General features: G+C 31.5%; 34 protein-coding genes and 2 pseudogenes across 52 annotated transcripts; 19 read left to right on the forward strand and 17 right to left on the reverse strand.

The window, feature by feature from the left end:
* Positions 1-8515: 8515 nt before the first annotated feature.
* On the reverse strand, positions 8516-14098 carry LOC124849170 (DNA-binding bromodomain-containing protein). The gene is made up of 9 exons (XM_047327060.2): positions 13452-14098; positions 12986-13031; positions 12722-12806; positions 12551-12596; positions 12366-12464; positions 11306-11374; positions 10886-11219; positions 10620-10765; positions 8516-10532 (listed from the first exon to the last, which is right to left on the reverse strand). Exons 1-9 carry the CDS (start codon positions 13860-13862, stop codon positions 9123-9125), a joined length of 2646 nt encoding a protein of 881 aa, XP_047183016.1. The 5' UTR covers positions 13863-14098; the 3' UTR covers positions 8516-9122.
* A 9054-nt stretch (positions 14099-23152) lies between these two features.
* Positions 23153-26909, forward strand: LOC148204688 (GDSL esterase/lipase At5g55050-like). Its single transcript, XM_088095723.1, has 5 exons — positions 23153-23541; positions 24112-24251; positions 24994-25227; positions 25523-25769; positions 26120-26909. Exons 1-5 carry the CDS (start codon positions 23289-23291, stop codon positions 26338-26340), a joined length of 1095 nt encoding a protein of 364 aa, XP_087951849.1. The 5' UTR covers positions 23153-23288; the 3' UTR covers positions 26341-26909.
* Positions 26910-27620: 711 nt separating this feature from the next.
* On the reverse strand, positions 27621-45079 carry MSH5 (MUTS-homolog 5). Its single transcript, XM_088095729.1, is given in 35 exon segments — positions 27621-27641; positions 27643-27720; positions 27812-27927; positions 28044-28067; positions 28283-28314; positions 28750-28835; positions 28923-28976; positions 32987-33048; positions 33153-33214; positions 33662-33748; positions 33848-33924; positions 34751-34809; positions 34920-34984; positions 35062-35151; positions 35225-35321; positions 35607-35706; positions 35785-35858; positions 38080-38161; positions 38264-38314; positions 38413-38490; positions 38704-38748; positions 38833-38934; positions 40271-40327; positions 40738-40824; positions 41011-41068; positions 41166-41197; positions 41270-41297; positions 41370-41471; positions 41590-41744; positions 41965-42028; positions 42565-42637; positions 42709-42789; positions 43355-43449; positions 43746-43777; positions 44864-45079. Coding segments are annotated over 35 exon segments (2442 nt in total). The 5' UTR covers positions 44900-45079.
* Positions 45080-52031: 6952 nt separating this feature from the next.
* LOC124831831 (uncharacterized) lies at positions 52032-54170 on the forward strand. The gene is made up of 5 exons (XM_047305923.2): positions 52032-52166; positions 52275-52395; positions 52503-52606; positions 53479-53610; positions 53889-54170. Exons 1-5 carry the CDS (start codon positions 52164-52166, stop codon positions 53913-53915), a joined length of 387 nt encoding a protein of 128 aa, XP_047161879.1. The 5' UTR covers positions 52032-52163; the 3' UTR covers positions 53916-54170.
* Positions 54171-55810: 1640 nt separating this feature from the next.
* On the forward strand, positions 55811-64425 carry LOC124831830 (Rab3 GTPase-activating protein catalytic subunit). 2 transcript variants are annotated; one of them, XM_088095740.1, is made up of 14 exons: positions 55811-56143; positions 56399-56469; positions 57024-57224; positions 57626-57723; positions 57988-58181; positions 58313-58491; positions 59204-59548; positions 59633-59697; positions 60128-60176; positions 60292-60448; positions 61123-61207; positions 61288-61357; positions 63210-63350; positions 63800-64425. In XM_088095740.1, the coding sequence occupies exons 1-14, from the start codon at positions 56047-56049 to the stop codon at positions 64118-64120; spliced, it is 2073 nt and encodes a 690-aa protein (XP_087951866.1). In that variant the 5' UTR covers positions 55811-56046; the 3' UTR covers positions 64121-64425. The 2 variants fall into 2 exon arrangements, with proteins under 2 accessions (XP_087951866.1, XP_087951868.1); XM_088095742.1 differs by having other exon boundaries at positions 56402-56469.
* Positions 64426-64677: 252 nt separating this feature from the next.
* Positions 64678-65547, reverse strand: LOC148204689 (uncharacterized). Its single transcript, XM_088095745.1, has 2 exons — positions 65210-65547; positions 64678-65107 (listed from the first exon to the last, which is right to left on the reverse strand). Exons 1-2 carry the CDS (start codon positions 65437-65439, stop codon positions 64939-64941), a joined length of 399 nt encoding a protein of 132 aa, XP_087951871.1. The 5' UTR covers positions 65440-65547; the 3' UTR covers positions 64678-64938.
* Positions 65548-67055: 1508 nt separating this feature from the next.
* LOC124833991 (Dihydrolipoamide succinyltransferase) lies at positions 67056-73606 on the forward strand. Its single transcript, XM_088095749.1, has 15 exons — positions 67056-67212; positions 67428-67523; positions 67646-67723; positions 68661-68718; positions 68827-68854; positions 69699-69763; positions 70550-70624; positions 70728-70783; positions 70896-70940; positions 71048-71305; positions 71389-71483; positions 72038-72128; positions 72212-72322; positions 72575-72769; positions 73150-73606. The coding sequence occupies exons 2-15, from the start codon at positions 67473-67475 to the stop codon at positions 73339-73341; spliced, it is 1398 nt and encodes a 465-aa protein (XP_087951875.1). The 5' UTR covers positions 67056-67212; positions 67428-67472; the 3' UTR covers positions 73342-73606.
* Positions 73607-74249: 643 nt separating this feature from the next.
* On the forward strand, positions 74250-75788 carry LOC124833992 (B-cell receptor-associated protein 31-like protein). 2 transcript variants are annotated; one of them, XM_088103132.1, is made up of 3 exons: positions 74250-74343; positions 75013-75202; positions 75421-75788. In XM_088103132.1, exons 1-3 carry the CDS (start codon positions 74290-74292, stop codon positions 75567-75569), a joined length of 393 nt encoding a protein of 130 aa, XP_087959258.1. In that variant the 5' UTR covers positions 74250-74289; the 3' UTR covers positions 75570-75788. The 2 variants fall into 2 exon arrangements, with proteins under 2 accessions (XP_087959258.1, XP_047164527.1); XM_047308571.2 differs by lacking the exon at positions 74250-74343 and having other exon boundaries at positions 74392-75202.
* Positions 75789-76194: 406 nt separating this feature from the next.
* Positions 76195-77320, reverse strand: LOC124833990 (uncharacterized). The gene has a single exon (XM_047308569.2). It carries the CDS (start codon positions 77169-77171, stop codon positions 76356-76358), a length of 816 nt encoding a protein of 271 aa, XP_047164525.2. The 5' UTR covers positions 77172-77320; the 3' UTR covers positions 76195-76355.
* Positions 77321-79582: 2262 nt separating this feature from the next.
* On the reverse strand, positions 79583-82880 carry LOC124833993 (GDP-L-galactose phosphorylase 1-like). The gene is made up of 7 exons (XM_047308572.2): positions 82135-82880; positions 81531-81640; positions 81380-81439; positions 81035-81277; positions 80762-80947; positions 80400-80648; positions 79583-80311 (listed from the first exon to the last, which is right to left on the reverse strand). The coding sequence occupies exons 1-7, from the start codon at positions 82256-82258 to the stop codon at positions 79979-79981; spliced, it is 1305 nt and encodes a 434-aa protein (XP_047164528.2). The 5' UTR covers positions 82259-82880; the 3' UTR covers positions 79583-79978.
* An 11076-nt stretch (positions 82881-93956) lies between these two features.
* On the forward strand, positions 93957-94569 carry LOC124833995 (uncharacterized). Its single transcript, XM_047308573.2, has one exon. It carries the CDS (start codon positions 93976-93978, stop codon positions 94516-94518), a length of 543 nt encoding a protein of 180 aa, XP_047164529.2. The 5' UTR covers positions 93957-93975; the 3' UTR covers positions 94519-94569.
* Positions 94570-101850: 7281 nt separating this feature from the next.
* RTL2 (RNAse THREE-like protein 2) lies at positions 101851-103715 on the forward strand. 2 transcript variants are annotated; one of them, XM_088103159.1, is made up of 3 exons: positions 101851-102406; positions 102815-103215; positions 103303-103715. In XM_088103159.1, the coding sequence occupies exons 1-3, from the start codon at positions 101939-101941 to the stop codon at positions 103472-103474; spliced, it is 1041 nt and encodes a 346-aa protein (XP_087959285.1). In that variant the 5' UTR covers positions 101851-101938; the 3' UTR covers positions 103475-103715. The 2 variants fall into 2 exon arrangements, with proteins under 2 accessions (XP_087959285.1, XP_087959280.1); XM_088103154.1 differs by having other exon boundaries at positions 101854-102406; positions 103358-103490.
* Positions 103716-104242: 527 nt separating this feature from the next.
* On the reverse strand, positions 104243-111237 carry LOC124832825 (uncharacterized). Its single transcript, XM_088103181.1, has 9 exons — positions 111010-111237; positions 110627-110698; positions 109833-109922; positions 109574-109616; positions 106203-106309; positions 105593-105688; positions 104964-105154; positions 104795-104864; positions 104243-104583 (listed from the first exon to the last, which is right to left on the reverse strand). Exons 1-9 carry the CDS (start codon positions 111166-111168, stop codon positions 104473-104475), a joined length of 939 nt encoding a protein of 312 aa, XP_087959307.1. The 5' UTR covers positions 111169-111237; the 3' UTR covers positions 104243-104472.
* A 1330-nt stretch (positions 111238-112567) lies between these two features.
* On the reverse strand, positions 112568-114187 carry LOC148204690 (cytochrome b561 and DOMON domain-containing protein At3g25290-like). Its single transcript, XM_088103187.1, has 3 exons — positions 113513-114187; positions 113165-113422; positions 112568-113072 (listed from the first exon to the last, which is right to left on the reverse strand). The coding sequence occupies exons 1-3, from the start codon at positions 114185-114187 to the stop codon at positions 112755-112757; spliced, it is 1251 nt and encodes a 416-aa protein (XP_087959313.1). The 3' UTR covers positions 112568-112754.
* Positions 114188-117884: 3697 nt separating this feature from the next.
* On the reverse strand, positions 117885-124331 carry LOC124832822 (uncharacterized). Of its 3 annotated transcripts, XM_088095765.1 has the most exons (11): positions 124113-124331; positions 123591-123651; positions 122652-123028; positions 122322-122566; positions 121245-121329; positions 120961-121146; positions 120714-120881; positions 120397-120615; positions 118798-118969; positions 118544-118715; positions 117885-118446 (listed from the first exon to the last, which is right to left on the reverse strand). In XM_088095765.1, the coding sequence occupies exons 3-11, from the start codon at positions 123018-123020 to the stop codon at positions 118353-118355; spliced, it is 1710 nt and encodes a 569-aa protein (XP_087951891.1). In that variant the 5' UTR covers positions 123021-123028; positions 123591-123651; positions 124113-124331; the 3' UTR covers positions 117885-118352. The 3 variants fall into 3 exon arrangements, with proteins under 3 accessions (XP_087951891.1, XP_047163087.1, XP_047163088.1); XM_047307131.2 differs by lacking the exon at positions 123591-123651; XM_047307132.2 differs by lacking the exon at positions 123591-123651 and having other exon boundaries at positions 124108-124331.
* Positions 124332-124995: 664 nt separating this feature from the next.
* Positions 124996-140426, forward strand: LOC124832823 (uncharacterized). Its single transcript, XM_088095772.1, is given in 24 exon segments — positions 124996-125190; positions 125817-126011; positions 126821-126851; positions 126936-127120; positions 127998-128157; positions 130069-130165; positions 131170-131339; positions 132637-132803; positions 133176-133361; positions 133461-133550; positions 135246-135326; positions 136403-136546; positions 136671-136753; positions 136944-137082; positions 137191-137274; positions 137354-137512; positions 137600-137687; positions 138372-138449; positions 138632-138698; positions 138837-138933; positions 139606-139722; positions 139801-139857; positions 140133-140241; positions 140244-140426. Coding segments are annotated over 24 exon segments (2739 nt in total). The 5' UTR covers positions 124996-125076; the 3' UTR covers positions 140285-140426.
* Positions 140427-142311: 1885 nt separating this feature from the next.
* LOC124847858 (uncharacterized) lies at positions 142312-148670 on the forward strand. 8 transcript variants are annotated; one of them, XM_088095781.1, is made up of 4 exons: positions 142312-142682; positions 145323-145474; positions 145974-146783; positions 147136-148670. In XM_088095781.1, exons 1-4 carry the CDS (start codon positions 142436-142438, stop codon positions 148525-148527), a joined length of 2601 nt encoding a protein of 866 aa, XP_087951907.1. In that variant the 5' UTR covers positions 142312-142435; the 3' UTR covers positions 148528-148670. The 8 variants fall into 8 exon arrangements, with proteins under 8 accessions (XP_087951907.1, XP_047181395.2, XP_087951912.1 ...); XM_047325439.2 differs by having other exon boundaries at positions 142539-145185; XM_088095786.1 differs by having other exon boundaries at positions 142541-142682; positions 142886-145474.
* A 2845-nt stretch (positions 148671-151515) lies between these two features.
* LOC148204691 (transcription factor IIIA-like) lies at positions 151516-152691 on the forward strand. Of its 3 annotated transcripts, XR_015781401.1 has the most exons (4): positions 151516-151764; positions 151899-152033; positions 152320-152457; positions 152554-152691. XR_015781401.1 is itself a non-coding variant. In XM_088095811.1 (3 exons), exons 1-3 carry the CDS (start codon positions 151636-151638, stop codon positions 152275-152277), a joined length of 294 nt encoding a protein of 97 aa, XP_087951937.1. In that variant the 5' UTR covers positions 151516-151635; the 3' UTR covers positions 152278-152457. The 3 variants fall into 3 exon arrangements, 2 of the variants coding, with proteins under 2 accessions (XP_087951937.1, XP_087951943.1); XM_088095811.1 differs by lacking the exon at positions 152554-152691 and having other exon boundaries at positions 152248-152457; XM_088095817.1 differs by lacking the exon at positions 152554-152691 and having other exon boundaries at positions 152270-152457.
* A 264-nt stretch (positions 152692-152955) lies between these two features.
* On the forward strand, positions 152956-153878 carry LOC148204692 (transcription factor IIIA-like). Of its 2 annotated transcripts, none has more exons than XM_088095823.1 (3): positions 152956-153168; positions 153260-153403; positions 153522-153878. In XM_088095823.1, exons 1-3 carry the CDS (start codon positions 152971-152973, stop codon positions 153669-153671), a joined length of 492 nt encoding a protein of 163 aa, XP_087951949.1. In that variant the 5' UTR covers positions 152956-152970; the 3' UTR covers positions 153672-153878. The 2 variants fall into 2 exon arrangements, with proteins under 2 accessions (XP_087951949.1, XP_087951952.1); XM_088095826.1 differs by having other exon boundaries at positions 152956-153163; positions 153258-153403.
* Positions 153879-155993: 2115 nt separating this feature from the next.
* Positions 155994-158437, forward strand: LOC148204693 (putative WRKY transcription factor 31). Its single transcript, XM_088103229.1, has 6 exons — positions 155994-156133; positions 156248-156334; positions 156439-156579; positions 156685-157011; positions 157427-157540; positions 157675-158437. Exons 1-6 carry the CDS (start codon positions 156011-156013, stop codon positions 158272-158274), a joined length of 1392 nt encoding a protein of 463 aa, XP_087959355.1. The 5' UTR covers positions 155994-156010; the 3' UTR covers positions 158275-158437.
* Positions 158438-159547: 1110 nt separating this feature from the next.
* Positions 159548-162679, forward strand: LOC148204694 (aspartate carbamoyltransferase 1, chloroplastic-like). 3 transcript variants are annotated; one of them, XM_088095839.1, is made up of 6 exons: positions 159548-159709; positions 160085-160616; positions 160716-160855; positions 161725-161898; positions 161978-162214; positions 162320-162679. In XM_088095839.1, the coding sequence occupies exons 2-6, from the start codon at positions 160103-160105 to the stop codon at positions 162425-162427; spliced, it is 1173 nt and encodes a 390-aa protein (XP_087951965.1). In that variant the 5' UTR covers positions 159548-159709; positions 160085-160102; the 3' UTR covers positions 162428-162679. The 3 variants fall into 3 exon arrangements, with proteins under 3 accessions (XP_087951965.1, XP_087951958.1, XP_087951959.1); XM_088095832.1 differs by having other exon boundaries at positions 160085-160855; XM_088095833.1 differs by lacking the exon at positions 159548-159709 and having other exon boundaries at positions 159743-160855.
* A 655-nt stretch (positions 162680-163334) lies between these two features.
* On the reverse strand, positions 163335-167334 carry LOC148204695 (adenylyltransferase and sulfurtransferase MOCS3-like). Its single transcript, XM_088095842.1, has 11 exons — positions 167006-167334; positions 166626-166718; positions 166490-166545; positions 166265-166329; positions 166064-166138; positions 165859-165937; positions 165470-165508; positions 165230-165338; positions 164448-164566; positions 164095-164211; positions 163335-163936 (listed from the first exon to the last, which is right to left on the reverse strand). Exons 1-11 carry the CDS (start codon positions 167235-167237, stop codon positions 163550-163552), a joined length of 1371 nt encoding a protein of 456 aa, XP_087951968.1. The 5' UTR covers positions 167238-167334; the 3' UTR covers positions 163335-163549.
* Positions 167335-168701: 1367 nt separating this feature from the next.
* On the forward strand, positions 168702-169720 carry LOC148204696 (uncharacterized). The gene is made up of 2 exons (XM_088103270.1): positions 168702-168885; positions 169363-169720. Exons 1-2 carry the CDS (start codon positions 168787-168789, stop codon positions 169555-169557), a joined length of 294 nt encoding a protein of 97 aa, XP_087959396.1. The 5' UTR covers positions 168702-168786; the 3' UTR covers positions 169558-169720.
* Positions 169721-178941: 9221 nt separating this feature from the next.
* On the reverse strand, positions 178942-181611 carry LOC124848281 (endoglucanase 11). The gene is made up of 5 exons (XM_047325924.2): positions 181390-181611; positions 181055-181267; positions 180385-180585; positions 180060-180314; positions 178942-179813 (listed from the first exon to the last, which is right to left on the reverse strand). The coding sequence occupies exons 1-5, from the start codon at positions 181609-181611 to the stop codon at positions 179157-179159; spliced, it is 1548 nt and encodes a 515-aa protein (XP_047181880.2). The 3' UTR covers positions 178942-179156.
* A 7881-nt stretch (positions 181612-189492) lies between these two features.
* On the forward strand, positions 189493-191616 carry LOC124848282 (glucan endo-1,3-beta-glucosidase 12). The gene is made up of 3 exons (XM_047325925.2): positions 189493-189652; positions 189928-191235; positions 191364-191616. The coding sequence occupies exons 1-3, from the start codon at positions 189592-189594 to the stop codon at positions 191396-191398; spliced, it is 1404 nt and encodes a 467-aa protein (XP_047181881.1). The 5' UTR covers positions 189493-189591; the 3' UTR covers positions 191399-191616.
* Positions 191617-204016: 12400 nt separating this feature from the next.
* On the forward strand, positions 204017-205201 carry LOC124848286 (ethylene-responsive transcription factor 3-like). Its single transcript, XM_047325930.2, has one exon. It carries the CDS (start codon positions 204302-204304, stop codon positions 204956-204958), a length of 657 nt encoding a protein of 218 aa, XP_047181886.2. The 5' UTR covers positions 204017-204301; the 3' UTR covers positions 204959-205201.
* Positions 205202-209627: 4426 nt separating this feature from the next.
* Positions 209628-210458, reverse strand: LOC124848284 (uncharacterized). The gene has a single exon (XM_047325928.2). It carries the CDS (start codon positions 210360-210362, stop codon positions 209784-209786), a length of 579 nt encoding a protein of 192 aa, XP_047181884.1. The 5' UTR covers positions 210363-210458; the 3' UTR covers positions 209628-209783.
* A 7965-nt stretch (positions 210459-218423) lies between these two features.
* LOC124833960 (EH domain-containing protein 1-like) lies at positions 218424-225738 on the forward strand. The gene is made up of 16 exons (XM_088095863.1): positions 218424-218795; positions 218887-218966; positions 220047-220115; positions 220189-220246; positions 220400-220455; positions 220548-220584; positions 220688-220749; positions 221482-221595; positions 221683-221785; positions 222405-222454; positions 223450-223578; positions 223661-223912; positions 224015-224094; positions 224394-224520; positions 225101-225244; positions 225311-225738. Exons 1-16 carry the CDS (start codon positions 218711-218713, stop codon positions 225494-225496), a joined length of 1632 nt encoding a protein of 543 aa, XP_087951989.1. The 5' UTR covers positions 218424-218710; the 3' UTR covers positions 225497-225738.
* Positions 225739-227463: 1725 nt separating this feature from the next.
* On the forward strand, positions 227464-231609 carry LOC124831218 (EH domain-containing protein 1-like). The gene is made up of 10 exons (XM_088095865.1): positions 227464-227856; positions 228681-228833; positions 228932-229034; positions 229313-229362; positions 229630-229758; positions 229841-230092; positions 230191-230270; positions 230571-230697; positions 230881-231024; positions 231091-231609. Exons 1-10 carry the CDS (start codon positions 227674-227676, stop codon positions 231274-231276), a joined length of 1407 nt encoding a protein of 468 aa, XP_087951991.1. The 5' UTR covers positions 227464-227673; the 3' UTR covers positions 231277-231609.
* A 279-nt stretch (positions 231610-231888) lies between these two features.
* Positions 231889-238413, forward strand: LOC124831219 (grpE protein homolog 2, mitochondrial-like). Its single transcript, XM_088095869.1, has 6 exons — positions 231889-232222; positions 233259-233765; positions 233840-234007; positions 235768-235896; positions 236689-237619; positions 237938-238413. Exons 1-5 carry the CDS (start codon positions 232094-232096, stop codon positions 236758-236760), a joined length of 1005 nt encoding a protein of 334 aa, XP_087951995.1. The 5' UTR covers positions 231889-232093; the 3' UTR covers positions 236761-237619; positions 237938-238413.
* An 800-nt stretch (positions 238414-239213) lies between these two features.
* On the reverse strand, positions 239214-241387 carry LOC124831220 (putative pectinesterase 52; annotated as a pseudogene).
* A 2635-nt stretch (positions 241388-244022) lies between these two features.
* On the reverse strand, positions 244023-246402 carry LOC148204697 (putative pectinesterase 10). Its single transcript, XM_088103331.1, has 5 exons — positions 246173-246402; positions 245434-245593; positions 245120-245347; positions 244805-245046; positions 244023-244263 (listed from the first exon to the last, which is right to left on the reverse strand). Exons 1-5 carry the CDS (start codon positions 246394-246396, stop codon positions 244098-244100), a joined length of 1020 nt encoding a protein of 339 aa, XP_087959457.1. The 5' UTR covers positions 246397-246402; the 3' UTR covers positions 244023-244097.
* Positions 246403-248635: 2233 nt separating this feature from the next.
* On the reverse strand, positions 248636-250292 carry LOC148204698 (putative pectinesterase 29; annotated as a pseudogene).
* Positions 250293-252512: 2220 nt separating this feature from the next.
* LOC148204699 (putative pectinesterase 10) lies at positions 252513-254289 on the reverse strand. The gene is made up of 5 exons (XM_088103347.1): positions 254063-254289; positions 253455-253614; positions 253141-253368; positions 252816-253057; positions 252513-252681 (listed from the first exon to the last, which is right to left on the reverse strand). The coding sequence occupies exons 1-5, from the start codon at positions 254287-254289 to the stop codon at positions 252513-252515; spliced, it is 1026 nt and encodes a 341-aa protein (XP_087959473.1).
* A 5703-nt stretch (positions 254290-259992) lies between these two features.
* LOC148204700 (putative pectinesterase 66) lies at positions 259993-261478 on the reverse strand. The gene is made up of 5 exons (XM_088109576.1): positions 261255-261478; positions 260973-261129; positions 260675-260887; positions 260360-260601; positions 259993-260236 (listed from the first exon to the last, which is right to left on the reverse strand). Exons 1-5 carry the CDS (start codon positions 261476-261478, stop codon positions 260071-260073), a joined length of 1002 nt encoding a protein of 333 aa, XP_087965702.1. The 3' UTR covers positions 259993-260070.
* A 1184-nt stretch (positions 261479-262662) lies between these two features.
* On the reverse strand, positions 262663-272306 carry ATJ1 (DNAJ heat shock family protein). Of its 2 annotated transcripts, XM_088095874.1 has the most exons (20): positions 272039-272304; positions 271840-271948; positions 271670-271756; positions 271469-271560; positions 270411-270494; positions 270230-270268; positions 269937-270047; positions 269602-269643; positions 269429-269516; positions 269180-269244; positions 269039-269101; positions 268866-268938; positions 268592-268683; positions 267181-267252; positions 266846-266902; positions 265709-265757; positions 265537-265606; positions 264135-264224; positions 263550-263752; positions 262663-263112 (listed from the first exon to the last, which is right to left on the reverse strand). In XM_088095874.1, the coding sequence occupies exons 1-19, from the start codon at positions 272063-272065 to the stop codon at positions 263653-263655; spliced, it is 1410 nt and encodes a 469-aa protein (XP_087952000.1). In that variant the 5' UTR covers positions 272066-272304; the 3' UTR covers positions 262663-263112; positions 263550-263652. The 2 variants fall into 2 exon arrangements, with proteins under 2 accessions (XP_087952000.1, XP_047161699.2); XM_047305743.2 differs by lacking the exon at positions 262663-263112 and having other exon boundaries at positions 263586-263788; positions 272039-272306.
* Between the last annotated feature and the right edge of the window lie 5583 nt (positions 272307-277889).

A 277889-nucleotide genomic window follows, 5' to 3' on the forward strand; every position in this document is an offset into this window, starting at 1 on the left:
CCGCGGCATTCCGGCCCAAATCAGTGGCCCAAAAATACTTGATGGGCTTGGGCCTCATGAGAGCCGTGTAATATAATATCGTTAACTATTAGATGTGTTGAATTATGACGATGTGGACGCACCATACATAGGAGTTAGTTGAGTTGTTTTTGTTGTTTGCAGTCCACGTGCTTTTTGACATCGTTCGAGATGACTAGTTCCTACAACAACGTCGTTTTTTATTACAAACATTAACTATTCTGTACCACATTTGACCATTATTAACCAAAATATTTTATTTAACCCACCTACATTTTTTGTACTAATTTCTTGTTAAAACATATCTCACACATTCTATCTTCTTTCCATATAAATTAACCAACACTTTTAACGATTTTAGTATCTTTTTAGGTGATGGAGACTTCTAAAATTTAAATTCTTAACTAACATAACAAAAATAAATCTGAAAAAATTACGAAATAAAATAAGGACTAAGGATATTACAGTAAAGTGAAGATTCATTGCAAAACTAATCTATGAGAAAAAAATAAAATTTTAATCCAAAAGAATAAAAATAATCTTTTTTCTCAAATAATGTAAATTTGTATAATATAAATTTTTTGTTATGATTTATTTTTGAATTAAATATGTTTAGGAAACATTGAAATTAGTCTCTTTAAAAAATATAAACAACTCAAATACTGTATTGAAATATTAAATAAATTTAATTAGATTTTTGACAAAAAAAAAATATATTTAATTTTTTATTTTTTATGTATCTCTTAAAAATTTAAATTAAAAAAAAATTAGTACTTTTTGTTTGACGGAATCGTATCAGTGGTCGATTACCACATCTTAAATTCTATTAATCAATAAAATAACCATCTTAAACTGTTGTTACGCTTCAATAGTATAGAACACATTTTTTAGTTTTTTTTTTCTTTTATTCGTCGTCGACAATGTTAACGTTAATTTCTTTCAGTTTGAGCAGTATTTGTTGACATAGGAGGACGTCGTATTCCTGTAATCTAGGGAGAAGGTGGTGGAAAAATAAGCAACTAAAATCCAACACGCTTTGGTACAAACAAACAGAAGCATTTGACCAATGCGAAGTTTTGTGTGTGAAGGCAACGCGTAGCTGAAATTCATAAAGAAATAAGGAACACACATTTTCTAAGGCTATTTCTTAGCTAGCCAAAATTGACCACACATGACAGAACCAGTGGCTGTAAATATGAGCATACGACAGCGTGGTTTGGCATTCGATCGAGAGTTTCAAACTCGAATTGCACATTGCATGCATTGTCTTGAGAAGATCAGCTCAATTGCTGTTCTCAATGGCTCTGTATCTCTCAAACCTCTTTGGATGCTTCTCCGAGTGCTCAACAGAGTCTAAAAGATACATATGCGATGGCAATGTTTGTGTTCTCAAAAACCCAAAGGAAAACCTCGCTAATCGACAAAAGCTCGCCGACAGCAACACGCGAAAGCAAAACCTTCGAAGTCCGTTTGGCCGTAGATTCAAAAGATCTTCCTAGTTCACGGTTCTACACAACAGGTTACGTTTTTGTTTGTGATTCCATGTTTTCTTGTCTTTAGAGTTATTCTTGAAGGGTACAAAAAGACAACGGTGTGATATATATAGCTTATTCCATTTATCCATATTCTGATGTATAAATCCTACCCTATATATATACTCATCAATCTTAGATTCTTTAATAAACACATTACAACTTTGTCTCCAATACGTTATGGTATCGAACACTGGAACCAACTACGTAATTTTTTTATGTTCAGTTATATTATGATCTTAAATATGCTACGTTCTTGTGATCCATGGGAAGTATCTGCTGAAGATGTATATTATGGACATTTTTACAGTTTGTAGCTTAAAGTTCTTGCTCCTGTCTATAGAATCAAAATGAGAGTTTTTGATAGAGTTTTTGATAGAGTTTTTGTCAACCATTTGCAATATAATATATAAATTCAAAGGATAGTAGCTGATTAATCGAAGAGTTTCACAACCTAATAATCGAGAGAACATGCACCTATATTGATGAATAAGGGATTTTAATAAAGGAACAATGTTTTGAAATTATTAATTAATTATATGCTGGCAAAAAATGTAAAAGAGGATAGTTTAATGAGTGTAATTATCTAAAAGAGAAAGTTAAATATTATTTATTAATTCAACTCTAAACCATTCATATGTAGGAAAAAGTTTCATGTATTGAGATAGATAAATTTTTATTATTATTTAAACTCACACTACATTGTGCATCAATATGGATATTTTCAGTCGAATTAGATTACATTTTTTACATATTTTTTTAGTAAACTTCAGCTAACCCAATATATATTTAGATTGGTTTGCGTAAATTAAATCATGTTTGTAATACAGAAAACTCTATAAATGGAAGTTTAAATAGAGTTTTAAATCTTTTTTTGTAAAGCAAAGTTTAATTCTTTTGCAGGAATTAGACATTTAAGTTTATAAAACAACTTTTAGAAAAAAACTTTCAAAAACAAAAATAATAAGACACAATGGTTTTTATACTAATTCGCTTCAAACTGAGTTATATCTAATTATTTCTTAAAAGTTTAAGCGATTCACTAATTATAAAAGATTGTAACAAGTTTAACCACTTTTGACTTATAATTAAGTCAACTGATTAGAACAATTATAACCACTCTTGGTAAACTAGTTTAACTAACTAGACGGTCTAACTCTACGAAGTTAATCTTGCAACTATTTTACTTTACTTCATAAGAAAACAACAAAGTATTTTGCAAAATTACAATAATAAAATTTATAACTCTCTAAGAGAGGATTTGAAATCAATACAATAAAATTTTGAAAACTTGTAAAGAACTTTTCTTTTCAATGAACAAGTCTAAAAGACAAAGCTTAAAGAGAGAGACAGTGCGAGCATATTCGATAATAATTATTGTCCTCTTCTCTTAATGTAGTTTTCTTTATGTAAACTTCTTAAAAAAATTCGTTATTCGGAGTTTTGATTTTCTTCTAGAGGTGTAGCCTTAATACTAGTGAGTCAGAAGCTATATTGCATATTGACAGAGCAATTGTGCTGTGTGTAGAGAATGGTAGGCAAAAAATATGAAGGAAACATTCTTTGAGTATCTTCTTACCTCTTAAAGTTATTCTACAGGCTTTTAAATAAAGGTAGTGATCTGTACAAAAAAGAAAGCATATAATTAACACAACAGACAAAGAAATACTAGAACATACATGCTTTAAAATGTTAGATGCTAAGCATTTAGACATAATACATACACTATTGACACTATCTGTTTTAAGTAACTTACATAATTTATAATTTTAATATATAACTCTTAACACTATTTTCATCCTAAATGATTTAACCTTTTATTAGACGCTCTCCTTGTAGCATTAAAATATTTAAGTTAAAACTTTTAGCACTTTTTATCCAAGAGAATTCAAGAATTTAAACTCTACTTGATTTAAACCTTTTGATATATATATACAGTTAAAAAAAGTTTGCTTAAATATTGCCTTATCAATGTTTTCTAATATAAGATCAATTAATTAAACCACGAAAACAGCAAAAATAGCAATGATTTGAATATGGTGGGTGCATGTATGACATAATGTGAGAGAACCATCAATTATCCCTTTTGTCTGGATTGAATATTGTGAAGATATGACATGATGTGATTGAATTAACCATCGACCCCAACATGCATGTATGCATGAGTTAATTATCATCAACTCCCATTGAATAAGTTTCAGCAATTGGACATGTATGGTGTTTAATTAAATTCCTTTATCTAAATTAATACAGAGTGTATAAATATACCTTGGTAAAATAAAGCTTTTACTACTTAATCTACATCATGCTAATCACTAAAATTTGTTAAAAATTCAGTCACATAATTGATATAGAAGATAACCAATGATAATAGAAATTATTTTGTTATTTTCTTAACTTAAGTTCAAAATATAGAAACTGTTATGGATATAAACGTAACACATTGAAATTGTGTTAGACTCTTTGTTGTATATAAAACTTTATAATGATGATGATGTTTTTTTCTTTTTTAATTTTGTTTTTCTGTATTGTATTATTATTTTTAAGAATCCAACAAAGTTTAAGTTAGTTATATAGTTAATTATCTTTTTTAATTATAAAATATGGTTACACGAACTCGCATAACAAAAATATATTTTATATTTATATAGTAATGGAAATTATATATAAATATATTCATAAAGATAATTTTTTACTTTAATATTAGTTTTGATTTAATAAAAACAAACAAAAAGTAATATTGCTTAATTAACCATCACAAGAATGAAGTACGTGACCACAAAAGAAGTTCAATAAAGTGAAGAAAAGCTATAAATTTTGTGGTTATTTTACAATGAATACTTCATCACATCTTAATTTTTAGTCATATCCTACCTCGTGAATTCATGTTCTTTATATACAGGCTGTGATTTTGAGATTTGTCAATTATCTTAAAATTTTAAGCATATTTTTTTATTTAAATAAATCTTGAATTATAAATACGACTCTATAGAATTTCAAACGACTAGTTTCAATAGAGATTCAAAATTTAAGAAACATTAAAAAGCAAATAAACGAATTGAAATTGAAAATTAAAAATCAAGAATGGTGTTGTCAATTTTAAGAAAGAGCAAACTTATTTGACACAATTAGTGTTGCTTGACTAAAAAAAATTTATTCAAGAAATTTAGGCAGGATAGAAAAGTTTAAGGATAACTAAAAAAAAATTCCTCTTATTTTGTTTATAGTTTTGGCTTATTTTTGAAAAATATTCATTTTGGTAGAATTCAATATGTTCCTTTTTAAAATAAAGGCTTAAATGTTTATTTCGTCCCCCTCGAGGTAAATTTTTGTTTAGTACTCGATTTTAAAAATGAAGACATTGGGTTCCTATGTTATGAAAAATATATGAACAAGGTTCACAAAAAAAGAACAAGTTCAACAAATCATCAAAGAAAAAGTTAAACAAGAAATAAAAAAGCTGGACAGCAGAAGAGAGAAGAGAAAAAGTACGGCCACATCAGTATAATATCAAGCATTTAAGCCTAAAATAAATATCATGTTTAGTGTAAGATTTTTAACTATTTGTTTACCTATTCAAGATATGAAATTTGTGATATTAAATCAATTCGATATGAAATCTAATAAATGTGCAAAAAGAAAATACCATAAATGAAAATTTAAAATGATATATTTTTTAAGTTATTTGAGGGACACACCCATTTGAATTTTTATCATAAATGACCATTTTTTATTTTAACATTTGTTGGATTTTATAGTTTTCATGTAGGCAACTTTACATTATTAGATTTCTTTTTATATTTTATAATTTTTCTATAAAATTTCACAAAAAAATAAGGTTTTGCATGTTTATTAAAATTTCAAAATAAAAAATGACTAGAAAGGAAAAAAAAACAGAAAAAACTAATCCAATTTTATAGATATTGTTAATATACTTTTAATAAGAATTGGAATTTCATTTTGATAATTCACTAAATAAAAGTCTGTATTATTAAAATAAAATACTCATATTAATAAAAAAAAACACACACATATATTATTGTTTTAGTAATATTTAATTAATAATTAAAATATAAATATATTTTCAATACCTAAATTTGAATACGAAATTATAATTTATTCGTCTCAAACTTTAATATTATTAGGTTCCAATCCCTTAAAAGGGATACAAATGTTTAATCTTTTTGTGTTAAAATGTTCTTCCCACGTCATCTTCAATATTAAAAGATGGTTAATCTTCAAATAAAAAATTATTTTATATCCATTTTCCTTCTTATTCTACTATGATAAAATACATAAGTAGTATAAATGAGAATAAATATTTTTAAATTGAAAACTATATGAAAATATTGCTTCTGATATTTCGACCCACTGTCATACATTAATATTGATATGAAATAAAATAGTTGGTAGATATTTAACAGTGGACTTGTAATTTAAAAAGAAAACCTAAAAGATGAAAATTATAGTTAAAATTTTATAGAAATTAAAATTAAATATTCACAAAACTACGGAATTAAAAGTGAATTTAAACCAAAATAAAATTAAAAGAATTTTTTCTAAGTGGGGGTTTAGATTAGGATGAAATAAAATACACTTTTTGTTGTGTGATGTCTTTTTATGAAGTAGACATTTCTAAAGTGAAAAGAACTTAATTTTTCTTTTCTTATTTCTTCAATTACTTTATTTCTTTTTTTCAAAATGAAGTGCGTGAAAGGCAAATATGGGAAGATCAAAATGGCAATTCAAAAGATAACTTTCTCTAACACTTCACACATCTCGTGATATCAAAACCTCTAAAATCAAATAAATCCAAACACAATATTTCACGTTATTAATTAATTCACAATTTAAAGTTAACAAATTTAGAAGTACGTAAAGTTTCATAGTTGGTTATTAGTTTATTCATTTTGGACAAACCACTCACATAAATTCTCATAAATAGTATCTAATCAACTAAGTTAAAGGGATAGGAAATAGTTCATTTTAAAATATAAACAATTGAGAGGTAAAAGGAAAGAATAAATTTTGCTATATATATTTTTAATGTAAGTAATTTAATATTTGATTTAAGTAGTTTCTCATAAATTTCGAAATCCCGTTTTTTTTCTTAATTCAAGCAAATTAAGCCGATAGTAAAAGGCTTTCCAAGTTTGAAGAACCATAAATTGTTTCACTTTTCTATTTAACGTATCAATGCTTCCAATAGACATATATCATATGTTACTATTTATCATACTTTACGTATTTTTTTTACAAGAAAGAATTTTGCTAAATGAGTTTATATTTAATTCAATCTTATAAAATTAATTGGAAAAACAACGAGATTTACTTTAATTATATGCTATAATTAATCTTACTTTTATTTAATATGAGATTTTTTTTTACTACACTTACTAAAAAAACATTTTGGGTTCATGTTAAAAACATTAAACTAAAAATTGAGGAAACTATAATCAGTTTTTGTTTTGAAGAATGATAATGGAAAAGAATTAATATCAATTAATTTTATTAAGAAGTGAACTTCAAGTCTAACTTAATTCAACAAAACTGGCTTGTAAGGCGAGATTTACATTCACTTATATATTATAAATTGGTCTTATCTCTAATCGATGTGAAACTTCCAACATCCCCTCATATTGAGATCTCTAACCGATATAGGACTTCCAATAAACACCTTCACACTGAAATATATACATTTCAAGCATGAGACTAGACATTAATGGGTAGTCCGATAACGGGTGGAACAATATGTTTACACAAATCTCGTTAAGATAGACTTTAACCTGATTATGATATCATGTTAAGAAGTGAACTTTAAGCTCAACATACAAAACAAACTTATAAGGTGAGGTTTGCACTCACTTATATATTTTAAATTGGTCTTATCTTTAATTTATATGGAACTTCTAACAAATTTAACTCACATATAAGAAATTGATACTACTTTCAGTAAAAAAAAAATTAAGATAATGAATTTATGAGTTCATGTAACTATAAACTTTCACGTTGTTTGGCATACTCTAATAACATCTTATGTTAGCTGATTCTCTGAGTTTTCGGAATCCAAACAGCTTATAGCTGTCTTGTGATGGTGATGCATGCTCTCAAATTGCTATGCTTAGGTGGCATTATGATAGATGAGGCACGAAGGCTTGAAAAATTGGAAATTGGAAGCACCATGCTTTTGAATTTTGATTTGGTTATTTAGTGTAAGTTGAGTTGGTTGAGTGGAGTGTTCCCATATGGCAAACTAATTTTGTAATCCAATTATGGGCTTCACCTACCATCATCGCTCAAAATAGCGCCATTTTCGCAAAAAGCTATTATTCATGTACTTCCAAAACACGAAAGTTCCACTTTAGGGGTGAGACAAGGATGGGAATGAGTAATGTGCAGGTCACCCATAGCTTCTGACCTAATTCTTCAATAATTTTCATTCAAAATCTTTATTTACCAATCTCTCTTTTCAACCACTTTTTCACCCACTTTATTACTTTATAACATTGCTTCATGTTATTATTTAAGTCTCACATTAATGTTCAATTCATGCTACTACATCCATAATCATGAAATTTTATGTACTACAATAAATATGTGTCCCAATAACATTCAATATTGGTATAAAATGTTTTAAGAGTTTATTTGCAATAACTACAGCCAACAATTTTAGAAAGTTAAAACAGAATAAATTCGTACTCATGAGAATTAAGAAACATAATTTATCCATCTGTATACGTTTAGATAATTTCATATAAATGAATTAATCTTAACAGCTTTTTTTAATCAAACAAGCCAATTCAACCTCCATATTTCCATGTCAGTGCTTGGTTTTGATACTTCTAAATCAAACCACTCCAGTCTTCATACTGTTTCTCAACCTAGAAATAAATTTTCACTAGATATCCAAACCCTTCCGAAGGGATGGATGGTACTGCTTAAAATGTTGAAGCTGGAGAATCGGCTAAAACAAGGGATAACATGTTGAGGTTTTGCATTCAAGACATGTACAGAATAATAGCAGCATTAAGAACTAAGAAGTGATGCCTTTCCATCAATTCAGATAAACAAGTAATCATAATCTAATGGTATCAACCGAATCTTAACCATCTGTAAAGAATGTACAAGGCATCATCAACAGGATTTTTCGCCCGCTAATTCTGAAAAATCTAAGCAACGCTTGATCATGAACGACTCCTAATGTTTTATATGGTTTCAACTCCTGGATAGAACATAGATAAGCTACATTCACTAGGTAATCCTCATCTGGAAAAGATGAAAAGTCGTGAATTTGTCTTCTGGCAAATCCACTCAAATTTCTGAAACTAGCAAACTCATTGGATTTACCTAGTGCCAAATCCTTTTCAATAAAACCATAAGATCCCCAACATAAGCATCCAAGGGAAAACAATCTTCCCAATTGGTTTCATCTCTTCCTAAAGTAGTAAAATGGTAGCCTTTTCCTCATTCAACAAGGCCTTTGGGATCAAAATTGACGTCTAACGACAGGAGCCGAAATTCCACAATCAGTCAATCTTGTGGATACATCCACAACAGAAATACAATAACATGTCACAGTTGCAAAGCAAGGTCTGGTTGCTGAGAGTCAACCAGCACACCAGATGATTGTTTTGCAGGTGAACCAGGAGGTTGGAAACCAATGTTCAGGTCAGGAGGAAGTGTTTCCTGTTTCTGTCTTGGTTGACTGTGAGGTCGGATACCCCGCCAAGGTGGTATCTGAAATCTTGACAAGTCAGAAGCTGCTACTTGAGGGAAGACCATAGGTCTGTTTGGAAACTGTGAAGCACCAACTGGTTGAAGAGCTTGAGATTGGGGTACAAGTGCCTGAAATGGAAAATTGTTCTTCTCAGACTGGAAAGGCGTTCCACCAGAAGAAAACTCTCCCCTAATTCGTGAAAAGGGCTGATGGAACTCTCTCGCTGGGTTGTACAATGATTCTGCGGAAATCTGACTTTTGGGTGAACTAGAAATTTCAGGTCCTTGTTTAAAACCTGCTGCACCAACAGACATCCATGCACGGGCAGCTGCTGCTGAAGCATTGCTCAAATCCTCTCTCCGTCCCGATGGAACTGATGGGGTCACTGGTGGGGTGTCAGCAGGGGAATGATTGGAAGAACTAGAAGTCTGTTGTTTTTGTGTCTTTTCAGCTAACATCCTCATCAACTGAACTGGGTCACTAAGAGTCTGCTCCTGTCCATGGGTAACAAAGGGAGCTGATCTACCTGTTTGATTTGACGTACTTTCAGATGATGCACCAGGTATCCGTCTGTTTAAACTAGTATTCCTTACTTTTCCATTGGGCAACTCTCCACCAACAACTCCGTTGGTATCTGGCTGCTTGAAAGGCATAGACGGTAAAATAGTCAAGTTACTAGGTATCATTTCTCTGGGCTTAGACACTGCTGCAGGAGTATTACTTGTAAGCTTTGCAACTAGACTGCCATTATTCTGATCACTGGAGGGTAAAGAGTTCAATTCCACTTGTTTCAAACCCTTGTTCTCAGACTTGTTGAGGTTCCTAGTTTGGACATTGGGCTGTGGATAAAAGAGATTGTCATGAGAATTGGGTCTTGATCCAGCAGAACCAAACAAAGATGATTTGCCATCCGATGTAAGCCCACTACTAGAACACACAGAAGGCTGTTTTCCCTCATGGATTGGTCCATTAACAGGATGTTCCGAGGTGGATTCCACATTCTTAATATTTTTGTCAGCCTTTATTAACTCAGCAGTAGACTGCATCTTAGTCCCCAAAATAGGTTGCTGCTGGGCAAGATTATCAAGCTTTAATACTGGTGTGGGAAGTGGTTCATACTCTCCAACCCAACCACGACCAAATTTACAGCCAGGTGGTAGTGCCTGCTGAATCCTCTGGGAAGCGATTCTCCAAGCTGTAGGTCCTAGAGTTGCAGCAAAACGAGCCAAACTCCTGGCATAGGAGTGCTCAGCTTGAAGTCCAACCTGGTGCCAAAAATATACAACATTGATGCTGTAAACAAAATAAGAAAGTTTTATTCAAGGATTAGAATCACTTATTTAGATACATACAGTAACCAGCTGCTTCACTTCACCCTCAAATGTTGTAAATACAGAATCCGATCTAATAGCTGGTGGATTAGGCATATTATAAGTTGCACGACGTTCCATATCTTGCGTAGATGGTTTCCTTCCCAACTTGGAAAGCAGACCCCTCCCTGAAACAATAAAGCAACAGTCTCAGAAGAGAATAGCTATATGATGACAGTAATATCCAACTGAAATTAAGAAAAATTAAACAATGAAGGCACGAAAGGGCTTAATCTTTTCTGTGATACCTGATATGTAGTCTTCTGCTTTCTCTTGATTTGCATCAATAATGAAAGCATTCCCCTCCACAAGACCATCAATATTTCCAGGCCTTTCACAAACGACACCTTGCATTGGATGGGATGTTGGCAATACATCTCCTATAGTAGCAAGAGTTGCACCTGAGGAAAAATCAGAGCCAATTGGTTCCTGTGAAGTATGACCCAGTGGCTTCTTTGCTGACTTCTTAACCAGGGAATTAGATCTAGTTTTTTGTTCAGACTTCAGCTCACTCTGAGAGCGATCAAAGTCAAACCGTAACTTTTCAAACTTTTTCCTGGCCAGTTCTTGTATCGATCTTGCCTGAAACAAATATAGGGATCATACAGCATGCACAACAAAATAGCTACATGGAAACTTTTTTCAAGGGAGAACAGTAAATTCTATACCTGTTTGTGGTATATAGTCTCCGCTGCATTGTATTGCATTGCATTCGAGCAAATCAAAAATACATCACTCTGCATTCAACATGCATCAAAATTTAATGTAATACAGTAAAAGTTATTTACCTTTCAAAATATCACTCAACTGGGAAGACAACATACAACCTACAGTTTAAAAGTGGTTAAGATGATAATAAAGTGTTGTCTAGTGCACAAGGTGCGCCTAGCAGAATCTTCGGATGATTGATGCACACAACCTGACCCCACACAAACAGATTGTTTTCCAAAAATTTGAGCCTCTAGGTCAAAAGGCAACAATCCTAGTGTTGGTGTTATCCTCCTCAGTTCAGATGATGGATCAAACAAGTTCGTTTCTTGCATTTCTTAAACATCATTATGATAACAGGTTGTCTATAAAGAAAATCCACACTAATAAAAAAAGTCATTTTCTTCTCCCACACCTTTTTATAATCTAAAATAGGGTTGAACCAAGAGCCATAAACAAGAGACAAGCTAACCAGGATATATTACCCCCCACTGCCTATTAGCATCAGCATATATTTTAATCTCCCATAGCGACACTCATGTGTGACATTAGACATTTTTTGGGCTCTAGGCACTGAGGTGCTGAACTGCAAAATTTCCACTAAATTAAGAAACTATCATTTATTCATGCCAAAATAGACAAGCTACACTATGTCAATGCCTTACCATAACCCAATCTATCATTACATTGAAAATATACTCCTTTCCAGGAAATAAAAACTGTAGTAATAAATTGTGCTAAATTTCATACGATCCCATCATTAGTTTACTCCTGCAAAAGTTTCCCACTATCAATCACAAACACACAGATCGCTACTGACAAACATAAGTGAGAAAAATCCAGACAGACTCTATTATACTGACAAACAAGCCGCTTAAATGTTTCCCCTCACACCAATTACAAGCACCCTCGGGCTATCAACCCACTTATAATCAAATAGAAAAAACAATCATAATCTCAGAGAAGAAAAGAAACCTCTCCCAACTTTAACCATCATGAACAGTTGACATATGTACACACCTCAAATTGTTCCAAGGTAGGATAGGATCCATTTGCCAATTTCTTCCTCACTGTGGCAAAGTCCATTGGATTCTCAATCACATCATGATAATCAGGAAGCTGCATTGAAACATAATTTGAACTTTCAACTTAGATTGCCTTCCAAAAGCAAGATTAAAATTTCAAAGGAAGAAAAGCCCGCACACCTCTTCTGGATCAACTGGTTCAGCATACACACCATATGTGTCCTTCCTGACAATTCACCAGAAGACATCACATCAGCATGCATCAATATAAGTTGAAGATGCTAGAGTAATCATTCACCACAACCAAAAAGAGTGCAAGAGGAAAGAAAATGTTCATCGAAATCCCCTTACTTCTGAAGCTTGTCAAGGATCAACTCCAGGGTCCTCTTGTCAGGCAACGGAATCCCAGGTGGAAGCTTCGACGGAGTTCCTAACACTAGAAACAGAACAGAAAAACCAAACTTAGTTTAGAAACTCACAGTGGACGATAGGGTAACAAAAACATCGGCAAACCCGTTTCAGTATCGAACGTGGTACACAAGGAAAAAGCTGTGAAATATGAAATAAGAATTACATTACAACAGAAACCATAAATCGCTATACACACACACACACCTGAAACTGAGTGGAGCCCTTTAGAATCCACTTTTCTTCCCTTTGCCTGTCACAAGAAACCACACAATTAATAACGCAACCCAAAACCACAGAAAAGGCAAATACTGCGTTTATATAAGAAAATGATGCGATGGAGACAGAGACAGAGACAGACAACAATGCGTCCTAGGTTATCTTATCTCTAGTCATAGACAGGGAGAGAGAAAGAGCGTTAATAAAATGAAAGAAAACACAATCAGAGAGAGTCTGCATGTGTGTGATAGTTTTGACAGTTGACGCGTTAGTTATCTCCCCCAAAATCCCGACACAGAGAGAGAAAGAGAAAGCCCTAGAGAGAGAAACACAAAACCACAGAGAGAGAAATATAATTCAATTATGGACCAATTGGTATCAAAAAATTTCCGAGGTGGACACTGAACACACTCTTCTCCCTAATCACAAAATTTTCAGCACTTGTGTCTGTTACCTCACGCTCTTCTTCCAGCTCCTCCGCCTCCTCATTCCCTTCCTCCTCCTCTTCCTCTTCCTCCTCTCCCTCATCCTCCTCCTCCTCCCCCTTTTCCTCCTGCGCGTGCACTCCACGCGCCCCCACATGACTCGGCGCGTCCTCCTCCTCGTCATCGTCTTCCTCCTCGTTGTTGTTGAGCTTCACCACCAGCTTGAGCTTCTTCTTCTCGCGCCTCCTCTCGTCCTCCTCTTCGTCCTCGTCCTCCTCGTCAAGGTAGTCGTCGTAGTCGATGTTGTAGCGCACATTCCGGCGGCGGCGGCTCCGTCGTAGGTCTGGCTGGGAGGATGCCGGAGATTGACCGGAGCGGCGTGCTAGATCTGTCTTTGATGGACGTCCCTTCTTCTTCCTCCGCACGATCTGACCCATCATCTAATCTATGGCTGGTGTTGTTGGTGCTGCGTCTCTCTCTAAAACCCTGTTTCACTCTCTCTCTTCTCTTGCTTTGGAACACTCCATTATTTTCGAGGGTACCTCCCTTGGCTTTTTTCGAGAGGCTCAGTCAGGTCCGAGCCTGGCTGTCACCATCCGAACCTCAGCTTCGGTTCTTGGTGGGTGGGGTGCCTCCCTTTCACTACTCTCTATTTCTCACTTCTACTGCTTCTTTTTTTCTTTATCCTTTCTCATTTCATTGCTATGCTATATATAATATAAAACCATAATTAATTAATTAATTATTTAATTAATTTCTCCTCTTCTTAGTCAAATATCTCTATCTCAATAATACATTAAGTGCACATGTTTTCTAATATATTTTTAATATTTTAATATATTTTATTTTTAAAATTTTAAAATAACGTAATTGTCATTTTTATATCTTTAATTAAGAAAAATTATAAGGAAAACAAATATATAATAACATATAAGTATATATTAAAATATAGAAAACTGTAAAAAGATATAATATGTAACTGATTAGAATTATTTTTAAAAGTAAACATTAAATAATTTCTTTAATTCCAGTTAAAAGTTTTAGGCATTTACTATAAAAAAATATTAAATATTATTTTACTTAAAAGATGGTCAGGTCCACAACTTTACAAAAATTCATTTTTTTCCTAAACTATATTGAAGAGTGAGTTTTCTCAAAATTCGATGTCTCATATTAACAAATTTTCATAAAATTCCGCGTATAACAACGTTACAGTAAACAGTTTATTTTCTTAATTTTTTTAAACTTTTAGAATAACTTATTTTCATTATTTGATTTTAAAAATTATTATTTTCATTATTAATAAACAGATATATTTATAATATTTAGTATAAGCAAAGAAAAAAATTGAATGATTAACGAAAAATATAAAAATAATTTTTTTAAGCAATATTTATCAAGAGAGTAAAAACTATTTTTTATTTTTGAGAGTGATGCCTGTGAAACGCGTTTGAAGTGCTTTTCATCACTGTCCTTATTTTTTTCTTCACATTAGCTTAAATGTTACAACCCGAATTTAATGGATACGCGTAAATCCACCTCAGCTTAAACACTAAATGAATTAATATTTGTCTGGTTCAGTTAAATTTGAATGGGTCCAAATTAATTAATAAATTAATTAATATATATGATAAATAAAATTAATGAGTACTAATGAATTTCACTCAGTTAAAAAAACGTTACACATTGGAGTGAGTAATAATTAATATGACAAAGTGATTTAATGAGAACACCTTCCACCTCAGACTAAACGTTCATTTTGGTGTGTGATAAGTGTGATATCATATTAATGGTTAATTTAAAAAATTTATAGCTTAATTAGTAGTTTGGTATGTATAAATAATTCATGACTTTTTTAAAATTAAGTTTAATTTTTAAAAAAATGATGTAATTAGGTTATTTTTATTAATATTATATCGATTACGAAATGTCACGTATATTTTTTTTCGTTTTCTTTTCATTATTAATTAATTTTAATATTTTACTTCAATTTTTTGATGAAATATCATGTCACTTTACAATGGATGGGACATAACAATAACAATGTTATTTGTTGACTCTATTATTTTCGTTTTATTAATTCAATTCAATTTTAATTTATTTTTTAATAATTTAAGATTTAATTGAATAAAAAATAGAAAAAATAAATTTAAAAAAATGATAATATAATATCATATATTCCAATACTAAACTGATATGTGGATAATTTTTTTTAGAAAAAACTGAAGTAAAAATTTAAAAATATTAAAAAATAACAAAACAGCTACAACACGACACACGACATATCTTTAGTATAATACTACTTATTTAATTACATAAATTTTTCAAAGTTTGAAACTAGAAAAAAAATAGAATATCTACTTGACTTATTTTTACATAAACTTGAGAGCAAGCACCTAATTAAACAAAAATTTAATCATAGTGTGTTACAGTTTGGATTAATCAAATCCACAACAAGTCATTAATTATTTTGATTAATGAGCATTATTTCAATTTAATGAACTTAAATGTGAATAAATGTAATTAATTTTATTTTATTTTATGATATTATAATGCAAATAACATTCGCTTAATAATAATTTTAATTTTAATTATTTTTTATTTAGGATATCAAACTTTGGCAATATATATATATATATATATATATATATATATATATATATATATATTATTTTAATTTATTAGAACAGAATAGAGATTAAAGATTAAAAAAACATTACAAAAGTGATTTGTAGATAAGTTGATATTTATATAGAGTTAAAAAAATTACATAATATAAGTATATTAATTAGCATAATAAGTTATGTATTAATATATTTAACTAGTTTATAATTTAGTTTGATAATTATAAAAATGCTCGATAAGTTTTTTAATTTACTCATTTTTTAAAAACTTAACATGTAAATTATATATTATTTTAGTTCATTTGTAGTCTTGAATGTATTTAATTTTCTTTCTTATATTTTAGTCTTGGTATTCTTAATTATTTTTATTGTTATAAATTAATTTTAATTAAATATTAAATATTAAATTACTATTATCACTATTATCATTATTATTTTATGTTAGGTTTTATTATTATTTAGTTTTACTTATAACATTCCCGTTTAGTAAACTTTACTTACTAATTTAAAACATTACAAAATTTATAAAAAAATCATAACCTAACTTATTAATATGTAAACTTTATTTACAAATTTCGAGAAGAACTAAATCAAACTTTTTAAAGATGAATAATAGATAATCAACTAAATAATCTATACAGTATAAAAATTATATATTTATCTAACATTACTCTCTCTCTCTAAAAAAAGTCATTAATAGTTTTATTGTTTCATTATTTTCCTATTGTCATTAACTTTTTATCAAGTATAACATACTATAAATGGAAAAATAAATGTAAATACAAAAACACATCTAAAGTAAAGTAGAATACAATAACAATTCATAAAATAAACACATGACTCCCATGGCATACTCATATGTCAATAATCACAAGCACAACTTTCGAAGGACTAATGTATTGACTAATGTATGGAGATCTTACACTTATCATTGCTTATTCAATTTTTCCTTTCAAGAACTATAATTATAACATGTTTGGGCCTTTTCTCAATCTATAGAGCATGAAACGGTAAATTATATATATCACGAGCTCGACTTTAGTTGACTCACTTTAAATATATGAATCTTCATTAACTCTCACAAAGTTGTTATTTTCATATATATAAATCCAATTACTAACACAATAAGAATGATCTCATTTCAGTCTCTATCGATAATACACCCCATACAAAACCAACTAATTGTAATATTCTCACCCTATGAATAGTTACCTCGTCATTCTTTTCATATTCATCTTAATTCAAATTAAACATTACCAAATTGGTAAACACAGTCACAAATAAATAGTCAAAGAACAAAATATCACAAATAGTTCATTCATCACATTCTCATATAATCTTAAATCATCAAACCATGTCACACCTATGTATTTTACCTCAATTCAAACTCATATCGTAGCATTAATCACCTATTATTTATTTATATTTACATGTTGAGAGTTTATCTATGATTTTTTTATTGTATTAGCATAATATTCAATTACAATATTTTTGTTACTAATATCAAAACAACAATTAATAATTTTCAACCCAAAGACCTCTAATCAAATATCCCAATGATCAAAGTGAATATTCATATGTATAGAACCAATTGTCAAAATTTTAGCTTGATCTAATGATTATTAAAGAGGAAATCTCAATTTTATCAAGATGTCTCGAAACAAAAAACATGTACTCACCCAGTGAGAAAATGGCTCACCTAGCTAGAGAAGTCACCCTACTTCTCTTTCAAACTTGAAATTTGACAATTGCTCAGTAAGATATTGGCTCACCTAGTGAGAAAGCCTCCTCGCCTCTCTATCATATTCAATTTTGGCACTCATTTAGTGAGCGGTTAGCTTGTCAAGTAGATCTGCATAAACCATACACAAAATTTTGTAGAACGGACCATACCTCCATTCCCAATATAGTGTTTTTCTCTTCCATACGAGTCAAAATATATAGGACTAATTTGCTTAAAATGACTCATTGAAACTAAGAGTATCACTTCACTATGTCAATCTAAAAACAACACAAGTAAGAGACCAGATTTAAAGTTTTAAACCCTAATTTAACCTTTTCACATAGTTTTCCCCAATTCAACCAAATCAATAGATGAAATTACACGAATTCAACAATCAATCCACAAAGTACCAACTATCAATCAAGACAGTAGAAATCAACATGCAAAAGTTATGAGTTAGCTCCTTCTTTTCTTAATTAAACTTCCTTTTTATTCGGTTGCTCCTTAGAGTTTTATTTCTTATATATCACTTAACTAGACAAAAAAGAACTCTAATTAGAAATTTAAACATATCACCATGATCACGAAACAACAAAAATTCATTTTGAACACATTTGAGCCACTGTGTGTAGAGCACACATACAAATTCAAAGAACAAAATTATCTCAAAAAGAGAAAAAAGGGATATTACTTTCTTGAATCTGATCAAATAGATATGTAAAGATCTTCACTAGAAATATGGTTTTGATTTTCAAAAAGATAAAGATTGAGATAAGAAACTGTAGAGAGGGTGGAAAGAAATTTAGAAAAAAAGCGTGATTTTAATAAAATAATCTTCAATTAATAAATTCTATTTATATTTTAAACATTTTATTATTATAATATCACAGTGTTCTCTTTTAAAATCATCGTTACTCTTATACTATATTTTAGGTTTTCACATTACTTTTTAGTGTTGTTATTACCATTACTATTTTTATGGTAATTATATTATAATTGTTTATTTTTTTATTGTATAATATAATATAATTAATTACACATTATTATAATTCATGGTGATACATATGGTAACATAATAATGGTAACTAGTATTTTGTGACATTATTTTCAAGACAACTCAATCGTGTTTTTTATAACAATTACAAGTAATGAAATAAGTTCAAAATAGATATTGTACTTTAAATAATGATGATAAATATGATTCAAAATAAGACACATTAACTTCACAATGTTCACCTTCAATGCATCAGTACATTCACAATACCTGACAACACATGATATTAATCATTATTTGTCCAATGTACAGATTCAATATTTTTAACATCCAAACATATATCTTTAACGTTCAAAGCTTGAGTAACATTTAGAGGTAGATAGGTATAATTTATATTAGATATACTAAATCTGTTTTATTTATTATTATCTAAATATGAGTATCATTAAATAATACGAGGTAGATAAGAATAATTTATATTAGACATCTCGTTTTTTTATCTTCATTCTGTTAATACTTTTAGTTTTTTTAAGGATATTTTGATAAAATACATAAATATATTTTTGACACTTAGTGCTAAAGCATTACAATATGCAACACAATAATATGCTAAATTTACACACACCAACATAAATGCAAAGAATTAAAAAAGTGAACCATTTTAGCCTCTAATGATAATTAATGTTAGGTTATTTTTGTATAGCATAGCTTTAATTTATTATTTTTAGAAATATTGATTGAAAAGATAAATGCTAGGAACTATTTGTTTGGTGTGTGCATGTAACAACTTTAGACCTTATTAAAAGAAAAATATGTAAAAGTTGAAAGTGACTCTGTGGGGTTGGAAAGTTGAAATATGAGAAGAGTGAAGCGGAGGCACCGTGGGCGGTGGCCGGCCGGTCATGGCCTTCGGTGGTTGGTTGCATGTGGAATTTTGTGATGGGTTGCTCACCAATTCAATGTTTTCTTTCTGTTTTTTACAAAAAGAATAAAATAAAATAAATTCATGATTTTTTTTTACTGAAATAAAGGTTGCTATTGCGACAAAAGAAAATGTTTAAAAGAAGTGTCTGTGTGAATGTGCCCTTTTGGGCTGGTTCTTTTGAGTGCAATAAATATTAAATATTTATTGTCAATTCCTTCCTAAGCTCTTAAAAACGATAAAATCAATGTAATATTTTATTTATTTAATATGCCTTTTTTTTCTAATTTAAAATTGATATGTTGTTAGTATCTGTAAATTGAAAAAAGGTTTATTTACACAGTGTTATGAATAATGTTAAAAATTTTGTTTATAGATTATCAAATTATTACTCGTTACCTTATAATTTATTTTGATTTTATATTTTTATCACAAATATGAGATATGAATGAATGATTATTCATTTATTATACTTTATTATATATTATTATTATTTTATATTAATTTTATAGTTTCATACATGAAAATTTGTTATTATTACTATTTTATGTACTTCTAAACATATAAAACCTTGCAAAATTTGAATTTGTAGTCATTGATAGTATGAGAAAAATTGATATTAAATATTGAAATACATTTAGATGCAATAGATTTTGGTGATGTCATTAAAGAAAAAAATAAAGCATATGATAAACTAATTTGCTCACAACAACAATATCATGAATAAAGATTTCACAAATATTTTGAATTTATTTCATGCTTTCTTGTGGTTGAACAAAATAATGAACTTTTGATGAAAAAAATAATGAGACTTGTCCAACTCGATTTCTCTATTCTCACATGCAACAATATCTTTTATATATTTTTATGGTCATAGTTGCGGCCTTGATTATGGTTGTGCTAGTGATCATGGTAATGGACATGGTCATAAAGAAATTTTCAAAGAAATATTATATCATCAGAAGTGGAACAATAATGTGAAAAAGGAAAAAGGAAAAATGTGAGAATAATGACAAATAAGATGGAAATATAAGTTATCATTAGGGTAGTAAAAACCATTTGGTTGTATTTATCGACTCCAAAGTATCTTAAAAATAAGGATAAGAACATAAAAATGCATTTTGCTTGTGAAAATGGTGATTTTGATTATAATCATATGAATGTCACTCATCTTGATATTGTTTCTTTTTTGTTAAACCAGATAGAAGTATTGGTCACCTTATTTGGTAATAAGAGTTTTAAGAAATAGATTATATATATATAATTGCAGAAGAAGTTTCTATGTAGATACAAAACAGATCCACTTACTAAAGGAAAAACTTCTAGACTTGTAGCTCGTACACTTGAGGGTGTAAAACCCATTGGATACAAATGAATTTTTGTGTAGAAACAAAATAAAAATGGTGAAATTTAGATACAAAGTATGATTAGTTGCTCAAAGCTTTTCACAAATACCTGATATTGATTTTTGAAGAGACATATTCAATATTATTGGATGCAATAATATTTTGATATTTGATTAGCCTAGTTACACAAGAGAAGATCTGCAATTACATCTAATGGATGATGTTAGATCCTATTCCTAAAATTGAACAAGTCCTTTTATGGATTAAGACAAACAATAAAGACGTATGTAGTATAATTATCTTAGTGAGAATGAAATTTGTCATTATATTTAAATGCAAAGATTAGAAAATAAATTTTTCATGAATTCTCTTATCAATAGACATCCCAGAGAGATTGTTAATTATGAATTAATGCTTGTCCATTAATTTACTACAATTGTTTATATAATTGATTAATTTACTATAAAATTGATTACTTTTTATGAGATTTAAATATTTGTATTGATTATTTATCCTTTTTTATTGTATTTTATATCTATAATTTCTAAGTAACAATACACACAAAAGTTAGACTTCATTTCCTTTTATGCTCTCTTTTTTTTTTAATTATCATCTTTATTTTATAACATGATTTAAAGAATAGTTTATATATTTTTAACAATATATAAAAGGACACAAAATTCACAATTTTAAAATTTTGAGTTAAAAAGAATTATCATAATCTCCCTAGACTTATTTACTTTATATATTAATATCGAATATTTCTGGTATCTCTCTTCAAAATATAAAAATATTCTTAAATGTGTTGATTACAATCGTGGAAGTTGTGACTTATTTTTAGAAGATTTGAGTCGAGATTAGTGTATATGGTGTCTTTTTCATGAAATTGCACAGTGTAAGAAAGAAACCTTAGTTAGAATTTGTAGAATAGGAACAAAATCATGAGGAACATATAGAAGTGGGAAGAATATGGTGCAATGAATGCAAATCAGAATTCAAAAATAATTAGTGGACTCAACCATATAAATTGCAAGCTGACTTTCTTAGCTTTCGTATGAAAATTTTAAAATCTTCTTTATATAATATATTATTTCTGCATAGTTTTCAAAGCCAAAAGCTTTGGGACCACTCTCACTGTGGACCTTCAACACTTTATCAACATCAGGGTTTTCAAATTTCTTTATAAGGTTAAGACAATTATTTATGCACAGAATATCAAACAACTCTACAAACCTTTTACTTTTCTGCTGAATGATGCTTTCACTCGTTGGATATTGCATATTTTCATGTGGCTACCTCTGCTTTACAACCTATTAAATTAATATATATATATATATATATATATATATATATATATATATATATATATATATATGAAACTTCTAACGGTAATCTTAATTCAACCATATTATACCATATAATCGTTCGATCAACGTCTTTACACATTTGAACGGTCAATTCTCATGCAGGAATAACATTTCAAACTCTTTCGTTTGTGTAACTGGTGGTCGGTTTCCAAGACTAAGACCAACTCATTGATAAAGCCAATACGAAACCATTTTCATAAATCCAACATGATTAATAAAATAAATCATATTTATGAATTATTGGGTCGTAATTAGACTAATTCTAATTAAAGATCTTCTTCAAAACTTATAAATACATAAATAAGATAATGAGATAATTGATTGTATTTATTATAAAAATAGTATTATAATCTAATAATTTATCAGTAACTTAAGCGTGGAAATACTTTCGGTTTGAAGAATAAATCAAAAATACTGAATAATGATATCTAGAATTGAAGACAACCTAAGAAAATCAACAAAGTAGAGAAGAATATTTCTTAGACTCCGTTTTGATATTAATTTTGTTTTCATGTTAGAAAGATACTTTGAAGGTAATGTATGAAGTTGATATATGAATTACAACGTATGCAGCAGTGTAAACAGTTAAAACCAAGGAAGAAGAGAGAGAATTTTTGCTTTTGACGTTGACAATGTTTGTTCCATTAAGACATGACACATCATTTGACAATAAAATAAACATGAATTTCAGTGGATGGAGTATCTGGAGAATACTGTTGCTCCACTGTCTCTCACTACCATTCAATCAGATTTCTGTTTTCACACGTAAACCAGAAGCTTTCAGCCAGCTTTAGGGCATCTTTATATATTAATCAAACAGTTGTCTACCTCCACACAACCCCAAAGCCCTAAACCAGCAACAATTTGAAGCAGACACAAACCAAACCAAGATGGGTAAAAAAGGTTATGTGGGTTGTTTCTTCTTTATGATCTATGGCTTTTTCATCTTAAAGTTTGGTTCTTCAGAGGCTAAAATGGTTCCAGCTCTGTACGTGTTTGGAGACTCACTCGTGGACGTCGGCAACAACAATTACTTGACTCTTTCCATTGCAAAGGCAAATCATCGTCACTATGGCATTGATTTTCCCACCCACAAACCCACTGGCAGATTTAGCAACGGCAAGAATGCTGCAGATTTTCTTGGTAATTCATTCCAAACAAACCTTAACTATTATACCATTTCAAATGTTCCTCACTTATTATTTTCTCAAAATCACTGTAAATTTATGGAATTTCAACAATCATATCTATCTATATTATAGATATCACTTCAACTATAGAGACAATTTTTTAGTGCGAGATTTTTCAGTTACTGAATTCTGTCTTCTCAGGTTGTGTATATATCTTGAACTCGTTTAGTTATATTTGTTTTATAATATGTTTGAATTGATTCGATCTCGATATTTAATTGAGAAATATTTTTGGAAAGTAGATTTGTTTTCTGTAATTTTCTTCACCAGTAAGATATTCATAAGGTTGATAAACTGAGACCAAGAAAACATGGTGCCGACATGTGGAGTGACAACTGAAAAGCATAAAAAGACAACATAGATAGATAGTTTGGTGCACAAACTTCATAAAACTTTTAATGTTTCTTATTGTGCAAATTAATAAAAAGTAAAGTATAAGGTTATGGCAAAAAAACAAGAATTGGATATGTAGATAAATCTTTTAGTTAATGTAATGATTGTGTTGTGTGGGTTGAAATTGCAGCTGAGAAATTGGGTTTGGCAACTTCGCCACCTTACCTCTCTCTAACATCAATGGCCAACAAAAACAATGCATCTTTCATGGATGGTGTTAGCTTTGCCTCCGCAGGTGCTGGAATATTTGATGGTTCTGACTTACGATATGTAAGTCACTGAAAGTAGTTTTTTTTTTTTACTTTATAGTTTTTTTTTTGTTTACTTTTATTCATTTATCGTGTATGTGCAAGGTATACTACCCAAATAATATGGCTCTGGGAATCTGACCCAAGATGGACCTGAAGTGGGCCTCCATTGAAAGGAGTTGGTGTTTTGGGTCCATCTTTTTGAAAGAAATGGACCATTTAAATCTAGATAGTGACGTAGTTCCTTTTCTTTAGAATTAAGGAGAATACAACAATCATATATTCTAAATTTTTAAAATAAAATTTAAATAAAAATATAAAATATAGTATAAATTAAATTTTAATTAAATTAAACTTAATAAAATATAAATTAACTTTTACTTTTATTTTATTTTTGGTTGGATGACAAAACACCCCTGTTGTAGGTAATAGATATTTACAAATATTAATTATGTGTTATAAATTTTATCTGCATATACTCAAATGTTTTTATTATCCTAATGTCAACTTTATTTGAGAAGTCTGAATTTAATATATATTATTTTGAATATGATAGAACTCCGAATCTAGATATGACCAAGTCATATTAAATTGGTTGTTGCATATTATTTATTTATGACACTATCCTTCTCTCTCTTCTTTCCACTCCAATCCATCCAATTAGGTGATGCATTTATCATTATTTAAAGAAAAATAACTTGAGAAAAATAAAGAGGAAATTCCATGTTGTGGTGTAATAATATTGTAGTTTATTGTGAATTCAGAGACAATCAATACCGCTGACAAAACAAGTGGACTACTACTCTATTGGGCGCGAGGAAATGACACGAGAAATAGGAGCAGCGGCTATTCAGAAACATCTCTCAAAATCAATTTTTGTTGTGGTGATTGGCAGCAACGACATGTTTGGATACTTTGAATCATCAGATCTACGTAAGAAAAGCACCCCACACCAGTACGTTGATTTCATGCTTCTCTCACTAAAATTACAACTACAGGTACCACACATCCATATTATTGTGAATATAAGTGGGAGTGTAATAAAAAAGTTTATCCATAGAAAGAAAATTTATAAATTTATTATTATCTGTTAAAATTTTAACTGTGAATCTATATCTTACATTAAATAAAATAAGAAAGTAAAATATTATATAAAAATAAAAATTCATAAATTCAAGATTTTAACTAGAGAACGATGAATTTATTATGTATTGAGAATTGATGCTATATCTCTCTAATAAACTTCTTTTTCTTGTAAATCCAACGGTGTTTTTATTTTAAAATTTGTTGTAGAGATTATACGATGATGGTGCACGTAAATTTGAGATAGCGGGAGTTGGGACACTGGGATGCTGCCCTGAATTCAGGCTGAAGAACAAAACGGAATGCGTTGTAGAAGTGAATTACTGGTCTGTAAAATATAATGAAGGCCTTCAATCCATGTTGATGGAATGGCAATCAGAGAATAGAGGGATAATCTACTCCTACTTTGACACTTACGCTGCCATCAACGACCTCATTCAGACTCCAGCTTCTTATGGTATTCTCAATTACTACCACACTTTAAATAAACATTTTTTCTGTTATTGTTTATTTAAAGTGACTTAAAAACATGAAATAAGATCAACAGTTGATTATGAATCGTAAATTATTCATTTACTTAAAAATATGCATGTTATGATTTACTAATCAATAATGTTGAATAATATTTTTTAAAACTATACTCCATAAAAGTTAATTATACTGTATTATTTTATATAAGAACGTATAAAAGTATTATTTTCTTTTAATTCAAACATCTTAGAAAATGTTTCACTTTTTTTTATCTCTTTTAATTATTTATTTTATCAGATTGGATTGTAATTAAAAAAAATTGAAATCCCTTTTCAGGATTTAGTGAGGTAAAAGGTGCTTGTTGTGGACTGGGTGAGCTGAATGCCAGGGCTCCCTGCCTGCCATTGTCAAACCTTTGTCCTAATAGACAAGATCACATCTTCTTTGACCAATTCCATCCTACGGAGGCAGCTTCTCGAATATTTGTTAATAGACTTTTCGACGGTCCTTCAGGTTACGCATCTCCCATTAATATGAGACAACTAGTAGCAGCCTGAACTTTACCGTTCATTAACTCTTCAATGACATTTCTTTTCTTTATAATTCGATATTAAACGTCGAATGTGATGTTGGGGAGGGAAAAAAATCCCGAAGGCTTCATGGAAAATTATTTCTGGTTAGCAGAATATGCATCGTGTTACTTGGAGTGGATGGCATATCTAAATTGGTACATGGGATGAAGGTGCATCCGACAAAATGCATTCTTATGAGAATGATGGTTTTATACTACTTTTAATAGACGTTAATGAAGTATGACAGACCATATAATGTTTTCATATCAAGCAAGTAGTTGTAGCTTACGTTGACAGGGTGGGCAAGATCCAACTGCTTCAAGTTCAAGCGTTGATGTTAACCTAGCTGTGGACAAAATCAACCGTAAGAGGAAAGGAAGGAGAAACATTTGTAAACATATTAACAGTCCGAACTTATTAGAATTTTCTAAATATTGGTATGGACCACAACCAACTTAGGATTTTAGCTTTGGGAATAATAGGTTAATATTGCAATCAATTTAGAGATGTTTGATATTCTCTAGTAATAAATTCGTGGGTGAAATAGTTTGTTAGATTTATCTTATGACGTTACTTCAAAGTATTTAAAAGGAACCAAAAATAACTTATTATATATACTTATAAATTATTTTCTACAATAATTTGTAAAAATAATCTAACTTACTTTTATCTCTATTATTAAAAAAATTACGCAATTACTTACAAGATAAATATCTATTCCATAAATTCTTAATTATGCTATTTACCAAAGTGGGTTCTAAGTTTTTAAATTGTAATAGACTTCAAACACCTAATTATTAGGGTTTAAGAATATCTTTCATCCTAATGAACACGATAATATTTTAATTTAGTTTTTATAATTTAAAAAATTTATTTAATAAAAATAATTCATTTTTAATCTTCTATAAAAGATCGCAATATATGGTTTTGTAATTTTTGAGAATTAATTTTTTGAAGGGCAGAATAATTTAACCCTACTTATTATATTGTAATCTAATAAAATTAGCGTAAGTCTTAATCTCAGACTTCTGATGATGAAAATCCTATTTATTGATTAAAGCTATTCACTCTCTAAACTTTCCACTTGCTGCTAACTTTTTAGCTTGTCGTTGATAACCAATGAAAAAGACTCTGCTATAGGAAGATATAATTCTCCAAAAATGGATGCTCGATAAAAATGTATGCAACTCATCTTGATATAAATGTCATACCATCACACCTGGCATCTCAATAATTCCTACGAAAACGACCAGCAGATAAGACTTTCAGTCACGATGCATTAAGAACTGGAGAAAATATATCCTCAAAGAAAAGTTTTAAGTCGCCTTTTTCAATATCGAATTCCAACAATTTCTCCATGGCATCCTGCATTCCATTCAGAAATATAAATAAACGTACCTGAGAGAGTAAACAATATCCAAAGCTCTAATTTGACTCATTCAAATTGAAATTTCACCTTGCATTGACGATCTTGGGCAGAGATGTTCTCATTGCATAACCGCTCGACATGATTATTATTTGAAACGGCATCCAACACAGCAGCAGCTCTTTTTACAATTTCCTCTGGTACACCTGCGTGAACGGAGCAGCATGTTTCCATGAAAGAAACAAGAACAGAAAATTAAATATGCTTTGCGTATTTTCTTTATCAGGAAATATCATGTTTAAGCAGCAGTTTTGTTAATTACCAGCAAGTAGCGCACAATGCAGCCCTGCAGGATTCCAGAAACCGCACACATCATTTTCATTGGTATTTCAATTGATATTGCAAAATATGTTAGTAACACACTTTTAATAAAGACCCTTTCCTGTGCTGGTATTCACCAAATGATGTATTAAAGAATGTGTTTGACATTTTTCTTGGTTGTGTTAGAAAGTATATCTCTAATATTCTAGACATGAAATACTGAATAAAGCAAAAGCATACCGTAGCTATGATGCGCTTGTCCAGGGATAAGCCTGCGAGAATAATGATAATAACAAAGATGAAATCTCCTCGGACAGCAGACACACTACAACTCTATACTATCTCAATAGTCTAGACAAAGTACAAGGGCAAAGTACAATGAAAGCTCCTCTGCCTGGAGCATTACATAAACCAAACACTCATTCATGTGCAGATTTTAATGTTCAGGATGACCTCATCGAAATAGATGCATGCTTAAACATATAATTTTTGGCAATCAGTTTTCCATCTCTAGTCTTAGACTAAAAAAATTGCATCTATTAAAGTAACTTTTTTTTTAAATACACACACATGTTTGTTATATTGTCTGATCAAGTGAAGTACAACAACCTCCACAATTTCTATCAAATCCTTCTTTTGACATCAAATAACCTTCGATGGTGAATATAGTTCTTAACATACTGCATGGCAGAATCAACAAAATATACCTGTATAAAAATACAATGTCGTCAATATATGTGGAATTGTCGTCAGGCCTCAGTATGCTCATTGTGTAAAACTTAATCTGCTCAGACTGAAATAGTCCAAATGAAATGTTTATGATCACTCAACCGAGGAGTTCAAACACTTCAAACTTCTTGCACAAGTATAAGATCGTAACCTTGGTCAAGGAATGTCCATGCAATAAATCCATGAGATGAGTGCACACGAAAACCTACAAATTTTGCAGAACAAATGACAGTTACAATCTCTATGAGAAACTGCATATAATCATTTCGTCAATTGTGATTATATTTCTGGATTACAGTTTGAATCTAGGTTCTGAGTTAACACTTCATCTTAATAAAATTTCCTGGGAAATTGTCTTTCAATAACAATGTCCTAAAAAAACTAATGCTTGACTGTGTAAAAACTGTTATTACTTTTTATTTTCATCATAAAACTACTCTCATGAATCATGATCACTGGAACATGATTAGCTCATGAATATACAATCATGTGGAACGATCATTGCCAGATACTAAAAAAACAACAGAACTAATTGTCCATTTTTAACATTTAACTATAATTGTTTTTTACCATTTACCACCCAGGCTTTTCTATCTGTAACATTTGTCAAGGACACCTACAAAATTGTATGGATCTGATCTGTTTTATAAAAGAGCTATAATTTTAACCTAATCTTGTTCTGTGCGGAGTCAGTGGATCATTTTGACTTACCTTAAAAAAAATTAAAAAATATAAAATAAATTTAAATAAAAACACATAAGTTTAATTTTAAAATTTAAATATGATAATTTAATATATAAATAAATAGATATAAATTATAATTAAATGTGTTTGAAAAAGTGATATCACTCCATAAACTTCTTTAGATCGCAGCCAAATAAGTTGAATTAAAAATGACTCAACTACATTTAAACCACAATTTTTTCAACTAATCCGTTTTGTAAGTTTTTCTATGTTTTACCATTTTGTCAACTAAATGTTTTACCATTATATTCTTTAATTTTCATGCATTTTGCCATTTTGTTAAATGTATGACAGTATGCTGAAGAATAACGAAAGAAAATGAAGTGACATCAAAACTGTAGACAACAAACTTCTCTTGTCAAACAACTTTATTCACTTTTTGTCGTTGTTTTCATACAATGAACAATATAATTTATAGACTCATATTTTCTGACCTTTGTACCCAAAATAGATGTATGACAGTATGCTGAAGAATAACGAAAGAAAATGAAGTGACATCAAAACTGTAGACAACAAACTTCTCTTGTCAAACAACTTTATTCACTTTTTGTCGTTGTTTTCATACAATGAACAATATAATTTATAGACTCATATTTTCTGACCTTTGTACCCAAAATAGATAAAAACAATTATAAACGACTAATCCATTAATCACCCATAAATCTCCAACAACTAATATATTAATTATCCATAAGACTCCAACTACTGATTCATTAACTATTGCCTATTTAACTTTAGTTCATTTAAATTTATTCTAACAAAACTCCTTTGTAAACTTAAATGTTTCTTTTATTCTTCATTTTGATTCTTCTATTCTTCGTCTCAGCTTCCCACGTGTAGTAACTACTTTTACACCGTGCTTGCTCCTATCATGATTAATCGGGTTCTTCACTTTTACTGTGGCCTACTTGTTCTCAGAACTCTCAACAGCCAACTTGTTCTTAATTGAGTTCTGGTCACTAGGCTAAGATCCTTTCGACAGATTGGACCATGCCCACGTAATAGCATTTATCTCTTCATCCATTTCAAGTTGTCACTTCTCATCTTGCACTTCCAGTGTGACTCTCATATCCTTTTCGGTTTGAAACTGTTCTTGCAATCTTGAAACATCTTGCTCAAGTTCCAGGCATCTCTTATGCAAAGCCTATTTTCTTCTCTTTAAGCTTTTGCCTGTAAAATTACATATCTCTAACCTCCTTTTGAACTCTTTATTGTAAATCATTTTTTGTAATCTCTAACCTTCCAACCCCCTTTTCAACTCTTTGTTGCAATCTCTAACCTTCAAATAACAAACTTGTCTTCACACATCTTCATGCTATTCGAGTTGTACGAATGCACCACTAAGCTTTCCACATGCATCACCAAGCTATTCGAGCTCTCCACTTATTCAACTGACTTGTTCAAGCTATTTACATGCTCCACTGAGCTACCTAGGCTCCCTACTAAGCTTTTCGAGATGTTCCCTTGCTTCATCGAGCTTTTCATATGCTTCTTTGAGCTCTCCATGCCCCTCACCAAGCTTTTTTCACTCTCTATGCATTTTATCGGGCTATCCAAATGCACCATTGATCTATCAAGATGTCTTGCCATCCTGTCGACACTACTCAGTTGTATTGCTAAGTTTTTCATGCTTTTCGGCTTTCTTCCTGAATTCTTCATGCTACTCGGCCTTCTTGTCAAGTGCTCCACTCGCTTGTGCTTGGCCCTCAAGCTACGCGCCATCATCAACAATGTCACTTCTTTAACTTCTTCTGTGAGATTGATAGTCTCTTCTTTCTTATTTTCAGATAGACAATCTTTTACAAAATGCTCGACCTTACCGCAACTAAAACACTTGTTTGAGTAACGCTCATTTGCATAATGGTCATACTTGCCACACTTAAAGAACTCCACATTTGAGTTGGCTGGACTGCTCTTTCCCCTCTTCTTGTCCTTGGCTTTTACCACCATGATTGCTTCCTCTACCTCCTTGGTATAGTCCTATGTCTGGAGTGTTTTGAGTCTCTCCCTTCATTTGTAGTAGTTAATTAAGTGGATCCCACATCTTCTTTCATTGCTCATGTGCTTCAAGAGATCTAGCAAGCTATTCAATCGTGAATATTGATAAATCCTTTGACTCTTCAATCGTGAACACCGCATTCTCCAAGTCATTGGTCAATGGACTCAAAATCTTTTCTACTAAGTTGATTAGCCAGGTTTCAACCTGAGTTACCTACACGACTACTCCTTCAGCCTCTTTCATCTTCAATCTTCATGCTCTCTAACTCTCCTTGAGTGTTTGAAGTCGGACATGCTTGACTCAGTCATTCCCTTTATATGTCTTCTCCAATATATCCCATACTTCTTTTGAAGATCTTACACTTGCAATCTTTTCAAAGCTGGAGTCGTCCACAACTTGGTACAATATGTACAAAATTTCCATGTCCTTCACACACACTTCTTTGAACGCTTTTCAACTGGACATTTGACCAATTCGTGGTGTTGGAAACCATCTTCGACCACCTCTCAATTTTCTTGGGAGCTAAGACTCTTTATTTTAAGACTCCATTTGCCATAGTTGACTACCTTTGTCAACTTGGACATGGGCATATTATTTGTAAGACTGGTTATCTCACTCTTTTTTTTTCAAACGTTCAAAGCCTCAAGCTCTCTCTTGTTGTCTTTTTTCTCACTCAGACACTACAGACTCTTGATACCACTTTGTAGACAACAAACTTCCTTTGTAAAAAAACTTTATTCACTTGTTGTTGTTGTTGTTTTCATACAATAAACAATACAAATGACTGATGTACCCAAAACAGACAAAAATGGCTATAAACAACTATTATAAACGACTAACCCATTAACTATCCATAAGTCTACAATGACAAATACATTAACTACCTTATAAGACTTCAATTACTTCAATTACTAATTCATTAATTACTAAAGTTTAGTTCATTTAAGTTTATCTTCACAAAAACGACTTCATTTTGCCAAAACAAAAAACTTTGACTTCCGCTTTTTGGCAACCATTTTTAATAAAAATATTAAATTAAATTAGTCAATTAAAATTTATTATAAAAGATTGTAAGATGGTAGAATAGGTTCATAAGGATTGCTACTTTTAGCGGGAAAAAATGCAACAAAGCAATGACTCTTTTTTCATTTTTTAACATTTTTTTTTTGTGACAAATCAGCATGTAAGTATATAATGATGGGCAAAATATGCAAAAATTAAAAAAATATAATTAAATGTACTAAAAAAAAACTTACGTAATATAATTATAAAAAAAACTACAGATAAGGTACAAATATATAATTGAGCCAAATAACAGAAACAGACTTGTAAAGAAACATTTAAAAGATTATAGATAAAGATGTTCATCACAAGAAAATGCTGTGCAGCATGCTGCTCAGAAAATGATATTATAATTCCTGAAAAGTTGAATTAATACACACATTATATAATTTCAAGAAAAGAAGTTAAACCTTTGGAGGTTCATGACACGTGACAAAGTGATTTATGGTTCCAGCAAGTAGACCAATGCCATCTGAAAGGAAGATTAAAAATTTAAGCCAAAAAGTAGCCTCAGCAACACGCACACACATTCCATAAATTTATGATTTGTAGACAGTAAACATTGGAGAAACGGACCTTCTTTCAGAGTACCTTTACCAAATTCATCCACCAAACACAAAGATTGCGAAGTAGCATGCCTGTAGATTTTCTAGGCATTAAAAAAAATATACATATACACAAACATTTCCCTTTTATTAAAATGCAAATTATCATGCAACCCTCCGCTTATTTAATTGTTGATATAAAATGTTCGATCATTGTACCCAAAAATTCTACGTTTTAGTCCCTCAGTTTTTCAATATTTTAGTCCCTGTTGGTTAGGTTTTTGGCAGTGTGTAAACCACCACATGATAAAGATATAAGAACTAAAATATAAAAAATTTGTTAGTATAGATGTTAAAATATTTTAGGTGGGGGTTAAAATGAAAAGTTAACTCTTCTATAGAAACCAAATGATTAACTAAGACAAACGAGTGATGGAAGATAGTAGCATCCTGCACCATAGTCCATCCAAATACAAGGGGGTTAACCGTTCTATATTAAATGTGATGGAGATGACCTTATTAGCCCTTTTCTTGGAATACCTGAGCATCATCCCTACTTGATGTAGATCAATCATAAATGTCGATTGTTCAGCTGTCATAAGCCTGCTTCCCGTTGCACAAAATATTCTAAAACACCTCCCCCAAAAAAATAGTAAATAAAAACGATAAGCATTCAACAATGTAACTCTTGTTTCATAAGGGACGTGATTCGTGAGAAAATTATACCTATCTGTTAGACCCACAGTTGCTGCATCGGCGGGCACAAAACTACCAATGTGGGAGAGAAAAACAATTATAGCAATCTGCAAAATACTTCTCATTAGTTTATAAATAGCAGAGCAACTACGAGCAAGTTCAGTAACATCATGTAGTATAGCCAGACGTTAGACCGTATGTTAAGTAATCAACTACTTGAAGAGCAGTAAATTCGAAGCCAATATTTTTTTGGTCTTCAACACAGTCCCTCAATTAAAATCCTTGAATCCGGAACGGTGGATAAGCACAAGCTCATCACATGAAACAATAAAACTGTTAAGATTTTGTTTTTATTTATGGTCACTCATTTTACTTTGAGATAATCCTACAAAAAATAAGATATTAAAAAATGTTATTTTTTTAGTAATAATATAATATGGCGCAAATTAATTTTATTAAATTGTGTTGTCATGTATATGTCATTGTATTCATCAAATTATATAATAATGTTATTAAATAATAATAATGCTATTAAGTAATTGTTATCCCGAAAATACATTTTAACTAAATTATTTCTTCAATTGAATTACAAAAAAAAATTGAGTGAATGCCACGAAAATTAAAATATGCAAAACCCAAATCAAAAAAGATCAGATGAATATCAACAATTGTAGTGTTTAGATTTTCAGACGAGATGAATATTAACAACCAGAAGTTGATAACTCGATATACACTCGATATACACGTACTACTAAAATAACTCCCGCAACACTTTTTTTCATACAGAGACTAGAAGTTACGAAAATTCTTTCATTTGGAGATTAGAAGTTAAGGTTATAGAATGACCTTTTCGACATAGTTGCTATTTTAGAACAGTAAAATCAATATGCTGCGGAATACATGTCCCAGAAAGATAAAGAACTAATAGCTGACCTGCTTTATATAGATACTTTTTCCAGAAAAATTAGGACCAGTGATGATATTTATTCTTCCTAACGTAAAGAGCAATGGAAGAGGGATTAATAACAAAATAATTTGATCAAAATGTACTTCAATAATATAAGTTAGCTAATATTAGTTATGTATGTCTACAGCTATTTACCATCATGAAGAATCTTAGTGTCATTAGGAATAAATGTGTCTACCGTCATTTCCTGCAAAACATGCCTACAAACAAAGCCAGATTTTATCATTAACCATATAAATGATTTTCCATTAGGTTCTTATAACCAGATGATCTGAACCTTCCATTTTTTATATCAAGCAAATTTTCTTCAGTCAATGAAGGCCTGACGTAGTTGTTCTGCCGTGCAACCAATGCCATTGACAGAAAGCTGAAACAAAATTATTAATGATAAAAAAAATGTCCGAGCAAGCACCAGTTATTATAATGACAATTTATCTTACCAATCCAGTTCAGCTGCAAAAGTTGCCACCTTTATCAAAAGGGTTTGGAACAGCAATATACGCGAAAACAAATCTCTGGTGATTGCCCTCTCCATATCTTGAATAAAAGAACTCAAATATGTAAGATTGCACCAGAGACCAAGCGTTTAACTTTGAAGGTAAACTTAATATTATCTATTACGTCTCAGATCTTACGGTAAGAGTCTCACCACATAAGATGTGTCAAGGAATTCCATAATTTTATTAAAATTTAATTTCTCACATTGAGAGTTTTTTCATTTCAAGATTAGAGCATGTTAGCAGTCTGGGCAAAGGCTCGGCAAATTACTTCAAAAACAAATAAATAAAAATCAGGGAACTATCAAATATATGCTTAAAATACCTAGAATTTTATGATGGATATCACCAAGCAGACTATCCAATTCTCGTGTCTTTGGCGTACGATAAAAGTATCTTTTTGTCTCTCCATCTGTGTCACAAAACTGTACTTGAAATGACTACCATGAAATATAAGATGATAATTATGTAAATCATTTGACTGAGTGTAATCACCAACATACTGCGTATTCCCAATCTACAAGTGTCTCCAGAGAGGTTTCTTCAGGTTTTTCTTCAAAGATACACATTAAATAACCTACAGTAGACAAAAAACAAGATATGGATTGTTCAATAATAAGATATCCAGTGTTGTTTAGTAGCCGAAAAAATTATGCAATGAAAAAAATTTGAACTAATGTTGTCAAACAGCCAAAATGGCAGGACAGTGCCACCCTGGCACGTTGTGGCAGAAATCCAGCAAATTACTAGGAGTTGAGGATGCCTCGTGGTGACAAATGGTTGATGCAAGTATTAGAATCAAATATAATTAGACATTGATGATGCATCAATATCTATATATTATAATGAGCCCGTAGTACATACGAAATATCAATGTCTAGTCCTGCTGGACTTGAAGCATTTGTTCAGAGATCATCAAGAGTGTTTAAGAAACCCTTTTATTTGCCTAACTATGTGTGTTCTAGCACCTTACACACTCATCCCATTCAAAACTTTTATTCTTTAGACAAACTGAGTCCAAATTACAAAACCTTTTCCTCTACTTATGAACTTCAGTTCTATCATCAAGTAGTACCCTACCAAGAATGGAGCAATAATATGGCTCAAGGAATTAAAGCTTTTGAAGATAATGACATTTGGTCTTTAGTCCCTTTACTTGAAGGGCAATATTGCATAGGATGCAAATGGCTTTTCAAATTATGGTTCAATCGATAAATACAAATCTCAACTGAAAGTCAAAGCCAACACAGAGCAAACTGGAATTGATTTCTCATACACTCTTGGTGCTGCAAAAATGGAGCCTACAGTAGCTAGATGCTAACAATGCCTTCTTAAAGGGTGAGTTATTTGAGGAAGTACTCATAGATATTCCCTAAGGTTATAAAACAACAACAAAAGGATTAGTTTGCAAGTTAAATAAGTCTATACAGAGACTTATGCAAGCCTCTAGACAATGGTTCTATAAGTTCTCCTCAACATTACTGTGACATGGTTTTACAGTCCAAAAATGACTACTCTTTATTCACTTATAGTTTTGGTTCTGCAATGGTCATTTTATTGGTTTATGTGGATGGCAAGTGGGACCTAATTCTTCTTGTGTTAACAATATTCAGTTGGTAACAAGTTCCCTGTTCAAACTAAAGATCCTTAGTTCTCTCAAATAATTCTTTAAGATTGGAAATTGCCAAATCCAACAAGGGTATTTCCTTGAATTAGATTTAAAGTTCATTTTTTAAGAGTGAGCTTGTTTAAAAGCAACTATGCACTCTCATTCATGTCAAAACCAAGCATCAAATAGCTTATATATATTCACAAAGGTCTGTCCTACTACTATCTTCAATCAGTTCATCAACAAGCTTAGAATCATAAACATCTATTCTCCAACCTGAGAGGATATTAGAATTGAATATAATTAGATTTATAGATATTATATACCTTTTCTATTCAATTTGTCAGCACATTACTATTATATTTAGCCCGTTCTTATTTGTAAACATACATCTTGATTTAGTGAATTTTTTTATTTATTTCTCCCTTGATAGCAAGCATCAAGAAAACATCCACATGGTAGTCCAAGGCAGATCAGTTTAAAAAGAGCATTTTTCGTTAACAGATCAGTTTGCTGGCCACAGGACCTTCATCTTAGGCGCTGCATGTTTGTTTGTTCCTAATTCTTTCTGTCATTCATTCTCTGATTTTGCTACTTCTACGTTCCGTGTCTCCCATTGCTTTCTCTTCTATTTTTCTTTTCATCTTGCTTAAGAAAAGGTTATTGTACATAACTTAATCTTTACATATGTAAAGAAATTGTTTCATATTTGAATCCATGACAATCCCAGTCACCATGATAAATAAAATAAAAAATAAAAATGGAAGGATTGAAAAGAAACATAATCATATTTACATGAACGAACAATGTTTACAGCCTTTAATTAAATGTACGTTACACACACTCAGATATTTTGCTAAAATTGAGTCTATTATTCATTGATAACTAAAGAACTTTAAATAGATGTGACACTTACAATATTATGAGAATAAAAATAAAAACTGAAAATAAAATATCAACTATCTTAAAAATAAAATCTACTTAATTTATCATAAAATAATATTGTACCTAAGACAATCATAATTACCTATCCCTATTTTATCTCTATCAAAATCAAACTAAATATTACTAAACTCAAAACTAATAAAATAAGATTTAAACAAAATTATTAATAAAATCCTAAAATTTAAGTTTATCAACACCATTACCACATTTTATGGATACAAGTGTAAATCAGAGTCAGAACTACCTATTTGCTGTATATAAACAATGCAAGGAACACCCTTGTCCTTGCATAGACCGGGATGTTGAGCCAATTCCAAGGATGAAACCTGCAAAAAATATGTATCATGACGAGAAGAAAAAAAAATAAAATTATATGTGTGTGTGTGTGTAATTTTTCTGATCAATTAAAAATTTACACAAAAAGCGACCTCTTCCAGAAATTCCGGCAGTTCCTCATATATTTGCCTCAGCTCATCTAACTACAAAGTACCGAAGACAGTTTATTGGCACATACATACTATCAAAATTCATTACATTCACACAGCCGAAGAAAAGGAACAAGAACATTGGGTTTAACCTCGTCACAGAAACCTTCCTTCACAACCGTCGCATAACCTTTCTCTTTAGTTCTATTTAAATCAATAACGCCAATTACCTGCACCAGCCATAATCCAAAACAAAGGGAAAACTGTTATCGCTGTTATTCAAACCAATTAAATAAATCTCACGATTGAATTGATCTTGAGATGGTTCCCCTCACTCTACCAGTTCCGAAAATCAGATGCTTTAAAACATCAAAGCACATTATAAGCCATTTCTCTTTCTAGTCTTTCTCATAATTAATAGGAGAGAAACAAATAAAACTTACCAGTTCATAAACATAACCAAGTTCTGACGTTATGCATGAGCTAGCCTGCAGTAATGTTACTTATCAAAAGTAAAACCATTTAAGCTATAGTGTAAACGAGTGCACTCGAATAGAGCATATATGCAATACCTTCTCGACAATGTCCAAGTTTAAATACTTCAATTCTTCACGAAGGTCTTCGGAAACTCCAACTTCAAAAATCTTGTTTACATGCAACAGCGCACAAATACTCTAAAAATTATATGAACATAAAATCAGTGCTGAAGTCCCAAAACTGAACTTCGATTGTAAAGGAAAGTATATTAAATTGTATCCTTTCCATTTTCCACAACTCGTATAAATGGATTTCTTAAATAAACAGAGCCCAATATGGAAAGAAAAACCCTGATATTCGTTTGTTTTTCCTTAGCTATATTTTTATGCACATGAACTGCAACATCTTAAAATACAGTTATATCGTAACGAAAATAATGGACAATCCATAAAACTACAAAAAAAGTTCCCATCCAAATTATTTTAAATATACAATTAACTATATATATTTTTTCAAAACGCATAATAATCTAGGATGAAGCATCCTGGAGATGTGGAAATAGAAGTTAGGCTATGTTTGGATTAGTAGCGTTGAAAAACCAAGTTAGTTATAGTCATCCTTGACCCATCATAACTACATCTTTGAGCTGCCTTAATTGAAGCAGCATTAAAGGGGACACGTTTAGCTTAACATCACCAAGAGACGTGACTTATAAAACTTGGGCAATCTTCACTTTGTAAACTGACGTAATACGATTGTGCTAGGCCTTAAGTCCAAATTGTAAGAGATATGAAAAACAATAGATTGGAGCAAAACGAAATGGAATACCTGGCTCCATTGATTAGATTGTTTAAAATGCGATGGAATAAAACAGAACATGATGAAATACATTCCAATTTACATCATTTCCATTCAATACTTCTATTAACCTCCACTCCAATTTTGAGATGTATGAGACAGAACTATTTTTTTTATTCCAGACCATTATAAAACTATAAAGAACATATTGTTAACTTTATTCCATTCCATTTGGTTTCGTCCTTGTCTATTTGAATTACTACTATTCAAACATGATGAAAGCTATTGCCAATTTTATGCATTGACCAACCATTTACCAGACTTCTTATCATTTAACTAGTTCAACATTTTGCCCACCTCTTCAACAACAAAAACTAACACGGGCACAACATTACCTCCCCTTACTCACAAAAGTATTTTGATCTTGTCATTTATCAATTTTCATGCAGCAAGACTTCTTCGCCTTTAATCCGTGACAAGAAAAGACAAATAGAATATAGCAACAAATCGAGAAGGGAAGAGGAGAATTTTTGTTGCCTTTGATTTTTGCTAACTTGTAATATACAAAGAAAACTTAACAATTTTTTAAAGGCCACTAGGGTCAGGTAAAACTAAATTCAAAGAACAGAACAATATAAATTTCTTTTAATAGGTAGAAGCAGACGTGAATTCTAACCAATTACAGCACAAGAAAATATGACTATTAGAAACTAGAAAAGAATAAAAGAATTTTACCTTGAGAAGAGCTGCCCAATCAGAGCTTGTGCACGTAGAGCTTGGAGAGTCAAATTTCTTTAATGATTGATTAAATCTTCAAAAGGCGTCAGTATGCAAATAGTACAGGCTTTTGCTTCGAAAAGAAACATCACATTCATAATTGCACTAAAACAGACTGACGTATCTTCAAAAATAATAGTATTGTATGCTCACAAGATAAAAAATGATTTTCAAATATGTGATAGTTAAAAATATCAAGTTTCAACAATGAATAATGTTCAATATTTTTGATCGAGAGTTAAAATCATGTAAAATTTTAATGAGCACACATCATGCTCTTTTTAATTGTTTATTTGGCCCGAACAAACATAATCTATAAAAGGGAATTTCAAGAATAGACAATGAGCATTCAGTCAGATGAGCAGAAGAACAAGAAAAACAAATTTATTACAAACAGGGATGAGGGAGGAAGAGACACCTCATACCTTCAGCAAGTGGGGTATATCCTTCACGGATTTCAAGGTTTCCCGTAATGAAGCAACAATTTCTTCTGAGCATAGAAAAAAAGATATCTACTTACCATCAAAGAAAAACATCAGTTTTCATAATTATATGACTAGTTTGTTGAAGATATGTATTATTCCACCTCAAAAGGGACTATAATTAAATAAAGTAAAATTTTCTATCCACCTGAAATTTGAATTATACAGGTTAGTAAAGCCTAATTAGACCATATATACTCGACTATAGAAGGATACAGAATTTAAACGGTAGTTCAGCACTTCAAGATCAAGAACAGGCCTTAAGAACCAATTTCTGAAATGGGGAAAATATGTGAGAAAAATGTCGCCACAAGTTCTGAAGCTTAAGAGATAGGTACGTTCACATTCTCACTATTTTTTATTCGTGTTACCTCAAAAGACGTCTACCCATCGGAGTCACACACTGCATACAGGACAAACAATTAATCCTATGTGACACGAAATTGGCACACACTATTCAAACAACTCAACAAACCTTATTCATCATTCCAAATACTGAAAACCTGAAATTAAGACAGTGCCTTAGATATTTACATATTTTTAAGTAGAATATTTAAGATTAAGTAAATAATTACCCTTCTTTTGCTCTACCAATTCCCATATGGCTTGGGTGCTTGTCTATTTGGAATATTTGTAATGCTTCATGAGCTGCTGCATCAAGTTTGAGAAAGTTATTTCTGTATGACCATGATAAAGGACAACCTTTGAACTCACGTTTTCTCCTTTCAAGTTTCAAGCAACACAAGAAAGAACGTTTTTGCTTATAAACACTGAGCAAAATAAGTTCAAGGATACAATGAAATTTCTGCAACAGAATCAATTGAAATTGATGTATTTCCAGATTCTTTCTGTTCAAGAGTATCTACAATCCTTTCACTCTCTAGTATTGCAAGAAGACCACCACTAGCACGAACCTGTACTTCACTTCCCATGTCCATCATGGAACTCAGCTGCAGATGTAACAGGGGGGAGAAAGAGGGGAATGCAGATAAAATTATTAGAGTATTACAACAACAATAATGACTGAAAGGACAAAAGATTTTTCCAAACAAACTTGTTATAATATACACAACAATTAATCTATAACAAATAAGTATTCTATTACTAATTTAAGGATGTGCATTTATAATCCTAAGATACTAGGACAATGGTGGGTGGTTTCAAACTCACATAGTAAATCCTCTCCTTCACATTTAATCCATCATCCATCCCCGCCACTCGCAGGTAAATTAATCTGTAAAATCAGGATTCTTGAAGTAGAAGAAGTGACAGAATACTAAAATTGCAGCACACTTTTATTTTATTTTATATAAAGCAGTTTACAAATCACCAAATAAAAGTTGTCATACAATAGCCTTCTCCACAAAAAAAAAAAAAAATTGGGCATGCTAAATTGAACAATTAAAAGGTAAAGTAAAGTACCAACACGTTTGCTCAATCCTTTCACCGAAGCACAACAGTCAAAAAAATATAAACTTTTCAAGATTAAAGAGAGAGGCAATGATGGAAATTGGGTGGTGAGAAAAAATGACCCTAATACCCCAAGTTCAAAGCGAAGGTAAGTTCTTAATCAACATCTACTTTTGTGTGTGGATGTGTTAATAGATAGGATAAGTTTTAAGCATTCAATGAAAACAATTCAAATAGAGAATCTGAAAGTCCACACAAAACAATCTCTCCATCAACAATTCAAATATTCAATATATCATCATGTACACTGCAAAATTATTCAACTTAAAATTCTCTTTAAGATCTTAGCAGATGTAATACCTGTGCCATGCTTGCTCGTAGCTGAATATTGAACTTTTAACAAGCTTTACTGCAGGATACTCAGCTACTCCATCTGCGTAACTTCAATGGGTAAAGGGTCCAAATACTAGTCTTTCTAGCTTAATCACATTAAGGGCATCCTACCCTTTTGTTGCAGAGCAGACAAGAAGGATTCTTCACTTTTAGTGCTTGTGTAAATAACCAAAGGGTTGGCTTGATATTTCACTGCGCCAGATATTCATATCTAAAGACATTCATTTACTAGAACTCATAACAAGTAAAACAAGTATTCACCTTAGAGTCAATAGGGGTATATGAAGCACAATATTGAAACTTCTACAGAAGAGAACATATCTGTGCTGAGTGTCAAGTTTCAGCTTTGATTCAACATTGGCACCAACAAGGAACATCAAAACCAAGGATTGCATTTGACCTAACTTTCTTAGATTATCAAAGCTAATATAGTTAGAGTTTAAGAAAAATTCTTAAAATTGAATTTAAAGTTGCTTAGAAATTTTAAAATTTTAAGGTTTAAAACATTTTGGAGGTGTTCTCGGGCTTAAAATTTGAACTGGTTAAAGAGAAAACAGAACTCCTATAATTAACGTAACTAAGATTTTTGTTCTAAGCTGTTTTTATTAAAAGGGGGAGAAAACTCCTTTCATTTATAGAATTATGTTTGGCACAACACAACTTCTCCTTTTAAGGAGAATAGAAACCACAAATAAGCTGTGCAAATTACTACCTAAAATTGAACTCAAATTCAACAATGATAAGAAAGAAATCATACCCAGATCAATAACTGGAAAACCTTTGTCACCATCATCCCAAACTTCAAGTACATAAAGTTGGCGAAGGGTGGAATCATAATAAGAAATTCCTATTCTGTATTTGACAAGGAAAAATAAGACGGAATACATGTAGCAGGAGCAAGCACATTAAGCTGCACAAACCTTTCATAATTATGTAAGCATTTTTGCCAGTCAAAATTGCAACATTACACATTATATTTAATTTCCAATGTTTCTGAAACAATTTTCCACTTAATTTCAAATATCTTTCCTGCAACACCACTCTTCACACGATTTCATTCTCAGTGTTAGGAAACTATCACTGTGGTTTTGCTCCAAACAATTTTATGCAAGATTGCCAACAGATACGTGAGCTATTAAAAAGCTTACCTATGACCATTTAGTATGCAAGCCATGTAAACCTGTAAAAAGTAAAAAATTCCAATCAAGGACTGAGGTTGCAGTGAAGCAAATCTATCATTTAAGTAAAAAGGTTACAGGAACCAACAGTTGAAACTGAGCAGTCTTGAATTTATAATCCTAAGAAATTGTATATGACCATACAGTTAAGATATTGCTCTTGTATTAAATATTTAACATATAAAAAAATTAAAGCCTTTTCCCACTAGGTTAATAAATATTAAAAATATCAATCTAATTCTACTATGTAGCAAAAAATTTACTCTGAATTTAATTGAAGTTATTGGTGAGATACATCATCCTATGACAGTGTTCAATTTAAATTACAATATTACAAAACTTGTTTATCAGATAACCATTAAATTTAATGTTTTCACCTGTTTCTTATAATATGAAACATGTAAAACTTCCTACATAAAACTCATTGAAATTTCGTAAATTTATTCAACACAAATTTGAGTATATATGTAAGCTTATCCCCTGCTGTTTTATCTTTATTTTTTCAAGATATTAATCTACTCTACTCTTGTTATGCTAACAACCTCCGTATCACCTTGCAATGCATTATAAAACCCAAAAGACTTGCTACAGCGCAACATAAACACAAGTTCTAGTTTAATAGAAATCACGTCGTGAAATTGAAACTCATTTTTCCTAAACTTGACATTTCTAGTAACTGGTAAGACAGAAGCACTATAAACCGGCACAGACAAGGCCATGCCCCCTGCCGTTGATCCCTCGCTACCGTGCACTAAGCTTGAATTCTATTGACATAACAAATCTAGCCAAAACAATGTGAACAGTTGAAAGTCATTGGAGAATCAAATATCGAAGTGTTACTTGTTTGAAGCTACTATATGTGTAAAGGTTAGTCATCCGAATGTTTTAACACAATCCATTCAACCTTCAACTTCACTGAAGCACTTTAATCAGATAAAATTTCTAACCTACAAATTTTAGTAATCTCACTAACCATAGAGAACGAGCAATTTAGGTTTTGAACTAACTGACCTAAAACATTGCTTCTTCCGTAAGCAAACAGTAATAGGAAATCAAAGTTTTCGGGAAAATTTGTATGAAAAGTGGACCTGAGGAACCGCGTCAATCTCGTCCATATCCTCCATTTTCAGCTATCTAGATTCTGCACCACCCAGTATACCAGCAAATGAGCAGAAACCCAAAGCCAACCAGAATTTGAGCGCGCAAAATTCAAAATACACTGTCTCCCTTTATATAGAGATACAGAAAATATTCATCCCATTTTTTTAATCAGGCAATTATTTATACGACGTCGTTTTGATTGTTGAGAAGCACTGCTAAAAAAAATTGAGGATGAGTTCTTCTGTGTTTTAAGACGGAGGAAGAAAAGATAACAATACTTCTACATCTTCTCGCACATTTTTATTATTTTCTGAACTTATGTATTATTTATTTTAATCTTTTCTGTATCAAACACTTTCTTAAAATATCCTTAATTAATAAGTGGTTTAAAAATTTAATTTTTTTATTATTTAAAATTTTTGTGCCACCATTTACTCCACCTCCATTTTTCCACCAATTACCAAACATGTACTCCTTCCCTATACAGCCCTGCACCCCTACATCTCCTGCATCTCATTTCATTTTTATAAAGAAACTCTACGTTACTGCATTTTTGAATTACCGCTCTTTGATCATACTTTATCTCTTGAGTTTTTTACTCTGCATATCTGATATTAGTTGTTATATTTGTGAGTGAGTATTGTCTAAAGATATTTGAGAATGATTGTTTGAGTGCAGTTTGGAGTGGTGCATTCACGCAACTTGACTCTTTGTGTTGGTACAATTTCGGATGCTATTGTTAGCTCATTCTTTTTTGTGTTTTTGCTTAAGAGAGAGGTTAGTATTTATTTTTAATTTGTGCACATAATAGACTTCATGGTTGCAGTGATATTGATGGAGAGGTATTTTATTTTGGTTAATATGTTTGCATGCATCAAATGATCGAAAGTGAAGCTATTGAATGTGAGAAATGAAAAATCGAAATGAACTTATCAATTCTGGAGAGTCGATGCCATAGGGATCAGATGTGGACAACCGATACATGGAGATCGGACGTGGACATCCGATTTATGAAAATTCGGATTTGGATATCCGATACACAATTTACAATGTTTTGTATGTTTAACTTATGTACTTCTTATATTAGTTTTTTTATTTTTAATACTTTCTTTATTAGTTTAAATTATTTTTTTATTTTACATATGAGTGAGTTTATAATGTATTATATAATTTCTTTTTAATACAAAATAATTTGTATGAATTTATTAAAATTAATAAAAATGATTTTGAAACAAAATAAACTTAATACTCTTATATGAACAGTCGAAGCATAGAAATCGAACGTGGAGATCCGATGGTGACAAATCGGATATCAATATTCGATCCATGTTTAATGTTATATATAAAATTTTAATTATATTATTGTTTTAATTGTTTTAATTATTTTATTAATTTATAATTAATTTAAATATTATGTATGATTTTGTATTAGTCTATAATGAAATTAGATATTTTTTAATTGATATAATTATTTTTTCTAAATTTATTAAAATGAATAGAACTAATTTAGATTAAAAAATATTATTTGTTAGTATTGCAAATGGAAATCCGATTATATATATATAAATCGGATTTCCATATGCGAGATTGTTTGCTCTACGAACATTCTTTGTGGCAGTGAATATACATTTTAACAACATTTATTTTCAGAAAGTGCTTGGCTCACCGTACATAAAAGCTTTTTCTCTGTTAAAACTAAGTACCATATTTGAAGACTCAATTATTAGAAGCAATAAGGATTAGCATTTATTTTAAAAATTAAAGATGGAACAATAGATGCATCATGTATATATTAGATGTCCATATCTGAGATATTTGAGCAGGGAAACGAAAATTGGAGAAATAAGAATGCATATGCGCGACTCGAAACACAACAAAAAGAAGGAAAAACTAAAATGGGAAAATGAGGAAATGAGAATCTGGTGTGCGCGCAAGACAACAAACAAAGGAAAAAATAAATCCGAGAACAATAGTCTTGTGTTTCTGTACCTTGGCTGCGAAAAAGAAGAAGCTTGCGGCGTGGTGGTTGTGGTGCGAAAACAAAGACTTAAGTGTGTGTTTGTACTATGCTATGCTCCGTGAGAAAGGAGAGTAAGGGTGTGTTCATTTTGGTGTATTTTGGGAGATGATTTGGAAGAGATGATTTGAATGGATTTGAGTGGATTTGAGGGTAATTTATTACTTGTTTTTTTGAGTGAATTTGTGGTTAATTGAGAGTGGATTTGAAAGTAAAGTTTGTGAGAATTAACGTAGGATTTGATTTATGTGATAGATTTTAAAAATGAGTTTAATTGGTAGAAAATAAAGATGACCAAAATGCCCCTAGTTATAAAAGTATTATAAAATGATATTTTGTAATGTTATATTTAATTGTAGAGATGTTTATAAAGAGAAAAAAATTATGAATAATTTATAAAATTAATATTTAAAAATTATAAAAGTTATAATGTAGTAAAATGAATGTATTTTAAAATGTAGTATTAAATTGTAATATAATTTAGGTTTAATCCTTTTTGACGTCCCTATTTGTGTAGGAATGTCTCAGATAGGTCATCGTTTTCTAAAGTGTATCAAAATGGTCCTTAATTTTGAAAATTTATATCAATTGAGTCCTTTCCGTTAAGTTGGTTGGACGACGTTAAAAAAATTGATGAGTGGGATGCTGAGATGACGAACGAACGCTCGTCCACCACCGAACAAACGCTCGTCCACCAGCGAACGAACGCTCGGCGACCACCGAATGAACGGTCGTCCAGTGTGGAACGAACGGTCGTCCAGCGGTAAGAGGTCGAAGAGCGTTCGTTCTTTTGTGGACGAGCGTTCGTTCACTGGTGGACGAGCGTTCGTTCGTCATCTCAGCATCTCACTCATCAATTTTTTTAACGTCGTCCAGCCAACTTAACGGAAATGACTCAATTGATATAAATTTTCAAAATTAAGGACCATTTTGATACACTTTAGAAAACGAGGACCTATCTGAGACATTCCTACACAAATAGAGACGTCAAAAAGGATTAAACCTATAATTTAACGTGAACCTGTAACCGGTTACGTGAACCTGTAACCGAATACGCCATTAAGGCAAATTCTTCATGAAGTTGTAACCGGTTACGCCTCCGTGTAACCGAATACGTGCAGGGCATATCAGTCTTTCTATGTCATTTCATCGCAAATCTGCGCACCTAAGGCCAGATGACTTGAACCGTGTATTCTCGCAAATCAGTGTTTTACATCCGATCAAATTCTCGTAAATCGATCCAAAAGAATAACGTTATTCTTCTAAATCAATCCTCGTTAATGTATGTGAAGAGAGAAATCACTACAAATGAACACGGCCTAAGTGATGCGTGTGATAGGAGAAGAAGGGTGATGTGAGGAAAGGAGAGGAAGGGTGCCGTGGGAAAGCAGAGAAGGGTAAAGGTGTTGTGAGAGAAATGACAGTAAGGTGAAATGCTGTGCACATAAAACCAAACCTCTGAAATTCAAACTGACTTCTGGGAATCTTTGACCACGTTTAAAAAAATTAAAACACTTTTTAAAAGTTAAAACACTTTTTAATTAGGGTTAAAATTGGAATTTTATTATAGTTTGGAGGTGCACATGAAAAGTTTGGAGGTGAAGATGAAACACTCTTGAATTTTGAGTTTGCTTGAATAATTACAGTGGAATTTGATAAAACTACTATTTTACTACCGAACATAATAGTTTTTTTTTTTCAATTTATATTTTAAAAAAATACTAAAACATCAAAACAAATCATTTTTTACATGTCATTGCACAATAGATAGAAAATAAACAAGTAGTTAAACCAAACACCTAATATGAGTATTTATGAGTGAAGTTAAGGATACAAATGTTGAATATCAATATACAGTTTTGAACTTAAATAACACGTAAATTAAAAAATTACATATATAATATATTCTGATAAATATTTATAAAGACAGCACAGTTATTTTCAGATTAAAATTTGGTTATTAAGCGCCAAATTTTAAATTATAATTGAAATGAAGCTGGTTGAAAAATCAGTATTGGGGGAAACAAATTTTGAGTTGATTTCTTTTTTCTTTTTTATTAAAAAACCAAGAAAATTTTGGGAAAAAATATTTTTATAAAAATAACACGGTTTAGACTTTGGCTCCCTGAATGAATTTTGACTTAAAAGAAATTGAGTTATATGTGCAAATGCTTGAAAATAAAACAATATATTATATGAGTAATTTTTGGGTTTATGAATTTTACTTGGTTAAAGAAATGTCAACCTACATCCTGAAAATTATTGTGAGAAAAATCCAATAAAATTAATAATAAGATGGTCAAATGATAGGTTGCCTTTTGCCAATTGATCATATGTTTCATGAAATGAATATTTAATAACTAAACACAGATGAATTACGGAAATTGTATTATTTCATAAATGTTCAACCATTTGATTGTAAATTCAGGGTTTATGCAATTTATTAGACTATATAATATCGTAATAGTTTATAGAATTTGTTTTTTAATTTTACTTTTTATTATGATTTTCATGCTTTAAAAAAAATTTCAATGTTCATTTATACTTTTTTATTCACTTTGATTGTACTTTTTGAATTTGTTGGTTTATGTTTTCATACAACATTGTTGATTAAACTTGGTATACACATGTTTAATCGATATAAATAACAACAAATAAATTATAAAATAAATAAGATATATAACACTTATAATAGTAGTTATTCTAGTACATAGGTATACCACGTTTTGACTAAAATACTCCGTCAAATTGACAATATAAATATGGTCTATATGGCAATTTTTATGTAAAGTCGTACCTGCAATTTGATACATATTATCATAAAAAAGTTGTTTCAATTTTGAATCAGATGCATTTATATTCATTATTAAATACCTATTTTTCAGTTAAGTATACATAATTTTACAGTTATTTAATATTATTATTCATCAGTTTTATTTAATTTTTTTAAAAGAAATTTTTATGACTATTTGACAAACTATAATAATTTTATTCAATTGTTAAAAAATCTCATCATTTTTAAAACAATTAAAAATATCACATTATAATAAATGCATTTTCAAATATCTTATTTCAAACTTTTTAACCACAAGCACACCTAAACCTTATCAAAGGTTTTATTATAGTGGTCTAATGCTATCATGAAAAAATAACACACAGATTTGTTTACATCAAACTATGTCAGAACAACATAGCAAACAATATACAAATAGCAAACAGTAAATTCAACGCTTTAAAAGCGTTTGATCAATTAGAAAATCAACAAATAGTGCCACGACATTCAATCTCCACTTTAAATAATTTGTCAAAAGGTCAAACATCATCTATTTAAGTAAACACATAATTCAACATTAAATATATAGATATTATAATTAAATTATAATATATAATTGGTAGAAATTTATAACTTTTGTCAGAAGACAAAAATTTTCATAAAAAGGCTTAAAATTTAAGCAAAACATAACTTTTTGTTAGATACACCCATTAAGTTATTGATGAATCAAATCATATGTTTTCATTTGTACTTAATCTATTTTTGACATTTAAATTACAAAAATATATCATATTATTGCATATCATAAAGTGTAAAATAGTTCACATATTTAAAATTTAGGGTTTTGAAGTCAATTCTACCTAGTTTATTTTAAAACTTTTATTCAAATTATATGTGAAAATGAAAATTGTTGCTAAAATTTGGCTGTATAAAAGTCCCAAAAGATCAACTTAAAACAAGTATAAAGGAAGATTGAAGTATAAATAAAGTAGAAAACTCAAATTTTAACTCAAACATGTTGCTTGTATATTTTATTGAAGTGAAGTGAGAAGTGGAGAAGAAGAAAAACACATTAGGTGATTAAAAGGAAGAAAAGAAGAAGACTAAAGTGATTGTGAGTTAATTATATACCAAAATTAGAGTAAAATAATGGTGTAATGAAAGTAATCCAAAAGTAAAACAAGATAAAAAAACTATGTCAGATGTAAAATATATTGTAATTCAAATGATTTAATTATATTAAAAAATTGATAATAATAAAATATTTAAAATTTCAGTTAAAACACTCTCTCATAAAAAATGTCAATTTTATTATATTTAAATCATTTCGTAAAATGATTAAATTAAAAAATTTATAAAAAGTATAACTATATATAACTCAAGTAAATTAATTAGATTCACACCCAAAACAAACAACAATTTACATACTTTACAAACATAGTAATTATATTTTGTCCGTTAAAGAAAACACTAGTAATTATCTTTTAGAAATATTAGTGAAAACATATCATGCATTTAATTTTGGCTTAATAACCTATTTTGTCTCCCGAAAATGTCAAATTAGGTTCATCCTTTAAAAAATGCGTCAATTAGGTCCTCACTTAATAAAATTTGCAAAATCTTTTCCATTAAATCCGTGAGAAAAATAATTAACGCCGTTTGTACGGATTTAACGGAAGGGATTTCATTGATGCAAATTTTATTAAGTGAGGACGTAATTAACGCATTTTTTAAAGGATGGACTAATTTGACATTTTCGAACGAAACTGGGACAAAATAGGATATTCAGCCTTTAATTTTTTATTATAATAAAAATATTTATTAATAAAAAATATTATTACACTTAGAATATAATATATTCAAAAAACTGTTATAAAATAATTTTGTTATAATTTATTTTAAATAATATTTCATTTTAATTAGTCAAATAACTTTAAAAAATAATTAAAAAATCTAAATGGTAAATAAAAACATGATTATATTTAAAAAAATGTTCATAGGAAATAATTAAAATAAATAATTTTTATAAATTTGCCTTAAATAACTTTTAGTTTAAATAATTAATTAAATTTTAAAAATAAAATTTAAATAATGAAATAATAAAAAATATATTAATAACAGTAAAATAAATAATAAATCATGTACACAACTATTTATGATTATAGTTATAAAAAATAATTTTCTTTATTAACAGGTCCGTAAGCCATGTAATACGATACTTCCTTTTAAACTACTTATTTATTTTTATTATTATTATTTGAAAAAATATGATTATTAATTATTAATATTTTGGTAAAATATTATTATTTATTACAGAGAATAGATTGAAAAAGAAAGAGAGTGGATGTAGACCGTAGGATGAATTAAACGGTGAAGATTATATGTTTGTGTGAGTGTCCCATTACTTAAACCCTATTGATCCAAAGTTGTTTTCTTCAGTCTCCCCTCAAAACCCTAGCCAGCCTCTTCTCTCCCTGCAATCACAGAACATCCAAAAATGGTTGGTTCTGCCTCACTCGCTCAATCTCTCACTTTGTTTTCTGAGCGTTCATGTTTAGGGTTTTCTTGTTTGTTTGTGTTTTCTCTGTTTAATTTGTCTGTTTTGCAGACAGGAGAGGTCGTGAACCCAAAAGCTTACCCTCTTGCAGATGCTCAACTCACAATAACAATACTTGATCTTGTTCAACAAGCTGCCAACTACAAGCAACTCAAAAAGGGTGCTAATGAAGGTTTTTCTCTTCTTTCTTTTGTCTTTTTCATTCTTTCTGAAATTAAAAAAAGTACAGGAAAAAAAAATCGGTGTGGTCTGATTGGTTTTAACTTTCATTTGTTTCAGCCACCAAGACTCTGAATAGAGGCATTTCTGAGTTCGTTGTCATGGCTGCAGACACCGAGCCTCTTGAAATTCTTCTCCATCTTCCTCTGCTTGCCGAGGACAAGGTAGTCCTTCTCCCTACAAATGTTTCTTATGCAATCTAATTGATTACCATTTATTGCAAACAACAGCGGAATCAGCATAAACAAGAAAACTAGAATGATAAACAAAAAGAGCTTAAAATGCAGGTCTAAGTATACAAATACATTTATTATCAGACTGAACCTCAAATATATTATGGAGTAAATATGCTTACGGGTGTCTGACTGCCTTGCCGAATTCCTAATATTTTGGTCCTAAGATAATTGGTGTAAAATTATAAGCGTGATAAAACATAACGGGCTTAAAATTCAAAAGGGAGAATGCTTATTTATCATTTTTCTGTATCCTTTAAATTATTTTGGTTGACATAAATCATTAACTGCAATCTTTCTTATAACATCATAATTCTGTAATGATTTTTTACTAATTGAGGATTAATTTTGAAGTCCTTGAGTCTATTAGTGTAGGTTCCAAAGATTCAAATTTCAAAATATTAATGGTTCCTGTATGTGAGGTTTGAAATGGATCTGGAAAAACTCCCAATAAATATAATCAGTTGTGTTGTAATAGAGTAATTTCCAGTTTCTTAAGTATAAAACTTTTATATTTGACAATCTAATATTTTTATTTGTAATTTATTATCTTAGATTTCTACTATTTTACTGGTTTTGTACTTTACTGTTGGTCCTTATTGCCCAATGAGCACACTTTATCATATTATGCTCTTATCATATTGGAACACTTTTCTTCTGTTAGACCGATATAGCTGTAGATGTTGTTGAATTTCTTTTCTTTGGCCTTAGATTATCCTAGTAGATGTAATTTTAATTTCATTATGTTTCTTGAATTTTATCTACATAGGAGAAAACTAACCTTTACCATTTGAGTTTTGTAGAATGTTCCCTATGTATTTGTCCCATCAAAACAAGCACTTGGGCGAGCATGTGGTGTCACACGGCCAGTGATTGCATGTTCCGTAACAACTAATGAAGGAAGTCAACTGAAATCCCAAATTCAGCAACTAAAGGTATTCATGTGACTTAACTTCAATATTGTTCATATACTTGCTAACTGTATTATTCATTACTGATGTTAAAATTTGGATCAGTCATTCCATTAATGTGTTCAGTAACAATTCATTAGTTTGATTGTAATTGTGTGGTTTTAAAATTGGTCATTATAAAATACATATAATATCAATAAGTAATAAACTAACCAAAATTCACCTGGTCTTGTAATAAACAAGACTTTTTGCAAATGGTTCAGTTATAGTGAATAGATACTGAGTATTTTGTGGGTGTGCAGGATGCTATTGAGAAGCTTTTGATCTGAAAATTTGATATTCGGTATGACGGGCTTCTTGAGTTGTGCTGATTGCTTCTTCAGAGGCTTTGACTGGACGAATTGTCGTGTTCAACAGGCAAAGGTGTTTTATGTGTAAACCTACATTTATATCGATCTATGTTGCGAAAGATTGTTTGAAAGTAATTCTGTACTGATGTTTTACACTGCTACTGTAAAATGTTTGATGCTATGTATGTGGGGGTGCTCTTATGAAATTTTGACTTGATGAGTTTCTTCTTTTTATGCAAGTTACTTTTTGTTTTTGTATTCTAGTAGTAGTTTGTGAAAAGCTTGCTATCCCAAAAAAAAAGGTCTTTAATTGTTAAAAGTTCCTTCTAGTGACTTAAAATTTTGTTATTTCTCCAACAAATGTTTTTTTTTTTAAATCATAACAAAATAAATGTCTTTTTTCTAAAAATTATTTAGGATGAATAGTCTAATTATTGAATTTACGAATGAATAAATCTCGTATTTTAAAATGACTAGTAGACGCGATTCAGTGTATTCAATTTAGTTTCTCCTTTCTAGTTTTGCTGATTGCTTGAAAATTCAAATTCAGAATGTGATGTATCGTAGAGTAGTAAACCATAAACAAACAAGAAAAGTGTAGAATATAGTTTGTCTGGTAACAACCAACAAAATCAGTACCTCCTTATTGGTTGTACCAAATTATGATGTCAAACGTGCAAAGGTTGTAACAAATCATAATGGTGTTCAAATGTTTAGTGTGCATCACGATTACCTAAGTTCGGCTATGTCTTCTACTCTTTTTTGGTGTAGATCATTTTGTGTTTGTCTCGGTTCAACGTCACACTTATCAAAGCACAAGTCATCTTTTGGAAAATATTTTTTAAACGGGTTAAATTTAATTTACATTAATAGAAGTTTTAACTATTTTTTATGTATAAACTGTAGTCGATTCAATTTTTCTTATACAAATATTTGTCAACAAGTTAAACAATAGATGTTATTCACTTGAAAATAAATTCCAATATCGTTTTTTAGATTTTCAAACACTTAATTATATGAAATGGTTTTTAGCATGTTTAGATAGATGAATTGAATAGTGTTTTTTTTTTTTAAATTATAGGGGCTAAAAATTTATTGTTTTTTCAGTTTCGTGATTCAGAAACCAATTTGTTTTAACTTTAGAGAATTAATAATATATTTAAGTCATATAGTTAGGGGTTATTTTTTTTTAACGTGAAAGCGAATTGACATTAAACCTTCATGTAAATGGATATAAATCTTTACCTTACATTTAACTTTAATAATTCATGATTGTATGATTTAGATTTATTCTTCTCGTTCTTTTTTATAAATTCTAGATTTAAATATAAAAGATTAATTTTCTTGTTAATTAAAGAAGTTTGTTAGCATAATTTTATTTTATTAAATTCATTTAATCTCCCCCCTTTTCAATTTCATCATTTGGTTTCAACATAAAAACAAATAATTATAAATTAATTCTCAATTAAAGGGAGCATGTATCAAGTGGAGAAAATTAATGGAAGATGAACTCTTGCCAAAATTCCTCTTTTCAACTACTCACATTTTTGCTCTGGACAATCATTGTTACGGAATGCACTAAAATAACTACGTTACAAACTTACATTTTTTGAAAATGTTTTAAAAAAAGAAATATTAAAAGAATGTTTTTGAGATATACTATATGAAAGATTAGGGATAAAATACAATCATAATATAATCTATAAAGTTAAAATAATCTTAAATTTCTACTAGTGTTATGAATTTGATCAAACTCCTCCATTCCCCTTAACATTTTAAAATTTCAATAGAAGTTTGTGAAAAATATTCAAAATTAATAGCAAACAAATTAAAATATAAAAAGATGTCAAATTAACATGTCATCTTATTATTCATGTTGTCTCTTCCAGTTTTGGTCTGGAAATATTTTAGTACAGAGAAGACCACTGAATTTGTGATCTTCCACTATTGTGAGTACTTTCTTAGTCCATGGGAAGAATCATATGAACATCAAGTTGGTACTACGCATCGCTGACTACAAATACTGAAAGCAATGACTCAGGACTAACTCGCAACGGTTCAATTTGGTAGAACGTGTGTGGATAAACGTGCGCCTTGACGCGCGCAGGAGATGGAGGAGCACACTTTCGTGTCCAAAGCGAGGTTCGCCTTTCATTCTGCGGCGGCGAAAGCGGAGCGCGTGCTTATGGATTTCAAATCCGATCGAGGTGAGTGAGGTTCTCAGCGTGCCACATCGAAACAACCCCGAAAAAGAAAAAAAGAAAAACTCTCTCGCGACCTATATTTCGTTTTTATTTTTTATTTTTTTTATTTAGCTTTATATTTAGCTTTAAGCGGATTTGCCTATTTTTTCTTTCTTTCTCTTTTCCCTTCGTTCTTTTAGGGAGATTTAAACAATTAATAATTAAAACTATAATTATCGTTTTCGGAATTAGCATTGACTCAATTTGTTGACCGTGAAGAAGATCACGATAGGCACTCGTCGCAGGAAGCGGATTCTCCCAACAACAACATCGAAAACGAGTCCAAGGAGGTAATGGCCGTGTATCAGAGCAATTATTATTAATTTTAATTAGTATTTGTTAGTCTGAACTTGTTGTTGGTCATAGAATTTGGGTAAATAGTGTTTCGAAGCGGAAACATTTTGAATCCTACCGAGGTTATATTGTTTTTTGTCTTTTTTCCTGCACTTTGGTGAGCTACATTTGATTATCAGACGACACTATAATGGTTTGTTTCCTTAGGTTTTAATTTCAGGTTCGTGAGGGAAGGGAAATTTAGATTAGGGTGATGACGTGGGATGTATTGAAATTCATTGTCTGGTGAATCTACTTATTAATGAAATCTGTTTTGTATTTATTTCGTTTACTCAACTCGATGTCCTTCCTCAAAATTAATTATTGTCAGAATATTTTCGGGAGCCTTGATGAGTGGAAAGTTGTGATACGAAATTTGTTGACTTAAAAGATGATTGGAATATGTTTACCTATTTGTCTGCGTTTATGGCTAGGTAATTATTAGGCAACATTTATCGTGTAGTGAGTGGTTAATTACTTGCACATTGGTCTTTGTGATGGGATGGTGCAGGTTCGCAGTGAATTGAAGCATAAAAAGTGGAGGCCTCCACATATAGGAATAAAGCAGGATTGGCAAGATAGGATAAAGAACATCGGGAGAGGGAGAAAAGAAGTTGAAGATACTGATAAAGTCGGGGATGCGAACATGGCAGTTCCATTTTATGATGATAATTTGTACACCCTGAATGTGAAGAATGATCAAGATGCTAAGGTAAGAAAATATGAAACATTTTAACGGGAGGATTCATCTTCCAATTTCCAATTGTGTGCGGATGATTGAAGTCTCTAACCCACGAAGATAAATCAGGAATATATCTGATAATGTATGTTGACCATGAGCATTTTATGTACAAAATAGTCTGTGTTTGACCTTTTCGTCAACTTGAACAAAAAAGTTATTGTGTAAGTTAGGAATGCACGGTATTCTTGTAATAAATTGGTAATGTGTGAGAATCTCATGGTGTCCCTCTTTCCAGTAAATTAATTGAAGATACAATTGGGATTTTATTATTATTTTGTATTTTCAATCATACAAATGTGTATCTCTTTGATTTGCCAATTCATTATACATATAGTTGCTTTAGTGATGTATGAATAAAATCTTTGATTCAGGCATCAGAATTATTTCCTTCAGTTGAAAGCCTAACTGCTGCAACTAAAGATCCCCTTCCTCCGTCATCTGTACTTAAGCAATTGGCTGTAGCTGTTGAGTAAGTTGTAATTGTTTTTTCAAAATATTTTGCCTTATATTTCCCCTTTTTCCCGCAGCTTTCTGTGAACTGCTTCAAGGTTCTATTCAATGTTGTTTACTTTTATCTCTCTGGTTGTAAAATTCCTCTTCTCTATTTGGCACATATTTATTGAATGGCGTTATTGAATAATTCAACAGCATAAGAAGCTTGTTCTGTCATTCAAAAAGATTCTACTCAATGATTTATCTAACCTCTTAAATTTTTATTCTACCTCTTGACTAGGGCTGGAAGTAAAGTGAAGTCAATGAAAGAATTTATAGCTTCATCAGGAGGTTCTTCACCTGCTAAAGAGAGGGCAGGGTTGAGTCTCTCTGCTGTTAAGGCGTTAGTGCTACGTGAAAAGGAGGATGGTCAGATTTCGGACTTTACTAGCAATGAGAAAGTTGTGCAGTTAATCAGTTCTTTGTTTGATCCAGGTATGTGAATTGTAGGTGGCTTGCTGATGATGTAATTACACTGAAGAGCCTTTTTATGCTCCTCGTTTTCTTTATCCTACTATCTGCAATGATCTTTCACTTTCATTGTAATATTTGCAAGATATTCGCAGAGGGAGATTTCCTTACAAGAAAGATCAACTCTAATACAGAGGAAACTGCTATGACATCTTTGCCTAGAGATATTCATGGTGCTCCTCCTGAAAGTCTTGTTGTTAAGCTAGCTGAAATCCTTGGAAACTACAGGACTGTCCGTAAAATGGCTCTTTTCTGGTGCTGTGTTGTTGCTGAAGTACGTTTATCTTCAAAAGAATTTCTAGTTCTGATATCATATACCTTATTAGTTACCAAGAGCTCTAGACTTTATTTGCACTATTGATCTTATATTTTCCATTGTGTATGAACTGTTATCTGAAGTAACCAGTTTACGGGATTATGATCTTTTTAACAGAGTGAAGCATCATTACTAGATTAGTATCTTCATCTTGATCACACAATTTGGACAGCAAATAATTATGCAGGATCACTTAATGCCTTATTAAGAAATGTCGTATTTTGTTTCCTACTTGTTTTAATTTTAATTGTTATTTTATAAGTTTGGGAACTTCATTTAGTTTGAGGAGCTGGGTAGTGAATTTTTTCCCTTGTTTTTATGTTTTCTTTGTACTGGTCTAATAAAGTTTGCATCTAGTTATCCTTCCCTTCCCTTTGCAAAGGTATAAAATTTGTGGAGAAGGCAGTCAGATTATTCATATGCTGTTATTGTAACTCCGGAAGCTTTCAAACCAAAACAGTTCAATCCGATGCATACTATAAAGCTGTTTGCCTTTTTTTTCTCCTCAGATCAGCATCTCAATAAAAGAAAATATAAATCATATGCAAACATCTTCTTGTTTAGGATATGTTACTTGAACTTAATTTGCACTAGTAATTCTAATTTTCCGTAATTACCAACTGAAGAAGAACATTATAAACTTATTTATTTATTTATTTTACTGATACAGGTAAGAAAACTTTGGTCTGAGGAGAAACACTTACCAGGAGTTCCCAAGAACGAGATTCCTGATTTGAATTCATGTCTTCTATATCAACATTTTCAATTAATTAATTGCTGCATTTCTCGGAAAAGGTTCCGTGTTGTTGCCACTGAATCTCTAGACTCTATGATGATGCAAGCTAGCTCAGATACAAAAGAATCATCTGATTATAATGCTGGAGCTCCTGCAAGCCCTGTTCTATATGCTAGATTAAACAGTGGGGAGCTTGTTCTACGACTTGGTGCAAATCATCTTGCTGGAGATATGACATTGTTGGAAACTGGCGAGCCTGTGTACTCTCCGGTCACCCAGGTTTTATAAATATTTATTTTTTCTATATAATTACTACTTAACCACATCCTTATAATTGTGATCTTTGGACTATTTTATGTATAGGAAGGACCTTTGCTTACTGAAGATCTAATCAGGGAAACAGAGGAGTTTGTGCTGCGGACTGGGAGGTATGTACGCTATCTGCTATTCAATTTTTTACCACCCATAATCTCAAATTTAAATGCGTTTTCTGTTTCCTTGTATATGGGTATACTGTATTGATCCCGATTCACTGTTTTGTATCATGAACTTTTTTATTAAATAAGCAATTTCTTGTTTCTTCTTGGGCTCTTTATTGCTTGTTAGATATGTTTCCGTATACCTTTGTGAATTGTTTCACACAATCTAAATCTATGAATATGAGCTATTGACTCACATCTAGATTGTGTCCAGGACCAGTGTCTGTCAGGCTAGAGTCTGAACCTATGACCTTAATTTATAGAATTTGCATTGATGGACTAGTTGATCAACATAGCATTCACAGAATGCTATTTTATAATACATTGATGATCATATAACTGTTTCTCATTTGATTACTAAGTTACTTTTTATGGTCAGTGTTGGAGCTGGGTGCTCTCAGTTGCTCTCAGATATGCAAGCTTTCAAGGTAAGGGAGCCCTTGAAGGGAATTTTTCTCACTGGTATTCTGAATGTTTCTTACTATATTATTGAATGTACCCAATGTTTTGTTTGAGTTAGTTCTGTTTGTTATAATATTTTAGGCTGCAAATCCTGGATGTATTTTAGAGGATTTTGTAAGATGGCACTCTCCTCCTGATTGGACAGACAATGAGGCAAGTGTAGAGGATAGTGATGTTTTTGATAGTGGTGAATCATTGTCTGCCAAAGGTCAGCTAAGTCGGCGAATGCAAAAAGAAGGTACACTTTCAGTCTTTTCCATCATGGATTGATACTTAAATTCTGCTGCAACTATTTGGTGGTCTATTTCTGTGTCAGTGGAGCATCAACATCTGATAAAATTCTGGATTTACTTAGCTTGAAACAAAATATTTTATACACTGTATCTTATCACTAACTCTGAGTAAACTTTTACCATATTATTTGAGGAGTTCCAAGGAAGACATGCATAGAATCTCACTATACATAATGCAAATTTTTCATTGCAGGTTGTTGTAAAAACTTATGTGGCTAACTGGTCGGTTTTGGTTCTAGAATGTCTAACTGTATAGTTTGAATAACTTTGAATGTTGAATTAATGATTTCATTGTCCGTCAATTGAATTGATATCAGCATAGATAATCAGGTTTCATATTCCTTACTGCCTTGGTCAAACCACGGAATTGAAAGTGTTGACACCCTATACCTAAATCTCGATAGCATTTCAGTAAGATATATATATAAAATAAACCGGATACTGTATCATATCTATCGTAAAGCATTGTGCAGACAAGTGAATCTTGAGTATATTCTCTTCCTTGTATTGCAAGTTATAACCCAGAACATCTGCAAGAAACATGGGAACTGTTGAGCACTTATTTTCTTCTGACTCATACTGTTAGACTTCTCTGAACTTCATTACATGTCATTGATAGGTAATTTGTGGCGTGAATTGTGGGAAACATCAAAACCAGTACCAGCTGTTAAGCAGGCACCTCTGTTTGATGAGGATTTGGCAGTGTAAGTTGATGATGATTTTTTTTTGTATATATTTCAACCCTAAAGCCATATCTTGAATCCCATGTTTCATTCATGTATAGGGAGGGCATCCTCAATGCTTTTGAGGACATCCATCCTTCTGATCTTTTTGTACAGCTGTTTGTTTCTTTGGTAAGTTCTATATTTCATCTTTTTTCACATCGGTTAGTTTTGCTGTGTATTGATATTTTCTTTTATCATTACATAATGGATCTCTCAAGTATTAATATTATTATTCGTATGTTGTGTACATTTTTTTTTATTTGAAAACTGTTTTTTGATTTCCTGGATTCTGGTAACTGAATCTAAAGCGGATTGTAGACTATATAGTGATAGAATGTATAGACATCTAGACATTTTTTTGCAAGCTTTTAGGGTCATTAGATTGGCATGCCTTGGGCATGTCCTCGTGTCCCTTCACAAAACCTGATGCCGGTCAGGAGAGATTGTATTGTTCTCCAAGCATTTTATGTGATCATATAATAATGAGATTGGCATGTCAATTGTTTATCTCCGCATGTCCATTCACAAAACCACCCTAGAGCTCTAATATTCAAGGCTGCAACATCACCTATGCTGCATTTGAAGGAACTTTAGTCAGCACAGGATTGTCCTGTAACACATGCACGCTTGCAGTTTTGCAATCCAGACATTCCTGTTAGTCCACAATCAGTAGGCAATAACCTTATGTGTGTGTATGGTAGAGTCTACTTCTTAAAGTGATTTCTGAGATACTCTCTACTATGCTACCACATAGGTGCAATTTTCACCGTCCTCCTCTGATTGATGAATAATCATAAGTTGCCGGAGATGTAAAACTGTCTTGTAGTACTCTAAAGAAAAAAGGAATTTATTGCCCATCTGTGAGATATCTTAGAAGTTTACCTTGTGGAAAAGTGACTTCGTGACTTTAATCTTTCTTATGTAATCTTAGAAATATTTGCAAAATCAGGGAAGATATTTTGGATAAATTATGCATGCACTTAATGCTATTTGAAAATTTTCATAAGAAGCATATTATGCGGTTTTAAATTCTTTCTGATTTACTCTCAATGATCATTTTATTTGATAAAAATGCCCTTCATTATCCATAATCTGCATGAATTTTAATCATTTTAACAAACAAAAATTAACACCACTAAAGCATTTGTTAGCATAAAAAATACTTCATTTCTGTGTTTTTACTTAGCTCCAACCACTTCTAAAGCATTGGGTGGTATAAATTCTTCAATTTTTTGCTTTAACTTAGAATCAGAGTATCAATTCTCCATCTTGGTATCTGGTTATGAGGGTCCTAGATGAAAAATTTTGGTTTTGAGAAGAAAGGGAAACGGAAAAGAGGGAAACTATACAAATATACTTATCATATACCCATATAAATTTAAAGAAGATGAAATATGGTATTACTTTTAATATTTTGTTGTGTCAGGAGGGTGGGTAAGGCTTCCGTTGTTATAAGGAGGGGGATGTTCTTCCTGTTACGTAGTATAGGACCAATAGTACTAGTGTTTATCATTCAAAGAAAAGTGATAGCCTTCACTGGACTCAATGTACGCTCAATTAAATACAACAATAAACTTCGTTGTCTTTTTTTCCTAATAAAAGAAAATCTAAGACAAACACTTCAGTAGGCATCGTGTCTGATTAAACTTAGAACTCCTTGCCATACACACTTCGGTAGCATTGGCTATTAAAGTTGTATGAGGACTAAAAATTTGCTTTATGTCACCAATTGTTGTAAAGAAATATAATTGTTCTGAGCTTTTAATTATTTCAGAAATTTTAAATCACAAAGTATTATGTTCCAAAATGTTGCTCGATTGATGAATTTCCTAATAATCCTGTAGTTTTTAAAGTTTCTTGATAGAAATTCACCGTGTTCTTTCTTCTCTTAACAAGTTGTCTCAATTTGATTGATATGTATTGATGCTTATATACAATTTCTATACCCTTCTAATCATAACCTTTGGTTTTGATTATATAGCTTGGTTTAGGATTTGCAATTGCTGAACCTATGCTGTCTAGTAATAGTGACTTCTCGAAGTTATTCTATGACTGCAAGGAGTACATAATTGCCGCTTGTCAAAGCAACAAATTGCACGAGAAAGTTGATGATCTTTTCCAGGTGAGTTTAGAATAAGTGGCTTAATATAGCATCTCTCGGAATCTATGTGAAGCTTCAGATCTCTCTGTATTGATTAATACCTGAAAGAAATCCATGGTCAATGTGTCAACGTAATCCACTGGAGAAAATTCTTACCTTATCCTCGTATTTGAACAGTCGTCCACTAAATAAATAAATGTATTAAGTATTGAAGAAAAAGAAACATTTCAAGACTATCACATTCCATGAGACTTGTAACTCTTATGAATACTACCTTCCAGAACTATATAGTTTACCTTTTTTAGCATGCAAGCTCGTTGGTAAGATAACCCTACCTGTAAGCTCATGGGGAAGAAAAAAATTATTCCACCGGACATGTAATTGATAACAAAACTGTTGGTAGTTGATTTTATCAGCAACTACTTGCTAATACATTCAATAGGGAACTTAATGGTTACGTTGCTGCGTAGGCATATGAAACAGTGGAGAGAATGTTATTAAATCCTGAAGAAGCACTAAAGATGATTAAGCAGACAGAAGAATCAACTATGGTTACTGATGAACCAAAGAGCCCGTTGAAGAGGCTTAGACTCATCTTTGCCGGCAAAGATAAACTATTGAGGAAGTCTCTCTCAAAAGATCAGTTAAATGATGAAGAGAAACCTGGTCGGCAATCATTCTCAAGTTTCTTTGATAGCAAGTCATCTTTGTTTTCAAAGAAGCCTCCAAAGTCTGGATCTCCATCCCCTTCTGAGAAATCTTCTCTCGATGTTGGTTGGACGGTTGCATAGGCAAATTTCCACTTCACTGTTTATTGAGGATACGCAACATTTTTTGGGTGCCCCCTCCCCTCAAGATAACTGTAAATTTTCTTTATTCTTTTTCCAAATACATGGTTGTTAATACTTCATTCCTTTTAATTAAGGGAATTGAAGATAAGTCTTTTTGGCTTTAGTAAATATAATTTTATTTATCTCTGCCTGCCTACACGTGTAATTTGGAATAATCTTTGAGATATTCCTCAGGCTTCACAACTCTTTGTAAGAACACGGTTATGACTGACTAGTTGGCTAATTTAGTCATTGTCTGATAGAAATTGATCTATTAATACAAATATTACGATTTTATGTTTAAGAAATTGTATCTGTAGATAAATATTGTTAAAGTAGCAAAGAAAAAAGAGTGTGTAAAATAAAATTTTTAATGTGATAGAGAGATCAAAAGGAAGAAAATTGTCATAAAAGATTGTTCATGAATAATACAACTTTTACATTAATTTTCGGTACTAAAAGAAACATAATCATTGAGGGTAAACTTCTTTAGCATTAGGAACTTATATTATTAAATCTCAGCCAATTCTAGAATAGCTAATTAATAATAATACCATGTTTGTTAATGGAGAACAAATGACTTTTGAGATGTTTTTATCATCCATATGTGAACAAAAACTACACCAAAATACACTATGATACAATCATGCAGTAGTCCATTGATATGATACAATCATGCACTAGTGGTTCAAAGCATTCTGAGGTTAGTTCTCACTTTTAAAGTAATCCTGTTACTTCCTCCTTGACCTCCCCTTGCCCACTAACCACTATACCCCTGTTTATTCATCTTCTTCCTCATCTTCTTCTTCATCTTCTTCTTCTTCGTCTTCTTCTTCATCTTCCTCATCAACCTTCTGCTTTTCGTTTGATTCATCCTTTGAGAAAGAGTTGGCAAGGAAACCCGGGACGACAAAATTCGCGACGAAGTACATTGATAGAAGCACGCCACTGCAATGTATAAAAAAAAAATTAGTTAACTGCTAGACTTCCATTCATTTTGTCAGTTTTTCTATGTGCTGTGAAGGAAAAAGAAAGCATATTGGACCGAACCTTATCGGGAGCAAGGATGATAGGTCACCGGATTCTGCTGGGGCAACCACCATTAAATGTGGAAGCGCCTTGGTACTTAATGGAGTTGATGAAGATAAGTGCAGAAAACATGGAGGTTGGTGGGTAGAAAGGCAAAATAGTTTGGAGGTGTGGCTTACATTATGTAACTGGTGTTTGAGTTTTGCGTGAAAGGGAAGAAGCAGTGAAGATTGGAGCTGGAGGCACCTCATGGAGAAGCTTGACTTGTTCAGTTAATTGCTTACTCTTGTTTCACTCTGTTCCGTCTCTCTGGTGCTTCGGATTGGGATAATGTTTGCGACTGAGGGTCCCTTTATGTTTTGTAGACTATGCTTTGTACAAGTTTCTATCAATACGTAGTTCATTTTTTACTTTATAAAATAATAGCAAGTCAACAATATCATAATGATTCCAAATCACCTAATACCTTTTACTTTTTTTTTTTTTTTTAAATTCTGGACAACTTTATGTCTGTTGAATAATATATTAACAGAGGTATATTTAATTTAAGGAATGTTTGATGACCAAAAACATTTAAGGAAATTATTCAAAATAATATTTCTTTATCATCGCATTATTTTGTACACGGAAGCTTAAGATAGAGTAATATTTTTGAAATTATTAGTAAACGAGAACATAAAATATTTTTTATCAAATGGATTCAATATTTATGTGTGATTTTTCTTTCTTAAATCAAATTTCTCTAAGATGGTCCATTTCCCATTAAATTTATCATAAACAATCTATCCTTATTTAACATTTTAAGATTTTACATCTTAAGAAATATTTTCGATTGGATGACTTTTTAGATTTGATTATATTCCCTCTCCCTTAAAAAAATCCACAACAAATTTCAAAATTCGGAGGCTTTATTTTTTTTTCAAAGGAAATAACAAACAGAAACACCAACAAAACTAGTATATTATAAGATTTTAAGAATAATCAATAAACCCATGAAAACATTGGTTTTTAATTTATTTTTTAAAACTCACAGTAATTAAATATATATTTAATATTATCTATAACTATTAATACAAAGAATGGTTTTTTAACAGCCATTGTTTAGTGTATATATTCTGCTACTTAATTTACCGTATTTAATATAAATTATTTTATACTTTAGATTGTATAACTATTTTTTATAATTATAATTATTTTTTAAATTTTCTCTTATAAACTTAGTAAAAGATTTCATTTTAATAATACTTAGAAGAATTTATTTGTATTTATTACGTATGTATTTTTACTAGTAAAATGTAAAAAAAAAACATGTAAAATGTTTGTCCAATTTTTGGTGTTATGATATCTCATTTTAATAAATTAAAAATTAAAATTTATATTAACATTTTTTTTAAATATATTATTATTTTGTTTGATATACTTAATATATAATATATAAAAATAAATGTGTGGAATTATTTTTATTAAATGAATATTTTATATTCATGATTTTTATAATCTTAAAATATAATTAATCATAAAATGAATATAAAATATGTATGCAAAAAGAGAAACATTATATATTATTACGTTATAAAACTTATTATTTATATGTACATATCTTATGTAATACATACATATTTACAAATAACTTTTATGTTTAATAAGGTAGGCAGGCTTGAGATTGTAAATTTGAAGCAACTCAACATTATATGACAATTAGGACATATAGTTTCGGATCATACAAATTTTTCTATTTTTTATTTTTGGATTGCTTCATTTTATAAACCTTACAAATTTTAAATCTACTGGTCAAATTGGTTACTTTCGTTTTAAAAAATATAATTTAAAATAAACTGTTATAAATTCTCAATTTTCAAGGAGAATAAGGAGGAATTAGTGAAATTTGATATAAAAAATAAGAAATAAAATATAAAGGATTACAGAGAGAGGACACTAGAATATTTTTTTTTCAGAACTGCTGGCGGCGATCTCCTCTCCTCTACATCGTCAACCCTACCTTTCCTTCTGCGTTTCGCGTTCAGGTTCGACACTTTCATTCTCTCTTCTTCAATCTTTAGCGGTGTGTTTTTCATTTCTTTGTTTCCAAAATTAGCATTTCTCTTGTTACTCACCCGCAATTTCTCAAATCTGAATCTAGAAAGTTCAATCTACTGTTTATTGTTTATTCGAGATTTTATGGATGCATGTATTTTCAGTTCACTCTAATTATTGTTGAATTTGATATTTGTCAATTTAGGTTTGAATTCCGGAGGAAAAAGAAGAGATTTCTAATAGAGTAATCATGTTTGGTGTAGTAAGGCGAAGGGTTGCTTCTGGCAGCCCGTCTCCTTGGGTAAGAGCTCTATTTCTCTGGACACTTTTTGATGAATTTTCAGTTTGAATGTGTTTGTGTCAATCCATAGATTGAAGCTTGAGTTTAAGCAAATCCTAATACTTATCTTGCAATTGTTTCAGCTTATAGGTCAGTCAGCTCAGAAAATTCGGTCTGGCCTTTCTGCTTCTGCTAGAGTTTCTTCCACTCTTGAAAAAGAGGTTTTTGTCTTACTTTTTTTTCTTTTTGCATCCTAATCTGTTAATATATTTTTCTCATTTTTGCATAAGGTATTGATGATTACTTGAATGTTATTTTTGTGATGGGTCAAGCATGCTTTTTGTTCCCTCAAAGAAGGCAATGTTCGTTTTTAGCTCATCAAAATAAGATGACATCCTTTTCGTCCTCGGTGTCATGCCTGAACCCTGTTTCTATATATAATGAACCACAAAGATACAACTGTTTTTTTAGGGTCTAAAGGCGTACATTTCTATATTTCTTGAAACTAAACATATTAATTCTTTGGGATATGTGTTTAATGTATGCAACCTTCACTATAGAATGTGAAATTAGTGGTTGTAATGGATTTTGATAAAAGAACTCTGTTGCATTTTATTTCATTTTCTAACCTTTCTTTTGTTGAAAATATATTTAATGTTTCCTACATTTATGGCTCATGGATTTTTCATCAGTTTGAAACATAATAATTTCTGTTTATAGTCTTTTATCGTGTGTTGTTTGAATTTTGTTAAAAATTTGTTTGGATTATCAGATTACAGTTCAAATTCAGTGTGATAGGGTAGGGATTTAGTTATTTTATTCAACTCTATCAGCAAAGTTTGCCACTTACAAGAGACTGCGAGTTTAGTTTCAGACTGTACTATGTAAATTTATTAGGACAGTTTGGATGATGTTATTACCTAGAGTATTTTGTGCATTCTTCTATTTGTGGAATTTTTGTAACTGTTAACGAACATGCTTTCGTCATTCATCATTCCATGGCAGTATACCCTTCATACAGGTGATGATTGATTACCCCATTATTTGTTCTCATTGTTAATTGTGGCCTTCTTTATTGTAAGGGGTTAGATCCTATAATTTACTTTTTATTCATATTCTTTAAAGTTTCTTACAACTATTTTTTATTATGTTTGACAGATTGCGTTTCATTCAGGCGGATGTGGATTTGTAAGGAACTTTTGTAATATAACACCTGGTAATTATGGTTGCATTTTACTTTTTAAATAATTTAGAGGCTACTCTCTTAATTAGTTGAATGATTTCTTCTATTTTTCAATTTAAGTCATTAGTTTTGTTGTTGCAGGATGCGGGATTAATTCTAAAGCTATGAGGTTAGTGACATCACGCTCATAGTCAGTCCCAGGCTTTATTCTAGTATTGCATTGGAATTTTATTTAGCTTTGGTAGAAAAGTTTGGGTTAGAAATTGGAAGATGAGATTGTATAAATGGTCAAGCATTTTGGTATTTCGTTGAAAATAATAAGTTCATCTGAAAACGTGTTTGTTGTAGGTAACATATACTTAAAATTAGCTGAAACTGTATAGATAAAATCAATCTCTCGAACCAGTTTTTCAAATGTTAGAATTAGATTTGGAAGCTTTAAATTTTCTCAAAAACAACAAATAGTTTGGAGAAAATAATGTAATGTAGAAAGGTTTTCTATCTCCAGGCTTTTTAGGAGAAAAAAATGAATTGGTAATTAAAATATTGTAAGAAAAAAGGAAAAATATGAAATTATTTTCAGTGCCCTATCGAATTGAATCCTCACTTTTAGCTGTACTAATATTTCTTGCCTTTTTTCAGTTTTCGTTTGGTTGCAAAGTTCACACCTTTTCTTGTGTGTTGCTGCCAATGAATAGATTGTGTACGAAAAAATTCATATAAAGTTGTCATCCTCATGTAAAATACCAAGAACTTAAATTTAGTGGTGTTCTAAGGGCATTGAATGTCCCAGAGGGATAAGTTGAAATTGAATATTTCTAACTCAGTTGCATTTTGTGTATTCTTGTTTCGTTTCATTTGTAGTCAATCTAATTCTGATGATAATCTTTTCACATGAAGTGTGGTGGGTGCTATGATGACAAATCATTAATTAACGAGTCTATGGAATGGAAAGATTATACAGTTTCTGATCCGGAGTGATACTGTTTTGATATTGTGTTTTTGTTATGTAGTGTGGTTTTTCATCCAAGGTCAGCAGCTGTTCGAACCTGGGGGCGTCCATTTTCTTCAGACAGTGGTGAGATATTGACATGCATATTCTTCTGTGGTTCAAGTTTCTTCCTTTCGTAAAGCATGACTCCACATATCTAATGCAGTTTATAATATATTGAACTCTTAGAAAGTTTGTTGAAAGAGGAGACATTCTGGGGTTACTAAAATGCATTGCATCTATCTTTATAAAGGAATATAGAATATATACTTAAGATTAAAAACAGAGAAATATATTTTGAAGGGCTTGAGAGACTCCTCTCATAATCTTCTATTTATAATGAATAACTAATTCAAGAGTACATGGAAAATTAAGGGACTGCACTAGACACCTAGGTGGCGAACTAGGTATATAGGTACAGCTAATAGATTGTCAAACATGCTACGTCCTACTTAGGCTTAATGATGATACATATATGTAATTATTCTGACATTTTTTTCTTATATTTGTTTGAAAACATGGAACATCTAATAAGATTTAGTACAGTTAGAATGAGTAACAATCAGTCTATTGATTTCGTAATTTTCATCATGATTTTGTAGTCTTACACGGGCTACATATTATAATTGAAACTTTCTTGTCTATTTTTTGTGTATTATGTAAATGGAACTTATGTGTAGAATTTGGTGAGTGTTCTTAATTCCATTTTTCACTTTATTTGTGTGTCTAGTATCTAGGACCAAAGAAATAAGAGTTGATTATCATTGCCATTCATTTATATGGCATTTAGGCTGTTTAACTAACCTGTTTTATTCTGGCTTTTGATGGCTAATACTGTTATGATGGTTACTGTTATTTATATTTGTGGTACAGGAGATACGGTTGATGTTGTGGTCCCTCCTCTAGCTGAATCTATCTCTGATGGAACTCTGGCAAATTTTTTGAAGAGTATGTTGATCCTCATATTTTTTTTTATTCCATCTATTTTAATTGTTTTTTTAAGAATTACTGGTGAGTGACCATCATGTTTTTATTTGATAAATGGATGCAGGGCCTGGTGACAGGGTTAATGCTGATGAGCCAATTGCTCAAATTGAAACAGATAAGGTGCCATATTGTAACAATCAAATATTTGTGAAGGATTCTGATGATTATAAACGGATCTGATCTTCATTTTCAGAATATTTAATGTTGTATGTTGTTCATATTCCTTGATTAGGTGACAATTGATGTTTCAAGTCCGGAGTCAGGTGTCATTCTGAAGGTACATTTCATTGCCTAAATTGTTTTTACTCTTGTCCTACCACTCGAGAATGATAGAAGTTATTACTTGTATTTAATTTGGGTTGTGATATATTTAATGATTTGCAGTTTCTAGCCAATGAAGGAGATACTGTTGAGCCAGGTAACAAGATAGCAATCATTTCAAGGTCTGCTGACGCAACTCATGTTGCTCCATCTGAGACTACATCTGAGAAAGCAGCTCCTCAGCCAACTCAAAAGGTTAGTGAGGAGAAGAAAGCTCCAAAAGTTGAAGCTCAACCTGCTAAAGAGAAGCCCAAAGCACCCCCTGCTACATTGAGTTCTCCCACTGAACCCCAACTTCCTCCCAAAGAAAGAGAAAGACGGGTGAGTCATTGAGTTTTTTGTCCTACCTGAATTATATTTAGCAAGCGTGAACGTTCTTTTGATGTCTTTCTTTGTTATCAAAGGTTCCTATGACAAGGCTTCGGAAACGAGTTGCTACACGGCTGAAAGATTCCCAGAACACGTTTGCTATGCTCACAACCTTCAATGAAGTTGATATGTATGTTTTGTTGATTTTTAAAGTATAGCAAAAGCTATGGTTATTGCTTAAGTTGTATGTTTTCAACCACGTATGCTTAAGTTGGGTCATGGATCTAATGGAACACTGTCTTATAAATTAATGAAGCCCTCAACCCACATGAGAAGCTCTGATATGATACACTGGGAAGTCGTGGGATTTCTGTAATTTTTCTTGTTCTTATTGAGATCAACAAATTTGTGTTCTCTTAAATTTTACTTGCGCACTTGGTTTGTTTTTTTTTTTTTTTTATAAGATAGGGCATGAATTAACACACATGCATTGGGGTTGAAACCGTTTTCCCTTCTGGGATATATGTTTCACTTTTTTCTCATCTATGCATGTAATATTACATTATGCCACTTTGTTAGTTTCTATGTGATAACATCAGGGGAGGATGTAATTTAGTTATAATGTGTAACTGGTGGATTCCATGTATTTAGTTGGCAATTCTTAATGTTGAGTTTCCTGTCTTGTCCTTATATAGTAGATTACTTTTTTCATTCTTTCCCTTATTGCTCTGCTCTTGATGATAGGACTAATTTGATGAAGCTCCGTTCTGATTATAAGGATGCTTTTGTTGAGAAACACGGAGTCAAGTTGGGGCTTATGTCAGGCTTTGTCAAAGTATGTTTTCTATTTACAGAAGTATACACTAGCTTGGCTTTATCCTTTTTATTTCCTCATACTTTCTATGGTCTACATGTTAGGCTGCTGTGAATGCACTCCAACATCAACCAATTGTCAATGCAGTCATTGATGGGGATGATATTATATACAGAGATTATATAGATATCAGCATAGCTGTTGGTACCCCGAAGGTTTTTACCAGCCACACCTTTAGCTTTTCTCATTTACTTTGTTTATGTAGAGAAATCTATCAATCAATCATTATGCTTTCTCTTGACGAAACTTTGCTATTTTCAATAAACTTGTGTCAACTTTTGTCATGGCTATGGAGCTAATTACCAAGTAGTTAGTATATATTGTTAAGTTTGCATTTTTTGCCTGGCTTTGAAAATTATCAACGTGCTTGTGTTTGAACAATTATTACCCCCTCAATTCCATCCCAGGGCCTTGTTGTTCCTGTTATCCGCAATGCAGATACCTTGAACTTTGCCGATATAGAAAAGCAAATCAATGCTTTTGCTAAGAAGGCAAATGATGGAAGTTTATCAATTGATGAGATGGCTGGAGGCACTCTTACAATATCCAACGGTGGTGTTTATGGCAGCCTTTTGAGTACTCCTATTATCAACCCCCCTCAGGTTTGGAAGTTCAAACAGGATAAAATTCATTACATTTTTTTTTCTTTAACTCGGTATGACATTCTTTGATATATATTTGAAGTTGTTTCTTTGTTGATGTGACAGTGCTAATTACTTTCCTTCTATCATATTGGTAGCTTCAGGCATTGTTTGCAATTTTATGAAAATGGTCATTATTTGTAACCCACTAATTCACCATAGTTCTGTTTGTTTCACAAAAAGATCATTGTAATTCAAAATATCAAGCTAAATTACTGCCAGTAGTTACTAGTTAAATTTTGTTAATGTTTTTAATGATGCAAATAATTGTTAACAAGTTGTATAATAAACTGAATAATTATTTAGAAAGAAAACTCATGCAGCTATTGTTTTTGTGGCAGTCGGCAATCTTGGGTATGCATTCCATAGTGAGCCGTCCTACGGTTGTTGGAGGAAATATTGTCCCAAGACCATTGATGTACGTTGCTCTAACTTATGACCATAGAATTATTGATGGAAGAGAGGCAGTGTTCTTTCTGCGGCGCATCAAAGATATCGTGGAGGATCCTCGCAGGCTTTTGCTTGACATATAATTTGGATGGAGTAAATTAAACCTCAAAATTCAAATAGCATAATGGGTACCCATTTGTTTGGCTTTTGAATTGCGGCTGCCCGTAATTTATAATCTCTAATGAGCAAACTCTTTAGGATCATACTTTCCGTTCGATATTATTCAGCATGTTTGTGTTTTTTCTGCTCACTATTCCTCTCATTTAATATGAAGAGGGTCACAGTTTTTTGCTCCAAAATTGTATGAAAAAACCCTAAACCTGAAGTAATAATGCGATTTCTTTTCCATCGCACTGTATGCTGCAGTATTTTTATTTTATTTACCCGATGAAATTTCAGATACATCTAATAATTTGTTATCCAAATAATTCTGCCTAAAGCACCACCGTAATTAATTTTGTTACAACTCCTGTGTTATGTTCAACACGGCACAAAATTTCAGTTTACCAACCATCTTTTTGAGCTGTCTACGAGGGAGCAATTTTTACAACGGATGCAAGATCTAGCCAGGCCTTTACATTTGCTGGTCCTGCCGGGAAGCTGGTGAATGTGATGTTAAAAGAGTTCTTAATGGGTAAATCTCGAATAAAACTATCACCATTAATTGAAATCTACCACATTCAAATGAGCTCCAATACTATAAGTTTTATTGTATCGCCTATTGATTGATTGATAAGATTGTGTAAAATCAAACAGATTCCCATACCAAGATTGAATCCATATTACTCTGGAAATTTGACTGGTTAATTTATCAACTGCAAACGACCACTTTGGGGTCACGAAATATCAGATGCAGGCAACAATGTCTGAATAGGCTTTTGTGGTCCTTATATTTGTTTGGACTTTTCAATGTCTTAAAAGGTTTCAATTTGATTCCAATTTTATTTAAAATGAATTTGTAGTCATATATGTTCAATTCATGTTAACTCGGTTGAGAGGAGAGTGGCAATGTCACACAACAGACATTCAACATGGCAGAGAAACGGAAGAGACCCGTAACGGTTCCGTTTCCACAACTCATTAAGGTACTCTATGTTTTCAGATAACATTTAATCTGTGCTCAATACCCACACTTTAAACAAAGTTTTGTGCAATAGAAGCGGTAAGTTAGTTAGATTCTAGGATTAAACTTTATGTTTACGGCAATCCTAAATTTTGAAAGCGGATCATGTTCAAAGGTCTCCAGTTATCAAGGGAAGGTTACATAGGGTGTGTTTAGGAAAACATTACTGTTAACATAATCCAAGATTTTCTCAACACACCCATATACTTGCTTCTTAATTTTCAATTTCGGTGCCTTGCAAATGGAAAACCAAACATGGGTATAATCTCTAAGGAAAACTGAAGATGAGGATTTCTTGTTGGCCAATTTCAGTTTTATTCTGATCAACCGAGTTGCCATTGTTTGCTCTTGTCAAAAGTTATCCTGAACCTCCTTCGATCTCGGAAAGAAAAGCATGGCATAATTCTTTGCCCAATCTCACAAGTCTCCAAAACTAGCTTATAACCACATCTCCAAGTCAAAATCAAGAATTCATTTTTTTTACCTGCTCTCATCTTACGTTCACCACACAAATCAAGGTTTAAGCAATTACACAAAGATGATACAACCTTTATTCATGCTTTTGATTACCCAGATGGCATTAACCTTAGTATTATCTTTTGCAAATCCAATTCGAAAATTGGTGGTGAAGGGTCTAGACCTTTCGAAGCAGGGAAGGGGCCCCTTGGTTACAAAAACTGTGGCAGCAACCATGCTTGTGGTCTTCAGCTCCACCGTGTATACAATAACCGAAATTAAAAAGCGTATAAAGGATACTGGCATAGTTAATCCCACTGATGAGGTTCTCATGGCATATCGTCTCTTGGAAGCATTTTTCTTGGGTAATTACTCCAAAAATCAGTTCTTTATTTGCTTACAATACCTGTTTTACTATCTTTGTTGCACTCAATAACTATGATTCTCGGACGGGTCTCTGAAGTGAACATAGATTTGCTTAGAATTTGTTTAGTATCAACGAACATAGATTTTCCTTTTGCCACTTCTTCTGGTATATTATTTGCAGAACATGTAAATTTTAACCCTTTTGATTATTTGGCAGGATTCTCTCTATTCCTTGGATTGGTTATCGACAGACAACATTATTATATCAGGGAGATTAATTTACTGAGGAGAAGCTTGGAAACAGCGAAAAAACAAAACCTCAGTCCTGATTCCTCAAAGAGAAGAGCAGCAGTGCCAGATAAATAGAACGTGAGACTGAGGTTGCACATAACCAATGTCCTGAACAGGAAAAATCTGAAGGAGACTATGAACTGTTGCATGTCCTTGTAGGAATGTTCAACACTCAGAATTGAATCGAGCATACGTGTATAATTGTTCTAATTGTGTCTGTGTTCATATTAATTATTTATTTTACTTTTATGTAACAATAATTACTGAATATAAGTAAAGTTTCACATTTGAATATATATGAGTGCTTCCATGAATGAGAAAAGCATACTGTCTATCAACAATACTTGAAATTGGTCTGCGGAAAATATTTTCTTCATGTTTAACTCTTCCTTTTGTTGAAGAGAAACTAGACGAGGTTTGATTTAACGGAGAAAATCAGAAATGTTGCGTGTCTTTTAACCGTTTCACTTCTTTATATGACCTCGGAAACAATATCATATGAACTTTGTCCCTTTCATACGAGAGATTTAATTTATAAACGATCGATATATTAACTTTAAAATGTCTTGAATATTTATATGATAATACTGTTAGTTCAGCCATTATCAAACCTTGATAATATGCTACAGAAGTTTTCTTCTCCACATAACATTAACACGGTTTTCTGCTAACACAGAAAACATCAAACCAGTATCATAGGTAACTGCAACATAACATCGTAAAATTCATACTAATATCTCGAAACGGAAGCAAACAGTTGCAGATGAAAACCTCAAATGCTTATTTTAAATAACAAGGATACAAACTTCCAACTATAGAAAGGGGTAACCATGAGACCCCATTTACAATCAATTACAACAGTTAATCCATTGTAGGTATCTCTGGCCCTGGAGATGGGAAAACTGGCACTGCCACCGGTGATTGTGATGGTGTAACCGTCACTGGTGATGGTGGTGGTGACACTGGTTTTGGTGATGCTGATGGTGACACTGGTCCTGGAGATGGTGAAACTGGGACTGGTGATGGTGACACTGATACTGGTGATGGTGACGGTGACACTGGCACTGGTGATGGTGACACTGATACTGGTGGTGGTGACGGTGACACTGGCACCGGCACCGGTGTCGGTGACGGTGACACTGGCACTGGCACCGGTGTTGGTGGCACTGGTACCGGTGTTGGTGGCACCGGTAATGGCACCGGTGTTGGAGGTACTAGAACTGGAGTTGGTGGTACTAGAAGCGGTAATGGTGGCGCTGGAAATGGCAGTGCTCGTGAAAAGGCACATACTCCAAATATGCATAACCTTCCAACAGGGCATACATTTCCACACGCCCCACAGTTGTAAATGTTGATTAATGTGTTTACGCACAAACGGCCGCAGCATTGACGATTGAAGGGGCACCTATAATTACATACCCCACAGTTATCGTTGTCTGAAGTCACATCCACACAACGGTCATTACAGCACAAAAACCTCGGAAAAAGCTCTCCTCTGCTACACATCAATGGTCTTCCAGCACATCCAGTGATTTGGTTAGCATCGTTCTCCATCAATGATGTGGGCTCAATGCCATTTTCATGCACTTCTTTTGGTATTGGGTTTCCCTCTATTCTGATCAAGAACAGCACCAACACCAACATCAAGAGAGCTGAAGATTGCACTTGCAGACCCATCTTGAGGAAGTGGTTTCAGACTTGAAAAGGGTAGAACTTTGGAGCCAATATATAAGGGTTTATTACGTGAAGTTGCTTTTCTAAGAAGCCAAAGGGGCGTGTTTTTCTAGCATGGTCTCGAGTTATGGACGGTGAACGTTGTCTAAACTTGTTTTTATTATTTGAAGGGAAGTTTTGTCAGCTAGCTCTGTGATTTTTGCATTACGGGTTGGCAGGCTTAACGCTTTTACGTTGATTCATTTTAAAAATATGGTACTTCATCACTAACGTGCGTGACTTGGGCATTATCATGCTCTATCTTAAACCATGAAACTGCTACGTTGAAGGGAAGTAGGTCACATGAAAATGGAAATACCTTCTGAAAAGACGGTGATAATTAATGTTAGTAATGGTTTTTGATCATCAATGCTTTAACCTGAAGTCATTAGCGTAATGATGATAATTGAAGTTTGGGTTAAATATGTTTTTAGTCCCTAAACTATTGGTCGTTTCTGATTTTCGTCCCTCTTTCAAAGTAAGGTACAATTTGGTCCTCATTCTTTTCGAAAAGTTCGTTTTAGTCCTCGGAATTTTGGTTTTAGTCCTCATTTGTTGCTAAATGAGGACCAAATTTTTAAACCGTGTTTAGTTTTCGAGGACTAAAACGAACCTTTCGAAAAGAATGAGAACCAAATTGTACCTTACTTTGAAATAGGGACGAAAACAAGAAACGACCAATAGTTTAGGGACTAAAAACATATTTAACCCTTTATGTTTTCGTATTGTAAGAAGATTAAATTAAAGAATGAAACGCGCTTTTGACTTTAAGCAGAATTTGAGAAAAGTTTAACTGCAAAAAATTGGCCAGTTTCCTATGGAACACTCTTCTCATGACCAGTTGAAGTCCTCGTGACTACCATTTTTTGGAGTCTTATTTGGCAATGACGATTCTATCACGAAAAGATGTCACGGTAAGCAAATTGGAAATAGTTTGAGGGAAATTTTTCTAATTTTAATTGCAGATACATTGGTATCCTTTTGGAATGTTTCATATTTGGCGCATATTTGAAGATATTCTGTGACAGTCAACACCACCAAATTTACGATGCAAGGAGTTCAAATGCTCACTGATACCAAATCATTTATTGCTTCATTATAGTGCATTAATTACTAAACGCATTTGGGTGTTCACGTTTCCCTTCCTGAGATGAGTATTTGCCTAGTCCAAAAACTTAGAGAAAACTTGAAATGAATTACTAGAAAACAAAAGTTCTACTGTGTGAGGACCACGCTCAACGGGACCATAACTGATTTCTTGTACTATAACATAAGAATAACAGTGTACAGTATGGTCGAGAAGTCAAAAACCTTTCGATTTTATAATAGATAATTGGTGGACCGATCGAAGCCTACAGAAAAATTAGAAACGACAATAATTACATTAACCTAACATCAAACTATTATTATTTGAATTGTAATTAGAACAACAAGTGCATCCTGAACTTTATAAATACAGTATATTTAAGAAGTTGATTACTTTTACTGCATATTTATTATTACAAAATACAGACAAACATTGATTTTAACATCTAAAAATCTGAAATTGTTTACTTTTACTGCATATTTATTATTATAAAATTTAGGCAAACACTAATTTTAATATCAAAGTATTTTATGCAAATAATGTTGGATCTATCAAGACCTTTCCAACCATGAATAGCCTTTTCTAAGGGTAGTTCATCTTAACAAATCATTATGCAAATAATGTTGGGTCTATCAAGACCTTTCCAACCATGAATAGCCTTTTCTAAGGGCAGTTCATATTAACAAATCATTGACTCTGATATTAGAATACTAATGAAATCTGAATCAAACCAAACGAGGAATCACCATCGATCTTTACCCAAAACCTTAAAGTAGTGAATTAATGAGTCTTTTATCTTTATATAATGTTTTACTTTCTCATTTCTATCCCATGAGAAACTTAGACTCACGTTTAGATTCCCAATAAATAACACTTAACTCGACTGAATAATAGAAACTGAACAATAGAAAGAGGACTAAAGATAAAAATCTGAACTAAGATTATAACTTAGAGACTCTTTTGTGAAAGAAGACTTAACCTCTACCCAAATGATACTTTTATACTCATTTATACATAATATAAAATGAAAATAATTATAAAAAAATTAATGTTTATATTTTTTTAGAAAAAAGTAAAAAAAAAATAGTCTATAATAAATGTAAAAAAAAAAAATTATGGGTCAAAATATCATTTCTGATAACATATTGCAACATAAAACTCAAGTACAATGAATTTCAACGTACCCCTTAATCATATTCAACTATTCTATCAAAATCACACAATCTACTATTTAGAATCAATTTTATCAAAATCTAAAACAATCAAACACAGCTCTGCACACCCAAGAGACATTCAGAATATCATTTATTAATATACAAACATAACACTTATTACATAGTGAAGCCCGAAATACAGCAAGTGAAAGTTTCATTCTGGAGAATTCAAGCTGCAGTTTGATTTAGCCCTGAACAAACAGATACCTGAATTTATTATTTCTTGCAGCATGAAAGCCACAAGAGACAGTCAAGTCAAGCATATTACCATACACCCAAATCACCAACACTACTCAGGTGAGTAGTTATTTCATCGACTTCCACATGAAAAAAGGTAAATACACAAAACACATGACCTTAATGCTCAAGAACAACACAGTACTACAACTTAAACGGTGATATAATAGTTCAGCAATTATTCTTAGAATGCTGCAGATTCCATGAGTTTTGTTCATAGTAGTAGAGCCTTGTTACTGTAGAACAACACATTCTTTTGAACCAGCTACCACCACAGTAGGGTGTGCACTTGAGCTGACTGCATCAACTTCCTTGTCACCTTCAACATTATCGTCCAATTCACTGCAGCCAATGGCTTCAAAAATAAGGTCGTTGACCTCTTGGAACCTCTCTTCGGAGAGGGATACCTCAGCAAGAAGCCTCCAAGCATTGCCTTCAGAAGCCTCATCATAATCCTTCTTCCTCTTTAAAACCATGTGCCCACTAATTTCCCACACAGCAGGGTTAACTTGGGTGTCAAGAAGCTCAGCATCCACTTCTCCAAGAGCTTGTTTCTCTGCGTAACACTGTTAACATATTTGGTAAATACACCCGCACAACCAATGAAAATAGATTAGGAAAAGGAAAATTCATTTAGTTTCAGAGTTAGTTTACCTGTGGTAACAGAAAGACTTGCTTTCCACAGTCAGTAATAAGAACATTGAACGGTATATTACTGTTTTGAAGACATATACAAGCATCTGAAACAGCATTTGATAAATCTTCCAGAGTATCTCCACCCTCAAAGACAAGACCTCTAACAGGATACTTCAACAGTTCAGATATCTTCACCCCACCATTTAAATTTGCAATTTTCTTGGTGGGGGCCTTCTCAATGGGAAAGGGCAGAGCCAAATAGTAAGCCTGCGTATATTCATGGAAAAAAGTCATCAAATTTCGATCTGATTAATGGCAGAGTAGTGTTGAAGAACAAAAACATCAACACGACCAACAAGTGCTAATTCAGTAACCAGTACCTGGAAGTGAAGATGGTTAATAGTTGCAAAAGCACCCAAGCTGTTGTAACCCAATCGAAAATATGGATTATCAGCTTCCACTGCCATGTGAAGTGCAAGCAGGAAGCTCTCACGGTCAATCCTTTGGGGCAAACACTCAAATATGCGCGGAATCAGCAAAACATGCCCATACTCAATAGGACTGACCTGTTAAGAAAACAAACAGACAAACAAACATCATCACATGCAATGCCTATGAACCCAGAAGAACAAATTTAAGGTTGGTATCCATACATTGATGGCAACAAAACTGGGAGAATTATCAACATCAACTGGAGCATTTGGGAAGAACTGGATTTTTCCGTCGTCGCTAGCTTCAAATTGGAAGATGACCTCTTCTTGCCCAACTTTCGTAAAGTTGAATTTGTTTTCATCGAATGGTTGCAGAACCTTATCAACTCGGAATTCAGTTGGTCTCTTCTTGAGGTGACGACCCTCATTAAGCTGAGCAACGAAACCATATTCACCAGGAATCACCTACACCAAAGTCACCACAAAACACATCACAGTCATAAATCATACCACCCATATCTATGCAGAGAAAGACAGAGAATTTAGAAAAAGGAAAACAAAGCGAACCTTGGTTTCACAGGCAGTAACATCATAGCGGAAAAGTCCTCTCTGCATGCGTTCTTCCCACTGCCATGAAAAGTAAACAACACTTTACAACAAAGGGTACAGAGAAAAACATCATGTTAACCGTTCTCCATCACCAAAATTCCATGGTTACCTCTCCAAGAAGAAGCGAGTCCAGGAATGCCACGGGAGGCTCCCCGCATTCATGCATAGCCAAATCCTTTCCATTAACCTTCTTAAAAGCATACAGAGGAAGTTTTGCATCTGTAAACAAAAACAAAGACACAAATCACAAAAAAAAAAACATATATGATACCTGGATCCAACTCACTGTAGAGGATAAAGTCAGATATATATCATTTGTTGATAAGAAAATCAATTGTGAAGATTATAAGTATATTCATAATAACAAATCGTGAATATATTAAAATATGAACCGTTCATTTTCTTTTCAACTACCGCCACTAGATACATGTTTGGATGTTCCAAAGTCAGTTTCGTAACCCGTTTGCTTACCTCAAAAAAATGTTTCCATACTAACTTTTTCTGAAAAAAAAAAACTCAGGTCTCTTGTTACAAAATTTCAATTACTTTCCCAAACTTTAGTTTGACTCGTCAAATCTAAATTCGTAAACTTTATTTCATGCATGCAGCAAGTAATTTACCCTCAATCCTTTTAATACAGCCAATTAATTTAACATATAACATAAAAGCAGACTAATAACAGTAATGAAAATCAGTTGGAGCAAAAGAAAGACCTGGAATGCAGCAAGCTTTGAGGCAATTCCGACCACAACCTCCGACGGGACGAGAAGAGTCCCCAGCATCATCTTTTTGGTAGTTGGAAACGACAGTAGGAACCCTCTTGATTTTGAGCATCATTTTGTGAAATCAAAGAAGAGAAAGAAGAAGAAGAAGAAGAAGAAGAAAGAGCGAAAGTGTTTGCGTGTGTTTTGTTAAAGCAGTTGACTAAGTAGAAGAAAGGAGAAAGAAGAAACTAGCAGGAGGAGGAGAAACCGCCACCGGCGAGGAAGAGGAGGTCGGAGGGACTACCACCTTCTGAAGGCAGCGCACCACGCCCACCGTGCGGCGAAGGGTTGGCGAGAATTATGCAACCCGCCCGTCGTACAGTTGGGACATGAATGAGAAAGCGATAGACTCTTAGAATAGCCGTGATGTCTGCAACGCTTCAACCCCGGGTTTCAACCCAATCCCCTCTTCTTTCTCTTTCCCTTTTCTCGATGATTTCTTCAACATGCAAACTTCTCTCACTTAGATTCGATGAAGCTTGTGACTGTGAGCCAGAAAAAGGAGCTGCCTTTCTTCTTATATAGATAGATAAGACTTATGAGTTAAGAACTGCGAGAGACCAAAGTGAAGAAAAAGAAGAGAGAGAAAGATGGTTGAATCTAAGTGTTGTGTTGTGTGTTGGAAGAAGAATCTATGGATGAATGAAATAGCAGAGAGTGAGAGAGAAGAGACAATAATTGAAAGAGAAACGGTGGTTTCGTTGTTTTGTATGTTTTTGGTTTTTCTTCACATTATTTAAGTAAGAGCAGGACCATTATTTGAGCACTCCTGCTTCCACGAATATTCCATTACAGAATCTTTTTTCTCCCTCCTCTCATCCTTAATTTTAATCTCAAAACAATTATCTTAATCTTTCTTTTCAAATATCTTTTGCTATTATTTAAAAAATAAATTCACATAGGCCATTGGATAAGATATTTTATCATGACAAAATAATTTTTTACCTAAAACATTTGTCGTTAGTTTACCACTTTAATGGAACTTTTTTATTTATACTTTTGTACTAGCCTCCGGTTACTAAGGAATAGGATGGTACCAACCCTAAGGAATATTCAATAAATCTAGTAATTTTAAAAAATAATGAGTATTGATGATAATTATTTTAAACTAAAATATGATTATTACTTATTTAATTTAGAAAATATTAATTTTAAATCTATTTTGAAATCTATAAATATAAATTTGAAATATTTCAATAGATTAATTGTATTTATTATAAAAAAATTAAATCTTTGTTAACTTTAATATGGATATCTTCTATAGATAATTTTTTAATATAATTAAACGAAGTGAAAACAAAGAATTGGACCAACAAAACTTAAAAGAGAATTAATCTTAATCTCATAAATTGATTTTATTTTTTTTAAATATCAATTTTGAACTTTGTAAAACTGAAAGCAAACTTTTTTAGATTTCATTTAAGAATTTCGTTAAAATTATTAATAAAGATTAGACATTATTAAATTATGTATTAAGTTAGTTCTATAAAGTTTGTGTATGCAGCTTCCCTATGTATATGAATCCAAATTCCATTATGTTTGGGAAAGAAGTTTTTAATTATTGTCCTTCTTTGACTACAACAACACCATTGTTTTTGGTCTCCTTCCTGCCACCAAATCCAACCCCACCACAGTTCTTTTTGCTTAATGAGATTCAATTCTCACTTGTTTACTATATAATTAAATATCATTTTAATCTTTCATATTTCATTTTTTATCTTTTAAAAATTTTAATGTTTCAAATGATTAATTTTATTTTTGTCTTGCAAGTCATATTAAACCTCGACTTTATAATTTTGACATTTAAATTTATTTATTTTTAATATTTTTGAAAAGTTATATTTTATTTTTTGTGATTGGTATGTATTACATCAGCATTAAAATGTAGAGAAATACACTTTATTAACAAAAGATCATATCATGATGACATCATAGACATTATAGCATCACAGTTACATCATCATAAATAGCTTACTAGAATTAGTCTCAATTAGCTTATTCGACCTACAACTTAAATAGCTTAAGAATTAGTGTCAATTAACCTATTTATTAGAATGCCCAAAAGTTTTAATTTTAAGAAAATTAATAAAAACACAAGAAATTCAAACTTTTAAATTATATAAATTGTTTACATAAAACTTCTTTTTTAGAATGGATGTAATTGTTTTCCCATGTAAAATTTTAAATTTCATGTGAATTTTAATAAAAACTTTATAAAATTTAAAATAAAGAGTCTATCAATAATAAATAAAGAATTGACACTTTCAAATAATATATATATATATATATATATATATATATATGTATATATATATATTCTCTTTTGAAAAGATTTATAGAGAAGATTTAATATTAAAGAAATTTAAACCACATCTACATAATAAATTATCTTAATTCATATGATTATCTTAATTCTATTATAACCGTTCTGTTATTTTGAAGATTAATAAATAATTATGAACTTTATTATTTGTAATAGATATATAAATTTATATTTTTTATCCTTCAACGATTTCCCATATAATGATGTATAAATCTTGGGTTAATTTTAATTTTCATAAACTGTTGATAGGTGACTTGTGTAACGTGTTCTAATACAAGTTGTAAAGTCCAACTAGAACATTATAATACTATTTTTTATTATCATTTAATAATGTTATTTAATGTTAAATTTTAATTAAATGTATATATTGTATGCTATATTTAAATATTAAATATATTTTTTATATTTATAAATGTTATTATTTTGTTTTTGTTTGTTTATTGTTTTAAATTTGTCTTACATTTTCTTTATTTTCAACTTTTTTTAATATCACGAGACATTGATATCTAAATAATATTATTAGGAAAAAATTGTGTAGTCTTGTGAGACATGATGACATCAAACACGATCATGATATTATATCCAATTAAATTAACTAATCATAGGTAATATTTGATTGCTGTAAATTGGTTATAAAAATATGATAAAATACGTACATATATTCATGCCATCATTGTGGTAACTTATTAAGACTTTCTTGATTTTTGGTACTGTATTTTTTATCACTAATTTTTTTTTTTATCTTGAAACTTTTGTAATAATATATTTCTTTTAGTTTACTTTTATTTTCCGATTAAAAACATTTAATGAATATTTATATAACTTTTATATTCGATAAAAATAAAAACATAATAATAAATATAAATTTTTACTAAAAAAAATTAATAGTAACCATTGAGAAACTAAACATAACACGAACTTTCGCAACAAGTAACTATTTATGTACGTGACCTAGTCAAATGATGAGTCTGTTTGGTGCACTATAATTACACTAGAATATTCTAGATTAGCATTATTGTTATTTTATTTTTCATATTCATCCTTGATAGATAAATAGATTTATTTACTTATCTTCATTATCAAATATAAAAATTTATCAGTAGTGAAAATAATCTCCTATATATAAAAAAATAAGCTTACATTTTAAAATTATAACGAGTGAAAATAAATTTTTAAGGTCTATTTTTTTATTAGTTTTTGATACAAGATTAGTTACGTCACACACACATTATTTTTATAAAAATTTAAATATTCAGTAAATTAACTATTTATTTCAAAAAGTATTACTGATTAAATTTATTTTACCAAAAGTTACAAAAATAAACGTAGAACATGTATTAAATTAAATGTTAAATATGTTTTTTATCTTAATATTACTATAAAAATTTCCATTTTATTTTTAAACTACGATATAAAATATTTAGTCTCGCATTTTAAAAAACAAAAGGCTTGTGGAATATTATCTGAGTGAGAAATCACATGCTTTTGTTAGAACTAATATTTTACATAATCTTCACAAAAAACAGAAATAAAATATTTGATAATTTAATTTAAAAGAAAAACTTAATTTTTGATACTAATTTATAAGATTTAAAAATGAAAGCTTTAAGTAATGACATAAACCAAATTGATCTAGATGGCAGGAAAAGTAGAAGAAGGTGTTGATAATTTGTATGTAGCAGTCTCTGTCAAAACCTTTCTCAACCAATCCAAAAGCACATGTAAACTTGAAAAGGAAGAAAAAAAATGAGGCGTTATAATAAACACACGTACATGTTCTCTAATGCACAACTATTCTTAATTATTTTAATGTAGAAATGTGATATTTTGTGGACAAGGATTGTCTATAGTGAAATTTGGAAAAAAATATGTGGCAACCTAAGCACATGGAAGAAGGTCTGAAATTTGTTCATTTTTAGGAAGAAACAGAAAAGTAGAGTCCATGAAATTTCGAGGTGAATGAATGAGTGGTCACAAAAATATCACTTTCGCTGCTCCTTTCATCTCCCCACAAACACTCTCCACACACTTTAGGCCAAATTCTCCTTTTCATTACTTTAAACTCAAATTTCATTACTTTAAACTCAAATTTACACTACCAACAAAATTGCATTTAATTATGGGACGATTGGCTGTTTCTGGTTTTCGTCCCTGTTTCAAAATAAGGTACAATTTGGTCCTCATTCTTTTCGAAACGTTCGTTTTAGTCCTCGCAATTTTGGTTTTAGTCCTCATTTGTTGCTAAATGAGGACCAAATTTTTAAACAGTGTTTAGTTTTCGAGGACTAAAACGAAAATTTTGAAAAAAATGAGGACCAAATTGTACCTTACTTTGAAAGAGGGACGAAAACCAGAAACGACCAATAGTTTAGGGACTAAAAACATATTTAACCCTTTAATTATAAGATAATGATATTTGACAACATTTTAACATTATCTACGTGTCATTCTGTGATTGGTCCATATTGGTATTTATGATTATTATTATTGATTGTGGAATAATTTTGGACCAATTACATAATGACACGTAGATGATATTAAAATGTTAGTTAAAAAATATTGTTAAAGTATCATTATCTTAACTATAGTTATACAGTGTTTTTCCAGTGATTTTAATCCATATGTAGTTTATCTTTCTTTAAGTAACACCAGTTTGTTAACATGATAGTTTTTATTAATTTTTGAAACAACGAAATTTATTTGTAATTTAATAACTTGTAATTACTTATCAAAAGAATTTGTATTCTTTAATAAATGCATCGTCCTGTCAACCTAAGAGTAAACTTAGGTTTAAATGACCAACCACCTTGCATACATAACTACCTATTTCAAGATTAAACTATTGTAATTTATGAACGGAACATGATGATGACATTTAATACATATCACTTACTATAATTATTGGATTTTTATTTATTTACTCAAATAACTTTTTGTATGTAACCTTTTAATTTGAGTGAAGGAGATTCTAGAATCAAAGACAAATGCTCAAATACTATAATATAATAAGCAGATATCTTTGATCCCATAATCGAAATAATAAAAATATAATTGAAAATAAAAATCAAAATAAACATCACTTAATTTACATTTAAGCTACATATTGACATGAAAAATCTAATCTTCTTTATTTAAACTAGTAAAATATGTATATTAAACTTTTTTATATAATAAAAATAATAAAATTATAATTATAAAATAAATGTAGAATTATAATTTTCTTATAGTAAGTTTCGTTTATTTTGTAAATAATATTTTATTAAAAGGGATTAAATTGAAAAAATAGAAAATGGTTTAATTTTAAAAAATCACTTAAAATATAAGATTAAGGAATAAATACTTATTAAATGATAAAATTAAAAAGAAATGTGTAAACAAAAAACTGAATATTTTTTATATAATAATATAAATTATATTTAATTTTCGTGTAATATGTGTGTATATTTACAATAATATTACTAATAATAATTAGAAATGATATAATATTTAAAATAGTGAAATTTGTTATATATCTTTTTAGAAAATGAATTTAAATTTCATATGTTTTTACAAAATAAATGAGTAAAATAAAAATTGTCACCACATATTTATGGTCAAAGATATATTCTAACATTATATTAGAAAATAACTTTATATGTATATATAATTTTTACGTATGTGATTGTAAACTAGGGACATTTTTAGATAAGAATGGTTTTTAATATCATCCAAATTTTGATCTATGTTTCTTATCATAGTGGTTTAGGTTGTTTGATAAGTTTTTGGCGTTAGCATGTCTTATCACTATCACCATCGACATTGATCACTTTATTGCTGGAATTCTAGAATTTACATTTTTCTTACTTGAAAAGGTGACAACTCTTTTTGTTTTCTTAATAGAAAAAGGCAAACAATCGTGGCTTTCGTTATTAAAATTCAACGATTCTGCTGCAACCAAAATAAATATTTGTGAGGCCCATGGAAAATTTCTCAAAACATTTATATCTTTAAGAAATCCTAATTTCTTCAACACCACTTATTAAAATGAGGATATTTTCTTGTTAAACAATATCGTGGTAGCAAAAAACTATTTTTTTTAATAAAATTTTCATGCATAATATATGAAGTTTCTTTTATAGGATATTTAACTTCTTTTTATCTCCATTTAGTATTTATACTTAAATTTCGAGCAATTATAAACTTTAACATTTTATTTAGATTAATGTTTCGGAGAGTTCATTTCTTATTTGACATTACATAGAACATAGAACATAGACAGAAAAAATATGTATGAAAACATAAAATATCAAACCAAAATCATTCTTAAAAAAATACAAAGTAAATTTGCTAAAAAAGAAGCTATCAATCGAAAAAAGAGAGTTAATACCTATTATAAAAAATAATTATCATTATAAAAAAGAATTAAACCACTTGAGCAAATTAATTATAAGTCCCGAAACTAACAAATTAATTTATTAGCATAATAATTTCTTTATTAATAATAGCCATTATAAAAAACTAGAAGCTTGGTACAGTAAAAAAAATCACACCCATTATAATAATTTTTGTTTTTTTAATTTGGATCATTACCTGAACTGTTAAAGCCTAATAATAATATGTATTAAGAAATATATATCTCAATCATTAATTGCATTGTATTAAAAAAACTAGCTCTTAATTGTTATTGATCATAACGATTAATAAATATAAATTCGGGTGTTCTGTTTCTCGTATTTTGCTTTTTTTTTAATATAGGATAAAAGTTTAGAAGATTATGATTTATAATTGATAATGCTTTGGAATAATTATGTTCAGTTATTTTAATAATAAAAGTGTAAAATATTAGTAGAGTTTTCTTAAATGAGTTTTATCATTTTAAAAATATATTTTTTTAGAGTTTTATCTCATCTCTTTATATTTTTTTACAATCTGTGCATCCATTTGAAGAGGAGAAATCGTTAAGAGGATCTTCCAAACAAGTTTTTTACTTATGTTCAAAAGATTTTTCAAATAAATTGAGTTAGTTTTATATCCTTTAGTATATTCTTTAGTATATTCTTTATAGGGATAACAAAAATATTCATGTTGCATGTATTATGGATAAAATTTGTTGCGGATAATTAATACCCACAGATGGTGGTAGCAGGTAATTTAGTACCCACTCATTAACGAGTTGAGTTTGGGTAATGTACTATCCGTTAAGAAAATAATATTACATTTTTATCCTTAGGTTTAAGGTTTAAGTTGTTGCTAAGGTTTTTATTTTTTTTGTTTTCTACTGTCACCATCGTGTTATGCCAGTGCATTAGAAGCCTAAACAACAACCATAACAACTACTGAGTTCATACGTACAAAATTTTGTTACTATGGATACCTCACGATAGATTGAGACAAAAAGGGACACATGCAATGAAATGATGCACTGAAAAAAATGAAATTTATCGAGAAAACAAGAGGGAGCGTTTGTGGAGAGAAGAGGGAAGTTCATTGAGCTTAATTGGTGTGAAGATTGACAAGAGAAAAAGGTTCTAGAAGCATAGAAATCTCATTATAGGGTTTTTCTTGCAGAATTGGTCACCACAACCATCTTCTCTACTTTGCACCAACACTTCCTCACACTCTCCGACCGAGGGTGAGAGAAGGAAAAAACCTACCATATTATGGTTTGGGTTTAATTAAATGAACCTCTTTTCAAACACAAAAAAAAATTTCCTTCAAAAGCAAATAGAAATGAGTTTTATCTTCTCATTTAAAAATTCATAAGTTTTTTTCCCTTTTAAATATTTGTGTGTATCTAACGAGCACTTGCAAAATGAAAAAAATACACAAATTTTTTTTATGTGAGTATCTACCGGGTAATACGTACAATTTTTTCATGCAAGTCGGGTAACGAGTAGGCACTATATGCGTCCAACTTGACCTGTTGTCATCCCTAGTTCTTTTTGTGTTGTTGACCATCTTAGTTTGCATGTAGTGTATGAGTCTTCTACAAGAGTCCATGTTGATCAATGATTCTAAATGATGTGTCCTGATCGTGTTTGTGTTATTAATAGGACCAGATAGGGTTTCTGAGTGTTTGGAGATGTTCTTAGGATTCCTTGAGTGTTTGATTCGTCTTTCAGTTAAGGGAAGCTAATTGCATTGTTTTTAACTAATAGATAACTTGTAATTATTGATGGTATGTTTATACAATAGTTGGTTTGTGTAATTGAGCTGTTTGATGAAATATGACATGTGGAGTTGAGTTACGGTTTTGATTTCTATCTAGTGATTGATGTGTTGAAATTTAGTATGTTGTATGGTTGATATTGGAATTGAGTAATTGAGTTGTGTATAATTTGATAGTTGGTATGTTTTGACATATGTGGTTGTTGTTAGACTGATTTGTAGGGCTTGAATAACATAATTTTTTTCCACATAATTATGTAGACTCGTTGGGCAAAGTCAAAGTTAGAGAACTACTGCCCTAGTAGCCGTTGGACGAGACCAAAGTCAAATAGCTCATCCACTTGGCAATCGTTAGGTGAGAGTATACTTGTTGGGCGAAAAACCAGAGATCTACTGACTTGATATTCATTGTGTGAGAATACAATCACTCTAGACAAGACTAAAGTCAGAGAGTTTACTAACTTGACAGTCGTTGGACGAGACAAGTCTCGTTGAATGACTTTTGTGAGAATTTAAGTCTTTAAGTTTCAATGATATTCTTGTAAGGCGAGTTATCTAGTCTTTGGACGAGAGTGTTCTCAGGAACTATTTAGTGAGTGAGTAGATATTCTCTCATTGAGAGAAAATATTGGAGTTTAACTCGAATTTCATATTTCTCTTATGGTATGTTTAATGTGTGTAATTTGGTGGATGTTAAAATGATGGTTGGTTTGTAATGTAATATGAGAATGGTTAGTAGTAATCCACGAAGGATTATTGCTGGTTAAAATAATGTGTATGGATTTTGTATTGAAAGTTAGCATATCGCTCTAATAACCATCTAATCTCAAGTATAAAAGGGTAGGGTATATGGTGACAAGATAAAAAAGTCTTAGTTTAAGAACTTTACCTTGGTCAAAGATGTTAACGGACTAACCTTATGTGTGGTAGGGTGAAACTCATTGATAATGTATCTACGGAGCAATAAAGGCTACCACAATGTATCTTGATCATCAATGAGTTTTTGTATGTCACATGTTTGTTGTTATGATTGATTCATATGTGATAACGTCTTTATACTTATTTTATGTTTGTCTTTTTCAAATTAGCTTACCATTTCTTCTGTTTGTTTTTATATGGGTTCTGTTTATTTGCAATAATCATCTTAACGATGTGAATAGATGAAGGTGTTACAGTTGATCTAATATAGGACGAGAATGATGCAACGACATAATTTAAGACAGTCCTGTTTTGTATAATTTTTTTCTTTTTTGAAAAACTCTAATTTCTATAAATATAGTTACATGACGATTTATACTCCGTACATGCTTTTTATGGACAATTATAATATAATAGTTATATGTAGTCATATTTGCTTATTGATTATTATACATATAATGTTTTATTTAATAATTTTACTTTATTAAATAGGATATTACACATAATTTGGAATTTATTTAAAGTAATAACTTAATTTAAAAAGCAAAAAATATCGTTTTTATTTTTTTCATTGGAAATATAATTCCTATTTTAGAAACTATGGGAGTGTTGCGAGAAACATTCGGGTGCAGGAAGCAGAGACTTTGTCGTGACCCACCAATCCATTAGACAAGGCTCATTAGGGCTTCACCCAAATTTTAGTTCTCACAAACAAAAAAGAAGGCTTTTGCTATTTTCATTACCTTTACCTTCTAAATTCACTCTCCTTTATTTTTTTGTTATGTACAGAAAATTACCTTATTAACAGTTATTTTTAAATTGTATGTTAACACTCTCCTATTCTTTGGTTTTCACCTTCTTCTTCATTACAGTCCAAAACTCACTTTTTCCTTCTTTTTTTTTCTAAAAAAAGATAAACAAAGCCTACTAACCAGGACAATTTCAAAAAGCACTTGGTGGAACTGTTTCTGGAGTTACTTTCTCAAACTCAAGCGATTCTTTTTTTCTAACTGTTGAAAATAATAAAATATATTTCAATTTTATTTTTTTATAAAATCAATAAATTAATAAATATTTTATATGAACTACTTAATAGTTACACAACAAAGTAAAGACAAGGAAAAAAAAAAGTTCCAAGTGGATTATGTTACTGAACTGTCATGTGCCAACATTGAACACAATTTACAACAGGATAAAATTGGTCTGCAAGTATTACATAACTAAATCTATATGTTTTTATTTTTCTTTAATAGTTTTATTTTTAATCAATGGGATAAAATATTGTATTATCTTACTTTTCTAAACATCTAACGTGTAGTTGAACAAAACTCAGAAATATAGTAACTTATCATAAGTTTTAACTAACTACGAATTTGTTTGAACGGTAAACTGAGTGATACTTTTAATTTTACTAAGGTAAGTGAATATGTCAACTAATTTGTTTTTTTTTCTTTTACAAAAATTAACATTCTCCATTGATTTAAAAGACTCATCTTCATTCAAATTAAAAAGGATAAGATAAACTTAATTAGTTTAGACCTTTTAAATATATATTATAAGAGCTCAACTCCAAATAAACTTTAAAAAAGTTTTTATATATATTTTTTCACCATATCGTCTCTTTTCTCTAGTCCTGTCAACTTTACTTTAATTTTTGAATAGTGCCAGAAAGATTTTTTTTTATTAAAGTCAATTACAATTATTTTTTATCATTATTTTCTTTTTTTTATATAAACTAATGTTAATGAAAATCAGCAGATATTAGTTTCCATTTCTTAGTCATTTAAAATTTTCAATTAACAACAATCAATTTTTTTTATTAATAATCATTTTCCAACTCATGTAAGGATTTGTAATTATCATTGAGATAAATTATTTTCTTAATTAATATTGGTGAAACTATATCAACCAATTTTTTTTATTGCACTTTACAGAGTGTATTATCAGTGAATCTCTACAAAGTTGAAATACTAATTTTTGTAATTAGTATTTTTTCAGTTGATGGTAATTGACCTTATTTACTTAAACAAGACAACTCAAATTACTAAAAAGAATTGAAAATTTTAATTAGTTAAAATAAAACAAATCACATTCATTAAAATTTTCTAAAAATGAAAAAAAAAATATCATGATAATTCTCCTTTTCTTTTTTGGCAATTATATTTTGCTGCCTATATAATTGGTGAGAATTTTCTTGGAACTTTAGCCCCTACAAATATGTTTGTACTTTTGTTGACTAAAAAACTGGCAACAACTCTTACACACTGATGCAAGCCACTTTCACTGTTTGTCTTTTTTCGCCATCTTCTCCTTCATTCTTCTATTTACATCTTCAGAATCTCACACCTTATATATTATAGTCTCTCCATTCTCTCTATTATTTCCTTGCATTCATCAAAGCCATGAAAACATTCAACAAATTTGAAGTTGTAATGCTCTTTGTTCTTGCTCTTCTGCTTGGGATCACACCCTTGTTACCTTCTTCTCTGAGGCCAACCTTCCTTTACTTCATCTTCAACGTTCTCATCGTTGCACTAGGAGCAGAAGCTGGTCTTCTCTCAGTTTTTTCCAACCCTTTAGAAGACACAAAGCAACATCTTTCTGTCACCCAGAAACCTGTAACTCCCCCAGAAGTGTATGAACCTCAAGAGGAAAAGGAAGAAGCATTCAGCATAACAGGTGGAAGTGGTGCCTCAGACCACAGTGAAAGGAAGGCTGAGGTTGTTGAAGTGCTTGCTTCTGATGAGAAGATTGTTGCTGTCAGTGAAGTGGATGAGGTGAAAAACCCTAGTTCAATGCCAAATCTTTTGATCATTGGAGGTGGAGAAAATGAACAGATTGAAATAGCTAATGAGCAAGAGTTGTTTGACAAAGCTGAGGCCTTCATTGGGAACTTCTACAAACAGTTAAAGATGCTGAAAGAGATCTATCAGGAAGCCTTTTAGGATTAATGCATCACTTTTTTTTTCTTTGTTTTCAAGAATAAATCATTTCTAAGTTGCTAAATTGTATAAACAGTGGTTCTGCTTCTGCTTCTGTGATATTTTTCTGTCATGGTTTGTACATATTTTAGGCTAGAATCAAGGAATGTTTGTCGATTATCATCTGATATTTCTGTTGAGAGAATTTTACATGTTTTGACTTTTTGGAAATTTATTCTGATGAACCACTTATGATTTGCATCAACTGCTTACTATTTGCATGTTGAAAAAATAGAGTAGCTTTTAGTTAATTAAACACAAAGTTGGTCTACTAATTAGGGTGCCCTAGCAAAAACACACAAAAATATTAGTTCTTTTAGCTGTACTTGAGTCTGTTTCCTGTTCTTCTGATGTCATGTGATGACTGATGAAATGACCAAGTCGTGATTATCTCGTTGAAAAAAAGCACGTTTGAAAATTTGTTTAATTTTCAAAACATTGTGTTCTAGTTCATACCCAAAATTAGTGGCAGGTAATGTTTGATTATACATCTGTCATGATTCTGCAGGTAGCATAATATAAATCAGTACAGAAAAAATAATAAATGGAAATCAACTTTCTAATACATCAAACAAAGGATCTCTTGTAAAATGGTTTGTCTGTTATTAGTTGGTAGATGCGTATCCTTCTAGATAGGAATATTGAGTAGAATATCTGTTCGTGTTTTATTATCACAATATTATGGCCTTTTAATTATCGTGCAAAAAGGAACAAAAAGAACAGCACATATATGATAGTATAGCACTAAATTCTTTTGCTGTATTGTCATTATAATTGTGGTTAGTTTTTGGAGTTATAAAGTGGTGAGTTTAGGGTTCAATAAAGAGAACATTATTTTACTTTTGGGATACTAATATTTAACTATCTAAATGAAAAATAAATATTATAAGTTTTTATTTATTTAAGTTATCATATTCTACAATTTTGAACAATTTTTATGAAATTTTATCGGTTGAAAACGAGCATGATCAATTTCAGTGTGTAAATTACAACTCATATTTATATATGGTTGTAAGAATTTAATCATTTTGATTATAATATACAAATTTAACCATTTTTTTTATATTGTTATATATGATAAAAACCTTTTAAGAATCAAAGAACATAGTTTTGCATTAAAAACTAAACTAATTAAGCTAAACAAAATGTAATAAAATCTATCAAAAGATAAAGAAAATAACTTTAAAGCACTCCTAACACTGGTATAAAATAAGATAAATATGATATAATGTTTTTTACATCCATTACATTTTAATTATATTTATAATCTAGCCCATAATTAAATAACTATAACAGAAAAATAATTACACTACACAAAACTATGTTACAGTGGAAAGACATGTTGCATTTGATGTAGGGATGGTGAAGTTGGTGACAACCAAGAGCTTGGTGGGCAGTGAGTTATTTTTGGGCCCTTTCAAAGAATATAATAAGTTATAATCTTTGACAGCTAATAATAGTATAAGTTTTTTTGTCTTCTGTGCACTATAAAAGTTAAGACATTGGAATTTCTGTGGGGTCTTTTTACTTTGGAATGTTGCTTCCAACTCCCTTTTTCTATAAGATGTTATCTTTTAGGTTTTACGATGTATTGTCTTTCTGATAACCAAGTTTCATACTATTTATTATTTTAATTTGTTGGGAATTGGATTTGATTGCCTTATACAGTTTGTTTACCAATTAGGCAATTAATCACAACTATAAATTATATTTATTGTACTAATTTTATTTGATCAACTTTATTTTCAAGTTGTGAGAAATTCAAAAAGTGATATTGAATAAAAATAAATAATTAATTAACATATAAGTAAAAAAAAATCATAACTTTATTATCTTTGGAATTGAAAATAATATTCTAAACTCATATATATATATATATATATATATATATATATATATATATATATATATATATATATATATATATATATATATATATATAAGTGTGCGTCTAAATTAAGTGGCCACAATATATTCGTAAATTAAATGACCCTTAATCGGGATATATTGGTGAAATAATTCTCTGGTCAATTAATAATTTCCTTGAAAATGTGTTTTTGTCCAATCCTAAGTTGTTTTATTGTTTTAAATGTGGTAATATTGATTCTTTGCTTTGATTTCAATCTTTCAGTGAAAAAAATGATATTTTTTTTTATATCATTTTGTGTGATTTTTGTATACATAATGTAAAATGTATTATGTGAATTAAGTTGTTACACATGGATAATATATCTTTTGAGAATTATTAAAGGGATTTCTATTCATATATTATATTTTGGTATCTGTAGTATGATTGTAATATAAAATTTGTAAATAGTAAAATATTTATAAGGTTATATTAATATTGTGTGTACAAAATCAACTAGATTCAAATTGGTATAATTACTACATTCTTTTTTTTTTTACTTCTTTCTGTTTTTTCAATTTATTTATGTTTACAAGAAACTCTTTCTAAATACAAATTAGAAATTAATTATGAAAATATCTACTATGAATGGTGAATGACGTGAATATATATATACACAGTTTATCTTTAGCCTGAGAGGTAGAAGGTAGTCATAAAAAGTGCGGAGACTAGGAATGGGATAAGAACCCTAAGTGACTAGAAAAAATAATATTGTATAGTCTTCACTAATAAAAAAAAAACTGTATTTAAACTCACACGATAGAGCTCGGAAGAGAAATCAAAACTTATTAAAATACGGTGACATTATTGTAGTTTAATCGAACTTACAAACTATATTACCTCAGTTAAAATATCAACCGGTGTCTAACACTCTGAAAAATCCAACCACCTTCTTGTAGAACCGACTTTTTCGCCTAACACCTTTTCAGATCCTAACCTACTACCTCGGTTAAAATATCAATCGATGTCTAGCACTCTGAAAAATTCAATGCAAAATTGACTTTCTGCTTGACACCTTTTTAGATCCTGACCTACACTCTCTCGGTTTTGTGGCGAACCGAAACAGTATATGTTGGCCAGCATTGATAAGTCTTATTATTGAACGTTCCAATTCTTTTTGTCTATGATGTGATAATTATTTTTTTATATTTGTTATGTAAGAGCATGAATAACTCAATTATCTCATTTAATGATATTTGTTTTTGCTGATAAAAGAAATCTATAAACATATTAGATTATTTTATTTTTAAAATGATTTTGATAAATATATATTTCAATTTTTCTCTCATGAAATGTTTCATGATTTTAATTCTTTTATAGTATGAAGAAACACTTAAAAAAACTTATATCTTTTTAGAAAGTTTTGGATAAAGACTATATATGTGGTACTGTTACTATTCTTCGCTTTAATTTCAATATTTTGGTGCACAAAATAAAAAGATATTTTTTTATAATTTTTTTGTGTGATTTTTGTTTACATCATGTAAAACATATTATGTGGATTAAGTTGTTATATAAGGATAATATCTTTTGAGAATTATTAAATCGGTTCCGATTCATATTATATTTTAGTTTGTGTAATATAATTGCAATATATATAAGGTTGAGTATATTAATATTCTGTGTACAAATCAACTTTATTCAAATTGGTATAAATCCCCATCTACATTTTTTTATTGCTTATTATTATTTTTTAATTTATTTACTTTTACATGAAACTCTTTGTAAATTTGAAATACATAAGAAAATTATAGAAATATAACAACTTAACTCTTAAAAATTCAAGATGAGTGATTTATTTAATGTTTCATTTTTAATTATAGTAGCATGACTAAAATTATTGATGAGTTTATATGTTGGAGTGGTATTTGTTTTGGATATTTGAACCAATTCATATCCTAAAATGTCCCAATACTTATATGAGATTTTTAGTATCACGAGGTAACAACATAAAGTGTGGGCTGACAGAAATAGAAAAAGTTCTTGCCTTTGGTAAGAGACGAAGAACCTTCAATAAAAATCAATCAATATAGAGAGAGATATGGGAGGAATTCTCTACCCAATTAATGTATTCTTTGGGAAATGTGATTTTGCACAGCATTAAGTTTCTGTTTCTGAATTGTTTGGAAGGGTTTTTTTAGGAGAGGTCCACAAGGTGACAATTTATTATTTGTTCTTCTATTTGATTTAGTTAATAAAATAAATTTATGAACATAGTAGATTAAGTTATTATTTAAATGTTTTTTACAAATAAATTTCAATTTTTTCTATAAAATGTTTTTAATTTTACATTATTTTTATTTTCAATAAATTCTTTAAAAAGCTTGCAAACTTAAAAATTACATTATACGATAATGATTTAAAAATAATGAGATTCGATTATTTTAGTATAAATAGTTTTGTTAAAAATGATTTTCATTATTTTAGAACACAATTTCTTTAAAAACCACGTTTATAGAGTTAAGTGAGAGTTCTTTCTCTTTGTTCATCTGATAGAAGAATATATCAAATTCTTATTGCGAATTATTCAATTTGTATCTATAAGTTATTTGTGTAAGTTAATAAGTTGAGTTTCAGTCATTTTTCTTGGTTTTTCTGTTATATGTTGCATGTGAGTCTTCTTCTACTTGCACACGTCTTTTAAATCATTTATATGAATTTCTACTTATCAGTGATCATAACTCAATGTCCTTATCGTTTATGTGATTTTTCTATTTATAGAATAACATCCTGCAATTTGGAAGGAGTTTCACTTATTAGGATATTGTGAGCTATAGATCAAGTAAGAGAATTTAATTGCACTGTTTTTAAGTTATAGATATTTGAAATTTCTATAATTTTATGATTGTGTGGTGAATTAATTGAATGATTGATCTGTATAATAAGTGTGACTAGTTGAATTGTGGTTAGGTTCTTAAATTGCCTGAATTGATTGTATGTTGAAATGTAAAATTGTTCTCTTATTAGTGTTGCACATAAAATTGTTGAGTTAGTGAAGATTGTATAATATGAAATTTAGTAAGTTTTGGCATTTGTGATTGCTGTTGAACTGAATTTATAGAGCTAAAATGACATAAATCTGCATAATTATGTTTTGGAGAATTATGTAACTCGTTAAACAAGAATATACTCGTTGAGAGAAGCCAAAGTCAGAGAGCTTCTAACTCAGTTGTCGTTGAGCGAGGATATACTCGTTGAACGAAGCCCAAAGAGTTCACTAACATGGTAGTAGTTGGAAGACAACTCTCGCTGGGTGACTTTTGGAGAAAATTAAGTTTGTGAGTTCTAGTGATAATTTCATTGGGTGTATCTAGTCATTGGATTAGTGGGTCTTTAGCATTACTCGTTAAGCAAGTAGATGTTCTTGTTGAGTGAAATTAATAGAGTTAATACTAGTTTATAGGTACTCTTTTGGTATGTTTAAATTAGGACCATGTGATGTTAAAATGACAATTGGTTTATGATGTTTATGTGCAAATGGTTGATAGATTTATGGATAAATCTGCATGTGAATAATGATGTATGAAATTGTGATGATGATGATGATGAATATGAGCATTGTATGTATTTGATGTAATTTTAGGGATCTTGTGGGGAAATTATAGTGACGTTTCTTTAGTGTATTTATTGATATGTGGATTTAGTATTGAGAGTTATCATGTCGTTCTAATAACTATTCAATCTCAAGTAAAAAAAGGTGGAATATGTGGTGAAAGATGGAAGATGTCTTGATCTAGGGGCTTTACCTTGTCTAAAGATGTTAACGAACTAATTTTGTGTGAGTTAGGGTGAAACTCATTGACCATGACTTTGTAGAGCAATAGATGCCCTACAAGTATATAACACACTAGAGTCTGAAATTAATACATATGTATAATTGAGTCTAGTATGAGTATTTATATATGATATAATTGTTTTTATGAATGAGTGATGTGTGATAATATTTCTATATTTGTTTCATGAAAACTCTTTTATACACCCGTTTATCTTTGTTTCTTTTGGTATTCCTTGTATGTTTGTTTCTTTTACAAAAATCATCTTAGTGGTGTATAAACAAATGAGGCGTATTAAAACATTTATAATAGAAGATGATAATATTGTGAAGTATTCTTGTCACGGTCTAATAGTTTTACATAATTACTTTAGATATATTTTATTATTATGGTTATTCTTTTAATAACTGAATTAATATTATATTTTATTGGTTGAATAATCTACTTTTTATCAATATTATAATATCTTTAGGTAGTTAAAATTAAATGTTACAACAATTATATGATTTTGTATTTTTTCTAAAAAGTTTCAGTTAAATATTAATTGTGGTAATAGTGTTCTTTTTATAACTTTATTTTCAATCTTTCTATGCACCAACAATTTTTTTATAACTTATTGTGTGACTGTTGTTAGCTGTAATATGATTCTGCACCATTTTAGTAAAATATTTATTCTAAGAAATATTTGATAAAAAAGATAGGACAGTAAAAAAATTTAATATACGTAAATTTTCTTAAATTTTATCTTTTATAAATGTAAAAAACAATAAATTAAAATAAAAAATAGTATATGAAGAATGAGTTGAATTATCTTCAATCCTCAGTCTATCCTATTATGACTTTGAAAGTATTTGATTTAAATTGAATAAATTATATTTATTGCATCTCCCAGCACTCCTGAACACCCTCATCAATATCTTGAAAAAAAGATAATGTAATACAGATATTATATAACTATCATATAATATAAATGAAATATGTACTTTATTAAATATTATATTAATACCACTTTAATAATATGAACTGTTATATTAATATTATTTTAATAACATTAAATTTATATTTCTATTATTTCAATTTAATGTACATGTTTACCATTATTTTTATATATATGTTTATATACAGTTTTGGATTCTTACCAAAATATATTTTATAAACTATTTTTTTAAGAGTAACGGCAATATTATATTTTTTTTTACGTTCATTTCACATAGAATATAAATATAAAATGATTATTAAAAGTGTATTATTTTATATTTTTCAAGAAAGACATAAGAGAGTAAAAAGTAAAGAAAAAGTGATTATAAAAGGTGTATTATTTTGTATTTTTTTAAGAAAGATAGAAAAGAGTAAAAAGTAGAGAAAAATTGTATCAAAATGAATGTAAAAATTTAGGTGTATCAAAAGAATATATTATTTATAAATCTTAATTAAATAAAAGGTTTCATAACATGCAAAATAGATAAATTTATAATACAATAAATATAATTTTAAATCTTAACGAACCAAGGCTTTGTTCACTAAGATATGTAAAAAAAAAATTATAATATTCGTTTATTTAAAAGGAACATGCATGTCCTTTAATTCCGTTATAAGAGTGATTGACAGGACCGAGTTTAAGCGGAGAGAGACACATGCAGTGAGAAAGCATAAGATTCTGAGTTCACCTGAGAAGAGAAAAAGGGTTGAAAGAAATCAGATAGAGATGGAAGCATCAGTGGCAGAGGTAGAGAGAATCTTATGCTACAGATTCAAAAACGGGAAGCTTCTAGAGGAAGCTCTCACTCATTCATCTTTCACCGAAGGTGTTTCTTACGAGCGTCTTGAGTTCATCGGAGACCCCATTATCAGTCTCGCAATCAGCAACTACCTCTTTCTCGCCTACCCCAAACTCGATCCTGGCCGTCTGTCTATCCTCCGTGCCGCCAACATCAGTACCGAGAAGCTGGCACGCGTTGCTGTTCGCTACGGTCTCCACGTCTTCGTCCGCCACCACGCTCAGCCCCTCATGGACCAGGTCGAGCGTTTTGCGGAGGCAGTTTCCCTGGAGAATCCTTCCGTTGTGTCGCACGGTGGATCTGTTAAGGCGCCTAAGATCCTCGCTGATATCGTCGAGTCGATCGCAGGAGCTATATACGTTGACGTGGGATGCGACCTGGAGAAACTATGGAAGGTTCGTATTAAGGTTTTATGTTTGGCGGTCTTTTGCTAAGGTTTTATGTTTGGCGGTCTTTGTGTTAAGGTTTTATCGGGGCTTTGCATTGATTTTTCTTAGATGATAGTGAATGATGGCAATTTCTTTTGAGTTTTGAAATTGCAATCTGCGGTTTCGAAGGTGATTATATATGATGAGGTTTTGCATTATTTTTGCTGTTTTGAATCAATTCATGGTGATGAAAAATTGAGAAAGAATTATTTTTGGATGAGATTTTCCTTTTTGCTCAAGATAGCAATGCAGGGATGGTGATTTCAAATTCTTTCAAGTTGCATTTAAAATCAGTAACTTGCAGTATTTTAGATGTTTTGTAAAATTCAAGATGATGAAAAGCTTATTTGTGGATTGTGATTATGATTTTGACAGTATTTTAGAAGAATTTTGGAGCCCATAGTGACACCTGGTGATTTGGAGCAACAACCTCAACCAGTGTCGACATTATTTGAAATATGCCAGAAAAGGGGGAAGCGTGTTGAGTTTAAACATGTGCGAACCAAAACAGCTAGCATAGCTAATGTCTTTGTTGATGGAAAGTTTATAGCGTCTGCTTCGTCCGCCCAAAAGGATCTGGCTAAACTTGAAGCTGCCAAGATTGCTTTGGATACATTAGCATCACTGGTTACTCCTCCCACAAGTATAAAATCTTCCAACCGTGAGATACAATTAAATTTTTGTACTGACGAAGATGGGAACATAACTATTGATGCAGCTAAACATAGACTACACGAATATTGTGAGAGTAAAAAATGGTCTAAACCAATATACAGGTACTTTTTTAAGATGAGTTATTAAAAGAGTAATATTAATTTTTATGTGTGAAACTTTTGACATGTTTTATTTTTAATGGTTTACAGGATTGAAAAGGATTCGGGTCCCTCTCATGAAAAAAGATTTATTTGTTCTGTGCAGATAACTATAGAAGAAGAGGCCCGGATTCTTCAAATATCTGGCTGTGAAAAATCTAGGGTGAAGGATTCACAAAACTCTGCTGCTTCAATGATGCTTATGGCCTTATTTGAGGTGTAATCTGAGAGGAGCGGTGTTGTAATTTTTTTGGGGGTGACTCCCATCTCCTATTGCATTTTCTCAGCGTCATCTTCTTTGGTAATCTGTTATTGTTTAGCGTCATCTCCTTTTGTAATCTGTTATTGTTTAGCGTCATCTCCTATTGTAATCTGTTATTGTTTAGCGTCATCTTATTTATAATTGGACGTTCGCAATGAATCATGAATCTGAATATTTAGTTCTGGCAAATACCTTTATAATTTTTGTGGATACCACTTTTGGTCTCTCTTCAGTCCATACTATTCAAAGTCATAGAAACTAAAAGATAAAGTTTTCTTGTGTAGGATCTGAATGGTAAATTTATTAAACTATAGTGACCAAATAAATAATTTTACAAAAAGAAAATTGATAAAATATTTTAGAATCACTAAGAAAAGAGTATTAAGAAATGTTGAACTGAATAGTGAAAAATGTTACTGAAATTGAAAAATAATTTGCCAAAATCTAAACTATTTTTATGATTTGAACTCTAACTTATTTTTTAACCAAAACTTTTAAATGCTTTAGTATAAATATTATCCTAAGGAAATTTGTTAAAGAATTTTATAAATATTTAATAAAAGAATATAATACTGAATTTATTAAGATTTTAAAATTTATAGTTGATCGAATATTCATTATATATATTCAAACTCTTAAATTAATATTATAAGATAAACAAAAAGTAATTATAAGATAAACAAAAAGTAATTTTAAGGAGAGAATTAGTACGTACTATGTTATTAAAAATACAAGAAAAATTAATGATTAATTTGTCCATGTCCTTGCTCTCATGTGATCTACCCATGTAATTGTCAGATTAGATGCTGACCTGTTTACATCAAGCGGAAAAGGTAGATCCTTCCGTATCAATTTCCATTCTTAGTGCATGCTCATCTGAAAATGCCATTTAATGTTCGCTCGCAGCAAGTTAGAAAATTTCAGAATGATAGTAAAGCAACAAGTCAAGGTCTCTGTTCTCACGAAACCATCATATGATCAAATCCTCCTCCACCTTGAAGTGTAGGAACTCGATTGACTCCGATATTGTGAAGCAACTGCTGTAGCCACCGCCTTGCTGTTGGGTCCTCCTGCATACATGAAACAAAACCAATATAAAATACAACCCATCTAAAACTATGAATCATAATCTCTTCATAAGGATGAGAGAAATCTCTATCTAAGAAATTTGAAGAAGAAAGCAAGCTTTAGTTTTTAAATATCATCCTTTTAATCTTCAATTTACTAAATCAAATCACTCTAATCATGTTGATTAAGTAAAACTTTTCTACTATCACTTACACGAAGGCAACTACTGAATGTAGCGTCTCTTAACATGTCTGGGAGACAGGTTCTTAAAGCCTCGCAAGCACTGTTTTGAAATGACCAAAGCTTTATTAGAAACTCGGGAAGAGAACGAAAAGGGGCAAGGCAGGAGGAGCACTTAGAAAACTGGAGTATTATTTAAAACCTCTGGTTATCTGACAGGCGAAGATAGCAACGAATAATATGCTTCAAAAGACGGCATGACGGTTGCTCAACAAGAGTTGCCACCATGTTTCCCAAAACTCGACCTACTGCATAAAAGCGTTCTGCTGTAGTGCAAATATATTTCAAACCAATTTCGTCCAGCAGAATTTTTTGGACTATAAAGGTTGCAACCTGTAGTAAAGGAGATTTCATTATACACAAATTTTCCAATATACAATTGTTTGATAGGCGTAGAAGAGGATCACGAGATAAGGGCAAAAACAAACATGTGACTTAGCATTTACTGAACACGATCAAGTAAATACAAGGATGAAAATCTCGAGTATAAAGAACGGTATTTCAACCCATGTACTGCAAATACTGGATGCATTTTGATACAATCAAATATGTCAAAAAGAGTATCAACCTTCCCGTGACAACCAAGAATAAAGGGCCTATAGTTCACTTCCTATGTAGCACGTATTGGAACAGACCTCACAGACTCACGTGTTCATCACACAACCAAATAGCTCAGAAAAATAAATAAGGAAAAAGAAGTCAATTTCAATTCATCCAAACAAAATATTTTGGCAGACCACACTGGTTAAAAACAAGATCAGTAAACTTAACCGTTTTTGATAATTCACTGCCCATTTCCATACTGCGCAAGCACAGCGGAATAATCTCTGTTGAAAGAAGAAAACTTATAACTTCTGTATCATCAACCTGATGAAATATCAACGGAAAGGAAATCAAACACATGACAAAAGAGTACAAATGTACATGTGGTAAGCAAAAAAAGCAATATTTACATCTCACAAGAGAAAAATTATCAACAATATTGCGAAGGCCTTAAAATAGTTGGAATATTTTATTCTCAGAAAGTAGTGATAAACATATCCTAACAAGTGGGTTTGTGTGTTCACAGGAAAGTTAACAGAAATAACTGAAAATAGACATGACCATTATAAGACTAAAGCAACTAACTATTTGTGGCAACTAAACTATATACACGTCCAGCTGTTTGTCACAGATTTACAATAATCAATAATTAGTTAATACTGTTTCCAGAGAAGGCATTAATTGAGGTGATTGCAGTTGATACTTTTTTATGGCAGGGTTTTTTGTGGCAATACTTTTACTGATTGCAATTGTTTTCTTTTCAGCATGAATGTTGTATAAATTCTTCCCATATAGCGTATCCAACAACAAAATCAACAAGGAGGTAGTACGGCAGTACCTTTACCAAGGCACCAATGACTCCTAGACTGGTTAGCCTCAAATACTCAAATGGCCTGGACTTACTTGTTGTATTAAGGAAGGGATACAGATAAAGAGGTATATGAGCTGCAGGCGAGACAAGGTAAGTGTAAAGAGTGAACAGACTAATATATTTTTTCTTCAAGTGTTACTTTTAATGGGCAAAAACCCTGCTGAATAGATATGATGTCGATGCAATCTCTTCACATGTAAATGAACAAAAATAAAATAAAAAATCCTACATGTCTTCCAACTCACCCCAAAAGTTTCTGTCCGTAGATTTATGTGACAGTATATTGGCAGTAAAACAAGGATGACTGACTACTAAGAGCAAGTGGTATGACCTATAAACTGCGTGACAGAGAAGCTTCATTTTCTAGCAAGAAAAAGTAAAAGTCCTATGACAAGATGGGCAATATTAAGAGAGAGAAAGTTGAATTTAAAATTTAACCACATGATTCTGTTTTATACCTAACTTTTCAGAATATATATTGTCTAACCATCATTCAATAAATTTTATAGTTCAACATTATTTATGAAATTTTAATTGTTTAGTAATTGGTTGTTTTTACAACATCCTATGACAGTTTTAAATAAAAAATATAAATTTAATTAGAGAGAAAAAAAAGGGGAAAATATGACTTGGAGATGATAAGATATCATCAATCATTTAGCATTTATTGAACATATACTGTACGAAAGCAAAAGGTCCGGGAATGACCAATACAAACGAAAGCCTTACTATTCGCTGAAGTCGTCTACATGCTAGGTACTTTGCAATTACAGATGACCCCAATGACTTTCTCTGTTTTAGTCAACACACCTATACCAAAGGTGTGACAGTGATAGGCACAAAATTACTGGGAGGACCCTCCCTTAAAACTTATTGTTGAAGGTAAACAAAACAGTTAAATAATCCAGAAAACATTTAATCCTCTATATATAGGATCCATAATAGCCAATATACTATGGTAGAGCTTATGCCTTGGTGACTAGCACTTCACAACTTTTGAGACATCAATGGCAAACTATAATACTAACTGAGGAATACTCAAAAGCTTGAAAACCCTCCCATCCCATGTCAAGGTGCTGAACCAGCACTTAATAATTTCATTGAGCATTCCATACTACTTGATGTGCAAATCAAGGACATCATAATACCCAATTTTCTAGCAAACATCCTCCTTAATTTCTCCATAATTTTGTATTATGAATTCCAAATATTTAATTTTAAAAGCTTGTGGTGTGACATGTTTTCCCATATTTAATTCCAATTCTCTTACTAAAATTGTGATGCATATACTTTGTCTTACTCTTACTTAAGTGAAAGTTTTTGTTTCCAAAGTCTTTCTTTAACGCTCGGGCTTACAGTTTAATTCCTTCCCATGGTTTTTCAATCATTATTATATGATCTGTAAAAAGAGTATACAACTAGGGATAATTCTTTTTGCTTGTATGCACATAAGAATTTAGATTAACAAGGATTTCTGTAAGGTTTGTGATGCTTGGAATGGCATTGCTTGATACATTCCAATTTCTTTAAGCAATATTGGAGATATTGGTAACATCAATGCTGCGGGTATTATTGATAAGATTGATGAACCTGTTTGGACGATGGACAGGTCTGGTTTACTTAATATGAAGACAACTCATGCCTTTATTGGCACCAGTTCTCTTTACCATTCTTGGTGGAATATCAATATCATTCCATCAGCTAAATCTTTAGTTATTTGGAAGTTGTTGCATAATTTTTTATTGTTTGATAAGCATTGTTAGATAAGAGGCATTAGCTTATGTTCCAGTTGTATTTATGCAATCTTCATGAGGAAAGTCTGATTCATCTTTTCTTCGAGTGCATTTTTGCTCAGAATCTTGGGGCCTGGTTAAATTTTTTTTTTCCTAATTTCTCTTGCTCCTATGTTAATAATGATAATATGTCTGAAAGAGCTAGCCCTATCATTTGTGAATTAGGCTTGCTACAACCACCTTTGTTATTTGGATCATTTGGAAAGTTAGAAATCATGAGACTTAGAAAACCTATCCACTTTCAGTCGGTGCTTCATTTGGTTGAATGGAATGTTCAGATGGCAGGTAAAAAATCTTCTAAATCTATGCATAATGATATAACAACCTTTACATTTTGAAGCTTTTCAATGTTCAGATTTGAAATTCCAAAGGTAATAGAATTAAACAAGTTGATTGGTTTATGCATGATTTTAGCTAGTTAAAGGTTAATGTTGACGGTGCTTCCAGGGGCTATTCCGGGTCATGCTGCAAATGGCGGTGTTTTCAAAGGCAGTAGAGGAGAGTTTGTTGGATTGGAGGATTTACTGCCTATCTGGGCATCAAGCTTTCTATTTAGGCTGAGTTGATGGCTGTCATTGTTGCAATAGAGATTTCTAAAGCTAACAATCACAGATTTGTCTGGCTTGAATGTAACTCCTCTTTGGTTTGTCATAGAGGTTGGAAGCTTGCTAGTAGAAAGCTCTTAACACCTGCAAAAATATGTATTTTAAAGTCTCTCACATCTTTCATGAGGGTAACAGATGAGTTGATGGTTTTGCTAACATTGGTCTTGTTAATAGATTGTATTTTCTTTGGTTTGATTCTTTACCTTCCAGTGTTCGATTTTACTTTTATAGAAATCGTTTAAGCCTCTGGGAGTTTAGGCTTTGATAGCTACTTGGAGGCTGTTTATTCTTTGCATGCGTATAGTTTGGTCCCCTCATGCTCTTTGTATTCTTTTTTTTTCTTTCTTGTATAGATTTTTCAGGTGGTAGCACGTGGTTAGTGAGACTATAAGATGTTAACATAGTTGGGATAGTGGGGATGTCAATGTTTCATAATGATGTTTAACATGATTTTAAATCATAAGTAAGGAATTTAGGCTGAGTCTTAACTAGCCCTATCCCTATAAGAAAGTTTTTAGTCCCATCTCTAGGAATCCTCACTCTAGCAGCCACTTCATTGTACATGTCTTCTCTAGCCTAGACGTGAGAAATTCACCTTTCTTATCCATTTGGGTGATGTAGTTAATATCAAGTGTGGCAACGACTGAGCTCATGAACTTGGATTCTAACCCTCCTCCCATGCTCTGTTACTACTGGTTCTAGACTCGAGTACTCTTTCCCCTTGGTACTTGGCCAAAAAACTCTTCTTTTGGGTTCAAACCAGCTCACTTTAAAAAACTCTTTAAGATAACTTTCATAAAAAAAATTTATCCTCATACTAAACAAATGGTAAAATAAAAACATACTACTTGTTCCATCACTAAAATAATGCTAAAATGATAATCAGAATAGCAGACAGAAATTCCCAGTCCTTCAGACGAATTAAAATATACATCATTACCGTTGAGGAATTGCATCCTTGTATCAAGGTGAGACGCCACACACTGTAAGAAATCCATTGGGGTAAAAGAGATGCGTTGGTGAGAATGCTTTGAAGAAAAGGAGCTAAAGACCAGACAGAGTATATTATATGTGACTGGACACATTTCCAAACCAATAACTTTTCAGAGCTAAGAAAAATATTTGGGGCTTATTAAATGTGTCTATCTGTTGAATTTCAGATATAAAATTTGATAGGACATGATCATCTCAATTCTTACCTGAAGAAGGGCAAGAGCATTGCAGACTCGGTTTGATTGTGCTGGAGTAAGGTTTGGCGGGGAAATAACAGGGTATATTGAAACTATTTCCTGGAAGAAAATAAGAGAATAAAAATATAACAAAAATCCTAGTTAGTGGTGAGCGATAAAGAGCATTATTTCATTCAGAAAAAAAAAGTAAAAAATAAGAACATTTTGATGCTCTTCTCACTTTGTTTTAAAAAACGTTTTTTAAAACAATTATACACTACTCAACAGCAATTCATCAACCAAAATATGTTAGCTTCAATTATAATTGAGAATTAAGATTTATATAATTCACATTCTAAAAGCATATTTGTTTAACTTTACAGCTTTCATGTAGTAATGACCCTTAACACAAAATATTGACAGGATCATTTTATAAAGCAATCTTAACAATAAAGAAATCCCAAGATGAACAGTATGAAACAAATTTTAGAAAGCAGAAAACTATTCGAACATACTCGAGAATAATGATGATTCAATGCTGTCAAAAAACGGTTATACTATAAGGAGTTTTTGGTTCTCTCCGTCGCAGGCAATTTGTGAAGCGAGGTCCTCTAGGACCGTGTCACAGGCAACAGAGACATGCTTATGTAATGGAATTTTGGCCGTTCACCATTTATAACCTCATTCTCAAAACTCCAAAATTACAAGTAATAAGGTCTAACAAACTCCAATGCTATAAAATATAAAATACGTGAAAGAATAAAGCAAAAGAAAGCCAAGTGATAAGGAATACGTAATGCTGATGCAACTCACTCAGGGCATACCTGCAAAAGTGCTGCCATAGTACCAAAAGAATTCCACAGTAATGGAGCAAGATCCTGAAATAACTCTCTCTTCTAATATACACAAGAAGAAGAAAAAAATGAAAAAAATAAAATTATCAGTTAAACCGTAAAAGTCCTGAAACGACGTCACATGAATACATGCATGAGATATAGATAGAGACAGATAACTACAGTATACTCTGTACATTACACATGCTTAGTATATGAATATAACGGAAGATCATGTTTAGAACCAGAGAAAACAAAATCCCTAGCGAGAGGTTTCATTTTCGACACGCCAGGGAGCGCGGCGTTTGGAGTGGTTGGAACAGTTCCACTGAAAGGACATATGAAATCGAAAGAGGAAAATCGATAGAGCATACCTTGGAGAGTTCATGGAGTGCGTTTTCTCGGAGATCAGGATTGCTGAGTTCGAGGACGAGATGTTCCACAGACGCCATTCTTCGATCCTTCGTTGCAGAGACAGAAGAAGCTCCAAAGGACGCACCACTAATTGAGATTGATTGTGGCAAATTCGCCATTGACTAACTCTGAGTGTGTGCAATGTTCTGATATTCTGTGTGCGAATGATGCGAGTGCGACGTTTTCTTCCTCTGATGCCAACTTCCTCTTGTTATTTATGTGCGTATTCGAAGCAATGGTGCGTAATGGAAGGAGCCAGGGACACATGTTTTGCATGCTGGAGAATCCTAACGCCTGTTTCTCTTCCTTCGTGCGTGCCCCCTCGAATACATTATTCTGACACTTCCATATTACAATCATTTTTTTTATCATTTTTATTTAACTAAAATATATTTTATGCCAACAAAATTGGACTTCAGTTTTAATTTGTGCAGAAAAAGTTGAATATGCTTTTAATTTCTACCTTTAATAGCAATAAATGATTCTATTTTTTGAAAGAAAAAAAACTAATATATAGTTTATTGTCTATTGAGAATATAAGCAGTTTGATAATATAAACCTTTAAACTTCTTTTATATAATTAAATTAACAGTTTTATTATACATGATAAATTTTTATTGAATAATTTTAGAAAATGGTAACTTGGCGAATTGGGTATTATTGCAAGAAAAAGCTGATTTTCTTAATGGGGAGGAAATATTACATATGGAGTTGTGGGAAAGGAAGTTTGTGAATACTATCATCCTATGGGAAATTTCAGAAAATGAAAAGCCTACAAATATAATAGTTACATACTATATCATTTTGAATAACTCGGAATATAGTACGTAACATAGTTATTTCAAAATATCATATGTTTTTTATTACAATAATTATGGAACTGTGGATGTAAATGGGAGGAAATTACATCATGTTTTTGCACTAATAATAATATGATATTACTTAAAAATAGCAAAAAGAAATTATTTAGACACTGTTTTAACTAAAATTTATTTGATTATTAATGTAGGCTTTTAAAAAAATTAACTGTTAATATTTCAAATATGTCTACAATTTTTTTACTTACATGCTTTTTAATTATTGCAGTATAAAGTATGGATGGTTGAGAATTCATGAGTATACATTGTGTAAAATTAAAAAAATTAGATAAAAGAAAAAGGTTATAAATACGTTATTAAATATTTAAATTGGAATAATGTGTTCAACATTTTAAGAAAGTTATATTGAATCTTAATTTGGTTTGATTTTGACCACAGGATATGAAAAAAGTTCACATAAAAGCCTACGTTGGAAAAAGTTAAGACTAAAATATAAATGAAAGTTTCATGGATCGGTTTATGCAACCATCTTTTTTTATTGATCATCGATATTGATCAAATTTTAACTGATGAACGTATATTGAGCTTAACACCAAGTCAATTTAACTGTAAACTTAATTTTCTCCTCAAGGGAGACATTTCACTCCTTCATTCTTACAGCGTCTCTTTTTTTTCAGGGTAAAGAAAGGGAATTTCTCTGTTAAATACAATAAAGGATCAATATTGAATGTCAGAAATGGATATTGTACCTTGATATTTCAATTTAAATAAAAATGAATCAAATATCTAAGAAAAAAAACACACAAAAAATAGACATTATTAGTTGAGGCAATATTGAACAGCTTGTAATGGTGATGCATAGATAGAGATGGATACATGGGAAGATACTAGGCAGTCACTTTTGGTGGCTCCTGCTTCTCACTTTCTTTCTTTTCTTTATTGCTTTTCTTCGAATTTTGGTACTGCTTCAACACAAAGAAGTGAATCCACGTGTAAACCTCCAAACCAAAAGCGATGGCACCCAGAAAAGCAAGATCTGCAACGTACCCCCACTTCCATGCATCACCTCCTTCCAATATCCGAATTCCTTTGAATATGTTTATGAATATGATAGCCAGCAGCCCATAACCAAGAAAATGATGGTACATGTTCCAATATTTCCGGTAATCATCCGTCAGCTTTGGCTTCAACCGAAACGCCAACATCTGAAAATCAATTAACCAAACTTCTCTCACCATCACCATGTCTCAATTCTACTCTTTAAACAATGCATATATATGAAATGAGAATACATTACCTGGATTGTGCTAAAGGTGAATATGAGAATGCCATAGGTTCGATGATCGTGGAAGGTGTAGTATCTGGAAGAATGGCCGAGGCTCAGTCCAATAGCCCATCCGGTGGTGCCAACCAGAAAACCAGTTAATTGGCAACCGATGTGCAGGTGAAACCACAGTGGGTCGCATTTGAAAGGAAACACCCGAAAGTACCTTGCAATTATAATTCCAATCGGCAACAGTGTTCCCCACCCTATAATGTTTAGGACTCCATGTATCTAAATTTCAAGCATAATCAACCATTGTAAATATTAAACATAAACATGACACTGATCCTGTTCGTTTGTGTAACAATATATAGTTCTCACCGTTCTAAGATAACTCCGGTACTGTCCGGTGCTACGACCGTTGCTGTCGGTCAAGTCGATGACCTCTGTGCTGTCGACGTTGCGGAGAGTTTTGGGGTGTCCAAGGGGACGGCCACCTTCAATATCATAGCCAACTTGCCAGACATGGTTCAGCCTCGTAACGTTATAGGCTTGAGAAGAAAGGTTCAATCTCACATGCATGGTGTGCAAGTTGTCCACATCTCGCTCGACCGACTTATCCAACACGATTCCGATTTTCGATGGCAGAAGATTGCACCCGTTTCTGATCTCTTTGGTGATGTTGTATGTGTCCAAAAGCCACGTTCCATCGGAGCGTTTAACGGCTATGATGGCTTTGGTCCCAACCATCTCTGGTCTTCTTCCGGGGTTGACACCCCAGCCTATCCACCCCTGTGGGGTATTGAGTGTGGCGCCGAACAAGATGTCAACGACGGTGGAGTTTTGAGAACCGTTGCCGTGGAGTTTCCATGCAAACTCGGCCCCCAGAGTGCGTAATCTCTTGCATTCTGAGATGTTCTTTTGTTCTGCAAGTTTGAAGAATGCTTCACTGCAGGGTTGAGCATTTGCACCGAAGGTAAGGGAGAGAAGGGTCAGTGTCAAGATCGTTAATGGCAATAAGGGTGAAGAAGGCATGCTTTGTTGTTGGGTTTTCATCTTCTTTTTCTGTTGGTGGTCTTTTTATATGAGCCATATATATATATATATATATATATATATATATATATATATATATATATATATATATATATATATATATATATATATATATATATATATATATATATATAAAGAGTATCTAATATTTCTGGTTTCGACATGACTTCTACTTGTGTGGAGTCTTTTTTGGTCATTTTAGTCTTTAGAAGGATCAACCAGTACTGGCATACTTCCCAAAGAGGATAAGAATTTACAACCTTCAAACTCACTTTTCAAGCCTCAAGTGCGTCTTCTCCTCCCACCATTTCTTCAGAAATTGTCTCCTTAATTTAACAACATGGGACACTGATATCTCAATAGCCTCTGTTTTAATTTAAAAGACAATTTAAATATTTTTTCTATCCTTAGAAAAATAATACTCTTTGAAGATAATTGACCTTAACAATTTTAGAACAATTCCCATTTTTATTTTCTTCTCCAGTTTATACCATGTAATTATATATTATGTAATCTTCTCCTTATGCATATAGATATATCATAGACTTGCCTATAATTGTGTAGACAGTTTGACATAACTTGGTGACCTTTAACTTAAGTGAGTCTGCAATTAGATCCTAAAAGCCATGTAATATTCAGAGAGCTCGACAACTCGTGTATTGTGCAGCATCATTGCTTTAAAAAATAGGATCAACATAATTAACACAAAAGTAGAAACATATTATGCTTACGTGATCTGTAGGAAATTCTCTTCGATCACTTTCTGCTTTTTCAGGTAAATTCTGTGGAGTTATGACACTCCAGTTGTTGTTTACTTCCTTTCTTATTCTTATATTCGTTACTTATGACTCGGTCTCTAACATTTTGTTTCATGCTTCCGTCGAAAGTTTGCGCAGCGATGCACAAAAAGAGCAATCCATTTATTAGTCTCATTAGCACATTATCGTCATCAACCATTTTTTTCATCAAGTTCTCTTTATAACATTCACCTTTCAATGGCACTTTAAAATATTAATATTTTAATTTTTCAATTTTATTTATCTTAATTTATTTTATATTTTGAAATAGAATATTTTTTATCAGTGTCAAATAGGAGTAGAGTGAAAAATATGCTATTTGTATATCATCACACTAACTAATTATAGAAAGACGGCTAAGATGTAAATAAAATGTAACACGATCATTGATTACAATGTAAAAGACTATAGAGTGTACATATACCTAGATTTGGATAAATTAGTTATGGTATTTTTTGTAATTCAATTGTCACTCTAACGTTATTAAATGCGTTTAATGTTTTATAAATATAACGAATTTTAGTTGTCTTCTAATATATATATATATATGTGTGTGTATGGTTTCAGTCCTCTTGAATTTATGTATTTTTAAAGAATATATATATTACTCTTTAACGAAGACATGACATATGACATATCTACTATATACATATCTAGTTATCACTAATAATAATAGGGATCAATTTATAATTTATGAAAAATAAACTCAACAAAAATAAATAAAATACACCTTATTTACAAAATTAAAAGCAGATTAAAAAATTTTAATGTGTAAAATTGGGAGAGTTATAATAAACATACTTTTATGAAAAGATTTGTTCTTGGATGTAAATACTTTTATGGGGTAGCCTTTATTTCTCCAATCCTTGATTTTTTTTACTTTTTTATTAACTTACATTTAAGTCAAATATAATCTACGAATTCGAAGAATGTAAGAACAACTTAATCATTTTGAAGGAAGCCACATCGATACTTGATTCCATGCGTTACAAGATTGTTATTTTTATTTTTTAAATAAATGATACATTTTAATAGACAAAATATGAAATAATTTATATCTTGGAATGTTATTTAAAGCAAATTTGACAAATTTGTCATTCATGCCATTATAATCACTAATAATCACTTATTGTTAACATAGCATATTTTATTTGTCTGAATTCAGTCTCTTTTATTCTTTTCCAAGTAGATATTCGAATAAATATTTATCACAGTTTCATGTTTAGTAATATTCAAAAGGAAACAGTAAGAATCTATTATAAAAATGGAAATTTATCTTAACATTTTTACTACAACTGAAGAATTTCTTGAATGCATTGGATTATGTATTTTGAGAGAATTTTCATTTTTTTTTCTAATTTATGTTTTTATTTTTTCACTAGACATTATTTCATTCTCTTACACAAATATCTTTATTTTAAATTTATTTGAGTTTGTCTTCATATTTTAATTCTGAATTCAATACTATATTATCCTTATTTATTGTGTTTTAGATTTTAAAATGTAAATAGTCTCTTGTCTATTATCTTTGCACATCTTACGAGTTTAATTGTTGTTATCATTCTTACAAATAACATTTATATTAACATATTCTTTAATTATTTACAAAAGAAAATGCTTCATAAATCTGTGTAATAATAGTATAACTATCTATTGACATTCGTAGATTGAGTTTATTTATTTTTTTCAAAAAATAATAACTTGCGAACTTTGACATAGGGTAAAGTTATTTGAAAAAAAAATGATGAAAAAAATGACTAGTTACTCATACAAAGTATGTCTTCTCTTTTTTCTTAAATGAGAAATATTTCGTAAATTTTCGTCATGGAATAAGAATTTTACAAAAATATTCTGGTACGTCCTTTAGTTCGTAAATGATATTTATAAAAAAATAATTATCTTAATAATGAGTACTTATAATTCAAACCAGATTTCTATATCTAGAAATATCTTTCAAAATATGCATTTTAAAATATACTTTTTAAATACATTTTAAATTATACAATTTAAAATGATATTTTCAAATTCAAAAACATATTATAGAGTATGCATTTCAGAATGTAATTATTTTTAAAAACATTTGAGATGTATAATCTGAAAAGTATTTTCACATTAGAAATGCTTTCCAAAATATACTTTCCAAATATACATTTCAAAATATATTTTTTGAATGCATTTCAAAATATACTTTCCAAATACATTTCAAAATATATTTTTTCAAAATATACATTTCATGAAAAAGGAAGAGTTGCAAGAAGAAACAGCCGAATCTTCAACAGCTATTTAGCTCTATTCAAATCACCATTTCCAGAACTATTATTCTTTTCCGTAACTTGTAGAACTTTGGAGATCGGTACGTGCCACTTCCCCAATTGTATAGAAAATGACTTGATCCTCTCTCCAACTACTTAATGTTTGTTTAGCCAACAAGTAATATTGCAATCATTTGGGTTATTTCAAAACTGATGAAATGTTTTCACATGATTCGCATATTGTTTCTGCCCTCATGCCAATTATAAATAAAAAATCAAAACAACACACTTTAGAATAATGTACCATTCCATCAAGATCCTCTAGGGTTATCAAACAACCGCAATCCTTATGGCTTGTATTTTATATCTATATCCATTACCACAGAATCCGAAGTAAACTGAAATGCACTAAGCCAACGTATATCCATTGTTTAATGGCAAAGATATTCAACTCTATGAAATCTAATTACACGTATAACAAGAACATATGCATATCATGCTCAAGATAAAAAAAATATCACTCTTTTCAGCACATAAGCATACACGACGCATGTCCATGTTCAAAATCTTCTGTTAAGGTTTTGCAAGGAAATGAAACTGTTTGAATGTGAAATGTCTCAATAAGGAGAGAAAAAAAAGAAGTCAAGCTTCACCAAATAAATCAGTTTTTAATTTCTTTCATGCATACTTCGAACACTTGATAGCCACAAGAAGAAAAGTTTGGTGTTCCAAAATAAATCATTCTCACAGGCTCTACGAATCTGTCTTACAATAACTACGAGTGATAGTAATCCACACTATAGTCCAAAACAAAATCAGCTCAATAACAAAATGCAACTAAACAAAATAATGTTTATAAAATTCCTTACCCGAATAGAGAAGAAAAAAAACCCTCGTCAATAGAGTTTTGCCATGCGTCAACAAGGGAAAATTAGCATATGCTGTGAATTGAAATAGAAGACGATAGGGTTTGCGATCAATGGGTTCTCCTTGAGAGAAGTTGCTACCGAAGCTCGTCACTACAGTTTGTGAGCTTCCCAGATGAACTAAGTGTTAGTCAACCATTCAGCACACAATGTGTATCAGGTTGAGGTGCACAAAGAAAATGATCCGAACTCAGCCTTGCTGTTCATAAATCTGCATATAAGTTTCTGATAGTGCGACCAAATGAGGAAGCGTTTCGGAGACATGCAAATCCTGCATCTCGTACCTAAAGAAACAAGATCTTAGTCCTCATCTTTGTTGTACATCCATAAATCCGTTCAAATTTATGGAGATTTTTTATATTATCGAGAAATAGAACTTACCATAGTTCTTCTGATTTGCGTTGTACAAATACCCTATACAAACCCTCACCAGGTTTGCCATCATGAACAACATTAGCAATTAAATCATATTTAGATCGCAATTTCTCATTTTCTTTTGGTGTTGGCAAGGGAATGTAATCCTTCAACTCCAGGTTCTTCACAGGAAAGTTTACTGAAGCACGTATAGGGTGAAGTTAGAAGTATGCGGGTGTTAACTTGAACAAATTACAGCACATTGAGACATAAATTCTTACCTAATGTGGGATTCTTTTCCACAAAAAAATTGTTCTTAGTAAACCTCCGCATGTGAAGAATCATATACTTGGGCAATCTGGTAACTCGATATTTCATCCTTGCTATATGAGGACGGACCACCTCTGTGATAGTTTCACCATCAAACTTCTTCAGAATGTTAAAGAGTGGAACCTAAAAATCAAGCCTTATTAGCAGGCAAGTAGGAAATAAAAGACAGATAGAACTTCAAAATAAAAAGCTATAAACATAAAAACCAAAACTCAAGTTAACAAGTGGAAATGTGGAATTGCAAATTGAACTAATTATCCTAAATTTAAAGGGAACTCTACCATTTTTCCTTTAAAGCTTTACATCATGCCACCTGGACTATAATCGTTAGGGGGTATGCAAAATAATTTCAGGTGTTCATTGTACACAAAACATATCACTGGTTCGTGGGGAGGAGAGTCATTAGCCCAATGGTATTTGCAGATATTTTGAAATGAATGCATCAACTTACCTTATAAGAAGATGGGATTTCAACTACAAAATACAAACGGGTGCACTGGTGGTTCAAATTAGATACATTTGTGAACAGAAATAGTATTCAAAATTTGTCTCCCCAGTCATTTTTAGTGTTTACACAAATTCTTGGGAGTTTTTCCACAAGGAGAATGACTATAATATTTGTATATAGGCTTTAAAGATGAGTTGTATGGGAAGTTGAAAGCTCACGACAAGAATCAGAACAAGTGTAGATCAACCGAACAGGGTCTTCTCATGGCAAGGGATTTTATTGGAACTGAGACTAAATACAACTAGGAGCATGTTTACTAATGGGAATGTAATGAGGAATCTGAATTACATTAAAAGAAACAAAGAATACAGTTCTTACTAACATTTCACACGGAAAATAAGATAAATCATTTTATACTGGCTATAACAAAATGTGCTGAAAAAAATGAAAAAAGAGCATTTATTACACTAGACTCTAGAGTCTTGGTTCTAATTCCATAAAAATGTGTAGATCATGCTGCTCATATGATTATTCAACACACTCCCTCATAAAACTCAGGGACAATATTAAGTTTGTATAGTTTAGATGCAAGCGGAACTTGAAGGTTATTACTTGTATCATGGACCACAAAGAGTCATTGGTCAAGTTCAGATGTTTTGTTTGAACTATGAATTTTCTTCTATCCAATTATTTTGTCAAAATCAATGCATGTATGAGTAATGCCGAAAACATGAGAAAATCATTGTAAATCAATAATTTGGATTATTCATTCAAGTCTTCTAAATTAAAACATGCATTATATGAAACAAAATGTATGTGTGTATAAGTTAGATAGTAAATAGCGTATTGGCAGCCAAGATGTAGTCCATAGCACATAATTTAGCTCTTAAATAATGTTTTAAAAGTTAGAATAAGTTACCAGCATTGATGTTAAAATATCCTTACGTACATTAATATCCACAATTTCTTTATTTTTACAAGTCTCTCGGGTATAACAGTCACAGAAAAATAACAAGATTTAAACTTCAAACTAGATCACCTTGAGGTATTATCAACTATAACACCTCATGCAACAAGGACACTAGCATTGGTGCAGTAGTACCTGTGGTATTATATTTTTTTCCATCACATCCTTGAAAAGAGGAGGTGGGGGCAAGTCCAACCCCAACATTAGAAATGGCATTTTTGAAGTTTCTTTGACAAATGCGTATCGCTCATTTACCCCATCCAAAAGTTTCTCGGCATTGTTTTGGTCTTCGTTGTTTTCTTTCTTATCAATTGTACCTTTGTTAGGAATCTCTTTCACAACCTCAAGTTCACCCTGTAGCACAGTAAAAACAACATACAACTTGTGAATAGCTGCAGCCAGTAACAGCATGTCAACCAAAGAAAGGAAAATTGGAGTGGATAAAAAAGAACCTGAAAACACTCATAGATTATGCTGGTATTCTTTTTTGATGTCTTAAGATCTGCATGTAGAGTATTAAGCAGCCATGACATGAACTCAACTGGGTCAGATTGTGCACCTATCCTAAACCTTTTCTTGCTGGCTTTCATCACTGCTTGTAGAAACTCGTGAGGGCTGACCTGTTGGCATGCATCTTGATAGACAAGTCACTACCGAATTAAAATAATATAGTATACAATGAATTTATAAGAAACAAACCTGTCCTTTAAAGTTCCGTGCATGCCATATTTTCCTAGTGAGTTCACCAAATCGATGAACAAGTGGAGATTTACAGTGTTGATAATTTTCAGGGATGAGGAAAAAATTCCTCAAGGGGGTAACTCTCATTAACGATTGAATCGTTACATTCACAAAATCAGTCTCCTTGATATTATTAAGTCCCACCTGAAAAGTCAGTATAATATATAAATGTAGGCCATAAAACACCAAACAACCTTTTTATAATATTAAAAATTTCATTTTTGTATGCATGAAAAATATACCATTCCAGGAAGGTAACTAGAACCATCAAGTGCCCTAGACCACTGCTTATTTTTGTCAAGTTGTTCAACTTCTTTTCCAGTGAATCTGCATATAGAGAGAACAGTATGAATGCCCCTAGACCATGCATTTTAATAGACAATGGGGATCAGTTAAAATAATTGAAGGTAACGAAAAAATAAAATAGCACAAAATCATATACGATAATGATGATGACAACTTTACTATGGGTGAATAAATATTTCTGTCATTCTTAATTAGAGAAAAATTGAAGCTTGATCTTTTAAGGTGACAGCAAATTGCTGATAAACATCATACAAGCAATTTGGCACATCCACAGGCAGAACAAGGAAGATAAATTATGACAACAGGAAAATCATGAAGATGCTAAGAAGAAAACTGAATTTATTGAGAAAAAACTCATGACACATAATACAAAGCCCAAACCAATTGCTTATAAAAACAAAAGCCCTTGTTTAATTAGTTTATTATGAAGAGAAAGATGTAACATCAGGGAAATAAATAAGGGTAAAGGAATTATTCTTCATACCACCATGCGAAATAAATATTTTGTTAATTGATACATAGAAGGGATTGCAAGGTCGGCCTGAACAGTAGAGCAAAACCCCTACCTACCAGTTAGATGTTTTGTACAGGGATTGTTCTAGTTGAGAGCTTGCTGTTGGCCCTACCATAGAGTGGATGGGGATACATTTAAAACCAGGGAGATCCAACTCCTATCTATTCATAAAGTGTCCAAGCTAAGGCTTAAATCTTAGAACCTCACAAACTGTGTTAGCAGATGACAACTTCAACCACAATCCTTGGTGTTAAGTTTATAATAGACTTCGAAGGTCCATAGCATAAATTTTGAGCTATCAGAGTGAATAAAAATCACTTTTCTGGGGGAAAAATGGTAAATAAATACTCCAACCAGCTAACAGCAAGTGACATAAATTGTACAGAAGATTATAGTATCAATATAGTCACCAGCCAACAGCTGATGACCATAGAAACAGAGAGATATTGCTAAAATGTTTTCTGCAGCAAGCACAGCCAAATAAAAAAATTAGACTAACCTTGGATTTAAGACATGCCGAATGTCATCTAATGAAGGATCATTAATTTCATAACCATCAGGAAGACAGTAGACTTTTTCAGTGCGGAGATTGATATAAACATGGTGCCCTGCTTCCAGACTATGTGTATATGCATGAGACTTCTTCCCTCTCCCTTGGTAATACTTCCCGCAAACCAAACATGCATACACATTCAAATTCGATAGGGAGACAGAACAGAATTTTTCAAAGTCAAAATCCAAAACCTGCGTGCATAAATGTCATATAAATTCAGATATGCATGAAAACCAGTAAAATTACTGTCAACGATGGACAAGATAAGACAAATACCTGTCTATTAACAGTATCAAGATAAGGACAGTCCTTCCGAACCTCAACATGGCGACTGTTTCTTCCACTAAATAATTGTTCATGTGAATCATCTTCTTCATCACTATCATCGGCTTCTCTATATCTATGCCCATTGTGCTGGGACCCATCATTCCTACTCTCATTAACAGAATCCCTTTCCCTTCGAACATATTCTTCCTCCTCATCGATGTCAGCATAATTATTAGCTAACCCAGAAAGTGGATTCGCAATGGAGACTGGAGGAGGAGAGGGAGAAGAATCCTCATCCAGCTTCTGCCTTTTCGATTCATTATCAAGCCCTTGATCATTTACTCTATGATCAACTTCCCTTTCCCTTTTCGATGTCATGCTCTCTCCTAAAGCAGTTTGAAATCAATAGCAGAAAAAAGCTTAGTTAAAGGGTAAATGTAGGACATTAAACTTCAAATTCAAATCACCTATAACTATAAGCACTAATAGAAAGATAAAAAAAAACACGCAACATGGACAGCAAGACAACAAAATGGTAAGTTTCTCTTTTATCTAACGAAAGGGCCCAAATGGAGCAGTGAAAGAAGCTACAAATACTGTGGCTACTACAAGCACACGAATAGTATCTGGTATCAAATACCACGCCTAACTTGTACAGCTTGGGTCAGTACCTCCCAATGCCCCAATTCTATCAAAAAATGACTAGATCTTCTCTCTCTATCTCCCCTTATATTTATAGACAACATGCCTTATTTCTTTAACCATGGAACCTACTAATTAATGGGTATCTACTTTATTTGTTTAACCAACAAGTAATAAAGTAATCATTTGGACTGTTTAGATTGTTCCAAAACTGATGAAACGTGGTCAAACAATGCGTAAATTATTTTTGACCTCATGCCAATTATAAATAAAAAGCGAAATACTACACTGTTTAGAATAATGTACCATTGGACCAGGATTCTCTAGAGTTACAAAACAAGTGCACTCCTTCTGGCTTGTGTTATATCTATATCCATTAGCACAGAATCCGAATTAAACTCTAAAAAATACATTAAGCCAAAGTAACAATGACATTTAACTCTGTATGAAATCTAATCACACATAGAACAAAAACATATGCATATCATGCTCGAGAAAAAAAAAATCACTCTTTTCAGCACATAAGCATGCACGAAGCATGTCCGTGTTCAAATTCTACTCCTGTTAAGGTTTTGCAAGGAAATGAAATTGTCCGAATGGAAATTGTCTCAATAAGGAGAGAAAAAAAGTCAGGCTTCAGCAAACAAATCAGTTTTCAATTTCTATCATGCATACCTTCGAACACTTGACAGGCACAAGAAGAAAAAAGTAAGGTATTCCGAAATAAATCGTCGCTACAGGCTCTACGACTAAGTGTTACAATTCAAAACAAAAATCCGCACAATAACAAAATGCGACTTAACAAATAATGTTAATAAAATACCTTACCCGAATGAAGAAGAGAAAAACCTCTTGACAGTACGCGTCACAAACAAGGGGAAATTAGCATATGCTGTGAATTGAACAAAAGGCGATAGGTTTTGAGACCTATTGGTTCTCCTTGTGGGAGATGTTTCTGAATGCAAGCTTGCCAATGAAGGAGTTTTAGGAAGGTCCTAGAACAAGGTTTAGTGAAAACTGAAAAAGGGTCACTTTGATGTAAGATAATCTAAGATCAAGCATTTTAAGGTTCCCTGGGAAGCTATTTAAGGGTTAAAATATTTTAAGGTCGAATCAATTATCTGAATTAAAAAATAAATAAAAATACATCAATCTAATATTTGTCTATTGAATTTAATGTCATTCATCTTATAATTTGCCATCTGAAAAAAAAATAATTTAACCCCTCTTTTATACACATAATTTCTTACAATTTTCACTTTTATATTTTGCAATTGTTTTTTATGTACATTTTATTTTATTTTTAACTGAATTATTTTGACTATTAACATTAGTACTTATAAAATTTATCCAATATAAAATTATAAAAAAATTAACAAGATTAATTTGTTTTTACAACTATTTTTCCTTAACATGTTTTTATAATTTTAAAACCATTATTATATAATTATTTTTATATCTTTTATTATCATAAAAAAATGAATATACGGTTACATGGGGTATATTTCACTGGTAGATTATAAATTGTGTTGGTTAATTTTGCAGTTAATTGAGTAAAAAACTGCTACGTTCCCTATTTGAAAATAGAAGATTTTGTAATCAGAGTAAATTAAATTAAATAATATACATATACATAAATAATACAATTCAAAAGGGTAATTAAGTAAAATTCAGACTTAGTTAATTTGTTCACCTAGTCACATTGATCTTGCATTTTCCTTGTCTAAAGTAACTGCGAAAAGCAAAGACAAAACCCGAACAGCTCTTCCCTCTCTCGTTGTTGAATGCTTCCATGGAGTTCAGACCTCGCAATTACAGTGCCGAGCTTGAATCTCACGCCCTCCCTCGCGTAACCGCCGCTGCTCATCCTTTGTCTGCTTCACCTCCGTCTCCACCTCTCGCCCAGGTCCTGCTCATATCACAACTTCTTTCGCAATGTTTTTTCTTCTATTAACAGTTACGGTACCTTGACCGAGGAAAAAGGTGATCGTGACTATGCAAAATCAGTGCCGCTTTCACTGTTCCGAATGCATAAAAAAATATAAGATTTAGTTCTATCAACCTGAAATAAGAACATGCCTAGGATTTGAATCCTTCAGTTAAATTAATTTCTATTGTTCCTTCCTCGTTTAGAAGCCTTTATTCAATTCAATGTCGTACAATGGTTCGAAATCGATGTTGTTGAGCCGAGTGATATGATCATATGGCTAAAATATGATGTAATCTGGATAAAGATTTAAATGATCTTTGTCATGAATTGCAAGTTATTAGCATGCACAGTACTAAAATAATGCACTAAAAGCAGGGGAAAGAGGGTGAGGGCGGGACCGGTAAGGATTTGATTTAGTTACTACAATTTAAGACTTAGTAATTTCTGTTGATTTGCTTAATGAAAATATTTGTTGACTTGCTTGAAGTGAAAGTGTTCAAAAGCTCCGTGGTTATGTTTTTTAAGTTGGTTTGTGACCACAAAATTTTACATATATTTCACTTTCGACAATATTCATTTCTTTGTTAATATTCTCAATTTAGGTTGATGTTGTAGATCGTGGGAACAGTGATTTTTTTGATCCACTGAGAGGAACTGATAATGATGCAAATGCTGCTGCTCCTGATCATGACAACCTGAATGAATCTTCTGATCTTCAACCAACGAAGGAGTGGACCTCTTTCAGGAGATTACTAATGCAGAGGTTTCCTGTCTCCAAGATGGTTTCAGTTTCTTCAGTAAGTGCTACAGTATTTTCTTATTTCTTGTTTAAATAAGAAACTGTACTACATATTTTGTGGTATCTAAGATGGCTGAGAGAAAATAAAGTATGGAGCATTTAGAAGCATGTCAGTATGAGACTGCAGACAGTTCTTATTGGCTTTGAATGTTCTTAATTGTCATTAGGAGTATATCAGTTTAGACAATAGATGTGAGATTTGACAATTTAGATTCTTTGTTGTGGCTAGCTAGCGGAAAAGCTGGACATTTTCTGTTTGGAAAACTGTAGAACTGCATGATACTGTTTTATTGGTTTCCTTGCTATTAAGACATTGTCTAATTGTCTGCATTGGTGGATATTAATTATTATATACTTTTAATGAAGAGGTGTATCCGGCTGGAGTAGAAATCTTGACCATGATATTACTAATTATTCAACTATTTGGTAGTACCCTTAATATATTTGTTAGTACCCTTAGTTGTTTTTTTCGCCTTCAGCTATAATTGAGCCTGGGTATGGGCATTGCTGTGATTTTTCATTTGAATTGCCAGATAACACTGCTTATGAGCCATCTAGCAGATGCTTTGTTGGAAAATTTTCACAAACTTTGAAATGCTCTTATAAATTGTAGGATATAGCAGTTAATTACTGTTAACATCTATAATTTTTATTGTGCAATTGGCAAATATAGTATTGTTAGAGGGTAGGTCTTAATGTGAGCATTGGCAAATAATCCTTTACATTCTAAAACCAGTTTTGATCCTTTATTTTAACCCTTTTAGTTTTTCGTTATAATTATCTAATTATTTTTTCTTTAAATTACAGATGCCCGATGTTTTAATGAGAAGTGGAAAATGTATGTCTATACCTTTACATTGTTTTTACTTTTGTAATATCCTTTATTTATCTTCACTTAGTTATGTGACATCCCAATTTTCAGTACATGAGAAATCTTCAACAGCAATGCATTTGGAGGAATTGGACGATCCACAAAAATTTGCAGATGAGGGTGTCAAGACTATTACTTGGCAGGAGTATGTTTCTCGGCTACATGAGCTCAAAGATGAGATTACTCGTTCTTGGCAAGCTGAAGACAGGGTGACATCCTTAAAGTTATCAATAAAGGTAAACTTCAATGTATTTACTAATTTATTTTTAACATTATAGTTTGTACTCTGAAATAACCTTTTTGGTTATGAAATCATGAAAAATACATTTTTGTTTTATAGTTAGTTCATTCTGCTAGATATGATTTTATGTATGATTGTTGTTTAATTGATTGTCTTGAAGGTTTTGTCTCATTCGTTGATTGATGTTTGGTTTTGTTGAGTGATATTTAGTTTCTTTAGGTGCTGTATTAGAATCTAGGAAAATCTTAGATGCTGCTTTTATTATTGACGAGGTTGTTGATCATGTTACTTGAAGCATGGAGTTTTGTTGCAAAATTATATTTTGAAAGGTGCTGTGTTTGATTTTTATGATTCTTACCAAGAAAGGTTTTGGCAAGATATTGAATGACGTACTAACTTATATTCTTCTGGTGAGTTGTCTCTGCCATCATTCAAGAGAACCTCATGCTTGATCTAGAGGAGTAAAAAGTGGTCATATTAAGTGTTCAAATATGTCTTTGGGATTTGTGCAGGTTTCTCATTTACCATTTTTGTTTTTTTATTGTAGCCTTGTAGGTTTATGCCCATGGTTTTCCCTTTATTAGATAGTTTAGGGATTAATCAATTTGTATTTTCTTTTCTTCCTGTACTTTCTTCACTCTTAGAAATATTTTATATGCCAAAAAGAGTACAAATGTTGTTTAATTTTGTTTAACAATAATTTAAAATATAAGGGACTTTGAGAGAGGGCTCTACCCATTTGAAATATAAATCATTTTATACTTAGTTTTGAAGTAGGAGTGAAAACATACTGATTTATTTTCATTTATTGTCTAAGTTTATCTTGATTTTGATTGATTATGAAGGTCTAAAACAGATTATACTGTTTGCAGGTTGCTAAGCTTCTGATGGATACGTCAGTACTTGAGTTTTATCCTACGCTTTTTGTTCTTGTCACAGATATCATGGATATGCTTGGAAACCTGGTTTGGCAACGCATAAAGCGAAAAGCTGAGTTTTCTGAAGATGGAACTTTGCGCTGCAGCTTAGCAGGTCTTTTGTTAATTTGAAGCTCATTCACTATGGCTCTTATGCTAATAATGGTTTGACGTGGCATTTTTTTCATGCTAATGTTTTGAAAACTAAGGATTCTGTGTTTTAATTTATTAACGCATGTTAGTTCCTTAAAAGTCTGATAATAGGGATTGTAAGGATTGCAAGGTGATTTCAGGAGAAAGTGTTACTACACAACATCCTGTTGTGCCAATGCTTGCCCTGAAATACATCTAAATATTTAATCCTAATAAATTTGTACATTTAGGAAGAAGAATATATAACAAATAACATACAATACTTTGTGCATGTTAAACTATAAGTACTACTTTCTCAGCTCATGTTAATAATGGGTGGTCAGATATTTGGTTTAAGGTCACAGTCAATCACTGAGTTTTTGTTTGAGTGGGATGCTTCCAGCCATGTTGCATCTGGTTCAACAGAACTGTTACTGTCATGATACTTAACCAGACTAACCAGAAAACCATTTAATTGAACTACTTTGACCAGGCTCTTGTAATATAAATATTTACAAATATTATTATAATAACTTAATTAAGTTTTAAGTCCCTTATAAATTTGGATATTTTTAATTGATCCCTATTAAATATTTTTTTTATATTGAGTACTCAATTTTAGATTTTTGAATTGAGTCCCTTCAATTTAATTTTTCCGTTACCTGAGTGGCGCGTAACTGTTATCTTGTCCGTCATCTTGCTTGTTTGTATCCATGTGTTAAGAAATGTAACGTTTGTGTTTAATATAAAAGGATATTGCTCTTAATGTAAAACTATAAGTGACTTTTTGTTGTTTTTATTGAGAATGTGTTGGATAACAAGATCGTCATGCTCCTGTATTCTTCTACATCATCATTACCTACATTGACCAAGGGTTGATTGTCATCTCTACCATAATGTAGATGAGACAATAGTCCCTTGTTATCTAACATATTTTAAATGAAAGCAATAAAAGTCACTTGTCATTTTTACATTAACAGTGATATCTTAATATAAAAGCTCACATTTCTTGACACATAGAGACAAGCAAGCAAAATGACGGGGCAAATTGTTATCCACATCACTCAATTAACAAAAAATTAACGACAGACTCGATTGAAAAATTTAGAAATTTTGAGTAATCAATAATAGACAAAATACAATTAATAGACTCAATTGAAAATATCCAATTTGTGAAAGACTAGAAACTTAATGAAGCCTATTATAATTTATGAAGAACTTCTTTTGATGCAAGGCCTAATTGTTTCTAAAATGGCAGAAGTACCAATATTGCATGGGATTGGATACAGGTATCTGATGCAATACACAAATGTAATGTTTTTTTTAAATGAAGCAATGGGTATGCCAATTTATATTAAACAAAATTTGGATGTTATACTTGTTAAGAAATTAAAATGAAATTTATTGTTGTACGAATCTTATCCCATCACAAGTTCCATTGGCACTTCCCCTACATGTTCCTGGGTAATTATTTTGAGATTGGCCCACACTTTTACCATAGTGGACAAAGAAAGAAAGATATACCACAAATGTGAATGCCATTCTATTAGAGTATTGTTATCTACATCAGATAAGTATGTGATTATATATGCCAACATGTGGGAGTATCCTTGCATCATTGAAAGGTTTATCCATTAGAGGGACATCATAATTAGTAATTTATTATAGCCTCACAGATATAAGATGAATGATTGAAAATATGTTCACTGGGATATCCTAACTGCAAAAGGGTTTTCACCATCTCTAATATCAGACTCGCTGAATATTTTCTTTCTGAATCTTGTTTATTGGAACTAATTTGTACATGTCATACAAGCTTGATGATCTGCATGAGATTGATGGATCTCATAAAAGTCACATTATTTTTCTTAAATGATTTATTTGAATCTTGTAGAAAACTTTCAAGCAAGGGATATTTGTGCTGATGCCAAAGAAACTTGCTATAACTGGTTTAGCAAAATTGGTGCTGTGCAAGAGCTTCTTCCACGCATGTGAAGACCTTATCTTTGTCCTGTATTTAATTATTCCTTACGTTTTTCCACTAAAGTTATTTGTCTTCTCTTTCAGCTTATGTTGGTTTGAAACTTTCTGATGCCATGTTTACCTTTAGTTTCTTCATAATCACAGTTATAATTTTCTACGAATTCACTTTGAAAGACACATTGCTGTGATCTCTCTAAATTCACAGCCATCTATAATTATATTTCCATAATCTCAAAGCTAAGCCTAAATCCACTTCAACAAAGAAAATCACCTTGTTACAACTAGGCTACAAAAATTATATTTTTGGATGAAGCACAGCCTTGTTATATGTAAAAACCATTCGTCCATGGGCCTTGGCCTAGGTGCCTAACTGCTTATGCTTTTAAGATAATTTGGTTCTTGATATGCTATTATATGTCTTTGATCAGGTGCTCAGTACTCTGCCCTTTAATAATTTCTCTTCCACTCGTAATTAAATTATAATTTCAGCATATGATTTTAGTAGGCTGACTGGTGGCGGTGGTTCATCCATGATTCTATACAGATAGGACTTTAGTTGGGGTGTTGTAGTGTGTCAAAAAGAAAAGCAATCAAGCCCATTAAATAGCAGCTTAAGCTTTTGTTATGATTAGGTTTCAGTTCGAAATTGAGACTACAGAAGGTAAATAGTTTTAAAATACATGAGTTTTAATAGTAAAAAGTTAGACAGGCTATGTGTAGAATATTTATGGGTTACTAGTAATATGGAGTTACCACTAGTTTGCAGATATTTGCTTTGTTGTGGGGTGACTTTAGTTGGAACCTTTTATATACTGTTAATACAGTGAAGATTAGGTTTAATGTGACAACTGTCAAACACTTTGTCTGTCAATATTGCTTGAAAATTTGCTACGGAATAGACCTTTCTTCTGAAAAGTTTGAAAGGTTTTGCTAATAACATTTGAAAGGCCGTTGCCTGGAAGAATGTTCTCTCTGACGGTGTTTTCTGAATGGATATCTGAAATTGTACTAGTTACTTGGAGCTGGCAATTTTGCCTTGCTGGTGCTTTCTGCTTGACCAACCTTTAGACAGCCTCCGGCGATTGGTAATGATGACCAGAGGATTAGGAGATCCAGTGGCATCTGCGTATTGCCGTCTTTATATGGCTCACTGTGCTCAGAAGTTACCTTCACATGATATAGGTATTTTTTTTTCTGATATTATATGTGTACCCTTAGGATGTGTAAAACATGTACACTGAAACAGAGGAGCCCTTTTATTTAACTGATAAAATAAATCTATATGTTTCCAAACATGTTTTGGTCTAACCTTTACGAATGCATATTTGCATATGCAATTGTTCATCACTATGATTCACATCGACATGTATTCCATACACCGATTCATCTCACCCTTGAAAATATAGGAGATGAAATGTTGAGATATGCTTAAAGATATATGCATATATACAGTTCACAAAATAAAACAAATATTACTATAGCTTTTTTAAAAACCATATGAAAAAATTATTAAATATTTTCTAAATGTATACATAAATAGTGAGCGAGAATTGTTTTTATCCATATTTGTTGTCACAGTGTTTTCTTTTTTTATTTATGTGTAACTCAGATCAAATCCTGAAAATGGTTTCATGGAATAAATCATAAAAATTATATATTTTATGTTTGTTTAATGTTTGGAATAATATAAAAAATAAAAACAATGGTAGTTAAACACTAAAAAGAAAAAAATGGCTATAGGAAAAAATTGTGACTGTTATATATATTAGTTGAATGTTATATCGGACTCTAGTTTAGGAAAATCGGGTAGGGTTGTGTTGTCTTATACAACATGGATAATAAAGTCTTACCCAAAGGACAATGCAAATTCATAAAACATGATTGTTAGCTGTACACCAATAAGCAATAGTGTTAGCTTCATAGCACTTTTTCTTATCATTTTTAACAGCTGACTGACACTTACGTATCCAAAAGTATTCGTGTTAGATATGTCCTACATAGGGATGCGCAGGCCTGATCCATGTATCAGTGCATCACAGGTTCATCATAATGCTCTAACACCCCTACAAACGGCAATCCAAGACCTAGTTGTGAAATATTATATACTCTTTAGTGCCAGTACAGTTACTAATACTTTGGTTTAGAGTTTTTTGTATTTCTTTCAAAAATTTCCAAATTTAGAAAGCTATAGAGAATTTGAAAAGTCAGCTGATAAAGACATTATTTACCAGTTATTCAGATAAAACAGAAACAATTAATCTAGATGACTGCTTCACATACTCTCTCTTATATGAAATTTTGTGCTCTATAGCAGTGCTTATTTGCCTCTAATAAAGTTCTCTTGTTCTTTCTCCCAAATTGGATGAAAAGGACGCTGAGTTTGCTCGTTCTGAATTTAATGTATCTGATTCCTGCAACATACTTCTTTCTTGTGTTTATTTTCATAAAACTTATTTCATACGTTGTGCAACTGAAACAGGCTATCTTATTACATGTATGAATGACATCAGAGTTATTTTAATGCAAATCTTGTCAGCCAATGAAAGATCTCATAAAAATGTTGAAGTCAACAAAAAATTGCAAGTGAGTTTGATGGAACCAACCATTGAGTATATTATGAAGTGTGTATTTAATGGGTTGACTCAGGTACGTAATGAAGTTTCTCTTCACAAGTATACTTGTTATGGGCGATATTATATATAATATGATCATGTTTCCACATATCTTGGTTATGTGAAAGTGTATAATTGAAATTTCATTGATTGGTTGGTATCTTTGCTCTTCTATTGTGATTTTTACATGAACATTTCAAGTGAGTGGAAATGAAGGTTGGGTAAGCACATATAGTAAGCTAAATGGTTGTGGGTTTTGTGATTATAATATTGAAAAGTCAAGTTTTATTATGTCATCTATATACTGCATCAGACAGTAGAAAAAAGAAAGTCAGATATTTCTTTTCTGCTTGTCTTCCTTCTATATCCTGTGTTTTATGCTGATCTAAGTATGTCTTTGCTGAAGAGACAAGCCAATGAAGTTCTGTCAGAGCTTGGATTGATGAAGAATCAGCAGGATTTGGGTAGTGTTTCATGTGTTTCAATCATTCTTCATCATTTACTGAAGGAGCTCCCTATTGAAGTAGTTAGTACCAACGTTGTGCAGATCCTTCATCTCATTGAATTTAGCAAGGATAATTCCTTTGGTCAGGTAAGTTTTTTGCAATTTCTATGATCCCTTGAATTTAACAGTATCTTTGTTTTCGTTTTTCCAATTTGCAGTTTTATTGTTTTCTTTTTGGTGATACAGCATTTGAATTACAGACTGCTTGGATTCAGGCTGTATGAAAGAAAATCCCCTGTTCATATTGTCAATACTGTGTTAGATAAAGTTATCCAGGTATATATAGAATTATAATCCACCTTGCATCATTTCAGAGTTACATTCTCAATGGTGTATATTCCTTTTAATCTCCACCCTTGGTCTATTACACCTTGAGAGGGAAACTTTATTATTTTAGTTTCTTTCATTAATACATTATCTTCTCCATCCCTCTTCCTCTTAATTTTACCAAACAGATATAGGAGGAGGAAGTGTATATCTTATGATAGGGAATCTCCTCAAAACAGAAAAACATAAATGATAAACAAATCAGAGAGTAAACATCTCAAATAGATTTTATAACTGTTATTTGGTTGAGTAGACTTTATATGGTATCAAAGGTGTGTCATCTCTTATTATGTCAAATATTATAGACTTTAGAGTGCAAGGAAAGAATAGAAAAAGGTAAGAGATGGGCCACACTTGGTGTGTCTTTGTATTTGTTGTTTTTTATTGCTTGCTTCTTCTACGAGAATGTATTATTGCTAGGTCTTGCACTCTTTTCTTCAACATATTCTCTTCTCCAATAATTCTTGAGTGCAATGTAACCAAAACAAGTATAGAAGGAGGAAGTATATGCTGAAGATATAGAATTGTCTTAAATGTGCAAAATATAAACGATGAAAGAAGAAAAAAAACTCTTTTTTTATAAAAACCCAGAAAAATTACGTATGTGTACATCTATCTAATCTTTGCATGTTTAATGAAGATAATCCTTGACCTTTTCTTGTAAAATAACTACAGAACAGCAGGACTAGTTGAAATATTTATTGAAACACAAAGACACTTGAACTCCATACTACTGCAATGTTATTATCGTCCAAGAGACTTCTAAAGAGAACATCTCTGTTCTGGAACTTACGAATACAACACCACCATAAATGTTCCCATTCCATAATACTAAATTAAGCATTACAAAGTAAAAATGCTATATGCCATAACTGCTATTAACCTCAAATCGTACTACCCACTCACTTTGACCAAATCACATACTGCAGGGCATAATTGCCATTTGGTACACTACCCTCTTCTGGAATAAACATTTCAAATTGAAGGTCTTGGAGATGTGTCTCCATCAAATGACACACGAAATGTAAAAGCATGTATAAACTTTTGGTTGAGCCACATCATATTCTACATCTATTTCTCTGCTCTGTATTCTTGGTATGTGTTTCCTTATTGGTTAGGTAACTATACATGAGAATAGGAGGCTTAGGGTAAGTCATTAACATCCGTTTCCTAGCTGTTGAAAATTGTTTGGTCAGATGTAATTATTATTAGATATTGACTTTTAAGGAAAGTCTAACGAGTTAATGAGGATAGACCCAAAAATCAAGGGAGTGGAGGTTGATTCTGCCTTATATGTAATTAATTGAAAGCTAAGTAATCATATAATCTTTCTTTTCCTTAGTATTTTATAAATAATGTAAACATCCACTTGTTTCTAATACTTGTACGTATACATACATCTATATTTAACCTATGATACCAGCACTCCCCCTTATTTTAAAACAAAAAGGATTTGTTTTTGTAGTTCATTGAACATCTTAGCTTACCACTTATGGTCAATTTGAGTATATGGTAATTTTTACCTGAGTAAAAAAATGTTTACTTTCTGAGATTTAGTCTGAACTACTTTTATGAGCATATTTTCAACTGTCATTTTTTTTCTCCTAGTATTTCATTTGTTCTCTAATTTGGCTGCAACTCTAGGTTATTGGTCTGTATGATAGCCTTGATGAATATCTGAAGGTTGTAGATGCTTATACTGATCTTATTCTTCAGAATCGGATGGTAAGTTCAAGTGAGTGAGTACAATCAGACATTTACTAGTTCTCTATGTCTTCTGAGTAAAACTTCTAATTAAAAAGTTTATTTTGAGATTATGTTTCTTCCTTTTTTTGGATGCACTAATATGTTGACTATTTTATAGAGCATAGATGATTTGGGCTTATTTAGGCAAGCTTAGTAATCACTTTTTTTTCCTATGACTGTTTTAAAATATTAAATTTTGAAGGTTTAGATATTTAGTTATCATTTTTTTATAATGTAAATTTGATACAGGAATATAAACTGAAAAGAAGAATTGAAGGAAAGAACTATTGTTATATATCATATTCCTTGTTCTTATAATAAATTTTTTAAGATACCATTTGTCATTATTTACTTTGTCAAGCCTCAACAATCAATTGCTTTACATGATTCTCTCAAAGGGTCTTGCTTAATGTCAACGTCTCCTTCCCAGTAGTTCCAGTTTGGTCAATCTGGGGCTTCATAGTTTTTAATATACAACTTTCTTAATGCCTATCTCTGAGATTGAACATGGTCCTTCAAAATGGAGATGGATGTTGTCAGTTACTAAATTTGATTTTTTAGTGCTGAATGAAATTTAGCCGTTGAAAGGAGGTGGAAATTACGAGAGAATGATGAGACAAGATAAGAATCGCAAAGGTCTTATTGAATTACCAATAGTAATTGTCTTCATTTCCTATGAGCTGAAATGATAAGCAAGCTAAGAATGCAAACAATTCCCCAGAAGTAACAAAAGATCAATTTCTAAATTCTGGAGCTAAGTTTGCAACTCCTTTGTGCAAGGACGATATACTATTCCCCTTTATTTGCATTCTTTCTTTCTATCTATTGATATGTCTTAGTATGTTCTTTAAGTGGACAATCGTGAGCCAAACATCTATATTATAATTTAAAGAAAATCCATAGAAAACATTGAGATTTAAACTCTATTCCTTGATGGATTAAGTGCTATCCAATTACAAAGGTTTGTATGATTATATATATGTACCTTTCACTTTCAAATGACTATTATTTTATACTTCTGTGATCTTTCCTCTAAATGCAACCCATTATTCCAGAATAACCATTTGAATGCCATTTTGGAAGGCATTTCAAATCGAGCTTTGAATAAAAGAGTTACAGAGGATGAAATATTAAGCTTGCAATCTCTCATTTTGAAGCTTCTGTCTCATTTTAAGCATCTGGAAGATGTTTTTTCTCTGGTAGGTTCCAATAATATCTTGTACCTAATCATCTTTCTGTGTATTTGTCTCCGTCATTCATTCTTCATTACATCTGATATAAGTACTAGTTATGATTTGGTTTTTTGTTGTTATTATTTTGTAGGTTCAGTTTCCTGAAATCTTAGATGTAATGTATGGCAAGTCACAGGATGTTGTCTTTCTGCACATCCTTAATATGGTGACAAGGTACCATTTATAACAAGCATTTTGTTTTATTAGAAGAATTGGTGTGCCAAGAATCAAATTGTAGACGTCTTGGTTGGAGGGTTTGATATTATGTGATCAACCAACTATACCAAAAATTTCTGCTATTAGGTGAAGTGAAATGAACAGTTTTATGCAAGTATTTGACAATCTGTTATAATTTGTCAAACAGGAATGATCACATTAGTGATCCGACAAGCATACAGTTGCTTTTTGAAATTGCTCAGACACTACATGATAATATAGAGTTTATGAATGTGAAAGATGATGATGGCCAAATGGCACGTTCAATATCTCGCTTTGTGCTCATGGTAACACGATCCTTTTGATATTATTTGGGTCTATGATCTCTTTCTTTAGTTGTGATAATTATTTTTTCATGATTGATTAGTTGACTCTTAACTGCCTCTATTTACTAGGTAGATTATGGAGCAGAGATGGAACAGCATTTAGCTTTTTTGGTTAATTGTCGAGGAGCGTTTGGTAGATTCAATGAACTTAAGGTTTGTCCTTGTTTTTCCTTGCGTTGTTGGCCAAAAAAACCTCGTAACACAGTGATAAAGTTATCATACTTTCTTGCAGGAAACTCTTGTTCACTCTGGCAATTCTTTAGCAATTCAAGCTTTGAAATGTGCCAAGAAACATCTGAGTTTTTTCAAGGCATGTGTTACATTTAGTGAAGTCACAATACCTTCTGTCTCTGCTCACAGGCAATTTGATCTTTTTCTAGAAACTGCAGAGGTAGGTATGCCAGTTTTTGGCACATCAAAATTTCTTGTATACTTGCTACTTTTATATTTTCAAGGATTCATAATTTGAATTTTTCAGGTTGCATTCTTAGGGGGATTGGTTTCTCATTCAGATGGGTTAATTGATTCAGCGATCACATGTTTGCATACCTTAGACATAATTGATGGTTAGTTGATATGTAAACTCTATATTAGTTGCTCACTCATTGTGGAAGTATTAAGAACAATACTTCAAAATTGAATGCATGTAATTTGTTATCTGTGGCATGTCTATTTTGTGGAATTTATTCAATGCTAATTTTGTGTTCAATGATGAAACAGTGGTGCTTAAAATTTTCAGAACAAGTATCTGAATTCCAAACTATAATTTATTCTACATTTTGATAACTCAATTCAGTCAATTGTGTTGGAGAAGAAAGCCCAATAATTTTGGCCTATTTTTTCCTCTTTTATCCCCTTTGTTGAATATCTGATTATTTGAGGCCATTTATGAACTTTCTAAAATGTCCACTTTTGTCCCTTTTGTCAAATATCTAATGATTTGAAGGCAATAATTTAAACAGCTTTTTATTTCTCTATTTTATCCCTTTGTTGTATATCTAATGATTTTAATGCATTTATGAATTTTGTAAATCTTTCAAAGGCCCAAAATCTGACCAAGGCTTCTTATAACATATAGCTTAGAAGCTAATGTGGAAATTTATATATTATACAGATGAGTCTCCAATAACATGTAAAAGAATACATTAATTGTGCCACCATGGCTTCTATCTAAGACTGATTTCTTGTCTGTCTCTATGACATTCTTAGAATCTAAATCTGATTGACTGTTGATTTGCTTTATTTTGTAGGCTTCCGAACTCCAACTGATGTTGAAGGACTAGTTTCATCTATTAGAAAGTTATGTGGCTTCTTAATCATGGTTCCAGGTTGTAAAAATTATTTAAGTTTTTCACATTCATAATAGACACTTTAAAATCTCTCTTTTGGGATGTCACCGCCATTAAAATTTGTAATAGAAAAGTAAATGTACTGGGTTAGAGATCTAGTTCCTTTTTTCCTCTTCTTTGTATACATGTATTTACTATGAATTTCTTATACTTTACTGAAGGTACATTAAGTCTACCAGTCACCTATTTCCCAAATAACTTGTTTACATTAATCAGCTCCCGATCTTGGTAAGTTTTCTTTGGGATATATAATGATTGAAGCTTCTTGCCACCCTCCTTTGAGAATACTTTCCTTATTATTTAAACCTCTCTTTTCCCTTTCTGTGTCTTGTTTGATGAATGAATTGAAATTGAAAACCCTTGCAGGTTTGAACCAAAAATGAGGACGCAGATTTTTTCAGCTATCATATTATTACTGACAACTCAATCACAAAAGAGATTGCCATATCATGCAAATACACAGGTATAGGTGTAAAGCTTTGCATCTCCTTATTTTGTCTTTGCTATTAAAAGGAAATTTTCAATTCCATTTATGGAATAAAGATAACATATCATTTGTTCTTTCATTCCAAGATGGATAAAACAAATTGAAGTTAAAAGAGTATTTAGAGAAGTCTTACTTCTGTTTTGTGTCCAAAGTGATGGATTTAAGTGTCATTTGGTGGTCATACATAGCTCCAGTACGAGTATAGGTCTAAGGTTTAAGCTTATGCAATACGATATTCTCAGCCGGTTAGTGAATCAACCTTGCAGTGCTTGCTGTCTTATCAGCAAAGATCAGTATTGTCCTTGTCTGCCTATGAATTCATCTTCCCCAGTTAATTAATATATACTTAATCACATCTTACCACTTGGGAGCATTTCTTTTCCTTTAGGCACGGCCTGCAGGAACTTAGAGGTGGAGAGGTGAGACTATATTATTATATCCACTCATCATTGAAATTAAGATAGTCTGTAGAAGTCATAATCCCTAGTTTCAGATGTTAGTTCTTATAATCAGTTTTTCCAAGATTTTCTTTAGTTTCACCTGTTTTATCTTACTTACACTAGTTTTGTAAATCACGGTTCCTGACAAGTAGTGGTTTATGGTTTATGTATCTAAAGCGTCAGAGTAATATATATTTTTTCTTTCCAGACTCCAGGCAATGACATGTTATACTATGGGGATTCATCTTACAACCAAGAACTTGTTTCTTTGTCTAAGCTCGTTCTTGAGAACCTGCTTAGTGCTGTTCAACAGGAACCTTCCCAGGTATCATCATTTTATCTAAATTTGTTGTTTGATTTATTTAACCAATTATAAATACTGGTTTATTGTGCTAAAATATAGGCTGCTCGAGGAATTATGGCACTTGAAGCTTGCAATTGCATTGCATCATCTTTTATGGTAAGCTGTTCTTTAGTTGTTTGAACTTTCTTCTCATTATCATTGACGTGGGAAAAAGGAGGATTCAAATTTCAATTTATAAATTCTTGAAAAACATTACAAAACTATTTCCGGTTTAGGAATACTACCCAGACCAATGGGTATCTAAATCAAAATGAAGTTAACCCATTAACTGGGTTTGTAGCGTGTCTATATGTTTTGCGGAGTAGTATCTAAATCATGCCCAGAGTCTACCACAGCCTTCTGATAACGGTTTCTTTCTTGATTAATGGCAGCTAAACAGTGAATTATCACCTGTTTGCCTTACACTGATAGAAACTGCCAAGTCATGTTTGAGTGCCCAAGACAAATACCTTCAGTCAACCATTCAACTCTTAAACAAACAATGCCCAACTCTCTAGGGACAATGGTATCCACTTCTGTATGATTTGCGCTCTTGCCCTTCTCTCCCTTTTCATTATTTTTCTTTCTTTTGAAGGAGATGATTTTCATTTCGTTTTTATAGGAATCAAATATATTGTTTCTAAATTTGGAGAACCAAATAAAAACAGGCTCCATATTAAATTTTACATGTTTTCAATTGTCTCTATTATATACTTTTCCTAACTGAATATTTAACTAATTTTGGTTGGCTAATGCATCTAACAAAATTATTAACGATTGAGTTCTTGTCATTGATTCTCCAATTTGTTCCATAAGTGCCTTTAACTCAGAATTATCCAGTTATTGATCCCGATCCCCATTTGAAAGCATATTGTTCTGGTTGTATTTTCGATCCACTAAACAAAAATATGTAAGAAACATTCAAGGTAAAGATCGAGTAAATAATCCAATAATGTATCAGACTTTTTCGTCAAGAGAATTCAGAGTTTCTTTGGTTCTATCAGATAAATTTGTATTTATTATATGATTTGATATTGAAATTCTTATCATAGTTCTCACCTGAGAATGAAAGGATGAATATGGAAGGGACTTTCTTTTATACTGACTCCAATTTCTTAATGAATCACTAACTGGTTTTTGTACCTTTATATTTTTTTTTACCACCTCACCAGGGTATTGACGAAAATTTATGTTAAAATTCCTGTACTTGTCCTAAAATGCTTACGGGTGCATCAAAAACCAGGAAGTGTTCTATTAAATATATTTTGAAATAAGGATTCGAAATTGTGTAATTCATAATTATTTTGGATTGATTATTCAGAACACGATATAATAAACATTTTTAGTATATAATATCGTTTTTTAAATAACTTAAAATGTTTTTTCAAATAATTGTTTCGATAATATGAAATGTAAAATATTTTGGACTGTGTTATTTGAAAAGTTTTTTCTTCCAGATTTTATTTTTGGGAAAAAAAAAATACTAGTTTGTGCTGTTTCTTAGCCTTTTAGAACACTCTTTTAGTACATTATTTCAAATATTCATTCTTTTTTTTGTTCATCTTCCAATAATACCTATTAGGTAGAAGAAAGTGTTTGTAGCTATATTTCGAGATCCTTCCATTTTCTCATTTTTGATGCAGTGGGTCGGGTATGTGTTAGTTCAATTCTCAACTATCTCAAAGAAAGTTCATCTGCAAATCAGAGTTGTATTGTATTTAATGAAATAATATAGAATAATTAAAAAGGTTGAAATAACTTTACTAAAAGGGCGTTCTAGATAAAATATTTAGGGAGACTTAATTTTTATATTTTCTTAATGAACTTTTTAGAATATATTTTAAAAATGTTCCAAAAAATGTTATTAAGGCGTAAAGAAAAATAAGTCCTTATAATGTCCGCAGAAATGGAAGAATATGTCTCATCTCCATTAATCCACAAAGCAATAATTTCAAATGAAACATATAAAGAATCAGTTTTCAAAATAAAAGTTCGGTTTTAACTTTAAAAAAGTCTTGAATTAAAACAAAAGAAAGTGCATATAAGTAACATGGAACTTTTACTTCACATCTATAATATCTATCATCAATGATATTATACAAATGAATTTACCTTTTCAATGTTTATATTAATTTTCTAATTTTATCTTTTAATATGTAATCATTTTTTAAATCAAAATAATTATTTTATTAATTTTATCTTTAAATAGTTATTTTTAAAAAATTAAATATTTTTTAATTTGATATTTTGTTAGACTTAACTGGTTTTCTAAACTAAATTAATTATTTGTAGTAACAAATTACTATAAAATTAATAAAAAAAATTATCTATAATAAAATTATAAAAATTATTTATATTTATTTTTATAATTATAATTTTATTGTTTTATTATATAAAAAATGTATAAAAAATATGAATACATGAAAAATAGTTTTGTTTTTATCATACAAAAATAGATTATAGTATTTAATAAAATAACTAACAGGCCAAAGGCCCAAAATCCAACCAAAATTCGGGCCCTGTCATTACTGATAGGGCACGTCCCCAGGTACCAATTCTAAAACGACACTCCAAAATTCGTTCATCCATAACTTTACATCCATCGTAGCGTGTACTCTCATCTTTTTTAAATTTGAGAGAGAAAGAGAGTAGTGCGATCCGCGAAGTTGAATTTGAGAATCAAGGTGCAGACGCGATGGATCTGGAGGTGGTTGGGCGTCACGCGATGCTGTTCGACGACGACGGCATGGCGGCGTTCGTGAATTCAGCGGAAGCTCTGGTGGAGTGGAACTCCCTCTCCATCGACCGCTACGATGTCCGCCACCTTCTCTCTGCTCCCCTTCCTCCGCGCCTCAAGCGCCGCCCTCCTCAGCCCGAACCCGACCTCGATCACCTACGCTATCTCGATCTCCCTTCTTCTTCTTTCGAGGAAGAACCACAAGGTAAACCTAATGTATAATTATACTCTTCGTTTCCCTTTCTAGTTCCTTCTATTTGATATCATCTAAATATGATTTCGTTTTTAATTGCTACTGTGTTAGTTGTTGATTTTTTTTTTTCTCAACGAGAAGCTCTCAAAAGTATGACTGGTAGTTTTATTTTGATGATGTTTTCTTCGAGCTTATTTTATGTTCTTTTTATGGAGAGAAACTGCGGAGTTTTGTTTGCTTTCCAAGGTTCATTCCCATTCGTTAGAAGCTATGGTCAGAGCAAAAGTCAATCAAATGCAAGTCGGTGGCAGTCCTTAGAAATCCTTGGATTGAAATTTTAGTTTTTCATAGAACTCAAGCTTTAAGATAAAGCTTTTTGGTATTTGTTGGCTTTAGCTAGAATTTTTGCTTGCATGCATAGCTTTCTACTTTTTATTGTAGAACCGAGGTTTTTAAAGTTTGTGTTTGATATCTTTTTGGCTAGTATACTTCAAGTAATACAGTAATACAGGGAATTAAGTTAAGAGTATCCTGGAATTTGACTTACGTTATTCAATTAAAATTATTTATTATTTATCAAGATCAGATGATAACATTTGTGATTTTTCAATTTGGAAATTAGCATGAAATTAACAACTTAAAAAATTAAGATTGAAAAATACAAATTGGTCTTTGACTAACATCCTGAACAACATATATTCTCAAGCATTCACATAAGTGTATCTGTGTTTAATTCTTTAAAAACAAATTCTAAAATTATCCATTAAATTATTAATTCCTTAATTAATTCAGAGAATAGCCAAAAGTAGTTTCTTTTCTTACGGTTTCTGGTTCTAAAAATATTTCCCAGTACAAAAGAACTTTCAAAGAGAATTATACTTCCATATAATCAAAAGCAAGTCAAGAAAAGAACAAGAACATAAACATCAGGAAATTTACATTAATATGTCGTCATACAACCAATTCCAATGAACAGAAAATTTAGTCTATCCTAGACATCTCAAACCAGGTTTAGGTTTGGCCTCAATGGGAAAAAACGGAGCACCTAACAACGTATCTTCACAGACCAAGAACTACGAGATCGCCCCTTTCATTCTGGGGTGACGGCAGGATCGTACCATTCGAGCCTTTTTTTCATGCTTTTCCCGGGGGTCTGGAGAAAATTGCAATCAATAGGATTTTCCTAATCCTTCCCGAAAGGAAGAACTTGAAATTCTTTTTCCTTTCCACGTGGACCAGGAGATTGGATCTAGCCATAAGAAGAATAAAATGCTTGGCTGTTAAATAACTCACTTCTTGGTCTTTGACCCCCTCAGTCACTACGAACGCCCCCGATCAGTGCAATGAGATGTGTCTATTTATCTATCTCTCTTAACTCGAAAAGGAGCAGGTTTGAAAAAGGATCTTAAACGTACTCTTTACCGCAATTCCTTGCAGAAAGTGAAGTCTTGTCTTGAAAGGTCTCCAGATCGTCTCAGCGCACAAGTGTGTGTGCGCTTTGCGAATTTCCTTTAACTGCTGACTGATGTTATTCGCACAGGTACTGGTGCGCTATAATTTCCTTATAATTTATTTTTCTGGCTGTGCGAATTTTGGCTTGTGCTATGCGAGAATTGGCTGACAGACTCCAAATTATACACCCCTGTATAATAAAACAACTCTTTTTCACACTTATCAGATGTGACATATTGGATTGTAAGGTATGGAATACCATACTTCAATTTGCTTTCTCAAATACCGATATTCTTTATATTTAATCTGATAGGTATCGCTGAAGTATCCAACCTAAGAAATGTCAATAATTCGTTTTTTTCCATAGATGCTTATGCTTTGGGATACTTCGTAGATTTGTATAATTTTTAAAACATTTTATGAAAATCCACTACAGCTATATGAAAGTACAGTAATATACAAACATACAAAAGATGTTATCAAAAACATAAGTTTTTCTATATAAAAGGAATGAGATCTATGAAATACTGAATTTGACTTCAACATCGATATGGCCGCCAACTTCAACGTTGACATTGCTTATATCTTTGGGGATCTATATATTAAACAACATGGCAAAATTCTCAATTTACAATTAAGATATATATAATTCACATTTTATGTACAAATTTGCTAACTTTACAGCTTTAATATAATAGTACCAACAATGCACCATCACCTAGTTGTCTCAATTAAATGTCATGTTTAACCAAATATATCAATGTGTCTGAAAGACGAAATCTGTTTTTAAACACATAAGGTATCAAGTTTGTTCAATCTGTTATCGTCTTTTAGACACATTGATATATTTGGTTGGACATAACATTTAGTTGAGGCAACTAAGTGATGGTGCTTTGTTGGCTACAAGTCAAGTGTTTTTCGGTCGATGTTGGAAACTTGGAACAATATTTTACTTTTCCAGCATCCACCTGAGACGGTTGAGTGTTTTTATTTTTTGTGCAACCACAATGTCACATTTGCAGGATGGAATGTAATTTGCTACGGTTCCTGTGTCAGAATACAAGTAAGGATGTTTTCACCTGGCTTCAATTTACCTTCGGCTTCTTCTGTGTTCCAATTACTGTTTTAGTTGGATGATATTGTTGCCTTTGAAAATTATATTGGATTCTGATGTCGGATGTCACCTTTATGTTTGTTTAGATAATGGTTCAGGTCCAGTAAGTTCAGCTGGCTTTCATGCTGTTGCATTTTCATATGGAAATACTAATGCTTCCATGGAGACAAAGGATGATGATGCTGAGTCTAGTTTTCGTCCGAACTTCCCAGTACCAGAGAGTCTACTCCATAATCTGGTGAGTAACATGTCTTAATACATACTTTAATTGTGTGGTTTTTGAATGTTACTAACTTAATTGACCTTTCATTGTTTAACCAATGTCATTAGGTGATAATTGTCTAGGGTACATATGTTATTCTAAGGCTTATGATGTCTAAGTTTCAGATGCTCGGAGCATGAATGGAGTTCTTGTGACTCAAGGTAGCCATTCACAGGCACCTTTTTTTCCTTTTGATGTCATGAGAAGGGGCCGTGCAGGTGGGATTAGGATGATAGAAATTTGTTGATTCCTTATCTCTTGAGAGCAAATGGGATGATACTTGTCTACATAAAGTTCTGTTTCTTGATCTTTATCATTATCCAAGTATATTTGAAGTTGTCACGTGTTTGTTTAGTAAGATACAATTATCTTAATATTCTGCTTGGCAAGGCCCTTTCTAAGTTTATACTTATGCTAATTTTGAAATTTGAATTTATTGATTGAGAAACATTTGTTGTTTGTTGTTCTTTTCCAGCCTCCAAATGAGAAAATACATCAGATTATTTCAAGGACTGCAATGTTTGTCTGCAAACATGGAAGTCAGTCAGAAATCCTTCTTAGGGTGAAACAAGGAGATAATCCAACCTTTGGATTCCTGATGCCTGATCATCATCTTCATGCATATTTTAGATTTCTTATTAATCACAAAGAACTTCTGAAAGCTGACAAAGATGATGGCAGCTCAACCGAGGACATCAATAAGACTCGGGGGGGTGATCAAATAGGTGGTGCATTGTCTTTGCTTGGATCTGTCTATGGATCCGGAGAGGATGAGGATGGTACATCTGAGAACACTTTTGACTTTGGGAAAAAGGAATGTGGGGGAGCTATTGATGCTGTTAGTACTTATACTTCTCCTGGAGTAGAGCCGGCAGAATCTTGTTCAGATGTGGCCAAGAAGGATGGAAACGTTTCTAAAAACGCAGTACCTTTGAAAGAAAAAGTTCCAGTCATAAAGCGGAATCATTCTATCAGTACTGTTAAGACTGCAACCATAGTTAAAGCAAAATCAGGTGATGGCTTGGATTCAACGTCTAATAATACACAGAACAAGTCGCAGACTTCTTTCCCCAGTACTGCAGCTAAGATTGAACTGCCTGTTATTGAACCTCCGTCTGAATTAAAGAGAGCTATAGAGAAGATCGTTGAGTTCATCCTAAAAAACGGAAAACAATTTGAGGCTGTTCTTGCAGAACAGGATCGTCCTCATGGAAGGTTCCCCTTTCTTCTGCCATCAAATCGATATCATACTTACTATCTAAAAGTTCTTCAGTCTGTAGAACAGGTGAGTTTCACGGAATAATAAAAGTGAACTTATTTTTAGTGTATGTTCAAATTGTTTCCTGATAAGCTAGCAATTAATTGCACCTGCACTTTACTCGCTTGTAGGACATGATCCTTGTCACTCTAAGATTGAATGCCTTCTACCTACCCCTCCCTCTAAGAAAAAACACATTTTAATTGCCAGACATTGTCATCTGCTAAATAGTGCCTTCAATTTCTAGTAATTATTTTATTTGGGTTCTGGAGACATTTTTTGCACTAGTGTTCCATGAATTATTTGCAAATTTGATTTAGGTATTGTTAATTTTGACTTTGATCTACTACTTACGGCTGATCTTCCTAATTTTGTTCAGTCCAAGTTACGAGGCAAGGGCCACCAGAAGCACAATCCAGTAGGTCGAGTGGTGGACAATAATTCTGGTGTACATGATGAAAGTGACAATCATGTACATGAATCTATGGCTTCTGATCTACCACATGATAAGGACCGAAAAGAAAAGTTCAAGATGACTATTGGCAAGTCAAAGAAGGATGGTCAAGATCCAATTCCCAAAGACCAAGCTCAAAACACAGTTAGCATGGATGCAGCTGCGACAGCAGCTATTCTTCAGGCTGCCACTAGGGGTATGAAAAACCCTAATTTAGAACTTTTTAACAAGACATCAAGTGGTAGTGGTCAGGGTCTTGGAAGTGATGGTGGGTATTTATCTAGCTCTGGGACTGGGAGTCTGTATTCATCCCAACCACAAGCTCTTGTTGAAAATCCAAACTTAATTGCAAAGCCCGGGGCTTCTGCTCCTGTTGCGAAGGCTATTGCGGAAAAGATAGCTATTGCAACAGCAGGTGAAGCGGACTCCTCCGAAGCACATATGACTAAAGAGCAAAAGATTAAAGCAGAGAGATTGAAACGAGCAAAGATGTTTGCAGCCATGCTAAAAAGCTGTGTTGGAGCAAGTGAATTGCCACGAGCTTTGTCAGTGGAACCACTTGGCTCTGGCCTTTCCGGTTCAGATGCTGAGACTGTGAATCTTGTGGGTAAAGAAAGGGAAGGAAGTTCTGTTCCATTTGACGTCGAACATTCAGATAAAAGTCAAAATTCTGAGAAGCTTTCTGTTGATAATTCAGATAAAAGTCAGAAGAATGAGGACAAAGTTAGTGGTGATAACGAACGCCGTTCAAAAAGAAAGTACCGTTCAAGACATAGTAGACATGAAGAGGAGGAGGAAGACGAGAAGAAAGAAGAGCAAGAAGATAAAAGACGACACAAACGATCAGGAAAAAGACATCGGTCTTCACACCACAGTCGAGACAGACATAAGCACAAGAGAAAACAATCCTCTTCCAAAGACGGGCATTCTTACAGGGGGGTCGAGCATGACAGTTCCTCTGATGATGAACATCAACGTTCAAGGCGTCGTCATAACTACGATAGTTCCTCTGACGACGAACACCATAAACGTAGACATTCTCGCCGTTCTAATAAACATTATAGTTCGTCTGATGGTGAGCACAGGCACCGAAGCAGAAGTGTAAAGCGTGGGAGCAGATCCCGTGGTGACAGAGAAACAGAGCTGGAGGAGGGAGAAATAATTATGAAATTGGAAAAGTCGGCAGTTGGACGTGGTAGCAGGGAGGCATCTGCTGGATTATCCAATGCAAGGGCTTCATCTCAATCACCTGAAGTAACTGATGTTCCTGACGAGCTCAGAGCCAAAATTCGAGCCATGTTAATGGCTAACTTGTAAAACATCTGTAGATTGTATTTACTTACTCTTCTTCCTCACCACGTGGCTATTGTTACCTAACTTTTCCCAAACTAAATTAACAAAATCAATTTAGTACTTAAACAAGTTTCTTAACTGGATATATGATTATTTATTTATTTTTAGATTCAGAATTAAAAATAATTATGTGTGCATCTACAAAAGTTTTGAAAATAATGGTTATAAAAATAATTGTTTTAAATTTAGATGAAGTTATGTTGATTATTATAATTGAAAAGACGCTAATGTTATCAACTTTGAATTCAAATTAAGTAATATCTTTTTATAAGTTTTAATAAATATTTATGCTTATTTTCAATTTTACATCTACTTAATTTTTATACTAATTTGGTTTATAAAAAAATGTTAAATATATTTTTAGTGTTTTAATTTGATAAAATTTGTTAAGTTGTTTCAAAATAATTAAATTTATACATATATTAAAGATGAGAAATTAAATTAGTCTATTTAAAAGAAAAATTAATTTTAATTTTTAATAAAAGTTAATAGATTGAAAGTATATATAACTCATAAAAATATATAGTTTCACAGAAAAATATAATTTATATTGTGTCAATAAAGATATAACAAAACTTGTATTGTTTAAGCATTCTTTCTTTATAAATAAATAAAAAACTATATAGACTTAATAGAATTTAAAATATTTATTTTATGATAATAAAAATTAAAAAACTTAGTATTGATATTGTTATATTATAAAATTTATTATATAAATAACTTTTATAAATTTTATTTATTTATTTTATAGGTAATTTTTCCTTTGAAAAGATAATTAAATTTTAAAATAAAGTCAAGACAAAAACGCCATATTTTATAAAAAATATTTAAAGGATAAAATTGGAAAACAAACACTGAAAAAATTATACTAAGATTTTTTTAGTAGTGTGATAGTGTGGTGGATTATTGTTGTAAATGAGTACAAAGTTTAAATTTGAATTTTGTATAAATATATATATTTCATTATTTAATACAAAATGGTTAGTACATGCTACATACATTTAAGGGTTAAATATGTTTTTAGTCCCTAAACTATTGGTCGTTTCTGGTTTTCGTCCCTCTTCCAAAGTAAGGTACAATTTGGTCCTCATTCTTTAGAAAAACGTTCGTTTTAGTCCTCAAAATTTTGTTTTTAGTCCTCGTTTTAGTCCTCAAAACGTTCGTTTTTTCGACTAAAACGAACGTTTTTTAAAGATTGAGGACTAAATTGTACCTTACTTTGGAAGAGGGACGAAAACCAGAAACGGTCAATAGTTTAGGGACTAAAAACATATTTAACCCTACATTTAAAAATAGAAATACACACATATATATATATATATATAAATATATATATATAATAATTATTTTGTATAATTTATTTAATAACTAATACATATTAATACTAAATTGATTAGTAAAATTTATAATTTAGCACTAAATTAATTTCTATAAATTATAAGTTTATGATAAAATAATCCTCCAAATTTAATAATAAAAATGTAGTTATGTAATTTTTATTTATTTCTGCACTAAATTTCCTTTTCAAAAAGATTAAACAATGACTCTTTTACTCGTTTATGCCAAGTGTTTTAATTATTTGATGTTACGAGGGTCAGATCCAGCATAAGTAATATTTATTCACTATCTGTTCCGTATTGCGAAAATATATTTCTTACATGTTTGTTATCGGTAAAAAGAATTAATGGATTTTATATATGTATAAATACTCGTAAAATACTTGCTGATATTTTTTTTTAAAATATAAATTCAAATAAAAAATTAATTTTTAAACTACAATTTAAATTAAACTATTAAAAAATATTAATATAAATAAAAATTGTATTGCAATAAAATAAATTTAAATCCCTTATATCAAAATACAAATTTTAAAAAATCAATCTCTGTGTAATATAATTTCAATTTACTAAGTCTAAATAAAAAAGTATAAAGATATGAAATTAAATTTTAAATAATTATATTAATAATTTTATTTTGAATATGTGAATGTTAAAAAAATACTTAAATAAAATTAACTAATATTATTGTTGGATAATGAATATCAACCGATCATTATCATAATATTTTATTATCTACATATATTTATTGAAAATATTTATTTAATTTTATCTGTAAATATTTGTTAATAATATCTATTTAATATTGATTACAAATTCATTTAATATCTATCATAATCACCAAATAAATAATACGAAAATTGCTTTTAGTCTTCAAATTAAATTGCTTTTAGTTTCTAAAATTTAGAACAAATATTTGTTATAATACGAAAATTAACCACTTCAAATCTTTAATTATAGTACTTTTAATTCTTTTAATTTGAATGAAATGTTCTTTTTAGTTTAGAAATTTAATATATTTTAATTTTTTCTCTCTCATTTAGCTCCTTTACATAACAAAAATGAAGGATAGAAAACATAACACTTATGCTAACCTTCGTATTTTTACATGATTAAGTTTAAATAATAAAAAATATATTTCTAATAATTTTAAAGATATAATTTATCACTTTTAAATTTCAAATAACATATTCATGATTTTATATTTGGAGACTAAAACAATATTTTTAAATTTGAAGAATTAAAAAATTACTTTCAAATTTAAAAGACTTTAAATATTAATTTAAAATTAAAAATTAAAAAATCGATCCAAATTTTAAGGGTTAAAAAATGGTTTAGATAAAATTTTCATAATAAATATTTACATCATTATACTTCTGACACGTGTCATTACTGAACTAGATACCTCTAGTCATACTGGTAACGAGTCGGAAGGCGTAAAGCTAAAAAAAGAAATATTGTTAGAAATTTAGTTATCATGAAAAAAATAACTAAAAGAAAAAATAACCAAAATTGATGGATAAAATATTTAATTTTATTATAATTTTAATTAAACCACCCAAACGACATCGTGTAGTCTTCTATATATATATATATTCCTAGTTGCCGTAAAACCTAGAAGCTCACACACTCTTCATTCGCAGCTTCACAAAATCGCCGCACATAACACCATCCTCATATTTACATTGAATTTCTGCACTCTTCGATTTGTTCTCTGTATCTCATCACCAAAACAATGGTTGAAGCCGTAACAATTGAAGAAAGGCCAAAGTCCAGAGATATTAGACGTTATTTCTGCCAGTACTGCGGTATCTGCAGATCCAAGAAAACCCTAATTACCTCTCACATCAATTCGCAACACAAGGTAGTTTTATTTTCTGTATTTTTGTTTGTTCTTTTGAAAAATTAAACCCTTCACAATCATCCTTATTTAAATTATTACGATTTGGTGGATGTATACGGTCATGTAAGACTTCGTTAATTTTGGTGTCTTTTTAGGAAGAGGATGAGAAGGCTAGAAAAGAAACAGATCCTGAAACGGAGTCTTCAAAATCCAACACCTGCGAGGAATGTGGTGTCACTTTCAAGAAACACGCATATTTGTTGCAGCACATGCAAAGTCACTCGCCTGAGGTATCCTTTACATTCTTAAATATAAGACAATTTATAGATGGAAAATTCTGAAAGCACATGACAAACATATACTTTTTTTATCAGCAAAGAATAATAGTGCTCTAACAGAAACATATTCTTGTGTAATGTTTTATTTACTGTTGTGTTATTTGAAACATATTTTGTTTGTGGGAGAAGTAGCTCTTGTTGTGACTTAATAGTATTGTTGCATTAGGCTGAAGATACAAATTTTGCAGGAATATAATCTATAAGATTCTAAAATCATTGGAAAATTATGGATTAATAGTGTGAAGCATTGGATCCCAGACAACGAACTCCAAAATGCACGAGGCAACGAGTTTAGACTTGATGGATCAGTATCAGGTAGGGAGACCTCCTGTGAAGCTCCATCAAGGATGCCTCAGTCACGCTCTTTGAATTTGAGGTTGGCAGTCTGTTCATTTGTTTCTTGTTCTTCTCGGGGTATGATGATGTTTATGTTTGGGTTTTTTGTCGTTAACCAATTTTGTGATGTTTCCAGAGGCCGTTTGTGTGTACTGTTGATGATTGTCATGCGAGTTACCGAAGGAAGGACCACCTGACTAGGCACCTTCTACTACATGAGGGGAAGACATTCAAGTGCCCTGTTGAGAACTGCAACATTGAGTTCTCTTTGCAAGGCAATATGAAAAGACACGTTGAGGAGATTCACGATGGCGGTTCCACTGCCGCCGCTGACAGAAGTCACAAACAACATGTGTGTCCAGAGATTGGGTGTGGAAAGGTTTTCAGATTTGCTTCAAAGCTAAAAAAGCATGAAGATTCTCATGGTAGGCTCTCTTTTTTGGTTTTATGTACGAATTAGTGAAATGTCCTGTTGGTTACAATTTTGAAGAAAGCCTTTATCATGCAGTTAAGCTGGAATCAATAGAGGTGGTGTGCTTAGAACCCCGGTTGCATGAAGCATTTTGCTAATGACCAGGGCCTTAGAGCTCATGTAAATACCTCCCATCAATATATGACCTGTGACATTTGTGGGTCTAAGCAACTGAAGAAGAATATTAAGCGTCACCTTCGTTCACATGAAGCTGACAGCAGTTCCTCGAAGACCTTTCAATGCGAGTTTAAGGGTTGTAGCTGCACATTCTCTAATAATGTTAAATCTAGTGGTTGTGCATAATATTATTGAATTCTCAATTTGGTTTCGAGTGAACTTTATATTAATCTGTTCTTCATTGTGTCAACAGAAATCTAATCTTGATAAGCATAAGAAGGCTGTGCACCTTGAAGAAAAACCTTTTCGGTGCGGGTTTCCTGATTGTGGCATGAGATTTGCTTACAAACATGTGCGGGATAATCACGAAAAAACTGCTAAACATGTTTTTACCCTCGTAAGTTCTACTTTTTTGCTTTGGTATCCGGTTGTGCCAAAAGTTATCTATCTGACAAGAAATGGTGTGTGAAAGTTTTGCTTTTGAATTGTCATACTCAAAGGTTTTTTTGATGCAGGGTGATTTTGAAGAAGCTGATGCAGAGTTCAGGTCAAGGCCGAGGGGAGGGAGGAAGAGAGAATGTCCTACTATTGAAATGTTAATCAGGAAGAGGGTTACCCCACCCAGTAGATTGGAGGATTGGTTATTTATGCAGGACAGAGAGTAGAGTGCATTGAGAATTGTATTCCCAATACAAGTATGCAAATATGTTGGTAGTATTATATATATTTAGGATTAGTATTAGTCTTAGGAGATATAGAACATGTAGGGCATCAAAGATTAAACCGTGTAAGAAATTGAAGGGAGGGAGAACCATCTTTGATTGTTCTATGTAACATATAAAGTTCGTCAATTTTAAATTTGATTGAATCAATTAATAAAATAAATATATAGAGATAATGGGTTTTAGTAATAATCTTATTATAAAATTATTTTTTTATTTTATAATGTACATATCATATATATATTTGAAATATTTAGAGTTATTTTTATTAGATAATAAAATTTTCAATATTATTTATTCTGTTTATCCAATTGAAATCAATTATAATTCAATAAGGTGGAATATAAGTAAATTAAATAATACATAAAAGTTTTATGTAGTATTTAAATAATTAAAAATAATAGCATGATCTATATTGCTGTAACACTTACGTAAGTTATAAACGAATTAGTTAAATTAGGAAATCTAATTTTAAAATAAACGATAAAGGAATTAAATAAACCAAAAGCTGAATTTGATTTTAAAAACCTATCAAATTAATTTCAAATCAACTCTGGAATAATGTAAATTTATATATATTTAAGGTTTAGTTGCTTACTTTAAAAATCTATCAAATTAACGGAATGGTTAATGTGGATGAAGTTGATAGTTTTTTTTTTTTTTAAATAGTAACCAAATTGACACAGCAATAAAACTATGAACAAAACTTATATATAAAGTCGCATAGACTACTTAAACTGACCATTCTGATCGGGTTCAGTGATGTTTTATCAAGAATTTAAAAAGAAATATTTAAATTTTGGCACTCGTATGATTCTGTTAAACGATATTTATATGAATTTTAGTATTAATTCAAGTTTAACTTGTTTTTAACTATTGTGATATTTTCACTAATACACATGTATAATATATATAATTTTGGGAATAGTATAAAATTCAATACAATGTATTACAATTCAGTAAATTTAAATTAAAATAATACGTTTGGGATATTACTAAAATATATAAATTATAAATTATTATTGTCATAAATTACTTCATGAGCCTTTTTCACACGTCTTTCAATATTGTTCTAACAATTTAAACATTTTATTGAATTTTTATCAAATCTTTCACATAGTATATCATATCTTATAAAGAGTTATTCATAAAATCTTACACATAATTCCTTTTGAGAACCTATATCCAATCATAGTTACAAATTTCAATAGTTTGAATGAGAAATTTTGTTATCCAATTGATATCTTTAGTTATATAATTTAAAAACTCACTTAGACTCTTTAAATTTTTGCCTAGACACTTAAAAATTTCAACTAGGCAGGAAATAACCGAATCTTGATATAATTCCTAACATAAGGAAGCTCCTGTTTGGTGATGTTTTATTAAGTATAATTATGTGCTAGTGCGAATTTTAAAACGAAATATTATTTAGTAGTTAGCAGTTGTGGGAATCTGTTAAATGGTATCTATGAGAATTTTCAGAAAAGAATTTTAGTATTAATTCAAGTTTAACTTGTTTTTGAACTATTGTGATATTTTCACTTATACATATTCAGTAAATCTAAATTAAAAAATACGTTTGGGATATATTGAATTTAATCGAAATTCAGATTTGATACTAAAAATCTATCAAATTAACTCATACAGTAGTTTTTTTTATAAACCACTTATTCATATTTCTATTCTTAAACACACAGTGTAATTCTCAGATAAGTTAATTATGAAAATATATTTACTTGAAAAATAGAATGACATGCAGAAAAGCGTTGAATTTAAATAAGAGATTGCATTTAGTCAGATGATTTCTCTGAAACCGATTCAAGACACGAAACTGATGAATATAATCTTAAAATAGTAAATTGCGCAGTCAGACATTAGTTAATAGCAAATAGTGTAAGTCAGAGTCGCTCTAATGTTCTGGTTCCTGTCCTTTCTCCCAATGGCTCTTCAGAAAAGTGACACGTGTGCATCACTTCCCACACTTCCCAAACCTTTGGTCTTAGTCAAAACAAAACCCCATTTTTTGTTGCCGACTCCATTGCATCTCTCTGCCTCTTTCTCTCTCCATTTTCTCTCCCTTTAGAAAACTTGTGGGCACAACTGCATGACTCTTCTTTGATACTCATTCAACAACTTTCTTTCTAACCAAGCACACACTTATGTAAGACTTCTTCAACAGACACATACATTATATATTTAATCAACATGGAACCCTCTTCCAATCATGACATTGCTCACCCTTCTTCACATCCATTCATGTCCTTCACAGGACACCATTCCTCATGGATGCCCTCGATTTCTTCCCTCACAAGAGTAAAGAAACCCAAGATGATGATGATGAAGATGATGATAATGATAATGATAATGACATTCATCATCGTCAAACCCTCGACTTTCATGTAGATGTATGTGCTTTTTACATCCATCCATGCAAACTCATATATTTCTTCACATTTTTAAACCTAACCCTAGTTCGCTATGTGAAAATCTTATGTTTTTGTAATGTTGTTCATCTATAGACCAGTTTGGATCTCCTTACCAAGAACACGGGTGGCAACAGATCAGTTGAAGAAAGTGATGCTTTGGAAACTATGGATGAAAAGAGGGTAAGTGAATATTTGTGTCAGTGTTGTATATTAATGCAATTTCAGCACACAAAGTAGGCAAATTTTATAATATGTAATTAGTTTATTTATTCTTATGGGTACAGTTTGTAGCTTTGGTAACTGAATTGCATCAAGTGAATGCTGAAAATCAAAGATTAAGAGAGTTGATCGATCAGATGAACAATAACAGCAACGCCGTACGCATGCAACTTATCAAGATAACGCAGAAGCAGCATAACCTACGGGTAATTTATTTGTTTATTTATTTATGTATTTCTACAACTCGTCGATTATCAAAGAATATATACGGTGTAGAACATACGTATTGTTTTTTGCTTGGTTTTGTGTAGAAGAATGGAGTGGATGGAGAGAAAGAAGAGATGGTTCCGAGGTCATTTTTAGACATTGGTGTGGCTGAAAAGGATGAGGCTTCGCAGCAACCCTCAGAGGAAAAACTCAGAGAGAGCAAAAGCGTGGTTGATTTGATGCATCGGTGTAAGGGTAATGAGAAAGATGTTGAAGATAAGTTGGATTGTGGAAGGGAAAGCTCAAAAGCTAGAATGGAAGGTGACCAAGAACTTTCTAACAAAGTTCCTAAATTGGATCAAAATTCAGAAACCTTGTCAATGATCAAGAAAGCCCGTGTGTCAGTTCGTGCAAGATCAGACTCCACAATGGTTAGTAAACTAAATAATAAGCAGAAATGAAAATGGCAAATGCAACTATGTATAATATTGTGCATGTATTAGCACCAAGTTAATTATTTCACAAAAATTCAGTATATCTAATTAATGTGTTCTATGAAAGACCACTATGGATGATGAGAAATTAGGAGTTAATGTTGAGTTGGATGTGTAAAATATAATAGAAAGCAAATTTGATGGTCCAAAACGTATTTAGCTAGAAGCTTTTGCGACTTTCGATACAGTGATCCATCAACTAATAATATGAAACTTACGTTACTGGTATATAAATTGTTGTAAATTTTATGAGATTATAGCATGAAAATTCATATAATTTTAAAAGTTGATTAACAAATGAATCATATATGCAGAAATTATTGATTCAAGAGAAATTTCATGATTATAACAGATTGCAGATGGATGCCAATGGCGAAAGTATGGGCAGAAGATGGCAAAAGGGAATCCATGTCCAAGGGCCTATTATCGTTGCACAATGAGTACAGGCTGCCCAGTGCGTAAACAAGTATGCATGCTTCAAAACTGACTTACTTTTGCACTAAAATCATAAAAAAAAAAAACACACTTTTATCTCTAACATGAGCACATTATAAAGAAACAACGTCGTACACGAACAAGACATGTTATGTTTGTTGACAGGTACAAAGGTGTGCAGAAGATCGAAGTGTGTTGATCACTACATATGAAGGACAGCATAACCATCCACTTCCTCCCACAGCTCAGGCAATGGCCTCAACCACATCTGCAGCTGCTTCAATGCTTCTTTCTGGATCAATGCCAAGCTCAGATGGCCTAATCAATCCAACCATTTTGGAAAATGCTTCACTTCCATGCTCTCAAAACATGGCAACTCTCTCTGCCTCAGCTCCATTTCCCACCATCACTCTCGATCTCACTCAAAATCCTACCAATTCCTCACACCACCAAAGGGATCCACACAACCAACTTAGCCTCCTTTCTCCCCTTTTGGCTCAGAAGTTCATGTCAGTTCCAAAATTATTCGGACACTCACTGTGTGATCAAACTAAGCTTGCTGGCTTACATGAATCTCAGGGAATGGACGCTGCAGCTCCATCGTTTGCTAACTCACTGAATGCAGCAACTGCTGCTATCACTGCAGACCCCAATTTCACTGCTGCACTTGTGGCAGCCATAACATCTGTCATGGGAAGTTCACATTCAAACACCAGTGGTACCAGTAATACCACTGGCGATCACCACTGCAATAATAATGCATGAGACCTTCGGAAATTGGTTTAGTTCATGTTTTCTTTCTTATTCAAGATAGTTATAGATTTTTTTAGTTGGTTCATTTCATGCATGCCAAGGATCTTAATCTCTATATTATAGTCTTCTTTATTTGAAATTGTTATCTTAATAATGCATTCTGTTTTTAATGCTTTTGATATGGCCAATAGAATAAAAATTGTTTTTTTTTTCATGTGTGCTCTGCAAAAGTAGTTGAACGTTTCTGCAGTTTCTGGTCTTGTGCTTGACAATTCTAATGACCAAACTATATTAGAGAGTTTTTATCTTATCGATTCGTTAAAAATAATTTATAATAAGATTTTTAATTTGGTCTTTTGTATTTCAAAATAATTAATGTTATGTTTATCTTCTAAAATGTCATTTAATCACGTCACCAAGGTAAGTTTATTGATTTTAATAATAAATAGGCTAAGCGACAGTTTATTTTGGTCTATTTTACGAGATAGATATATACAACTTAAGAGAATTAAATATCCAACCCAACTCACTTTTTCTGTAGTGGACGTAACTTATCTTATATTGTGATATTTACTTTGAACAAATTTCTTATTTTTAAATTTATTTTGAAAATTTGATATAGTGTATTTTGTGTTGATGGTTGGACTCATTTTTCACACCATTTATGGTCCAAACTTAGTTTAAATCCATAATTTTCATATGAATAAAATTAAAAGAACATGTTTTACATCTTGAATAAGATAAAAAAAATTATTTAAAATCATATTAAAAACTTCTAAAAAACAGTGGTTTTGAAAAAAATAAATGAGTTGGAATGATTCTTTTTAGAAAGTAAGGTAAAGTAAATTCACTTTTTTTTATCAAAAAATCATATTTAGCTAGCATCATCATGTAGTTTAAGAGATCAAGTATCAATTTATGATGACAATTAAATTAAATTAAACTCATTTTAAAAGTAAAATAAATAGCCAAAATATAGTTGACCTATGTATTATAATAAATTTATTTGTGTGTGTGTGTATACTTTGTAAGTTATCTATGGTCTATAGTAAAAAAAAAACACCATTTAGCAAAAACAAATGGATGAATGAAGAAAACTGTTTTCTGCACCCCTAATGAATTGTTCTGCATTGATCCGGAGAGTTCCTTTTACCTTTTTTCTAAATTTCAAAAATATATTTTGGAATAAATGAGAAGTAAAAGAAAAAAAGGTTGAAAATAACCATCAAGCGGCCCAAAATGCAGCTTGGACATCACAAATGTTGGCCCATTATTGAAAAGAAAGGTTTACTTTTTGATTTTGAAAGCAGGTCGTCTCCTCTTGAAGCCTGCGAAGGCAACACACATTGTTCCTTCTTGCAGAGTCGAAACACAGTTTTGTAGCCGTTGTCTGCCTTCAAATAAAATAAATAAATAAATTACTCATTTCCTACAAACGATCTTCACGGTATTCTATTTCATCATCATAACTTTTCATTCTGATTTCAATAAAGTATTGGATTGGTCATGCTTCCACTATTATTACTTTTTTTTCTCTCGTGATTTTTAGTAGTTGTTTTTTTCGCCCGGATTCCGTTGCCGTCTTTTTTCAAGCGTGGTTTTTAAGCATATACCTTTATGCTCCTCTTTTTTGTTGGCATTAAAAGAGTGATTCCACTTATACCAGTTTATTCTATTTCCACTTCTTTAAATTTCATTTCAACTTACTTTTTGTGCCCTTTTGCTTACCATCTTCAGAGTTGAAGGATTTGAGATTTGAGCGTGCAATTTATGGTTTTTTGTGTGCTTTTGTGATAATATATAAGTATTCTGTCTTGTGTAGTCGCTCTAATAGAACACAATGAGTGCTGCGTCTTTGTTGTTCTCCTGCTCTATGCATGTGGGTGTGTTTCATCCCAAGCTGGCTGCAAAATCCTCTGTTTGTTGTTTTCACAATCAGCCCTGGAATTATTTGAAGCCAAAAACATCATTTGGGCATTCTGGGATCTCGGAAAAATCTAAACTTTCACGTAAAGGTGATGAGATTATGTGGAGGGCAGGGGCTCTTCAAGTTGAAAGTGCTCCCTCCTCTGTGGGGCAAAATTTTCAGTTTGATGATGTCATTGAGGCCCAGCAATTTGACAGAGAGACTCTCAATGCCATTTTTGAAGTTGCGAGGAGCATGGAGAGCATTGAAAGCAATTCATCTGGGAGCCAAATGCTTAATGGTTACCTCATGGCTACCTTGTTTTATGAGCCATCCACTAGAACCAGGCTTTCATTTGAATCCGCCATGAAAAGATTAGGTGGGGACGTTCTCACAACTGAGAATGCAAGGGAGTTTTCATCTGCTGCTAAAGGAGAAACGCTCGAAGGTATGTCCTGTCAATTAACGTTGCAATGTTTTTTTAGTGGGTGCATTTCATTGTTGTTCTATCTAAAATTGGAGTTTTGTGGAACTTTACTTCTTGCAGATACTATAAGAACTGTTGAAGGTTACTCTGATATAATTGTGATGAGACACTTTGAAAGTGGTGCTGCAAAAAGAGCAGCAGCAACTGCTAGCATTCCTGTAATCAATGCAGGGGACGGCCCTGGACAGCATCCCACCCAGGTATGAAGAATTTGCCGAAATTAGTAGAGTTTAGAAACCATTGCACAGAGAATGTCAAGTAGATATTATCATGGTATGATTTACTTTTCAAAGTAATCTTGAGCTGCGGCCTACATGGATAGAGTACTTTTTTACTGCAAAAATTGCATAGTTTGGCGTTTGCTATGCACCTTTTTGTTATAGCCATTTTCAGCATTGCATTGGATCGTTTGTTTCCGAGAATTGTTACTCTTCTTAAGGAAAGGAGGTTACATTTTTTGTATGTAAAGTGTATTACGTTGTGACAGAAACTTTAAAACAAACCCCTTAACTCTGCTGATGCTGTCACATGGTATTTGAAACAGAAAGGTTCATATCTTTTCCTTACAATTCCTGAGAAGTTGATTGGGTAGAACTGGTCTATAATTACCAATGCTATTAGTGTAAACTTAATTAATCGAGTCCTACCTTAAGACTTTGTTCAAGATATTGCACATTCTTTTCACCTGGGGGATAAGAAATTTATTCAGTAAACCCAAAAAGTGCTGGATGTACAAAAAGCCTGATTAGAAGCCGAAAACTGATTGAAGTACAAATCTTAAAATGTTTACACTTTTTTGGTGAAATGCTTGTGATCTAGAACATTATGGATTTTTCCACCTAAAAGTTCCTTCAATAACTTCTTATGTACTTTATTTACACTTTACAAGATGAGTCAATGTTTGTCTCTTCTTTAGTGTTTTTCATGTAGAGCAAGAAAATGCAGTCAAGGGGAAATTTTTATGACTTTATTGTTTGCCCTGCATTCTTCTAAAGTTTAATAATTTGAGTGGTAAATGCTTGATTTGATTTTTGAGCCTCAAAACTCTTTTCTTCATTAAACTGCACAGGCACTGCTAGATGTTTATACCATTGAAAGAGAGATAGGAAAACTGGATGGAATTAGAGTTGGGCTTGTGGGAGACCTTGCTAATGGGAGGACTGTTCGCTCACTTGCATACTTACTAGCCAAGTATGAGAATGTGAAAATTTATTTTGTCTCTCCTAACGTGGTTAAAATGAAGGTAACTGCTGCTGCAAATTCTGGTTATGCCATGCCAAGTACACGACACAAGTTCTAAAATGTTTTTTGTTTTATCATAGGATGATATAAAAGAGTATCTGACATCAAAGGGAGTGGAGTGGGAAGAAAGTGCTGATTTGATGGAAGTGGCTTCTAAGTGTGACGTGGTTTATCAAACTCGCATTCAGAAAGAAAGATTCGGAGAGAACATTGATCTTTATGAGGAGGCACGAGGCAAGTACATTGTGAACAAAGATGTCCTGAGGGTGATGCAAAAACATGCTGTGGTTATGCACCCTCTTCCAAGACTTGACGAGGTAAAACACCTAGGAATTATTGACATGGCATTGTATCATGTATTCTTGTTATGAACACAAGCTTTGAGATTCAATAAACTAAATTCTTCCCATAATTTCATGCAGATCACAGTGGATGTTGATAGTGATCCAAGAGCTGCATACTTTAGGCAGGCAAAGAATGGTCTATATATTCGGATGGCACTCTTAAAGGTATTGCTTCTTGGTTGGTAAGGATTTCATTCACTTTTCAAAGTGAATGGAGTTATCTAAGGGTTTTCTTCATTTCCTTTTCTTGGATTTTAGCTTGTTTTTCTATCATGTTGACATCATTTCTCACATTTAGATCGATGTTGGGAGGTATTACATCTGCGTCTATAAGTAAATGGACGTGGTTACTCATGATGTATCTAAACTACTGTGTTTCCAAACACAGTTTTTTTTTTCTATCTCTAGGATTCAGAAAAAAAGTGACAATTAAAATCTTCTTTGTGAGTGAAAATTTCCTTCATATGCAGTCACCAACCTAAATGATACGATTAATTGGTGTATAAAGTGCGAGCTTAGTTTAAAAATGGATGTACAATCTTTTGTTCTTTGAAATTATTAATCATTGACGCGTTGCTACGCTAACATCATAACGATTACATCAATTAACAAGTGGAATATCACAAGGTAGAAAATTCCCATCGAACGATTACATCAATTAACTTCATTGCTACTATTATTAGAATGGCAGTTGGCTTGTGTATCTCTCCCCTATTTTAGTGTATCTTTTAATAAAATTATGGGTTTTAAATAACTTAAAATAGTAACTTTAGAATGTAGGTTCTCCACCTTCGTTCGTCTATTGTTAATATAGGTTTTATACTCGTTATAATAATAAGTAACTTCAAAATTTAAACTTCTACTTTAGTATTTTGAACAAAATATTTGATTATTTTATGTTGGAAATTTATTTTAATTTTCAAAAAACATAAATAGAGAGAAAATATGGACATACATTTCCCTTTTTTATACATGAGATCCACCCAAACCATTTCTCTTCTAAAAAAATGAAAGCCTACACTTGTATCGTAACTTAAGATAACTTAACATTAGATACTTCCATATTTGTAATATGATGTTACCACAGCAAACATACAAAAAGTAACTATTACAGCGTGAATTTTAAATTGTACCCAACAAAAAGAATCAGGTAAAAGGTAATAGGCTACAGTTTTCTACAACAATGCATGGCCAAGAGTATCGTGAATAACTTAAAATAGAAAACGGAAGCAGCATCACTGATTAATACAATAACTTCAAGCAGGAGTATAACTTGAAAGTATTTTCTTACACAGCTAAGGGTGTCAGCTAATATGTAGGGAACTTGGGATCCACGTTGTATGCCCAAGACTCTAAGCCCCCAACAATGTCCTTGGCAGATGTGAAACCCATTTTGTGAAGACACTGAACAGCCCTTTGAGAATCATTTCCCCTTCTGCACACTACATATAATTGTGCACCTGATCCAGAAACTAGACCACTGTCCTCTTTCTTCAAAGCTGCTGATATTTCAGGTAGCCGAGACTCTAACGTTGAGAGTGGAATGTTCAGGGACTTCGGTAGAGATACAATCTTGAAATGGTGAGCTGGTCTAACATCAACCAGCACATGTGGTTCCTTCTTAAGAATTATTTCACTGTATTCCTTGCTGCTGATTCTAGATTCACTCGGAAGTAGATGTAACTTCAAAGGAGGCTGCATAGGCAATTAATGACATTGAAAATATCAAAATAATTTCATCGAAGGCAATATTATTAACAGCAGTCTCATCCAATACAAAATAAAGTACACCCAACTTAGAACCAAGTTTATCTAAATACAGGAGAGGTGAAAGGCAAGAATAAAAAAAATACCACACGCAAGGGAGTCTCGGTGAACTTCTCATAATCAAATTCTTGGAATTTCTGCTGTGTAAATGTTGCATTTTCTCCACATGCTTCACAATGCATAGACCTTCCTCTAATTTTGACCTGTGCAATTAAAACATAATCAGTAACAAATAAATATGATCTTGCTATGGAAAACCCATAGTATAATTGTTTTGACTCATGTATATTCAGTGCACTACTAGAGGAAAAACATTCAAACAAATAATGAGATTTCATCAATTATTACAAATCATAAGAGGGTGTTGGCAAGATTGTGTTAAGAGAGAACGTCTCCAGCATTTCTCAAATCCTAATAGACATTGGAGTTCCTAACATACAATACGAATCCTTCCAGACAATGCATCCAAGAGAAGCATCCTTCCTGAGAGTGGTTCACCAACAGCAGCCGCAATCTTAATAGCCTCAAGAGCCTGGAGACAGCCAATTATACCAGGAACTGAAAATGATAAGAGCAAATGTCAAAAAAAACAGAAGAGTAGCCAGACAAAAAATAAAAAGGTAATAATGAGAAGTAAAGCAAGTTGAATGATAAAAAGTCCAGCATCTATAAATCATAGTTTAGCAAAATGAAATATAAATAAAACAACTTAAACATTCAAAACAAATTGAATCTTAGCCAATAAGTCTCACTAAAGGGAACCTTACTGCTAAACAAAGAATAAATCGCAATATGCCTCACATCACCCTTCTAGCTTACAATTCTTATTAAACTTCTTGACCCTTTGATTCCCCATTTTAAATTTCCTTCCTTGTATAGTATAGTACCATTCATGATATTAGAAAAACTGGTGGTTGTGAACCAGTGAATCTACAAAAAACCTTCCCTTCTTCAGTTAAACTTGATGGCTTAAAATATAAAGATACTTCCCCATTTATAGAGACAGATTTGGTAGAAAGGAATCACACAATCAGACTAAATACCTAGTTGTCACCAATAATTTAAGTATACATTACCACAAATCAATGACTCAACTTTGTAATGAACACAGGAGATCAGAAGAATTGTCTTTTGGTTGGCATTGTTTCTTATGTAAACATCTCTTAGACTAGCAATGAAAAGTAAAATTGATTCAGTTCACAAAAGCACTAGTAAATTTACCTACTCCAAGAACTCCACCCTCAGCACAACTTTGGCATGCCGTTCTAGGTGGTGGCAACGGAAAGAGGCATCTATAGCACGGACCACCTTTGTAATTGTAGACAGTAAGCTGAAGAATAAGTTTCCATTGTTAAAACTTAAATTATGCGACATAATCAAGCATACATGATGACTTGTCCTCCATAAAGAATTATGCAACTTAAATGCTCGAAAGAAAAAAAAAATAATTTAGACATGTACCTGCCCCTCCATTCCCAATGCAGCACCTGAGACAAGAGGCTGCATCATAAAAAAATAATTAATAAGTTGTCCCTTAAATCACATTACGTACATAGCTATAAAATAAATCCATATAATTGCAATTTTTCAAATTTATAAAAAAATTGATGCTTAGTGATTACAAATATTTTAAAGATAATAACTCATGACAGATACACTTTAAAATTATTAGTAGGCAACAGCGTAGGAGCAAGCATAACTTCCATTTTTTTTTAATGAATGTCAATATTATACAAAATAATGCTGACTTCGGAGTTGCATTCAGGGAGGTCAAAATCTTAGAATAACAAGTGAAAAGGCTCGTGTTGCATCAATTAAATTTGCTCATACATCAAAACATTAGCACTTACCTTTCCTAGTACCACGCAGCAATCACTGATCAAGTACCTGGTAGGAGCATTATCTGTTGCATCTACGATTATATCATATCTACCAAATTTGTATAATTAAAACATAGAAAAACATGGTTAGTCATAACATTCAATGTTAAATGCAAGCATAGAAGGAAGAGGCCTGAAGCAAAAACAAAGATCAATCAGATTATAGAAATTATACTTGCTAAGAATTTCCAAAGCATTAGAAGTCCGCAAAGCTTCTTCATGTTCCACAACTTCAATAGTGGAGTTGACCCTAACAATCAAAACATCTTAGTTCCAAGGACAATGATGATTCAAGCATTTGAAAAAAAAAAATATAATTCGGTTTGTCCACAAAAAATTGATGTGATGAATAGTAGTAGGTAAGAGAGCAACATACGAGAGACAAGCAGCAGCGGCAGATTTCACTTTTGGCTTACCAACATATGCTTCTGTGTGGATAACCTGAAACAAAGTAAGAACTTGTCAAAACTAATAATCGTAGTGAAGTTAAAAGAAAAACAGTAAATGAACACCAGATATAAACATATGAAAAATACACAAGGTACATGTTGTACCTGCTATGCCTAAAAGGGATGAGAGGGAAAAACAGACAATACTGTACCTGCCTATGCATATTATTCAGCTCAACCACGTCATGATCAACAATACCCAAGCGCCCTGAGTGTAGATTTTAAAAAGTAAGCTTCAAAATTGTATAGACTAAAACAAGAACGATACTTAAAAAGAGTGATATTTACCAACACCAGCAGCTGCAAAGTATAACAATGCAGGCGCACCCAATCCACCAGCTCCCACAACCAAAATCGATGACTTCAACAGATTTGCCTGCCCTGCTCCCGACAAACGCAAAAAATTATGAACATTTTCCACAAAAATAAAAGAGATTAGCAAATAGAGTTCTATGTCTGATGTCTATTTTTCCCAACACATGGCAAAAAGCAACACATTAAGATTACCAATTGTTATGGTTACCATAAAGCAATTGCAACATGAAACTGTACTATATTTAATACTTGAGCATACATATGCAATGAATACGATTATTCCTTCGTTAAGTTAAATATAGTTAAGCTAATGTAGCATGATAAGTAAGGATATAAAATATTGAAGACAAGACCTTCAACACCAAAGGAAGGAAGCATAAGATGACGACTGTATCTGTGGATCATGTCCTGCGTCAAACCGTTTGTGGGGTACGAAGAAGGATAAGAAGAGCCATTGGGGGGTGCGGCGTCGTTTCGGAGATTAATCTCTCTGAGTTGAGCTTCAAGCACAGATATTTTATCCTCAATTTTTGCCTTTGCATCCTTCAGTGAATCTAGTTCCCGGAGAATCTCCGACGCCGACATGGCAACACCGCAGACTCCTGTGACTTTGCACTCCCCTGATCCAGCGCCACACTCACCAAAACCAAACCAGGGTTTTTCTACCCGAAATTTTACTGTTCAAAATAAGTTTGGTGATGGATGTTTTAATAATTAATTATTCGTCCATATTTAATTACAAATCTGATTTTTAATATGAATATATTTTTTACTTTTGTGCTTGTAAGTCAATTTATTTAGTTTTCATATTCACTATTTTAATTTTTTAGTCCTTCTAAATTTTTTAAATAGGGGCTAAAAGAGATTATAAATAAAATATATAAATATTAAATAATACATATTCAAGAATTACAATTTTTTTTTCATTTCTAATCATTTCAAGATAAAATAAGTAAAATGTTTTATATTTAAAAAGATAAATTAAATTAAATATGTTGTTTTACAAAATATACTTTTAAAAAAAAATTAATACGATAACACTGTTCAACATTGTAAAAGAAAACTACTCGTTGGATGTTCCTAATATTTTCCCTAGCAAATTGGAAGCTAAAGTGAGTTGGAATATAAAATATTTTATAAGTATCTCAATATAATATTTAGTATACGATTATATTTTTAATAAAAAAATTAAAGTAAAATGTTAACATTTTAAGGTATCAAAAGTGAATTTTCTTATTAGTGTCTAAATATATCTTATTATTGAATGTGATGTTAAGATTTATGAAATGACAAGTAATCTAGTGATGCAATAACACTCGTAAAAAAATATGGCAAACTTACTTTTAAAACTCAAATTTGTCTATGTAATTAATCGGTTATATAATATCACATTTTTCAAATTGCTTTTTAACATCATCTCGTTTAAATTTATATGTATATTTTTTTTTCATTAATGCATAAATTAAAAAGAATAATATATCCTTTATTGATTGTATATAAATAAGATAATTTTTAAAAAAATTATAGAATTTAGAATTTAGTATCTTAATTATTTTAATAGTAAACCTTTCTTGATTTCTAATAATACTTATTCTTTTGTGGTACAACTAATTTTTGTTTCCTTCTTAACCTTTGTCTCTACATCAAAATTTCTTAAATCTCAAAAAACTATCCATCAACATACTTTGACCATCAAAACAAGAAATAGCTAGTTGCACAAAATTGTCAGTAATTGACATATACTACTACACTCCCCTTCCAAGTTTACAATTGCAAATAGAGAATAATTAAGAAGAACTCTCTTACTATTGATTAAACAATAAATCTTTTAAATAAATAAACAAAAATTTGACTGAATAAAAAAAATCTAAAGTACTTCTTAAAAATAAGAAAAATAACCATCGTTAACACTCTTCCTTCTTACTATAAAAAAATAAAAACTTATCTAACTTCAAAAGGTCTTTTAAGCAATGGCAAAGACGTGAATATCTGCAGTATGTTCAGGTGTAATCTTGTCTTTTTGTTTTCTATACAAGCAGACATCAGACACCACAGTGCTAGAAAGACTTGAATTCCCATTACAATATTTTTACCAACTACTCACTCTCAAACATACACAGGGGAGAGAGAAATCATGGTTGGTGGTCACTTCCACACCATTCTCCATGCCACTTCAAGATCATCCTTGCTAAAGTCCACTACCAGTAAGCCATTCTTCAACAACACAATCAAGGTATCTGAGAATTTTAATTTCTCCTTTCACTCCTTCCACTTCAATTTCCCTCTTTCATGCAGTGTACTACTCTTTGTAATTGTGTTACCCACTTTCTGTGAAAAGTTTTATTCCTTTGTAAGAATAACCCCTCCAGGAAATTAAATTACACATATGAAAAGTTGAATCTTATGTTCATCATATTCAGATTCATTTTGCTTTTGGTTGGAAGCAAGTTTTAGTTAACTTTTTTGTGTGTTTGAGATGGAAAAATTCTGCAATTTGAAGGAAGGTTTTCAGTTTTCTGCATAACCCAGTTCTTGAAAGTGAAAATCTTGACGTAGGGTTGGATTAAAACCCTGAAAGGAATGCTGAAAGTGCAAGCAACTCAGAGGGGTTTGCTATAGGAGTAGTGAAAACTAATGAGTTTTACTGTGCTGCTGAAAGTGGTGTACTGGTTTTTGGTTATTGAACTAAGGAATTAATAATTTGTATCAGAATTATGGACAAGCAAGCAATGGAAACCGTAGCCGTTTGATGGAAGAGAGGGCACCCTCCACAGCTGAAGAATTCCAAAGAGTTGCTGAGGAAAAAGCCAGGGAGACGAAGGAAGGGGTAGCAACTCAGAATGTTGACAAGTTATGTGATGGTGCACAAATTGGTGACTCCAAGATTGGATCTGTCAAGAACTGAGATTATAATTTAGAAACCTTTTATCTGAGCTATCAGATTTCTATCTGTTATGTGCAACTATAATAAGATTATGTTATTTTCCATGAGCTTAATTGTAAGTGTTTTCTGCAGCAGCAGCAGCAGAAGAAGAAAAATAATTTAAGGTTTCAGTCTTTTACAGAGATATTATCAACCATTATGGGCCCATATGTGTTCATCCTTCATGTAACGTTTAGAAAATATAATAAGATTGATTTGATAGATTTAAAACCATGGAAAGAGAGATCGGTTTAACCCTCTTGTAACATATACTAGCATTGTGAATCTAAAAAAACTTGAAGTTCTGGGTTTCTAACTTTGGAATAACAAAAAATCTGGGGAAAACCTTCGACATCCTTGAAATGAGACTCTTCTTATTTTATCAGAGTATATGTCAAAGGTATTTATGTCAAAACATGAATATAGTTGAGATAATTGTAAACATAAATCTAAAAACAGTTAATGTACCTTTATTTATGTATATGAACTTATTTTTTAATTATGATAAACAGTAAATACATTTATGAGATATCTAAATAGATGTTTCAGCTATTTTGAACAAATTTTCAGACAGCAGTATCTCTTTTGGATAGATATATTATCTATAAGATTATTTTTTTTATCAAACAGTAATTTTATAATTATTAATAAAAATATTTTCTCATAAAGAATGAGTATGTTGAAAATCTTAAATCTATTGTATATATTAAACAAAAATGCATGGGAACAATAGCACTAAACAAGTTGGTTTGTACTTTAAAAATAAATTACATTATGTTTGGATCATCTCAGAGAAATAGGTAAGAGAGATTAAGCACTGATGAAAGGATTAACTAATTCATGTAAAAGACTTTGATATTATCTTTTATTTAAAACTTTATAATATCGAATTTGCATATATATATATATATATATATATATATATATATATATATATATATATATTGTTTTGTAATGAATAAAGAGACATGGTTGTAGAAGGTTTAATACATATATACCTCTCTATTGTTGTGGTATTGTCTGTTTTTTTTTTAGATCAGGTCAAAGTGTTTCTTATTAATGTTGGAAGTCTCACATCGACTAGAGATAAGGTCAATTCATACTTTATAATTGAGTGTAAACCTCATCCTACAAACTGGTTTTATGGGATTGAGTTAGGTTTAAGTTCATTTCTAACAACCAATTTGAAATCTCTTAGCAATGAAAATATGTATATACAAACTCACATATCTTGTTTTATCTTATAAAGGATTTTGTTTATATATGATACCAATACTTGGAAATTTATTGTTTTTAACAAGATTAGTTTGATACGTCTAATGTGTTGTATGACAGAGCAAAATAAACAATTGTGTGTATAATGTAGCTAGCCTTTTTCTTAGGTGTCAAAAGAAGTAAAATGTGATACTTATAAACACTTATTTTTGTCTTACAGTGATGTTCGAAAGGAAAATGTGTCTTTTCAGTGAAAGAAAAGGGTTGATGGTCCCTCCATTATGACCATGTTTATTTTTTGTGGTTGGGAGGTATCATCCACTATCATATACATTGGTATGAGAGGTAACATCACCAAACTTTACTACTTGGATGCCATTTACCATTATTTTCTTTCCTCTCAAATTAAATATAGATAAATATAAAGAAAATACTATATACAAAAGAAATCACATATTTATTATTATTAGATTTTAGGTCAAAAGTTACTTTTTTTATAAAGTTGAACTGTCTCATAGTTTAAGAATATAAATTTTTATATATAAAATATTTATATTTATTGTTCTATGTTTAAAAAAAATTCAATAAAACAATTCACAACAAACTAGTGTGTTTAAAATAGATGAAACTTGAATCTTGAATTATTAGATGGGAAACTCTTTTTAATACTTTTTATTCCCATTTAAATTATTGTTAGCTTTATTTATTGCATTGTATTAAGAAAAGAACATAATTTACGTATTTGTTAATTCTATTCTTATCCTTAACCGGTTCAAGCTTATCATTTAGTCTAATATGATCTTATCTTAACAAGCTTGTTCATTCTGATATTGTCTTGTTTGAGTTATCTTTTTGTGGATTTAAACTATATGCGTACACGTAATATATTTTTTCAAAAATGTGAAAGTATTATAAATATGTTTTTTGAAGAATTATATCTGTAATGCATGTGTGAACACAAAATTACTTGCACAACGTGTCTTAGTTTGTATGGAATACTATTTCATTGCATGAAGTGAGCATGGTAAATGGATTTGACTTAAATAGAACACAATGAAAGTAAATAAATTTAAAATATCATATTTAAGTTTAATAACCACAAAATAAAACCCATTGTTAAATCAAATCTTAAAAAAACACTACTATAAGAAAAAAAAAATAAAAATTCTAAAGTTACTACTGATTTAATCCTTCAATTTATTACTTTTTCCAAATCATAATTTATTTATTTTTAACAAAAAATTTGGACATGAGACTTGGTGGATTGGTGATTGAACATGTCGGTCCCGTTTTAACAAGCATACCTTCTATTATTTATGATTGAAAAGATAACACAAGATTGAATAGTATAGTGTAGTTGGTTGGAAAAAAAAAAGAAAATAGTGTAATGTATTTCAAATATATTTTTAAAATTTTTAATTATTTATTTTTGGAAGAAACGTGAGTAATCATCATTAGTGTAATCTCTTCTTCATAATTACATTCTTTCATCAGCCACGATATTCAAACTCAAAATCTTACTTATAAGAATCTTGGTTGTCACTTTATTCAAATTCAAGATTTTGCTCTAGTCATTTTCACTTTCATTTCCATTTTCTTAACACATTTATCCGTTTTATTGATGTTTTAAATTCATATAAACTGTAGCGTTCTTGGTAAATTATTTACTTATTCTACACTCCTAACTTTATTTGGAATTGTAAAATCAACGAGAAAAGAAATTAGGGAAAGGAAATATATATTATTTTTTAGTATTAAGAATCTTGGGTTCTCAATTGGATGAGAGTACGGGAGTGTTCTGCTTGTTTATTTGTAATATTATATCATTTTAATAGCATGTAAAATATAATATTTTTTATATTAAAGCAAAAAAAGGTAGCAAACAGAATACTTTTTAATACTGTTTGTTTTTTTATTTTTATCACCCCTTTCACAGATCTAAATAAGGAAAATGATTCACTTTCTTTTTTATTTCTATTCATCTGCATCACATATTTTTTTCACTTTATTTTTATTCTCCCCAATATTTAACTCCGACAAAAAAACTGAATATTAATAATGTAATAATGATGATAAAATCTTTCATGCATTGGATGAATAGATATCGTGCGATGAAAAATTAAAGCAGTGGGCCAAGTCACACTTTGGCACTCAAATTCAAAGAGAGGATGATGAAAATCATTACATTTATTGTATTTTTTTTTTCTTCCTTTGAGAGTGGATCGGAAAAAATTTGAAAGGATTTGAAGATAAATTTTTTTATCGTTTATTTGAGTGAATTTAAAGATAAATAAAAGTGAATTTGAAAATAAAATTTGTAAAAATTAGTATAGAATTGTATTGACGTGACAAATTAAAAAAAAATTATTTCCAAATTCACTCTCATTTATCTCTAAATTCACTCAAATAAACGACAAAAAAAATTATCTTTAAATTCTTTCAAATCCTCTCGGATTCACTCCCTGAAATTCATTAAAAAAGGCCTTAAAGTAATTCAGCACAGAAATTGTTAAAGCAAGAGAGAGAAAAAGAATAAAATAAAAGGCTTTGCTTTTACTGAAGAGTTTAGTTGCTTCACTTCATCTTGTTCCTCCAACCCTTGGTAGAATGTAAGATAGAAGATGACACGAGTTTGTTAGGTGAAAATAGAATGAAATATAGTGAACCAACTCTCAGTACATGTGGCCACAAGCCCATGAGAAAGTTCGGCAGGTTCATATATTCAAATACATCATTAAAAACCATATTTTTTTAGGCTGGGAGTCCAAGTAATAGAACTGAGTAAATTGATATAAAAATAAAAATTTATTAATCTATTATTTTAAAGTTTTAGATTAATAATAATGTCTATTTTTTACGTTATAAAAGTAAAGTATTATATAAGATTAAAAACTTATTATTTTATCATCAGGTTTTTGATTAAAAACAATATTAATTTTTTATATTATTAGATTTAAGTTTAATTAATGTTGTATCTGGTCAATATAACTTTTTTTCTATAAATGTAACATATTATTCTTTATTTAAGATACTTTTTTATGATTGGTTTTGTTTCTGACATATAAATAAGAAAGATTATGTAATAAGAGTTAATAAAATGATCATTTTACGTAATCACTTAAGAATAAATCAATTCTCTTATTCAGAAAATGACACATTTATTAAAAAGATTTACTGAAAATATATGAATCAACTATATAAATTTAATTTATATGAATAATGATCAATGATTTTAATCCAAAATTATATTTCAAAAACATTGTTGAACTTTGTTAATTTTATATAATATATGACATATACTAGGGTTTTATCTACAACTCCAAAAATCACTAAATCTTTCTTTGTAGTAAGAGTTTCTATTGTTCTCTCTTTTCTTCTCTAAAAGAAAAAGGCATTCCCTTCTCTTTCTTTCTTTTCTTTCTTTCTTTTGTTTAAAGTTTCTAAGGTTTCTAAAATACACAAATTGTCACCCTTCTATTTATATCTTAATATTTATAAAACAACATAATTCTATCTTTAATATCTCCTCCCTTATAATAATATATTTTAAAAACTAAATCTATCTAAATCTCTATTATCATTCTATCTTATGTCCATCAACTATCTTTAATTTTTTTTACACACTTTTACTTCCTATATCTTCCTTGTTTAATTTTTTTACCAGTTAAATAAAGGTAAAAGACCATTTTGCCCATAAACAAAAAATACAAATAAAACTAAGATTTTCCTTAACTCCCTTTCTCCTTATAATTGAAGTCACACCATTTAATCCTAAATCACCATTCTATCAACAAAACAATACATCACATTGGTAATATCATATACACACAAATCCTAAATCAATAACATATCAATCATGTCTTGTATTTAATTAAAATAACATTAAATAATTAACATAATTATGTTTTAACAAGATATTTCACACGTACACCTTATTAGACATATCAATCCTTAAAATATGACAAACTACAGTTTTAACAAAACTTTATTCATAAAACTCTATTTTCCCTTCATCTTACAATTACTATTTAATTTATGCTTAATACCACAAAGGCAGAGTCTTTGAGTTATGAGATAACTTCTATTAATTGGGTTATAACACTTAAATAATATAACTTCAAAATAAAACAAAAAGTGGTAGGTTTTGAAACACAAATTCAAATTATGAAAAGGATAAAGTTGTGTTTTGAAATCATGGCTTTTAATTTTTCTTTCTTTTATAAAAGTTGTTTTATTCATAAGATTTCAATTCTTTATTTTTTTTTAAATGTAACTTTTACCAATAAAGTATAATATATATATATATATATATATATATATATATATATATATATATATATATATGTGTGTGTGTGTGTGTGTGTAATTATATTTATAAAAAAATAAATGAAAATAGAATGGGAAAAGTTCGTTAGTAGAGAATACGGACTTTTATAAAAAAATTTAAAAATTGAAATTACGTGTACAAAATACTATTAATGTACTATTATGTGTATCCGTTGGAGTCGTAGGGCCTCCAAGTTGTATCTATTGGGCCTCCAAGAGGAAGATGTTTAATTGGTTAAGTTTATGGGCTTTATTTTAACTTCTCCCAAGACAAATATAGATTTTAACGGAAAAATGAAAGTTATAGATATAATTTAATTCATTTTATATTTATATATATATATATATATATATATATATATATATATATATATATATAAAATATTATCATTTTGGTATAGATATAAATAAGTTTTATTAATTAATTCTTATTCGTGTAAAGACGACCTATTTAATTTTTTTTCCTTGTAGACCTAAAAGTAATATTACTAATTCTGCTAGTATAAATAAGATTAAACTAAATATAGGATTAACAATAACAAAATTAAACTGACAAAATTTTACAAATTAGTAATTTGCTTGTTAAGTATTTTTTGCATATAAAAATTAAATCAATAATTTTGTATATCATAAAATAATTATATCTTATCAGACAGAACAAATTAAATGGCCAAATTTGCGCTCCTAAAATTTCCAATTATTATATACTAAATTGACTTATTTCCTTTTATTTTCAATTTTTTAGTTTTGTAATAGCGATATTTGATGATTTGATATTGTGAAATATTACCTATCCCTTTGGATTGATAGAAAAAAAATCTATATTAATTTCCACTTCACTAAAATACAAAATATTAATTTTCAGTGTTAACACAATATTCCAATAATTTATTTTTAATATTTGTGAAATGTTCTTCCACTATAATTACTTTCGCATTTATATTTTGATAAAATTTTCAGAACATTTATTTCATCTTATTTAATGTAGATGATGACAGGCACGAATCTTCTACAAATATTTAAAAATTTTCAAAATTTTACATAGATATATAACATTTTTTTTCAAATTTCAAGTAGATAAAATATATTAAAATTAAAAAGTGTTTCAAATAATTCATTTATTTTTATACATAAAAAGAAAAAATTGGGGCAAAGTCCCCTTCAGCTCCTACTAAGATTGAAAAGCTACTATTTTTATTGTTTATATCAATAAATTGGGTATTCGTTTAAAAAAAAGGGATAAATATATATAATACTCCTTTTAACAAGCAGATGAATTAGCCTTAAAAATTATTAATAGCAGAAATCTTGCCCATCTTTCCTTATTATAATAAATTATGTCAGTTAATGAATGACAAGAGTTATATTATCAATTAATAATAAGAGTTATGTTATATATCATAAACAGTTATTTTACGTGATATAACAATTGTTATTTTCCTTATATACCATAATTAATTGTTATAATATATAGGGTTAAATATGTTTTTAGTCCCTAAACTATCAAGCGATTTTGTTTTTAGTCCCTGCTCAGAACTTTGATGGTTTTTAGTCCTTATAGTTTTGAAACTCTGAGTATTAGTCCTTAAAAATGGACGGTGTTAAGTTTTTGTCGATCTGGCAAACGGCGATGCCCAGCTGTGCTCTACACTCTCTGCCACGTTGCTGACCAATAAGAATCTCACGCTGGCCATTCTCGTTCTTCCTCAAACGCCCTTCTTCATCGTCTTTCTGTGTTTTCTCAATGCCTGTTCTTCTGTCTTCGCCACCCATTTGAACAACAACACCGTCAGCCTCACCAGTGACCTCGCCGTCCCAAACTCCGCTGCTGGCAGAGCGCTTTATGCTGTTTTTGCCCAATTTAATCAAATACATTTTACCTTACAAGTAAAGAGAACGAACTTATTCAATCATTAAAATAAATTATATGAAAACTCAGTTCCTTTTTCATCATAATAGTGACAATCCTTAAACGCCACACCCATCTCAACTTTCCGGTGTGATACAAGCAGAAATGCAAGCGGGGAACTAGCAAATTAAATTCTAGGTTAAACACTTCTTCAGCCGTCTCTTCCGTTCGAGATGGTTTAATCGAATCAACAACAATACAAGATCCCAAAGACAAGAGGAAACCACAAAAGGCGATCTAAGTAAAGGGAAAGAGAGATGAGAAGAGAAGAGAAGCGAAGCCGTGCAACGGAAATCAACAGGATTGGCAAACGAGATGAAAGAATATAAGTAAGAATTACAGATTGGATAAAAGGAAGTTCGTGGATGCGATAAACGAAAGGGGAATTAAAAAAGAGGGGAGGATTAGGGAAAATACCTCTTTGGAATGGTGGAGGCACTCGAGGTAATCTTCACGGAGAAGACCACAATCCGTGGGTTCTCGGCAGCGAGACATGCATTCGCTGAAATCCATCCAGAAATCGTAGCACCGACCTTTGTTGCCTGTAATTCCCCAGCCTGACGCCATTGTCTCTCTTTCTCTCTTGCTCTCTGATCTCACTGCTTCTTACAACTTCAAACCCTCTGCCAGCAACGGAGTTTCGGACGGCGAGGTCACCGGTGAGGCTGACGGTGTTGTTGTTCAAATGGCCACGTGAGCGTGAGATTCTTATTGGTCAGCAACGTGGCAGAGAGTGTAGAGCACAGCTGGGCATCGCCGTTTGCCAGATTGACAAAAACTTAACACCGTCCATTTTTAAGGACTAATACTCAGAGTTTCAAAACTATAAGGACTAAAAACCATCAAAGTTCTGAGCAGGGACTAAAAACAAAATCGCTTGATAGTTCAGGGACTAAAAACATATTTAACCCTAATATATAATGTAATTAATAATTATTTATTGATATTTTATTAATTATTACTATCTAACTTTTATATTATGATTAAATAAATAAAATGAAACAATATAAACTTTAGTATTTTATATAATGATTACAATTTGTTGTTATGAGTATAATTTTGTATTAAAAGGTATATAATAATTTTAATTTAATATTTAATTGTATCTTTTGTATAAAAATATTTTAATTTATAATTTTTTATTATATCAATCAAATTAACTTTTTTACTTTTCATTCTCATCCTCTTAACTTAAGCTATTACATTTTTTTTCTTCATCCTCTCATTATCATCTCAACCAAACATTAAAAAAAAATGACATTATAGTTTCAAAATTAATTTTGCGACACTTTCTTTACAATTTCTCAAAGTAAAAGTGTGAAGAGTTGATACACACCACGCACTCGTAATGCGCGTGAACCAAATAGGAACGAAGAAAAAAACCGTTAAATGGGAACATGATCTGTGCTGGGTTTTCACATTTTGAACGTCGTGATTGTGACCAATGCATGAATTTTGAGGACTTAAAAAAACCGAAACATCATGGCACCAATTCCTGCTTGATTTTCGTTTTAGGTTGCTTTTCTATGTGACCATTCCTTCCGCAAATTCTGTTACAACAGAAAAGAGAGTTTTGGGCTTTAACTCATGCCCTTGCAACCGTAATTAAAGGGAAAAAAAAACCAGACAACCAGCAGAGTTATGCAGACAAAGGAAACCCAAGAATCTCGTGAATGTTTTAAAACACAGTCTTTTCAGATTTTTGGATCTTCTATCTCTGTCTCCATTCTTTCATACTCCAAGTATGGCATATTATTATTACACTTACTCTTTTGTGTCGGTGGCTGCAAGTGACTATACTACCATTAGACTCACCTGTTCTTTTTGACGTTATTTTGTATTCCAAATGATAAATTCAAATTCTAAACTTTGAATGAAACTATAATAAATATGACAAAAAGAAAAAAGCACGTTTGTGAATTGTCCGAAGTCAAAGGGACATAACATAACCCACTTTCATTACTTAAACAACTAATTCCAATTGCCAGTAGAAGAAGGGGTACACTTTCCTATTCCACCTATTGATTCTATAATTTGTATTGTCTTACTGTATAGTAAAATCACGATGGCAGCAAAAAAGCCATGAAAAGAATTCTCTGGTAGGGCAGCAAAATTTTCTCTGTAACGTTAATTAGCTAGAAGCTATCAACGGAGATGATAAATAAACATCACCATGTGATTGATGCAATCTAGCAAAAACCCCTACTAAAGCTGCAGTATTGTAGGTGCAAGCCTCTGTTTGGATGTAATTTGATCTCTCGTCTTTAAATTCGTCATTCATATCGGGCCCACCAACGAGGGCCCCAGTTAGTACATTTGGATTGGGTTCAACGCGTCCATACCAGCTATCATAACCCTGGATGCACCCGATAAAACCCTTGTTTTCCTTTGATGATTCAATGGATGCGCCCCTATGGTGCACCCTCTGGGGGAAATCGGGACCGTACCCTACCATGTAACTCATACCCATTGGATTAGAACCTAAGATGTAATCAACCTGTGATTTCGCAAAGGCGAACATCTCGTCTGGGCCCACCTCGCCCTTTTCGCAATGCAGCTTCTGATGTGTGGCTCGGAGGTGATCAGAATACAGTGTGAGAAGAAACGACGCCGTTGCCACGTACTGCATGTTGTTCCATTGGCGGGTGTACAGTAACCCTCCTGGGGTGCGCTCCACGTTACTCACGTTGTTGAGGTTGAGGCACGCGCAGAGATAGTGCTCGGCTTTTGAACGATACTGTTTGAGTACGACTTCGTGCTGCTTGTGTTTCTTTTCTTCCATCGATAACTGTCGTAAGGAAAATGTCGGTAAGCATTTTTCATTATTTCATAATAAAATTAACATAGATGCTTAAATCACTCTCAATCATAAACTGGTTACAAGTGATTGTTAATATTGATAATCACATTACATTATTTTAAAGAGTTAAATAATATATTTAAATTATAGTCTATGGAGAAAATTTTAATTTTTTAAAAAATTTATTTAATTATTTAAAAATAATTTTTACCATGGAATTGGGAAGTGTGTTACCATGGAAGCAATGGCTTGAACACCAGCATATTTAACATCCCAGCTGAATTCATTGATGGCCCAGGTGGTCCCACCAAAGTCATGAGCATTCTCGAGAAAATAGTTTAAATATTGGTCCTTTTGTGTGGCCCTATAAAGCCAAATAGCTGCCCATAGCAACTCGTCCATGTAGCCACTAACCGAAGCATAATACTCTTTAGCCACTCCAACACTCTCATCATACTTCCCCTTGTACTTGTCACCAAACTCAAACAACTACAACCAACAACAAATTCACCATCAAATTCAAATTAATCTAACTAGTCAATGTCAATAAAACAAATACCTGTTCTGCATGATGCAAAAGTAGTTGAGAGTAATGTGGGTTTGTTCTCCTAAACACCATGGATGCCGCCGCCAATGCCGCCGCAGTCTCACCGGCCACATCCGAACCAGGGTTGTCCGCATCCACCTTGAAAGCTCGCCGCGATGTCGTCATGTCCTCCGGCCGCTGCCAACAGTAGTGATCAGTGTGGCCGTCACCCACCTAAACATGTTCATTCATAATTAGGCTACACACATTGCTACAGAAGGATTCAAACATTCTTTTCTAAATGAGTAAAACTTTTGTATGTTATACAAAATGATTTGAGACAATGTGATCTTGACTAATCTTTATTTCACGTGCAAGTCTAATCATACTCTTAATTTAATAAAAAAAAATTAACCATATGAAAATTCACTAAGACTGTAAAATCCATGTTTAACCAACATTAAGCACTTTAACAATCTCGTTAATAATATTATAATTTCTAATAAATTTTAAACAAATGTTATAAAACTCCATGTTCATGGCAGGAAAACAAGGAGAAATCCGTTACTCTTCCGACATTAGGATCGATTCCTCCTGTTAATTTGGAAGAACCATTGAATTCTCAACGGCGGCGCGTGGGATGATTAATTTAAACAAAAATGAAAAATATCTGGAATTGCATGGAGTGAATTGAATTACATACCTCAACCCAAAGAACATTGGGGTGTGTGTGTGCCTTTATGAAATAGTCAGTTCCCCACTTGATGGCCTCGAGCGTGTGAGCGTACTCGCCGGCAGCCGCGATTTGTTGGCCGTACTCTATAGCAGCCCAGGAGAGGAGTGTGACGGTGAATGCCATGGGCAAACCAAATTTCACATTGTCCCCTGCATCATAGTACCCTCCCACCAAGTCCACCTAAAAATCCCCAAAAACAAGAACCACAATGTTGGAACGAGCGAAAAGAAAACCCGAAAAAAGAACATAAAACAAAATACGGTTTGAGGTTTGGATGTCATAGGAAGCAATGGAGCATGTACCCCTTGTTCTAGGCCATCGGTGAGGGCAGAATGGTGACGCCAAGTGACCCTTTGGTTGTAGGGTAAGCGTCCTGAACGCTGTGACTCGAAATAGAGTAGGCTCTGGGACAGGGCGTGGCCATAATTGAAGGACTCACATAAAGGGAGGAAGATTGTAGTGAGAGAGAGTAGTAACCAAATACAAGGTGCCAAATACCGTATGTGAACCTTCTCTTTCTTCATTTCTCCCTCTTTTCAATCTTTCTCTCCTTCCATTGTACCTTTCTTTCTCTTTATATATGGTTTGCTCAGTGTTGGGTTTACAATTTTACCATGTCGTTTTCATAGTTTTTCTGCATTCTCTTTTGTCTCTCCTTTGGTTTGTCAACCATTGTACTCTGAAACGTGGCGCGTGAAAAACATGTTAGAGTTAATTTTTCCGCAATTTAACATTTTGAACTGTAAGGAAATTAATTTTGTCATTCAAATTATTTTCTTTCAACAGCCATAAAACGTTTTCTTTTTTTATTTAATCCAACCTATAATTAAAAATCTTAAACATGAAATTATATGTACACTAAAAATTCCTGTTCAATGATTATTCTTCCCATTCTTCAAACTTTCCCTCTTTTCTTTCACGTGTTTTTATCCGTTTATTATAGTATATATTAATATCACTTGTTGTAACTGTTACTGGTATAAAAAGTTTTAAGAAATAATTAAGATTATTTTATTGTATTTAATTTAACTGCATTTTGTAATGATATAAATTTGGTTCTTTGACTAAAATTAATGAAACGGTATGATTTTAGTTATTTTTAATCAATTTTATAACCTGGTAAAGAGATTCAAGCATGAGTATAAACGTATAAACGTATAGAGTATTATAAAGTTTTTTTTTACTAAAATTATATATTATTGTTGTTTGGGTTCTGTAATTAGAATTAGTATTTCACATTGCTGAAATGCAAGTTTTAAAACAAAAAATTATATTAAACTCTAATTATTAATAAAAATTAATATTTATAGTGCTGTAGATAACTTTTATTCTTGTTTTATATATATAAAAACCATAGTAATGAGTACAGTACCTTTGAGAGCATTTAGGAAACCATGTAATAAAAGAAATCCAAAAGACCAATGATAAATAAAACATTAAAGTGGAAGTGTGTGAAAAGGTAATTAAAAAAATAACATGAAAAATTTCATTCAAAATTTTCTTTTAGCAATAATTACAGATTCATTTTAATTTTTAGAGCACAATATGCAAGCTTTCAGCCTAGTGTTATTCCAGGATACATTGTTAAGCATGAGAGGTTAGCGGTTTATTGATGAAAATGGGCCAAATTTATGGGCCGATGAGCATATGTGTTTCTGGCTCAATGGGCTCATCCACCACTTCAGCCTGCGAACATTTCTCATATTGGGCCCAAACTATTAGTTTTTTAGGTGTTGCTCCCTCTACCACCCCAAGTGCTCCTGCACCTCCCCACTATTTTCTTTTATTCCAAAAACACTCTACACATCTCCACTATTTTTTTTTTATTTTAAAAATACCCTACACCTTCTCACTATATTCAATAATCTTTCTTTTTCTCTCTCCATATTAATGAAGCATTCACATGGTTCAGATTTAAACTTGTGATATATTGTAAAATTTTATTTACATTTTCCCTTAAATAAGTTTGATTCAATCTTATTTTCACTGTTCAATATATTTTTTTTTCTACAAATTACTTAATAAATGGTAAAATTTTGTTCTAAATTTCTAGAAAAATGTTTATATATATGTGTGTTTTTTTTACATTTAATATCTATAATTTTAATTTTTAACATTGTATTATGTTTTAACTTACTGACATGTTTGACTCAGATAACTTGAATAAAGTATTTAATTTATTAGATAAATAATATAAAAATATTATTAAATACTTAAAATATAAAAGAAAAGTTATTTGTTAAAGATTTGAAATTTATTTAATTCTTTCGTCATTATAAAGTTAGTATATAATAATAATAATAATATATTATTTACTATTAATATTATTATGTTTATTATTTTGTATTTGCATCTAACTTTTAAGTTTATAAAATGGAAGTGGTAGAAGCACTAATATTGAAGTTTCCTCTCAAATTTATATTTTGCAATATATCACAAGTTTAAATCTAAGTCATATCAATGCTCGATTAATAGAAAGAGAAAGATTCTTGAGGTTAGTGGGTAGGTGTAGGGTATTTTTAGAATAAAAGAAAATAATGGGAAGGTATAGAGTATTTTTGGAATAAAATAAAATAGTGAGGAGGTACAGAAGCACTTGGGGTGGTGGAGGGAGCAACACCCTTTTGAAAATTAGTAACTCGAGGAACGTGTTCGGTTAAACGGTCACCAACGTAAAGGTTACCTTTTGTACTGACGCTCTTATACATTTTTCATTATTATGGAATACTTTCTAACATATTATTGTAAGTGTATGATCATTATTCTAAAATCTCAGGATTTTAATTAATAACACTTTACCGATGAAAGCATGAATAATGCCTTAACCTACTCTTCTATTTTAATTTTGCTGAAAACGACAAAAGAAAACTGTACTATATGGTGTAGAAGACCGATGGGAAGTGGTCAGCACCTTCAATAGGAAGGAACCAATCGGCAGGTATTCAGTGACATTAATGGGTATAAGTGTATTGCATTTGTGGATAATCAGCCAGTAAATACATAACTAGTGACCAGGTAAAGTTTGATTTTCTGAGATATATAAAAACCTTTGAGAACACCATACTGACTTGAGCGTCAGAGTGTTTTCTTGCAGGTCACCCCTTGCTGAGCCGATCAGAGAAGGAGAATTGAGCCATTAGCGCACTTTGATAGAAAGGAAACGCGTGAAGCACTTTAAACGTAAACAAAAACTATTCACAAACCTTGACAATATTAGATGTTATAAAAAAAATATCGAGACTTTTAAGAAAATAAATTTATGAAACTTTTGTGATTTTATTTTCACTAGTTTTCGTGTAGCATATATTCAATGATATGAAATGAAATGTATAGTGGCAGTTATTATTAAGAAATTGAACAGTATATATAAGTGGAACTTATACCGACCTAAGATAGGACCAATCCAGATTTTAAGTGTAGAAGCGTCTAACCTTATTATTGTGTAAGACTTTTAAAGTTTAGTGTCAAAATTGGGGGATGCAAGTTGACAAACAGTTTTGACTTATTAAGAAAAAAAAGTTCCATTCGATGTACAAAATATTAATTAAATTAATTGAATACACGTATGTGTGCCAAATATAAATGTATGTTTCATATAATAAATATTTGTGTGGCTCTTGCTTGAGAAAACACTCAAGTACAGTTTTCTTAACAATATGTCCCTTTTACTTAATTTGGCTAACATGAACACGACTCTGCCGACTACTTTGAGTTCTTCAATTCTCCATTTTGTGCACCAAAAACCCATGTTGAGTGTTGAACCGAAAGAAAGCAAAAAAAAAAACACCCTCCAACTCCAACCACCTCTCTTTTATTAAAGAATTATTGAGTTATTAACACAATATTTCTTCTTAAATATTTTTTCAAATTCATATATAAAAATTATCATAGTTCAGTATAATTTTATCTCTAATGTGTTTTGGATTGCATACGTCTCGTGACCTAAATTAGATAAATTGAGTCACAATTGAAAAGTTTAATTCTAGATAGGATAATTATTAAAATAAATATTATTGTGGGTAATATCAATTATAGTGTGACATATAATAGATTAATTGAGTCACAATTAAACGGTGACCCTTTAAATTTTACGTTTTCAAGTAAAAAAGAATAAGATTTTGGTTATTAAATATAATTTATAACTTAATGATTTATACCATTTTGGTTATCAAATATAATTTCTAATTTAAGTGATTTATGTTTGATCCAACAAATAATATTACAACTATTCTTACTACAGTGGAACAAGTGACAAAACTTGAGTGAATTGAAAATTTTTTATGAGTGTTTTTAAGAACTAAAACTTAAGGAGATATCCACCTAGAAAATAGCTATAACACTTAAGTAAGTAAAAAAAGTTTTAATCTTTTAAGTAAGAGAGAATGAGTGTGTATTTCTTGGTTATATCATTTGTGTATTTATGGGCATGGTAACTTGTACAATAAAACTAATAATACTAAGAGAATATCAAGTAATATTGACAAATATAACTACATGATAATTAGAAAATTAATAGCGATAATGTGACGTCTTTCTTAATTTACCAAATATTATATAAATATATGATATTAAAGAATATGTAATCAAACTATTGATATTTGATCATATATATTGTTAATATATGAATATTTACAACAATAAATATATCTCCTAATATCTTATAATCATGTTAGGTTAATGAACTATAAGACTTTGTTATATCCTATTATTCAACATATCTATTAGATCGAGTGTGTACATAAGATCTTTATTTAGGAGTTTGATTATTGTTGAAAAATACTTGTTGTAATTATTACGGACTCTTGTAGGTTTTGTAAGAATGATAATTTATGTTTAAGACTTAAAATTAACACTTGTGTTAGGTCAAATATATATTTTATTGTGATGAAAGTGTTAATTTATTCCTTCATCCGTAAGTATTTGTAACTATTAAATGGTCCCATACACATTTGGTTGCATTTATAACGCCAAAGTCACTTGGCTTTTTGTGTAGAACAGAAGAAGAATGCTGCATTTCACCGACTTAATCAGAGGCCAATGATTATTGTGTATAAAAATATCAAGCATCATTCATTTATTTTATTTTGTTGATAATGGTACGTCATTTTTTTTCCCTTTTTGTCATTTGTACATACCGTAATATAAGAAAAGAAATTAAGATAATAAAAAATTGCACAGATATAAAATATGTTTGCGTATAATTATATCCTAGCATTGTTCTTTTTGGCAGTTTCCGTTATTTTGGACTAAAATAATGTTAGATGAAGATCCTTATGTAAACACTCTATTTAAAACAGACCAATTATTTATTAAATTATAAAGAAAGGAGCAACTTGAATTTCGAGCTGTATATGTATCACTATCTTAGGATATGGATAACGATTACATCCATCTCTATTATTTTAATAATTTTGAATAAAGGAAAATATGTTTGTAGTAATTACATTTAACATAATAATATTGAAATTTATTTTTATCTATAATTTTATATATTTTAGCTTTAATTTTAAAAATAAATAAATAAAATTATTTAAAGTTGGTGGTGTTACATTTTTTACATATTAAATAACATTTCAAATATCAAATAATATAAACAATTTAAAATTCATCCGTTAATTTAAAGTATCTTTTAACATATTAAAAAAGTTTAACTAAATTAGTTTAAAAAATTATATCTGTTTATCTTTAAATATGAAATAAACTATGCCAAAATTCAAAATAAAAGTTAATTTTATTTAAATGTTTTAAGAAATAAAAACATATTTATTTAACCTTTTGAAAATAATAATCTATTTTCATACGATCATTCCCATAATTTAGTGATCTAAGATATTTTTTAACACTAAAATATGTAAAATAATTACATGGCCCAAATTGAACTGATTGCAATTACACGCTTACCCAAAAGTCGTTATTTTTGGCAGCAGAAAAGTCATACTTAGAGTTAATTTATGGGTCACTATCTATTTAAAAGAGGATTAGCTTGAAATTTAATCTCAATTTTATTTTTTATAGCCCCAAATTAAACTTAATTAATTCTGAAATAGATGTCCTAATCGATAGGAGAAAATAACTTTGGCGAGTCTTTTGTATAAAAATTATTTAAATAATTTTAAGGCATTAAAATATTTGTTAATATTAAATTTAATAATTTTTTAATATGTTGTAATTATCTATTCTAAGCATATAAATATATTTTAAGTTTTTTGTCTTAAGTGATATACTAACTGTTTATGATATATTAAAAATAAAAAATTGACAACATTCAAAATTATAATTTCAAATTAATACTAGAAAATAAACTATAAGCGTCTAACTAAATTTGAGTCATTTTTAATATAAAAAATTATAACATTAAACTTAAACTATTAACTGAAATCATAAAAATGTAATTATTTTATTTATATTAAATAATAAATGTATATTAACTTTAAATAATTCAAATAGTAATTATGGGAACATTATTTTCATTGCTTTGCACATGGAAATAACTATGCTTAAAGTAAGGTGAAGTGAAGTTTCTAAAAGACCTAAAGGTCAAAATAATGGAATTAATAATTTAGATTTGAGTGAAAGAAACATAATTTGATTTTGGAAGTAATTGTTGTAAGATTTCATAGTTTGATGCATGAAATGAGAAAGAAAACACAGGTCTAGCCACCACACATTGACACACAAGTCCACCTTTGACAATTCCCACCGAATTTTCCATTCTCCTTTTCAAGTCTTTTACTACAACTATGGTACCCTTTCTTTCATAATTCACTTTATTTTTCTTCACACACACAACAACGTCAGTGAACAAACAATAAATTTAATTATAATATTTTTGGGTGTGGGTGAGGGCATAGAATCAAGGTTACCTGTTCCATTTTTTTACAAGTTTAAGTTTTGTTGGGTAAGAATTTTTAACACGCGTGGAACATGTTAAAATCAATAAATGATCAATTGGTACAATATTTATGTAGTGATGCATGTGTTGTATGTTTAATACGTATATCTAGAAAACATATTTTGAAATTTTATTTATATTAGTTATGGGTTTTTATTTTTTTGTTAGTATAATATCAGTTTAATCATTGGTTAATATTAACATGTTGATTTGTGATTATCATTTTACTATTCTGACATTCTGTATCCAGTTTGTCATGCCGCTCAATTAGGATAGTCGATCAAATATAGTTGGTTAAGAATAGTCAATTAAATGTGAGTTGGTCAAAAGATATAAGACCAAATATAATCGACAAATGATCAACTTATATGATATAATCTAAAATAGTTTGTAATTGACCTAATTTGGTTAGATATAATTAGTGTTTGAATTAGACTATTTGATTTTGATTAATGATTGGTCATTGCAAAAGTACGGTAAAAAAATATATATTTTTTTAATTTTTTACTATATTAAAAAATAAACCTTAAATTTAATTTAATCTTATTTAAGAAAAGATTTGTATTTTATTATAAATTAATTTTATTCTAAAGTTGACGTGAAACTTCGTATCTAAGACTCTCGCCCAAGAGAAAAGAAACTTGAATACAAATTGTATCTATCCATTCTCATTTACCTCAGTTTCTTTCAGGCGCTATCTTAAAACATTTAGATATGTGGGGATAGTTGTGAACAGAGAAACGGTATTTGAAAGAAAACCTAAATTTAGTAGTCGACGTTTGGCTACCTAATTACAAAAGAAATTATCATGGAGCTTCAGATTTTTTGGTGTGGTAAACTAGCGACCGTAATTAAAAAAAAAGAACAAAACAAAAAACATGCACTGTTCCTGATAACCCTGACATTGGTTGCAACACCAGAAAAAAGAAAATAGAAAATGGAAAACCCAAGTGGTTAAAAGAATAGTACGACGCTGCGATGATGATGCCTACTATTCATGACCACGAACGGATGAATTCTTATTTACACAGTAATGAATTAATGGATTCCAACTCCTGTTTTTGCAGTTTTCCCAGAAGAAACAAACCAAGCACAAGTCACCAAATCAAGCATCGCTGGATGGCAGATTCAAACGTTCAAATTTGAGCAGAATGATTGAAACTAGGCCCTGCTTCCGTAAATTCATTATTGTCTCTAAATAACCCAATCAAAACATGTACCTCCACTCTCCCGTTTCGTTTTTCATTCGTGACGTGTTCCTGTCGACAACGTTGTCCCATACACGTGGCGACAACATTGTCCCGTACACGTGGCGACAACATAGGCCACTACAAGATCCAACGGACACCTGAACTAACATTTTCTAATCTTCGGTCTTAGTGCTGGTAAAATTTTCTAACCTAACATGAGCGGTTGCGAGATTGTGAATTGGTGGGTGGGTCTCCAACACGGGTCCCACACGGTTTAAAAGTGAGAGCTCTTTTCCCTCAACCCATCAACAACTCCACCACTCCACTATAAAATCCATACACTCCCTTCTCAACCAAAATAACTGCAACTTTTTTCTTTCTATATCATCATCTACGAGCTCTGCTTCTCTCAGAATCAGAGCATGGCTACTCTTGCATTTTCCTTCTTCTTCCTTCTCGTCTCATTCTTTTCTTCATCATCAGGTAACAACATCTCTCACAGCTTTTCTTCATGATCTCTCTGCAGTCTCAGTCTGTTCGTTTACAAAATTTACATTTAATTGCACACTTATTTTTACAGCTACTTTTTTTTTTTTCGAATTTTAGTATATCAGAAACTTTTGTATATATCAGAGACGATGATTCAATAATGATACTAAAAAATGAAACAAGTAAACAAAAAAGTGCTTCTTAAGTTTTTGTTCGTTGACTGATTTATGGGCATGGCTATATTTTTTTACCGTTACTCCCATTCTCAGAAGCGGCGGGGTCCGTAGGAGTAAACTATGGAAGGTTGGCGAACGACCTTCCTACACCGGCGAAGGTGGTGGAGCTTCTAAAGAGTCAGGGGTTGAGCCGTGTGAAGCTGTACGACACCGACGCCACCGTGTTAACGGCGTTTGCTAACTCGGGAATCAAGGTGACGGTTGCCATGCCAAACGAGCTTCTCTCGAACGCCGCGGCGGATCAGTCCTTCACCGATGCATGGGTGAATGATAACATCTCCAAATACTACCCCGCCACGCAAATCGAAGCCGTCGCTGTGGGCAACGAAGTGTTTGTTGACCCCAATAACACGACCAAGTTTCTCGTAGAGGCAATGAAGAACGTGTTAGCTTCCTTAACCAAGTACAACCTCAACACCAACATCAAAATCTCCTCTCCCATCGCACTCTCCGCGCTCCAAAGCTCCTTCCCCGCATCATCCGGTTCCTTCAAAGCCGAACTGGTCGAACCGGTTATTAAACCCATGCTCGACCTCCTCCGCCAAACCGGTTCCCCTCTCATGGTGAACGCCTACCCCTTTTTCGCGTACTCAGCAAACGCGGATAAAATTTCCTTGGACTACGCGCTTTTCAAGGAGAACGCCGGCGTGGTTGATTCTGGTAACGGTTTAAAATACACCAACCTTTTCGACGCCCAAATCGACGCTGTTTTCGCTGCCATGTCAGCGCTTCAATACAACGACGTTAAGATCACAGTTTCCGAGACGGGTTGGCCTTCGGCGGGAGACTCGAATGAAATTGGAGCGGGTCCAGAGAATGCGGCTGCGTATAACGGGAACTTGGTTCGGCGCGTGTTGGGCCAGAACGGGACCCCCTTGAAGCCCAGTGAGTCCGTCGACGTTTTCCTCTTCGCGCTTTTCAACGAGAATCAGAAAACAGGGCCTACGTCCGAAAAAAATTACGGATTGTTTTACCCGAACGAGAAGAAGGTTTACGATATTCCACTGACGGCGGAGGGTGTAAAGAACGTGCCGTCGTCAGGCGTGGGGAAGAACCAGGTTCCGGCGAGTGGGGACGTATCGACGACGTCGCATCAGGGTCAGACCTGGTGCGTGGCGAATGGCGGTTCTTCCGAGAAGAAGCTTCAGAACGGTCTTAACTACGCTTGTGGAGAGGGTGGAGCTGATTGCACTCCCATTCAACCAAATGCCACGTGTTATAATCCTAACACGTTGGAGGCCCATGCTTCTTACGCTTTCAACAGTTACTATCAGAAGAAAGCACGTGCCGCTGGCACCTGCGATTTTGGTGGAACCGCCTATGTTGTCACACAGCCTCCTAGTAAGTATTTCTGTCATCAACTGTCATTTTTTCAGTTTAAAGAATCTTAAGAAAAAAAGGTTTTTAGGAAAATGTTTTTTGATGCATGAATTTTTGTTGAAACCGTGTTTGGTGAATTTGTGTTGCAGAGTATGGGAGCTGCGAATTTCCCACTGGATACTGAATGAAGAGAGATGGAGTGGGTGAAGCCTTTTTCATTTGGCAGTTTTTTCTTGTATTCTTCCATTCATTACATGTAAACAGGTTTTGATTAACCTGTCTTACCTACTAATAAAGTTTTGTATTTATTATTACTTTGTGGTCACTGATTTCTTTCACCTATTTATTTGTAATTATATCTTTTTATTTTTAATGTAGAAAAATATATTAATATTTTCACGACTTATATCTTATGCTCTCTTTCAAACACTTGTTTATTATATAAAAATTTAGTGAATATTCATGTTAACATATTTTAGCTCAATTATTTTATTTTTTTCATGCCAACACCAATCCATATATATTTTAAGTTAATATATAAAAACACATTGATTAAAATAATGAACGAAATTTCGGCCTCGTCTCAGCATTTTAAGGATACGTGAAATTTGAGTTCAATCTTTTGATCCAAGGTAATCGATAAATGGACTAAGTTTACAGGGTTATTCGAATAAATCTTAAATTAAAACTCTAAAATAAAAAACGTAAACGACCTCTGTTTATGTTTTTTTATTTTAGGGTTTGTTGTGATGAGAATGGTAAAGAAAACCAACTTGAAAGAAATGAAAACTCCAAAGAATTTCTCCTTCTCACGGCAGCGGGAAAAGGGGAACAGAGTTCCGTGAATGGGTGTTGGGAAAGTAAAATTAAGGTTTCAAATTATTTAAAATAGGGTATAAGTAAAAATCTTTTTAACTTAAGGATATAATTGTATTTGAAATAATGTGGGACGGTGAAGGGAGCAACACCCAAATCTAAAATTACCCTAAACCTGCGAATCTTTTTCTATGAAAAAATAAAACATCTTGTAGAAGTATCTACTAAGAATTGTTCATATACTTTATTCTTCTTTAAGGATACTTTCATCCATTATGTTAGATATCAAGGAAAATCAATTCTGGTTTTAAAGAATACTCCTTTTTTGATAAATAAATGGAAATACTATTTTATATATTTATGGCAATGTCATTTTGATATTTGGGCTGGACTAGAAACGATCTATATAAACGAATTATCTCAGTATTCATTTCACTTTTTAGGCTATTTTTTAAGTATTCCACTAAATCTTTCAGTAGTACGAAGTCAAATGTTGCAAAATTCATTTCTAATTCAAATTGTTATCAAAAAACTTGATACAATAGTTCCCATTATTCCTCTAATGAGATCATTGGCTAAAACAAAATTTTGTAATGTAATGGGTCATCCTATTAGTAAGCCGGTTTGGGCCTACGTGAGGCCCAAGTCATACTATATAATCTTATTTTCTTGGCGCAACAATTTATTTTAAGTAATATTTTTACTAAATATTCTATACATGTTAAATTTAATATTAAAATATTGAGTCGTTGTGAAATGCATATATCATAAAAATGAAATTTAACTCGAAATAAAATAATAAAGTGTCTTACATTTTTAATTATAATATAATGAATTAAATATTTTTTATGCTGTCCCTGTAAATTTTTTTGTTTATTATTACAACCTCTCTTCAAAAAATTCTTATTATTCAATCGTTGGTCATTGTTTTCGTTTACAGCTCATCACTAACTATAACTAATTTAGTAAAATAATGTAAAATATCAATTAAACTTGTTAGATTACTTTTAAATAATTTTTATATTTTACAAATAAAATAATCACACATAACCTTTTATTTTTAAATAAATTGTGAATTAAAAAATTATACTATTTAAAAATATTAATCACGTTTTTTTGTTTCTGAAATATTATTCGAAAAACATTTCACGTAATTTTAATTTTAGAAATATATACTTTTCAAAACAAAAAGTTAAAAAATAAAAAATCTAAATATTATAGTGTCGTAAATTTCATAAAAGAAATATATATTTCAAGTGGATCGAAAATATGTGTAGAAAAGATAGCATGTCTCCAAGCTCAAATTTATTTAGGTCTTTCAACGGCCTGCGATTTGGACAAAAAGTATAGGGACGGGCTTTTAGCCCAAATGATCCAAAGCCCAATATTATATCTCATCTTTTTGCATATTAAATTAGACCGTTTCATCTTCCATCTCCAATCATTTTATCTCACATCTCCAAATTTTTTAAATTTTAAAATGTTCTCTATCATTCAAAAAATCTTACATTCTATCTGTGTTTTACCGAATTTCAAAGTCTAATAAAAGATTTCCCAAAAGCTTTATTGGATTTCAAAAACCGATAAAAGTAATTTCATTTCTTTTATTATATTTTTAGATTCATTTGAAATTTTTAAAAATTTTTGAAATTGAATGAAATCCTACATAAAATTTCGGAATTCAATAAAAGAATTATTTATCATGAAATTCGATAAAGAAAAATATAACTTGTAAAACTATTTTAGAAATTATATCATGGAATTGATTTTATAGCGAAGTAATTACATTAGAAGGAAAAAAGAAAAAGAAATGTAGTAAAGTAATAAAGTTTGGTATTAATGATATTGGAAAAAAGGTTGTTGGTTAAGGATGTTAAGAGGAATAGTGGTTGAAGAAATAAAGTAAAAATAAGTTAGAGAAGGAAAAGAGGGGTTGGTGTGGTGGTGCGTTGGAAGAGAGAATAATAAAAGCGTAACCGACCACACCCACCAAGGAAGGTGTGAATAGATAAGAAGGAAACGTAAGGAAAAGCGCGGGTGGATAATTTTCCCGCGCACCAACCACGAATGGAGCCTAATAAAAGACAAAACAGGGATTCCACTTCACTTCCCCTCCTTCCATCTATTCCTTTCCCGAGCCACCACCTGCCCAACCTTTTCTTTCTTTTTTAAATTCAATTTCATAATAATAACAATCAAACAAAAACATCCCCGTTTCCCGTACATAAATAAAACCTTCCTTATTCTCTTATTATTTTTAGAAATTTCAAATCTTATAATAAGTAATGTAAAACTCTACTTATTTTAGAAGTGGTAACAGTTCATACTCGATTATTTTAATGTTAAATGATTTTATTATAAATAGTTTTTGTTATAAAAGTTTCATTATTTCTCTCTATAAACTTACGCTTTCTAGAATTTTCTATCTTTTACCTAAGAGTTTTAACTCCTGAATCATCTCTTTGACGATCAGAAAGTATTTAGACGATTACGGTGTCAAGGTCTACAAATTCAACCGATCAATTTCTGTTTTAGAGCAAGTAAGTTTCTATTCATTTTTCTATCATCTTTGCTTCGGTCAATAATCATATACAAAATTGTTATGCATGTATCATTTAGTTATCTTTTCTTGCTCTTGTTGAATTTAGAGTTCTAAGAACTTTGTCCGTTTCAATTTTGGTGCCTCGTAAGTCTGTTTAGGAATTTCTTGCATTTCAAGCTACCGATAGGACGTTTTCGTGGGTTGAGGCCCTTTCTTGTAAGGGAAGGGAAGCTAATTTTCTTTTCATAGGATTGAAAGATGTTTGAAATCTGTGAATTGTGTGTATTTGATCATATGATAATTTATTATGTTAAATTTCTGGAAAATGTTGAATGCGAGTACCTTATGATGTGTTTTAGAATTATGAAGTTTTGGTTGCTGTTATGAGTTATGATATGATGAACTTAATGTGTTGTTGAGATAAAGGGGGTATTGATAATGATGGTTGGGAAAGGTGTGAAAACTACAATATAGTTTTGTAGCTTAAATTGATGAAGTGGGTATGTCAATTTTTGAAATAATGATCACAATTGTGATCACATGTGTACATTATGGAATCTGTAGTTTGTAATTAGTTTTAGAGTGATTTGTGGTTGTTATCATCATTAGATGGTTAAAGTTTAGAGGGTTAAGGGAGGAAGATAAAATGAGTTCAAATCTTACCTATTTTGGAGTGAAAATTTGGGGTTTTGGTAGGTGGAGTTTTGAGTAAGCATTAGTTGGAAAAATGGGACGTTTAGGGGTTGTTTTGAAGTCCACTTGGACTTGTGAGAGTGATTAAACCAGTAAAATCTGGTTTATTATGCATAAAAGTGTTGGTGAGGCTTGATTGAAGTGGATTTAAGTCTATTAAGAGGGTGTTGGGTAGTGAATTTAAAAATGGGAAATTTTGTGGAGCGAGAGTTGGATTAGAGTCCCTTATTGAGTCAATATAAATTTGGTTTTTCGCAGCAAAATCAGCAACATGGGTGGTATAAGAGGTAGATTTGAGTTTGGGTAGCTTATCGGAGTGAATTTGGGTTTTCATAGGTCAATTTGGGTTTGGAGTGGTCAATTCAAGTGAGAGGTATGTTCTTAGATGTTTCTCATCACCTAAGAGTGTTTATGAATCATTTAAACTTGTATAGAGGGTCACCAAAGTCAAAATAGGTGAATTTTAAAACATAGTGCAGTGTTGGGCGCCCTCCAAGGGGCCATTGGGTGTTTTTGTGAGAAGAATTCGCTTGGTGTCCCCTTAGTACCCATGTTCTAGGGGTCTAGCGCCCGGGTGCCCCTTTTTGGCGTTGGGCACAACTCAACAGATTTTGTGTTTTTTTTATAGTTTTTGGGATCTCAAGTTTGAGGTTCCGGTTATCGGTTTTTTATGTTCTTTAGATCGTTTTTGGGGGGTTGGATCCTTTCGGAGCTGTTGGTGAGGGTTTTAGAGTTGTTTTCCTTACCTAAATATGAGTATCAATATGCCATGAATAAATTATGTTATTAGGTGATTTTTGATGACTTGTATGGATGGTTGTTTCTATTTGTTTAATGTATAATCAGCAGTCTCATGTATTGGTGTACAATGTGAATGTGAAGTGATATCAATGGTTTCAAAGTTACGAAGGTTAGTTCCAAGGTGGAACTTCTTGGTGGTGGTTTCAAGTATTATAAGTATGAAGCTCAGTTCTGATGGGTTATCTTGACATTCTAATGATCATCCAGGCTCAAGTAGAGAGTGATGAGTCATGCGGTGAGAGTAGCAGGAGCTCTTAGTCTAGGTGCTTCCAATATGGCCTAAGACACGGTACAGACTAACCTTGTGTGGTAGCTTTGATGGTTGTCAGGTATTCCACCACACAAGTGCATAACCCACTATGGTCCTAGCCTGGGGGTCTTTCTTCATCTGGCAAAGGGCATGTTGAATGACTAACCTTGTGTGGTAGCTTTGATGGTTGTCAGTTGTTTCACCACATAAATGGTAGAACATGTTTTAGCTCGACATTCATTGTATATCCGGATAGTCGAGTCTAGGTCTGTTGCATGTTTAGGATGGATGATTATGCCGTGTGAGGTGTAAAACATGTTGCAATGTTGTTTTATTATGATAAATTATTTTTCTACTAGCTTATCCTTGTTTTTGTCTTTGGTTGTCTATGTACTTTTTTCTTTTGCAATGATCACTTTAAATGGTGTGAGCTTTGGGAGTGGTTTTCTATGGAAGTCTCAATTTGAAAAGTAGAGTGAAACAACAACATATATAGAATGTATTCTCCACATATAGGATCTCCTCTTTTGAATCCGATAAATTATCATCTATGTAATGTTTTATTTTGATAATTTTACTCAACTAAAATTTAATGTTACAAATAATAATGAAAATATGAGTAATATACAAAAATAATTTTAAAGTATATTTTTTAAAATTTAGATTATAAATAATATCATAACTTTATATAATTACACACTTATTAGTATTAAACATTTTAAATATACCTCTCAAGAAATGTAAACTTTACTATTATGTTGTGATTTAAAAATAAATAGAAAATTAAACAAAATATAAAAATTTCCACAAACGCACTATTTTTATATGTTAGATTCAAAATAATAATATTATTTCTCTCCTAATCGACTTCTATTCATTTCACAATTGTAGATTACAGGTACTGAATAAAGTTGTGACTCATTTTCTTTTCAACACGAAGTTCGAAAAGGGTAATAAAAATAAAAGCAACATATTATTCGTCTGTCACATAAACATATTGATAGAGTAAGCTAAAAGAGACTACATATTTTATTTAAGACTAAATAATATAAACTTTTTTTAACTAACAAAGTAATCGTTATGTGAAAATTAATTTCTATAATTTATTTCATTTATATCAACAGTATTATATTATATGATCGACATGAAAGTAAATCGACCGACCATGATTCAAGATAATTTACTTTAATGTTAACAAACTTAAAGATAAATATAGTTATTCATAGATCGTGATTATATCGATATTAATAAAAAAATCATTTATAAATTTATAAATAACAGTTTTAAATAAAAAAATAAATAATATATATTTACTGTGTTATTAATATCTAAACCAGCATGTTAAGTTTAGTTTTGAGATATACTTCGGACAGTTAAAGAATAACTTGAATTTGAAGACAAACTTTAGAGGATTTATGAGCATTTAGATCAAAGACCTGAAACTTATATCCTGAAACACCAACTTATAAGAAATAATTAATAATAATTTTAACTAATTCGAATGTTTATTAAATTAAAACTTATATGAAATAATTAATAATACTTTTAACTTATTAAAACCACTTTTAAATTGCATTTTAGGGTCATGTGACCCGTTTACTGATGCACGTGACAAGAAAAGGTATTTTTGAAAATTGGAGCCACGTTACTGTGCTTCCAAACTGTTGTATGTTTTAACCCTGCACAAACCATACATCCTTAATTGCTGTTTACTTTAAAAAGAAAGCTGAAAAACGTGAAGAAATGCTAAGCGTACCAATGCTTCGGTAAATTCTTACTTCATACGTAAGCAAAGGGTAAAACATCATCACCATTGGAGAACTTTTTCTGAAATAAAAAAGCTGATTGATAATTTTATTATGATCAATTATGATGTAAAATGAAATTAAATTAATTTTGAAAAGATAATTTGAGGGCGATTAAATTTTCTACATAGATAAAATTCAAAATGCAATCCTAACATTTATTCAAAACTCTACAAGGATACTATTGGACACAACTTGTCTTACTCGAAAATAAATTACATGGTATACTATAAACTTAATAAAGAGTTTGTATAAGGCATAAAGTATTTTAAAAAATATTTAAATATGTAAAAAAGTATATATACATATAAATATCTACAAAAGAAAAAATAAAATAGTTTTTATAGTTCTTTAAATGTGGTTCGTATACATGTCATTTTGTATTTATTTGTATACACAATACAGTTGTAAAGATTATTAGACAAATAACACATAAAAATAAAATATTTTAAATAAATTTTAAGATAAGAAAACCCATTAGTAATCTATAAACATTCATTTTCAATCAAACACATGATAATAATAATTATGTGTATCATACATGGATTTATACATCAAACGATCATATCAAAGAATATTCAATAAATTAAATTTTAACTAACGTCTTTGGAAGATTTTTTGTATCAAATATATTTTATTCAATACTAACTATTGATTCAATATGAAACTTGGATTTTTAAGCGAACCCATGAATTGTTGATTAGAGTAACTTCATTATAACTTATGTTACACATTTACACATGTTGTGTTGCTTAAGAACTCTTCCTTTAACTCAAAACACCCTAATAATTAGATTGTGTGATTAACATATTATCCCACATATATAATCCAATATTCACACAAATTCATCAATTTGAAAAACTATTGTCATGCAGTATAATTTTTTTCAAACAAAATTACAAATAAACAATATATATATATATATATATATATATATATATATATATATATATATATATATATTGCATTTATAAAAACATGTATAGTGAAGAATTAGAAGAAACAAAAATTTAGTTTGAGCGAAGATTGACTCGTTTAAGAAAAATATGCTCGATGGGACAAGAATAAAGTTATTATTTATTATATTTTTGCTTGATCTAAAATAAGATTTAGACTCAAGTCTTAATATTTTTCAAGTGGTTATTTAATACAACGATGGTGATGAAACAATATTTGTTCCTTCTCAAAATATATATGTACACATGGTATTATAGTAAAAATTATTAGATTTTGAAAACCATCTATTATATTTCTCAAATATCTATAGTAGATTAAAATATTAAAAAATAAATAAATTTAAGTTAAATAATCAATTAAGCATAATTAATAAATATTGATATGTTTGTTTTTTAATAACAAAAAAAAAACAATTAGTAATTTTTTTTAACTTTGCTACTTTTATTTGAAATATACTAATTGTTGAGGTAATCGAACATATTCGTATTTAATGTATAAATCTTTAACAAAATTAAAATAAAAATTAATAGATTTATTTTTTGTTATTAAAACTATTATTTATTTTCTTGTTATGCTAAGAAGAAACATGTGAACGTTTGTGTATTTATCCATAAATTTACAAGAGAAAAAGTCACAAACCTAATATCTTAAGGCTTTTTGTGTTGTTTTCTTGTTCATAGTTCACTGATGTCAAATATTTTGGGATGTTTTTGTTGAAGAATCCACGAATTTAGATAAGTATGTATTGTTATGGTAGGAATAAGAGTTGTCATCAAAAATATTAATGAGACTTATACTTAATGAAAGAAGAAAGAAAAATGTTAAGAATTTTAATGTAAAAATATCACATTGTTATTATCTTAAAGTTTTTCTATTATATGTTAATGAATTGATTATTCATATAAGTTTAACCATTATTCTTTAGTGTCAAGTATCTCAAAATGATTTCTTTCAAACAATTTATTGTATTACATTATTATCAAGTAAGTCACCTAATTAATCTTGATGCTAAAACCTCACATTATATTGTCTCATTTCTATAAACAATTCATACACTTTATATATAACAGTTAAAATTATCGCAATGTTAATACCTAAATTTATTAATAGTTGAACGAGACATTATTGTTTTAATTTTCTATGTTTAGAAAACAGAATTTTTTTTTTTGCTTAGGATGCAAACTCATTGTTGAAGTGACCATGTATAACTTAACCAATAACAACTTAAAAGAAGAGATACTTGATTCAGTTTCTTAGGATAAACAAATGAGTTTGTTATCGTGAATATTACTTGAACATGTGTCGACTTCAATATGAAAATCCTACATTGATTTGATGTGGGTAGGCTATACCTTTTCAAATTAGACATGGGGACAAATATTAATGCACAACATGACCATTTGATTAACATACAATTGAACGACCCACACAATGTGGAATGTCGAAGGAAATCACCCAAGAACCAAGTAGTTGTGCCAGACAAACCGAATGTTATCCTTAAGCAACAATTAGACTTAATGGAAATTAGCTTATGGCAAAACATGATTAGGCCGTCAGTAATCCAAAGTCCACCCCAAAATTTATAAATACAAGTTTAAGGTAAGAAGGTAGGTAATTGCATTTATTACGTATTAACTATTAAACTCGCTGAACCTTTACTAATTTTGGCATCAAAGTATTTTTTGTAAGTAATCTCCCAGTTTGACCAAACGATTTAAAGGACGAATGATGACGCATACGAGCATTAAAACACACAATACTTAATAGACAGATAACTTCAATTCCACAACTGAAATAATTAGTATATAAATATTCGTCTAATTCTAACAATCTACATACCCATATCTCTCCTTATACCAGTCTCTATTTTAAGTCCTAAAATACTTTTAATTTATTAGATAATTTAAACAACTTATATCACTTTTTCTCTAGTATTTAATTTAACAACTTATTTTTAAGAAGAAGAAAAGTTGACCATTTTTAATCTTTTTTGTAATTATTTTATTATTATCTACTTGTTATTTGATATCTATAAATTATAATTTATTTCTTGATATATATATATATATATATATATATATATATATATATATATATATATATATATATATATATATATATATATATATATGAGAAAAGAAAATGAGCATTTTTTAATATTGAATATGGTGTGTGATCTTTGTTATAATTTTTATGTTTTATAAAAAATAATAATTAATATTTAAAATAATAGAAAGATAAGTACATGGTACGAGTATGCTGGTTTTCACTGAAGATGAGGATAATATAACAATTTTATACTTATTAATTATGGAAATGGAAATGAAATTCAATTTTTATCTTAAGGATAAAAATATGTCACATAGTAAAAACCTACATAGTAAAAACTTACATTCGTCCTTCACATTTTCATCCTTAAACTATCACCAAAAAGAGTATTACCACTAATTCTTTCATTCAAGAGTTACCCTATCAAGTGATATGACCTAATATAACAATCCATTAACTAGAAATTTTATCTCAAATATTATACCAATTGAAGTTTAAGCAATGAAAACAAATAAATGCTTTATCATTAAGAAAATAACAATATATGATATATAAATGTGATCATTAAGGGTAACTCAAGTAATAACTTCATAGCAAAAAAGTATGTGCATAAAATCTTCATAATAAAACAAAAATATTTCACACATCTGAAAATTATTTATAGGATTCATCACAATTTATACTTATTCCAAACAAGATTATTTTTTTCCCCATCATACAATGAAGTTATCTTTCATGTCTAATTACCAATAATTCATCATCAATGTAATGATTAATATATAGATAGTTTTTCTTATCTAAAAAAAAATCAACTCTGCAATAATAATAAAAAAAACTTCAACTCAATATTTAAACTCTGAAAAACTTTAATATAAAGATTTTAATGCTTCAACTTATCTTGGTCACTACAAAAATTCTACTCATTAATTTCTCATATGCAAGGAGAGAAAATAAATATAATCAACTAAAAAAACAAATAACTTACGTAAGATTTTAATTTACCTATCTTAATCATAAAAGAAAATTAGTCTCTAACTTCAAAAAGGGTGGAAAAATACATGTCTGAACAGATAAAATATTAAAATAAATAACAAATAAACTGTTTTGAGGTTATTTATATACACTTCTTAAGAGATTTATTAATTTTTTTTATTTAAATTTCAATTAGATGACTTAACCTAAGCCTCATCTTTCTATTTTTATTTTTATTTTTATTTACCAAACATGAAGACTTATGAATAAAAATAAACTATAAAAACTTGTTGCATTCAAATAAACTTTTTCAATACTTTGAATTCGTGTTCCTTCGCGTGTATAAAATAGCGTGTAAAAATTCGTGACATATTTTTATGTCATAAATTAAAATAAATAATCAACCAGTCATACTTTCACCTTATTTTATTTCGAATATTATTTTTCCTCTCTTGTTTTAGACGTATGTTTGGCACGACAATATCAAATAACTTAAAATGTTTCAATAATCTCGAATTATATATATTGCATTTCTCTTTATACGTGTATCCAATGTTTTAAATTTTCAATCTTTTCAAAGTTAAATTCATTTTCCTTTTAAAGAAAAGTATAACATTTTGTATAAAAACATGCTATATTGTTTTTTTCTGTTGAATCTGAAGACATAATAAATAATTATGAGGGATGAATGATTCTTTATCCTAAGGTTGAAGCATATGGTGAAAGGAATAAATGATGCAAAGAAAAATAAATCAATGGGGTCATGTGAAACCAGTGAGCATATGAAGGTGCATGCATTCTTCTCTCTTTCTCCCTCTTCATTTCAAATATCTTTTCTTCCATTAATTACAATGTAAGATAAAGATAAACTAAACCCATTCAAGCCAATTTCATTTCCTTCTAAGAGAATAAATTTATGAATGATTATCAGAAACAGGTTCGTATCGTCTCCAATAACAAAATCTATTGATTAGTAATACACATTGTTTCTACTTTTTTAGAAAATTAAAACAACAAAATCTATAATTAACTATGTAGAATACGTTTTTTCAAGTAAACGAGTTACTTACCCGAGTTGGCAATTACGGATCCAAGAAAGCAAAGTTTCAATCTTTAAAACAGTGAAAGAAAAAATCCTTCAAGATTTGTATGGCTTAATCGAGAAGTCTTAATTGTTTTTGCTTCCACTTTTTACTTTTATAGTATAATATAAGTTTATTATTGTTAAAAAAATAAAATAGAGAGTGTAAAAAAAAAAGATACAGTACACACACCAATAATTACGCTCTTGATTTCTTTTTGAGAAGAGAGTTAACTTTAAAAATATAGAAAAAATAAAAGAGAAATATTTAGCCGGCTATAAACTGCACTTACGCATGTCATAATTTGGTCTTTCGTCCTCAGCCGAAATATTTGAAGGGAATGAAAAGAAGAAAAACCCGTTTCTTTCTTGAAAATGGATTGAAATCAATTATTATAATTACTATTATTACTATTATAACATATTAAAATATTTATCAATTAATATTTAAGATACAGAGAAGAACATCTGTTGCATTGCATTTACCCCTCTGTGTGTGCCCACTGAAAAAAAAAAAAAAAAGATATGTCATGAAAGGGACCTCACCAAATCAAAAGTACACCAACCAAAGCAAGGCAAATTTTACCTCCAAGAAACCCCAAGGGTATTCTCGTCTTTCCACAAGATCCCTTAACTCGCTCTTCGTAATTTGAAAAAAAAAAAGATAAAGGAGGAGATAAGGAAAGCAAGACAAGAGGTCAGTTCGAGGAGAAAATAATAATAATAATAATAATAAAAAAAAAAAGGTAATACGAAAAGAGGGAAGAAAAACGCGAAGAGAAACACGCTTAATATTAGTATTAATATTAATATTAATATTATATTTTGTATTAGTGTGTAGTTGAAGGAGAAGAAGAAGAAGAGAAGGTGGTACCGCCTTCAATTCTCTCTCTTCTTTCTCTCTCCTATTCTGGTCCTCATCATCATCTTATACCTCTTCTTCCTCCTCCATAACACTCATTCACCACTTGGGAAAAACCCATTAATATCACACACACACACACACATAAACACATCCTTACATGTTTCTCTGAGACACAGTCCAAGATCGAACCTTGTTGTGTAGGACGAACTTGGGTGTCTGTCTTTTTTCTTATTTTTTTATTAATTTCTCCGAAGAGATGCGGAAGGGAAGAGGAGGGGCGGCGTCGGTGGTCACGGCGGCGGCTGCCGCAGCCAACGGATCCCTTTTAAAGGAGCCTCGGTACCGGGGCGTGAGAAAGAGACCGTGGGGGAGGTTCGCGGCGGAGATCAGAGACCCGTTGAAGAAAGCCAGGGTTTGGTTGGGAACCTTCGATTCGGCCGAGGAAGCTGCTCGAGCCTACGACGCCGCCGCACGGACTCTCCGGGGTCCCAAGGCCAAAACAAATTTCCCTCTTTCACACCCTTTCTGCTATCCGCACCCCACCACCAGTCCTCTCTTCTACGCGGGTTTCAACGACAACAACAACCACATCAGCAACCTTAACAACCCTCAGAGACCCACCTCAAGTGGCATGAGTAGCACCGTCGAGTCTTTCAGCGGGCCACGCCCTCCCACGGCCGCCGGCGCTTCCGCGACGCCGTTTTTGACCACCACGCGGAGATACCCGCGCACTCCCCCTCTCGTCCCCGAAGACTGCCACAGCGACTGCGACTCTTCCTCCTCTGTCGTCGACGACGGTGACAACATCGTCTCCTCGTCGTTCCGCCCTCCCCTGCCCTTCGATCTCAACGCGCCGCCGTTCGACGATGCCGCTGCCGATGACGATCTCCGCTGCACCGCGCTCTGCCTCTGAACGTGCTGTGATGGTTTTAAATTTCTGATTTTTTCCACCCTTGATTTTTTGTTATTGTTGCGCGGAACAAATTATAATGATGATCAGATGTAAGATTGTGGCAATATGATCTTAGTTCTGTGAGAGGGAGATTCCGTGATTGGGTGTATTTTCTCTTTCTAAAATTTTATTTAGGAGGAAATATTGAATGAGAAAAAAAAAAGGTAATTATGAATTATGATATCTTTGTTGTTGAAAGATTAATGCCGGTGTGTATGCATTGTTCCCAGAATCTCTTTCTCTCTGTCTCAACGGCGTGTATTGTAGTACTACTTCATAGATTCAGTGTCGCTCTAACTTATATTTAGTTCGTTCTAGTTTCCTCAGTTATTTTTTCGTCCTTTGTTTTGATGGATTTCCAATGTTAGCAATCATGAAAGGCACCCATTTGAATTAAATTTTGTATGGTGGCCTTTGGAGTAGCGTAGGGCTATGTTATGTTTTTTTTTTCTTCCTTATTACCTTTATGAGGCTTGAAAGAAAGTTCGTTGGGAGAGTGATAATTTGTTGTTTTACCTTTTCTTGTTTTGGGAGGAATTGCAAAAGGGAAAATAACCATGATTTTGCCTCCGATGACACTCAAGCTGTTTGGATCTAGGTGTGAATGATTAGATCAAGAGGGAGAAATATGGTTTTCTTCTGTGCCGCTGGCCTTTCTAGCAAACCCTGATGTTGTAACGTCGTATTTTCGGTTGTGTAAGAAAAGAATCAATGCGTGGATTAACGATTTTGTTTTAGTCAAGCCACAGCATATCGCTAAATTTCAGCATATCGTTACGGGTAGGATAAGAAATAAAAAAAAAGGTTTTATTTTTTTCCATTTTTGTGTTTTTGTACAAATTTTCCTGGTCTGAAAACAAGGACAGTGAAATAGGTTGTTAGAAGTTTGAATGGGGAAGGGTGGCGTGATGGAACCATGGTGATGGAAAGGTGGTGTTGGAAGGTGTTTAGGAAGAAAGAAAAAATGGGGTATTGTTACAGAGTCCTACCCCACTCACTGAAATGAACGTGACACGTCTAGAAGGCACGGAGATGGTAGGTGTTTTTGTTTTTGTTTTCATTACATAGGGATACGCTAGTGTCATAAGATGCAATGTTAGGAGAAAATAAAGGTTTATGAAAAGTCAACGCATCAACCGATGCCAGCTTAAACACGCACTCACCGTGTGAGGTCACCCATCCTCGCTGCCCTTCACCTTACCCTCATCATTTCATACATCACCACCTTTCATTTGGAAATTAAGAAAATTATTACTGTGATTTTTTTGTGTTTTTCTTAAATCGAGCCGAAAGAAATTTTGTTACACCTTAATCACGATAAGCAAGAAAAAATCTTTGGAGATTTGTCGTCTTTTTAAGACTCGCGATAAGCAATGTCTTGAAATTAGGAAATGTACCATATAAACTAGACCTCGATGTATTACCAAAAACAATCTATTGATCAATTTTTTAGAATTTTCAAGACAATACTAATCAAAAGTTCACTTTAAAATATTTATTTGAGTGTCGAAATGTCTTTAACAAAGTGTGAAGGAGTTGTTCTCGAATCTGAAATCCAAAACATAAAGAATTATTGATTATTGATATGAAAAAAATGGATTTGGTGATTGAAGTGATGTTAAGGGTAGGTATATGAAATTGTTAATAGGAAGTGTTTTAGAGGTGGACCACGTCTTGGTTGGGTGCATTTTTGTGAAGGTTGAACAACTATGTGAGTGGTTTGTTTCCTCCACTATTGTCTTACCTTCAAATTTGGGGAGAGGGAAAGTGGGGAATTAAGTGTGTAGAAGAAAGAAGAAGGAATTGTGGTCCACAATCACACACACACACACCCTCCATTTCCAACATTATATGCTCTTGCTTAAAAAAACAACTAAGTGGGCCGATACACTTCTCCCACTAACCATTTTCAAGCCCGTCACATTCTCCAACACTCAATGTTAAGTCCACCTCACAAAATAAAAATTACTCACACTCATCAAAAAACTTCACGAATGTGAACAAGATTTACACGACAGACAAAACCTTGTTCAATTTTACTCCTTTTCTATTCCCGTGTTTACATGTTTCATGTCGGAACTTATAAAACTCATAATAATATTCTTTAGTCATCTTGTTCATGCATGCGTAGCTTGTTTAGGCAAGAAAGGTTGTTCCATGGTATCTAATGTTATATAGTTTCAAGAAACCTTATTCTATTTGAACATATGTTCCATGCATAGCCGTGTTTGTGTGGCAATTCATAGTTTTTCTTATTTCAAAAAGGTTTTGTTATCATTATCATCACTCATTACATCGTTGAAATTATTTAAAAGAACCAGGTGTTGTTTTTCATTTCAATGAACAAACTCTACCATTTTTTTCAATGATTGATAATATATAAACATTTTTTTTTAAATAAAGAAAGAACCAGTTACAATTTCCCTCCATTAAAATAAGACTCTTCTGTTTGACCACACACGGTGTATAAATAATATGGTGACGACTTTTTAATAAATCGAGAACAAGCCTTTCAAAAAGTGAGCTTAAATTTAATTTAATCGCGCAAAAATAGACTAGTTCCTAAGGTTAGGATTTTTCCCACTCGTATTTTTTAGACTCTGTTTACATCTAACGCGGGACTAATATTTTTATTAGTACGAACAAGTTTTTCGTGAGAGCATATAATAAGACACGAATTATTCTTAATTGCATAGTTATATATAAATTATTCTTAATTGCATAGTTTTATTATCTTTTAACTATGTCCATGTATTAAAATCTTAAAATATGTGAGATTTCGTTGTTTTTATAATAATATATTCTTCACAAAGAAAGACGCGGATACTTCATAGGAAAATATTTTTTTAATAATTTTTTTTACAATTTATAGAAAAATATCTTTTTAACAATTTTTTTTATAATTTTTTTATTATCGTGATAGTTTGTGATTGGTTCGTTTTAAATAAATATATATATATATATATATATATATATATATATATATATATGAATAGTGACACATAAATATAAATTACTGTAAAAAAATTGTTAGAAAAAGTGAAATATTATCATCCTACTTTATAATCTATCTTTCCATTGAGGATAGAGATCACAGTGGGTAAAACAATGCACAGTAACTCTTTTTATGAAATCTAATTTTTCCTATTACGTAATATTTTTTTAATTTTACTTTTAAATTTTTTTTATATATTTTTAAGAACCGAAAGAGAAATAATTGATAATCTAATTAAAAGTCTAACTCAATCTTCAAAGGTGATGCTTCTTTTCATAGACACATAGACAATGATTATATTAAAGCTAAAATATCTCTATGTTCAAATTAAATACTTGTGAAATTAAATATGTTTTTTTTCCTAAATTATTATTAAAAAAATCATTTTAACCAACTATTTATAAGTAGATAAATCGTGAATCGCGAAGTAAATTTAAGAAATCTTATTATAGTAAAATTTATTATCATCTTATAAATTTTAATTCAAGTTTAATTAAATGTCACAAAGTTATCAACGAAACCTATTTAAGATAGGTTTCCTTCTTTGTTAAAGTATGCGTAAAACAAAATTGTACCTATTTTTAGTCTGTTTTTCTTCTTCCTCTGTCATGGCTCTGTGCAGAGCATCTTCCATCTACCGTATTCATGATGGAGTCAGCTGTTACAGAAACACACAGCATAATGGATCAATGCTTCAATCCTTCATGTCCCTACTATTTAGATTCTATTCTGGATAAAATAACTAACAAACTCCGATTTCCGGTATATTTTATGACAACTATCACAACAACAAAATATTCTACAATAATTTATGTGGAAGCAGAACAACGCTATAAGCAGTGACTAAGGTTACGCAATAAAGGAATTTAGATAAAACACATTCTCTTTCTTTCATAATTTCCTAAAGCTTGCAGTGTCTATTTAGTGCTATAAATGTTTTATCTGTATTCATGGAGTACAAGGTCATGGATGATAAAATGACAGAAAATGTTCATCCAGAATGAAACTTTGTTGTAAATTCGTTACTTTGATAAGCATGAACGACTTACTAATTGATCTATGGCGACCTGTGCATGAAAAATGTAGATAAATTCAAAGGAATTGATTATGAGATTGTTGAGAATTCAAGGAAGTTCAAATCTTAAATTGGATAGAAATGAGAAAGTAAAACATTATATAAAAGTGAAAGACCCATTAATCCATAACTTTTTTACAGAGAGTGATGTCAATTTCTTATGTAGTTGAAACTCAGATCTCATTGATATTGTGTCTTCCCAGTAAACCTCCTCTACGATAAACCCAACACTGGTATCAGAGCGAATGGTTCGTCTTAATAATCGACTCGTGTATTTCAAGTGACCCTTCTCGATAAACTCAATATTGATATCGATGATTCGTTTTGATGACTGACTCGTGTCTTTCCAGTGAACCTCTTTCTCAATAAATCTAATCTCAATACAATATTTCTTGTGTCAAAATCTTTGATTTTATAATCCTTAGATTGAATTTTTCTAATATGTCAGAGTTTGACTTTGTTATTCGTAGATTGAATGTTCTCCTCTTTCATTTCCTTTCTTTTTCTTCCATTGTTAAATTGTGAATTTCTAAAGCTTTTAGCCTTAAAGAACCTAATCAGAACCTTAAGGACCAATCTTATAAAACAGTTGCCTAGCATACCTTTATAATGCAAAAAGAACACTTTGAACACAAACAAAAAACAAACATTCAATTTATTCATCTTACTAACGTCATTGTTACACATGCATGTACACTGCAAGTTAACCCCAGAAACTACTCTGGACCAATTTTATCCATAGCATTGAATGCCATAAAGCCAATCATGGATACTCGACGGTTAAGAGCAAAAATCTTAGGGTTATCAATGGCTGCAGCAACCAAAGCTGTGCTACAGTAATCAGCTCCATCGCCAGCAATTCTAGCATCATAGTTTGCAGCAGGCATATCATATTTCATCTCACCAAGGGAAGATCTGAGGGCTCTGATCACCCCATCATAGTCAGCCGCACAGTCTTCAATGACCGGAACATGTTTCTCCTTCGCCAAACCCTTAAGAAAATTCTGCCCTTCCACTGCCTCCTTCGCCCCCAGTTTCAGAATTGCCTGTGCAAGTTCGGTGAAGTTTTTGGCTTTCACGATTTCAGGATCTCTTCTCAGGACTTCCTGGCACAAACCATAGTCTTCTATGGTTTCGTTGCAGACTATGTCAATGAGATCAGGACTAGCACTAGCACCGGCACCGAGTAGTCTGTGATGAACGTGAGATCTACCAGCCTTTGTTGGCAAAGGAGATTGAAAAACGAGGATCAAACAAAGAGTCACCAACAAGGAACATAGTGTTGAACAATTCATTTTGTGGAGTTTCAACCAAGAACAGCTATAGCTTGCACTGGGAAATGGTGAAAATAATTCTTCATGGTGTTGCTTTTTAAAGCATTGCTCATATCTAATGCATACGCAGTTTGAGCTGTATACAGATGATAATAATCATTACCAAGGTAAAAAACTATTGATTCGCATGGCAGTTTCACATGTGCAATTTGTCCTTTGGTTTACATTTTACATTCCCTCCATCTTTTACAGGCGGTTTATTTAATGATAGTGTGAGAATGGCAACGGATACTTAATACAGATAAGATAATTTTATACATAGAAACTTTTCATATTCTTTTAATAATTTTTTTCGTTATTTTTTCAAAAAATACAAAAAATTATTTTTTTTATATGTCTGTTTTACTCAAATGAAAATGAATATAAATATAGGTTACTCTAGTATTACCCTACCACGTAATAGTCATAAGTGAAACTTTCAGAAAAAGAATTAAATGTTATGTTAATTTATATTTAGATTTACAATTTATTTTAGTTTTCATACTTTTCTTTTACTCCATTTGAATAATTTGATCCTTTTGTGAAATTCGCCTTTACATTGATTAAAATATGTTATATTTTAGAAGTTAATTATTTTTATCTTCTGATTTAATACACATCATCTTTTGGATTTTAATATACTATATACTTAAAATTGCATAAATATTAATTTAACATAAAAAAAACAAATTATTTTCATTTAAAAATTATTACAACTTAATTGAATAAAAAATATAAAGACAAAAATAAATTTAAGTATAATACTAATTAATATTAAAAATAATTATTAAATGAAATCATATAATAATATTCAAATGTAAAATTTATTATATATATTATAAAAAATGCGTGAATTAATTCTTTTTTCTTCAAAATCAGATATAACGTGTTTTATGTTTATTACCTGTACTTGTTATTACAGTTTGATATTATTAAATATTACAACAATTTTTTTTAATTAAGGTTACAATTGTAAACACACAATAGTGTTCCCTTTTCAAAATAATCATGATTATAATTATTAAAATAAAAATATTAAATTATAATTTATTTTACAAAAATAAATATCAATAACTTTTATAATTTTGTTGGAGATAGTTTTTTTTATAAATAGTTATTTAATTTAAAAGTATTATTTAAAGAGTAAAAGGGTAAAAAATTAGAGCTGTCTAACACTAATTAAGGTAATCGTTTCTTTGAAGTTAGAAATTAAGGAATATATAAGTTTAGCCTCCAAGTAAAGGCTTATTTTCAACCTTCCAAGAAATTGATTAGCATGTTGTTAGATTTTAAATGGCTGTTGTCATTTTAAATAAAATTGATACACATATTAATATTAAAATGATAAGAATTATATCAATAATTAAATTTAAATCTACCAAAACAAAAACAATATCATAAAATTGATACTGATCATTCTGCTGCATTTATACATTTGTGTTATGACCAATCAAGGTCTTTATGTTGACATCACGAAGTCTTGAAAAATAGATTGATAATAAAAAAAGTTTTATAATCATACTAATATATTTTATTATTAAAAAGTTAACTATAAATAAATTTTTTCAACGACTTTCATTCTATAAAAATCTCTATCTCTATATGAATATATTTATATAAAATTTTTCTATTTATTCTTTAAAATATTTAACTTTCTTTTCATCTATTTGAAGATTCGAAGACATCTTAGAAATCATGGTATACATAGTAATAAGATTGCCCAAATAGATTTGCCAATAATAAAGTAAGTTTTTGTTTTGCTATTTTCTATATCCAATTAATATTTTGCTGTATGTGCCCTATTAAGGGGTTGCAAGTCTTTGAGTAGTTATAAATGATTCTCAATTCTCAATTAATAATATGATTTTTTTATGTAGTTAAAGTTACTAAAGGATTTGTGTATTGTGTGAAGTCTTTAAGAGCAATACTCTTCTTTTGAGGTAAAGAAAATTTTTGTATTTAGGAACATACAACTATTAATTTGATGATTTTAATTGAAGGAGGTTTTGTAATTGAGAATTTGGTAGTTGATAAAATTTGCAAATATAAATTTGTGAAAGATGAATTATCCAACTTCAAGATATATACTTATTGCTTCTATGAGGCAGATGAGAGAGATCACATGTATGTGATAGAAGAAAATGCCTTGATTCGAGGTCAAGGAGCCTCCTGCAGCAGAATAAAGAGAGGAATATAGAAAAGGGGAAAATTCATCTCCCTTATTCTTTCATTACTCAGGTAAATATAACATAGATATGGAAATAATAAACTCTCAACAGATCCACTAACAAACTGACAACTCATAACGAAATATTCCCTCCCCCCAAACAACCCCACTTTTCACAATTTATAATTAACTAAGTATTTTGGTAATCTACGAGTTCTTGCTGATATGTTTGAGTTAGATTTCCCATTGGGCTTGATGATATTATTGTAATCTTTTTGTGGGCTTGAATTGTTATCATTACTACTCCCTGGGAGAATCATCTTGTCCTCAAGGTGATATGTCTCACGTAACTCATTCCAAATTTCCCAAGTAGTGTCCTCCAGAGTTAATCCCATCCATTGTACTAAAACCAATTTCGTTGGGGGTGATGTAGAGTTGTCCCATTTGGAGTCCAGTATAGCCATAGGACTAATTAATGGGTTGTTTCCATGTGTGGCAACCGGTAGATCAGCTTGTTGAAGAGGAAGGGGACCATGATGGGCCTTGAGCACATAGCAATGAAAAACTGGGTGGATTTTGGAAGTTGAAGGCAGCTCTAGTCGGTATGCTACAGGTCCTATCCGCTCCAATATGTGAAATGGACCATAGAAGCGCTTACTCAATTTTTGATAAGTGGTTCCCCTTACAGATTTTTTTCGATATGGTCGAAGGTGAACATACACCCAATCATCCACCTGGTATACAACCAAACGTCTCTTGTTATCAGCAATTATCTTCATTTGATCTTGCACCTTTTGAAGCTTCCTTTGAAGAACATCTATCATGTCTTGGCGACTTAATAATAAAGAATCCACCGCTTCAACAACAGAAGTGCCAGCTAAGTAATGCGGAATGGAGGGAGGTTCCTTCCCGTATGTGACCTGAAAAGGAGACATCCCAGTAGCTGAATGAACAATAGTGTTGTAACACCATTCAGTGACCCCTAAGTATTTTCCCCATTCTGTAGGTTTGTTGTGCACCATGGAACAAAGATATTGCTCAAGGATCCAGTTGAGAACTTCTGTCTATCCGTCAGTTTCTGGATGGAAGGATGTACTTATCCGAAGTTTGTTGCCACACAATTGGAATAATTCTCGCAAGAATTTGCTAATGAAAACGGGATCCCGATCAGAAACTAGACTACGGGGAAACCCATGATGCTTACAAACCATGTTCAAGAAGAGTTGGGCAACCTTAAATGAAGTAAATTGAGTGCGTAATACGCCAAAGTGAGCACCTTTGGAGAAACGATGAGCCACCACTAAAATGACCGTATTTCCTTGAAAGAGAGGTAAACCTGTAATGAAGTCCAAGGACAAATCAACCCACGACTTCAAGGGAATAGATAAAGGCTGAAGTAGGCCAGCGGGTCTTTTGATTTCATATTTGGTCTGCAGACAAGTTACACATTGAGCCACAAACTTCTGGACATAGTCACACATGCCCTGCCAATAAAAATTTTGTTGGAGCCGCGATAAAGTCTTTGCAATGCCTGTGTGACCACTTAATGGTGTCATGTGAAATTCTTCCAGCAACAATGGAATGAAAGGATTTTCACTATTAATCCAAATCTTTCCTTTATACATCAACAATTCTTGGTGGATACTATAATTCTCATGACCATCAGGATCCATTTGTACTACCTTGAATAATTGAGCAAATTTTGAACTCGTGTGTAGAGCTTTGCGGAGCTCCTCTAGGAACACAAAACGAGGCATGGATAGAACTAAAAACTGGCTGTTACCAAGGTCTTGGGGTCGTGAGAGGGCATCAGCCACGACATTCGTTTTTCTTGCCTTATATTGAATGGAATAATCAAATCCTAGCAACTTTGACAAATAAATTTGTTGCTCAGGAGTTTGAATAATTTGTGACATTAACTCCTTGAGGCTACGTTGATATGTGAGGATTGTGAAAGAGTGTCCAAGAAGATATTGTCGCCACTTCTTGATAGCAGAAGTGATTGCATGAAGTTCACGCACATATGTCGAAGATCGCATGAGTTTGAGACAAAATGGTTTACTATGAAATGCTATAGGATGTCCTTCCTGCATAAGAACTGCACCCATGGCCACACCTAATGCATCCGTCTCCAAAACAAAGGGCAAGTCAAAATTTGGGAGGACTAAAACTGGTGCCTCAGTCATGGCCTTCTTCAAAGTATCAAAAGCAGTTTGAGCTTCTGTGGACCACCTAAATGTGTCTTTCTTAAGGAGAATTGTAAAGGGCGAAGCGATAACAGCGTATCCCTTTATGAATCGCCTATAAAATCCTATTAAACCCAAGAAACCACAAAGAGCTTTAATAGTGGTTGGTGTTGGCCAATCCACCATTGCCTGGATTTTTGAATGTTCAGGTGCAACTCCCGTAGAAGAAACTACATGCCCTAGATACTCCAATTGTGTTTGGGCAAACAAGCATTTAGAGTCCCTTAGAAAGAACTCCCCCTATAACAATTGTAGGAATGTTTGTTCTAAGTGATGAAGGTGGTCTTCTAATGAGCGACTATAGACCAAGATATCGTAAAAAAAACGATCACAAATTTTCGCATGAACGACTTTAGTAGTTCGTTCATTATGGCTTGAAAGGCAAAGGGGGCATTGCAAAGCCCGAATGGCATGACCGTGTACTCATAGTGTCCATGATGAGTTCGAAATGCGGTTTTTTGAATGTTTGCAGTATTCATTCGGATCTGATGATAGCCTTGGCGTAAATCCAATTTTGAAAACCAAGAAGCTCCACCCAACTCATCTAAAAGTTCATCAATAGTTGGAATTCGAAATTTGTCCTTAATGGTAATAACATTAAGAGCACGAAAATCAACACAAAACCGCCAACTACCATCTTTCTTTTTCACAAGTAGTACCGGAGAGGAAAACAGATTATGGCTTGGCTGAATCATACCATTGGTTAACATTTCCTCTACCTGTTTCTCAATTTCAGCCTTCTGGAAATGAGGGTATCTGTAAGGCCGCACCGAGATGGGAGCAGAATTGGGGAGGAGGTGGATTTTGTGATCATTAAGGCGTGATGGGGGAAGTGCAGGAGGTTTTTGAAAAAGCTTACGGTATTTGTGTAAGAGGGCAGAGATGTCAGGAAGGGGATGAGTAAGGATATTTGGTTGAGATTGTGAAGGTGTAGTAGGAAGTATTCTGATGTGGAAGAAACCTGCGGCCCCATGTGTTTGTACTATGCGTTTGACTTGATGGGTTAAAATGTCACTGGGCTTCTGGGGTGCATTGGCCGTGAGTTCAACAAATTTTCCATTCTTGACAAATTTCATAGTGAGTTGAGAATAATCAGTACAAATGGGGCCTAATTCCTTTAGCCACTGGATGCCGAGAACAACATCTGCACCACTAATAGGAAGAACGTGAAGGTCCACTGCGAACATATGGCTCTAAATCATCAAATTGACTTTTGGACAAATAATATGGCATTCAAGTTCACTTCCATTACCCACCATGTCCCTCAATATGTCAGTGGGTTGGGTTGCCAAATTCATGAATTTAACAACTTTGTCCTGAATAAAGTTATGAGTACTTCCCCATCACTGATGGGCTATTTTTTAATGTGGCCCACAATCCTTAGTGCTTTTGGGGTAGGTAAACTAGCTAGAGCATTAAAGCTGATTTGGGCTTCATTGTGGGTCAGACTTCTTTCTTCTGAAAGAAGGGAATTAGGGTCCAACTCAAGGGCCGATGACTCCCCTATATGTCGTCATCCTCATTTATGGCAACCAATAAAAAGAAACAACCCTTGCACTTGTGCCCGGGGCTGAATTTTTCATCACAATTGTAGCATAGTCCTTTCTCACGACGATCTAACATCTCCTCGTGAGTCAATTTCTTATAATGTGTTTTAGGCGATGTGGGTAGCGTTGCCGACGATCGTGACAGTGGGGTAGGTAACAATGGAGGACCAGAAGAAGACATAATATGGGGACGTTGACGCAAATATCGGTGTTGGTCGTTAAGCTTATCCTCCTGTAATTTGGCCAGAGCTGCCGCTTGTGTTAATGATTGCGGTTGCAACGCTTGAACCTCACGGCGAATATCCGAGTTTAACCCAGAAATAAAATTGCTCAGTAGAAAAGTGACAGGGAGACCAACTATACGATTAACAAGCCGTTCAAATTCATTTAGGTAATCTTGAAACGTACCTTTTTGCGTTAATCTGAAGAGAGAGTCGTGTGGGTCGTCATAATACGAAGGGGTGAAACGAACCTCCAAGGCTTGTAGAAATTCATGCCAAGAAGGAAGCATGTTGTTCCGATGCAACCATTGAAACCAACTAAGGGCTGGGCCCTCCATGTGAAAAGAAGCTATTCGAAGTCGGTCAGCCTCTGGTGTCTGATGATACTCGAAGAACTGTGAGATCTTAAAGATCCAGCCCATAGGATCGGTTCCATCAAACCGGGGAACGTCTAATTTCATAAGAGGTAAACGACGATCTTTGGGTTTTGGAGAGGGAGGGTCGCGTAAGGTAAGTTGGGATGTAATGGCATCCAAACGGTTGGTGATTTCACTTTGGTTGACGGTGAGCTTCAGGATGGCTTCTTCCAAATTGATGATAGATTTGGAACGGGTATTGTGGTCTGTCATGTTCGCGTCGCGTCTCTCAATGAGAGCACCAATTTGATAGAAGAAAATGCCTTGATTCGAGGTCAAGGAGCCTCCTGCAGCAGAATAAAAAGAGGAATATAGAAAAGGAGAAAATTCATCTCCCTTATTCTTTCATTACTCGGGCAAATATAACAATAAACTCTCAATAGATCCATTAACAAACTGACAACTCATAACAAAATATTCCCTTTCCAAACAATCCCACTTTTCACAATTTATAATCAACTAAATATTTTGGTAATCTACATGTTCTTCCTGATTAGATTTTCCATTGGACCTGATGGTATTATTGTAATCTTATTGTGGACTTGAATTGTTATCAGTATGATATCTCTCAGTCTACTTAAAATACATGTGATAAATTGAATTTTAAGTTGTATGTTATCATTTAATTATGTTTAATTAAGAAAATGAATATATCCTTCTTAATAGAATATGAATGATCTAAATTTATTTTTTATTTTTTGTTAGACGTTGAGATATGATTTTGTTCACCTACTGTAATCATAAGATATATATTATAAGCGGATTGTGTGGTAGAAAAGGATGTGAACAGTAGTTAAACTTATATGCATATAAGTTATTGCAATATTCGTTTTTAAATATTAGCTTTTGTTAAATTCTTTTATATATATATATATATATATATATATATATATATATATATATATATATATATATATATATATATATTAGATTTTGAATTTTATTATCAGGGAGATTTTAAAGACTCTATATGTATTAAATGTTAATCCATATATTAGTAGTTCCTTTATATAGGTTACGGGTAAAGAATATAATTTGTGGATATACAATTGGTACTTGAAAGCAAACTTTTTCCATGTGTGAAATATTATTAATTTTTTCATTTCAAGTTTAAAAAAACAAGGCTGATATTTTCGATCACAATTATCAAATCCAAATCGTACACTGAAAAAACAATTTTAATGTCGTAAATTTATTTAATACTTATTCTAGTCAAATATAGATGATTTGATAGATGAGTGATTTGTTTTAAATTTAATAAAGTTAATTATTTTATTTGGATAATATAATATTTTTAAAAAAGCCTTGTTTTGAGTTAACGTTAGAAGTAGGGATTATGAGGGAGAAATGTTAATCATAAAAAGTTATCCTCAAAATAGTAAAATTAATATATAATCCCTACCCAATTGATTAAATTGAAAAGGAGTGATAAAGGATGACAGGAACTTCCAATTGAACGTGAAGTTAATATTAGAATCTGAATCAGCAAGCAAAGTGAGTGCTAATTTGGCACTAGTTTTTGGTAATTATCAAAAACGAGGTTCGTTAAAGCACCGTCTTTACGCCGACTCTGGGTAGTTTCCACGCCAATACGACACTGCTAATGCAAGTCCTCGTCGTCGTTTAACGCTCTCGTTTTCAGTTCAACGAGAAAGATAAAAAAGCGTTAAAACGCAGCATCTCGAACGCTGCGAGATCTCAAACCCGCGGTTTCGAAGCTTTTTCTACGATCAATGGAGTTCGACCCGATCCCAATCGGTTCGTGCTCCAAAGAACACCAGGCGATCTACAAGGACTGGTTCAATTACGCTGATTCAGGTACAGTACAACACAGCACAACACATTTTTCAATGATTTTTGTTTTCCTTATTTTTTCTTCAGAAATTTCACCGTACACTTCCTTTTTTAGATAGCGATGGCCGCATTACGGGGAGTGATGCCACCAAATTTTTCTCCATGTCCAACTTGTCTCGCCAAGATCTTAAGCAGGTTTTCTGTTTTCCCGTTACTCTTTGTTGTCCTTGTTTTGTATTGAAACATGAAGGAATATAGGTGAGAGTTGGAAGTCATCGAAATCTTTAATCAAAACTGTAAGGTACTATATGATTGCTTGCTTAGTGGATAAAGTGAAAAGTGATAAAAGTTTAGCGTTATTAACATGCCCTACTCCCTTTATTCTCTACTCATTAATGAAATAAAGCGAGGCGCACCACCGGTAGCGGAATCAATCGACATTGACTGTGTTGAATACTCTCCCACTTTAAATTTTGTCAGCTGTAGTAGTTTTATTTGACTCGAGTAAAACTGCCTCTCATGAAGGATGCCAGTAGTCAGTGACTACAAAAAAAAATAAAATTAAACAATGTTTGGTATTTCAGTGTGCATGCAATGGTAGAGAAAAGATAAAACTGGGATTATTTGCTTTTACAAGTAGGCCAATTTAATGTTCACTTATATTCATTTTAAACAATAAGTAACAAAATGTTGTTCAGTTTCATTTTTATTTGCTCTCTTCTGCCTTTGCTATCAAGCATGCACAGGTGAACTTTGAACTTCGCCTGCACTTCATATCTTAAAGACGTCTTCATTTTCAATTTAGGCAGACTTAGTTGTTGGTCTCGAATCAGTCCTCTAATTTGTGGAATAACTCATATTATCCAGTTCCTACATTGGTTTTGATTTTTGCAATTCCAATTCAAGACTGATGCATTGTTGGTATAGAGAATTTTATCCTGTTATTGAAATGTATTACCAAATATTGCCAACTATTTAAATTATTTTTTGAATCTTTTTTATGAGTGAAATAATTTAATTATGCATATGACGTGACATTTTATTATTTCATGGTAATATTTATTTTATACTGATAATGTTTGAACTCTTACAATTTATCTCATGTAGAAATCTGCTTTGGTATAGTTGTATCTCTAACAACTAGTGGTTAAGGCAGTTAATGGTTGTGTTGTTTATGTAATAACTTGTACTTGCTGATTGCTATATATTTTGCCTTTTTTTTTTCTTTCTTCCTAACTAAAGACTTTACTTGTTTGCTTCTGTTACCAAAATAAGGTGTGGGCTATTGCAGATACAAAGCGGCAAGGATATCTTGGTTTCTCTGAATTTATCATTGCTATGCAGGTAAAAATGTTATACATTTTTGTGAACTTCAATGCAGATAAATTTCCAAAATCTTACTCACTTTGAAATGTAGCTAGTTTCTTTGGCTCAATCTGGGCACTCAATAACACCTGATTTGCCGACTAGTGATGGTAAGTTATGTATGTTTAGGTTTGTCTTATACTCTGTTTGAATAACGTTTTATCATTGTATTGGTTTGTAATGCACATTCATGCTGATCTGCATATGTTTATTTTGAGTGTCTTCTTGCAGTTTAACCTAATGAAAGTTTACTTTTATTTCAGTTGATTTTACAAATCTGGAACCTCCTGTAATGGATGGTTTGGATGCATTACTAGCTGTAAGTATGTCTTTCTAATGTATTTTTTTACAGTGTCAACATTTTATGTTTATTTTTGTGAAAGTTCTGACCACTCAAATTTGTTTACCCAGAAGAAAAAGCATAAACATAAAGAAGTTGAAACAAATGGTAATGTTTTTCTCGTTTTACCAAATTTGGACCTTCATATTGGTTTTATTTTCTTTTTATGTTCTTTCCTTTTGAAGATCTAGTCTAAGTTCAGTAATTACAGGTAGTTATCAATTGCAGCCATCACCATCGAAAAATTGGTTTTCTTCAAAATCAACTAAAAAGGCAAGCATTCTGTTACTGTTAATTTGATGGACTCGTTGTGCATTATCCTTACCCTCCAGTCCACTAGAAAACACTGAATATTCATTTCAAGTTTTCAAATAATTGCCAACTTGAGTGTCATTCTTGTTCTTGAAAAGTATTTGTGAGAGACAACTGGTTTGGTTGCTCTCTGTCTTCTATAAGCTGATGAACAAAATATATTTAGGTAATGATTAGGAGCCTGAAACCTACCTTATTATTTGATTTCAATGCATGTGGTTAACTTGTTTTAGCCAATATGAAGCACGGACACCCTTCTTCGTTGGCCTGTCCTTGTGTCCGAAACCAACACCCCTATAACATGTGTCAAATACTCTGCCAAAGTATCAAATTTAAAAGATGATATTTTGCGGCTCCAACATGACTCTATCACAGCGCTAATGAGAATAATGTGCCTGATACCCCACATGTGAATATTGTTGTCAGTTTAGAAATGGTATTATATTATCTTGATTCTTCTTTTTGGCATGACGCGATGTGTGTTTTATCTCGTGGAAATCTAAACAACTAACTTTGTCTCTAATAGTTTATGAATCACGTTAACATTATCCTAAAGGTCATCTTCCTACATGTATGTTCTATAGGACCTTTTATCTGTATATGTTACCCCTTTACTATTGGCAGTTTTTCAAAATTGTCAAATATTTCTTTCATAAGTCATTTTTCTTGTATTTGTGATACATTTGTTCATAGGTGCCTCTTTCCTCAGTGACATCAATAATTGATGGCTTGAAGAGACTCTACCTTAACAAATTGAAGCCGTTAGAAGCCACTTACCGTTTTAATGATTTTGTATCACCATTACTGGTGAGTAAGTTGTTGCTACGTTTTGAATATATACAAAGATATACATTTAGTTTTTTTTTGTTGATTGTAATTTTTTACATTATGTAGACAAATAGTGACTTTGATGCCAAACCAATGGTTATGCTTTTGGGTCAGTACTCAACTGGTAAAACAACATTTATCAAACATCTGCTTAAAAGTAGTTATCCAGGCAAGTGATTCTTCTTTCTCTATATGCCCATATGTATCTCTTGCGTCTCTTATATCTGTTTTATGAATAAATAATTCTATATCTCCCTGCAACAATTTCCTACCAATCCTTCTGATTATGTTAGGTTTCTTCATTGAAAGAAACCAAAACTTGCAGTTCACACACCCAAAAACACAAGTGACACCCACACCCAACACTTAAGATGTCTCTTTTATTTCACCACAACCTAAATACACAAAAACAATCAAGGGAAAATGTTTCCTTCACACAGGATGATACTAATCCTATCCAGCCTCTCAAAACTTCAAAAAAGATAACCCTCCAAAAGACCCAACCACAACTATACATAGTCTTACCACTAAGGAGACTATAACAGCCAACCTCCTAACTGCCCAACTAACTATTTATTTTCCTTCTCCTTATATAAAACATTTAATTTCCTAACAGATTACTATTTGAACAAAGTGTTGAATCTTTTCAACGTCTGTAAAATATGAAACACATTTATTTATTTTGATATTCTTTGTAAAATTTAGGAAATTTAGTAGGATTATATATCATTACTTTTTAAATATATAGTTGCTAATCTCTGTCATGTTTTTCCCATAAATGTTGTTAGGAGCCCATATTGGACCTGAGCCAACAACTGATAGGTTTGTTGTTGTCATGGTACGTCTAAGCCAAGTCAATTCCTTTCTGATGATTGTGTTGTTAAGTTCAATGTTTTCTTAGTTTTAAACATATACATCAATTTGGCTTGTAAATCATGGGAATATTGAACATCTTGTTAGAGTGCCAGTCATGCTTCCAACACTAGCACTCCTTATAGTCATGATTTACTCAACATTTACCCACTGGATTTAAAAATGTTTTTTTTGAAAGTTTATTACTTTTTTTTGTTAACTCCGTGCAAGGAACCCACATCCTTGCTGCCTACACCTAATCATGACTCTTTTATTACCAGTCTTTGACAATTGGATTGGAACAAATCTGCATCACAGTCGGAAGCCCCCATTATGTTGAGGGAAAAGAGAGAGAGAAAAACATATTTAAGTATGAAATTCGCAATACTAAAAGGAGAAATTGGGAATTCAGTAAACACTAAGCATGAGAAAAGAAACGGAAGAGAACAGTGGCATGTACCACTAAAACCTTACGCAAGTTATCTTTGACATCAACGAAGTTAAGAAAACTACTGCATGCTCTTCAGAAGGGTGAAGCGAACACTTTTTTATTTTCTATAGCAAAGGGAGCAACAGTAGAGAAAAAAGAGTAACAATGTTTCATTCTGCAGGAGGAATATCTTTAGGAGGAACATGGTTAGGTTATATGTGAAACATCAATCAGAGTGGGCTGGGTTTACAAATTTATCTTCTCCATGACTTAAGAGTTAACAAAAGTTAATCAGCATTCAAAAAACCACGTCATTCAATTAAATCTACGTGACAAAAGTTAAGTAAACCACCATTTGCGACATCTTTGACGCCACCATGTCACCTAACACCAGAACTATAAAAGGCGTTTCGAAAAGTAGGACTAAAAGAATGAAATGTCTTAATTGGAGGCTATAAAGAAAATTGCCCCAAATTTGGGGGACTAAACATAGTTTTTCCTTTTCATAGTAATTCTTTATCTTTTAACTGGGAAATGGTACTAATGTACAGTCTGGATCTGACGAGAGAACTGTTCCTGGAAATACTGTCGCTGTCCAAGCAGACATGCCATTTAGTGGCCTTACAACTTTTGGTACAGCATTCTTGTCAAAATTTGTGTGTTCACAGATGCCTCATCCCGTAAGTTGATCTAGATTTGTTCAAAATAGTTACAAGATTTTCCTTTATAACATTTGTGCTTAACTCTTTCAATTGTCCAAAGCTTCTAGAACACATCACATTTGTTGACACTCCTGGAGTTTTGTCTGGAGAAAAGCAAAGGACGCAACGGGCATATGATTTTACGGGTGTGACATCTTGGTTTGCTGCCAAGTGCGATATGATACTCCTATTGTTTGATCCTCACAAACTTGACATTAGTGATGAGTTCAATCGTGTGATATCATCCTTACGAGGACATGATGACAAAATCCGAGTAGTTTTGAACAAGGCAGACCAAGTCGATACCCAACAAGTAAGAGCTTGAATGGTCAAACTTCAAACTTCTGTTGTTTATCTTCTGAAACTCACAACCAACTCCAGTGAAATCTAACCTATATCTGTCCCTTTCTAACAGTTGATGAGGGTTTATGGCGCCTTAATGTGGTCACTTGGGAAGGTGCTGAAGACACCTGAAGTAATGCGTGTGTATATTGGGTATGTGGCATCATTTATGTATTTAATATATTTATACTTCTCTCTCAATGTTTAAATGTGGTCTTTGTTATAGATAGTTGGGGAGAGACTACTTGTTGCTACAATTGTTAGGTTTTTGAGATTGTTTTGTATTATCATGAAGTTGTTTGTCAGTGCCATTTTAGCTCCGGAAGATTTCTTCCACACCACCACCCCCATGTTCCATGCAACATATACATGATGAAAAAGCTGAATTTTTGTTTCCTTGTTTATGATATTGACATGGGCTCATTTTCTCATAATCAACCTTCTTTTTGCAGCTCCTTCAATGACATGCCTGTAAATGATGCTGCCACTGGTCCACTTGGTAAGGAACTATTTGAAAAGGAACAGGATGATCTTCTTTCGGATCTGAAAGATATACCAAAAGCAGCTTGTGATCGAAGAGTGAGTTGTTTACTTAACCAAATTGTTATATTTTTATCATAAAGGTAGTTTCCAACTAAAATTAGGGTACTTAGGGTGTGTTTAGTTGTTTTTTCAGTTTTTTAAAACTCTTTTTAAAACATTTTTTAAAATCCAATGTTTAGAATTAAGAGTGGGGAAAGATTAGTTTCGTAAACAGTTTTCAAAAGCTACCCTAATCAAATATTTTTTAAACATCAGGAACCAATATTTTTTTTTGAGAAGGCCACCCCATGCTTTGATAGCTTTGCAAAGAAATTATGAAGATTAAAGGATAGCTGGGACAGTAGATACGGTGAAACTAAAGGAAGTCATCCTCTTGATTAGATTGTTCTTTCTTTTTTGAAATTACAAAAAGAAAAGTAGTTTACTAGTTCTTTAGTGGCATTATGTCCATGGACAGGTTTTATACAATATTCTCCTTTTCCTGTGATATACATTCTATAGTTGCATCTTGTAAATTATGTCATTTTCAATTTCAGTACCGGTTTATATTTAATTTGTTGGAGTTCCTTTTTTTGCATAATTAATTTTATTATATCTGTATTATTGACTATTGTAGATCAATGAGTTTGTAAAACGAGCCCGAGCAGCCAAGATACATGCGTATATTATCAGTCATCTAAAAAAGGAGATGCCTGCTATGATAGGCAAATCTAAAGCTCAGCAAAAGCTCATTGATAATTTGGCAGCTGAATTTGGAAAGGTATGGATCTATCTGTATATCCACTTTGCTTATATTGTTTACACATGACTGACACATTTGAAACAGGTGCAAAGGGAGTTCCATTTACCTCCTGGTGATTTCCCAAATGTAGAGTATTTTAGAGAGAGATTGAGTGGTTACAATATTGATAAGTTTGAAAAATTGAAACCGAAGATGATACAAGCAGTTGATGACATGTTAGCTTATGACATTCCTAACCTCTTGAAGAATTTTAGGAATCCCTATGATTAAATTTCTGGGCAATTGAGTCAGCGCTATATTAGATTAGTCAGAGTAGCGTTCATAGCAGAAATTGTACGGTGTCTTTGTGCTCTGTGTATGTTCGTCATGGGATCTTTATGTGCCATCCGATGGCTTTCTTTCTACCTCGCTAGTTATATTATTCAATTTACGTTTTTTTAGTATATTGTATTCTACAATAAAGTCCCCAGACAGAAAATAAAGGTAAAAAACATTTTACTTGTTTGTATCAAGCTTTGTGTTTAGTGTTAATAAAGATGATGATTAACAGGTTGGTGTAGTTGTCTACGAAATATATAGCTTTGGTAAATTTGAATTAATGCTTAATTTTCCTAATTAATATGGAGTGCAGGAGAGTAAATCCCTTCGAAGTCAGGTTAGTGTCAGGGCTATATCATACTATTTACTATTGAAAAATTGAAACACTCCATTGCTGCATATACGATTTCGTTTCAGTAACAAATTGAATTTACGCACCTAACAGTTGAATTTGGTTGTTGAATATTCCCTTCGAGTTCGCATGCTGCTGAAAATATAATATCAGATAGAGAGGACCCATAATCTGGAGATTACCCTCAGACTCAATTTCATGGAGATTACCCTCAGACTCAATTTCATGGAGATTACCCTCAGACTCAATTTCATGGTAAATGTGTAGATAGTTGAAAGTGAAGGTAAAGTATGTGTAATTCATAAAATAGTAATGGTCTCGTTTTAAAATTTTGAAATAAAAATAGAAAGGAATATTTTCTTTAAAATAATGAAATTTAAAAGAAACAAAAACAATATATTTAAATATAAAATTGGGGGAAGAAATCAGCTACTGCACCATTTAATAACTTGCATCATAATTTTTAACTAATTAACTTTATTCACGAAAATATGTATACATTCTCAATTTTGGTATATTTATATAATTTTTTCAAAAGTATCACAACCATTTAATAAAGATTATGAAATACTTTTGCCAAATTTTTTATCCATAGGCTGTACAAAAAACTTTAGTGTGACAGTGTTATGTGTATATAGCATGTTCTAAACTTAGCTAAAGTCTATAGATTTTTATGGATAAGTTCATAAATCTTTATTGTACAAAATGTTGTGAATGTGTAAGTTTTGTGAATTTCCATTTATAACTAACAATCCTATGAGCGAGTAGCTGCTGCATAAAACCAAGTTATCTCTTGATTAAGTACAAGTAATGTTCAAAGTTTGGAGAGAAAAACTAAGATATATATAGCAAGTCAAATAATAATGAAAATCACATTTAAACAACTTTGAGTAAGAGCTGCCACGGTAAAAGATAAAAAACAAGGAAGTATATATGTGAGTTCAACTTAGGTTAAACAATTAATAAATAAAATTATTTAAGTCTGAGTTCAACTTTTGTAAATTTTTTAGTGTAAATCTATATCATTAATAAAGACGATTTTTTGTGTACATAATTTAAATAATTCAAAAAAAAATTATCTTTTACGTTTATATACATACATTAGGGAAGATACATGTATTCACTTTTTTTACGATTAAAAGTAAAATTATTATTATTATAATTATAAAAGTAAATTTAAATAATTTTTATGATTTTATTGTAGTTAACTTTTAATTTTTTGTAGATAAAATTTTCATTATAAATAGATAAATTTTAGAAACAAATTATCAAATAAAAAATATGACCAAATGTAAAATAAAAGTTACTTAAACAGTAAAATTAATAAATAATTATTTTGATTTAAAAAATACTTAAAAATAAAATTTAAAACAAAATGTGTTCACAAAAAAAATAAAGATCTCATTATATAATAGTATAAAAAAATAGAATAGTATAAACATGTGCCTAATTTTAATTATTTTGTTTCTTAATTTTAAAACATAGAAATTGAAACGAATTAGTAGTAATGCTAGAAAGTATGACGAGTGTTAAGTATTAACTTCTTAGTCTTTGTCTTGATTGATTATCCTTGTGATAAACATTGTATTACAGGCTTTCTAAATCCTGAGTAAACATTTATGGTACCATTCGATATTATTTATAAATATTCGATAATATCTTATTATGTACAAGAGGATAAAAATGTAACTTTAGAAACTTTAATAATAAATTTTCATGAAATCCTCTGTTGTTCATTAACTTCGTTTTCTTTTCCGACAAGAAACCTTTTCTTTTTATGTTTTTCATTATCTCTTCTTCCATTCGATCATCCACATCTTCTTCTTCGGCAATGTTAGTCCACAAGGTTTTGTCCCGTGTGTCCACCAACGTTTCTCGGACTTCTTTTATCTCTGCTTCGAAATGGCCCCAACACTTCTTCAATCACTTACATTCCCTTGTTCAGCAATCTCCCAACAAGGTAATCTTCCACACTTACCCAAAGCAATTATATTTCCTACTTTTTAATTCTCAGGGTTTTGCCAGCATTTAAAGGGTATGATCAAATTTTGATTGTTTGACCCTTTTCTAACCTTATTATTTTCGCACGATTCGGTTCCGTGTCTCAACATATATCCTAATTGGCTCGGCTTTTAAATAATTGATGTCCATAATGTTGTTTTACTTTTTTTTTGTTTTTTCTGGTTAGGTTTAGTGTCATCTTGATCATGAAAGGTATGTCTGAGAGACAACTGGTTTGGGTGCTCTCTGTCTTCTATAAGCTGATGAACAAAATATATTTAGGTAATGATTAGGAGCCTGAAACCTATCTTATTATTTGATTTCAATGCTTGTGGTTAACTTATTCTAGCCAACATGAAGCACGGACACCCCTCTTCAATGGCCTGTATGACATGTGTCACATACTCTGCCGAAATATTAAATTTAAAAGATGATATTTTGCGGCTTCAACTTGACTCTGTCACAGCGCTACTGAGAGTAATGTTCCTGATACCCCACATGTGAATATTGTTGTGTCAGTTTAGAAATGGTATTATACTATCTTGTTTCTTCTTTTTGGCATGACAAAATGTGCATTTTGTCTTGTAGAAATCTAAACAGCTAACTTTGTCTCTAATATTTTATGAATAAAGTTAACATTCTAAAGGTCATCATCCTACATGTATGTTCTATAGGACCTTTTATCTGTATTTTTTACCTCTTTACTATTGGCAATTTTTTAAAATTTTCAAATATTTCTTTCATAAGTCTTTTTTCTTGTATTTGTGATACATTTGTTCATAGGAACCTCTTTCCTCAGTGACATCAATAACTGATATCTTGAAGGGCCTCTACCTTGACAAGTCAATAATTGATGGCTTGAAGAGACTCTATCGTCAGAAGTTGAAGCCGTTAGAAGTCACTTACCGTTTTAATGATATTGTATCACCATTACTGGTGAGAAAGTTATTTTATTTAGGTTGTTGCTACGTTTTGAATGTGTACAAAGATACAATTAATTTCTTTTGTTGGTTGTAATTTTTTACATTATGTAGACAGATAGTGACTTTGATGCCAAACCAATGGTTATGCTTTTGGGTCAGTACTCAACTGGTAAAACAACATTTATCAAACATTTGCTTAAAAGTGGTTATCCAGGCACGTGATTCTTCTTTCTCTATATACCCTTATGTATTTCTTGTGTCTTATATGTGTTTTATGAATACATAATTCTCTATCTCCCTGTGTCCTACTAATCCTTCTGATTACTATATGAAAAAGTATTGAATCTTTTCAACGTCTGTAAAATATGAAATCCATTTATTTATTTTGATATTCTTTGTAAAACTTTAGGAAGTTTAATAGGATGATATATCATTACTTTTTAAATATATAGTTGCTAATCCCAGTCATGTTTTTCCCATAAATGTTCATAGGAGCCCATATTGGACCTGAGCCAACAACTGATAAGTTTATTGTTGTCATGGTATGTCTAAGCCAAGCCAATTCCTTTCTGATGATTTTGTAATTACGTTCATTGTTTTCTCAGCTGTAAACATATACATCAATTTGGCTTCTAAATCAATGCAATATTCAACATCTTGGCAGATGCTATGAATCACAACACTGCTATTTCTTGCAGTGTTGGAGTGCCAGTCATGTACAGTCTTTTCTTAATAATCCTTTAAAACACAGTTTTGAGTTTTCTTAGTAATCCTTTATCTTTTAACTGGGAAATGGTACTAATGTACAGTCTGGATCTGACGAGAAAACTGTTCCTGGAAATACTGTTGCTGTCCAAGCAGACCTGCCATTTAGTGGCCTTAAAACTTTTGGCACAGCATTTTTGTCAAAATTTGTGTGTGCACAGATGCCTCATCCTGTAAGTTGATCTAGATTTGTTCAAAACATTTACAAGGTTTTCTTTTATAGCATTTGTGTTTGACTCTCTCAATTGTCCAAAGCTACTAGAACAGATCACATTTGTTGACACTCCTGGAGTTTTGTCTGGAGAAAAGCAAAGGACACAACGGGCATATGATTTTACGGGCGTGACATCTTGGTTTGCTGCCAAGTGCGATTTGATACTTCTATTGTTTGATCCTCACAAACTTGACATTAGTGATGAGTTCAGTAATGTGATATCATCCTTACGGGGACATGATGACAAAATCCGATTAGTTTTGAATAAGGCAAACCAAGTTGATACCCAACAAGTAAGACCTTGAATGGTCACACTTCTGTTGTTTTATCTTTAGAATCTTTCACAACCAACTCCAGTGAAATCTAACCTATATTTCTCTCTTTCTTATAGTTGATGAGGGTTTATGGCGCCTTAATGTGGTCACTTGGAAAGGTGCTGAAGACACCTGAAGTAATGCGTGTGTATATTGGGTATGTGGCATCATTTATGTATATAATATACTTATACTTCTCTCTCAATGTTCAAATGTTGTCTTTGTTATAGATAGTTAGGAGAGACTACTTGTTACTACAATTGTAAGGTTTTTGAGATTGTTTTGTATTATCATGAAGTTGTTTGTGTCAGTGCCATTTTAGCACTGGAAATTTTTTTTCACACAACCACCCCCATGTTTTATGCAACATATACATAATGAAATAGCTGAATTTTTGTTTCCTTGTTTACGAGATTGGCATGGGCTCATTTGCTCATAATCAACCTTCTTTTTGCAGCTCCTTCAATGGCATGCCTGTAAATGATACTGCCACTGGTCCACTTGGTAAGGAACTATTTGAAAAGGAACAGGATGATCTTTTTTCGGATCTGAAAGATATACCAAAAGCAGCTTGTGATCGAAGAGTGAGTTATTTCACCATTTTTTTATCATAAAAGTTGATTTCAACTAAAATTAGGCTACTTAGGGTGTGTTTGGTTGTTCTGTAGTGCCATTATGTTCATACACAGGTTTATACAATATTCTCCTTTTCCTGATATATAAATTCTGTAGTTGCATTATATCTGCTGTATTATTGACTATTGTAGATCAATGAGTTTGTAAAACGAGCCCGAGCAGCCAAGATACATGCCTATATTATCAGTCATCTTAAAAATGAGATGCCTTTTATGATAGGCAAATCTACAGCTCAGCAAAGACTCATGGATAATTTGGCAGCTGAATTTGGAAAGGTATGGATCTATCTGTATATCCACTTTGCTTATATTGTTTACACATGACTGATACATTTGAAACAGGTGCAAAGGGAGTTCCATTTACCTCCTGGTGATTTCCCAAATGTAGACGATTTTAGAGAGAGATTGAGTGGTTACAATATTGATAAGTTTGCAAAATTCAAACCAAAGATGATCCAAGCAGTTGATGACATGTTAGCTTACGACATTCCTAACCTCTTGAAGAATTTTAGGAATCCTCATGATTAAATTTCTGAGCAATTGAGTCAATGATATATTAGGTTTGTCAGATTGATGTGTATAGCAGAAATTTTACGGGGTCTTTGTGCACTCTGTATTGAATATTGAAAGATTGAAACACTCCATTGCTGCATATATACGATTTCGTTTCAGTATCAAATTGAATTTACGTACCTAACAGTTGAATTTGGTTGTTGAATATTCCCTTCGAGCTCGCATGCTGCTGAAAATATAGTATCAGATAGAAAAGACCCATAATCTGGAGATTACCCTAAGACTCAATTTCATGGTAAATGTGTAGAATTGTTGAAAGTGAAGGTAAAGTATGTGTAATTCATGCTCTAGTTTTAAAATTTTGAAATAAAAATGGGATGGAATATTTTCTTTAAAATAATGAAATTTAAAAGAAACAAAACTATATATATAAATATAAAATTGGGGGTAGAAATCAGCTACCGCAGCATTTAATACTCCATACCAATTATGATAATTTTAATTAGTAGAGTAATTATACTAATTTAGAATGTTGCAATATATAAATGATTCACTTCTTTGTGTGGACATTTGTTTTTCAATTTTATTTTTTAAATTAGCAGTTGTGTTAAACGCTATTACAGTAAATTTGCCTAAGATCTATACACACACAAAAAAAAAAAATTAAACTAAATTTACACTTTATACTGTCGAATTCCTTCCTGTAACACTGTCTTCTTTTCCAGAAAGCTCTCAGTTTTCCCATCTCTCTGTTTTCGTTTCCAGAAACACTCTGTTTTTCCATTAACACTTCTTCCATTCCATCTTCTACATCTCTTCTTCTTCTTAAGAGATGTTTGTCCGTAAGGTTTTGTCGCGCGTGTCCACCACCTTTTCCCGGACCTCTTTTCTCTCTGCTTCCAAAACTCCCCAACACTTCTCCAATCACTTACATTCCCTCATTCACCAATCTCCCAACAAGGTAATCTTCCACACTTGCCCAAAGCAAATCCATTTCCCCTTTTTTAATTCTTAGGGTTTTTCCAGGGTTTTAGGGGCTTGCTCAAATTTTGATCTTTGACCCTTTTTAACGCTTATTGTTACTTCTACTGTTTTTTACAATTCGATTCCTTTCGTGGAGGTTCCATGTCTCAACATATATCGTAATTGGCTCGGTTTTTAAATAATCGATGTTCATGTTATTTTTTTAAATTTTTTTAAGGTTATGGTGGCTTGTGTTTCAGAAGTTCTTTTTTATCCATTATAAAGAGTAATCTAGTTGCTTTCAAATTAAATGTTCGACAAATTTTTATAAATGTCATTTAGAAAGAAAGAAACAATAGGATGAATGTCTTGTGTCATTTGTTGCTGTTGATTGTCCTGTTTAGCCAGGGTTTTAATAAGTTGCGGTGTATCTCATTCTTCTTTTATTTAGCTTGTTAATTTTCATTTGTGGTTTGATAGTATGAAGATTTTAAAAATTGTTTTCTCTTTTCTGGAAATTTATTGGTTGACAATTTTTTATTAAGTCATTCTTTGGTCAATTTAAAAAGAAAAAGTCATGGTAAAGGTGTATGGACTGATTTTTACATTGTCATCCACTTATAGAATACTCATATATGGCAAGTGCATAGACTTTCACAAAAGTTATTTCCATAGTCATTCCAATGTTGATTTTTTATTGGTTACCAGTGGAACCTTTTTATACCTGCAAGGCCTAGAAATTGAACTTATAAGTGTAACTTCTTTATTTTTTGATGTAGAAGCACTACTTGAGCTTTTTTCTTATAATATTTTTCCCTCTTATTCTTGATCATTGTAATTTTCTTAAAATATTTTCTGAAGGATAAGTTGTTTTAAATTCCTTTCATATATGAAGGATTAATAATTCCTTCAATTTTTTTTATTGTTTTTTGTGAAAGATATGATGAAAATTGATCATGTGGTCATTGTCATTTTTTATTGATTGAATTCTAGTTAGGCATTTTAAAAATCATATATACTTTCTAATGTTCCAGTTGATTCCTGTTCAAGTCAATTTGTCACTGCTACGGATAAGTTCATCATCAACTCCAAGATGTGGGTTTTCTTCATCAGCTTCAAGTGAAACTAATGACAAGGAAAAAGGGAAGAATATAGATATTGAAGATTCTACAAATGATAACCCTGATAAAGCAAACGAAAAGGCCAATAATTTTGAACAGGCCGGACAAGCTAAATCTGCAAATAAAACAGAGGAATCAAGTTCTATTTTGGATTCTCAATCTCAAAGTGTAAAAGGAAGGAGGAGAGGTTTCAAACGAACAGCATTTTCTGATTCTGATTCTGATTCAGATTCAGAGAATGAATATCTATCCAAGGATGATTTGATTAAACTTGTGGCTGAGAAAGAAGAACTTTTGAAGTTAAAGCACAAGGAGATTGAACAAATGCAGGATAAAGTTTTGCGTACATATGCAGATATGGAGAATATCATGGAAAGGACACGACGTGAATCAGAGAATTCGAAAAAGTTTGCTGTACAGGTTTATGACTGAAACCTTTTGTCCCAAATAATTTCCTCTTCAACTGAGTGCTGAGTGGTTTAAATATGATGTAGAACTTTGCAAAGAGTTTACTAGATGTTGCGGACAATTTGGGAAGAGCTTCCTCAGTTGTAAAAGAAAGTTTTTCAAAAATTGATACACCTAGTGACTCTGATGAAGCGGTAAAACTTCTGAAAACACTTCTGCAAGGTGTTGAAATGACCGAGAAACAATTATCAGAGGTAGAATGTTCTATTTTATGCTGTATCTATTTGAATTCAAAAGTCACAGCCAATCTATTGTTCAATGTTTTCTTTCTTCTCATTTTTATAATTGAGGTTTATTCCCGTTTCTTTTCAGATGTCTCATTAGTTCCTCATTTAAATACTTTTTGTTTGGTGATGATAGTGGAATGATAGTTAATTGGGTGATGTGAGGGTGACAGTAATTTGGTGGGACTAAGTGAGGAGGCTTTGGACTAAAGTTGGTGGTCTTGGTTCAAATTCTGTGAGATTAGGGGCTTGTTTTTTGTTTTGGTTTCGAATGGCCTATTTTATTTTAAAAGTCATAATCATGTTGGAAATCATTTTCTTATTCTAATTTGTTTAATTATTTTGTGAATCACTGTATCAAAAAATAGCTGTGTATTGAAACTCTGGAAGCACTTCATTCATTTAATGGTCACTAGATTGGAAATAGGATATTTAGTTTAGTTGCTGAATTTTCATCGAGTTGATGGGTATCTAATAACTAGAGAATTTGGGCAAGAACTTTATCACCTTCCCGTGCCATCTAATCAACCAAGTGCGAAATAACACGTTGACTCTATATGGTGTGGGGTTGAATAGAGTTCAAAGCTTCACAAATGCTCGGAAAACAAAGTGATAAGAACACCGAATATTTTGACTCTAAACCACTTCCAGCTTTCACAAGTATTCTTTAAACAGCCACTCCTACCTACAAATAAAGTTTGATAATGGTTCTAGGAAAAACTCTCTTACAAACTTGTTTGATAGAGAACTAACCTTACTAGGTGAAGGGTATATGGCAATATGTTTTTCTCAAAGACTAGATGGTCTAGTTAACAGTCTAGCTGATACTACTCTATATTCTTATGGGATTTATGAAGACTATTTTTGCATGCAAATTTTGTAGTTTTTGTGTTTGTGGTCTTTGGTCTTTTATAGGCTTCTTTAAAGTATCTGTTGAAGAATTTGTTCAATATTTGATTGTTTATTGATGCAAATCTTATTGCGATCTTTGATTGCTAATTTTTCGTGTTGTCCAATACTCTGCTTCGCTAATCTTTTGATTTGACGACATTTGTTATAAACATAAGAGATATTATATTTGGACCAGCAAAAGAACCCTTAGTAGATGAACCATGTTAGATTAAAACATATGAAGACATTCTTAATGATTTGGTTTTAGATTTTTAAAATTACTATGGGTCCTTTCAAATTATAATGCATTGGATGCCAAATTTAATAAGATAAATATGTTGATAAGTCTGGTTAAGATTTTTATTGATTGAATTTATTTGTTACACTTTTGCATGTAGGGGCATCCTATAGATTTTAGACTTCATCTAACAGTTTGAGAATTCTTATTTTATACGCATAGATGGTAGGATAGTCTGCTGTTCTTGAACATAGAAAGTCAATTTATTTGAAGTTCTATTATTGTTTTAGTTTAATGATGATATGCATTTCTTATTACTCAAAACATATTTTAATTAGCTATTAGTAATTCAAAACTTAATATTATTTATTATAGTGAAAACACTTAAGTGTATGGATCATCCACTATGTCTGTCTAGAGCGTTTTAGACTAGACTAACCGGAATTAACCAAATGTTTTCTTACACAAGTTATGACTTTCAAGAATATTATAAGATGTTTTTGCCTCTTTTATTATTATGAGTTTGAAATAATAAATCTTTGACGACTGCGAATTGCTTCAGGCTTCAGCCTAGTGTAAAGCTAACTGCTAGTGCTTACAGGTACTTAAAAAGTTTGGCGTAGAAAAATTTGATCCTACGAATGAGCCCTTTGATCCACACAGACATAATGCCGTCTTTCAAATCCCTGATGGTTCTAAGCCTCCAGGAACCGTTGCAGCTGTTCTGAAGGTAATTTGCATAATTTTTAGTAAGGACTATGATTTGCTTTTTTTCCTATTTTATAATTTCATTTAGACCCTTATAACTGTTTAGATCCTTAAAACTGTTGGTACGAAGTGTTATTTTGGATGTATGAAGCATGGGTACTAAAAGGTTATTGACATATCTGTTCATTCATATTTGATACTATTACTTCTATTATTATGCCACATTTCTGTTTGTTATGTTTTTGTATCTTTTCTATTCGAAAAATCTGAGATAGAAATCAATGTCATGTTCTCATTTCAGACCCTTCACTTCCTAGAGAAGCATTTTCTCACTATTGCAATCGTATGGCATAGCTACTTTAATCCTTTTCAAATGAGTTAGAAAAAAATATGAACTGCGCAAGTCCAGTGACAGTGCATGAATAAATTTAATTTTTTTACAGATATAAGGTTATTTATTTAATATATTTTACCATAATATATGTATTTTTTGTTCAAATAATCGTTTTGGTTACGGGAGGAGCTAGAAACTCTTTTTTAACGTGCTTTCTATTATTGGATTGATTTCTTGTTGACTGTTGGTTACATTAAATAGCTCTAGTACACTAGAGGGTTTCAAGGTCTGATTTGATTTTATCGATGTTTTAAGGCAAATTTGATGTTTTTTAAAGCTAAAGTCGTATGATAGTTTCCATTTTTGAACCAGAATTTAATGTTTGCATGTCTGGTTTGTTTTTTTATTGGGCTGTTTGCTTATTTACGGAAACTGAAAAGATGAGTATAAAAGCTATCTATCTTATGGTTGTGTTTGCAGGCAGGATACATGCTTTATGATCGTGTCATTCGCCCAGCGGAAGTTGGTGTGACGCAAGTGAAGGAAGATTAGGGTTCATAGAAGTGATTCTTTCCTTCGCACTACTATTTTTCATCCCTTTCACAAGCCCTGCAATTTACATTTTCCAACTAGTTAACAATTTTTTGTCATAAAAAAGTGGCAAAATATCATGACATTTTTTAACAATTTGTTGTTCATTAGAGCAATTTTGTCATTAATATAGATTTTGATAATGTTTGGTGAGGTCAACATACAAATTTGTACAACAAATATTCCGAACATGTATCATAAATTAATTGTCATATCAATTACTTAACACAAATAGTATTAACATGGTATAAAATGATATTCACTTCGTTATATTAAATTAGAAAATTTAAAATTGTTAATTAAAATATTTAGAAAAAAAAAACTCTTGAGGACTAAATAATTGACAACACTGTAGTCATGGCATAGTCGCAAACTCTTTCGGTGCAGGTAACTGTTTCTTTCTGTACCTTCCTTTTTTCTTCCTGTACCCTATAGATGAGACAAAACTACAGATTTACCCTTGTACTTTTTTGTTTGTCCAACCCTATCCCAGCAATGGCGAACCACTCCTCCACAATCTGCGTCTTTACAAAGACAAAAGAAACAACTAATGAAATTCATCTCAAACACTTTTGGAGCATCACCTCATACATATTTATAGTAAAATTCAAATTCAAAAGTTATCCAGTTAAAATGATTTAGAGTATTTATTAGAGAAATACTCCAGGGCTTCATCAAACTTGAAGGAATTGGAGGACCTTGGTTGCACCATTATTCACAAGGTGGATGCCCGTACTATGAGCGAACATCATCATCTTATAGCCAAATATTTTGATCGGATTGTCTTCAATTTCCCACTTTATGGAATTGTTTATCATGAGTAAGTAATCTACCAGATTCAGTCTTTTTTTTCCTTCTATCAATGAAGAGTTTTTATCATACTAAAATACTTGGGCTACTCTAACTCATACGCAGAATTTACAAACATAAGCATGTTCATTAGCATGTTATGGTTTTTGTTTAACAATAGAGCATAATGAATTTGTACCGAATTTTACAACATATGCTTTCATGTTCCTCAAACCCCCCCTTTGTATCCTTTGTTTTCTCCTGCCAGAGATTTCAGTAAGCTGTTATATATAATAAAAATGAAAAACATTTATGATTACAAATTTTGATGTATCTATGTTCAACTCAGTCTTCACAGGATTTTGGTGTCTGGATTTTTCAAGAATGCAAGAAAGATGGTCACCCAAAATGGAGAAGTTCTTGTGACACAAAAAAGAGCTCAATTGATGAAACTTTTCAGTTTGGCTTTCAAAGAAAAATTGCTATTTTTTGGGTCGATTCCTTTTAATGAAGAGGACTATCCTGGTTACGTTAATAAGAAAGGACATGGAAAGAATGCGACGAAACGTTTCCAATTGGTGATTCTAGAACCTTCAAATTTCTGCGTGATGTGGATTTTCCAGATCTTGGAGTTTAAAAAGTTTCGATTTGATCAAGAAATTAACTTGTTGCAGATATCTATTTTGTCATGTTTTAGTAAGTTGTTCGAACTCATCCTTTTGAAAATATATATTAGGTATGTGTTAAGTCCAAAACAATGTTGATGGACAAAGTAGGTTTCTGTCGTTTATTTGTCTAGTTAATTAATTATTCTGTTGGTTATTATTTTTCCTTCCTTTTTTTTAGTTTAATGGTGAATACGTAGTATAATATAAAATGAAGTATGTTTAATCCATAAAATAGTTATGGATCTCGTTTTATAATTTTGGAAGAAAAATATAATGGAATGTTTTCTTTAAAACATTGAAATTGAAATTCAAAAGAAACAAAAACTATATAAAAATATGAAATTCAGAAGAGGAAATCAGCTACTGTAGGGTTTCGTAAATTTTACTTGCATCATATTTTTTGAATATATGAGCTTTAAAAGTTAATATAAAATTATATGTACAAAATATAAAGCTAATAAAATTATATGTTGTTCTGTTTATGTAAATATTCAAATTTTTACATCTAGTATATTTTTTTATATACATTTTTTGAAAGTGGCACTATCAATAAAAGATTATTTGACATGCTAACTAATAATATTTATTAATTGTGCCACGCGACAAGTGTTTGAAGGATGCGTTTCATTTTATACAGAATTATGGTTTATTTATATTTAGTATGAATTTTACTGCTGGAAAATCAAACTGTTTTACTTACCTGCAGATCAAGTGATGAAGTCACTTAAGATTTATATATTATATATTCATTTTATTTTAATCGATACGGATATCTAATGATTAATATTTTAAAAGTATTCACATTAATATAATATTCATTTTTATTTATATAAAATACAAAATATGGTTCGTATGACATTACTATATTCTTATTTAAGAATATACAAAGATTAACAATCACTCAACTAAATATATCATACAAGAATTTCAGCCAAATTTTGGGAAAAATAAAATAAATTAGGAGGATTCTATTGGTAAGTTGTCAACCCATCCATCCTTATTAATAAAAGATGCTAAAGAAAATTGTTCTATTTCTGAAGTATTTAGCTTTTTCATCCATGAAACACGATTTGAGGTATCAGCTCCTGGTCCTCCACAATCAACTTCAACATAAGTGATTCCACTCCTACAACAATTTAGTCATCACAAATTAATAAAAAAATGAAGAAATACTTAAAATATAAAATATCATTACATACCCAAAAACATCTTTTTTTAAAATTTATAAAACCATGGAATAATGACAACACTTTTTCATTTTCATAACAAGAGATGTAATATCCATTTAAACTTACTCATTGCCTGCATAATGCCAAGCACTCCATCCATGAGGAGTTACAATGGAAGAAAAATATGTTTTATGAAATATGACTCTTGAATAGGGTTGCCATGCTCTTCCTAAATTCACTTTACCATTCCCACCAAGGAAGCCTCCTTCAAATACAAAACCATCTGGATCATCTGATGAACTTCGTCCCTGAGCTGTCACAAACCCTGCAGAATCTGAAAATCTTCCCAATACATTTATCCTACAGTTCTGCAGATTATAAAAACACACAAAAAAAAAGAGAATGTTTTGAAAATTATCTACCTCAACCATATATGTAAAACGGATTTAAAAATAATTAATGTAATTTACCTCATAGTAAGATTGTCCACTGCCATATATAAAGTCCACTTCACCTTCAATGTAACAATCTTTGAAGTAATGACGTCCATATTGATCGTATAAAGTGTCTTGATAACCCAAAAAACTACAATTATAGAAGAAATATTTATCTCCATGCAGTCTTGCTGCATTTGCTGGTTCGATTTCGCTTCCCACAGGGTAATATTTGTATCTTTTAGTTACCACATTATACGAGTTCTGCAGATACATAACAATATATCAGAGCTATGAAAACTTTTGTTGTATAGTTTATTTATATGTTAATTAACCTTGAAAGTAATTCCACTTGCAATCACATTGGATGGTAAAGAAGTAAACGTGGCGCTATGGTTCATTGATATGTGGTCTGAGTAACTGATGGTTGTTGTCGAACTACCCTCTCCTTCTAAAATTATACATGGCTTTTCTTTCGGAATAGTAACCCTTTCTCTGCATAATTACAGTATGTGAATAACTAATATACATGATTATAAAAATGTCATGAGAGAAAAGAAGTTACAGTAAGATGTTTTTTCAACAAGGTAATTTCAACATTAATACAAGAAGGAAAAAAACTGAGATTGGATTCAAATATATTTCTTACATTATAGCCATATATACTATTAAACCTGACAAATTCTGTGGTAGTTCTTTAATTTGGATGTAACGAGTTTGAGTATTCATACTTATCAAAATCAGAAATGCAAAATCCTAAGTCAATTTAAGTGTAATGCAAGAATAATGCTTGATGAAAGTATGTACCAAATGTGCTTGGTTGTATTTTAAGCTTTTGATGATTAATTAATGTTTATAATTATTAAATTAGTTTGTTAGAAATAATGCTTAAAAATTAATTTATGAGTGATAATAATTTATATTATATTAAATATTAAATATTTCTATTCTTTAAATAACATAATAATAATAAAATTTAATTTTAAAAAAGGTGGGGTAGCAGGTCAATCCGTTTTGACTTAGCTTTGACCCTCCACTTTCACATATTATGAGTCAAAACGAATTTATGAGCTAATAATTCAATCCAAACCTACCAAATTTTGACAATCTAAACTTATGAGTCATGTTCTACTCTGTCAACCTTATGTAAGTTAATTGGTACGAGGTATATTGTCGGAGAGATTTTTCCACTATTTTTTCAGAATGGTGTCCTAATCTTATTAATTCAACGTAAAACCAATTTAAATTATGCCATGCATGAAACATTCATTGCTTTTTCATAACAGAATATGATTTGAACTTACATGTATAAGCCTGCTTGAATATGAATCTTGATCCATTTATCATTGTCGTTTTCTACAGAATCAATGGCCTCTTGAATTGTACTAAATGCTGCGTCCTCTTGTTTACCGACAATGATGGTTTGCGTAACATTGTTTCCACCACAGTCTGTGGCTTTACCAAGACAGAAGAAACAACTGATGAACAATATTAGAAGAAAACTCATAATTCTAGAAAACGATTACATGATAATGTTGAAACCATATAAACATCCCTTTTAATACAAACAAATGTGGTCAGTATCTCAAGTCTCTTTTTATGACTTAAAATATTTAATTCATTAATTGCTTACTCAAATTATTTCAAATATTTTAATTTAATTTCCCTCACAATTAATAACTTTCTTAATAAAATCTAACTATCACAGTGGTTTATGAAAGAAGAAAATGGATCAATAAATATGAGATGTTACAATACAATGTTAATTAAATACATTAATTATTTTATTCAATAAATATGGAAAGAAAGTCTACTAACTAAAAAAAAATAATATTTTAGTGGTAATAATCTTTTTTTAAATTAATGAGACTCTGTGAATTCTAGACGAACTTTGAAATTTATTTCATTATTTTATCAATTCTGAAATAATGTTAATTTCACTGTTTCAATCTTTCAACTAATCTTTACCATTATAACTTTCCATTAAATATTTACGCGGAGATCCTCTACATATTTATTTTTATATTTTTGATTTTTTCATTAAATTACACTAATTATTTTTCTAATTTTATTTTTTAAAAATTTGACTATATTTTTATTTGAACGTCTTTTTCAAACTTAACTACTTTTTTAAACTAAAATAATTATCTATAATAAAAGTATTATTTATAAAATAAATAAAAATTTATATATCATTATAAAAATTATTTATATTTACTTTCATAATTATAATAGTAGTTTTTTTTATCATAAAAAAGTTGAAAACACTTTTTTATACTATTATAAAAATTATTTATACTTATTTCTATAATTATAATAATAATAATTTTATTATTTTTATCATAAAAAAGTGAATGCAGACGCGCCAGAACAAGTGTTTCTACTAATTTTAATAAAATGTTTAATTATTTTCATTTTAGATTTATTTAATAACTTTATGTAACTTTTCATTTATATATAACATTTCAAAAATGATAAAAGGTTATATTTAAATCTATAATCTAGAATTTTAACTACCTGGTTCTTGATTTTTAAAACTAACTATTTTTTTATTTTCTTATATTTTCTTTCTGTTCTTTCTAGTTTTTAAGTTATTATTTGTCTTTTTTACCTTGAACAATTTCATCCGATAAATGACTTAGACTACACCAGGTCTATGTGATCAAAATTTGCACTTGGGTAAATTTCTTCTTTATTCTATTTTTTTTCCCTTTTTCTTATTCCATTTGTGAGTATTATCAGGGTTTTAAAGGTTCATTAAGTTGATAATTCTTTATTCTTATCGGTCTATTTTCTAGTTTGGACGTACTGATGCTGGAAAAGTAAACAACAGTCATATATAAAGAGAGCTAAACTAAATATATGATTTTTGTTTTGGACAATATTCTATGTACTAAAATTGTATATAGATACTTGAATGAGGAAATTTTGATATATATAGTGTGTGATTTCAAATAATGAGTATGTTATTTGAAACTTAATTGGGGTATTGAAAATACATTTGAACAATTAATGATAGTTTTGAGTGTTTGTATACATTGTTATTGATATTTAATAAGGGCTAGAAAGAATAAGTGAAATTGAATTGAAAATGACGTTAATCGCTCTGAGCATATTTATTAGAATACTTTTGGTAAATTGTTATCCCATCCATCCTAATTGGTAAAAGATCCAAAGGAAAATCCTTCCATTTATGAATGACTTAGTTTCTTTTTCCACGATACACACTTTGAAGTAAAATTCAATCTGCAACCTATCTGAGTATTTATTTTAAAAAAACTTGTTAGTATTTTAAAATCTCCGTAAATATTAAAAAAAATATAATTTTTATATTTTTAAAATAAAATTTAAATAAAATAATAAAAAGTATATAAAATTCAATATAAATTAAATTAAATATAAATTAATATTTAATTTTAATTAAATTTAAACTAATAAAATATAAAATAATTTTAAATTAAATTAAATTAAATTAAATATAAATTAAATTATCATTTTTATTTTTTGAACTATTGATTTACGTAATTGGAAGTAACCAACTAGGTTTACGGCGAAACCTAGAAATCGATCACTGATCCAATTGGAGTACCTCTACAGGATAGACCTCAACAGAAAACTGAAGAGTAACGGCAGCAAGTGATTGAGTTCAGTAGTTCCTCATATAAAATTATTGACTCTAGAGATATAGTAATATGGAGAAGACAAAATTGTTTCAAGCACCGACAGAACCGGAAGCACCCTTTGTTTCAAACAGAGGAGGTAACGAGTACTTACACGTTGGGTAATATAATATTTGCATGCAACCCGTTTATAAATGAGTATTAAAATACCCGCTACTTGCAACCTGTAGATAATAAATTCTCACGGATACTAACTATCCCTTGTGAATTTTATCTGTGAGTATCTTCTGACATGAGTTTTTTTGTCATCCCTAATTGTTGCAGATAAGATTATACTTATATTAACTTCATAATTTTAAGTAAGGTAAATTGAATAAACATTTATGACTAAACTTTTTCAAATAGTATTATTATTAATTTAAGGAAAATAACTACATTGACTTTTTTCATCATAAAAAAACACTTCATTAAATTAAAAAAATATATTGAAATAAAAAATAAATAAAGTTTAAATGTAAAGAACAAATTATTCATTAAGCAAGATTATTCATATTAAATACAAGTATATTTCTTTGTTGAGTTTACAAAGATTAAGAATGAGTCAAACCAATGTAGTTATTAAGATAATATTGGTAAGTTGTCAACCCATCCATCACTATTGATAAAAGATGCAAAAGAAAACTTATTCAAGTCCGAAGGACTTAGTTTCTTCATCCATGCAACACGCTTAGAAGTGTTAGCTCCTGGTCCCTTACAGTCAACTTCAGCATAAGTGGTCGTGCTCCTATAATAGTTTAACAAAAAAAATAATCAAACATATAAAAAAATCACTTAAAATATAAACCAAACTACTATTTTTTAATATAAATATGAATTTTGAAGGTTTTTTCTAAGGCCTTGTTCTTTTGAGTAGATTTGAGAGAATGAATTTGAGGGGATTTGAGAGGATTTGAAGATAATTTTTTTTGTCGTTTTTTTGAACGAATTTGAAGATAAATGAGAGTGAATTTGAAAATAAAATTTGTGAGAATTAGTATAGAATTTTATTGACATGACAAATTAAAAAAAAATATTTTCAAATTCACTCTCATTTATCTCCAAATTCGCTCAAAAAAACGACAAAAAAATTATCTTCAAATCCTCTCAAATCCCCTCCTCAGATGCATTCAAAAGAATAAGCTCTAAGAGACATATCTATTTAAACTTAAAAAATGTTTTTTTAACAATTTTTTTACAACAACACATTATATTTTATAATTAATAGTAACACGTAATCTATTATAAAAAATTTGTTAGAAAAATTTGTCAGTGATCCTTAAACTTACTCCTTTCCGACAGCTGACCAAGCATCCCATCCTTGAGGAGTTACAATGTCAGAAAAATATGTATTTTTAAATATGACTCTTGCATAGGGTTTCCATGCTCTTCCTAAATTCACTTTAACTTTACCAACAATGGAACCTCCTTCAAATACAAAACCACTGGGATCATCTGCTGACTCTCTTCCATTAGCTGTCACGAATCCTGCCAAATTTGGAACTCTCCCAACAACATTGATCAAACAGTTCTACAACATTAAAAAATGTTTCAGTATTTTATTTTGAACATAGATTTAAAACAAACTACTTTATGTAACTTACCTTATAATAAGATTGTCCGTTACCATATATAAAATCTGCATAACCCTGAATATAACAATCTTTAAAGACATGACGTCCCGTATGATCATATAGAGTGTCTTGATAACCTATAAAACTACAGTTATGGAAGAAATATTTATCTCCCAGTAGTCTTGCCGCATTTGCTGGTTCGGTTTTGCTTACCTCATCGTAAGATTTATATTTTGTTGTGGCCAAATTATACGAGTTCTGTAAATGCAACCCAATAGATTAGTAATAAAGAATATTGAAGAATCATGAAAATGGTTGTTCTATCATTTTATTTATATGTTCACCTTGAAAGTAATGCCACTTGCAAGCACATTGGCTGGGAAAGAAAGTAACGTAGCTTTATTGTTTAAGGACTGATGGTCGGAGTGACTAACGATTGTTTTTGGGGTACCCTCTCCTTCTAAAATAATGCATGGCTTGTTTATAGGTATAACAACACTTTCTCTGCACAGTTACAATCAAGGAAATAATTCAACATGCATCTTTATAAACGTAACATTTCAGCTATTTGGAAAACATAATATTAACGAGAGCCCAATTATATAAAAGATTTACAGCTCGAATTCAATTCAAAATCTTATAAAAATGAGTTCATAAGTTTTAAATCTTATATGATGTTCAATTTTAATCATTTTTATGTAATAGTTAGACTTTTATTTAAAATTTTAATTATTGTAATATTAGAACGAGTAGAAAAATGATGTTTGGATAGAAAAACATTCATTGTCAGAATCATATTGTTAAAATTGTAGACAGCTAGGATTTCTGTGTTTAAAATAGTAGACAACATAAGAATGGGAATATGGAGAATGTTTCTGATGTAGTCAAAACTTTTGAATATACTCGTTTGATAGTTCTATAATTTGGATTAAAAGAGTTTGAGTATTCATATCCTTATCAAAATTGGAAATTTTGCTATAAAAGAAATTTTGCTTGATCGTATAATGCATGAAACATTTCATAACAGAAGTCATGTTTGTTGATTAATCGTTTGATGTTATAAGAATATGATTTGAAGCGTACATGTACAAGCCTGCTTTTATGTGAATCTTTATCCATTGATCGTTGTTAATTCTTACAGAATCAATGGCAGCTTGAATTGTACTGAATGCTGCGTTCCCATCTTTACCGACAATGATGGTTTTTGTAACAATATTACCACCACAGTCTTTGGCTTTACCAAGACAAAAGAAACAACTAATAAACAATATGGGAAGAAGACTCATCGTTCTACAAAACAATTCCATAGTAAAGTATCTCTTGAATACTTTTTTTTTTCTGTAAACATAAACATATCACTTCTTTCATTTATAACTTAAAGAAAACAAAGAGTTTATTTAATTAATTATTGCTAATTCAATTCTTCTAAATTAATTTCCATTCATAATTATTAAGTTTTCAAATAAAATATTAAATGTCGTAGTGCATGACAATGGACAAATGGATAATGGATCAAAAGTAATTAAATGAAATATTAATTAAGTTTTTTAAGTGTTTGATAAATTTGATGATTATATTTATAGTCAATGAAATGCTTAATAAATATATATTTTTTAACCGAGTCATTATTTTAATGACATTATTATTAGGTAGCCCACAATCTTACATGATTCTGTCAAACTTGCAGCCACATTTTATTTTATAATTTTTAAATTATACAATTTTAAAGTTTTTCAATTTTTTAAAATTTTTAATTTTATAAGATTATAAACCTATAAATTAAAAATAATAAAATATCAAAGTGCGACAAATTAACATAATAATTAAAACTTCATTGGTTGGGCATTTTCTTAAAACAAAACGGTGGATCAATCGACAACCAGACAAAAGTAGTTAAATGAAAACAATGAATTAAATTTTTTTATTTGTTTGATCGAGTGAGGTGCTATGGAAAAATCTAAAAATGCCCCTTATAATTACAGTCCTTTTATTTTATTTTAAGAAAACTTTTAAATCTTTTCATTTTGATTTTGTTGACACTTTTAGTTAGCTCTGCATTATTTATATATTTTTAAGATATTAATTGAGCATGTATAAGGATAGCTTTATACCATTATGTCGCAATGAGTCATTACTAAATGAATAGTTTCGAGTAATAACTTACATGTATGAAAAAATTTGCTGTAAAATGATATTGCAACATAAGGTTGTTGAAATTGTCAAACTAAAAATGAGTCATTTATATTGTTTTAATTTATGTTTATTTTTTTAGTTATATATAGAAACATGTAGAACATATTAAATTCTATAAAAGTGGTAAATAAGAAAAAGAGATGTGGTAGCTCGGATAATAGGACCTTTGTGATTATAGGAAAGTCATGAGTTTAACTCCTATTTAGGAAATTTATGCATTTTTTTAAAACATTTTGGAACCTTAATTTGACCGAGTTGTGATCATATAAGGAGAAGAAAAATGTTACCAATCAAGATAATGAGAACTAACTAGTTTATTTTTTCTTCTTACACATTTTTTTAGTAATTTTATTTGTATTAAATTATATATTTATATTTTGGTTGGATAAAACTTATCACTGGATGATATTCTTTTATGCATGTGTTGAAACGAGACAAAGCTAAAATAATTTTAACAAATGCGGTTGTTGTTTCTTTTTTATCTATCTTTTTAGATAAATAATATAAATACATTTATTCATTTCAAATAATAATATGGATTTTGTATAATTATTTTTAGTTAATTAGTAACTTGTAGTTTTATTAAAAATATTATGAAATTAGTTAATGTATAAAGGTAATTACAAATGATAAAATTTGTTAAAAGTTTATATATATTTAGTTTATTATACATAAATCTATAATATTTTATTATATGGTTAGATAATATGTAAATTTTTTATTATATAGTTTATATATAATGTAGCATAATAATGTTTTAATATATATTACAAATAAAATTTATTTGTGCTGATAAATTTGTATTTTATTTTCAAACATTGTATTTTAAAGGTTAACAAGTTTTAAATTATGATTTTGTTTATTTATCATACATGTATTAAAAGATTTAAGGTTAGTGTAACATATATTTTGGATATAAATAATCACGTCTTTTATTATTGTATTTAAATTAAAAAATGTAGTTTGATAATTAATATTTTTTTATGACATATAAGTATTTGGGTTTGTTGAGTTATTTGTGTTGGAAAAAATAAATTACAAATTTAAATTTTTATTAAAGTTGTTGTAGATAAGATTATATTTATATAAATTTTTGAATTTTAAGGAATGTAAATTGAATCAACAGTTCCTCTTTTTCAAATAATAGTAACACTAATTTAAGAAAATAACTAATTGAATTTTTTTATTCAAAAAAAACTTAATTAAATTAAAAAAATATATTAAAATCAAATTAAATAAGAAATTAAAATATAAAGATCAAATTATTCATTAAGCAAGACTATTCATATTACATACAAGTATATTTCTTGGTTGAGTTTACAAAGATTAACAATCAGTCAACCAATATAGCTATTAAGATAATGGTGGTAAGTTATCAACCCATCCATCACTATTGATAAAAGATGTAAAAGAAAATTTATTCAATTCCGAAGAACTTAGTTTCTTCATCCATGGAACACGATTCGAAGTGTTAGCTCCTGGTCCTTTACAATTAACTTCAGCATAAGTGGTCGTGCTCCTACAAAATACAAAACCACTGGTTTCATCGGCTGAATTTCTTCCCTGAGCTGTCACAAAACCTGGAAAATTTGGAGCTCTCCCCACAGCATTGATCAAACAGTTCTACAAATAAAAAATATTTCAGAATCATATTTTCAAAATATATTTAAAAAAAATTAGTTAATGTAAGTTACCTGATAATAGGATTGTCCGTTACCATATATATAAAGTCAACTTGACCCTGAATGTAACAATCTCTAAAGACATGACGTCCCCAAAATATCAAATAAAGTGTCTTGATAACCTACAAAACTACAGTTATGGAAGAAATATTTATCTCCAAATAGTAACTAATGATTGTTTTTGGGGTACCTCTCCTTCGAAAATAATGCATGGCTTGTTTATGGGAACAAGAACACTTTCTCTGCACATTTACAATCAAGAAAATAATTCAACATGCATCACTATAAACGTAACATTTCAGCTATTTGGAAATCCAAAATTCAATTAATTATTTCTCATCATAAGTTTTGGTTTTAGTATTTCACTAAAGTAATTCTTAAAGATTTATTGGAGAAACATAATATAAAGCTATCTAAATCCAATTACATAATAGATGACACATTTCTTAACTCATAAATCCAATCCAAAATCTTAAAAAGTTGAATTTATCACTCTTCATTCTTATATAATACTTTACCTTATCATTTTTATTTAATGTAAGACTTATATTCATATTTAAATTTTTAATTATTATAATATTAGAATGAGTAAAAAAAATGATGTTTGGATAGAAAAACATTCCTTGTCAGAATCATATTGTTAATATCGTAGACAACTAGGATTTCTGTGTTTAAAATCAGTAGACAACATAGGAATAGGAATGGTGGAGAATGTCTCTGATGTAGTCAGAACTTTTGAATATAGTTGTTTGGTAGTTCTATATAAGTTGGATGAAAAGAGTTTGAGTATTCATATCCTTCTCAAAATTAGAAATGTAGCTATAAAAAAATTATGCTTTATCAAAGAATGCATTAAACATTCATTGGATTTTCATAACAGAAGTGTTGTTTTTGTTTATTAATAGTTTGATGTTATAAGAATATGATTTGAACGTACATGTACAAGCCTGCTTTTATGTGAATCTTTACCCATTTATCATTGTTACTTTTGACAGAATCAATGACAGCTTGAATTGTACTGAATGCTGCGTGCCCATCTTTACCGACAATGATTGTTTGTGTAACAATATTTCCACCGCAGTCTTTGGCTTTACCAACACAAAAGAAACAACTAATAAACAATAGTTTTAATGTTTCAATAGGTCTATGTTTTTGTTCATAATCTCAGATAGGACTCTTTTCTTTTTGGCGTTTCAATTAGATCCTTATTTTTGTAAAATTGATTTAAATAAGACTTTTCCGTTAAATTGAAGAGACGGTGTTAAATATTGTATGCTGAGAGTGTTGTTTTAACACTTAAACCTAAACAATATGGGAAGAAGACTCATAGTTCTACAGAACAATTCCATAGTACAGTATCTCTTGAATACTTCTTTCTTAAACATAAACATATCACTTCTTTCATTTATAACTTCAAGGAACCAAAAAGAGTTTATTTAATTAACTATTACTTAAAATAATTCAAGTCTTCTAAATTAATTTTCATTAATAGTTATTGACTTTTCAAATAAAATATTAAATATCATAGTGCATTTCCTTGAAAAAAGACAGTGGACAAATGGACAATGGGTCCAGAGTAATTAAATGAATTATTAATTAAGTTTTTTTAAGTGTTTGATAAATTTGATAATTATATCTTTTTATATTTAATAAAATGCTTAATAAATATATATATTTTAACTGAGTCATTATTTTAATCAAATGACATAGTTATTAGTAGCCCACGTGAATCTTACATGATTCTGTCAATCTTGCAGCCACATTTTATTTTACAATTTTTATATTATACAATTTTAATGTTTTTCAATTTTTTAATTATTTAATTTTATAAAATTATAAATTATAAAATTAAAAATAATAAAATAATAAAGTGGTGACAAAATAAATAACAATTAAAACATAATTAGTTTTTGGTATTTTCTTTTAAAGACTGTGATACTAAAATATTAGTTTATTGGTAATGGGCTTCAGCCTATCATACCTTAGATCATATTAGAAGTACCTAAACTCATATTTCCTGTTACTTTCACTACATGTATCAAACTTTTCTACTTGAAAATGAATTATCATTAGAATTTTAAGATTGAAAATGAATTATCATTAGAATTTTAAGATCTGAACATTGAGGTCCTTGTATTCATACCAATAAAGACTCATCATATTCCATTCAAACAAATCATACAACAAACTAGTATATCTTTTAAAATCATACACATAAGTAAAAGGATTCAAAAACACTTAGGAACACAGACTCACTCGCCCAACTAACAAACTTGCTCGCCCAGCTAGAGGCAAAACAACAACCCTCTCAAGTTGATCAACCCATGCAAGTCTCTGCCTAGCCTCTGGAGCTCACTGTCAGAACTCCCCTACACTCATCTAGGTAGCAAATTCTGCTTGCCCATTCCGACTGCATAATTCTATAGCACCAAAACTATAAAATTAGCACTTTTAAACCACCCATGACCTCGTCTAACCTTCTAGCACTCTTAGATTGAATTATAAACTATTTTAGACCCAAACAAAAGCGTATAACCTATCTTAAACTAATAATCCAATGTTTACAACAATGCATCCACTCAAAAGCTAAATTCTCAACTTAGAGATCAAAATTGAAATCTATATGTTCTAGCTCATTTTTAAGTAGGTTAGGGACTCTAACAAGTTATAAATGACTTATCAATAATCTCTAAACTGACCAATTTGGCCTAGATCCTATAACACAAAATCTCATTACTCCAAACCCTAAAAAAGCACTTAAAACCAACCCAAAACATTAACAATGTCTAAACTAGATTTCAACTAATTAACCACTCTAACAAGTCTCAATTAACCTTTAAACATACTTTAGAACAAAATATATTCTTTTTAACTTTTAATTGAAAAACTCACTCACCCAAAACCTCATATTTGACCAAAAACACCACCTAGTTCCATTCTCCTCCACCTTTAACCAATTTCAACACCACCAAACATCTCAACAACACAATTCATCATACAATTAGAATTTCACACAAAATCATTCAACATTAAAAATCATGATGTGATCAAATTCACTTACTCAACAACAACAATTGACATTACTAGCATTTCAATCATAAACACCCAATATCTACAACTACACATCATAAGCACTATCACTCATACTTTATAAAATTTACATAGAATTAGAACTAGTTTCCCTTACTTTATACCGAAACTATCAAGCTCTAGAATTCACGTTTGCTTCCCGCACAAGAACCTCTAAAAACAACAACAAATAATCAAATTGTGATAGGAAAGAGTCATTAAGACCACAGAATAAACAAAGAACCAAGAAAGAAACACAATTGATACATGTGAAAGGGGTTTTCTAAGCATGTTAATAAATGGACGATTAAATGAAAAATAGTTAGAAACTTACTTGCTCTAAATATTCGACGTTGTACGTGATTCTTGTACCAGTGTAAAGAACAAATTATTCATTAGTCAAGATTATTCATATTACATGCAAGTATATTTCTTGGTTGAGTTTACAAAGATTAACAATGAGTCAACCAATATAGTTATTAAGATAATATTGGTAAGTTGTTAACCCATCCATCACTGTTGATAAAAGATGCAAAAGAAAATTTATTCTTCAAATCCGAAGAACTTAGTTTCTTCATCCATTCAACACGGTTCGAAGTGTCAGCTCCTGGTCCCTTACAGTCAACTTCAGCATAAGTGGTCGTGCTCCTATAATTGTTTAACAAAAACATTAATCAAACATATAAAAAAAATCACTTAAAATATAAACCAAAGCACTCTTTTTTAGTATGAAAAATGAATTTTGAAGCTCTTTTATAAGAGATGTATCTATTTAAACTTACTCATTTCCAGCGGCTGACCAAGCAACCCATCCTTGAGGAGTTACAATGTCAGAAAAATATGTATTTTTAAATATGACTCTTGCATAGGGTTTCCATGCTCTTCCTAAATTCACTTTACCATTCCCTATAATGGAACCTCCTTCGAATACAAAACCACTAGGATCATCTGCTGACTCTCTTCCATTAGCTGTCACATAGCCTGCTAAGTTTCGAAATTTTCCCACAGCATAGATCAAACAGTTCTACAAACAAAAAGACACATAAAAAATGTTTCAGTATCATATTTTCAAAATAGATTTAAAAAAAAAATGTTAATGTAAGTTACCTGATAATAGGATTGTCCGTTGCCATATATAAAGTCAATTTCACCCTGAATGTAACAATCTTTAAAGACATGACGTCCCGAATGATCATATAGAGTGTCTTGATAACCTATAAAACTACAATTATGGAAGAAATATTTATCTCCAAATAGTCTTGCTGCATTTGCTGGTTCGGTTTTGCTTACCTCATCGTAAGATTTATATTTTGTTGTGGCCACATTATATGAGTTCTGTAAATGCAATCCGATAGATTAGTAATAAAGAATATTGAAGAATCATGAAAATGGTTGCTCTATCATTTTATTTATATGTTCACCTTGAAAGTAATGCCACTTGCAAGCAAGTTGGGTGCAAAAGGAAGTAAGGTAGCTTTATTGTTTAAGGACTGGTGGTCGGAGTGACTAACGATTGTTTTTGGGGTACCCTCTCCTTCTAAAATAATGCATGGCTTGTTTATAGGTATAACAACACTTTCTCTGCACAGTTACAATCAAGAAAATAATTCAACATGCATCAATATAAACGTAACATTTCAGCTATTTGGACGTCCAAAAATGAATCAATTATTTCACACCGTATAAATCTTGGTGTTCGTTTTCAACTAAATTAATTCATTGTCAGAATCATATTGTTAAAATTGTAGAGAGCTAGGATTTCTGTGTTTAAAATAGTATGACAACATAAGAATAGGAATATGGAGAATGTTTCTGTTGTAGTCAAAACTTTTGAATATAGTTGTTTCGTAGTTCTATAAGTTGGATGAAAAGAGTTTGAGTATTCATATCCTTATCAAAATTGGAAATGTAGCTATAAAAAATATTAAGCTTTGTCAAAGAATGCATTAAACATTCATTGGATTTTCATAACAGAAGTCATGTTTGTTGATTAAACGTTTGATGTTATAAGAATATGATTTGAACTTACATGTACAAGCCTGCTTTTATGTGAATCTTTACCCATTGATCATTGTTAATTCTTACAGAATCAATGGCAGCTTGAATTGTACTGAATGCTGCGTGCCCATCTTTACCGACAATGATGGTTTTTGTAACAATATTTCCACCACAGTCTTTGGCTTTACCAACACAAAAGAACCAACTAATAAACAATATGGGAAGAAGACTCATCGTTCTACAAAACAATAATTCCATAGTATTGTATCTGTTGAATACTTTTTTCTTTTTGTAAACATAAACATGTCACTTCTTTCATTTTTAACTTTAAGAAAATAAAAAGAGTTTATTTAATTAATTATTACTTAAAATAATTCAAGTCTTCTAAATTAATTTCCATTCATAATTTTTAACTTTTCCAAGAAAATACTAAATGTCATAGTGCATTTCCTTGAAAAAAGACAGTGGCGACAATGGGTCCAGAGTAATTAAATGAAATATTAATTAAGTTTTTTAAGTGTTTGATAAATTTGATAATTATATCTTTTTATAGTCAATAAAATGCTTGCTAAATATATATATATATTTTTAACTGAGTCATTACTTTTAATCAAATGACATAATTCTTAGGTCACGTGAATCTTATATGATTCTGTCAAACTTGTAGCCACACTTTTTTTAAAAAAAATTTTTAATTATATAATTTCAAAGTTTTTCATTTTTTAATTATTTAATTTTATAAATTTATAAACCTATAAAATTTAAAATAATAAAATAACAAAGTGGCGACAAATTAACATAATAAATTTAAACATCATTGGTTTGGATCAATCCGGACTAAAGTAGTTAAATGAAAACAATGAATTAAATATTTTTATTTGTTTGATCGAGTGAGGTGCTATGGAAAATTCTAAAAAAAAACCCTTATTAGACTATTTACAGTCCTTTTAATTTTATTTTAAGAAAACTTTTAAATCTTTTCATGTTGATTTTGTTTTTTATTTAGCTCTGCATTATTTATATATTTTTAGGATATTAATGGAGCATGTATAAGGATAGCTTTAGTATTTATAGTCTTTCATACGCTACCATCATTATGTTGCAATGAATCATTACTAAATGAATAGTTTCGAGTAATAACTCACAACTATTGAAATATTTGCTGTAAAACGATATTGCAATATTTTCTGTCAAATGATATTTCAACAGTGGTAGAGGAGATGTGTAAATTTCAATTTATAATAAATCTATTTATAATTTTAATCTCTTATTGTTAACATATTTTAATATCATCTTTTAAAATACTTTTAAATTTCATTGAGATTTTTTGTTTTATTTTAAAGAATGCTTATCTAGTATATACTTTTAAAGAATATATTCGATATTGCTGAAGAAAAGTTTGTGATGTGTAGTATGAAAAATCATTATTATTTACTCACTACAAAAATTTACAATTTTAATAGGGGTTAATTTTAGTGTTACCGGGGCTTTTAACCCCCGGAAAATGTAATTCCCGCGGTGGTAAAAACTCCCGGGAAAAGCTGCGTCGGTAAAGAATTACCGGCGGTTTTGTCAAAACCGTCGGAATTTGCGGGGGTTTTGCGAAAACCGCCGGGAAAGGTAGGGGTTCTTTCAAAACCGCCGGGAATGACAGGGGTTTTGCAAAACTGAGTTTATAAACCTCTGATACTAACCGGGGTTCCAAAACCGCCGGAAATGTATATATATTAATTTCTTTTAGTATTTTGATAAAATCTTCTTGGAGCCTGATCTTCTATGATACTTTTATTGGGATTAGGTGTCGTAAGAATGAAACAATAGTGTCAGGATTGGTGCAACTGACCCAAATCGAATCTTTGATATCAATTACCATTAAATTGGATTAGATTTGTCTACATTTGTCCTTATCAAACAATAACACTTACTCATTTTTAATTCATTCATTAATGCATGATAATCAGAGGCAAATGTAATAAACCACTTTTGTTTAGTTGATAAAAAAATATATGAAATAAAAAGAATTAGCTGACTTTTCAAAATTACTAATATATGAAAAAAATAATAAACCACTTTAGTTGTCATGAAAAAAAAATGAACCCATGAATATCAATAATAAAATCAAAAAAATGAAGACCCAGAACCATTTTTCTATTAGGGACAAACCAACCTATAAAACAATCACCAAGAATAAAGATAACTAAAATTCTAATAAATAAAAATCAACTCATAATACTAGAACTGATTGACCAAGCTAAGCATCAAAATCAACCAGCCAAGTAAGCAACTTTGAGATCAATTCTCTCTTTTTTCAACAGTAATTTCTACTTTTTTCTCACCTAAGTTCCCTAATTTCATTTCCATCATGTGTCTTTAAATGGTTAAATGGTACTCTAAACACCTGGTTCGTTAGGATCAGCAGGCTGTAATTCTTTAGTGGCATCATCATCTTCCTCATTCATCCTGCTATTGGACAAAGACTGACCTTCTTCATTGGACTCAGAATCACCATTAAAACACTCGAGAGATGACGAATTTGATGCATTCTCAAGCCAAACAGTTCCTTCTCAAGCAACCATAAACCATGTATAAGACAACATTCCCAATAATCTCTATTAAAACTTAAAAAAGATAAGTTGATATAAAGTCATTAACTAAATAAGAAACCAGATGACCAATAAGAAAACTATTGATAAAAAATATGCAAAAGAATGCCTTAATGAAATATGCAAAAGAATGCCTTAATGAATTGGAAGCCTTAAAGAATGCCTTAATGAAATTATTGATCTAAATTGTTAACCTACATTGTACAATTTTCCTTAATGAAATATGCGAACATCTAAAATCAGAGGTTGAGATTCCCTTTGAAGCAATCAAGAAAATATATCACTACTCAATAACTAGATATTAAAGTAAATATATTTTAAAAAATAGCAATTGATATAACCCAAATCCTGCACTAAATATATATATACATACATGGTTTGGTTCTTCACGTGCTCATCTAAAATTTAGAGGGATATGAATCTTATATGCCATAAGATATGAAACATGCCAGACCAATTAAAAGCATGGAAGGTGTGGCCAATTGACACAGGTGCACGACTTAGGTGAAAAACATGCTAGACCAATTAAAATCAATAACTTTAATTGGATTAAAATAAATGAACAAAAGAATGCCTAAAGTATGGCAACATACAAAAGTAAACAAGGTCCAAGAAGGAATAACATTCTGCACTCTTAAAGCTATTTCATATCAGACACATGAATTAAAATAAATTTAAAGAATTATTTGTTAGAAATCACTCACCTGTTCTGGAAATGCACTCAAACCAAAATCTGAAATTTTAATATTTCCTTGTGAATCAAGTAAAAGATTTTCAGGCTGCAGCCAAAAAACAATACTAATTAGCATAAATCATGATAAATATGAAGACAGAATTCTAGAACTCATTCAACACAAACCTTTAAATCTCTATGATAAACACCTTTACTATGGTAATAATTTACACATCAATAAGTTGTTGGAAGTATCTTCTACAGTCAGCTTCGTTGAGACATGAAGAAAGCTTACCTACAACATTACTTTATTTATTAGCAACATCAATACTAAGAAAATTATTGATAAAAGTCACACTAAAAGCTTATAGCATAAATCCACCTTGAGCTACTCACAATTTTATCAAACAATTCATTGCCTGCAATAAACTCCAATATGATATACATCTTAGTACGAATAGCTAGAACCTGAAAAAAAAGTCATATATCAAAGAATAATGAGTTGTGAGTATTGAGTGACGATAGCCAACAAGAGAGAAATATTAAAACACTTATCATAGAAAAAAAATGTACACATTATGCACCTTCTTCTGTAACATTCCAGGGGCAAAAGTGTACCAAAAAACCAAGACAGATTCTGAAATGATTTTCCAATATTATTCCTCTCTCGATCTATTAATGAACGAAGATTTCTACAATTAAAGATTATGTGTAAAAAATCACCTACATTGAACATAATTAGCAATTGATAATAACAGTTTTGACTTACCACTTCCTGCTATGTCACTGTTGTTCCTTGTGGTCTTTATTTTCCTATAAAAATCACAGATAACCACTCAGATCTTTGGTTACTTCTATTCAATTAGAATAGCCACAACAACACTCATTCATTTTAATAAATCCTAATATGTGAAATTACATGAAAAGGGAAGGGAAGGAACAATGTCTGCATTGCACTATGACCTGCTGAACGAAGTAGCTGCCAAATTTCAGGGTTAAATACATTTCCCATACCAAATATTTTCTTGCAGTAATCTATATCATGGAAATCTTAGCTAGCTTCACCTAAAACCAATTGTTTACCTGAGAAAGTAGTGGATCATGAATATATCGTTTCCACTTCATCGTATATTGGTATCTGTTGATGAACCTTGCTAGAATGCTCTGATAGAAACATTTTTTTCCGAAATCACCACCAATCAGACCCATTTGATTCATCAACCACATGTTCCTCCCACTCACAGGCACCGATCCCCAACCAATCAGCTTCCCAACACCCTTGGAACTCAAAACCCCTTTCGCAACCTTAATCCTCGCATCCCTAAAGGGAACCAATTCTCCCTGGAGAAGCCAACACATTTCTCCTTAGCCACGACGAAACAATCCGCCATCTTCCACACTTCGTACTCCTCCTGTTCCTTTAGATTGTGAAGTGTGAGGCCCACTAGTTTGACCTAGTGGTTGAATTGAAGTATTTTACACAAACTTACAGGTTCAAACCTTATACTGCATACCAAAAGAACATATTGAAGAGATAACATGAACATACCAGGGAGTATTTGAATTTGAGGGGTTGGAGACGGAAGTGATAAAAATCGCCTTCAGCAGAGTCCTCGACGCCTCGTCGCCTCAACCTTGCCGTCTCGACCTTGTCGTCTCGACCTCGCCGCCTCGACCTCGACGCTTAGCCCAAGCAGGGGAAGACACTCCACGAACACGAAGCAGGGGAAGATTGTGGTGTGGGGAAAGGGTTTGGGGGAAAATTTGATGAATGTAGTGGGAAGAGATGCTCCACGAACACAAAGCAGGGAAGATTGTGGTGCGGGGATGGGGTTTGGGGAAAATTTTAATGAAGGCAGCGGGGAGGGAGGGAGAGAATTAGGGCACATTTAGGGAATTAGAAAGAAATAAAGTATGGAAGGGGTAATATTTAGGGATTACCTGCGGTTTCACTAAATAACCGCCAGAAATATTCGGGATTTTTAAAACCTCCATAAAATAACCTCTCCTAAAATTAAATAGTTTTGTAGTGACTTCTTGAAGATCATTGGGATCGCTGGCAGCATTCCAAGCATCCCATCCTTAGTGTCAATGGAAGATTACCGTCAACTGTTTCAGCTATATTATGATTACAATTTTTGATTGTCAATTGAGTTCAAATCATATACAGACAAAACTCTTTTTCAATCTCATCAATACGATTTTTGGTTTATCTTCTTATCTTGTGATTTTCTACAATGGCTCTTATACCACATCAAAATGTAATTTCATTATTCATACAATTAATATATCCATAGTTATCATTAACACACAAAAAAAAACTTTTAATTTATGTTATTTTAGATTTTTGACATAGGTAAAAAATTTACATCCCTGAAATATGTCAAATTGATGGATGTTGTTTCTAAACTAATATCAATTAATTGTTTATTACATTTATAACATATAATAATTGATATCATAAGACATGTCAATGGAACTAGTAACCGATATCATAAGACTATTTTATTTACATAACTTATCATTTTTATCTTGGTTATTTTGTTATGAGACATTATAAGTGTAACATTGTACATAAATTTATACCAGTAAATATATAAAAACAAAAACAAATCAGAATTCTATATATAAAAACTAAATTATTAATTAAACAAGATGGTTGATATTACATACAACTATATTTCTTCGTTACAAAACTAACAATCAGTCAACCAATATAGTCATACAAGAACCTCAACCTAATTTAGAAAAAAACAAAATAAATTAAGATATTGTTGGTAAGTTGTCAACCCATCCATCACTATTGATAAAAGACGCAAAAGAAAACTGATTCAAGTCCGAAGAACTTAGTTTCTTCATCCACGCAACACGATTCGAAGTATTTGCTCCTGGTCCCTTACAATCAACTTCAGCATAAGTTGTCCTGTTCCTACAATAGTTTAACACATAAAAAAATCACTTAAAATATAACCAAAAGTACTTTTTTTAATATAAACAAGAAATAATATAATTTTGAAGGTCTTTTCTAAGAGATGTATCTATTCAAACTTACTCATTGCCAGCGGCTGACCAAGCAACCCATCCTTGAGGAGTTACAATGTCAGAAAAATATGTATTTTTAAATATGACTCTTGCATAGGGTTTCCATGCTCTTCCTAAATTCACTTTAACTTTACCAACAATGGAACCTCCTTCGAATACAAAACCACTAGGATCATCTGCTGACTCTCTTCCATTAGCTGTCACGAATCCTGCCAAATTTGGAACTCTCCCAACAACATTGATCAAACAGTTCTACAACATTAAAAAATGTTTCAGTATTTTATTTTGAACATAGATTTTAAAAAAACAAGTTTATGTAACTTACCGTATAATAAGATCGTCCGTAACCATATATAAAATCCGCATCACCCTGAATGTAACAATCTTTAAAAACATGACGTCCCGTATGATCAAACAGAGTGTCTTGATAACCTATAAAACTACAATTATGGAAGAAATATTTATCTCCCAACAGTCTTGCCGCATTTGCTGGTTCGATTTTGTTTGCCAAATTGTAAGGGCCCACATTATATGAGTTCTGTGAATTCAAAAGAATATATCAGTGATAAAGAATATTGAAGAATTACGAAAATGGTTGTTTTATCATTTATTTATATGTTTACCAAAAAAGTAAGTCCACTTGCAAGCACGTTTGGTGGGAAAGAAACTAATGTAGCGTTGTTGTTTATTGACTGGTGGTCGGAGTGCCTAATGATTGTTCCGCCACCTTCTCCTTCTAAAATGATGCATGGCTTGTCAACGGGAATAATAACACTTTCTCTGCACAGTTACAATCAATAAAAGACATCACGTGTTAATGGATGAAACATTTATTGGATTTTCATAACAGAAGTGTTGTTTTTTGATTATACGTTTGATGTTATAAGAAAATGATTTGAACTTACGTGTACAAGCCTGCTTTTATGTGAATCTTTACCCATTGATCATTTTTACTTCTTACAGAATCAATGGCCGCCTGAATTGTCCTGAATGCGTCGTGCCCATACTTACCGACAATTATGGTTTGTTTAACATTATTTCCACCACAGTCTTTGGCTCTACCAAGACTAAAGAAACAACTAATGAACAAGATGGGAAGAAGTCTCATCGTTCTATAAAACAATTTCATAGTACACTGTCTGTTGAATACTCTTTTTTTACCATAAACATATCACTTCTTCCTTTTATAACTCCAAGAAAAGGAAAAACGTTCATTTAATTAATTATTACTTTAACTAATTCACGTCTTCTGAGTAAACTTTCATTTATAATTAATAACTTTCCCAATAAAATATTAAATATCATAAAAGAAGACAGTACATCAATGGACCACGGGACAAAAGTAATTAAATAAATGGAAAATTAATTAAATTTAAATTAAATCTCTAATTAATTTTATGGTTTATCCGTATTTAATAAATATTTATTTTTCAATTAAGTAATTGTTGTTTAATTTTTACGTTAAGTGGCTAAGGTAGATGTTACTTATCCTCTCATCTTGTTTACTTGTTTTCCATGTTATTTTAAAATCTTAAGTTTTATTAAGAATGATAATACAAGGGTACGACTGAGATGTTTGGGTGTCCAAAAAAGTTGTCCATGAATGGCTTACACGTCACTGGTGTTCTTTCCCAAACATGTACTTCCCAATCTTGCAAATTTCCCTTCCAAACCACGATCAAAACTTTACAACTAAATACCTTTAATTTATTTTTCAAAAAAATAACCCTAATAAAAGAAATAGAATTTCAAAAATAATAAATCCAATTCACAACACTACAAAGGACTCCACATAAGCCAATACATAACATTTCACTCTGTAATTGCACATCTAAACATCTACCCGTTAACGATTTAAACGACGTTTGCAAAAAAATTAAATTGAACACAAATTACATTCTTTAGGACTACCTTAAACAGCAAAAAAAAAATTGAGACCATTTCAAACATTTCCAACCACCAACAAAAATTGGAACAAAAATAGGTATTATACCTACTAAAATTTTAAGGAAAGTTAATCTCTATCCTAAAATTAGATAGAGTGCAAGTGTAATGAGATTTTAGTAAATGTAATTTTCCCTTTTTTTATCTAACTTTTGGATCACTTTTGGCTTCTCAATTTTTTTCCCTTTTATCCTCTGTTTATTCCAGTCTACACCTTGAAATTGGAAAGTACATATTCTGTGACAACTATTTTTTCCTTACTTTTCCCCCTTTTTATTCCTCTTTATTCGGCCTTCAGGTTTGAAACTATGGTTTATCCGAAAAAGGCTAATAATATTTTGCGAACCTATATTTAACAAATATTATAACTTACTCTAAATAACCTGACAATCTATTATCTTTCAATTAATAAAATTCTGTGCTTAGAAGCTAGCACTCATTGATACATCATTCGTTGAATTCCAGAAAGTACAAGGTATACAATTTGAAGTATAAAAGAAAACCAGCCCCTAAACCCAGGAGCGGATTGAATTACAACATGAAAGGTACTGTAAATATATCTATAAAGCCAAGGGAAACAAATATATATTGGAAGTTCCCATCTTCGATAGCTGTAACCCACGGCGACCTTCGCATTAATCAGTAAAACTGTACAAGTCTCATGAAATAAATTTTCAATGTTGTCAATCTTATCCATTGAAAAATTGAAAACATTTAAAATAAATGGGCCCCGAAAGAACATCAATCAGCGATAGCGTCGTTTTCCGTAGTCCTAAGTTCCACAGATGTAAGTTGCAACTTCGTCCACTCAACCCAAAACTGGCACAATGGGACAAAGTGAGTAATCAGCAAAATTAGCTATCGTTCCAAGTTGTTTGGATAATTTAGTCCCTTGATCGATCTATTAATGGACCAAGTATAATAATGAATCACGCTAACTGCTTGACTGTTAACAAAGTACATTATGTGATTTGCTTTTCTTGGCAAACTAATCTCATTGCATTTCCTTTCACCATCAGATGATTGGCAATAACGAAAATTAATGAAGCTTGTAAAAACTCGATCAGTGAGACATGTGCATGCATGCAACGTTTTCGATTAATTGATAGGACAGTCAACAGCATTAATTGGCATATGCTACTTCATGGAGCTGCATTTTGATCAACCAACTCTTTCTGCTATCTTTTGAAACATGCATGCATCAAATAAAAGACAGCTAGAAACTACCAGTGAAGGAGATAAATTCAGTGATATACCTTATAGTTAACTTGGTTCTTAAGAATGAAGAACGTAGCAATCACAAAAACTTGGTCTTTGGCTAGTCTGCTGCTCAATCCTATTTGATCTTTGACCCAGCTATCAGGTCAACACTTTGTTAACGAAGACAAGGAATAATATCAGCACAGATAGTTCCAGCATGAACTTTGGGGCCGTCGTGTGTTCAAGAATTTGCTGCCACCTGTAAGTTCAACCAGTAGATAGCTGCTGGTAAAGCCTGTTATCCATTTTTGTCTTCATTACAATCAGATGTCACTCAAAAACATAGATAGTCACACAAAACTAAACCAAACAAATGAAGCAAACATACTCAAGAAATTATCAAGTAAATACATACAAGGGTATGCTTTACTTAGGATAAGGAATAGCATGCTTTACAATTATATGTTTTACAAGTTACTTTAATTTCAAAGCATTCTGACCCACTATTCTCTCAACTATAGGTATCCGTATTGTCATCTAGCCCAACCCAATTAGCCATGGAATCATCAAATATTTACGAGGACCATAGGCAACTAAAACTAGTACGCTATGCCAAGAACTTAGTCAGTGAATATGCATACCAATTTCCCCCAAATGAAGAGCTGTTTCCCTCATTTATTTCTTCCTTCGCAAGTTCTTCAAGTATAGCACGTTGTCGTTCATTGATTGCACTAAAAGAATGAGTAGACCAGAAGTGAGTTTATGCAAATCCAACTTGGAAGAAAGCATATCAGAGTTTATTGTAAGGATAATCAAAGAAGAAAAGGCAAAGCACTATCCAGATACCATTTATCGTAAGGCACAAAAAACATCACACATAAGCAAATTCAATAAGATATGGTGCAAATTCAACCCGAGCAGCAAGCATTGACCAAACAAGAATAAACAGTAACACAATAAGTAGTGAAATGACTTTAAAAGGTACTGCAAAATAATGGGTCACACCCACGAGTTGCTACTCCTTGCATTGTTTTTGTTAGATGTAACAGGGCTTAGGCCCATCTCTTTGTACTTTTCTACTTATAAATGCATATTCTTGTGTGTTCTACACACATTAGAGATTTAGTCTATATGCCTTTCTCTCCCTTTTATTTTGACATCGCATTAGAGTTAGGTTTAATCCTTGCCTCCCGATGGGTTAACCTCTGCTAAACTCTCTTTTTTTTGGAAAATTTTCTCGGACATTGTTCTTAGTTGTTTTTTTTCCAACCAATTGTTTTTCTCCACCACTGTACTAAACCACCTAATATGATACCCTCCGTGTTGCCGCCTTTGCCATCTCCATCACTGCTTGGACGAGTGACACCACAATTGAGATTGTCCAGGGTGACCACCACACAACATTTCATGGTTATGTAAAATATTTTCTCAGTATTAAAGTGGTGCAATCAAAAGAAGGTGTTATCATTTCACAAAGAAAATATACTCTTGATGCTTAAGAGGAGACTGACTTGGGAATTTGCAAGCTCATTGATAGTCCTATAGACTTGAATCAAAAGTAGACCAAGGTGAAATGTTTTCAAAACCCACAGAGATATAGGGGATTGGTGGGAAACTCATCTATCTTATTATGACAAGACTCAATTTTTCTTTTCCAATGAGAGTTGTAAGTCAATTTATACAAAACTCTCACATTGTTTACTAGAATGTTGTGATTTGCATTCTCAAATATGTAAAAGGGACCCTAGGACAAGGATTGTGGTATGAGAACCCAAGTCTTAAGGTATTGTGATGCAAATTGGGTTTGTTGTCTCATTGACGAGAGATCTACCACAAGATATTGTGTATTCCTTGGATGGAATCTTATATCTAAAGGGAAATAGGAGAGCTGACAATAATGTAATCCATTTTCCACAATGTCATAATATCAACCAATATAAGGAAAAGTATCATATTGCATCTTTACATTATAAATAGCACATTCCTCAAAGTCTGAGGTCTTTTAAGTTAAACTACAACAAAAGATGAGTGCAAGGAACGTACATGGGAAGGTTAACACGAAACCGTACATATTGATCCCCATGATGTACAAGAAACCCATGCTTTGGAAGTCCTGCATTAACAATTATGGTAAATATACTTTTCCAGCACCATGATAGAAACGGACTAAAACCTCGTCCAAAAAACTGTCCATAAAGAGAACATTTCATTTAACCTTTGCCTCTAAGTACCAGAAGCTGTCCATGTTGAACACCCTTGGGTATCTGAGGGGAACACAATCGCAGAATATTATACAAAGTATGGTCAAAACAAGAAGTCATAATTTGAAAATGGAAACAATATGATAAAAACCAGTTCAGGTACAAGTGAATGAATGAAATTTATTAAGAACATTCCTGGACTCTCGAAAGGTCGAAGTCTCCCTCAATTCCTATACAAATATTCTCAATGTATGACCCAACTCACAATCCCTGTCTATTTATATACATCATCAGCCACTGGACTCACTAATTGAATAACCACTTAACTAACAAACAGCCCGGCTTGTTTTTCTCCCACCAAAAGACGTCCCTTCAGCATTAAGATTTAGAACATAAATTTGGAATACAACAATTACAATGTTAAGCAGGAAAGTTATCATTTTGACAAAAAAATGTTGCAATGGCTACTACTGTCCTATAATCCTATTGTGTGACACTTCAGCACGTGATTGACTACTATGGACTTAATTGTGTACACTGTTGTACTGTACGTCTTTAAAGCTTATGGGATTTAAGGTTAGAGGAAGGAAAAAGAGTTTATAACACCAAATTGCATCTATTAACTAAGATGCATTGCAATGTATGCACATTAGTGTGATCATAAAACCTAGAACACTAACTCTTTTTTATACTAATATAATTCCAACTAGTCAGGGAAACAAACCATATGACAGAATAAGGAATATAATAGTCAAGCCTAAAAGATATTGAGAGGATAGGAGAGAGTAATCACTGGAGATAATATAAGGTATTGTGTGATAAGATATTTTCATATATTCCAACATTCTGGAGGTTTAAAAAGAACGTCTCTCAAGACACGACTCATGAGGAAAACCTTGATACAAAAGAAAAAGAGGGGTATGCTAATCTTATATATCATTTCAATTTCAGTGTAATAAAAATATTTTATTGATGAAGTTGTCTAAAATCACTCAACAGGAAAAGATCAAATAGTATCAGTAAAAGCTGTAGGGATTCATTGGTAGTAATCTATAATTAACATGCCTTGACCTTTAAATGAGCCATACTCCATTCCTCTAAACTACTCTATGCAAAAAAAAAAAAGACATTGAAAATAAATCTTGTTTTACTTTTAATTGCATCTTCCCGGATAAAGTAGGCACCTCAACTTCACCACCAAGAATAGCCTGCAATATTAAAGCTTTTGTTTGATTAATAACACTGATATCAACTTAGGTGCACTTTCAATCAGATAATTAAGATGCAAAAGATGGTATGTGCAAGTGTCTTATAGTGGGACTCATTTAAATGATATTTTCTAATAAAATGCATGTAATGGCACTTGAGGAAATACAGAGTTAGAGTGAATTTGAGAGAGCATGTAATCCCCTCTCTAGTTTCATATTTATAATATCTTAGTATACATCAATCAGTAATGAAAGCGTGGAACATATATAGTTCTCACCTGTGTAAAGCTAATATTAGACTCCACGTAGACATCTGCACCATCTCTGGTAAATATTGAATCCTCTGCCACCTATATCAACAGGAAAAAAAAGTATGCTTCAATAAGAATAGAAGTACAGAACATAATTTGCCACAACAAACAAACATGTAATAGTACTATTGCAGAAAGCACATTACTGGTTTGAAATTTTATACAGTGACATATAATCAAGATGGAAAAGAATACTGAGATGTGCAACAGTATTATAAAATTTGCCTCCGTAATTACATGATCTAGGAAAGCAAAGCACTTCTATGATGTTGCACTTACCTGAACCTAACTAGACTACTGGTAAATAACCTTTTGAGGTACTAACCTATTAACCCTAGGAAAGAGTTAGATATTTTTTCTTGAGCAGGCCAAAGTAAAAGAAGCTTGTACACTTGTAAGATTATTTATATCAAGAGTTTTCACTGATGACACAAATGTCATGGTGTTCAGGGTTTAACTTATCAAGTAAACTCAAACTTTACAAAAGAATTCTTGAAAATATTTCATCAAAGAAAGTGTAACAATCTAACAAAACATAAAACCAACTTTGTTAAGTTATTTAAATTTTATGAGTATTGAGTCAATTTCCATTTTGGACATCCATAGTCTTAAATTTTATGAGTATTTAAGTTATTTAAATGTTACGCTGTTCTATTCATGAATACAGTTTTAGTTTACGAAATCAAATTTGTTTTGGAAAGGGCTATTGATGGTAATAATATTCATTGAAGGACTAATGTAAAATCAACAGTACCTAGAAGACTACTTTATGTTAAATGCGTCATTGGATAACCAGAACGGACATTAGCTCCATTATGTACGCTAAGAAGAATATAGTTTTTAATCAGTAGAGACACGAGGGCAAGAATGCTTAAATCTGAAAAAATAAATAAAAATGTATGAAGCAAATACTTATGAGTTAAGGAGACCAAGCAGTGTACATTAAGTGAAGCAGGTTTTACAGTTTTGAACTTACAATGAAGGAAGTTACATGAAAAAAATAAGTACTCTGAGAACACGAGCCCAAAGTTTAGAATTAATATTTTCTTTAATAACTTTTCAGGCTATCTAGGGAGGCACTGGCCCCAGCTTGCCAAATGCCCCTCTGCTACATCATAAATCTAATGTGTCTATAGGCCTTTTAATTTTTAAATTGAGTAGACCTAATTTTGAACTGCCGAAGATAATTATTATGCGTGCCCAAATGAATCTCAGATTTATAATGAAATATGTCACATTTAGGAAGAACTGGTTGTGCGTGCTTCCTAAACAAGCCCTATTTCCCTCTAAAATGCTAAAGTTGGTTAAAACCACAGATCAATAGGCCAGCAGATAGCATATTGTGAGATCTACACTATATATTTGGACAGAACATTGCCTTTATTTTAATGTATAAACTTCCAGATCGGCCTACACTTCCAGCAGCATTCCCACCTTCTGGCACATGGATTGTATCTCCCGAATCCACACCTATGATAAGAATGGGGGGAGGGGAGGATTATTCTTTGAATAAAATATAGGAGGCAGAATGTAAACCAAACCCACGCAGGGCAGGTCAGCAAAAACCAAGTTGTATTCCACTATGTTCAGTTACATTGATGAGCTCTAACCAACACACATAAGGTAAGTTTGTCAAAAGTACCAAAACCAACCTGCTGGTATAGTAACTTTAACCTCTTTAACCCCTTCAACCACCCCAGATCCTCTACATGTTATACAAAAGCCCTGCACCAATTAGATAGAGAAAATACAAATTATGCAAGATTATGACACAAAATAGATAAACAACAATACAAAACTACTCGACATGGAATTTATGAAACACCTTTGCAATTCGGCCTGATCCTTTACAGGTTATGCATGTTGATGTAAATGGGGGGATTGTAACCTGGAAAAATACATCACAATCAAGATTAAAGAATATAATATTAAGTAATAATCAACATTGCTTTTTGAAGGCACTTACTCGACCTAAGCCCCTACATGTTGGACAAACTATTGGAACGGCATCAAGAGGATGGCCCTGCCCATCTGGATTCATACAATGAAAGTGTTTGGCATCAAATTTTTATGTGCACAAGATTATGTGCTAAACTTCTTTTGTAATCAAAATTTATTCATATGAAAACAATATTTTTCCATTTCCTAAACCATTAATAACAAATGGAAAATAAAAAAGTTTTCTTGATTCCCAAAATATATGAACTTTACTCACTACAATAATCACACGGAACGAATGCATCAAATGACACGTGTTTGGTGCATCCTCTTGCAGCTTCTGAGAAAGTAAGAGACAACTCCACCTATCAGCATAGCATTAAGCAAAAGATTAAGTATGTAAAAGTAGGAATATATCTCAAGCTACAGAGGAACAATGGTTAAGCTAACCTCTATGTTTGATGAGAATTGAGTAGTTGCTTCTTCAAATATCTGGTACATCAAGAAAATTGCGAGATTTCCTCTTCACAATATTTTACGAAATGAATCCAAAAGCATAAAGAATGTGTGTGCACTAGTGTGTAGAGAGACAGAAGGTGGGTATCATGTAAGAGCATCCAAGCAAGATAAGAAGTGATAGTGACCCTTCAATGAATGCTCAATAATAAATCAAGCAAAACCAATTTTGACTATTCATATGTAATCACATGACCAAGATAATATATATTCAATTAATTTATTTCTTAATTAATAAAAGAAGACATAATTTAGAAAGCCAAAAATACCTCAGAGAATACTTTATGAAATGAATCTGAAAAATGAGAACGATAGGCATTTCTAAACCTTTCTGCATCACCATGATTATATCCTGTATCTTCTGAACCACGAGAACGCATCTTCAATTGAAAAAAGGGTTCATTGGAGAAAATAATGGAAAAATGTTATTTAACTCAACATCACAAATAAGAGTTATTTATGAATTAAAGAAATTTGGACAGCGTTAAACAATTGAAGCTCCAGAAATATTGAACAGTGGCTAATATTTTGAATTTAAAGTTCTAAAGTATATAAAAACTACCTCGTTGTACTGTGCTCTCTTTTTAGAGTCTCTCAATGTCTGAAATTACATAGCAAAACAGAAAATGAAAATATCAATGTTAGTTAATTAGTTTATACCATGAACAATGTAACCTGAAGAAGGGAAGGGGTCTGAAAATGCAATAGAAAAAACTAAAATTTCATAAAATGATAATAATGACCTCATAAGCTTCTCTTATATCTTGAAATTTCCTTTTAGCAGATGGATTGTTCTTGTTTGCATCTGGATGGTACTTTTTAGCGAGCTGCACAACACAGAAAAGTGTTGCATGATGAATTATTAACTAAAAGAAGACCTTTAATTTTTTAATATTGTTGTCAAAACAGTGTGATGATGGAATATATAGACATTTCCAGTTTCTACTTTGAAGTAATTCTCCTATTGTTTTTTTGCTAAAATTGCTTATATTGAGTACTACTACTCAAGAAAAATCCTTTGTTTATAATGTAAATCTCCAAAACCCAAATTTATAGTTAACATCTACCTTGCTTCCACAATAAAAACTATATTGCCCACAGAAAACATGATTTAAGGATACTTTTTATGTCTCTGTTATGCTCATCGAAGACTAAATAGAACATGAACTCAAAGATGAATCCTAATGTAAGCCTATCCTTTTAAGAAAGTCCCCGGTCTTACTTTCATGAGTTATCAAACAATAAAGTATTCCTCCATACATGTCTTTTATAGATCAGCACAAGCATATAAACAGTTAAACCAAGTTTAGCAACTATAAGATTTCCAAATCTTATAGTTCGTTAGATATATTATCTTTATCTTATCTTTATTTTTTATGTTTAGTTAGTTTGTTATTATTTTTTATTTGTATTTGAGTTAGGCTTAATGTCTTCTTCTTACCATAGTTAAACCTTGTTTGATAACATTAAATTTTGTCGTGACTGAGAATAGATCATCTAATCTGCCATTGCTGTCACTCTTAACAAGTACAAAGCAATTGAAATAAAATATTCCTCCAACTGAGAATAGACTAATTTTCCATTCTTGACACTCCTACCAGGTACAAAGCAATTGAATTAAATTTCATCTCTCCTACAAAAAGTGTTCGAGATGAAAATTGAATCATCCCCATTGCCCAAACAAAACATGGCAATTTTCCAATAGACTTCACTTTCGCTCTACCTAGCCTAACAAGTATAGATTTCATCAATCAATGTGTCCTAAGCCATACAAAACAAGAGATTCCAGATACTCACGCACCAAGTGAAAGGCCTTCTTTATCTCATCTTGACTGGCATTTTCAGGAATACCAAGAACTCGATAGTAGTCTCTGTCAGCTGAAGAAGACAATGCTGGACAATACAAGCAGAAAGGGAAACCAAATGAAAACCTCAAGGTATAGACATCACAAATCACCAATATTAATAAAAACAATGCAATTCACATCACATCCAACAAAACCTGTGGCATGGAAATAACGATATCTAAACGGTATTCTCGGAATCACAGACTCCTCTGTTTTCCTGACGAAACCGCAACTGACCAAAGCTGATACGCAGAACAATAATTTCGTTTAAGAAATATCGAAAAACCAATTATTATGCAATAAACACGAAAATTTTGAAACGTGCCCCGAGCCAGAAAAAACGATTGGCCAGCCGACAAGAATTTGCTGAATGACGATTCTCCTTTGTCCACGAGCGATTCCGAGGTCACAGACGAAAGCAAATGGCGCCGATACTGCATTGGAAGAATCCATAGTGTGAACGATTCCAGAAAAAAGGAACAGAGATTTTGAATAGTTTTGAGATTTGTCGTTCCTCCACTTACAGGCGTTAAACGCATGAACCTTCTCATTCGCGTCAAAGGCGTGTGGATTAGTGATATCGCTGCGCAATAGAGATGGAAGAAGTGTGTGAGCCCGCAAATCTGCTTAATAGGTATCGGAAAGCGATGATTGTTATCGGCGACTAAGTAATAGATTCCGGTGGCGGTGGTGGCGCCTGCTCGCAGATTTTTGGGCGTCGGGGTTTAGCGTACTGGGTTTAGGTTCGGGCTTAACATTTACGACTTGATGTAACGAGGTCGTTTCATTTCAATTCCTGCTAGCAGTCACTACATTACCAAATTTTGTTTTTCTTTGACAAAATTCAATTACTGATTATAATTATGATTTTGATTTCATTTTTATAATTAAAATTCAAAATAAAGAAATACTTCGGAATATATATGGACTAAATTACACTTTTTCTGCTTTCATCTAATACTTCGTCTTTATAAATATCTCTTTATTATAATTTAAATCATTCTTTGACAATTTTATATTAATAATACATAATATTATTTTAACACTTCATTAACTTTTGTATTCCTGTGTTCAGACTGTCATAGCTTATAAATTCAACATGCATAATATTTAACACAAATTCTGTTTGATATAAATTTACAGTGATGTAACAGAGCATCTAATGATATAACAACATCTAATGCATATCAGAACTTACAAATTTATAATGATATAATAGAGCATCTAATTCTTGATTTGGGTCAGACACTGTGCACTTAAGGCCCAGTCAACCTTTGGCCCATCAGACTGAAAGCTTAAGCTGAAAGATTGTATGTGTGGCATTTGTGCAACGTGAGGAGAACGCGGAGAGAGAAATGTCGGAAGCTTTCTCTGGTGGAAGGGAGCAAGTGAGGCGAACCTTGGAGGCCGGAGGAGCTCCGATACAGCGGCGGAGACTCACGGTGCAGAAGACAAAAATGCAGATCTTGAAACGGTGAGTAAGAAAAACTTCTTCTTTTATTATTTGAGTATATATTCAAAGTACATAGATGTATGTTCTCATCAAACGGGAAAGGGGAAAGGGACTCAGTATATATAGAGTCCTAGAAAGGGAAAAAGGGAAAGAAAAACAACCGCAATTAATTACAAAACAGACATTAACTGTTTTGGTCAAAAACAGTTAAGAGAATCGAAAGATTCTCAATACCCTCCCCTCAAGCTGGACTATGTATATTGACCAGTCCAAGCTTGGGAATGATATGTTTGAAGTTGACGCGATGCGGAAATTTGGTGAAGACGTCGGCCAGCTGTTCATCGGATCGTACAGGGAGAAGATGCAGTAGCCCTTCCTGGATCTTTTCACGAACAACGTGACAATCAAGCTCAATGTGCTTGGTCCGTTCGTGAAAGCTCTGGTTATGAGCAATGTGGCGAGCAGACTTGTTGTCACAATATAGGATAGGCACTCCAGATTCTTCAATTTGAAGGTCTTTAAGCAAATAGTGGAGCCACTGTATTTCACATACAGTAGCAGCTAGAGCTCGGTATTCGGCCTCAGTGGATGATCTGGAAACAGTCTTCTGTTTCTTAGACTTCCAGGAAATGAGAGATGTCCCAATGAAAACACAAAATCCTGTAGTTGATCTTCTAGTGTTAGGACAGCTAGCCCAATCAGAGTCACTGAAACTTTTCAGGTGCATAGGAGAGTCAGCGGCGAAAAACAATCCTTCATTAGGAGTAGATTTGAGGTATCTGAGCACATGCTGAGCAGCTCTATAATGGTGTTCTGTAGGAAATTGCATAAATTGGCTTAGTAAGTTAATAGTATAGCATAGGTCAGGTCTAGTGTTGGTAAGGTAGAGTAACTTCCCTATCAATCTTCTGTAGGGTCCAGGGTCATCAAGTTGGCTGTCCAATTTGTATAATGGACTAGTGTCTCTGAGAAAGGGAGTAGTAGAGGGTTTGCATCCCTCCATTCCTGTTTCTTCAAGAATGTCTAAAGTATATTTTCTCTGGCACAAGTGAATTCCCTTTTTAGACCTAGCCACTTCAAGGCCGAGAAAGTACTTGAGTTCACCAAGATCTTTTATGCGAAATTTATTATGTAGAAGCTCTTTGATAGAATTGATTTCTTCCAAGGAATTTCCTGCCAACACAATGTCATCCACATAGACAAGAAGTGCAGTGAAAGATGTACCAATTCGTTTAGTGAATAATGAGTGATCAGACTTAGACTGTTTATATTTAACAGAGATTAGATAAGAGGACAATTTTTCAAACCATTGTCTGCTTGCTTGCTTTAAGCCATATAAGGATTTAGTTAATTTGCAAACCTGTCCCTTTGTATGAGTACTTAGTCCTGGAGGAGGTTGCATATAAATTTCTTCATTGAGGTCACCATGAAGAAACGCATTGTCCACATCCAATTGGTGTAAGAACCAATTACTTGAAGCAGCTATGGCTATTAAAAGTCTGACAGTGGTGAGTTTTGCAACAGGAGAAAAAGTGTCTAGATAATCTATTCCTTCTTGTTGGGTATACCCTTTTGCCACCAACCTAGCCTTATACCTTTCAATGCTTCCATCAGCTCTAAATTTTGTTTTGTATACCCACTTGCATCCTATAGGAGTTTTTCCAGATGGTAGTTGAGTTAAAACCCAAGTATTGTTGTCCTGCAAGGCTTTAATTTCTCTCTGCATAGCTTCTATCCATTCCTTCTTGTCTTTAGCTTCATTGTAGGTCCGAGGCTCCTTATTTTCAGTAACAGCCATGATATATTTGGTGTGTTTCTCTGACAAGTTATCACAACATAGAAGATTAGCTATCGGATAGGGAGTTTTAAAACTATTTTTAACAGTCAAGGATTGATTCACCTGGTGGATGTAATCTTCTAGATAGGCAGGAGTCCTTCTAATCCTTTCTGGTCTTCTGTATCTGTAGTTTTCCTGACTGTTGTTTGTGACAGTAGGATTCTGCAGTTCTTCCTCTTGATTAATTCCTTCTTGCTCATCAGAGTGCTCTTCATCAGTAGGATAGTAATCTTTGGATAAATCAGTTAAGAACTCATCTTCATCCTTCTCATTGTCTATGCTTTGCTGATTACCTGGAAGGTTCTTATAGGGCAGCACTTCTTCATAGAACACGACATTTCTGCTAACCAAGAGTTCTTTGGTATTTATGTCTAAAACAATATAGCCTTTAACACCACTTTTATATCCTAGGAATACTCCTTTTCTAGCCCTAGGATCCAACTTGTTTCTATTATTTTCAAGTGTAGAAGCAAAACATAAACATCCAAAGACTTTGAGATCTAAGTAGGCAGGTGGTAGATTGTAGAGTATATCATGAGGAGTTTTATGTCCTAGAGTTAAAGAAGGCAGTCTATTTATCAAGTATACAGCATGTCCAATAGCATAAGACCAGTAAACTTTAGGTATGTTGGAATGAAACATAAGACTTCGTGTCACATTGAGTATATGTTGATGCTTTCTTTCAACTACAGAATTTTGTTCAGGTGTCTCAACACAACTTTTCTGATGAACAATTCCATGCATATCATAGAAACTGACACAGTTAAATTCTGGTCCATTGTCAGACCTAATGATTTTTATCATTTTGTTAAACTGATTCTTGACTTTAATGACAAAACTCTGTAGTAAGGTTTTGGTTTGTCCTTTATTACTCATTAGAAAAATCCATGTGTGCCTGCTGTAATCATCAACTATACTAAGAAAATATCTATGCCCATGAACAGAAATAGTGTTTAATGGCCCCCAAATATCACAATGAATAAGCTCAAAACATTCAGTAGTAACAGATAAGCTTTTTGTAAAAGGCAACTTATGTTGTTTAGCATAGTGGCAAGTATCACAGACAATATCAGTATTAGTCTTAACATAAGGGAACATTTCACATATATGTTTAACAACATGCTGTCCAGGATGTCCTAGTCTAAGATGCCACAGATTCACATCAGTCTTTTTAAAAGAAAAGGCAGTCTTTGAAATATCCCTCTGTTCTGGCTTAGAGAATTCTTGTAAGTAATAGAGACCATTCCATGGTTTAGCATATCCAATCGTCTTCAATGAACGATTCTTCCTTATCTGACATTCCTCAAAAGAAAAAGTTAGATTGCAATCCAAGTCTTTGATGAGACTTTGGACAGAGATAAGATTGAAACAAAAATTAGGTATGTAAAGGACATTGAAAATGATAAAATTCTCAGCAAACTTGACAGTTCCAGCATATTCAGCAGTGATGGTAGTTTTATTTGGTAATTTTATAGATATGGGTTTAATTTTGTGAAAAGCAATAAAATTGGATTGGTCATGTGTAACATGGTCAGTAGCTCCTGTGTCAATAACCCAGGAAGAATTACCTGGTTTATTCTCAGTCTCCTTCCTCTGAACTTGATTAATTTTGTGAATGGATGAGCCTTCAGTGTTGTCAATCATTTTTAGAAGTTTCTGCATCTGTTCTGGCGTGAAAGGATTGGCATTACTGTTGCTGCTGGTCTGTTGTTGCATCTTCAAATTGTTTTCAGAATCAGTATTGCTTTGACTAACATTAACAGAATTCCAATCATTCTTCCTTTCTTCTTTCTTGTACCATGGGGGATATCCGTGCTTAGAATAGCACTCATCAACAGTGTGATTCATCTTATTACAATAAGAGCATTGCTTTCCATAATTCTGATTTCTGCCTCTACCTCTGCCTTGTCCACGAGTTCCAGCAAAACGTCCTTGGCTTTTCCAGTTTTGTTCAGGTTTCCCGTTTTTATCAGCAACATTTGCCAGAATTTTTGTTTCTGTAGTACCTTGCTTTTCTTGTCTTTCTTGTTGAATAACCAAAGAGAAGACACGGTTAATATTGGGTAAAGGATCCATCAGGAGGATCTGCGTTTTAACAGTACTGTAGGAATCATTCAATCCTTTCAAGAAGCAAATAACATGTTCCATTTCCCTGTATTTCAACATAATCTTGGACATGTCACAGTTGCATGGATTTTCACAGGTGCAAACAGGGATGGGTCTTAAAGATTCTAATTCTTCCCATAATATCTTTAGATCAGTGAAAAATTGGCTGATTCCCCGTTCCCCTTGCTTAATTGAGTGTATGTCCTGTAATAAATCTGAGATTTTGAAATAATCTCCTTTGGAAAACCTCTCCTTAAGCTCCTCCCATAATTCCTTGGCTTCTTCAACATAGATGACGCTCTCAGCGATATGTGGAGATAAGGTCTTTGTTATCCATGATAAAATCATCATATTACATCTTTCCCAGGTGTCATAGACAGCATCAGTTTTCTGGGGTCTTTTTATGGACCCATCTATGAACTTAATTTTGTTCTTCGAAAGTAGAGCCCTCCTCATGGCTCTGCTCCAGGATGGGTAATTATTTTCGTTGAGAGTTTGCGTAATCAGAGTCAAACCTGGGTTTTCTCCCGGGTGTAGATAGAAAGGACTGGCAGGATTGGAAGACTGATCAAATTGATCCATGGCAGCAAAAAAAAACTTCAAGAACCCAGCAAGAAAGACCCAAGAAAAAAAACAAGAAACCGCAGCAGTGGCAACGGAAGCAGAGCAGGTACTAGACCTGCTCTGATACCATCTTGATTTGGGTCAGACACTGTGCACTTAAGGCCCAGTCAACCTTTGGCCCATCAGACTGAAAGCTTAAGCTGAAAGATTGTATGCGTGGCATTTGTGCAACGTGAGGAGAACGCGGAGAGAGAAATGTCGGAAGCTTTCTCTGGTGGAAGGGAGCGAGTGAGGCGAACCTTGGAGGCCGGAGGAGCTCCGATACAGCGGCGGAGACTCACGGTGCAGAAGACAAAAATGCAGATCTTGAAACGGTGAGTAAGAAAAACTTCTTCTTTTATTATTTGAGTATATA

Source organism: Vigna umbellata, chromosome 1 (genome assembly GCF_029865625.1).
Source record: "Vigna umbellata cultivar VRB3 chromosome 1, Vumbellata_1.0, whole genome shotgun sequence".
Taxonomy (NCBI): domain Eukaryota; kingdom Viridiplantae; phylum Streptophyta; class Magnoliopsida; order Fabales; family Fabaceae; genus Vigna; species Vigna umbellata.

Excerpts from the sequence above, each read along its gene's own strand:
- LOC124849170 (XM_047327060.2), bottom strand. The coding sequence starts at position 13,862 with ATGATGGGTCAGATCGTGCGGAGGAAGAAGAAGGGACGTCCATCAAAG. Across the intron at positions 13,032-13,451 it reads AGCTGGAAGAAGAGCGTGAG|GCAAAGGGAAGAAAAGTGGA; the intron begins GTAACAGACACA and ends TTCTTGTGACAG. Across the intron at positions 11,220-11,305 it reads AGACTATATACCACAAACAG|GCAAGATCGATACAAGAACT; the intron begins GTATAGAATTTA and ends TATTTGTTTCAG.
- LOC148204688 (XM_088095723.1), top strand. The coding sequence starts at position 23,289 with ATGGGTAAAAAAGGTTATGTGGGTTGTTTCTTCTTTATGATCTATGGC. Across the intron at positions 24,252-24,993 it reads ATGGTTCTGACTTACGATAT|AGACAATCAATACCGCTGAC; the intron begins GTAAGTCACTGA and ends TTGTGAATTCAG. Across the intron at positions 25,770-26,119 it reads TCAGACTCCAGCTTCTTATG|GATTTAGTGAGGTAAAAGGT; the intron begins GTATTCTCAATT and ends ATCCCTTTTCAG.
- LOC124831831 (XM_047305923.2), top strand. Across the intron at positions 52,396-52,502 it reads CAAAAAGGGTGCTAATGAAG|CCACCAAGACTCTGAATAGA; the intron begins GTTTTTCTCTTC and ends CATTTGTTTCAG. Across the intron at positions 52,607-53,478 it reads CTCTGCTTGCCGAGGACAAG|AATGTTCCCTATGTATTTGT; the intron begins GTAGTCCTTCTC and ends TGAGTTTTGTAG.
- LOC124831830 (XM_088095740.1), top strand. The coding sequence starts at position 56,047 with ATGGAGGAGCACACTTTCGTGTCCAAAGCGAGGTTCGCCTTTCATTCT. Across the intron at positions 56,470-57,023 it reads TCGAAAACGAGTCCAAGGAG|GTTCGCAGTGAATTGAAGCA; the intron begins GTAATGGCCGTG and ends GGGATGGTGCAG. Across the intron at positions 61,358-63,209 it reads TACAGCTGTTTGTTTCTTTG|CTTGGTTTAGGATTTGCAAT; the intron begins GTAAGTTCTATA and ends TTGATTATATAG.
- LOC148204689 (XM_088095745.1), bottom strand. The coding sequence starts at position 65,439 with ATGAGGTGCCTCCAGCTCCAATCTTCACTGCTTCTTCCCTTTCACGCA. Across the intron at positions 65,108-65,209 it reads TCATCCTTGCTCCCGATAAG|TGGCGTGCTTCTATCAATGT; the intron begins GTTCGGTCCAAT and ends TATACATTGCAG.
- LOC124833991 (XM_088095749.1), top strand. The coding sequence starts at position 67,473 with ATGTTTGGTGTAGTAAGGCGAAGGGTTGCTTCTGGCAGCCCGTCTCCT. Across the intron at positions 68,855-69,698 it reads ATTAATTCTAAAGCTATGAG|TGTGGTTTTTCATCCAAGGT; the intron begins GTTAGTGACATC and ends TTTGTTATGTAG. Across the intron at positions 72,770-73,149 it reads CTATTATCAACCCCCCTCAG|TCGGCAATCTTGGGTATGCA; the intron begins GTTTGGAAGTTC and ends TTTTTGTGGCAG.
- LOC124833992 (XM_047308571.2), top strand. The coding sequence starts at position 74,920 with ATGATACAACCTTTATTCATGCTTTTGATTACCCAGATGGCATTAACC. Across the intron at positions 75,203-75,420 it reads CTTGGAAGCATTTTTCTTGG|GATTCTCTCTATTCCTTGGA; the intron begins GTAATTACTCCA and ends ATTATTTGGCAG.
- LOC124833990 (XM_047308569.2), bottom strand. The coding sequence starts at position 77,171 with ATGGGTCTGCAAGTGCAATCTTCAGCTCTCTTGATGTTGGTGTTGGTG.
- LOC124833993 (XM_047308572.2), bottom strand. The coding sequence starts at position 82,258 with ATGATGCTCAAAATCAAGAGGGTTCCTACTGTCGTTTCCAACTACCAA. Across the intron at positions 81,641-82,134 it reads CAAAGCTTGCTGCATTCCAG|ATGCAAAACTTCCTCTGTAT; the intron begins GTCTTTCTTTTG and ends TTTTGTTTACAG. Across the intron at positions 80,312-80,399 it reads AAGTCTTTCTGTTACCACAG|TGTTACGCAGAGAAACAAGC; the intron begins GTAAACTAACTC and ends ATATGTTAACAG.
- LOC124833995 (XM_047308573.2), top strand. The coding sequence starts at position 93,976 with ATGAAAACATTCAACAAATTTGAAGTTGTAATGCTCTTTGTTCTTGCT.
- RTL2 (XM_088103159.1), top strand. The coding sequence starts at position 101,939 with ATGGAAGCATCAGTGGCAGAGGTAGAGAGAATCTTATGCTACAGATTC. Across the intron at positions 102,407-102,814 it reads ACCTGGAGAAACTATGGAAG|TATTTTAGAAGAATTTTGGA; the intron begins GTTCGTATTAAG and ends TGATTTTGACAG. Across the intron at positions 103,216-103,302 it reads TGGTCTAAACCAATATACAG|GATTGAAAAGGATTCGGGTC; the intron begins GTACTTTTTTAA and ends AATGGTTTACAG.
- LOC124832825 (XM_088103181.1), bottom strand. The coding sequence starts at position 111,168 with ATGGCGAATTTGCCACAATCAATCTCAATTAGTGGTGCGTCCTTTGGA. Across the intron at positions 110,699-111,009 it reads CACTCCATGAACTCTCCAAG|AAGAGAGAGTTATTTCAGGA; the intron begins GTATGCTCTATC and ends TGTGTATATTAG. Across the intron at positions 105,689-106,202 it reads TCATTGGTGCCTTGGTAAAG|GTTGATGATACAGAAGTTAT; the intron begins GTACTGCCGTAC and ends ATATTTCATCAG.
- LOC148204690 (XM_088103187.1), bottom strand. The coding sequence starts at position 114,187 with ATGAAAACCCAACAACAAAGCATGCCTTCTTCACCCTTATTGCCATTA. Across the intron at positions 113,423-113,512 it reads ACCGGAGTTATCTTAGAACG|ATACATGGAGTCCTAAACAT; the intron begins GTGAGAACTATA and ends CTTGAAATTTAG. Across the intron at positions 113,073-113,164 it reads TCACCTTTAGCACAATCCAG|ATGTTGGCGTTTCGGTTGAA; the intron begins GTAATGTATTCT and ends ATTGATTTTCAG.
- LOC124832822 (XM_047307131.2), bottom strand. The coding sequence starts at position 123,020 with ATGACATCGAAAAGGGAAAGGGAAGTTGATCATAGAGTAAATGATCAA. Across the intron at positions 120,616-120,713 it reads TAATCTATGAGTGTTTTCAG|GGTGAACTTGAGGTTGTGAA; the intron begins GTTCTTTTTTAT and ends ACTGTGCTACAG. Across the intron at positions 118,447-118,543 it reads CGCAAATCAGAAGAACTATG|GTACGAGATGCAGGATTTGC; the intron begins GTAAGTTCTATT and ends TTGTTTCTTTAG.
- LOC124847858 (XM_088095781.1), top strand. The coding sequence starts at position 142,436 with ATGGATCTGGAGGTGGTTGGGCGTCACGCGATGCTGTTCGACGACGAC. Across the intron at positions 142,683-145,322 it reads TTTCGAGGAAGAACCACAAG|ATAATGGTTCAGGTCCAGTA; the intron begins GTAAACCTAATG and ends ATGTTTGTTTAG. Across the intron at positions 145,475-145,973 it reads AGAGTCTACTCCATAATCTG|CCTCCAAATGAGAAAATACA; the intron begins GTGAGTAACATG and ends GTTCTTTTCCAG.
- LOC148204691 (XM_088095811.1), top strand. The coding sequence starts at position 151,636 with ATGGTTGAAGCCGTAACAATTGAAGAAAGGCCAAAGTCCAGAGATATT. Across the intron at positions 151,765-151,898 it reads ACATCAATTCGCAACACAAG|GAAGAGGATGAGAAGGCTAG; the intron begins GTAGTTTTATTT and ends GTGTCTTTTTAG. Across the intron at positions 152,034-152,247 it reads TGCAAAGTCACTCGCCTGAG|GCTGAAGATACAAATTTTGC; the intron begins GTATCCTTTACA and ends TTGTTGCATTAG.
- LOC148204692 (XM_088095823.1), top strand. The coding sequence starts at position 152,971 with ATGAAGCATTTTGCTAATGACCAGGGCCTTAGAGCTCATGTAAATACC. Across the intron at positions 153,169-153,259 it reads GCTGCACATTCTCTAATAAT|AAATCTAATCTTGATAAGCA; the intron begins GTTAAATCTAGT and ends TTGTGTCAACAG. Across the intron at positions 153,404-153,521 it reads CTAAACATGTTTTTACCCTC|GGTGATTTTGAAGAAGCTGA; the intron begins GTAAGTTCTACT and ends TTTTTGATGCAG.
- LOC148204693 (XM_088103229.1), top strand. The coding sequence starts at position 156,011 with ATGGATGCCCTCGATTTCTTCCCTCACAAGAGTAAAGAAACCCAAGAT. Across the intron at positions 156,580-156,684 it reads AGAAGCAGCATAACCTACGG|AAGAATGGAGTGGATGGAGA; the intron begins GTAATTTATTTG and ends GGTTTTGTGTAG. Across the intron at positions 157,541-157,674 it reads GCTGCCCAGTGCGTAAACAA|GTACAAAGGTGTGCAGAAGA; the intron begins GTATGCATGCTT and ends GTTTGTTGACAG.
- LOC148204694 (XM_088095832.1), top strand. The coding sequence starts at position 160,103 with ATGAGTGCTGCGTCTTTGTTGTTCTCCTGCTCTATGCATGTGGGTGTG. Across the intron at positions 160,856-161,724 it reads CTGGACAGCATCCCACCCAG|GCACTGCTAGATGTTTATAC; the intron begins GTATGAAGAATT and ends TAAACTGCACAG. Across the intron at positions 162,215-162,319 it reads CTCTTCCAAGACTTGACGAG|ATCACAGTGGATGTTGATAG; the intron begins GTAAAACACCTA and ends AATTTCATGCAG.
- LOC148204695 (XM_088095842.1), bottom strand. The coding sequence starts at position 167,237 with ATGTCGGCGTCGGAGATTCTCCGGGAACTAGATTCACTGAAGGATGCA. Across the intron at positions 166,330-166,489 it reads TGAATAATATGCATAGGCAG|GTTATCCACACAGAAGCATA; the intron begins GTACAGTATTGT and ends ACTTTGTTTCAG. Across the intron at positions 164,567-165,229 it reads GGGTGGAGTTCTTGGAGTAG|TTCCTGGTATAATTGGCTGT; the intron begins GTAAATTTACTA and ends TATCATTTTCAG.
- LOC148204696 (XM_088103270.1), top strand. The coding sequence starts at position 168,787 with ATGGTTGGTGGTCACTTCCACACCATTCTCCATGCCACTTCAAGATCA. Across the intron at positions 168,886-169,362 it reads TCTTCAACAACACAATCAAG|AATTATGGACAAGCAAGCAA; the intron begins GTATCTGAGAAT and ends AATTTGTATCAG.
- LOC124848281 (XM_047325924.2), bottom strand. The coding sequence starts at position 181,611 with ATGAAGAAAGAGAAGGTTCACATACGGTATTTGGCACCTTGTATTTGG. Across the intron at positions 180,586-181,054 it reads CCAATGTTCTTTGGGTTGAG|GTGGGTGACGGCCACACTGA; the intron begins GTATGTAATTCA and ends GAACATGTTTAG. Across the intron at positions 180,315-180,384 it reads TTTTGCATCATGCAGAACAG|TTGTTTGAGTTTGGTGACAA; the intron begins GTATTTGTTTTA and ends TGTTGGTTGTAG.
- LOC124848282 (XM_047325925.2), top strand. The coding sequence starts at position 189,592 with ATGGCTACTCTTGCATTTTCCTTCTTCTTCCTTCTCGTCTCATTCTTT. Across the intron at positions 189,653-189,927 it reads ATTCTTTTCTTCATCATCAG|AAGCGGCGGGGTCCGTAGGA; the intron begins GTAACAACATCT and ends TCCCATTCTCAG. Across the intron at positions 191,236-191,363 it reads TGTTGTCACACAGCCTCCTA|AGTATGGGAGCTGCGAATTT; the intron begins GTAAGTATTTCT and ends TTTGTGTTGCAG.
- LOC124848286 (XM_047325930.2), top strand. The coding sequence starts at position 204,302 with ATGCGGAAGGGAAGAGGAGGGGCGGCGTCGGTGGTCACGGCGGCGGCT.
- LOC124848284 (XM_047325928.2), bottom strand. The coding sequence starts at position 210,362 with ATGAATTGTTCAACACTATGTTCCTTGTTGGTGACTCTTTGTTTGATC.
- LOC124833960 (XM_088095863.1), top strand. The coding sequence starts at position 218,711 with ATGGAGTTCGACCCGATCCCAATCGGTTCGTGCTCCAAAGAACACCAG. Across the intron at positions 218,967-220,046 it reads CTCGCCAAGATCTTAAGCAG|GTGTGGGCTATTGCAGATAC; the intron begins GTTTTCTGTTTT and ends TACCAAAATAAG. Across the intron at positions 220,750-221,481 it reads CTTCAAAATCAACTAAAAAG|GTGCCTCTTTCCTCAGTGAC; the intron begins GCAAGCATTCTG and ends ATTTGTTCATAG.
- LOC124831218 (XM_088095865.1), top strand. The coding sequence starts at position 227,674 with ATGTTTTTCATTATCTCTTCTTCCATTCGATCATCCACATCTTCTTCT. Across the intron at positions 229,759-229,840 it reads GTGCACAGATGCCTCATCCT|CTACTAGAACAGATCACATT; the intron begins GTAAGTTGATCT and ends AATTGTCCAAAG. Across the intron at positions 230,271-230,570 it reads GTAATGCGTGTGTATATTGG|CTCCTTCAATGGCATGCCTG; the intron begins GTATGTGGCATC and ends TTCTTTTTGCAG.
- LOC124831219 (XM_088095869.1), top strand. The coding sequence starts at position 232,094 with ATGTTTGTCCGTAAGGTTTTGTCGCGCGTGTCCACCACCTTTTCCCGG. Across the intron at positions 233,766-233,839 it reads CGAAAAAGTTTGCTGTACAG|AACTTTGCAAAGAGTTTACT; the intron begins GTTTATGACTGA and ends AATATGATGTAG. Across the intron at positions 234,008-235,767 it reads CCGAGAAACAATTATCAGAG|GTACTTAAAAAGTTTGGCGT; the intron begins GTAGAATGTTCT and ends TAGTGCTTACAG.
- LOC148204697 (XM_088103331.1), bottom strand. The coding sequence starts at position 246,396 with ATGGAATTGTTTTGTAGAACGATGAGTCTTCTTCCCATATTGTTTATT. Across the intron at positions 245,348-245,433 it reads CAAGTGGCATTACTTTCAAG|AACTCGTATAATTTGGCCAC; the intron begins GTGAACATATAA and ends TTGCATTTACAG. Across the intron at positions 244,264-244,804 it reads TGGTCAGCTGTCGGAAAGGA|GAGCACGACCACTTATGCTG; the intron begins GTAAGTTTAAGG and ends AAACTATTATAG.
- LOC148204699 (XM_088103347.1), bottom strand. The coding sequence starts at position 254,289 with ATGGAATTATTGTTTTGTAGAACGATGAGTCTTCTTCCCATATTGTTT. Across the intron at positions 253,058-253,140 it reads ACGGACAATCCTATTATCAG|AACTGTTTGATCTATGCTGT; the intron begins GTAACTTACATT and ends TTTTGTTTGTAG. Across the intron at positions 252,682-252,815 it reads TGGTCAGCCGCTGGAAATGA|GAGCACGACCACTTATGCTG; the intron begins GTAAGTTTAAAT and ends AAACAATTATAG.
- LOC148204700 (XM_088109576.1), bottom strand. The coding sequence starts at position 261,478 with ATGAAATTGTTTTATAGAACGATGAGACTTCTTCCCATCTTGTTCATT. Across the intron at positions 260,602-260,674 it reads ACGGACGATCTTATTATACG|AACTGTTTGATCAATGTTGT; the intron begins GTAAGTTACATA and ends TTAATGTTGTAG. Across the intron at positions 260,237-260,359 it reads TGGTCAGCCGCTGGCAATGA|GAACAGGACAACTTATGCTG; the intron begins GTAAGTTTGAAT and ends AAACTATTGTAG.
- ATJ1 (XM_088095874.1), bottom strand. The coding sequence starts at position 272,065 with ATGAGAAGGTTCATGCGTTTAACGCCT. Across the intron at positions 268,939-269,038 it reads GATCAGGCCGAATTGCAAAG|GGCTTTTGTATAACATGTAG; the intron begins GTGTTTCATAAA and ends TAATTGGTGCAG. Across the intron at positions 267,253-268,591 it reads GTTTATACATTAAAATAAAG|GTGGCAGAGGATTCAATATT; the intron begins GCAATGTTCTGT and ends CTGTTGATATAG.